At 54.4% G+C, this 228,554-nt stretch overlaps 8 protein-coding genes across 11 annotated transcripts; 6 read left to right on the forward strand and 2 right to left on the reverse strand.

Moving 5' to 3' along the window:
- The first annotated feature begins 4,991 nt into the window (after window positions 1-4,991).
- BEAN1 (brain expressed associated with NEDD4 1) lies at window positions 4,992-43,806 on the forward strand. The gene is made up of 5 exons (XM_070063495.2): window positions 4,992-5,140; window positions 14,214-14,318; window positions 34,110-34,373; window positions 39,637-39,787; window positions 41,650-43,806. The coding sequence occupies exons 2-5, from the start codon at window positions 14,294-14,296 to the stop codon at window positions 41,987-41,989; spliced, it is 780 nt and encodes a 259-aa protein (XP_069919596.1). The 5' UTR covers window positions 4,992-5,140; window positions 14,214-14,293; the 3' UTR covers window positions 41,990-43,806.
- Window positions 43,807-53,185: 9,379 nt separating this feature from the next.
- Window positions 53,186-81,672, reverse strand: TK2 (thymidine kinase 2). The gene is made up of 10 exons (XM_051846862.3): window positions 81,475-81,672; window positions 80,716-80,753; window positions 75,052-75,126; window positions 70,038-70,091; window positions 67,930-68,019; window positions 65,968-66,041; window positions 58,536-58,624; window positions 57,989-58,068; window positions 56,574-56,654; window positions 53,186-55,237 (listed from the first exon to the last, which is right to left on the reverse strand). The coding sequence occupies exons 1-10, from the start codon at window positions 81,584-81,586 to the stop codon at window positions 55,139-55,141; spliced, it is 792 nt and encodes a 263-aa protein (XP_051702822.2). The 5' UTR covers window positions 81,587-81,672; the 3' UTR covers window positions 53,186-55,138.
- A 2,022-nt stretch (window positions 81,673-83,694) lies between these two features.
- LOC100341774 (chemokine-like factor) lies at window positions 83,695-98,365 on the forward strand. 2 transcript variants are annotated; one of them, XM_008257389.5, is made up of 4 exons: window positions 83,706-83,944; window positions 90,381-90,539; window positions 94,335-94,430; window positions 98,177-98,365. In XM_008257389.5, exons 1-4 carry the CDS (start codon window positions 83,879-83,881, stop codon window positions 98,303-98,305), a joined length of 450 nt encoding a protein of 149 aa, XP_008255611.1. In that variant the 5' UTR covers window positions 83,706-83,878; the 3' UTR covers window positions 98,306-98,365. The 2 variants fall into 2 exon arrangements, with proteins under 2 accessions (XP_017197759.1, XP_008255611.1); XM_017342270.3 differs by lacking the exon at window positions 90,381-90,539 and having other exon boundaries at window positions 83,695-83,944.
- Window positions 98,366-98,512: 147 nt separating this feature from the next.
- Window positions 98,513-112,986, forward strand: CMTM1 (CKLF like MARVEL transmembrane domain containing 1). The gene is made up of 4 exons (XM_008257388.5): window positions 98,513-99,247; window positions 102,367-102,525; window positions 111,479-111,577; window positions 112,564-112,986. The coding sequence occupies exons 1-4, from the start codon at window positions 98,777-98,779 to the stop codon at window positions 112,738-112,740; spliced, it is 906 nt and encodes a 301-aa protein (XP_008255610.5). The 5' UTR covers window positions 98,513-98,776; the 3' UTR covers window positions 112,741-112,986.
- Window positions 112,987-113,088: 102 nt separating this feature from the next.
- On the forward strand, window positions 113,089-124,777 carry CMTM2 (CKLF like MARVEL transmembrane domain containing 2). Its single transcript, XM_002711592.5, has 4 exons — window positions 113,089-113,465; window positions 113,601-113,759; window positions 122,620-122,721; window positions 123,096-124,777. Exons 1-4 carry the CDS (start codon window positions 113,217-113,219, stop codon window positions 123,384-123,386), a joined length of 801 nt encoding a protein of 266 aa, XP_002711638.1. The 5' UTR covers window positions 113,089-113,216; the 3' UTR covers window positions 123,387-124,777.
- Window positions 124,778-128,548: 3,771 nt separating this feature from the next.
- Window positions 128,549-136,440, forward strand: CMTM3 (CKLF like MARVEL transmembrane domain containing 3). 3 transcript variants are annotated; one of them, XM_089320182.1, is made up of 6 exons: window positions 128,549-128,943; window positions 129,255-129,457; window positions 132,589-132,744; window positions 133,391-133,486; window positions 133,816-133,936; window positions 135,479-136,440. In XM_089320182.1, exons 2-6 carry the CDS (start codon window positions 129,305-129,307, stop codon window positions 135,505-135,507), a joined length of 555 nt encoding a protein of 184 aa, XP_089176308.1. In that variant the 5' UTR covers window positions 128,549-128,943; window positions 129,255-129,304; the 3' UTR covers window positions 135,508-136,440. The 3 variants fall into 3 exon arrangements, with proteins under 3 accessions (XP_089176308.1, XP_002711601.4, XP_069918666.2); XM_002711555.6 differs by having other exon boundaries at window positions 128,691-128,842; XM_070062565.2 differs by lacking the exon at window positions 128,549-128,943 and having other exon boundaries at window positions 129,242-129,457.
- A 381-nt stretch (window positions 136,441-136,821) lies between these two features.
- On the reverse strand, window positions 136,822-209,362 carry CMTM4 (CKLF like MARVEL transmembrane domain containing 4). Its single transcript, XM_051846868.3, has 4 exons — window positions 208,863-209,362; window positions 153,847-154,023; window positions 143,639-143,737; window positions 136,822-142,926 (listed from the first exon to the last, which is right to left on the reverse strand). The coding sequence occupies exons 1-4, from the start codon at window positions 209,046-209,048 to the stop codon at window positions 142,762-142,764; spliced, it is 627 nt and encodes a 208-aa protein (XP_051702828.1). The 5' UTR covers window positions 209,049-209,362; the 3' UTR covers window positions 136,822-142,761.
- Window positions 198,408-199,655, forward strand: LOC100342534 (large ribosomal subunit protein eL36). Its single transcript, XM_017342272.4, has one exon. The coding sequence runs from the start codon at window positions 199,063-199,065 to the stop codon at window positions 199,597-199,599; it is 537 nt and encodes a 178-aa protein (XP_017197761.4). The 5' UTR covers window positions 198,408-199,062; the 3' UTR covers window positions 199,600-199,655.
- Window positions 209,363-228,554: the final 19,192 nt, after the last annotated feature.

Consider the following 228,554-nt stretch of genomic DNA (forward strand, 5'->3'; position numbering starts at 1 on the left):
ATACCAGTGTCTGATAATAATAATTGATAGAATTAAAAAGGAGAGAATGGTCCAACATGGGAAGCGGGATACACAGCAGACTCATAGAATGACAGATGTCCTAAACAGCACTCTGGCCTCAGAATCAGCCTTTAAGGCATTCAGATCTGGCTAAAAAGCCCATGAGAGCATTTCAGGCATGGAAAGCCAAGATACTGTGGCAAAAAATGACCTAAATGAAAGATCTCTGTGAATGAGATCCCAGTGGAAAGAATGGGCTATCAAAGAAGGAGGTACCTTTCTCTGAAGGGAGGAGAGAACGTCTACTTTGATTATGGCCTTGACTAAATAAGGTCAGAGTTTGTGAACTCAAGAGGCTTCTATAGCCTTGAAAGTTCATGACAAGAGCCTTGGGTGATTACTAATGTAAATAAGAGTGTCAATTATTAAATCAACAGCAGGAGTCACTGTGCACTAGCTCCCCATGTAGGACCTCTGTCCTTAATGTGTTGTACTATGTGAATTAACAGCAAAACTAGTCTTCAAACAGTATTTTATACTTTGTGTGTCTGTGTGGGTGCAAACTGTTGAAATCTTTGCTTAGCATAGAATTGATCTTCTGTATATAAAGATAATTAAAGATGAATCTTAATGAAAAATGGGATGGGAGAGGGAGTGGGAGACGGGATGGTTTGCAGGTGGGAGGGTGGTTATGGGGGGAAGAACCACTATAATCCAAAAGTTGTACTTTCAAAATTTTTATTTATTAAATAAAAGTTTTCTATAAAAATAAATAAAATTGTCAAAAAAGAAAAGAGTTCATTATATAAAAACAGTTGGGGCCAGCGCTGTGGCACAGTGGGTTAAAGCCCTGGCCTGAAGTGCCAGCATCCCATATGGGCGCCGGTTCTAGTCCCAGCTGCTCCTCTTCAGATCCAGCTCTCTGCCATGGCCTGGGATAGCAGTGGAGGGTGGCCCAAGTCCTTGGGTCCCTGCACCCACTTGGGAGACCTGGAGGAAGCTCCCGGCTCCTGGCTTCAGATCAGCACAGCTCCGGCCGTTGCGGCCATCTAGGGAGTGAACCATCGGATGGAAGACCTCTCTCTCTCTCTGTCGCTACCTCTCTCTGTAACTCTGTCTTTCAAATAAATAAAATAAATCTTAAAAAAAAAAAAGTCTCTCTCTCTCTCCGCACCCCCTTTCTTCCTGGCGGGCCACATAATCCTCATCACACACCAAACTAAAGGGGCCACCCAATCTTGAAGGACACGCCCCCAAACCACAAGCTGCAATGAACCCCTCTTCCTTCCCAAGGGGCCCTCCTGGGGATCCCAGTTAAAGCAATGTGCAGCCGACTGCCACGGCTAGATAGGTGGGAGCTGTCCTGGTCCATTTTCTGTTGCTCTAACAAAGGGCTTGGGACCCAGGGATTTATAGAGTGCCAGTGGCAGCAAGCTCTCAGCTGGAGAAGTGCTAGGAGACACCCCAGGCATTCCAGATACGGCCCCACACCCTGGGCTGCCTCTCCTTGCCCCAGCTGCCCCCTCTGCTCCCTGACCTTCCCCCAAGCATGAACCAAGATCTCTCCTGCGTCTTCCCTCAGCACCCCCAAGACACATGCAAGGAGACTTGCAGGAAAAAGCAGACAGAAAGAAGAAAAGTCCTCCCCATGCTGCCGGGGCAGATTTTCCTGCCTCCCTCTTTAGGGTGTGGGGTGCTCTCTACCTCTTACGCAAGCAACATGGAGAACCAGGTCCTTTGTGACGGGATGCTTGGCTGGGAAGAAAGGTTTGCCGTCCTTCTGTGGAAGGGATACACCAGCAACAGGTGACCTTCCAGAAAGGTAAAACAGGCAGTCTCCCATCCAGGAGGTCAGATTCCCCCACACACAATGAAATGGATAAATTAACCACCATGTTAGGGAGGTGTGAGGCAGCGTGGCAAAGAGACTTAAAGGGAGAAGGGATGGAAGGAGAACAGACCAAGCAGGACCCTCCAATGCCTGTGCCCCAGCGGCTCTGTTTGGGGTGGACGACATCCTGGGCTCCATCCCTTACAATCAGAAAGGATGTCCCTTGGGATTCCCTGTGAGTGACTAGAGTGACACAAAGCCCACTCTGAGGAAGTCCCCAGAGCCCAGCACTTGGGGGGGTCCCAGGGCACCTGTCTTGAGATGTCACCTGCCTCGCACCGCTGTAACAGAACACAGCCAACTGGGTAAGCGATAACAACAGAAATGCATTTGATCCACAGTTCCAGGGGCTGAAAATCCAAGATCAAGGGACTGCATGTTACTGCTGTGTCACATGTCACAAGGCATCACATGGGTGACAGCATGCCAGAAAGGGGCCAAACTCATCCTTCTGTAAGGAACCCACTCTGGCAGTAACCACTCCTGTGGGAACTAAGTGAATCCATTGCTCACCTCTTAGAGATCCTACTTCTCACTGCAGTCGGGGTGCAGTTTCCAGCACTTGAACTTGGGGGCATCCACTTGAACACACCATGGCCCTGTGACTTCCCAAAGGCTTCCTCCTCCAACTCCCCACTCGGCCCTCGGCCAAGCAGACACTGGGCACCATCGTGCTTCCCTGAGGCCAAGGGGGTGCCCTTCCTGCAACCCTGAGCCCCTACAGAAGAGGACCTCAAAAAATACAGATGCGCCCACTGAAACAGTAATCGTGGGCACGCACACACTTACCCACAGTGGTGTCCACTGTGGTGCTGTTCAGAAGTATGAAAAGTTCAAGTAAACTAAGTGCCCAGCAACAGGGGATTGTCTAAGTAAAACACAGTACAGCCGTCTGATAGCACGCAGCCACGGAGGGTGCGCGAGAGAGGAAGAGCGGTCATACTAAGCAAGCTCACTCCATTTGAGGACAACTTGCAGAAACACAAGAAGAAGCTTTGTTCAATTAAGAAATTAATCACGGTTAGTTGCTATTTTCTTTCTCCTTTGGGGTTTTCCAAGTGCCCTACACTAAGATGTGTTTGCCCACAGTTAGTGAGATGGGGACAAACAGGTGTGACCCAACAGCCCACATCTAGACCAACACCCTGAGGCCCACTGGAAACCAGAACAAGCCACATTTCTAGAGCAGTGATTCTCAAGGAGTGGTGAGGGGAATGAACTCTTTAGGATTGGAGCCTTCAACCAGGACTCACACCAGGTGAGCCACACCTGCACCGTCACCACCACAAAGCACACCCACACGGTGCTGCCACAGGGCACGGCTTACAGGTAAAACCACCCAACAACTAGACTATCCATCTGTGCAGATCAGCAGGTGTCTGCTCAGGGAGACCAAGGTCACCATCAGCAGGGCGGTGCAGCGGGTATGGCCCTGGTCTAGGAGTCTGAGAGCCTGCAATCCTGTCCCCTCCTTTCTCTGGGCCTCCATCTGTTCATCCAGGAAATAAGCACACGTCGCCTTTCTCAGGACCTTGTTCTGGCCCCCATGGCAGCCCCAGACAGAACTGGAGCAGCCCCATCTGGATAGGAACCCCTCCCAGTCGCAGGAGGGGCCCAGAGTGAGCAGGCACAGGGAGGTGGCCTCATCTTCAGAGACCCTGGACCGAGCAGCTCCCCAGGCCTCTGCCCAGGGAAGCCCCAGACCCAGGGAGTCACAGGGCTGGGGCTGCAATAGGTTTGATTCCCCTCCCCCGCCCCGCCCACCCTCGAGCCTGCGGTTCCGCCCCCTCCCTGAAGGCCCCCCACCTCACTTCCCTTCCTGGATGTCCTCCTGACCCCTCTGCCTCCCTAAGGTTCATCATCAATGTGTTCAGCTCTTGGTCACCGCGTTTTGTTTTCCAGAAATCCTCTGCAGCCAGGTGCAAGCCTGTAGGTTTTAGTTGTGAGTCTGCTTTGCCTCTTTAAACTCCAGGTTCTTCACCAGGAAGAACGGGGTGAGGAGTGGGCTGGAGCAATGCGTGCTACCAGGTCACACACACTCTGTGCAGCCCCTGCAACCCCACCCAGACACTGCCCGCACTGCACTCCCAGGCAAGCAGGGGCATTCGATGAATGATGCCACAGATAACTATCGAGCCCCACAACCCAGCAGGGGGCAATTAACGGAGCTCCGGGGTAATGAAGAGAAGGGGAAGAGCTGGGGTCCCCCCAAGGCCCCAGAGTAGAGTGGAGGCAGAGCAGGTCCTGGAAGCCCAGAACCTTCGCTTAAGCCAGGCACATCCTCGGGTCTGGGACTAAGCTCCAGAGCCAGAACGCACGGATTAGGGCCAAGGATGCAGGAAACAGGCCTGCTGGTTGCTCAGGGGCAGGGCTACAAACCCAGCTGACACCCTGGCGCCTCGAAACTCACCTGCCAGCCGCTAGGTGCTGGGACTCAGCCAGGATCGGCCGCCCCTCCCAGGGGCCCAAGAACGCCGTGCCCGCCCGCCCGCTCTCCACCCGCTCTCCACTCTGCCCTTCGCTCCCTGCCTGTGCCAGGCGTCCCCCACCCAAAGGCCAGCCTTGCCTCGGTCCAGCTGGCCGTCCCTCCCTGACATCGGGCTTCTACACCCTCTTCCGCACGTGTCTGGGCGTCGGTCCTTCGCTGCTCCCGAAGGGCTGTGTGCCACTGTCTACGCACGCCAGTCGGTCCCCTCCGCGTCCGGCTGGCGCGCCGGCCCCCCTGCGGCCCTCGGCCGGCCCCGCCCGCCGCTGTGTGGGTGTCGGGCTGGCCGTGCGCAGAGGGGCGCGGCTCGGCCCTCCCCCTCGCCCGCGGCCCCGACTCAGCAATGACCCCGACCGAGGCGCAGCGGCGCTGAGCCCGGGAGCCGAACCGCCGCTGCCGAGAGGCCCGAGCCGGGGACGGTGGCGTGGGCGGCCAGGCGCGGCTGCGGCAGGGCAGGGCCGGGGCCGGGCCCGCGTCCCGGGAAGCCGCCGCCGCCGCCTCGGCCCGGGATCGCGAGCGGCGGGTTCGCTCGGCCCGGCCCCGCCTCGCCTCGCCGCCCCGCCCCGCCCCTGCGCGCTGAGCAGGCCGAGGCGGAGCGGCGCGCCCCCCGCGACGCCCGAGCCCGAGCCGGAGCCGGAGCGCAGCGGCATCGGAGCGGGAACCGAAGCGGGAACCGGAGCTGGAGCTGGAGCTGGAGCCGGAGCGGGAGCCGAAGCTGGAGCCGGCACTGCGGCGCACGGAGCGGAGCGCGGCAGCCAAGCCGAGTAAGGGGCGTGGGGCCGGGGGCGGCGCCGGGGCGGGGGCGGGGGCGGGGAGGGGTCCCGGCCGACTTCCCTGCGCTCTGCGGCGACACCAGCGGGCGCACAGGCTCGGGGGCGCGCGGCGCGGGGGCTCGGCGCGCGGGGCGGCTGGCGGATGCGCGGTCTCGTGCGGAACCGCAGCGCGCTCGCAGCGGAGCGGGATCCCAGGACTCCCGAGGACCCCGGGCCCTGACCCCCGCTTCCCCAGGCCGCCCACTGGGAACGGCGCGGGCCGACGCCTGGGCCTCGGGGAACGGGAGGTGCCCCTGCCTGCTGCGAGTCCCAGAGGGCATCCACCCCGCGTGGGGGGCGGGGGTGTCCATGACAGCGCCCCCCGCCCCTTGGCCCTCGGTTTTGGGAACCCCTGAGTATCCCAGCCAGGAGGGGAAACCAGGGCGCACGCTAGGCCGGGGAGGGAGAGAAAAGGGGCTGGGGGCTTGGCGGAGTTCGGAGCGTATACCCATGTCCCAGCCCCCGAGGTACGAAGTTTGGCCTCCGACGGGCGCCTCTCCCCGGCCGGGTCCCTGCTTCCGTGCCCAGGGAGCCGTTTTCTTGGCCCTGAAGGTGGGAGCGGGAGCGGCCCCGGCCCCGGCCCCACGAGTCTTCTCCCGCTGTGGGGCAGACTTTCCCGGTCGCTGTCAGGGACCCAGGCTGAGTCTGCGGAGGTGGCCCCTGCTGGCTGTGCAGCGCTGAGCGGCAGCCCCTGTCCCAGGCGCCGTCCCAAGCAGGGCAGAATCGGCCACGGCCGATTCTCGCGACCTGTGGCCTCCCCGCAGCCCAGAGGCCGGCTTGCTCTGGGGGCCCGGGGTTGCCCTCTTCCACCCGCGCTGGCGTGGGTGGCCAGCCCCAGGCTGGGAAGTGGAGGGCACAAACCTGAGAGGCAAGGGCTCCGGGGACTTGGTCTTGATCTAGGACGTAGTCCCATGGGCGCCTGCTGAGAGGATGGCCCCTCTGAGCCCTGCCCTCCACCAACGTCCTGCCTGCTCTGCAGGAACAAGTGACTTAACTGCTCGCTGCCTCAGTTTCCCCTGGCTGGAAAGTGGGCAGGATTCTGGTGTGAGCAGAGTGTGTAAGGGCTCTGGGATCCTGAGGGGGGCTTGGCTGACTTCCCCGCTGCTGAGCTGACCAGGGTGAGACATTCAACCTCCCTGGGCCTCTGTGTCCCCATCCAACACATAGGAAATTGGGAGGATGACGTGAGACTGTGTCCCTGGGAGACCCAAGGATGGCTGGCCACAGGTGCCCTTCTGGGAGGGGCCCAGCACCCATAGTTGCTGGGGCAGAGTTAGGGCCTCTGAACTAGTAGGGACACAATGCCCCCACCCCGCTTCAGGGTGCTGTCCATGCTTCCAAACTGTGGGGGCCCAGCCATTTCTCAGACGCCCACTCCTCTGAAGCCATCTGCCCCACCATCACCCTCCAGGGCTAGGGAAGGCTCCTCTGAAGGTGGGGGGGGGGTGCCTCAGGGGCGCCCTACACATTGTTCACGCTCTGTGCGAGGGAATCTGCACACCTCACAGCTGGCCGGGGTTTGAGGGCACTGCAAGGATGGCCGTCCCTGAGGAGCCGCTGGCCAGGCTGCCACGTGGCTGGGGCGTGCCAGTGGGGAAGGGTTCAGATAGGCAGCGCGGGGCGGCAGGAGCCCACCCGGAGGCCTGAGGGTCCCAACCAGGACTCCTTGCTGACTGTGACATGCACCTGCAGGTGGCTAGGTCCCGAGGCTCCAGGAGAGATCTGGGAGGTTAGGACCTCGGAGTGGAGCAGTCCCCAGGAGGGGTCTGAGTTGCTGGGGCTTCAGGTCCGGAACAGAGCAGGGAGACCCACGATGCTTGGGATGCCTGGGAAGGTCAGGGCACCAGGAGCATTGGTGGGAAGAATGCCAAGGTCCAGCCCATACTTTCAGTCCGTGGCCACCTGTGGCCCAGCTTCCAGGAACAGGGCGTGAGGTAGGGATCCCAAAGGCAGCAACATGGCCACGTGGTGCGGGGAGGGGGGGCGCTCGTGAGCCGGCAGCATGGGCTATCTCCCCGGGCTCCTTCCACCCTCCCCTTTTGTTCCTCTGTAGCTCCCTTCACACCCTCCCCGCCCCATTCACCCACTCAGGGGTCACAGCCCTCCATCTCAGATAATCCCCACCCCACATCTTCCCAAAGGAATTCATCACAGATGGATTGGGTTGGTGTCCACTGGCGCACATGGCGTGTGGAACGCAGCCGAGGCAGAGAGTGATGGGATGTCGGCATCACCCATGATATCTGGGAGCCATCGCCCAGACGCCGCCAAGGGCCCTTTCCTCTGGCCCCAGAAGTGCTGGGAGCACGGGTGAAGGGCAGGAGAAAGCGAGGCCAGAGGGCCGCGGGAGCCCTGGGCGAGAAGCGAGTGCGGAGCAGGGCTGTGGCGGGGGCCCAGCTGCCCGGAGTTGGACTGCCCGGGTCACTGCCGGTGGTCTGGAGCGCACCCTCGCCTTTTGGAAGGTGATTCTTACCTTTCCAAGCCTTTGCTTCCTCTTGAAAATGGGAACGGCTCTCCCACCCCTCACGGGACAGTTGCGAGAGGAGAGGCTGTGCACGGACCTCTGCTGGTGGCCCTGCCGCGCCTGCGTTGTGGGCACGCACTGCACGTGCACTTTCCTAAACGGAAGCGTCTTCTCTCGAATTCTGCGGGCCCCTCCCCCAGATCCCTGCTGTCAGTGTCCCCATTCCGTGGGCGACAACACTGAGACCCAGAGAGGTTGAGGCCTTCAAACTCCGCTCGGTGTGGACTGTCTGCAACCGCACTGTGCCTCCTCGGAACTGGGCAGTGTAACTTAGGTGCATGGAGCGAGTCATTTCAAGTCTTCAGTCGCGTTATGTCTCAGAACTGAACAAGGACGTCCGTTGTCCATAGGCATAGAGTTTTTATAAGTGCCTTGGTGCTTTTCTATTCAAACAGTCGTCAAACTGATTTTAATCAGAATGATCTGAGAGCAGCCTCTTCCTGGTGACCATTCCCCCTCTCTCCTTTCTTCTCTTAGCACTTACTCCCCGCAGCATCTAGACACCTTGTTTACTCTGTCTCCTCATCCATATAATATAAGCTTCCCACGGGTAGGCTGTGATATCCCCCAGGCTTAGAATAATGCCAGCATTTCATGTGCTTTGCAAATCTGAAAGTGTTTTTCAGACAGAAAGTCTGTTATTATTATGGCCAAGCAGGTCAGTGGGTTGAGTAAACACCTTAAGGTTCAAACATTTGGCTCCTACGTCTTGCTCAAGCAACAGGGATGATCTGATGAGGGCTAAGGACAATGCAGATTATTTTTTCAGTATTTTCATGAAGTTTCTCATCAGGCTGGCCGGTGCCGTGGCTCACTAGGCTAATCCTCCGCCTTGCGGTACCAGCACACCGGGTTCTAGTCCCGGTCGGGGCGCCGGATTCTGTCCCAGTTGCCACTCTTCCAGGCCAGTTCTCTGCTGTGGCCAGGGAATGCAGTGGAGGATGGCCCAAGTACTTGGGCCCTGCACCCCATGGGAGACCAGGATAAGTACCTGGCTCCTGCCATCGGATCAGCGCAGCGTGCCAGCCACGGCAGCCATTGGAGGGTGAACCAACGGCAAAGGAAGACCTTTCTCTCTGTCTCTCTCTCACTGTCCACTCTGCCTGTAGAAAAAAAAAAAAGTTTCTCATCAGGCAGTGCAAAGACACATTTGCTTTTGAAAAATCTTTTCAAAGGCAATGAAATCGGCTTTAAAAACTTTGAATGAGTTAACTGTCGCTGACTTAGTCACTTAATTACTTTTTATTTTGCTGGCACAAAAGGTTTTTACAAATCTTCGTTTTAGTGATTTTTTTCAGATAATAAAAGCAATGTGTGTTCATTGTAGAAAATTTGGAAAATCATAAAGAACACAAAAATCCTTCATCCCACTGCTGTCCAGAAACACAATGACTAAACGCTCTCTTCTGTGCCCTTCCTGGTCTTCTGCTGGGTATGAGTGCATGCTGTAGGGGCTTTTTCCTTTTTTACAAAACACAGCTTATGCCGAATGCATAGTTCCATAACCTGGCTGTTGTTTTCATAATGTGGGATTTTCCCTCTTAATATTGGACTGAAGGTGCATTGTTAAACTTCTTTCCATTTATATGGTTTTCAGAACTGTACTGCATTCTGCTGTAAGTGGGGGCCATACGTTTGCTCAGCCTGTCCTCCCTGACTGCAGGCTGTGCCTCACTGCTGTTCACAGTGGTTATCTGCGTCTTTCTGGCATTTTCTGAGCCCTGACTCAGGCTTTACTACCCCTGGTCAGGGCCCATTGGCCAGCGCGCAGAGGGACTGGCTCAGGCACTTAAACAAGAAATCCAGCCTCCTGCAGTGGTGGTGGGGGAGAGGGTGCAGCTGGAGAAAGCTTTTTAGGTAAACTGAGGCAAGGAGGAGCCCTGGCTACCTTCTGATATACCCTGCCCTACCCAGGGGAGCCGCAGGTACCAGAGGTGCCCGGATGCAGTGGGCCTCCTGCCGCAGGGGCTCCCGCACACAGGGGATCTCTTCGCTAATAGCAAGGGCAAGTCACCTGTTTGCAAACCTCAGCGCCTCCCGCCCCTCGCTTTGCTGTGTTCTCTCACTCCTCTCCCCGTTGCGGAATTCATTCATTCCCGCACTTCATGTCATTTGTCTGCACTTGCCCAGGAATGTTCTCCATTAAGGAAGCCCCCAGCTGAGTCCCAGCCTCTGCTGAAGGCCTGCCTGTGCCAGGAGAAAGGCTTCCTGCTGCTTTGGGAGCCGGCCTGCAGCCCCAGAGCCGGCCCTTGCCCTGGGGAGACTGACGCTCCTGCGAGGTCAGTGCGTCCCACCAAAGGCCCTGGCATTTCTGACTTCTTCCTGGCTCCGGGTGAATCACACGCACACCCACAAGTCTCTGGAGCCCTGGTGAGATGACATCATTCATTCATTCATTCATTCAGTAAATAGCCACTGAGCACTTCCTGTGTGCCAGGCACTGTGGGAGGTGCCAAGGACACTGTCTAGACTGGAGTTGCTCCTTTTTCCACAAATCTCCCAAGCAGACACAGGGAGTCACCCTCGCCTCCTCGTCACCCTCTGCGTCTGCTCCATCTGTCCCCCAAACCTGCCCAGCATGCATCTGCCACAGGGCCTTTGCACTCTCTGCTCCCTCTAGCTAGAATTCTCTCCCTCAGCTATCTGCCCATCTGGCTGGCTTCCTCTGGTCCCCCTCAGCGTGGCCTTCTGCAGCAGCCATGGCTGGATGTGCAATCCCCACCCGCACACCTGCCCCTGCTTGCGCACACTGTCAGGGAACAAGCCCTGCCATCGCCACCGTATCCGCACCTCTAGCAGGAAAGCTCTGAGCTCGGGGGCTTCAGAGTGAGGCTCATTGCGGCCCCCCAGCACCCAGACCTGGTCCACTAGGGCCTTCCAGTAACACCTGGACCACTGAATGCAGCCTCTCCCCCACCTCTGGCATCGCTATTGCCTTCCCTCAGCCCCATCACCTCCAAGCACAGGCTCCTGGGCCCCACTGCCTCCCGCCTCCATGCCAAGCCCAGGGAGACCATCCTAAAAAGGTGGACACTGGCCACATCATTCCCTGCTTCAGATCCTCCTAGGAGCAGTGTTGGGTGCAGCACTCGCTACCCCACCAGGCCCTTTTCTCCTTCTGAGTCTCAGTGTTGCCACCTGTAGAATGGGACTTTTTGAGGATCCAGTGAGTTGCCAGCACCTGGCAACAGTTGAGCAGACACTGCACAAACCAGGAGGCATCACATGGCCTCATTCCCAAGGCCAGCCCACTCCCACAGCCCTTCCCTGCAGGAGTCTGCTGGGCTCCTGGGTCCAACTGCACCAGCGGGGTTGTACGCTCAGCATCCCCTGGCACTGGGACCAGCAGACCCAGGCGCTCCCCTGCTGAACTACTGCTCTATACAGGTCTGAGCGTCACCACGGGGCACAGAGTGGAGACATCCGGGTAGTGGGGATGTCAGGGGAGGGGCCTGATGGGGCTTCCAAGCTTAGAGCACGCCTGCCCACCCTCAGGTTCCCAGCCAGATAGTCCGGGAAACAGACGAGTCACCGGGAAGAAGGAGCCACAGGTGCTGGGCTCAGAGAGGCAGGCAGGGCAGAGGTGACGTCAGGGGTGAGCCCTCCAGGCTCCCGCAGCCGGGGTCCCCCCACTCCCAGCAAACCACAGCCTGGGCCCCTCTGGACCAGACCTCTGTCCTCCTTGTCCTGGCAGCAGCTGTGGTCCCAGGCAGGGACGCCTGGCTCCTACAGGGGCCCCAGCCCAGTTTTGCTGGTCCCAGCAAAGCTGCATGCAAGTGGAGCATCCGATGAGGGTCCTCGCTGAGACCCAGCCATGGAGGCAGCAGTGAGGGGGCAGGGCAGACTGCGTGGGGGGAACCCAGCGTCTTGTTTGGAACCTGAAAGGCCCCTGCTGCCTGAGTTTCATGGGACACAGGGTGGGTGCTTGGTGAGTGATCCGGGGTGCATGCAGGGGCGCTGTCCAGTGCTGATTGTTCCCACGGTGCAGGGAACTGGCTGAGGTCAGCCTGGTTGTCACCCAGGGTGACAGGCATCTGGGAGAAGAAGCTCAGTTCCTTCTGAGGGCTCCTCAGCCTCACCAGAGCGTCCCGCATCGGCGTCAGGCCGAGGCTGGCTTAGCCTGCCCCTCAGCACCCAGCCCTATCAGCAGAGGCCATGTTGGCCCCTGATCTACAAGGATTCAGGACCGGAGACATCCTGGAAGGATGTCCCTTGGTGCAGAAGCAGCCACAGTGGCCGCTGTGCCTGCAGCAGTCAAGGAGGACCTCTCTGGGGAGGACTTGTGAGTGGGGCGTTGACAGCTCTGTAGGAGTTTGCTGGGGGAAGGGAACAGATGTGTGACCAGGACCTGGCCAGCCAGAGCACCAGGGCAGCAGGTGGTCACGGAGGGGTGCTGGGGCAGGGAGGGGGAGATGATGACAGACGGAAGCTCTTCCCCCATCTCTTCTCTGTGACCTTGGCCCTGCTATCACCCTGAGCCTCAGTCTTCCCATCTGCAGAATGGAAAGATGTTCTCACACACCTCAGCTTTCATCACAGGGTCACAGGGCCCTGTGGAAGGAAACCAGGGACCAGGGACCTCTGGGGGAAGCAGACCCTGGGGACAACCCCTTGAGGGGGGAGGGACATCAGCACCCCCCATAGCACCAGGTGTACATTCTGGGTGCATTCACTAAGCATGTGCACTGAAGAGACAGGCAGCACCGCAGGGCAGGAGAGGTCATGGTGTGAAGCCAGGACAATTGCTAGGGCACCGCAGAGCTACGGGTTTCCAGGAAGGAAGTGACAAGCTCCACTCTCCCTGTAGGGAAGATCTCTCTGGAGCAGCCTAAGGGATGACTGACTGCTTTCCCTAGACACACACATGTGTGTGCACATACAGCACCCCCACCAGCATGAATGCAGACACATGTGCTTTTAGAATGTGTGGATGGCAGGCCCCACGATGCTTCTAGAATTTTCTTATGTGAAATCACAGTTCCCCAAGCAGCCTTGCCTACCAAGCCTGGGAGATCACCTCCCACCCTCGCATCCACAGGTCAGAACTCATCCATCGGTTTCCATGGAGACTGGGAGTGGGTGTTGGGGTGGGGGGGGTGAGACTTGACACCAGGGAAGGAGGGGCAGTGTCAGGAGGGGACTGCAGGAGACACCTGGAGAGAGGGACTCCCAGGGCAGCCTCCCCAGGCCAGGGGCTCTCCATACAGAGCCCACGAGCCTGCAGCAGGTTGAGGGCTCTTATGTCACTTTGCTAGGAAGGATGCTGAGGCACAGAGAGCACATACTTGGCCCAAAGGCACTCCCCAGGAAGCAGCAGAGTTGACAGCAGCATTCGTGAATGGGACTTGGTGGCAGACTGCAGACATGCCTCTCATTCACCAGTGACTCAGTGCAGTTGGCTTCATCCACGGCTCTGTCCAAACAGGGGACTCACTTGGAGGAAAAAAATACACCATTCTAGGGGTCCCTGCCTCTGAACCTGCCACCCCGGAAAACATCCTGTCCACAGCGGTGACCTGCCCAGAGCTGGGAAGCCACCAGCCCCACAGCACTGCTGCTGCTGCACTCTGCGTGGTGGGCCCTGCCCAGCGAGCCTCATGGTGCAGTTTGCTGCCTGTCAAACAGGTGCCCCCACTCCCTTAGAGCTGAGAGCCCCGTCTCCCTCCCACAACCTCATATCACCAGGGTCCACGCAGGAGAGACTGAATTAATCCGGATTACTTTTAGATAATGTTGCCTCCTTGCGAATGGGCAGCAAGGGAGCTTGGTCCCTTGCTGCTGCTCCCTTGCTGCCCAAGGTGGCCAGAGAGCTCCCAAGTTCATGGGGGGGGGGGGGGGGCCTGTGTTGCATCGGGTGCCTTCTCACAGTGCATTTTGCAGCCAAGCAGTGCTGGATTCTAGGTCCAGCCCATTGTTAGAAGCTGTGTGACTCTGAGCAAACTACCTGACCTCTCTGAGTCTCAACTTCCTGATTTTAAAGTGAGGATGAGAAAGGTAGCTTCCTCTTAAAGTTGTTGGGGTGACCATAATAATATCAGTGTCTGAGCGAGGTGTTGAGGAACACCCCTCCAGAGCTAGCTGTAAGGCCTTGAATGAGCTCACTCTCTCTGTGTCTTAGTTTTCCCTCCTGTCGAATGGGGCCATTGGGCTGGTCTTGAAGGGTCTTTCCAGCCCCAGCAGTATTCAGAGCTTTGGGGTGCTGTGGTCCGTGGAAGCAGTCTGAGACAGTGGGCGTTCACGGCCTCATCAGCCAGAACTCCTAGCCCCTATTTTCCTGCCTGATGGCCCATCTTGCAGGGGTTTTCCCCCTACCTCCTGCCACTGGGACCCCAGCACGCACTCATCCCACTTCTGAGCCCATGCCCCAGACTACAGACCAGAGGGCCCACAGGTCCTTGCCCTGGTTGGACACCTGTGCTCAAAGTCACTGTGCTCACCCTCAGAGGCTGCCAGCTCAGGGGACGTGGGCAGCCCATCACCTGCCTGTTTGTGTCTCCGCAGGTGAGTGGAGGGGCGTTCCCTGCGAGAATCAGAGCCGTGCCGCGGGCAGGCTGGCTCCGCTGTTCTGCTCCAAGGATTACATGTCCTTCAAACGCCCCTGCCCCTGTAAGTCTCCCCGCGTCTCCGCCGCTCGCTTGGGGCCTGGCCAGGGCAGAGCTTGGAGTGGGGTTGCAGAGAGTGGCGCTAGGATATTTGCCAAAGAAGTCTGTGGGTCCAGCCAAGGGTCCGGTGTGGTGGCATGCATGTGGGGCGGGCCCTAAGGAGACTTGTGACACCTGCGAGATGCTGCGTGAAACCTGGAATTCCCACTTCGGCCAAGGCCTCTGTGTCAGTCCTTTCCCACGCTCGGATCTAAGCTCCTCAAGGGCTGTGGATGTGCTCAGTGTGGGCTGAGACACGGTAACAAGGCTGCAGGACTTCTCAGAGCCTTTAGAGCAGCGATGCGTACTGGGGACTCCCATAGGAGAGGGAAAGCCTGCTGCTCCACCCAAACCTAGCGAACCTGTGGACGTCTCCTGGAATCAGTGTCCCATGGATCCCCCGCCAGGAAGCCCCTCATTTACCAAAGCCATCCTATGACTTCACCCTGTGGTAGCCTCATGGCTCCCTGATGCCACCAGTCCAGGTGATGGACAGACTGGGGTGTCCCTGGTGCCCAAGACTGCAGCCTCCTTGGAGCTCCCCCTCCCTGGTCTCCACCAGCTCCTCATCCCCCAACTCAGGCCCCTGCCCCACCTCAGCAGCCACCTACTTTCCCCTGTGGTGGCCCCTGAGCCCCTGAACCACCACCACCTGCTATTATTGCCGGGGTGGTGGGGGGGAGGGATGCATAACCGGCCCTGCCTTCTGCTTGCTGAGTCAGGACTGGGAATCTGTTGTAATCAGGGATCCGTAGATGAAAGGGTCCCATCGACCAAGTGCAGGGTAGGCAGTGCCAACCCTCCTACAGGCACAGGTCTGCCCACTTCCTGCCAACCCTGGGATGAGCAGGTTCACCCATGGGCCTTGCAGGCATCAGGCTGGGCTGACTGTTCCCAGGCACTGCCCACACCTGCTACCCCCACCCCCGAAGCCTCATCACCTTAAGGCACCTTCAGTTCAGCTTATCTTTGCCCCATTTGCGGGTGAGAAGACTGAGGCAGAGGGAGGAACAAGAATGGGAAAGGGGGAGGCAGGAGGAGTCCTGGCCCAGGGAACCCTGCAAGCTTTGTGATCCGGTACTTTCCAGAGGGAAGTGGAATCATTGGCCAGCAGGTGCCAGGCTGTGAGCCCATCTCCAGTCCTGCCTTGCGTGCTGAGGGGGTGGGGAGGGCCAGCCTGGCTCCCCAGGAACTGGAGATGTGGGGCCTCCTCCTTCTGCCCCCAGCTGGGCAGGGCAGCCCAGGACTCCCCCAGATCTCCGCAGGAACCAGGCTCCTGGAACAGATGCCTCACAACCTCTTCTTCATCACCTGCAGACAGCAGCTCCCTATACTTCCTGGGAGGTGAGGGACCACCCATCTCCCTCTGGCCCCTGGGGACAGATCTGGGGAAGAAGGGGCTTTGGAGCCATGGCAGAGGGCAGGAGGTAGCACCCGGTCGTCCGTGGAGAAGTCCCTGCCAAGCTCATGGAGGCATGCGGGCTGTCCCTGGGCTGGCAGGGAATCACAGCCGGGGAGGGCCTCTGGGTGGGCTGGGCTTCCCTGGGAGTCGGGGTGGTGGAGTCAGTCGACACTGCTCAAGTTCAAGTGCAACCTTGTGATTGGAGTAAGTGCCTTCTAGAAACCTTGATGTGCTCATCTCTAAAATGGCAACAGTAACCCCACCCTCATCTTTGATGCTCAGATCTGGAGAGTCTTGTCCTTTGGCCACCTTCTACCTACACAGCTCAGCATTATCCAGGTCTTCAGTGGTGGAGAATGGGAAGTGGAAAAGGCTGGGGACTCGAGGTGCATCTGGGGTTCAGCCCTACTCCTCTTTCCTGCCCTGCTCGTCCTAACAGTTACCTTTGCAGACTTGGTTAACAGAAGGAGGAACTCGAGGGCAAGGAGGACAAATGATGGGACACACTCCACACGTCAGCATCTCTGTGCCCACAGCAGGCATCACTAATCCAATTCAGCACGCTCTCCCCCAAGCCTGGATGCAACCTCAGACTGTAAACACAAGCAGGCATTCCCCAGTGGCATTAGCCTGTGCGATGAAACCCTGGTCTGTCTCTGGCTGAGCTCTGAGGACAGGGAATCAAGGGAGTGGCTTCATGAGTCATTTCTCTCCGAACCCGTTTCCTCACTTGTCAGCCGACAAGACCACGTACGTTAGAGGGATGCTGTGAGGACCCCGTGAAGTCCCGCAGGTGAAGGGTTTGCGAGACCTTAAACGCGACTGCACAAAAGGACCGGGTGGAGCCCAGTCTCCTCCTCACCCAGGACTCAGGTCAAGAGTTCCCTCTGCGGCAGCGCCTTATTGGCCGGTGAACGTCCTGGCTGCCCCTCCTCTGCGTCCTCGGGCCTAGCACAGAGTGTGACTGCCCAAGAGCTGGCATCTGAGAGCTGATCTCAACCTTCAGCGTACGATCGTGGCCTGTGGGAGTGCCTGGCAGAGGGCATCCAACCACAGGCTGAGCACTTAGTGCAGTGAGGGTGACAGCAGCAGGAGCCCGGGCTCTCGCAGAGCCCTGGGCAGCCAGCAAAGCTCCAGCTGTTCGCTGGCCCCTGCGCCTGGGGGCTTCCCCCGCAGTCCACCAGACCCCCGGGGAGGGGCTTCTTGAGCTCTCCCAGAGCCCGCTTGGTTCTCAGGACTTCCCCCCAGGCTGGCCCTTCCCTCTCCCCTCAGAAAGGGTGAGGGAGTGGCTAAGACCCAGCCCGTGGGGCGGGGCGGGGGGGACTCACAGGTCTCACTGGGAACCAGTCCTGAAGACCCTGGCTTGATCTGTGAGGTTTTCACAAACAGCCCCGCAGAGGGAGGTGGCGAGGGCTTTGGAGCACAGGGAGCCACATCATTTGCACACCATCTATCCTCGCCCAGCCTCGGTTCCCCTGGCTGAAATTGGCGATATCCTGGTTTTGTGAATCCTGCAACACAACCTGTGGGGCAGCGTGCGGAGAGGGCATGAGCTAAGGTGCCCACTCAGTGCCCGGCACCTTGGTGGGGGCATCGCAGGGTGCATGGGCACCTTGAGGCCATGGGCACCTTGAGGCAGGGTAAAGCCTGAAGCTGTACCAGTGTCCCCGCCAGGTTATCTGCAAGGGACCACCATGGTCCCTGTTGTGTGTTTTAGACAGTCCCGACACCAGGCTGCTAGCATTCAACTCATTCAGTCAGCAAATATTGACCAAGCACTCGCCACATACTGGCACCCTTGTAGGTGCCTGGAGTGGATCAGGGACGAGCCGTCTCCTGGGTGTCCTGGAGCTGACGTTGTCAGAGGAGACAGACAAATGAATAAATAATATGTTTTTTTTTAAAACAAAGGCTTTAAAAAATTTATTTATTTATTTATTTGAAGGTCAGAGTTACAGAGAGACAGAGAGAGAGAGAGAGAGAGAGAGAGAGAGAGGTCTTCCATCTGATGGTTCACTCCCCGATTGGCAGCAATGGCCAGAGCTGTGCCGATCCAAAGCCAGGGGCCAGGAGCCTCTTCCAGGTCTCCCAAGTTGGTGCAGGGGCCCAAGGATTTGGGCCATCTTCTACTGCCTTCCCAGGCCACAGCAGAGAGTGGATCGGAAGAGGAGCAGCCGGGACTAGAACGGCGCCCATATGGGATGCTGGTGCCGCAGGCCAGGGCATTAATCCTCTGCATCACAGCACCGGCCCCTAAATAATATGTTAAATGGTGGGAAGAGCCATGAAGATCAAAAGAGCAGGAGAGAGGTCATGGGTAGCGGCACAGGCTCACAGGAAGCAACAGGCACAGCAGTTTCTAGAAGGAAGGGACAGAGCTGTGCAGCTATCCCCAGGAAGAGGGTGCCCGGAGGAGGAATTCCCGAGTGGGAGCAGGTGCAGCTTCTTCCAGCAGCAGCGAGAAGGCCAGGCTGCTGAAGAGGAGCAGAGGGAAAGCACAGACGTAGCAGGGGTCAGGGGGCCTAGGGCCTGGGAGACCACGGGGGACTTCAACCCCTGCTCAGGGAGACGGGTAGGGTTCTGAGCCAAGAAGGGACCTGCCCACCCCTGGTTGTGGCCAAAAGGGCTGGAGAGAGACCCAGGGGGCAGCAAAGAGGCCAGTTAGGAGGCTAGATCAGTGGTCCAGGCCATGACAAGTTGCCCTGGGCCAGGGCTTTCGCAGTGGAGTTGGCATGATGGCGCAGGGTTGCACGTGGCGCTCTTAGCCTGTGGACTTGGGGATGGGTGACAGGAAGAGTGAAAGGTGACACCGTTGGGGACCTGAGCTGCCCTTTGTGGATGGGGAGCCCACCGGCAGGCTCCGGGGCGGGGAGGTGAGTCAGGATTCCCAGCTTGGCCTGCTGCGTCTGAGGGCCTTGCAGACAGCGAGGTGCAGAAGCAGGGTCCGCAGTGGCTGTGTAAGCCCGCAGTTCAGAGCACAGCCGGGAGCTGGGGCTGTGAATTCAGGGGCTGTCGGGGTATGGGTGTGACTCAGCGCTGTGTGGCCGGGTGACGTCACACTGGGAGCACGCATGGCAGCGTGGGGAAGGGAAGCTCCACAGACGGAGCCTCAGGCCGTCGGGAGCAAACAGCCTGGAAATCTTGCCAAGGGAAGCCTGGTCCCCAGGGTCGGCGCCCATAGCGTCCCAAAGCCACGTGCATGAGCAGGGGGATTTTCCTCCAGGCAGGATCCAGTGAGGACACTGGGTTTCTCTGCCCAGGGCGACCCTGACTCTCAGCCTGGCCTGTCCCTGGACCTGTGCGCAGGGGATTGGGAAAGGCTGACGGTCCTCTGTGGCATCCCCACTGTAGAGAGCAGCCCACCTGCTTCAAGACAGGAGAGAGGGACCTGGGAGGGAAGGCGCGTGCCCGGGGACCCACCGCCAGGAACAAGTGGCATGTAGCAGCAGAGCTTCTGGATCCAAGCCCAGGGCACTCCCCACTCTGCTTGTCCTTCTTAGACTTCTTTCTCCTTTCTTCTCTCTGTGTTTGAGGCATACCCCTGTTACACATCCCCTGTGCACATCCCCTGTTAATCCCTAAGCTGTCAACTCTTGAAGGCTGTCCCTCCACACCCTGCCCCCACACTCACTCGGCTTGCTATGGAGAGCCATTCCCGGGCTGAACTCTGCCCCTACCCCAGACCCTCACCCCGGATGGCACCTGTGTGCCCTGGGAATAGGACCAAGGGTGGGCGTTGGGGGCAAATGGAGCCTAAGGCAAGAACTGCAGCGAGGTCTGAAAGACCCAGTTCCAGAACCCGGGAGTACATGTGTTTCCGTCACCAGAGCCTCTGTCCGTTCACCTGTAAAACAGGATCCTTAGATGCAGGTTCCACTGGGAGCGCGAGGGTCCTCTCCCGTCCTGCGGGTGGGTGTCCAGCGGCCTGCCGGCCCACTGACAAGCACGCCTCAGGGACTGGCCAGCTGCCAGCCTTGTCCAGACCCTGTCACCTGCACGTGGCTGGGGTGACCCGAGCAGAGCAGGAGTAAGAAATCACCTGTGACCCCCCCACTGCTTTGTGCCACTGCTGTGGAGACAGCTGTAGAGCAGAGACAGGGCCGGGCCCCAGGGCGTGTGAGGGCGTCACCCTACAGTCTAGGGCAAGGATTGCGTCCACACAGACGGCCTGGAGGCAGCCGCAGCTCCGCCCTCAGTGAGGACAAGGGGGCCAGCTCAGGCCTCCCTCCGAGGAACGAGGGGCGCCGAGACAGGCCCCAGACGCTGAGACAGGCCCCAGCTACTTCTCTGAGGGGATGCAGATCAGGGGGACCAAGCCCCCTAAGCCTCCCCTAGGAGCTGGCGCACAGACTGGCAGCCCTGGCTTCCCCCGGCCCTGCTGGGCACCTGTGCGCTCAGAACTGAGCATTTCTTTTCTGAGAAGATACTCCAGGAAAGGTCCCCCCCCCCCTTTTTTTTTAAAGTAGCAATAACCCACAGGAGCCAACGAGGAAGTACGCAGGAGTTTCGTGAGGCACCTGTTACTCTATTGGCGGCTGACGATGCAGCATGGTGGAGCCTGGTGCCATGGAAGCCAGCCGATGGGACGTCAGATCCATCCTCCCACCTTCCTCTCTTTCCTTCCCTGACCACAGCACTAAGTGTAACTTACAGAAGTGCACAGGTCACCTGTGAGTAGCTCAGTGAATTTTCACAAACTCCTATCAGGAGATGCCGTACCCCCTGTGCCCTGAAACTCCCCTCACGTGCTCTGGTCTCTGCCCCCAGCCAGCAGCAGCCCTGGTGTGACGTCCGTCACCAGAAGTCAGCTCTGCCTGTGTCTGGCTGTTACAGGCACCCTGTACTCTGTTTCCTCTGTGCCTGGCCGCTTTCGCTCGCTGCATGTGGCAGTCCTCACCCCGTCACTGCGTACAGCTGTAGGCCCTGCATCCGCATCACTAAGTGGCACTCCGTGTGTGAGTGGAGCACAAACAGCGAACCCGCCCTGCTTCAGGGAGCATCTACCTGGGCTTCCGTGTTGAGCGATGAGCGGCCAGTGCTGCCCTGAGCCTTGTAGTCCCGTGCTCTCCGGCAGAACCTTGTGTGATAATGAAAATGTTCTGTATCTTTGCTGTCCGGTACAACAGCCGCTAGCCACATGGAGCTTTTGGCGTGTAACTTAGTGTAACTGAAGAACTGCATTTTTCATTTAATTTAAAGTTAGTTAATTTGAATTTAAATGGCTACATGTGGCTAGTGGTTAGCTCATGGGAGGGACAACAGGGCTGTAATACATGGTGAACAGATAGATGCCTTTCTGTGGGAAAATGCATTCCCCTAGGAGTGGAATTTGGATTGGAGGGGGTACTTGTGTTTGGCTTCAATCGATAGCACAAAAGAGGCCTCCAAAGTGAGGGCACGGATTTGCACCCCCACCGCGTGGACGAGGGTCCTTACTGAAGCCCCCTCAGCACCGGTAGTGTCTGGAGTTTTCATTTTAGTCATTCTAGTAGGTAGTAGAAATAGCAAATTGTGTTTTTACCATGAATTTCTCTGGTGAATAAGTATAGTTTAGCACCTTGGATATCCTCTTGTGAGCTGATTGTTCAAGTCTTTTGCACTTTTTTTTTTTAATTACTTGGAAGGCACATGGACAGATGGACAGACAGAGAGGTCTTCCATCTGTTGGTTCACTCCCCGTCTGCCCACAGCAGCCAGAGTTTGGGGCCAGGCTGAAGATGAGCATCAGAAACTCAGCCCAGGTCTCTGGTGTGAGTGACAGGGACGCGGGTACTCGAGCCCTCACCTGCTGCCTCCCCCGGTGCACACGAGCAGGCAGCTGGAATGGGGAGTGGAGCTGGGACTCAAACCAAGGCGCTCCTCTGTGGGGTATGGGCGTCCAAGTGGCATCCTCACCACCGTGCCAATGCCCTCCCCTCTTGCCCACTTTCCTACTGGCTGCTTTCATATATAGGCGCTCTCTCTATATTATGAATGTGAACCCTGTTTCCGACGTATTATTGCAAAGTCCTTCCTGTCAATTGCCCTTTGACCCTCCTAACCATGCCTTGAGCTGACTGCACAGTCCGTAGGGCTGCTTGTGTATAGCATTCTTTATTTTATGCACATTTAACCTCACAATGTATACAATGTATAGAAAATAAAATCATACCTCTCACAAGACTGTGGACTACCCACTTGTACTCCTTAGGGCCAGTGGGTTCTATCGATGCTGTTTAAAGGATAAACATTTGTAAATGAGAAAGCCACACTGGGCACATGTGAAGTTGGATGGCAGAGATTTTTTTCTTCCTGTTATTGAAATTTCAAGTTTTAGGTTAAGTTAAAGGATGGCTCATGAAATAATCTGAGCTTTTTCAAAGCTCATATTTTTTCAAGATAAAGAAGTACCCGTGATACTTTAGAATATCCACAGCAAGCCCAGTAGTGTAAGGACTGGGACGGTCCATGTGGCTGCTACAGGCACACAGCGTGTCACCAGCACCCTGCGGACAGTGAGAAAAGCCGCCTGGGGCATCGCTCCCTCATTACTCTTGTCCGGGAGGAGGGTGATCAGTTACACCTGCCACACGAGGGTGCTGGCGTGTCTGCCAAGCATAAAATCCAATTATCTACAACAACAAGACTGCCAAATTCCCAGGCACTGTGTCATTTATGCCGGGGTCGTATATTCAGAAACCTGTGGAGTGCTCTGGAAATCCTCGTAAAATACAAATTCTGCTGAGCATTAAAGACAAACACGGAACCAAGCAGCCTGACCACAAGAAGTTCAGTATCCGGTTTGACAAATGTGAGCCTGGCATTTCAGTATCAATTTGGGCTCCATCAGAGCACCCCCGCCCCGTGCTTCTCCTGCTGTGTGCTGTGTTTGTCAGCGTGCAGAATGCAAGGCCCAGCGACACACAGACCTGTCTCACTCCAGGAGCCACGGGGAGGGAGGCTGATGGAACAGGTGCAAGAGAATGAAGGCGCACACCGTTGTCCCTTTATCTGACATTGGCTTTGACTTTGAGTAGGCTGCAGAAGCATATTATAAAAGCAGGATGTGGCTCTAAGTTGAACTCAGTAGCCAAGAACTCTTCTTGCGCTGTGAAAACCTCTGCAGGATGAGAAGTACCCAAGTGACACTGACGCAGGAGCCTAGGTAATCGGAGGTGGCAGAGGCACGGATGCTGGCTGGATAGCGCACGTCTCCTGTCAGCTGCTGCTGAGATGAGACTTTTTCCAGCAGAGAGCAGTCCTCCGGGGCTTCTGACTTGCCATTTATTTGCAAAAAAAAGCTTGTTTTCCGTCTCTGCGTTGAACATGAAGTCCTGGGTTTCAGAATCCATCTTCCTGCGCCCTCACAAGACGGAGTGCACTCTGGGAATGCTTTTGACATTGAGCTGCTGTGATGGATGGTGCGCCGGCCCTCCTGTGTCCAGCAAAGAACAAACCCATTAGAGGGGAAAGCTAATCGTGGAAAACTGGAGGAGTCCCCAGGGATGCCAGGAAGGATCATTTTGTGTCTCGGGGTCTGTTAACCAGTTCCAGGCATTCACACAAAGAAATCCAGGAGTGCTTCAAAGACTTCGTGGAAAATGGAATTAAAAGGTGATTTGGTTTTGGTGTAAAAAATCCTGAACTACATTGGTTGTCTCATGATGCACTTTTTTGTGTGAACTTTTTGAAGCCCCTCATACCTCTGTGAGAGTCATCCCCCAGGTCCCGGGGCAGGGGGCAGTTAATAGATCTTGAAAGTCTTCTTGCCACAATCCCTCACTGGATTCGCCCGTAGCCTTGGCCTTGTTCACATCTCAGTCCCCGACTCCCTCCAAAGGCTTTTAATATGGCCCAGTTTCTCCAGCTCTTTTCCTGTACCTTTTGTGTCCTGGTTAAGAAATCCAAGGTCAGGAAGATCCCTGTGGCTTCCTCTTCAAGCTTCATTGTTTCGTTTTTCACATTTAGATCTCTCTCTTGCTCTCTCTCTCTCTCTCTCTCTGGAATATCTTGGAGGTTTCCAGGTTTGGAGCAGGCCTTAGGCATAGCCGGGCAGACATTGCCTGGGATGCCACATCCATAGCAGAGTGCCTGGGTTCCACTTCTAGCTCTGCTTTCCAGCCAGCTTCCTAGCAGTGCACACCCTGGGAGGCAGCAGGTGGTGGTTCAAGAAGTTGAGAGCCTGCCAGCCACTTGGAAAACCCAGGCTGAGTTCTGGGCTCCTGGCTTCAGCCCGGCTCAGCTGCAGATGTTACAGGAATATGGGGGTAAACCAACAGATGGAAGTTTCATATTCTCTCTGCCTGCCCCATCTCTCAAATAAATTAAATAAGTAAATAATCCCTCACAAGCACCCTGAGAGACCATAACCCTGTTTCAGAGATGAGAAAAGCCAGGTGCATAGGTGTTCAGTACCCTGGCCAGTGTCTCTGAGCCACTCGGCTTTAAAACACGCCATTTCTGACATCAGGAGGCTTCCTCTCCCTAAAGCCTCTTGAAACAATGCAGCAAACAACCCCAAATTAGGATGCTTGTCCCAGCTGCTGTAGTGGGTGATGTAATGGTGACCTGCACAGACCCTAAATCGGGTTTGTTCTCCCCAACTATGACTCGCAGAAGGAATCTGTGGATTGACAGTGCTGAATGAGGCTAACTAGAAAAGATTGGAAGTTGAGCTGCCAACGTGTCTCTGAGCTTCCTGGGCGCCAAAGCAACAAGGCAAAGAGGATGAGTTGCACGATTCTCAAGGGCTGTCAGGACAGAACAGCTCTTGGGAATGCAAAGCCTTTCGTAGCCCTCACATCGTGCAGAAATGTTTCTTCCATGGAGCTTCACCTGGGGCAGCCTGAGAGGTGAGGTGGACAGCGCCTGCAGGTAGAGCTCCTCTACCCCCCCCCCCAAAGCACAGCTCCAGGAAGGCGGTTTTGGGGAAGGAGGCTCGGCCACTGAACCCAAGAACACGGCTCTGGGCTGCTCCACCTCGTCTCAGAGCACGCCGCTGACATGGCTTTCACACGCCCTCCACAAATGTTGGAATGTTCCATCTCTCCCACGTGGCTGAAGACAATTCGCAGCATTCGAGAATTTCACATTTTACATTCCAGTTATTCATGAACTCCCTGGAAAGGCCATGTTATAGTAAACGGTCATCTTTCTGAGCAGATAGGAGCTCTGTCTGTCAGAGTCTGGTGTGGCTTCGGTGAGCCAGTGGCACCATGGCTTAGTTCTGTGGTGTCAGCCAGTTCACCATGTCTTCTGAAGACTTAGGGAAAAAGCGGTTTGTGAAAGTTTCTGTGAGTTTGCCAGGCAACAGATAAATTATTCCTCAAGCCAGAGATGAAGCCTTAGTGAACAATGACAAGGCAGTAAGCGCAGCGAACTTGTATAAGCAGAGGAATGGATGAGTTAATTTTAGTGCGTTTAAGTGTCAGGATGAATCTAACTAGTGGAAGAAATTACTCCACCTTATACTTGTAGAATCATCAAGGGCCTGGGGGTGGTCAACTGGATTTTTCCAGCTGCATTTTGACACGGTGGTTGTCAGCGAGCACTGTTTGGCAGTGAGCACTCTCCTGTTAACAGTGGCGGGGAAACGACTGGAAGCTGGCTGCTGTGCCTAAGCGGGGCAGGGAGCCCCACATGCTTCAGGACGTCCTCCCTCAGGGCTGGGGCCCCTGTGTGGGAGCCTCCGCTGTCTGCAGTTTAAGGGGTTTGTATTAGTCTGGTCCATGTCTGTTTTCCCAGCGTCTAGCACATGTCTAGGTGTACAGTATGCACTTGGTGAGGCTTGGTGAGTGGATGGGTGGATAGACAGATGGATGGGTGGGTGGAAGGGGATGGGTAAATGGATGGATGGATGGGGATGGGGTGGGAGATCAGGGGATGGATGATGAGGGATGGATGGTTGGGGGATGAATGGATGAGTGGATGGGGGATGGGGGGGTGGATGGATGAGGATGGGGTGGGAGATTAGGGGATGGATGATGAGGGATGGATGGTTGGGGGATGAGTGGATGAGTGGATGGGGGATGGGGGGGTGGATGGATGAGGATGGGGTGGGAGATTAGGGGATGGATGATGAGGGATGGATGGTTGGGGGATGAGTGGATGGGTGGGTGGATGGATGGCGGAAGTAGAGGGGGATGGGTGGATGGATGGATGGGGATGGATGGATGAGGATGGGGGGGTGGTTGGGTGGATGAGGGATGGATGAGGATAGGTGGGTGGGTGGTTGGGTGGATGAGGGATGGATGAGGATGGATGAGGATGGATGGGGGGTGGTTGGGTGGATGAGGGATGGATGAGGATGGATGAGGATGGGTGGCGGGTGGATGAGTGAATGTTGAGCACAAGCATATGTAGATACATCCCTGGAAGGGTGGGTGATTTGTAGGTTGAGCAAACTGACAGAAGGTGGGTGACTCCACAGTGCATTCCACCTTCCTACCGTAATGTGCCCTGCTCCTGTTGCCTCCGATGGGCATGTCAGTGTCCCAGGACCTCAGTGTGACAGTTGCATACTTCCAGAGAGGCAGCCCCACTGTGAGAAGGGTGCTCAACACCAGAAGCCTCTCCTTGTGCCCGAGCCCCCGCCAATCAGCAGCAGCTGAGGTGACCCCCTGGGCACCTCCTCTTTCCTGAGCGCCGCTGGGACCCCACCCCTCTGTGTTCCTGACCAGGCCCCACCACCCTCCCCATTCTTGTTCTGCCGGCCCACCCTTCAAGACCCAGCCCTTCTGTGTCCCCTCTGAGACGTCCTTGACCTTGCCCCAGCCCTCCATCCGTCCCCTGGTAGCCAGAGGCTGGGTGCCAGCCCAGGGGCTGAGAGGTCACCCAGGAAGAGCAGGGGAGGAAGCGCAGAAGTGCCCAAGCCCCGCCCCGCCGTGTCCCCTGCTCTCTGAGTCCCTGCTGGGGGCTGGGAGCAGCCGGTGGTGACCAGAGGGGAGATGGCATCTGAGCCCTGTCCCCTGCATCCGCTCCAGTGGCCACGGCCTCACTGGAGTTTCAGCAGCGAAGGAAGACGCCCGCTGCCGAGGTCACACTTGCCGGGGAAGTGGACCTGTGACAAATGTCTCCGGGATTTTTGTGACAGGAGCCATCAGTCAGGTCTGCGGGCTGGGCCCCATTCTCCCTCTCAGCAGCGTCTCCCAAGCCGGGGGCAAGAGTGGCTGTAAAAGGTGCTGACTCAGCACCCCTGCCTTCCCTTCGTCACTGCGGCTCAGGTGGCTTTAGGTGGCAAAGAACACGTCCCTGTACCCAGACAGTGACCGCAGAGCTGCCCGCACTCCACCCTCAGTTTCCCCACATGTTCCTTGAGGGGGCCACAGCCAGCCCTGACACAGGCCTGGATCTCATAGTTCCCACCCCCAAACCCCTGCACCCACTCTGGAGGGAGAACGGTTCAAGAATAAAAGCCTCTTCTGGCCGACAGCCAGTAGCCCAGAGAGGGCAAGGGGTGGACCCCGGGTTACACAGTGATGGTGCAACCGGAAATAGACCCCAGTTCTCCTTCCCATACTCCCTCGCCCCTGCTCTGTGCCTCTGCTGGGTGAATTATCAGGCAAGTCTGGGTTCAGATTCCCAGGTAGCAGAGTGGAGCACAGCACTCAGCCCCCCAAGACTCAGTGTCCTCCTCTGGAAGGGGGTGACAGTGGCATCTGTGCAGAGAGGAAGCAAGTCTGAGACGCAGGTGCACGCTCAGAGGTGAGTCACTGGAGACCGGCTGACGCACGAGGTTCCGGTGCCAGCCGTCGGCAGAAGTCTGGAGGCTCCAGAGCTGGCTTCTGCCTGGCACAGCCCAGGCCAGGGGGGCCTTGGGACTGCACCTGCGGAGTGGGGACAACACCAGAACCAGGGAGCCCTGCAGAGGCATCCTGGGACATGGAGAACTTTGTCGGAGGCCGGCTGTGCACTCAGCTCTGCACAGTGTGTGGCTGGGCCCAGCCTCCTTGACCCCAGCCCCATGATCATGGGGGCTCGCACAGCAGCCCATCCCTGGGCTCTTCCCGCCAGCCCAGCTCCTGCCCACCTGCCCTAAAACACTGGCCACGCCCCCTCTTTGCCCTGAGATAAAGGACAGTCTCTTGATTTAATCTTCAAGACCCCTCACGGTCTGGCCTCTGCAGGCCCCTCCACCCTCCACCCCACCAGTGTCCCCTGCAGCACCCCTTGGTGAGTCCTCCCATGCCGGAGCCCTGGTCAGAGGCCCGGGTTCTTGTGCGGTGGAATTTGCCAGACAGATGCATCGTGGATCGTTAGCCCATCCCAGACTTAGGCTCCATAACCAAGACGTGACTCTGTTCTGAAAATCTGCCCTCTGCTTGCACCGTCTGTGGATCCCGTGGTTGGCTGGTGGGGTAGGTACAGGATGTGATGGACAGGAGAGTGGGCCAATGGGTGAGTGAGAATGACAGGAAACTGCTGGTTTGCCCTCCCCCAGGGTGCCCTCAAGCACACTGAGCAGCCAACCACTGACTTCCCCTTGTGAGATTCACAGGGCCCATGAACTTCCTTTCAGTGCCAGCCCTGCCCAAGATACTGGGCCTGGAGAACACAGGCGCCACCCTCTTGGGGCTGTGGGTGCACATGGAGCCGAGGAATTGTACAGAGCAGCCTGGGTCTAAGTCCTGGCCCTGTGCCTCAGCTTTCCTGTCTGTGAAATGGGGGCAAAGAAAATGCTTCCCTCTCGGTGCTGCCTGTGAAGCGTTTTGAACCTGTTGGATGCAAGGCAAAGGCCCAGCTCGTGAGAGCTCTCTTGTCATCACTGCTCCTCTTCGGGGAAGTCGCCCGGGGCGGGGGGCCCTCCACTGCAGTCTAGAACATTCCTAGGGCAGATCTGGAGATGGAATAGCCACAGAACAGGGGTCCCCTTCCCCAGCCCTGGATGTGCTTGATGCAGTGGGCTGTGTGACCTTGAGGAGGTCACTTAACCTCGCTGAGGCTGTTTCCTCACCTGCGCATGGGGGACACCAGGAGGATTAAATGAGAGGACACAGTGCACAACAGAATACAGGCAGGCGCCCGCGAGGAGGTAACTGCGCGGGCTGCAGGTGGGAGGTGGTGTGACTTCCGCTCGGTCACGGGCACCTTTGTAGACACTGCTGGGAGGGAGGTCTGGGGGAGCAGCAAGCTTCCTTCACCCTCTGTCCTTGCCCTGCTGTGGCCCTGGAGGATGGGGACGCAGCGGGGTGGAAGGGGAGGCTGTCGCCACATGCATTCTCTGCAGTCACATCCATCTTGTTGAGAAAATGGGCGCTGGGTTTGGAAATTGGAAGCATTTCAAAAGCTCATCATTTAAAGCCGCACCTACCTTTGCCGGTCGTGGTGACTGGGAGATTAATTTCCGGGACGGCCAGGCAGGTGGGTGCCCACGCCAACTGACTGCACCTGCAGGTAGGGGCGATGCCGCCTCCCGCCCTGCTGGAAACGAGCCTGCTGTGGGCAGAGGAGGGCAAGGCGCTCGCCTGCTGCTGAGGCAGGTGCGGGGGGCATCTGCAAGGTGACCCCATGGGCTTACGCCTCGCAGGCGTATCCTGCGGAGATGCATGTGTGTACACACGTGTGCACACACACACGCACGTGCACACAAGAGTAGGGTTAGACATGGTCATGATGGCATTAGGAAGAGGAAGTGAGGCCTGAGCTGGCCCCACCACATGACCCTCTCCATGGTGTTGTGAGGCAGCCAGAAGGTGCATTAGCAGGGAGCTGGATCAGAAGTGGAGCAGCCAGGACTCGAACTGGTGCCCATATGGGATGCGGGCATCGCAGCCGGCAGCTTTACCTGCTACACCACAGTGCAGACCAACTTTGTCCTTCTTTACAGCTTATTTTAGCTATTTTGGGTCCTTGAATTTTCATGTGAATTTTAGAATCAGCTTGTCAGTTTCTGCAAAGAAGTCAGCTGGGAGTTTGATCGGATTGTGCTGAATCAGTAGGTCAGTAGGGAAATACTGTCTTCTTAATAACACTTATTCTTCGGAACCATTGGTGTGTGCTGTCTCCAACCGTTGGGTCTTTGATTTCTTGCAAAAATCTTGTGGAGTTTTTAGAATATATGATTTGCCATTCTTTTGTTAAATTCACTTGTGGATATTTTATCTTCAGTTTCATTGTGGGTTTGCTGGTTGCCTCGATGTCGGTATGTAGCTGGTTTTTGACTACTGGTCTCGTGTCCTGCAAACTTGCTGAGCCTGTTTATTCGTTCTAATTGTTTTTCAATGGATTCCTTGGAGCTCTCTATGTATAAGACCGTGTCGTCTGTGAGTTCCGTTTTGCTTCTTCCTTTCTAACCGGAATGGCTTTGCTTTCCTTTTCTGGCCAGTTGCCCTGGCTGGAATCGCCAGGACAGTGGTAGAGTGGGCATTCCCGTCCTGCACCTGTCTTAGGGAGAGTGCTTTCAGCCTCTCGCCATTACGCGTGCTTCTGTCCGTGGGTTCTTTGCAGAGGCTATTAATCAGGTAGAGGAAGCTCCCTTCTCTCTCTGGTTTCTGAGTGTTTTCATCATGCAATGTTGGATTTTGTCAGCATCTGGTACACTCATGTGGTTTCTTGCCCTCTAGTCTATTGATGTGTATCATATTAATTGGTTTTTAAATGTCAAACCGCTCTGTATCCCTGGAATAAATCTCACCTGATCATGGTATAATGTAAATCCTTTTTACACATGGATGGCTTCCAGTTGCTAGTGTTTTATTGTTTTCTGCATACATGTTCAAAAGAGATCCTGGTGTTTTATTGTCCTTTCTTGTGAAGTCTTTGATTTTGGTATCAAGGGTAATGCTGATTTAAAGGAAGTTTACAAGTGTTCCTGCCTCTTCTGTTTTTCAGAAAAGTTTGTGACAATTAGTATTATTTCTGTATTTAGATTTTTGTTGTTGCTGTGGCCAAGCATGTGTAAAATGTACCATGTTGGCCACTTTCATTGTTCAGTGGAATCAGTACGTTCACATGGTCACACAACCGCTCATCTGCCGAGCTGTTTCCTCTTTCCAGACTCAAACCTCCGCCCACTGCAGTTACCTTTCTTCTCTAGATGGTTGATGGGATTCCTAGAGAAGCTGTCTGGTCCTGGACTTTTCTTTGTGGAAATCATTTTTATTACTAACTCAATATCTTTCCTTGTTACAGGTCAATTCAGAGTTTCTCTTTCTTCTTAGGTCTATTTCCTTAGTTTTGTGTATTTCTAGAAATGTTTACATTTCATTTCACTTACCTAATTTGTTGACATACAATTGTTCATCGTATTTTCAAATAACTCTCTTCTTTAAGATTTATTTATTTATTTGAAAGGCAGAGTTAGAGAGAGAGAGAGAGAGAGAGAGAGAGAGAGGTCTTCCATCCGCTGGTTCACTCCCCAGATGGCCACAACAGCTGAAGCTACGTCAATCGGAAGCCAGGAGCTTCTCTTCCTGGTCTCCCACGTGGGTGCAGGGGCCCAAGGACTTGGGCCATCTTCTCCTGCTTTCCCAGGCCACAGCAGAGAGCTGGATCAGAAGTGGAGCAGCTGGGACTCAAACTGGCGGCCATATGGGATGCCAGCACTGCAGGCAGCACCTTTACCCGCTACGCCACAGCACTGGCCCCTCAAATAACCCATATTTCTGTAAGAGCTGTTGTAATGTTCCTCTTTTATTTCTGACTTGGATAGTTGGAGTAGAATATTGTTATTCTCCTGAAAGAATCAATTTCTGCTTCCAGTGACTTTCCCTAGTGTTTTTTAGCATCTGTGTCGTTCATTCCACTCTATTATTTTCTTCCTTTTGGTTTGGGATTTAGTTTGATATTCTTTTTCCAGAATTTTAAGATGGAAGGCTGGGATTTTGGTTTGAGATCTTGTGTGTGTGTGTGTGTGTGTGTGTGTGTGTAGACATTGACAGCTGTAGCTTGCCCTCGGAATGTTGCTTTGGCGGCATCTCCCAAGTTTGCATGTGGTGTGTCTTCCCCTGAAAGTACTTCCTGATTTCCTTTAGGGTTTTTCTCTCTGGTTCCTAGTTTATCCATTAGTGTATTGTTGAATTTCCACACAGTTGTGAATATCACAAGTTGTCTTCTGTTATTAATTTCTAGTTTCCTTTTGCTGGAATCAGAGAACAGAGTTTGTAGCACTTCAGTCATTTTCAATCCATGGACGGTGTGACGGCCTATTCTGGGAAGCGGCCCCTGTGTGCCTGCGGATGCAATCCTGCTGCTGCTGAGGTGTTCCGTGCGCACCTGTCATCTCACGTGTGTGCAGCGTTGTGCAAGGCGGATGCTTCCTTGGGGGTCTCTGCCTAGTTTGCCCACACCTTGTTGAAAGGAAAGTACTGAAGTCTCCACCTGCTCTTGTTGAATTGTCTAGGTGTCCCCTAAATCTGCTCTCCTTTGCTTCATGTATTTTGGGACTTTGTGTTAAGTGCATGTGTTTATAATGGTTAGAACTTCCTGGTGGATTGACCTTTTGTCATTATGAAAGGTCCCTCTCATTTTGTCATTATAAAATGCCATCTCCGATGACTTTGCATCGTAGCGTCTGCTTTATCCAATGTTATTACAGCTGCTTCAGCCTCCTTGTGATGGCTGTGTGCACGGTGTATCTTTCTCCTTCCTTCCTTGCAGCCTACTTGTGTCTGATTCTCAAGTGAGACTCTGGAAGTGGCGTAGAGTTGGACCTTATTTTTACCCGGTCTGACCATCTCTGCCTTTTGACTGTACTGTTGAGTCCACTCATATTTAGCATTGTACTGGTAGAGTTGGCTCACATCTGCCGTTTTGCCTTGTGTGTCATGTATGTCTCATGGCGGGGAGGGGTGGTTTGTTCCTCTGTTTCTTCCATATTTTCTAGTACAGTGTTTTAACTCATTTAATAATTTTCACTAGATTTGCTTGATGAGGTGCTTAGTGTGGCTGCAAGGCGACCATGTGTATCTCATCAGCATCCACTTGTGCTAACTTAATCCCAGTGAGGATGAAGCTGCCCTGGTTACTGCACTTGCACTCTGTTCCCCCTTCCTCTTTTTGTGCGGGTGCTGTCTCACATTAGCGAGCTCCTCATCCAGCGCTATAAGGTTTAGTGGGGAGGCGGGGCCCAGAGAGGGCACTGGCTGTGGGGAGTCCCTGAATACCCGAGCCTCAGTGCCCGCCTGTAAGTGGGGAGAACTGGCTGAACACAGCTCCAAGAGTGAAGTGAGCTGTTGGCCCTGGGCTATTAGCCATAGGGGTTCTGAAAACAGTGGCCCGTGTCGGCCTCCGGAGGATTCCAGGGTTCCAGTTACCCCAGCATTCACCCATCAGACAGAAACCACACATGCCTGGCCAAAGCCACAAGGAGTCCCTTCAGCTGACCAGAAGGAATGGTCAAGGCCTTGGAAAGACCTTGAACCCAGGCAGCGGATGCAGGACAGTGAGCTCTGTGCTTTCAAGTCAGGCCTGGCTCTTCCTCGGAGTAACTGGGTGGCCCTGGACTGGCCACTTCACCGGGCTGAGCCCCCGGCCACGCCTGTGCGCACATCACTCTGGGCAGCGTCCGCAGGGGTGGGCAGGAGGCAGCTGAGCTGGAGGAATGGAGTGGCGCTGCAAGGCACTCAGTAGCGAGGCGCTGGCACCTCTGGGTGAGGCAGCAGGTGCCCCTGGCTGCCCTCAGTGCGTCCCCAGGACCCCAGCCCCCAAGACCACATCATCAGATCCGCAGGGGAGGACAAAGCCTCCACAGTTCCCGGGAGCTCCTTCTGCAGGACTCGCAGGGACGTAGCTGTGAGTCCTGAAGAAGTTCCTGCACCCTCCCCTTGTTCTGCCACACCACACGCCCTCCTGGAAGTTCCCTACACCCCCTGTGCCTCGGTCCTGCCTGAGATGCCTCCCCAACCTTCCCTGAGCTAGCCTTGCAGGTCTCATCCTCTGAGAGCCTCTCAGCTTCACCTCCTCTGGGAAGCCTTCCCTGATTGCCTGCAACCCCTGACCTGTCCACATCAGTGGCCAGCCACAGCCTGGCCCACCTGTGAAGTCACGTTGACCTTTCAGCCTCACGTCTTGGCGGAGCAGAGTCCTTGCCAGCCCTCAGGGGCTTGTGTCCAAGCCACCACTCTGCTATTTGCTGGGCAGCTCCATGGCCCCCCGTGAGTTCCCCTTTTCCTACTCACCAGGTAGCTGAGCTTCTGGGCCACGAGGCCTCCGAGGAGAGGAGGGGTGGTCGGCCCCCTCCACCAGAGGCTCCTGCAGACTGTGGGGCGGGCACTGCCCCCTCCTCCACGGCAGGGTCAGCCAAGATAGAGCCCACGGGCCTGACCCCAGAGCAGCCGCCATTTATTCAGGGCTAAGTAACTCACAGGGTAGCCGGGGAGGAGGAGGGTATGCCGAGCCCCCGGCCCAGCTCAGGGGCCCCTCTCTCTCTGTCCGCAGTAGCACGATACAACCGCACCAGCTACTTCTACCCCACATTCTCAGAGAGCTCGGAGCACAGCCATCTGCTCGTGTCCCCCGTGCTGGTGGCCAGTGCCGTCATAGGTGTGGTCATCATCCTCTCCTGCATCACCATCATCGTGGGCAGCATCCGCAGGGACAGGCAGGCCCGGCTCCAGCGGCACCGCCACCGCCACCGCCACCATCACCACCACCATCACCGCCGCCGCCGGCACCGACACCGAGAGTACGAACACGGCTACGGTGAGCTGCCACCCACCCAGGGGCTCTGTGCCCCCTGCACGACAGTGATTGCAACCAGGAGGCAGCGAGGGGTTGGCGGCTCTGCCCTGAGTGGGGCAGGGCGGCCAGGGAAGGCATCCCAGTGGTCTTGGGGGGATCAGGAAGAGCTCAGAGGTGCCCGCCACAATTCATGTTCTCAGTGGTATGAGAGGCCCCATATCAGCCAAAAGGGGACCTCGGAGGGCAGCTAAAGGTCAAAGGAAGAGCAAATGGCACCACTCTCCAGTCCCTGCCACTGCTGGTCCAGCTGGTACCTGGATGGAGAGATGGAGGGAGGGTGGGAGGCACAGGTAAGTGGTAGACGAGTGGGTGAGTGGAAGGAGGGATGGTGGGTGGGTGTGTTATGAAAGCTTGGTCCCTGTCCCAGTACCAGATCCAAATAACAAGGACGAGGTTTGGGGGATGCAGGAAAGAGAACATTGAATCTGTCCACAGATAAGAGAACTCCAGGTCTCCAGGATGTCACTCTGCTGAATGAGGGGTTGGGGGCTTATAAAGGGGGCTACAAGGAAGGGGTGCTGGCGTGGTGATACCACAAAAGAGCCGCAGGCCTCTAGTACCAGGTGCCAAGGCTTGTCACTAGATGGATGACGATGTATCCTTCTCTGCTTCATGCCGGTCCTTGAGGTCCACAGATGGTGAGGTCAGGTCTGGCCTCACCAGGTCCTCCTGCTGAGCGGAGAGAGGGAGCAAGGCAGTTGTGCCGAAGGACTTGGGCCAGCAGCAGCTGAAGCATCAGCTTCCCGGCTTTACGCTTAAGTAGTCAAAGTTCTTCTCATATACTCAATACCTGGTTACAGCTGGGGTGAGCAGATGGGCTGGGTGGGAGGTGAGAAGGTGGCTACCTGGGAGGTTGAGTGGATGAATGAGTGATGAAGGGGGAGAAGGCTGGGTGGCGGGGAGGGATGAAAGACACCTGGGTGAGTGGGGAGATGAGTGGTTCTGTGGAGGCGGGGCTGGGCAGGGGGATGGAGAATGGACGGTGGGTGAGGAGGAGATGGATAGATTGGAGACTAAGTGGGTGGGTCAGTGGATGGGTGGGTGGAAGGGATGGGTGGATAAATGGAAGGATGGATGAATGGAGAGGTAGATGGATATGGGGACAGAAGGAAGGAAAACAGGTGGATTGAGAGGGATGCCTGAATGGATAGGTGGATGGATGGGTGGATGGGTGGATGAGTGGATGGGTGGATGGATGGATGAGTGGTTGATTGGATGGATGGGTGGATGGGTGGATGGATGGATGAGTGGTTGATTGGATGGATAGGTGGATGGATGGATGGGTGGATGATGGATGAGTGGATGGATGGATGGGTGGGTGGATGGGTGGATGGATGGAGAGACAGCAAGGCGAGGGTAGCTGGGAGGGGGGTGTGGATGGGATGAATGGGTCTAGAAATATGTGGAGGAATGAATGGATAGAATGAATGATGAATGAAGAAATCAATCCCAGAGTCTGCAAAGTACAAATGGAGCTGGTACCAGGGTCTCCCAGCTACGAGAATCACCCTTTAACAGAACCGGCGACCAGTCCTTGGGGGTCCACTCCCCGAAGTGCCCGTCGGGTCCGGGTGCAGCCTCCTGGCTGTCTCCATGGCCTGAAAGCAGCAGGAAGAAACTCGATGGCACTCAGTTCTCAGACAGTGTTGCATGGCAGGAAAAATCCAGCCCCTCCCCCACTGGCCGAGACCACCCCCCCACCCCGGGACAAAGAGGGAAAGCAGAGCCCTGGAGCTGCAGGGCTCCAGTGGACGCAGTGGCGCAAGCCTGCTGGGGTTCAGAGCCACCCCCTGAGGTCCCTCCCGCTCAGGGCAGGACGCGCTTGGGGAAAGAAAAGGAAAGGAAAGGAAAGAACACATGTAATAGACTGAATTGGACCTGCTCAGCCCCGCCCAGGAGCACTGCATTAAGTCACTGCTAAGGAAGGTGCTGCCTTCGCTCCCAGGGGCACCTGGAGTTGGTGGGCAGAAGCCTGGGGGCATGGCCCGCTGAGCGCTTAGTCTCTCCTCGCAAGATCCTCCCGGCAGTTTTCCTTCCCAGCCCACTGTCGACCAGGAAGGCAGGCTGAAGCAGCCGGGGAATGGGTCTGGGATCACCCAGCCAGCAAGGGTGGGTCCCAGATTTGAGCCTGGGCACCCACAGACTGAGCACAGCCCAGCTCTGCCTGGTCAGCCCTGAGGGAGGTTCCAGGTGTGGGAGAGACACCGGCGGGGCTCAGGGCGGTATCTGGCAGACTCACCTGGCCGGGGGCCCCCCACGCCTGGCCGCCACTCCTCTGGGAAGGTGTGAGGAGAACCCCAAGAGCAGGAAGAGGGACCTCAGACAAGGCTCAGTGATAGGATGTGGCAGGAAGACACAGTGGTTCCTGGTCTGCCCCTGTTGCGGTGACGAGGGTTGAGGCAAGGCCAGCGTACCAGGAGCGTGGTCCAGACCAGCATGGCCTGCCCTACGCTCGCATCGACAGCCCCACCCTGGGGGTGCCGGAGCTCCTGCAGAGCATGCCCATCCCCCACGAGGACCCCCAGGAGCGACCACCCCACCCCAGGCCCATGCCAGGGCACCCAGGAAGGCAACTGCCCCTCCCAGCCCCAGCCTTGCCCTCAGCGCCTGCTGCTCCTCTCCAAGCACCTGTCAGGCTCTGCCCCTCTGCACAGGCCCCTCCCTCTGCCCAGACCTCAGTGTCCATCATTCCCCAACCAACAACCATTGCAGGGCCAGACCCGGGCACCACCTGTAGGAGTGGCTCAGCCCCTCTTTGCCTCCACTGGGCGGCCACCATTGGAATCCCACACACACACACACACAACTTCCCTGTCCTCGCCTGGCCTCCATCATTGCCTTGGTCAGGGCTGACTGTGGTCCCCAGGACAGCAGGGCCTGTGTGTGGCTCACCCCACTGAGGTGCGGGGCCCACCACCCGGCCTAGCCCACAGGAGGGGCCCTGAGCCCAGAGGAGGGAGCCACCTCATTTCTTCCTCATCACGAAAGATACGGGAGCCCCTTTTGAAGACCAGGATCTGAGGCACAAAGAAGCCACTTGTTGGACGACTCTCAGTCCCCAAGCCTGAACCTGGGGCTGGGAGCAGAGGCTGGGGGCCCACAGTGGCTCCCAAGCTGAGAAGAGTGGGCGGCTGGCCTTGGCTGTGAGGAGAGAGGTGGTCTGGGGCGGCCGATGGTGGCCAGTGGGGAGGCCTTTGCCGCCCCTTCCTGGCTCCCAGCTCCCACCTGTGCCGCTGGCTGGACCTCCTCAGACTTTGGGAGATTCCCGTCCTCTGCTCCCCAGAAGCCCAGCCTTGGCCCTGACCCCATCTCTGCTCCTGCTCCCTGCTCTGTCTGCAGCCACCCTCCATCCTGTCTGCGGCAGCCCTGCTGTCAGCCCTGAGCCCCTAAGCATTGCCCTGCGTTCACTCACAGGAACCTCACACTCAGGATCATCACCCACTTCTTACTGTGCAACCTCAGGAGAGTTGCCTAACCTCTCTGAGCCTCATCCATAAAGCAGGTCCCCAGGGACCCACCTCAGAAAGTTATTGCTAAGCTTAAATGAGCTCAGTAGCTGGCTGATGGGTTCCTGCCCTGTAAATGTTAACTAATTTCATTTTCTCTCCGACTGAGAAAACCTGCTCCAGGCTACTTCTCTGATCCCAGCTGTCCCCCCTGCCAGCTGCCCGCCTGGCACCCCCAGGCCTCCTTCAGGGGCCACTGAAGTGACCACACCCGTCCTCTGCTCAGCAGCCTTCCGGGGCCAGGGGCTCCCTGTGACCTCAGCATGGGGCAGGCCACCTGCCTGCCCATGGCCAGCCCCAGTGGTGGTGGGGGACCTGGGGGGCGGAGAGGGCTCCCCATCACCCCCTCTCCGGCTACACGGTAGGTGAGGTCATGGGGACGGAGCTTACAAGGCGGGCCTCTCCTCCTCCTTCCCCCATCTGTCCAGGAACCTGTAACCTTGGACCTGGGTTTCCATAATGAACTACGGTATCTGTTGATCTGGGCAACGTGGGGGATGGGGAACTTTCTCCTCCACGGAGGGCTGGACTGTTGGTGTCTGTGCTGACCTGGAAGTCAGCAGGGCGAAGGGGTAAGAAAGAGACTTGGGATGTTCAAGCCAGGGAGGAGCCCGGCTTGACTGCAGCTCTGGCACTGAACTTGGTCATCTCCAGAGAGAGATCTGAGCCAGGTGGATGCCTAGAGCCTTTCCGACGTGGTCAGTCCTGGGAGGCCCAGGAGAAGGTAGGCCAGGAGGAGAGGGGAACCCTGGCCACCCCACCCAAGCCTAGGAAACAGCCCTGGCTGTGCCCTGCCCTGCCCACCGGGATCCCTGTGAGGGCCACAGCCTTACTGCTCGCTGTGTGTCCTGCAGCAAGTCACTAGGCCTCTCTGGACCCCAGCAGAATGCAAGCACGGCATTTCCTAAGCGGTGTTCCGTAGGTCTAGGAACAAAAGGTTCTGCGATCAGACGCTGGGCAAGCTCCGCTCACCACGTTTCTTAGCTGCAGGTCGCTCGGGGCCTTTGATGTGCTCATGTGTGATGAAAGAAGGGAACGCAGAGCAGAATGCAGTGGGCGGGGTCTCCGTGTTCATCTTAGAAGCCCGCTGCCCTGGGACACCTCCAGGTGGTAGTGTGCGGTTGGAGTAGGGCTCGGGAGAGACGCCTGGTCCCAGAGACCAGGGACTGTGCAGGCTCTGGCCCCCGATCATTCTCTCTCCAGCTGCTCTATGTCCCACCCAACTATGCAGCTCAAAGCGTCCTGTTCACACCACATCGCACCACACTCTTCTCTCTCATCTCCCTCCTTGGCTTAGATTGCTCAGTTCCTGCCTTCCTGCCCTCCTCCTCCAAGTCCTAGACAAGACTCAGCCCTGGTAGCCTCTCCTCCAGGAAGCCCTCCCTGACCTCTGTCCTGGTCAGGCCTGTGTCTGCTCCCATAGCCCCAGTACGAGCTCCATCAAAGCTTGGCACACCACGCAGTACCAGGCTATCCCCAAGACAGGCCACCCCCAACCCCAGGGCTCCACCAGGACGGCTCTGCTTCCTTTCTGGGACCCGTGCCCAGCACAGGCCTGGTGCTCACTTGCTGGGGCTGTCGCCGAGGGAAGGCAGACCGTTGTACGTGGTGAGGGGACAGTCAGCTGGGCGATCAGGTCCCTGGAGGTCTCAGGTAGACCCGCAGGGACCGTGCGTGGAGGCTGCCTGAGGCCCAGGCTGAGGGCATGTCCCCTGCAGTGTCGGAGGAGCACGCCTACAGCCGCTCGAGCCGCAGGGTGCGCTACGCCTGCAGCCCTGTCGAGGACTGGCCCCCGCCCTTGGACGTCAGCTCAGATGGAGACGCGGACGCCACGGTGCTCAGGGAGCTGTACCCAGACTCTCCACCAGGGTAAGGAGGCACGTGGGGGAGGGGCACGAGAGGGCGGGGCTCTGGGTACAAAGACACCCCTCCCCCCTTGGTGTCAAACAGCAGCCTCTCTCTCCACACCTGCTCAGTGGGCGTGCCATTCTGCACCCTCCGGACTGAGCAGGGCCCACTGAGATGGGGAAGCAGGTGGCAGAGAGGAGATGAGCCCAGATGCCGGCATCCGGTGGCCCCGGTGACCCCCTCTGGAAATCGTTCCTTGCATGATATTGAGCGGGTTCCTTAACCTCACGGGCCTGCTTCGCCCTTGTTGAGACAGCGCTGTCACAGGGAGGTGACAGCGGGCTGGCATAGCAGGTGCGCAGCCCTTGCCGCACGGCAGCTCCTTGGCTGGTGGTGTTTCTGTTTGGAGGTTGAGGGAGATAAGGCGTCCATGCTGAGGAGGGTGGCAGCAGGGGCGAGGGAGGGCAGCTGGCATGGGAAATGGCCTTTGTCAAGGACGTGGCACGTGGGGTGGGTGGAGGGGGTGCTGCGGGCAGATGGGTGGCAGGAGCAAAGGCCCGGAGGCAGGTAGAATCAACTGCACCCACTAAAGACTACAGAATCAGGGCTGCCCCCGCCCCTTTCCTCTTTGTGGCTGTGGACCCAGCCCGGGCACTTCCCAGGCAGGTGGCTTGAGGCACGTCACTGCCCTTCTCAGGGCCTTGTCTGTGATGAGTTACTCCTGTGTCCCTGTCATCCTGCGTGGGAAGAAGACGCTGTGGGTCTCTGAGGAGGTGATGCAGGGTCCGAAAGGAGGTCAGGTGTACCCCCAGCCCAGGGAGCTCAGTGCTTCTGTGTGGGGGAAGAGCCAGCTGGGCCCCCACGAGGCTGCCTATCCCCAGTGGGGATTGTTTTAAGGATGGGACCACGTGGGCAGCTCCTGATCGATGTCAGAGGCCATGGGGAGCGAGTCTGGAGGCTCCTGGGGGCAGAGTTCTCCCTGGCTGAGGCCAGTGCTGGGTTTCTCTCAGGCCTGGGAGTGTCTGGGCTCAGGGCGTCCACTGAGGCTCAGCACCTTGCCCTGAGACAGGGGGGGAGTCAGGATCTGGACAGGCTGGGTAGGGCCAGTGGGAAGGCAGGCCAGCTACACACAGCCACGAGGGCTGACAGGTGACAGGAGTCAGGGGAAGCCCAGAGGTCCGTGTGGCCTTGGGGTGGGGACAGGCTGTGCTCAAGGAAGGGAGTGGGTCCTGAGGCTGGAGGGAGGGACACAGTTATATCCCCTGCTAACGAGGCCGCCCAAGGTTGTGGCAGCAGGAGAGGGGACTGATGGGGAGTGTGCCAAACCTTAGGGTCTTGCCCATGGGGATCCAAGCCCCTGCTCCTGTGAGCCCCCAAAGCCCACATCACCTACCCTGGGACAGGGGTCCTCCCCTGCCTCCCCCTGCAGGCAGCCCCCTCTCCATCGCTAGTGCCTGAGGGGGGAGAGGGCTCAGGGTATCCAGAGACCCCTCAGGCCCTGGACCTCGGCCTCAGCCCCTGGAAGGCAGTGAGTGAGTTTGTGCCCTGCAGTGATGGGCCCCAGGGGCTTCCTGAATCGAGAAGCACAGCTCTGGGGGGGCTTGAGACCAACTGCCCAGCACCCCTCCCAGGCAGAGCCACCTCAGGGGGTCTCCCTAGACAAAGCTGCTACTCTCTAAGGCGTCTGAGACCCAGACAAGTTCAGACACAGGCTCAAGTTCACGAAGAAGGTGGGGCAGAGTCAGGTGCACACCTGGATCCCAGGGCTTCCACTGGATCCAGTGGGGACAGGACCGTGGCCAGGGCAGCTGCCCATGGCAGTTAAGGACCCACCCTTAGGGCCTGGCTTCCACAGGGGCCTGAGGGAGCTTCTTCTCTTATAGCTACGAGGAGTGTGTGGGGCCAAGGGCCACAGAGCTGTATGTCCCCACGGACGCGCCACCGCCCTACTCGCTGACCGGCTCCTGCCCTATGCTGGACAGCGCCCTCGATGGAAGCAGCGGCCAAAGCCCCAGCCAACACCAGCAGGTGCACAGGACCAGGGACCAGAGTGGCCTCCGCAGCACCTCCATGGACACTCTGCCCCCATACGAGGCCGTGTGTGGGGCAAGCCTCCCCTCGGGCCTGCTGCCACTGCCGGGACCAGGACTAGGGCCAAGGGGCTCTGAGAGCCCGCCCAGCCCCACCCGGGGCCCTACCTCGGGCCTAGAGAGGATTGTGTGAGTGACCCAGCTGGCCAGCTCCTGCTGGAACCTCTGGTCTGAGCCATGCTCTTCAGGCACACACGGGCACACACACACACAGAGATACACACATGACCTACATACAGCTCGCTGACACAGGTGCGCACACGGACACGCCCCATGTGCACACGATCTAGGCATGTACCTCACGTGTGCAGACGCAGGCCCCCGCCCAAACCCACCTGTGCAGGTGCCCTTCATGCCACTCTCCCGCCCTGGCTTCTCCCTAGCCTGCCGGAGGTGCCTCTGTGGATGGCGGGGGGGGGGGGGGGAGGGCGGGGAGAGAAGAAGTTGGAAAGGGCCTTTCACGGCCCTGTCCCCAGGCCTGTTTGTCCCTTCCCTGCCCAGCAGGCTGTGCCCGTATCCTAATTCCGCCTTTGGAAACTTCTGGGCCACCCCAGGTCAGCTGCCTGCCCAAACCCCAGTCCCAGGGCCAGCTCGTCCTCCTGGGAGGTGGAGCAGCCCTGGGGAGGCCCGGCTGTATGCTGTGCCTGTCTCTCAATTCCAGGGCAGGAGAGCCACAACGTCACCACCCTCCCCCTTACAAGGGTAGGGGAAGCAGGTCCGGGGGCTCAGGTGCAACCTGGAGACCCTTGCAGCCCGCTGAGCCCCCACCCACACAGGACCCTCCGTCTGGTGCTGCTAGTGGAGCTCGGAGCTCTCCGCTGAGCGGGCACTTGGTGGCTGTGCAGTGGCGTTGGTGGGGCCCAGCTGTTCCCACATGATGCCAACCACAGCCTGGGATTGAGGTCTTCAAAACGGATGAGGCCATGACCTTCTCCAGGTGGTCTCATTGCATCACTGCTGGGACACCGCGCTGAAGCAGAGACGTGGCCCCTTGCCCAGTGTGTGCCACGTGGCACAGTGGCCCCAGGAGCTGGTGCCGTCCTCCTGCGTGGCAGCACGTGGCTGGGAATTGTGAGTCGCCACCTTCTGGCCTTGCCCTTCCCTGGTTCTTGCAGAGACAGAAATCAAGGGGCCCTAGCCTGGTAAAGGCCTCTGTGTCACCACGAGACAACCAGTGCGGTCTTGTGACCAGGGAGGCGCCCGTCAGCCCGAGTGCAGAAGGGCTCAGATCTCTGCTCATGAATCCAAGCAACTTCCATCGGAGGCCACACAAGGCAACAGGTGATTCTTGAAGACTCAGCCTGCCGAGGGTGGTGGCCCAGCATCTCGGAGCGTCCCTGCCAGCGTCGCCAGTGGTGGGGCGGTGGGGGCAGTCGCCCTGCCTCCCCACTCCCCACCCTTAGCCACTGGCACCCCTGTTCATCCTCCTCCCCACATCTCAACTCCTCCAATGAAGGGCTAAGACAATTCCATAATCCCTTTCTGAAGCTGAGGGGTGGCAAAGACGGCGACCTTGAACTTCATTTTTGGTAGCGATCGCGTTTCTTCTGGTGCAGAGCCGAAAGGAACCCACCCACAGGTCCCGTAGCATCCTGGAGCCCCAGACTCCGCCTGGGGGAGGGGCCTTGTTTACAAGTTCTGTGCGCCTCGGTGGTGCACCTTTTCCTAGGCAGAGCTATCTGTCTGCTGTACTTAGAGCCTTTAACATGTAGCCCAGGGACAAGACTTTCTGAAGAAATGCATCTTGCTTCTGCAACTCCTGAGCGTGCTCGGGGGGAGAAGAGGAAAGATTAAAAAAAAGAAAAAAAAACCCTGAGTCCTCATGGAGTGTGTGAGGGATGGAGCCAAACAGCTTTTCTTGTTCCTGGCTGAGGCGCTGAATAAGCAGCAATGTATCTTTTCTGTGTTCAAAATAAATACATTATATCAATAAAATATAGCAACAAGTAACCGTTTTCAGGTGGGCGCTGGGATTCAGGCAGATCTGAAAGGGAACAGCAGCAAACTGAAAATAGGTCCCCAGGTGGCCTTTCCCACCCCTTCCTTCTCCTTTCCCACCCCTTCCTTCTCAATGCCTTGCCACTGTCCCGGCGATGGGGATACTGGATAATCGATGACTTACGGGAGTTTCTTCTTTTTGGTTTGTTTAACCTCGCCGAAACGTGGCTGCTGTCCCTGGGACTTGGCTGGCATACACGTGCCTGCCACAGGCCGCGGATGCCAGGAGCCGCCTCCAGGAACATCAGGGACTTCACGTTTCACTTGAATGGTAGTTGGCTTTTGGCACTGTGATAGCTTTTACCGCCAGCAAAGAGGGGGAAATTGCAATTGGGCTGAAATGGGTGCCTTTCTCCCCCTCAGCAGAAATTCTCTTCTGTGTTCTCTGTAGGACGCTGGCTTTGGCTATAGTTCTCATGGCAGGCTGAGCCCCGCTCCCTTCCTCTGCCTCGCTTCCCTCCCACCAACATTGCCCAGGGCCCCAAAGTGTCCTGAAGTGAGGTGCGATCCTGATGGAGGGTGGGGCTGAAGGCAAGGTGACCCAGAAATAGGGAACCATAGCTTTTCCTTCCTGTTCTCCCAGCCCAGTCCCACATCCCAGCTGGAGGGGCCGCCGTCCCACACTGCCACCTGCCGGCTCCCTGCTGCCACTGCTCCTAGTAAGACCGTGTACCCGTGAAGAATGAGATTCCCTTCTCCCTCTTTGAAACCCCCTGCCAATGGACAGTCACAGCTGGAGGCAAATTTTGTCACTTTGGTTCCTGGCTTGTCTTCCCCCCATGGAGGAGGTGGGGGGTTCTTTGAGGTTTAACTCATCCATGTGTCTCATTTTCAGGACTAAACCTACCCTCACCCCAGCATCTCTCCCTCTGGGAACAACCTGGGGCCCATGTTCCCCCCTTTGGATGCAAAAGAATCACCCTTCTATTCATCTAAACACCGCCCTCTGTGGCTCAGGTGCCAGCTCTGTGCTCGGAGGCCCTGCCTCCCGGGAATGAAGGTAGCAAATCTTGTGGCAATGGTGCCTGCCAGGGGCTCATCCCAACCTCATCCCACACTGACTCCCAGCTCCAGCAGCAACCAGCCAGGATCAGGGAGCCTGGGGACTGCCAGGCTCTCGGCTCTTCCGTCTCTTCCCTCTGCAACATGCCCTGTGCTGGGGGGCACCACCCAAGGTCCTTTGCTTCTTTCTACAGGGAGATTGGCCTCATCTCTCTGCTGGGGGGCGGGGGGAGGCTGAGACTACTCCCAGGACCTGAACTCTGCCCTAGCCTTCCTGCCCCCTCCCCAAGGAGACAGGAGGTAAAGCTGCACACCAGGTAGCAGGAAGAAGAGGAGGCAGACGTCTTCACTCATTGCTCTGAACTGTGTCCCTCACACCTTCATTCCTGCACACAGGGCCCACATCCACGCTCAGGGGTAGCACGCACACACCAGTGTCCACCCCGTGGCTGGCCAGGGCCCAGGTGTGAGCGTGAGCGTGGAATGACAGGCAGCTTCCTTGTCATCTGAGGCAGGGAAGCTTCTGTCCTGGGCTCTGCTTTGCCCGACATGCTGTACCTCCTCCAGCCCAGGGAACGCTCTGCAGCCCAGGGCTGGTGGCCAAGGTCATGCCTGGTATCTCTGGATTTGGAGGCCGGCATGCCTTTTCCCACACTTTTGGAGCAGCTTGCATGCCTGGCGCGTCTCCCAGGGCTCCAGGTCCCCAGGCCCTGTCGTGGGGCTGCCTGTCTCTGCTCCGCAGCCCACCACAAAGCCGGCCCCACTGGAATGCAGGCAGAGTGGGAGAACATCTTTTAAAGAGGGGGTCTCCACCCTTTGACAGGCTCTGAGCCCCAACAGCCACTCCCATTCCGCACCTGCAAGAGATAGAACCCCAACTTGAATCCTCGCAAGCGAAAAAAGACACTCATTGCTTCGTGTAAGTAAACTGTCCCCTGATACTTAGAACTTCAGGCACGGCTGGATCCAGGGAGTTGGACCACGGTGTCTCGTCTCTGGGCTCTGCAGCTGCAGAAGCCCCGAGTCCACGCTGGGTGGTTTGAGAAGCCCTGTGTCTCCCAGAGAGCAAATACCACATCTGAACTGAGTGCAGGGCACGGACTCTGCCGCACCCCTGAGCATCCCAATGGCCGTGGCTGGGCCTGGCTCACATGCCCACTCCCGATCAGTCTCCTGGAGTGGGTTTTCCAAAAGAAAGAGCAAAGGAGGCTGGGAGGACTGGGCATGCACGGAGCATGTCCCCTTAGTCTCAAGCTAGAGCTAGACCACGGCCACGTGGTGACTGGGCACGGGGAAAGGCGAGCTCACTGACCAGGGCCCGCAGAAGAGGAAAGAGCAGACAGACACAGCCTCCAGCTGGGGCCCAGGGCAGCAGAGCCACAGGGCACCAACTGCCCCCTGTGCCGGCTCTTTCCGGAGACTGCCCAGTCGGAGAAGAGGGGTCGCTGGGCCTCTGCTGGGCTGCAGGCAGCCGGCTGACCTCCACACGGGAGGCCCCGTGACTGTGGGCACACAAGACCCCCACAAGGAACACTCTGCCCACAGTTTGCCTGTCACAAGCTCTGTGAGCACACGGCCAAGGCCAGGAGCTGTGAAAGCCCAGGCTCTGGTCTGGTGCTGACTTCTCCCGGAGGGCCATCTCCCCGTAGCTCCTGCCTCCCTCCTCCTCCCGGCCTTTCCTTCCTGGATTGTCCCCAAGTGGCCAAGTCATCCCTCCCAGACTGGGGGCGCAGGGTCAGGCTCCCAGAGTCGGGGGTTATGGTTATGGAGCAGGCAACTGGGAAGAGGGTGCAGCTCCGTTCTCAGGGAAACAGGCTCCTCCCCGTGTGTCACCCATGGACTGGACCACAGCGAGTGCTGGGTTCCAGGCAGCAACCCCACCCCACCGGCCCCCTGCGGCCTGCGTGCCTTGGTTCTTCAGGGAAGCTAGGGGCTGCTCTGAGTGAGGGCTGGGACCCCGAGGTCCGGCTTGGCTGCTTCTGTCATCAGCTCAGCTACTTTCCTCCCTTGGACCACGGGACACTCCCCCACCATCAGCCCCGCCCCCTGTGTACCCACCCACCCCAAAGCCAGTCACACTGGCAGGCAGAGCAAGCAGCCAGTCCCTGCCCTAAAGGCCCAGGCAGTACAGATACACGAATCCTACAACCCACAGAGGGCGCAGTGGGCCAATGGGGGACAGACCAGGCTGGCACCGCACCGGGGAGGCCAGGGAGGGGGTGACTGCAGGCACCACACCCAGCAGGTTCATTGTCAGTGTCTCAGCCACACTGAGACGGACACGAGTGGCAGAGCGGCAGGGGCCTGCAGGCATGGCGGGCTGCCGGGGAGCTGCAGACAAAGCTGGCGAGCAGGGATGAGGCGGTTCAGTCAGTAGAAACCGGCCATGGAAGACAGAGAGCCTTGCAGACCAGCGCTCCCCTCCCCCACCCCGTACTTCCTTCCTGGCCCTGGAGGCCGTGACCTTCAGAACAACTCTGGCGCCGGGAGCCCTGATTTCCCCTTGTCTGAATCTGCCACTCCCACTCGGGGACCTTGGGTATAAAAAGCAGCACCTCTCTCTCCCTCCGTCTGTAACTTTCAAAATAAATTTTTAAAATCCTTTAAAATATATATATATATAAACATGACGACAGGAGAGCCAGCAAGGGTACAGGACTGAGCAGCTCACAGCTGGGAGCCTCTGAAGGCAACACGGGGCGGGGTGGGGGGGCAGGAAAAGGGGGCTTCTATCTAGCAGGTGACCCTGGGAGGTCACCTCCCTGCAGCAGGGGACACACTGGCACGTGACAGGAGGACTAGCAGCTGGGGGGCGGCAGGTGCCCAGGGGCCCGGCTCACACGCTTGTTCTGGGGGCCAGACAAGGACACAGCCTGAGCTGGGCCCTGCACCTCTGGGAGGGGCTGGGAGTGACAGGCGGCAGCTGGCCCGCCCACAGCTTCCTCCTCAGCTCCCTGAGACTGGGGCGTGACAGAGTCAGGGCCCATCCACGCTGCTGAGTACCCAGCCTGGCCCACGGGATCCCTCCCCCACAACCAGCCCCTCAGAGCTGCCATGATCGGGCTGCTGCCCCCAGGGGGGACCTCATCAGCCACCACCTGGAGACAGCAGGGGGGGGTCACTGAGGGTCTACAGGCAAGCAGCCCTCACCCACAGGGCCAGGCGGCTCCTGGGCAGTGGCCCGCTTTGGCCCTACCTGCCAAGGAAGTGGCCCTTGCTCTGGGCGGCTGCTGTGAGCGGGACACCAGCCCTACCGCGGAAGCCTGTACCAGGCTGCTGCGGGCACTAGAGTTTCTGGAGCTTCTCTCTGTGCACCTGCTTCCGTGTGCCTGGAGGAAGGTCAGGTCCCCGAAGGCAGGCACTGCTGGGCCCCTGGCAAGAGGTCTCGCATAAGGGCTGGGGCTCTGCCCTGGGGTGGGGGCAGCATTCCCATCACACCCCACTGACTTCAGTCCCATTTTACAGCTGGAGAAACTGAGGGCTAAAATACTTACTGCAACTTGTCCATGTCAACAGCTGCCCAGCGGCGCAATGGCCGCTAACCATTAGACTCCACTGCCTCTCTGCAGGGAGCAGCAGCCAGGGAGCTCAGAACAAGGGGAGGAATTTGGCCTTGGAGACAGACAGAGCTTTCACCTCTTCTGGCCCTGAGCCCTGACTGCTAGTCTAAGAGCCAAAATGACCCTAGTTCGGTCAGTCTCTTGCAGCCCGAGACAGGCCTGAGTCTCAGTGTGCCCCTCTGTGAAATGGGACCAAGGATCATGGGCTCATCAGGCAAACGTCCTTGCCTCTTGGGGGCTGCACATCCCAGAGCTCAGCCCCCTGGACCACTCTAGGGGCCCGTCCCACCTCTACAGACCCCTTGTTCACTGCACACATACACGGGGAGCTCTGTGTACTGGGAGCGGCCCGCGCCTTCCAGACACACCCTGGGCAGGCTGGGCTGCCAGGCCACCCCGGAAGTGTTTTCCCTGGTCCAGGCTGTCACCGAGCAGGCCGAGTGGGCAGTGTTCCAGCTCTTCCTAGCCAGAGCCGCATGTGAAACCTTCCCAAGGCTGGAGAGGAACCTGCCAGGCCCTGCTGCCGGCATAGCACACAGAGGGGAAGGCCCACAACTGCCCCCAGGGGCCACAGCATGGCGCTCAGAAGGGGTGGGGCCTGAGAGAACCCCGGCTGAGGGCATAACCTCTGAGGGTACCCCTAGTGGCCCCCGGGGCCCCTTGGCCCTCCAGGGCCGTGCCAGCTCACACTCAGACCCTGTCCTGCACTGGCCAGACTTGCTCCCCAAGGACGTATTCCTGAGCAGCCTAAAGGGACGCCAACCCCTGCTCATAGTTCTGCCCCCCCCCCCGCCTTGGATGAGATGGCTGTCCCCTCAGGGGGCAGCAGGGAGCAGCCCCTGGTCTGCAGTTTAGCTCCTGGGAATGGAGGGTCACCATCCTTGGTCAGCTCTGCCCAACACCAGGTCCCCAGTCTCCACTGTTAGTCACTGGGCTCAAGCCAGAGGCGCGGCTGGGGTTGGCCAGTGCTGACCCAGATGTGGATCCTCAGGCCCTCTCCTCTAAGATGGATGAGCTCTGTGACCGTCTTGCCCAAGTCCATGGACCTTCAATCCCAGCTGGCCATGCTGGAGGCTCTGCAGGCCCTAGGGGTTGCAAGTGAACCAGAGTGTCCCATGGGGCCAGAGGCAGTTGGTGATGGTGACAGCCCAGCCAGCAGGGTGGCTCAGCTCTGGGGGGCTCCCCAGGCTCCCTGGCATGTACAAGAGCCCCCGGCACATGCCACATCCTCTTGAGGGGCCAAGGTGCCAGTTCCGTGGAGGACATCACCCTGGAGGGTAGGGGGCAGACACCCTGAGTGCAGACTGCAATCACCTTGATGTTCCCCAGGGTGGGGACCGTGGGAGAGGTGGTGACTCCAGGACCAGGGTCAAGGAGGAGGCGCAGGGTGAGTGGGGGGAGACAGCGGCCAAACTCAGGGTGTATCAGGCCCAGGGACCAATCTGCTAAGTCCACTTAGGATATTAATGATCGTGTGAGTTTGGACAACTCACCCCACTGTAAAGTGAGTGGTTGGACCCCACTCCCAAGAGGCCAGGAGGAGTTGGAGGTGGTGGTAGTAGGAGGTATGCATGGCACCCCTCCAAGGGACTGTCCGTGCCCTCCACATCCCAGCTCACCCATGTGACCCTGGGCACATCCTGCATTGGGCAGCGGCTTCTCTCAGCACCCCAGTAGCCTTCACCTGTGCCAGTGCTGAAGCGAAGACAGCAGAGCCACATGGACAAACAGATGTGCAGTGTACCCTGAATCCCGAATCTGCGTGGGTCTGCTCTTGGCTGGCCGACTTGGGGCTGATGGGAGGAATGCATGGTTGGGGGCTCAGGGCCAGGTCCCCCGCTGGTCTCCATCCAGGGGTCAGGGGCTCCACCTATCTGGGCTGCAGGCTCCAAGAGCGAGCCTGGAGTGAGGGCACCTCCTCCACCAGCCACATCCTGCCCCATCCCAGTCCCCCCACCACACCTCCATACGCCTTCCTCACCAGGGTCCCAAAAGAGAGCAGCCCCTCTAACCAAGGCTTTCTCTGGAGGGAGAGGATGGCCCTGCCCCCGGGTGAAGGCCCCTTCCAGACACACAGTTGGTGCTTAATAACTGCTGGTCTCTGCCTTGCTCTTCCTGGAACTGAGCCCTAAGACCAAGTCCAGGCCTAAGTGGGAACGACTTAAGGACTTTTGACCTCACCTCCACCCTTGGCTTTCCGAGACACAGATCAGCCATCCATCAATCAGCCCTGCCTCCCTCCACCCGCACTCCTCCACCCACCTCCCGCAGAGGGAAAGCAGGGGAGCCAGCTCCGGGCCGCGGGCCTCCCGGGGGGAAAGGGCACGTTTGGAACAGGCAGGGCTGGAGGCAGAGTGGGTCAGCACCCCCAAAGGGAGGAAGCCAGACTGAGAACGCAAACATTGCCGGACAGTGGGCAGCTGCCGTCCAGCAGCACTGCCCACGGTGCCCAGCAGCCTGCACCTCCGGCTCCTTTGGGAGACGACACCCGACAGGACTTTGCATTCACAGAAGGGCGGAGCCAGCCGCAGGGCAGATGACAAAGATGACCGTGTGGAGGGCAGAGACACAGTGCACTCGCAGCCTTGCTGACCGTCTACTGCTGTAATTGTCCTGTTTCATTACCAGGTATTCACAGATTAAACTTTATCACGGGAGCACTCTGGCCCAGTAGTTAGGACACCACTTGGGACGCCTGCATCCCACATGACAGTGCCTGGGTCTGAGTCCCAGCTTCCTGCTCATGTGCCTCCAGGGAGGTGGCAGGTGACACTCAAGTCCTTGGGTCCCTGCCACCCACCTGGGAGACCCGGACTGAGCTCCTGGCTGCTGTCTTCAGCCTGGCGCAGCCCCAGCTGTTGTGGACATTTAGGAAGGAAACCCGTGGGTGGGAGATCTGTGTCTGTGTCTCTCTGCCTTTAAAATAAAAAACTTTCAGAATGCATTATCGTGAGCCTACTGCACAGGACAGGACTCAACGCTCTGAAACTCGAGAGCCACTGAGCTGGAGAATCCCAAGGGCACAGGAGCTGGCAGTCGCCGGCAGCGCTTCCCGGGGAGGGTTCCAAGGCGCACCAGTGTTTCTGAGACGGTACCAGCGGCGTTCCCCTGCCAGGAAGTCTGAGTGGCCCTGGCTTGAGCAGAACTTAGACGTATTTCTGCAGGACTGGTGTCCCCGAGCTTCTCCGAGAAGCCGAGCGAGGAGTTTCCCGAACCTGGAGCAGGGGAACCCTCTTTCCTCAGCGTGCCTATTAACGATCTCCCAGGACGCCTGGGGCCCAGGAGCCCAGTCTGGTAAACACGAGTCTTGCAGACGAAAAGGCCGAGAGGGGCAGGAATCCAAGAGCGCTTCCTCGGAGAGCAGCCTTTCTGGATTGCAGGACCTACCTGGGCTTTCTCTCGGCTTCTGCTCCTTGGCCGCTGTGGCCAAGTTCATCCACTGCAGTCCCAGAGAGCTGTGGGCTGGGGCGATCAGGAGATGCCAGCCTGCAGCAGGGGACCCTGGGTGCATGGCCTGAGCCGGCAGGGCTGTGGCAGTATTATCGTCACCACACTCTGATGGAGGCAGGGCCGACGTCCCCAGGAGCTCCTCGGTCACTTTCACTTTCACAGCTAACTCTTTAGGGTGGAGGCCAAGGGAATGAGGGCTGCTCACTCCCCAGACATGGGCACTCAGCAGGAGCTCCCTGCTCACTCGACCCCCCTGGCGGGCTCCAAACCCAGAGGCACCCAAGGGAGGTGGGCTTTAGAAATGTCTCCCACTGGCTCCCAGCATGAACCGCTGTCACCCTCCCCCAGGTCTGTGTCGGGGTCTGGAGGAGGCCATGGGATTTTCATGGCGGATGTATTCCCACACACAGAGATGAAAGGGGTAGGGGAGAGAAACTGAAGGAGAAAAGCAAGTTGGTGACGTCATCTCCTAGGGTCCACAGGAACCGTGTGTGAATTCAGTCCCTCGTGTCAAGGGAACAAGGACAAGCAAGCTGAGCCAAGGGCGACGCTGTACAGGGTGATGAGGCCGAGACAGGCGTGGGAGCAGAGGGGAGAGGGAGGAGGTGGGCCTGCTGGGCACCAGGTGCAAAGCCAGATCTCGCAGCCCGCTCTGCAGGCGCCGACTTCCCTCTGGCCTCCTCCCGAGTCCTGGCACCAGTCACGCCTCGCAGAGGGTCAGTGTGTAAACGTGTGCCGGGGGCAGGAGGCCCCGATGCCAACACCCACTCCCAGGCATTCAGGCCACAGTCAGGGATAGCTGTGGCCCTGGAGAGAGAAGTCACACCAGGAAACAGGATGGGAAACAGCCGGGTACAAGAGCTGGGGCCCGCGATGGCCACCGGACACCACACCAGCTCTGGCTTACACTTCTTTCATGTGGAAGAGAAAGGGCAGTTCCTCCCCTCCCCTCCCCTCCTCCCTCCCTCCCTCCCTCCCTTCCTTCCTTCCTTCTTTGAAAGGCAGAGATACAGAGAGAAGAGAGGTCTTCCAGCCGCTGGTTCACTCCCCCAGATGGCTGCAACCGTCAGGGCTGGACCAGACTGAAGCCAGGAGCCAGGAGCTTCTTCCGGGTCTCCCACATGGGTGCAGGGGCCCAAGTACTTGGGCCATCGTCTGCTGCTTTCCTAGGCCATTAGCAGGGAGCTGGATCGGAAGAGGAGCAGCCGGGACACAAACCAGCGTCCATATGGGATGCAGCACTGCAGGCAGCGGCTTGGCCCTCTGCGCCACAGTGCGGGCCCCGTGTTTACACTCTTCATCACCACAGACACATGAAATTTGTTTTTAATGGTTCAAATCATGTATTTTACATGAAAAATCAAAAAGCTTAAAGAGACATTGAAATTATCCTGATGAAAAGGCTAACTGAGGGAACGTCTAGGATGGTCAACACCTTTCTGAAGAATCAGCAAGTCAGCACTGCGGAGGCAGCGCTGGGCACACGGACCTCGGCCCCGCAGAGCCAACCTCGCAGTGAGAATGGAGTGATGTCACCAGCTTTGGAAGGTCAAGGCCCTGGCTCGCCCCCTCCACTCCGTGTGCTTGCCCCAGCCTCTCAGGCGTCTCCACACTCCGAGCACCAGGCCCCTGGCCCGTGGCCGTCGTCCCTACCTGCTCTGCGACCCTGGCCACCAGCAGCCCCTGCACAAGCTGGCTCTGGCCATTCCGGGTGTCCTGCAGGCCGGGAGGCCCCCGACTGGCGCACACGGGGTGGGAGGACGGCAGGCTCTTTTTGGACCCACAGACTCCACATTAGGAAACCAGGTACTCAAGGAAAACAAAACATTATCCTAACGGCAAAAGCAAGCCCCAGGGAGCTACCACGCTGGCAGGGAAGCTCTCCGAGATGGACCTCAGGGTTTGGAAGGATTCATCGGCTACCACAGAGCTAGAGAAAAATCACATTTCTCTCAAAACGGTGCTCAGACTGAGCCGAGGGAAAAGCCTGGACTGTTCACTTATGAATTCCCAAGGTTGGCCCCAGCACATCAAGATGCCTGGGCGCAAAGGTCCCTGCCCCGGGTTTCTGGTTCACCCCGGCGCCTGGGCGGTCCCCACGTGGCTGCTGCCCACAGTCCTGCAGCATCCACCAAGGAATTGGTCCAAAGAGGAAGCAGCGGGGGCTGCACTCCTTGACTGCTTTGCACCGGCTGGGCCCGCAGTGCTAGCTTCGAGGGAGAGGGCCCCAGGGACAGGGGCACCCGCACCGGAGCAGGTGCCTGGGGACCCTCGCGGCTGTCTGCGGCCGCTTCTCCAGGTTCTCCCCTCACCGCTAATCCTTAGGGGCAGCCACACTTTGGAAGCCTTTGCTCCCAGACCCCGACTTTCCCACAGGGAACGCTCTGCCTGGCTCTTGCCTCCCACGTGACTCAGGAGGCAGCTGTGCCTTCAATGCATTGTTGCGGCTCAGCGGAGCCGAGCCGATTTCTGGACTAACGCACACGGCTTCGTGCTCTGTGGCCTGGGATGACCTTGCATAGCAACCAGTTCTAAAAGACTCCAGGTGGCCTACACACCTCCCAGGCCACATGGGTAGGGGAGCGAGGGAACTTGGGAAGCCAGAGCTGGCTGTTGCTTGTCCCTGCCTGGCTCTGGGAAAACCGGGAGCTATTTCTCTGCCACGGAACCCAGAGCCGTTCAAGCACGCCCCGCAGCGCCACAGGACTCCTGCTGTGGTCCTGGTCAGTCCAGACGCCGAGGGGTGGACGCTGCAGCGCCAGCAGCACCACGTGGGAAAGTCTGCCACAGCTCGGTGTGGAGAAAACCAGCTCCACATGCAGTCAGCTCGCCCCGCACACAAGGAGGCGTGGCCAACGGTCCTGACTGTGCCAGCACCACTGTGTGAGCCCTGGGCTGAGCTGGACACAGTCCTCAGCTGGACACAGACCTGTTCCCTGGCCCCCTGTGTGTTGCAAATATGCAGGGCCAAGGGCAGTGGTGGGCACATGGTGGTGGGCACATGGTGGCAGCTACGCTAAGGCTTCAGCAGAGAGATCGGGGTGGGAAACCCCCAGAGGACACCCAGGGACTATGAGGTTGCAGGCAACAAAGGGCACAACAAACCCATTGGTCCCGTTCGTCACTCACCCACAGGGCTAGAAAAGACAACAGTGCTGGCCCAGGAGAAGAGCCCATTAGGAAAACAGAGCCAGCCAGAGAAAAGGCCGAGAGACGCTTCCAGCTTGCTCCTAACCGGGCAGCTACAGGCATGTTTCTGGCGCGATCCCGTCCTACGGGCCATGCTTCCAGGTCTTGGGTGTTAATATTCGGTCTCGGTTCTGCTCAAGGACTTCCAGCATTTTCTCCATGTTGTGGTCGGCCTCTATCACCTGCAAATCAAACACCATGGCATGGGGCTGCGCTGACTTCAACATCCTCCTCCTTCCATGGCCAGAGACAGAAGGTGGAGGCAGCCAGGCAAGGCAGGGAGAGGGATCGCGACGGGGAAGGCAGATGGGACGGGAGCTTAGAGCCCCGCGGCTCCCAGCTCCAGCTCCAGCCAGCCCCTTACGATCCCGACTTTCCCCGCAGCTCCCAGCTCCAGCCAGTCCCCTTACGATCCTGACTTTCCCACTTAGGCATCTGCCGCACGTGTCCCTGCAGTAGGCTCAGGAGTGGGGTTTTTCTCATCATTTTACACCCTCCAGCTTTTCTTTAACACTGAGAGGGAAAAAGATAAATTGAAGGAGGGGTCTTCAAAAAGTCCATGGAAAATGGTGCTATGAGAAAACTGCATGGATTTCCAAAATGAGCTCATCCTGCCACTCCATTTTGCCAGACTTGTTTGTAAACCCACCATGGTGAGCACCTCACGTGCATCAACCTCACTGCCAGTGGCAGTGTCGTGTTAGCGACCCTATCGCCAGCACTGGCGCAGTGCACAGAGCGCCCTGTCCCACACTGCGTGTGCCAACAATCTAAGGTACCCAACGGCCCACAGAGAGAACTCTGGGAGCAGCCAGTGAGAAAACCGGGGGCGGGAAGGGAGGGAATGCTCATGGGCAGACACATCACAGCAGTTAGAAAGGACACGTGGCGGCAAGAGAGAGGGGGGACTCTCCACACCAAATGCACGCACCCAGGCCACCACTTGGGCACCTCCCTAAGGCCCCGGTGCCCAGGCCACAACCTCGGCACTTCCCTAAGGCTTGGCACCCCAGCCACCACCTGGGCACCTCCCCAATGTCTCGGCACCCCAGCCACCACCTGGGCACCTCCCCAATGTCTCGGCACCCCAGCCACCACCTGGGCACCTCCCTAAGGCCTCGGCGCCACAGCCCCCAGCAGTACTGCACATCCCTCCTGATGCCCCTGAGTCACCGAGCAAGGGGACGTGAGGCTCTGTGTCACCACATCAGAGGGCCCACACCCCAAACCCCTGGCCAGAGGCTGCCGGCTTCTGGAACACTCCTTGGCTGACCACGCTGGACAAGGGACATGGCACTGCGTTCAGCAGGTGTCACAGCCTTGGGACAGGTGTCGTTGGGCTCCTCTCAGGTCTGTCCAGAAACAGGGACAGAGAGACAGGAGGAGCCCTTCCCGCCTTGCTCCTCCCGAGTTCCCCAGGGCTGCTGGACTCGGCCCTCCCCCTGTCGCGAAGTGCTGATGCTCCCTGGGTCACTCCTCCTGGAACCGTCTCCTGCCCTGCAAGGGAGACCAACCTACCAGAACAGGGGCTGCCAGGGGGAAACGGCTTCCTGTGACGAGCCACTCCTCGTAGAGGCGGTGAATGGCGTTCAGGTACTCCTGCCGGAAGCACGGGAGCGCCCTGTCAGGCAGGGAGGGGAGCAAAGCCCTCCCACCAGGGGTCGCAGGCAGGGCGGGGGAAGTGTCCGTGACCACAGAGCAAGGACTTGGACAAAGGGACCCACAGCAGCCAAGCGGGCTGCGGTGCGGCGCAGTGAACGCAGCTCCATGGGCCAGTGTGGGCATCACCTCGGTCAGAAGCATCACCAGCCCCTCGGCTCTGCCCCACTGGGTCTCCCCTGAGGACAGGCCCTTCCCCAGGGCCTCACAGCTGCATCTGCAGGCAGGAGCCTACACCTGGCTTTGCCACACCTCCACTGCCAGGCCCTGGCTCCGCCACGGCACAGTGATCCACAGCTGTGCCTATCTCAGCTCTGGGAGGCCTTGCAGCCTTCTTGCGGTCTTGCCCCCAGGAGGACTGTGGCCACAAAGCCCTTGCCCAGCCTGTCTGTGGACCTCCAGGGCATTCAGTGCGATGTTAACTGAGTGACGACTGGTTGCCAGGCTGGGGGACAAGTGCTGGGACACAGAGGGGATGGGATTTGAATGGGACGAGGAATGGAGGCCTAAGCAAACAGCATCAGTGCTCGGTCCTGAAGGCTCTGATCTCAATCAGCCTTGTGGTGGGAGGGAGGGGTGTCACATTGGGGGAAGATTAAGGAAGGCTTCCTGGAGGAGCTGGCATAGGAACTGAGCCTTAAAGGCAAAGGAAACACTGTGCAAAGGCACATTGGCTTAACCCCATGGTTCATGTGTGGCCACATGCAGTTCCTTATGGCCAGGGCATGGAAGGCAGGGGTGGTCGGAGCGAAGGCCAGACAGGCACCTGGGGCGGGACGTATGGGGTCTTGTGTGTTATACTACGAGGAGGGGGATTTCATCTGAGACAGGGTGCTGAAGGGTCTGGGCCAGGCAATCACCAGCGTGGTGTCCATGGTGGAAACACCACCCACCCAAGCAGCAGCCGGGGGCTGGACTGCCAAGGGGGACGTGGCGGGTGGACAGTCCAGGCCAACCCTACAGCCCCCGTGCGAGTCGGTGTGGCCCTGAGACAGACTCAGCCAGGCGTCCCTCCATGCCGGCTTGGTGCAGGGCTCCGGGGAGGGCGGGCTCTTCCCGAGTGACGAGGCAGAGGAGGGCAGGAGGCCGCGGAGAGGAGGCCCTGGCAGGGGCTGCTGGAGCCCGAGCCGGGGACGGGAAGGGAGGCAGACGTGGACACCCACGAAGTCAGAGAGCCTCCTCCCACACACTCAGCTCTGGACAAGAGCTCAAGGCGGCGCCGCAGGCGGGCTGGGGCCGGGGCCCCAGGGGGCCTGGAGTCAGAGGCCTCTTACCAGTGGAATGACCCTCTCCTCTTCCCTGCATCTCATCTTCAGCCTCTGGTAGCAGGTCTCAGGAGTGGTCCGCAGATAAACTGCCGTGAGACACACACGGAGCCCCGGTTACTTTGCTGTGGGCTCAGACGCCAGAGCTTGGGTCGGGGGGAGGCCGTGGGCAAGGTGTAGAGAGAAGCCCCTGCCCCAGCTCAGCTCTCCATGGACCACCGGCCGGCTGGGAGGCCCAACAACCGCCTCCTGTCGCCTTGCCCTGTCACCAGCCCAGAGGGTGATTCTGTACTAGACAGGGCCTGGCACACAGCGGGTCCCAGCAGGCGTCCTGGCTCTGTCCCTCTCCACTGTGCAAACCAGGAAAGCCCACTCCATCCCAGTGAGTTCCGCTGTGAGGTGGCTGCTACAGGGGAGGGCACGTGAGGTGCAGAGGCCAGGGCCCTGCCCCCACAGCTGTGCCTGCCCTTGGTGAGGGCTGAATTAACGGGACAAGGGATCACTGGCACCAAGCTCCCCACCCCTGGTCCTGGCAGGCAGGCAGGGGCCGGCTCACCTATCAAATCGACGGAGATGTCCATGTTCCTCCCGATCCAGTCAAACCACTCGGAGAGGACCACGTAGTCCACCTCAGGCATCTTCCCGCTGCAAGGAGAGGTGTCAGGGCATCACCGCCTCGGGGCGAGCCTCCGGCTGTGCCATCCCCCGAGGGGTTCTGGGTGCTCTCGGTACACGGGTGTTGTGGAGAGCACCAGGACAGCGCGTTCCTCGTCCGCCCCCTGCCCTCCACTGCCTGGGGTGGCTGATGCAGCAGGGGTCCTGCGACAGGAACTCCACGCCGAGAAGGGGACTTTAACGCTTGCTCCCCGAGAACAGAGGCAGAGTTCAGGCTGGGAGATGGAGCAGCAAAGCCGACTCCACTTCCAGAAACGCACTTGCTGAAAACGATCTCGGACGCTCGCTCTCTCAAATAAGGAAAGCGAGGTCTTGGTCCGTTCCCGTCACAGAAAACCGTGCTGTAACGGACGTGGGAAGCACGCAGCGCCCGGCATCCACGCGCACGGCCCCTCGTGAAACTGTCCGCAGCACAACCATATTTCCCAAGGTACTCAGTGCTGCTTTGAAAACGCAGAACAGAAAAGCAAAAATACCGCCGAAACGCCAACAGTTGCTTTTCTCTGAGCTATAGGCCTAGAGGAAATGCTTATGTTTTTCTTTATGCTTTTCTGTATTTTCCAAATTATAACAGCACATTAGTTCTCATTTCAGGAGTAGGGGGTGGGGAGCACTACTACATATTTTAATTAAAAAAAGGGGGGGAAGTAAAGAAAAGGGGAAGGAAGAGCAAGCCCCCAAGTGAGGAAAGGCCCCGTGCCTATTCCCAGCATTCCTGGGGGCTCGCTCCACCCAGGGGAACACAGGGCAGAGATGGGAATGGCAGCAGGTGGACAGCACAGGCCCCACAGCAGTCAGGGGACCCTCAAAGCCCAAGAGGGGAATTCTTCACTGCTCTGCTCCTTTAAGATTTACATATGCATTTATTTGAAAGGCAAAGAGAACTCGATCTTCCACCTGCTCCCCAGAGGGCTGCAACAGCCAGGGATGGACCAGGCCAAAGCTAGGAGCCAGGAACTCCATCTAGGTCTCTCCCCAGGGTGGCAGGGACCTCTAAGGAGATGGGCTGTCAATGGCTGCACGCCCAGGTGTGCTAGCAGGAAGCTGGATGAGAAGCGGAGCAGCGGTGACTCTAACTAGCACTCCAGTATGGGATGCAGGTGGCTCAAGTGGCAACTGAACCCACGCACCACAACGCTCACCTAGGAGCTCTCCCTTCTCACAACCTCCACGTGGGACGCCGCTGGGGTCGGCTCGGGCCTGCGCTGGGCGAGGCTGGCTATGGGACAGGATGCGCCCGTGCTGTGTGTAATAGGAGCCGCTCCCTGGGGCTGCGGGAGCAGAGCCCACTGGGGAGGGCACAGAGGGGCTGGTCCCTCCCAGCTCTGTGAGCTGACTCCAGCCCCATGGGTGGACCGAGAAAGGAGGGAGGTGAGAAGCTGGAATAGCATTTGAGGGAGGTGCTCCGAGGGGCCCAAGTGACAGAGCAAGGCCCAGACTGGAGAGGGACACCCTCCCCATGTCCCTGAGGCCACCACGACACCCTCCACAGAGAGGAGCAGGCTTCACAGTGGCAGGGGCGTATCAGGTGCTGGGACGAGAGCAGGACCATCCCAAGTAGACAGGTGTTCAGGGGAAGCTGGGGGGAGGGGAAGGAGGACAGAGGGGGTGGCAGGAAGTCCTCCAACACTGCAGAGGGGACTCCTGACTCACGAAACCCAGAAACTGCAATTAAGGTAATGACTGTGCCCAGAGACTGGGATGGTGTAGGGGCACCTGGTCACCTCTGCCTTCCTTCCTTCTGCCCCTGGGGACCCATCCCACAGGCCCTCGGGCTTCAAGGACACCTGGCCCCACCCCACGCTTCAGATGGGCTCAGCTGGTCTAAGGGACCCAGGGAGCGAGGATGTGTAAACAGGAAGCTCTCCCCTTCTCCAGCAAACACACAGTCCAAGGTCCCAGAACATTCAGGCCACGAGGGGGACCAGGCCATGCCACAGCAAGGGGGAAGCAGGCGGGGCTGCCACACGCCATGGCGTCCCACATCTCCCCGGCAGGATGGGTGGCACATCTGCCTGCAAAGATGCTGGCACTCAGAGCTGGGAGGATCTCGAGAGATAGGACCATGGAACCGAAGCGCAGCATAGCTAACGCCAAACCAGCAGCACCACGGCTCAGGACGTGTGCCGCAGGCACGGCACAGAGACCCAGGGACCAGGAGGCCAGAGTCCCACAGCCGCCCTGGAAATCGGCTCCTGGTGGTCTTGTCACCCGAGGGCTCCCCTCTCCCCTCTTCCCCATGCTCTTCTACAGGGGTCCTCGGAGGGTGGCCTTGCTGAGGGCAGGCCCGGAACTACACAAAGCCCTTGCTCAACTGCCAGGAGCTGTGCGCTGGAAGGCACCGAGGCAGCTGGGACGGCTGCTTGGGAGCTGGGCGGGGACACGGGCCTGCTTTTGGCAGTGTCAGAGAGGCTGGGCCTGCGGCAGGTGCTGTTTTAACCTAATACACCACTTTTCTCCAAGCTCTGCCTGGCACCTCCTGTGTCTGCCTCCAGCATGGGGCTCCCCACACCCCACCAGGCTACTGTTTGATTTCCACAGACCACACAGGGGGCAGTGCCCACTGTAGGCAATCCAGCCACAGGGGCTTGGCAACAGTGGACACAGCGGGGTTCCTAGTAGCCACCCCCTGCTTAGCCCAGTGCAGGGGAGCAAAACCAAAGTCTTGGGGCCTTGTGAATTCTGCTGACGTTTGGCACAGTTTGCTGTGACCTCCCTGGGGCCCTCACCGGATGGATTAGGATGGGAGTCTTGCACTTAAACACCACCCACCTTGTACACGTTATTTCCTTGTTTCCACAAGCCTCAGGAGGCTAGGTTTAGATGAGCAACATTGAGACTCAGAGAAGGTCAGCCCATCTCCCTCTGAGCAGGGGTTCAAGCCTGGCTCTCTATGGCCCCCAAACCCACAGCCTCCCCAAGGGCTCGCCTGCCCTCCCTGCTCTGTCGCCTGGGGGCACAGTCCTGTGGCTGGGGCTCCATGAAAACTGCAACTCCCAGGCCCCTGACCCAGGCGGTGAGTCCTAGCTTGGACCAGGGCCAGTCAGAGAGGTACAGGGAACCACCCATGGCTCCGCCCGTCAGGTGGGTCAGCTCGCCATTTTCCCAGCAGGGCCCCACTCCACTCCCCGACTTCCGCTTCTAGAAAGAATGACCAAGCCGCCGCCATGTGAAGCCTTTGCAGTCAGTTACTCAGCCCACAGCACTCGCGGCACATGACTGCCTGCATGGTCACCTTAGCTACGTCAATCTTTCTTGCCAGCCTCAGCTTTTCACTTCGGCCCAATGCCCACACCTCCGAAACGTTCCCAGCTTTCGGGACACTGTGTAACCGGAGTGAGCCCCAGCCTCCCAATCCCCACACTGGCACCCTGCCCTCCCCAAGCCTGGACTGGGGCTTTCTCCCTCGGGAGGCTCCTCACTTGTTCGAGGCGCCAAAGGCAGTTTCTCGAATGCCCTGCAGGACCTCCAGCTGTGTGGGTGTCTCCTCAGGGCACCCAGCCTGCCCCTGTGGACGGCCTTCTGCCCAGGCCCCGCACACCCCCAACCAAGCAGCCCAGGGCTGCTGAGGCAGACAAGATCAAGCCCAGCACCGCCCCGGGAGGGGCTCCCAGCCCGCCATGCCAGGAAGCTTTTCCCTTGAGCACCCCAGGAAGTGGGGAAGCACAGGGTCCCAGGGCACGGCCAGCACCCCTCACCAGCCCTCTCGTGCTTCCCAGCACCCAGCTGAGCTCTCCACAGGGGGAGACCAAGGCATCCAGTTCTAGGCGTGGGCCTGGGAGCAGCGGCAGAACTCTGAGGGCTCCAAGCGACAGAAGTCCATATTCCGGGGTCAGCAGGCGGCTCTGGCAGTGACCCGAACTGTGGATGAGCCACTGAGCCCTCTTCTCTTCTGCTCCTCCTGTCACCCATTCCTTCCAGAGCTCAGCCCCAACCCCTTCTGACTGGGCCTCAAGACGGAAGCCCTTCAGCCTGTGGCTCCCTCACACTGGTGCAGGGCAAACCTGGCCACCTTCAAAGCAAAGACTACCCAACACACCCCCAGCAAGCAGGATAAATGTGAACCGAAGGAGCCACAGCCCCGAAGGCAATCCCAGGCCTGGGCTCTGGCTCTCATGACCCCCAGAGCCCAGCGAGGCCCCAGGGAAGCCAGGGGGGCAGATTCCAGGGGCAAAGGGCTGAGGTGTGGACGCAGGAGGCTCCCTGCAGGCCAGCCGGCCTCTGGCTTCCGCGAAGGCCTCACTGCGCCAAGCCAGGTCCCGGCCGAGCAGGAACGCAGCTCAGAGTCCAGCCCAGCCTCACTGAAGCAGACCTCGTGTGCTAACAAGATGCGCGGGGCTTCTAGGGAGAAGCCAAGGGTGAGGCCTGAGTGGAAAGTCTCCCCAGGGGCCTCGTCCCCGGCCATTCTCAGCCTTTGGGGGGCTCCACCAGGCTCTGAAGCCTTCAGCGGCTCACAAGGGAACTGCACTGCCTCTGGCCACTTCCTCATCCACTGCCTGCCCCCAGCAAGGTGCACAGCGCCTTCCCCCACCGAGGGAGCCTCCTGCCAGGCAGGGACCCCTTCTCAGTTCCACATCTGCCAGACAGGGGCAACAACCAAAAAGCAGATGCGGCTCCCAACCAGGCAGGGTCACTTGCCAGTCCCTCCAGCAGGTGAGCAAACACCTGGATTTCCAGGGAGCAGAGGGCGGTCCAGGTCACACATGAACGCCCTGCCCCAGAAAGGAGCTTTGCTCCTCTGCCTCCCGAGCCTGGGGACTCTGGGGTCGGGGGCTGAAGGAGGCACGCTCCAAGCCACACGTCAAGTGTGGCTTTCACGGCAGGATCACCTATTTTCCTCAATGATAAGCGTGTAAGCTCCAGGATTGGAGGCTGCTGCTCTGGGCCACAGGGGCTGTGGTGGGAGGTAAGGAGGCCACACCAGTGGAGGCCTGTCCTCTGCTTCCGGGGGATTTTGGTGGCAGGACCTGGGGAGCCGCCAGTCTGAAGGCTGTGGTGGGTGGCCTGGCCTCCACTGTGCCCCGAGTACCCGAGGCCATGTGATGCTGACGGTGTTGCCAGGACAGGTCTCGAGGCTGCAACCAGGCTCTTGGGAACGAACGAGTGGCCACTTAAAACACATTAGATCCCCAGGACAGAAACCAGAGCACTATAAATTTCTTCTGAGGTTCATTTTCCCAAAGAAATCCTAACCACAGCTGCCAAGCAGTCTGGGAGGGCTTGAGGAGAGATATAGTCAGCAGTGCAGGGGCCAGTGCTATGGCGTAGTGGGTTAAAGCCCTGGCCTGAAGTGCCAGCATCCCATATGGGCACCGGTTCTAGTCCCGGCTGCTCCTATTCCGATCCAGCTCTCTGCTATGGCCTGGGAAAGCAGTAGAGGATGGCCCAAGTCCCTGGGCCCCTGCACCCACGTGGGAGACCCAGAAGAAGCTCCTGGCTCCTGATTTCTGATCAGCTTAGCTCTGGCCATTGCAGCCATCTGGGGAGTGAACCAGCAGATGGAAGACCTCTCTCTTCGTCTCTACCTCTCTCTGTAACTCTGTCTTTCAAATAAATAAAATAAATCTTTAAAAAACATTAAAAGAATTTTAAAAAGTCAGCAGTGCAGGAAAAAGCTAGAAGAATGTAAAAGCCACGTTCTCCTGCCACACTGTCCACAAGACAGCCCCAGGTGAGGCCCACCCAATCCAGAGCAACACCACAGCTGCAGAGGCTGAGGAACGCGGAACGGACACGCTGGACGTACAGTGACGAGGGAAGAGGGGTGTGAGTCAGCAAAGTCATGGTCACAAACGAAACTGCAGCCTAGGATGAGCCAAAACACACGCTCCCAGGGGCTTCACCTGGTGCCGGGCAGCCGACGGGTGGTGGTGATGGTGGGGGTGACTGGCTATATTTTCAAAGACTGAGGTGAGCGAGGAGCCATACAAGGACCATGAGCCCCGACTGCACGCCCAGTCCGAGAGCTCTTCAGGAATGGCTGGTGGGAATGAGACGTGAGAAGTGGATTCAGGCAGTCTGGAGCCTGGGTCACCACAGCAAACTCTAGAGCCAGAATGGAACCCAGGTCCACGCTATGCCACCTCCCACTGCCTCCCCTGACCTCACCCGGCTCACCACACAGGACGCAGGACCGGCTGAGCCGGCTGCCCTGCTGCGCCCGAAAGCCCACTCCACCGCCCAGGGTTGCGCCTGGAGCTACACTTTCAGTACAGCAGTCAACAAAATCACTCTGCTCTCTTCCGCCTGTCCTCCCCCAGGCTGAGGGGCCGGCGAGCAGGAAGCAGAGGCAGCCAAGGGCTGGGTAAGCCCAGCGGCGGGCAGCTGGTGAGGGCTGTGGCAGCGGCTCCCAGCCACTCGGACTCAGAAGCCCGAGCCACGCGGCTTGGGACCTGTGGAGGAGCCTGCTGGGTCACGCCCTCAAAGGAAAGTGTGTCAAACAACGGGGGCCAGAGCCTGGGGAACAAGCTGGAGAGCAAAGACCATGCAACAGTCGTCAGGAACCAGCCAGGGGCCAGCCCTGTGCTGGGTCCCAGCAGGGGAAGTGACCCAGGCGCAGTGCCCGTCCTGGAGGAGCTTGTGGTTAAGATGCCGACATCCTTTGGGAACTGGGGTTCGGCTGGGGTCAGCCCCCAGCTCTGGCTCCGGACTCCACCCTCCTCACAATGCAGACCCTGGAGGCAGGGTCGAGTAACCAGGTGCGAGACCTGGGTTAGGCTTCCAGCTCCCAGCTTCCATGTGGCCCCATCCCAACCACTGCAGATACCTGGGGCATGTACCAGTGGGTAGGGGAGCTGGCTCTCACTCTCTCACATAAATAAACCAAAGTTTTATAAAGACCACAGTGCACAGGACATACACTGCAGTAGACTGATGACTCTCATCGCCCTGATTCTTACTCCTTCCCAATATCCTGGCTCTTCACCATGGAACTCTCTAGAACCTCCTACCGCCCATCTCCGGGCTCCTGCTTTTTCCCTGGTGCTTCTGCCCTCTGGCATTGCCATGAGCAGGAAACGTGTGGCCAGCTCGTGCCCCAGAAGGCAGAGATGAGTCACTTCAGGGTCCCCAGGCGGGTCAGGTTAGCACAGCTGAACCCCAGACATGGAGCCAGGCCGTGGGCAGCAGAGCTGACTGGGCAACAAATGCAGGTAGCTGCCCTGCCAGTGGGGCCGGGGGGTGTTCACTACAGAGCACTACTGGGGCAACAGGCGATCGGTACAACACAGCGCTCCCCGTGTGTCCAACACACACATTCCGATTTCACTTCAAAACACTGTTTTAACACATCGCCAACTGGGCAAACTACATACCTTCTGTACAGGTTTTCTACAAAAATGTATTTTGCACTGTGAATCGACCTCTCCATCAACCGTACAGGTGCCGTCTAAAGGAAAAGAAGTAGCAATTCACTAACCGGCAAAGAGGAGCAGGGTCAGCAAGCCTGGAAAAACACCTGTCTTATACACTCACTCACACACACACACACACACACACACCCCGCCAGGGTCTGCTGAATGCAAGAATAAGCATCTGACATTAGGGGTGGGCTGTGCGCCTCCCGCACCCTGCCCCGTCCCACGCTCTGAAGCCGCGCAGACAGCACAGCAGTGGGGCAGGCTTGGTGCAGCCTCTGCCCTGGGAGAGGCGCGGAGAAACCTGCCTCTGCTGTCCCTGCGGGGCTCGGTGTGGTGAGATCACAGCACCACGTGGTTGGATCTGCCCAAGCGGAGGGATCTGTGTGCCCGAGGGGGAGCCCCGAGTGCCGTGGGGCTTCACCTACAGACCGGGCACCTGACCTCATACTGCCACGGGACCTGCGAATCAGGGGCAGGCTCCACGCTGTAACCCGGGCATTACTCGTCTTCCTGTCCCTCTATCCTCTACGCACCTGAATTCCTTTCCATGTCCACTCTGTATGCAGGATCCTGAAGCCCACCTCTGCCCAGCCCCCCCATTCAGCCGCCTCTCCCTCCCTGCCCCTTGCCTCGTCTGTCCATCTCTTTCCACCTCTGCCTCCTCGGTGGCAGGTTTCCACTCGTGACCCCGACATTCAGACATCATCAGCTACAGGCTGGGTTCACAGGTGAGCACCCAATCAGTAAAGACATGACTTCAGGTTACTGAGACAGGCATCTGGTGAGACAAATTCAATTCACCAAAAAGGTTCTCGGATTTGCAGGTACCCAGACCCACAAGGAATGGCCCAGCCCAGTGGCTGTGCCAGTGTACAGAGATCCTGGCCCCTTCACGGAGGGCCCCTACTGCAGTGTCTTTGCTGTACTTACAGCTTAAACCCACAGGTGCCCTCTGGAGCTCCCCAGCCGCCCTTTCTTCTAAGAGACTCTGTCCCCAGTCACAGCCCTGCTGATGGAAGGGGTCCGTGAAGTCACATCTGTGCCCTGGGCTCCTGCCCCCCACACCTGGTGGAACCAGGGCTGGACACCTGACTCAGGCTGAACCTACCAGATTCTCTCTCTCAAGAAAATGAACTGGGGCTGGTGCTGTGGTGTAGAAGGCTAAGCCTCTGCCTGTGGCACTGGCATCCCATAGGGGTGCTGGCCTATGTCCTTGTTGCTCTTGTTCTGATCCAGCTCTCTGCTTATGGCCTGGGAAAGCAGTGGAAGACAGCCCAAGTGCTTGGGCCTCTGAACCCGCATGGCAGACCTGAAAGAAGCTCCTGGCTTCTGGCCTTGGATCGGCCCTGCTCTGGCCATCACAGCCATTTGGGGAGTGAACCAATGGATGGAAGATCTTTCTGTCTCTCCCTTTGTCTGTAACTCTACCTCTCAGAAAGAAAAAAAAAAAAATATGAACTAAGAGCCAGACGCCATGAAGACTAGATGGGTGGTCCTCGGACAGGCAAACAGAGTTGCACTCGCGTGCCCTGGAGGCTATGGTGTAACACAGACTGCTGGGCCCCATCCACCAGCTCCCGACTTAGCAGGTGTGGGATGAAGCCAGGCAGGGAGCATGCCAACAAGCTCCCAAGTGACGGTGCTGCGGGTCCAGGGACCACACGTGCAGAACAGAGCTGAAGGATGTTCAGCCCAGCAGCAGCAAGTGCGTCACGACGACACGGGCACAGAGTGGCTGAGGGTGGGGCGGGGGAGGGGCGGGGCTGGAAGCTGCAGCACAGGGGGCCCAGGCCGCACGGACAAGGCTGCACAGCGCTGAAGCCCTGCGGGGCTTCCTGGTGAGTGTCCCTTCCTGGCAACCATGTTCCCCGAGTTAGAGGATTTGAGGAAGGCTGCAGCCCAGCACCTGACACACACCTGTGGGCGTGTGTGCTGCTCCAGCATGGTGAGCTGCACGTACGTCTGCAGTGTGAGGCCCCATCGCCAGGCGTCGCGGTACATCAGGCCCTGCAACAGGAGAAGGCAGCTGTGTGACGCTGGCCTCGCCAGCCCCGCAGTCATCTCAAGGAACCTTACACGAGGCTGGGCTGGGGCCCGAGATGGCCACAGCATGGTCCTGGAGCCCTCAGTAGAAGGCAGGTAAACTAGAAGAATGTACAACCGCCCAGGAACAGCTGTACTCACACTGGGAACATGCATCATCCGGTCATTGAATAAATATTCCCCGAGCCCCCATGGCCTGTTCTCTGTCCAGCAGCCCACACGAGCCAGCTGGACCTATATTCCGTTCTGGTCACGCCCCTGCCCGCGCCACCCAGGGCCTCCACACTGAAGCCTGGAGGAGGGCCAGACGTCATGGCGTGCAGGGCTCCGCAGAGCCGGTTCCATCCTCTCGCATCTCCCACCGTTCTCTCCCGTAGCCCCGTCGGCTTCCATCCGTGTGGGCTTCCTTAGTGTTCCCCAAACACGCTGAGCGTGCCTCCCCTCAGTGCCTTCGCATCTTCCTCGTGTTCAGCCTCTGCTCAAGCGTCACGCTCTCGGAGACGCATTCCCTTGCTAGCCTGTTGGAACAGAAGCCCACCCACGCCCCACCCACTCTCGACGGCCAAGTCCAAAGCCCGTCACTAACACTTATTCCGCGCCTGCTCCTCTCCACACGTGCTCTCCATTCTCCTCTTGTTGCAAACTAAAGGAGTCCCAGTGCTCTCACTGAGCACACGCCTCTGCAAGGCTAGGCACACGCTGCCTCCTGCCGAGCAGTGACAGCCGGAGCCCTTCCTGCACCAGAAAACCAGCCAGAGGAAGGCAGAACGAGCACTTTCCACAAAGCTTCCGTTCTGTTCTTCTGTCGGGAGCGCACACCTGTGCAAACAACCACCCGTTCTGGTGCATTCTGTTAGAAAACGCCATCAGCACCAAGCACGCTCGGGCTTCCAAGACAGGGTTCTGTCCTGTGCCGTGGTCAGCAACACCGACTGCTGGAGAAACACAGACGGCCCGAGCTTTCCTCAGCCCGGAGGTGGCGGTCACTCCGGCCGCTCCCACGTGCACACGGTTCTTTTCATCGCCATGGGATTCTTTACGCAAAGACTCTGCAAGCTTCTGCCTTATTTTCGCTTCCCACCTCCCATCACCACCCACTCTATCGTCTTCTGTCTCCCCACGCTGGGATCTCAGGACCAGGACAACAGCAGCTTTCAACGGATCACAGCATCTGCACACGGTAGGTGTGCAAAGGTGGCTGAACGAACGAATGAATGAAGGAGCGAGCGTCCGCCAGGGGCGGGGGCGTCAGCGCGCCTTCCCTCTGTTCTAGCAGACGGGGGTGAATCAAATGCCCCAGCCAAACCACACACAGAGGTGCCAGTTGTGTTGCTAAAAATAAGGGGGCAGCTCCCACTTCCAAGTCCCAGATTCACACCTAGATCCATCATTTACCTGTTGTGTGACCTTGGGCAATGTGAAAAATGAGACCGATTGTCCCTAGGCCATGGGAGCCCACAGCCAACATGGCTTTCTCAAGTTGTCTCCAGCAGGGCCCAGAGTCTACCCATCCCTTTCAAGCAGCCAGAGCAGAGCCCTCTAGATGGGGAAGGAGGAAGGGCCGTGTGCACATCAGCGCCCAGGCTTCAGCAAGCAGGCAGGTAGCACCTGGTACTGAACAGTGCCAAGTGCAAACCCCACTCAGGGCTGCACCAGCGACCCTGGTGGCTTAGTCAGGTCCCAGGGGGCTGATCCTGATGGGTGTCTTCAAGAACGGCATGGGGGTGCAATGAGCAGCAGGAGACGGACACCCTGGCAGACAGGGGCACCCACCTGGGAGAGCATCTGCAGAGGGCCCCGGGCTCTGTGCACACCCACTCAGGCCTTGGAGATCCTGGACCTCAGGACACCAACATACTGCGGTTTTCTGCCCATGCCTCTGCCTTCTCCTCCAAGTCAGCTGAGAGTGAGGAAGAAGGCCCCAGCACATTCCCCAGAGCTGAAGGGGAAGCTGGGGCTTCGTGCCAGGAACAACCACTCACCAGAGGATTGTGGCCACGCACATTTCTCCACTTGGACACCGGCTCCATTAACACCTGCAAGGCAAGAAGACATCAGAGTGCTGCTGTCCCTCCATTCTGAGCCCTGTGACATCGTGCAAGCATTGACAAGAGGGAGAAAGGGAGAGAGAAGACAGAGAAAGGGACTAGCAGCATTCAGCTGCCTCAGGCAGGCCAAAAGAGCCATGAGGCCACAACTCCACCCAGATGTGGTCTCTTTATGTAACTGCCAGAAATGACCTTAGAAACACTACCCAACCCTAGGGCTGGCGTTGTGGCACAGTGGGTAAAGCCACTGCCTGTGATGCTGGCATCCCATATGGGCACCGGTTTGTGGCCTGGCTGCTTCACTTACAATCCAGCTCCCTGCTAATGTGCCTGGGAAAGTAGCAGACAATGGACCAAATGCCTGGGTCCTTGCATCTATTTGGGAGACCCAGATGAAGTGTCTGGCTCCTGGCTTCAGCCCTGGCCCAGGCCATCTGGGGAGTGAATCAGTGGAAGGGATTATCGCCCTCTTTCTCTCTCTCTAACTCTGCCTTTCAAATGAATAAATAAATCTTAAAAAAAAAAAAAAAAAAAAAGGAAAGGAAAGGAAACACTATCCATCCCTGATTCCAAGAACAGACACCTCCCACCTCTCTGGCTACACTGGCCCTCCAAGGTCAAGGCTGGCTCTCCCCATTCCTCCTCCACAGGTGGGGCAGGCAGGAAGGAGGAGCCAGGAGGGGAAGCCAGATAGGTCCAGGTCTGCCGTCCCACTTCCCCACCTGGCAGCTCACCTGTGATGGCGGCAGGCTGCTTGTCTCTGTCTCCTCCCGGCCATCTCCACTCGGGTTTCTCTGGTATACTCCCTGTCTTGGGGGATGTCCTTCCCTGGAGTCCCGTCTGTGCCTCTCAGATGACTGTGTGTCCTGAGACACACAGCAGGTTTTCTGCTGGGCATTCCTCCATTTGCTGTCTAGAAACTCAGGGCTGGGCCAACCCCAGACCATGGAAGAGCCTTTCTGGGTGCGCAGCTGTGTTCCGGGAAAGATTTAGATGGTGCTCCTGGGACCAAGATTTTGAGAATGCCTAGATCCATCTGGGGACTTTCAGAGTGCCTATGAGCAGGACCAGAGGTGACAGAAGACCAAAGGAAGCTAAGACATAGGACACTGAGGACTAACCCCCCACCCTTCACACTCTGTGCCTTTGCTCACTGTCCCCCCTTTTTTAAGAAAAAAAATATATTTTAAAGATTTATTTATTTATTTATTTATTTGAAAGTCAGAGGTACACAGAGAGAGGAGAGGCAGAGAGAGAGAGAGGTCTTCCATCCGAGGGTTCACTCCCCAATTGGCCGCAATGGCTGGAGCTATACCTGATCTGAAGCCAGGAGCCAGGAGCTTCCTCCAGGTTTCCCACGTGGGTGCAGGGGCCCAAGGACTTGGGCCATCCTCCACTGCTTTCCCAGGCCATAGCAGAGAGCTGGATCAGAAGTGGAGCAGCTGGGACCAGAACCGGCGCCCATATGAGACACCGGCGCCTCAAGCCAGGGCGTTAACCAGCTGTGCCACAGCGCCAGCCCCAGATATATATATATATTTTAAAAGACAGTTATAGAGAGGGATAGACAGAAACAGAGAGATCTTCTATCAGCTGGTTCACTCTCCAGATGGCTGCAACAGCCAGGGCTGAGCAAGGCCTGAGGCAGCCCAAAGCCAGGAGCCAGGAGCTTCATCCGGGTCTCCTACATGGGTACAGGGGTACAAGGACTTGGGCCATCCTCCACTGCTTTCCCAGGCCACTAGCAGAGCTGGACCGAAAGTAAAACAGCCAGGACGTGAGCCGGTGCCCAGGTGGGACACAGGTGTTCCAGGCAGCAGCCTCACCCTCTGCGCCACGACACTGACCCCTGCTCATCGCTCCTCCTGCCTAACACGGGCATTCCACCCCACTTCATGTCATTACATCACTTCACTTCCCATATATGGGCCACTCCCAGATATCCTTCAAAATCCAGTTCCAAAGCCCTTCCTCTGTGGCTCATTCCCCGGCCCCCAAACCTCCCATCCTTCTTCAGGGTCCGCAGCACTGTCTCCAGCCCCTGTGTACCACCATGCCTGCCGGAGGCCAGGCTCGCTGGCCCCAGCTCAGGGCTGGGTCCCTAGCACGTGCTCCACCTGTAGCACTGTCACTAGAGAGATACTTACTGAGCCACGCTGGACACTTGGGTTGCACGAAAGCCAATGGCTCCCAAGCCCCTCCTCCATGGAACTTTAAGCCCACAAGGGGAGGAAGACACTAACTGGAGGTTCAGAGAAATCAACAGCTAACTTCACACCCTGAGAGGTGCAGAAGGACCAGAAGAATCTCCATCAGGGAGGAGACCCCAGCTGGGGAAGACAGAGAACACTGAGCTGAACCCTGACGGGTGAGTGGTCCTCCTACAGCTGACCGAGCTCTTCATGCCACAGAGGAACCACGCAAGGGCACAGCTCCCAGAGCCAGACAGCCTGCGTGGGGCCGGGCTTCACTGCGCACTCCCCCTGAGCGTTAGGGTTCTCCAGAGGGACAGAAACAACAGCATAGAGGGCTAAGTGAGAGGGGACTTGTTAGGGAACTGACTCACGCAATCAGAGAGGCTGAGAAGGCCTCCAGCAGCTGGAGACCCTGGACTGCTGGTGGTGTGGCTTGGCCCAAGTGCAGAAGCCTCAGAACCACGGATACCAATGGTACAGTGTTCAGCACAGGGTCAGAGTCCTGAGAACCCAGGCGGCTGCTAAGTCCTCTAGTCCCAAGGCCGGGGCTTGGAGTTCTGACGTCAAAAGCAGGAGGAGGAGAGGGTCCCCGTCCCAGGGGAGGGAAGGGGGGAAATCTTTCTCTCCTCTTTGGTTCTAACTGGGCCTCCAGCCAAGGCATGGTGCAGCCCACACCGAGGACAGGTCCTCCCCACTCAATCCACTGACTCACATGATGCCAACCTCCCCGGAAACACCCTCACAGACGTGCCCACAAGGGATGCTCTGCCAGTTCCCTGGGCAAACTAGTGCCCTTTCCAGGGCAAGCCAATCTCGTTCCCTGCTCAGAACTGCACGCACATGAACTTCTCGTTTATGAGATTTTTCCGTTTAGTACTTTGGGCCACAAAACCACAGATGGGGAAGACTACTACATCCTTAATTCAGTCCATCTGACACCTAAAATTAACCAGAATCCCTTGTGAGCCTGGGTAAGCCATTGAACCCACTGAGCCTTGGTTTCCCCACCTGCAGCTAAGCTGGGAACAGCACCTACCTCAAAGGGCTACTCTTCCAGGACGGGGCCCACAAGATGACGTGGTGAGCCCCATACCTGGCAAACAGTATCATACTCAGGAGATGTTCCCTGTCGTCTTATTATCACTGCTGTTGTCATCGGTGGGCTCCCAGGTCTTCAATGAGAAGATAGGCCCCCCCAAAGAGCTACTGAGAGTCCCACCTTGCAGGACAGGTTTGATGCTCCACAAGGAGGACCCGCAGCACACCACACAGTTGTGCTCACAGCTACGATTTATTATGGTGACAAAGTCGGACAAAGCTCAAGGGGCAGTCTGGAGGGAACCAGGTGCAAGCTTCCAAAGGCCTCTCCCAGTGGAGCCACACAGGACACACTCAGTTCTCCCAGCAAGCTGTGCAATATGAGTGAGAGGCAGCCTCCCGGGGAAGCTGGCCGGAGCCTGGAGATTCAGGGTTCTCACGAGTGCTCAGTCACATGAGGGGAGCCACCACTTCATGCGTATCCAAATTCCGAACACCCAGGAAGAACACAAGTGCTCGGCCCCTACTGTTTGCACCATCAGGGGAAGCACAGAGTTCCTCTGATCAGTCAGGAATGGTGGGATCCTCACAGCCAGGCGCCCGCCTTGCCAGCAGGCCTTTCCCAGGGCAGCCTGCTCAGGCCTCTGGGCTGACTCTTTTCTACAGGCAGCGCACAAAGACCACAAGACGACTCCTCTCCTACCAAGCCCGTGTGTGCTTAATAGAAGTGCAAACAAGAAAAGCAGGAAAGATGGGAAGACAATGCTTTAGAGTATGGAAATTATAGGATCTGTAGTCAACAACAAAAAGCCACACATAGCAAAGATTACATCACTGAAATCGAGAACAGGGAGGACAGGTCTGGCTCCCAGTGCAGCAAACACTGTTACAAGTCTGTGGGGTTATTTTAGTGACAGAGCTTGAAGTGGACTGTCCCTTGCTGGGCCACTGATGTCTCAGATGCCAGCAGTAAGAGTCCAGCCTTGCTCCGTAGCCCAACTTCTCTTCTTTCACACACAGACCCTTTCCTGACCAGAGTATAGGGGAAGTCTGACCTCCAATGCCCAACACAGTGGTCCTGAGTCACAGAGGGCTATTAAGACCTTGAAATGTGACCAGTCCAAATCAGGATATGCTCTGAGTGTAAAATACACTCAATTCAGAGAGTGAGAATGAAAAAGAGAATGCAAAATAGCCCACTGCTGGTTTCTCTTATTTATCTATTTCAGAGAGAGAGGGACAGAGACAGAAACAGGCAGATGTGCCCACAATGGTCTGGGCTGAGCCAGGAAGAAGCCAGCATCCAGGAATCTAATCGATATCTTCCCCATGGTGGCAGGGACCCAACTACATGAGCCATGGCCTGCTGCCTCCAGGGTGCCCACTGGCAGGAAGCTAGAATTGGAAGTGGAGCCAGGACCTGAACCCAGGCACAATGACATGGGATGGTGGCTTCTCAACTGCTAGCACAAACAGCTTCCCCCACTGATGACTTCTGCACTGAGTACATGTCGACGTGATAACATCAGGGCATGCTGTGTTCAATAAAATATTCTTTGCTTTTTTTCATGAGGCTATTAGAAATGCTAAATTATGTATGTGCTTGCACTTGTGGCTCGCAAAAAACTTCTGTATCATCTAGGGCTGGTCTACATCCTCTCTAAATTATTCCTTTGTTTGCTCAGGTCCCTCTGCACCCAGTGTGGAGGCCATACCTCGACATCGGTCGTGCTGGAGAAGAATTCCAGGCAAGTCGTCTTCCCGCTGGCAATGTTGCCCTCCACACAGACCTGCCAAAGACAAATGGGCGTTTACAGCCAGAAACCAGGCACCTAGGGGACAGCAGGGAACGGCTTCCAAGGGAGGGCTCAGGTGAATAGCACAACGGGCTCAGTGTTCAAACAAACAAACAACAGACTGATCCATGATCCATGGTGCCACTGTTGGCAAAACCAGACCAACTGACCCTCCCCTCCTTGGCTCAGCAGTCCCGGCAGACCTCACCCTCCATCCCAACTCCTAGACCACCCACAGCTCCATCCTCCCAAGCGCAGCCCCTCCCACTCTCCCATTTCAGGCCTAAGTGTCCTAAGTGTGCAGCCTCCTTAACCAGAGCCCAGTGAACAGCTCTGAGGCCCAGAGGCATGGCATGGTACCTAGACTCTAACTTGCTGCTTTGTACAGAAAAAAAGCACCCGGGCCCAGTGAAAACTGTTGGAATCCAACCAGAGTAGCTGTGACAATCCCACTAAAAATAAAGAAAGAAAGGGGCAGGCGCATCAAAGAAGGAGGTACCTTTCTCTTAAGGAAGGAGAGAACTTCCACTTGATTACGGCCTTGTCTAAATAAGGTCGGAGTTGGTGAACTCAAGAGTCTTCCATAGCCTTGGCAGCTCATGATAAGAGCCTCGGGTGATTACTGATGCCATAAATAAGAGTGTCAATTGTTAAATCAACAATGGGAGTCACTGTGCACTTACTCCCTATGTAGGATCTCTGTCCTTAATGTGTTGTAATATGCGAATTAATGGGGTAAAACTAGTATTCAAACAGTACTTTATACTGTGTCTGTGTGGGTGCAAACTGTTGAAATCTTTATTTAGTATATGCTAAGTTGATCTTCTATATATAAAGATAATTAAAATGAATCTTAATGAAGAATGGGATGGGAGAGGGAGTAGGAGATGGGATGGTTTGCAGGTGGGAGGGTAGCTATGGGGGGGGGGGGCGCTATAATCCAAAAGTTGTATTTTCGAAATTTATATTTATTTAATAAAAGTTTAAAAGGGGGAGGGGCCAGGCACAGTGCACAGTGGGTTAAGCTGCCACTTCAGACGCTCGGATCCCACATCAGACTGCCTGGTCTGAGCGCCATCTGCTCCCCACTTCTCACCCCGCTTCCTGATAACACGCCTGGAGGCAGCTGGTGGTGACCAAGTCCTTGGGTTCTTGCCACCCATGTGGGAAATCCAGACGGGGCTCCCGGCTCCTAGTTTCAGCCTGGCCTAGCCCCTGCAATTGCAGGCATTTGGGGAGTGAACCAGTAGATGGAAGACCTAGCTCTCTCCCTATCATTCTGCCTCTCAAACAAATAGACAGAGTGTTAGGAAACTGGTGCAGTTGTAGACAGGTAGCCGCATGGCCCAGCTACCTGAGCCAGGCTCCACCCCCATCCTAATGGGATTCGATGCTCCTGCTTCCCTGCCCGCCCTCAGGCAAAGTTTTAAAAGGGCCTGTTCCTGAACACGTGCTCTCTTGGTCCTTCTCTCCTGTGCTCTCTTGGTCTCTCTTGGCTCTGCTCTCCTCTCTCCTCTTCTCTGCTCTATCTTCTCTCCTTGCTAGCTCCTCTCCTCTCTGTCTCTCTCTCTTACAGTCTCCCTCTCTTTTTCCTTCGCCGCCCCTTCACTCCGGTCTGTAGGGTGTTCCCCAATAAACCCTTTCCCTTACTCCGGTGTCCGGTGTGCTTTGCGACGGCTAACATTAAGATATAACACAGAGGCTGGTGTTGTGGCACAGCAGGTTAAGCCGCTGCCTGCAACACCAGCATCCCATATGAGTGCCAGTTTGAGCCTCGGCTACTCCACTTCCCATCCGGCTCCCTGCTAATGCGCCTGGGGAAGCAGCAGCAGCCGGCCGGAGTGCTTGGGCCCCTGCACCCCCATGGGAGAACCGGATGAAACTCCTGGCTCCTGGTTTCAACCTGGACCCGTCCTAGCTGTTGCAGCCATATGGGGAGTGAACCAGTGGATGGGAAGGGATCCCTGCCTCTCCCTCTGTGTAACTCTGACTTTCAAATAAACAAATCTTTAAAAATAAGCGATCTTAGACAGTAAGTAAACAAAGGAAGTCAGGTTATGAAGCACAGGTCCTCATCTACAGCTGCTTCAGGTGCCAATCACAAAGACCCTGCAGAACCACAAGCTTGTGCCAAGGCCATCAAACACTGACAGAAAACCCTTCCGCAGGCCACCCTTGTGACACAATCCTCCTCCTGTCCGCCTCAGACTCTGGGCATGGCTCGCAGTGGGCGGCGGCATGTGCACTCTCGTGGCAAATGCTCTGCACTTCCCAAAGAAGTCTCATGCTTCTTCGGAGACGCTCTCCCGGCTACCGGCTGGGCGCTGACGCAGGTTACCTGCACCTTCACCGCTGTTCGCCTCCCAGAACCTCAGAGGGAGGTCCCCGTGGTTTTCACAAAGTGAAACATGAGGCTTGTGGGAGGGACTCCAGCAAGGACAACTTGAACTGGTGACCGCCCTGGCGGGAACAGGAGCAGGAGGGGCCCTGGCAGCCCTCTGGGGCCCCCCTAGACCAAAGACCTCCTCCTCCAAGCAGCTCCCCCCAGGGAAAGGCGGCATCTGAGGCTGCGGTTCCCTACCTTGGCATGAGCGCACAAGAATGACGCGGGAGCTTTCACAAACCTCTGCAAGGAACCACAACTCAGACCAATTGTGCCACAGCCTCTGCACATGAGACTCGGGCCTAGTCGTCGTCAGAGCTCAACCTGCCAGCAGGGCTGGGCACGCTGGTCTGCAGCAGGCTTTCGCACGTGTAGTCCACGGCCACCTGCCGCCAGAAGCACGTGACGCAGCAGCGGGTAGCGGCCAGACCCCCTGCGAACCCTCAAACCTGGTGCCCGGCAATACTGACAGGGCTCTGCTCAGCCAGGCACTGCTGGTGGCTCTGGATCCAACACATCAAAGGAGCGGGTGGGCAGTCCTGCCTAAGGAAGAAGAGAAAGCAGCCCCCGGGAACACCCAGCAGACATCCTCCGGCGTGCACCCAGAAGGACCTGTCTAGAGTTACTTGGGTGACTGCAGGCATGGCAGAGGAAAGAGGAGGAATTCACACCCAGGCCTGCAGGCCTCTTCTCACAGCTCCCACGGGGGCTTCAGGCACACCCTACCTAGGACCCCAGGCACACCCTACCTAGGACCCCAGGCACACCCTACCTAGAACCCCAGGCAGCAGCTGTCTCACCTCCGCGTCCACTGGCCGAGACTTTCCGCAGCAAGGCCTCCTCCTGCCCTGATCCTAGCAGGTGTCCAAGGAAGCTGGACAAACACTTCCAACACAAGCCAACCCACGCTCCAATCCCCAGTCCCTGCCAGCTCACTCCTCTAGAACCCCAAACTCCAAAATCAACCCAAGGGAGTGTGCAAAAGGGCACAATGGGACCCCATTAAGGACACTAATGAATGGGACCTTTTTGTTGCTGCTCTTTGAAAAAAATCACTTTTCCAGGAGCTGGCATCGTGGCACAGCAGGTGAAGTTGCCACCTGCGACACCGGCATCCCACATGGGAACTGGTTTGAGTCCCAGCTGCTCCATTTCCAACCCAGCTCCCTGCTAAGGCACCTGGGAAAGCAGCAGCCTGCTACCCAGAGGGGCAACTTAGATGGAGTTCTAGGCTTCTAGCTTTGGCCATTTGGGGAATAAACCAGACCCAGCCACTGTGGCCATCTGGGGAATAAACCAGCGGATGGAAGTTCTCTCTCCCTCTCTCTCTCTGCAATTCTTTCAAATAAACAAATCTTTAAAAAAAAATACTTTTTGGGTGCCGGTTCTAGTCCCGGCTGCTCCTCTTCCAATCCAGCTCTCTGCAATGGCCTAGGAAAGCAGTAGAAGATGGCCTAAGTCCTTGGGCCCCTGCAGCCATGTGGGAGATCCGGAAGAAGCTCCTGTTTCCTGGCATCGGATTGGCACAGCTCCAGCCATTCCGGCCATCTGGGGAGTGAACCATCAGATAGAAGACCCCCCCCCCCCCTCTGTGTGTGTGTAACTCTGACTTTCAAATAAATAAATAAATCTTTGAAAAAAAGTTTCTTTAAAAAATTACTTTTGCTAGCTTTTAAAAAAGAGTTCCATATAGATATCACTCTACATAGACTTCACTTTCCTGTTCATTGAGAAGAGTTTAACATGCTGTTCACGTGAGACCTTCTTCCAAAAACACCGTTCCTCCTCCTACCCTGAAATCCTGAAGTGGCTCACTGTGAGGCCTCGAGTGAGCTCAGCCCAACTGCCCCCTGGTTAAAGCAGGTAAAACAGGAAGAATCACACAGAGCACCCTGTAATGAAGGGGAAAGAGAAGGTAGGCAGAGCAAGGGTCCACACTTCTTTTTAAAGTGATGTCTAAAAAATATGATAAAGAGTGGGAGGAAACAGAGAAAATCATAAATATCACCCCAAAATATTAAGAAATGAGCTTCCTTACATCTTAACATATTTCATACATGTGTTATTTTCTATACGCGCCTCTCATCTTTGAGTCTTTCCATTACGTACGAGGCCTCTGCGTACCAGGCACTGCATCCCCAGGTACCCAGAGACTCACAGGAGATTATGAGAGGAGGAGATGTGATGACACGGCGGGAGCAGGTGGATGTGCCGCTTCACCTCCACCATCCTCGGCTCCGAGGCTGGGAGCCCAGTTCCCATGACTACTGCCGACACCACAACGAGCCACCCAGCCTTACCAAAAACATTCCATCTTTCCTAAAAAAACGGAAGTTAAGCACTCTCACCATAGGATGTACAGAGAACCAAAAGGAGAAACCAAAAATCACTCATAATCCCTGAGAGAATGGCCATCTGAACGCAATCAAGACCACAGGTTCCAAGGTAAACAGGCTTGGATCCAAAACCCTCACCGGAAGAGGCAAATGCTGTCCTATTAAAAACCCTGCGAAATCTGCAGTAAATAGGAAAGCTGCTCAAATCTCTAACAACCGCACACTGAACGCATCAGCAAAGGTCCAGCATCCTTGACCTCAAACATCTGGGGCCAGATGTGTTTCGAGTTTCAGATTTTTTCAGACTTGGTCTATTTGCATTTACATAATGAGCCCTCTCGGGGAAAGGACTCAAGTCTAAACACAAAACTCTCCACTTGTGTCTTGTATATTCCTTACACGCAAGGCCCGAAGTTAACCCCGAAGTTAACCGTCTACAGTATTTCTAACAATTTTGTGCATGAAAGTGAAATCTCAAGGTGTAGAATTCTCCAACTGGGACATGAGGTCAGGGCTCTGAGGGTTCCTGTTTTTGAAGCACGGCAGATGTTGGTCGGGATCAGTGATGGGGCCCTGTACCTCCGCACAAGGAGCTACTATGGGACGCAGGGAACAGAGCCCTTCCCGTGCAGGGTGGGCTTTGTAACGGCCTTTTACGGTGGCGCAAGCCTACCTGAAGGTCACGAGGATCCCTCCCTGCTGGTGTGTGTAGACTCTGGGGAGGGGGACAAACAGGAACCTGGCCTCTGGGGGGATGGGGACAGACTTGCTCTTGCATCTGTGAGCACGGATGCCTGCACACTCCTCCAGGAAAGATAAAACCAGAATCGCCCCCACAGGGGAGAGTGTGCGTAAGAGACTTACCACGGACTTTTTCTCTTTTTCATTTTCTCTACCTTTAGCTACAAAAAAAGAAAAGAGAGAAAGAAAAAGAAATCAATTTTTAAACCCAGTGTTCAAAACTCGCTCTTCCCCCCAGCTTGCTACACGACCGGAAAAGTCAATGCTACGCTGGTGCCCCAGGCCTAAAAGCGGTGTGGAGTTCCCTGGAGGATGGGTGGACACCTGTGGGCTACACTGCAGGGGCCAGGGGTCACGTGAGCACATGGGGAGGGGAATATGCGCTCAGGTCCTCGCCCCGGGCTGACAGCGCTTTGCCTTTTCCACACACGCCCTGTTCGGGAACGCTGCAGCTGGGCGGCCCGCAGGAGCCCAGAGCGGGCGGCGGGCACCGGTCCGGGTCCGAGTCCGGGTCCGGGTCTGGGTCCGGGTCCGGCTTCTACAGCGCAGGCGCTCTCAGGCCACCCAGCGCCAGAACCCGGGACGCGGGGCCTGCTCTCCCCCAGATTCTCTGGCTGAGTCCCTCCCCCCAACCCCGCCAAGGCCCAAAAACCAATCAGACCAGGGAATGGGTCAGGCCCCCCGCCCCGTCGGGCAGGGGTCTTGCGGCTCCCGGCGCCCCTCTGCTCAGCCCAGGGCAGGAGCCGCGCCGGCGTTCCAAACGCGCCGCCTGTGACGGTCTCGCCCCCCGGGGAGGAAATCCCGAGCCTCCGAACAGGAGTTGCGGGGTCCGGAGGGTCTGCGAGCCGAGAGGCGGGCGCCGTCGGCGAGGGGAACAGAGACCTGAGTTGTCCGGCGGCTCGGCCCGGCGCTGCGCCCCTCGCGGCCCGGGGCTCCCCGGCCTGACGCGGTGCAACGCCCGGGCGGCCCAGCCCCGCAGCGGCCGCAGCAGCATGGCCCAGCGGCCGGATCCGGCGGCCGGCTGGCCGGACTTCCTCGCTGCGCCGGCGAGACCCGCGGCACGTCCAGCCCCGGCGCTCCGCCCCGGCCCGGCACGCCCTCGCCGGGCGTCCGCGGGGACCCGGCCCTTAAAGAGACCGCGTCGCTTTTGTGCCTCCCAGCGAGAGGGGAAATGGATCCGAGACAGGCTCGCTGACTCGGAGCAGGGACGGCTCATCATTCCGATCAACCCTGCAAGGAGATACCGTCGCTCGCGTTCTCCGAGCGCATCCTCAGAGAGTTGAGCGACTTGTTCAGAATGATCAGAAGTCTTCATTAAGGGATGGAGCTGGAATTCCAGCCCACGTCTTGCTGGGAACCCACTCGTGTTTACACGTTGCCACTTCCAGGGAGTGGACTCTGATCTGGATTGCTTGGGAATGCACAACTAATTTTCCAACTAGGCAGATGAATAGGGAGTGGGGAGGAAGACTGTAAGCCCGGCATCTACTCAGATAGCAAAAATCCAACCTCGGGGTTGGCGTTGGGCAACCACATCCGGACCAGCTCCCTGCTAACAGCCTGGGAAAGCAGCAGAGGATGGCCGGAGTGCTTGGCCCCTTGCACCCATATGGGAGACCTGGGAGAAGCGCCTGGCTTAAACCATTTGGGGAGTGAACCAGATAATGGAAGATCTTTGTTTCCCTCTCTGCCATTCTGTCTTTCAAATAAATAAATCTGTGTTGGGGTACCTCACAGGCCCAGACCCAGTACCAGAACTACCACCACCCTGGGCTGGGACAGTTCCAGTGCCTCAGTGGAGGGTTCCCCCTCCCTCAGGAGCGTCAGTCACCGCTTTGCCCGGGAGAAAGAAATCATTTGCCAAAAAGTTCACTTCACCTGCAGATGTGTTACGGGAAAACCACTACCTGCACAGCGGCCACACACCTGGCCTGGGCACGTGTGCTCCCTAGTTAGCAAGCTGGAGAACTGAAGTCCATGTTTTCTAACTGGATGAGGATGTGCAGCTAGCTGACTGCTGCTCAGATCCGACGGGAAGCTAAGATGGGAAGAATCTACAGGTTCCAGTGGACTGGGACCGTGGCCAAGTCACCCCAGGTGGAATTTCAACCACTTAAAAGAGGCAATATATACTTCACACCCCCTACCCCCCCTCCCCAAAATAGTCCCCCAGCTGGTGGAGCGCTGATTTCACTGCGGTATTTGTGGAAACTCGAACTGAATCCAAGAGGCGATGGCGCCGTGGCTCACTAGGCTAATCCTCCGCCTTGCGGCGCCGGCACACCGGGTTCTAGTCCCGGTCGGGGCGCCGGATTCTGTCCCGGTTGCCCCTCTTCCAGGCCAGCTCTCTGCTGTGGCCAGGGAGTGCAGTGGAGGATGGCCCAAGTACTTGGGCCCTGCACCCCATGGGAGACCAGGAAAAGCACCTGGCTCCTGGCTCCTGCCATCGGATCAGCGCAGTGCGCTGGCCGTGGCGGCCATTGGAGGGAGAACCAATGGCAAAGGAAGACCTTTCTCTCTGTCTCTCTCTCTCACTGTCCACTCTGCCTGTCAAAAAAATTTAAAAAAATTTTTTAAAAAAATGAATCCAAGAGGCAAAAGAGCAAATCCACTGAAGGGGCTTGTGATGCCCTGGGAGCAGGGATAGAGCCTGAGGCCCAGCTCATCAGTTCAGGCTACACAAATTTAACACCTACTGTGTACCAGACCCTGGAGACCCTCCACAGACAGATGCAGCCGGGGCTCGGCTTTTGTGGAATATATGTTCTTAGGGCATATTATCAGCTAGCGATCAACGCTGTGGAGAGAGAGGGTAGCTATTCTAGACGAAGGGAGATCACCAGGACCTGGCTTTTGAGATGACCAAGGTCTGAGGAGGCTGGCCAGCCATTCCCAGCCCCTTCCCCCTGCTCTCCCACCTCACCCCCAGCCCGGGTAAGCGCCTCCCGACAGGAACGCCCCACCCCCAGCTCCCTAGAGAGCAAGAGCGCTGTGGCCCTCAGTGCTAGCCAGGACCGGGCAGACTGGCCAAGCCGGAGCTGACCTGGGAGGCTCCCGGCATTAGGTCTCCGCGTGCACCGCGGGAGACGCGACAGGGGGCGTGGCGGGAGCGGCTAGCGGTCCGCGCCGTAGAACGCATGCGCAAAGGTGGCTCCGCGGCGCGGTACGCATGCGCGCGAGAGGGCGGGAAGCCGAGAGGGGCGGCGGTTGTGGTCGCGGCGCGCGAGGCTTGGCAGTGGGCTGAGACGGCTGAAGAGGAAGTGCGACTGTTCTGTCTGCTGGCGCTATGGCGAAACCAAAGCATCGTCCCTTCTGCTTGAGCGTGAAAGGCCACGTGAAGATGCTGCGGCTGGTGAGGGCCGGGCGGCGGGTCGAGGGGCTCGAGGGGCTCAAGGGTAGTGAGTGTCCGCGTGCTCTTTCAGCCCCCACCCCGTTGTGATGAGGCCTCCCCCGGGCAAGGCCTTCCACGCTGCGCCCTGGAGGAAAGACAGAACTAAGGCAGGCACTGTCCCCACCCTTCCGCAAAACCGATTGAGCCTCCTGAGTCACCTGCCCTTGGGCCCACAGGCCAGACCCCCGGGTGATGCGACGCGGCTGCACACGTACCGCTCAAAAGCCAACAGGATTGAAAAGAAATTGTTTTCCATCCCGGTGGGGCTAGATGCTCTGTGTATTACTGAAGTCGGTCGTTGGATGTGCATGTGCCGGCAGGGTCCAAGCCAGGTCCAGAGCTGCCCGGGACCAGGAGCCTGGCCGGCAGCTGTGATCAGAGACGTGCAGAAAGGAATCCCCACTTCTAGAAAAGTGACGGGGCAAGTTAGATCGCAGGAAACTGCTAGTTGAAGGAATCCGAGAAGAGACAGCGTGTGGGGAAAAAATGAATTGTCTTGAATGATGAAGAGTTGACCCGCGGAGCAGGGAAGGAGATGGTTAAAAGTTACAGGGACCTCTTCCTCTTAACGAGATGAAGCACTGTGTATTGGGAAAGGTCTCGAAAATCATGGCCACTTGGCAGGCAGAGCGCTCCCGAGAGCAGAGGTTGACAGGCAGAGTGGAGTTGTGAGGGCGCTGCGAACCCCAGGGCAGTGAGGGGACCCTCTTGCGTCCCTGCCACCCTCTGAGTGAGTCTGAGAAACAGCTGTGACATAAAAACAAAGCAGAACCTTCGCGAGAGCCGTTCAGAAACCTGCTCTAGACTCAGAGGAAGAAGGCATTACATCTGGTTCAGCAAGAGTAATAACCAGGGAGAGGCCGGCGCCGCGGCTCACTAGGCTAATCCTCCGCCTGCGGCGCCGACACACCGGGTTCTAGTCCCGGTCGGGGCGCCGGATTCTGTCCCGGCTGCCCCTCTTCCAGGCCAGCTCTCTGCTGTGGCCAGGGAGTGCAGTGGAGGATGGCCCAAGTGCTTGGGCCCTGCACCCGCATGGGAGACCAGGAAGAAGCACCTGGCTCCTGCCTTTGGATCAGCACAGTGCTGGCCGCAGCAGCCATTTGGGGGGTGAACCAACAGAAGGAAGACCTTTCTCTCTGTCTCTCTCTCTCTCTCACTGTCTAACCCTGCCTGTCAAAAATAAATAAATAAATAAATAAATAAATAACCAGGGAGAAAGCGAGCTGCAGGCCTGAGGGCTTTGTGCCAAGCACTGAAAGCGCTAGAACCCTGGAGGAAGAACAGGTTCGTGAGGAAGGTTTCGTTTCTGACCTATTAATTCCGTTAACAAGCGATCTAATTAACTTGTTCCAAGCTCTAGAGATGAACAAAGAAGTCGCTGACCCATGGTGTTCTTCAGTCCAGTCATCAGCATATAGCTATAACACATAACAGGGTGGAGACAGGGCACAGAAGTAGACGACTAACCAGGAAAATAAATGGAAGTGTCAAAACTTCCTGGAAACCTAAGGTGGGGTCTGAGAGCCACCTGAACAAAGGCATGAAAGCAAAATACAGAACTTAGCAGCACACTAAAAGAAGCTGAATGTTACCTTATTGATTCACTTAACAAGTATTTTTGAATACCTGTGGTGTGCCAGAAATCATCCCAGACTCTTGAGAGAGATCAGAGAACAAAAGAAAGAGTCCTGCCCTCATAAGACTTTACTTACTGGATGGGAGGGCATAGGAGACAAAGATACTATGTAGTATTCAAGAAGGCCGTTAAGTGCTATGGAATAAGAAAAAAACTAAAGCCAGGTTAAAGGAGGAAGGGGCTTGTAGTAAAAGGCTCTAGACTGTAGTAATAAGTACAAGGATTATTATACAGTCAGGTTGACATCTGATGAAACAGATGACTGAGGTTAGCTTTAAGACTATCTGGAGGAAGCGTGAAGCAGAGGAAAGTCCACTGGGTTGACCTAGTGACAGGCATGTGCCTGAAGGAGTCAAGAACCAGTGTGGCTGGAGTAGAATACAGTGGTGATAAGGGAAGTTTTGAATCGGACTTTAAAAAAAAAAAAAAAGGCCACCACTGTGGCGTAGTAGGTCAAGCATCTGCCTGCAGTGGCAGCTTCTTATACAGGTGCCAGTTTGAGTCCCAGCTGCTCCACTTCCGATCCAGTTCCCTGCTGATAGCCTGGGAAAGCAGAAGATGGCCTAACTCTTTGGGCCCCTGCACCCTCATGGGAGACATGGAAGAAGCTCCTGGTTCCTGGCTTCTGGCTCGTGGCTTCAGATTGGCCCAGCTCTGGATATTGCGGCCATCTGGGTAGTGAACACTGGATGAAAGACCTTTCTCTCTGTAACTCTGCCTCTCAAATATATAAAATCTTAAACAATTTTTTTTTAATTACACTAGCTTCTATGTTAATGGTAGATTGATGGGAAGGAACAGGAAAGGACTACAGCAAGGTCAAGGGTAGACCAGTTAAAGATCTTGCAATGATCTGGCAAGAGATGATGGCAGCTCAGACCAGCTGGTGTCTGGTGGTAGCAGAGTAGGTAATAGAAACGCTCAGGGCCTTCAAAGAGTTCATGGAAAATTAAATTGCAATTTAATTTTGTTTTGGTACAAAAAGTTGAAATCCATTTGGTTTTTTCCTAATATGCATTTTTCCTGAATTTGTTGAAGAATCATTATATGCATGGATTTCAATTCCTTTTGGCACCAAGATAAACTTTTAATTCTATTTTTCATAAACTTTTTGAAGTATATTTGTCAAGTTTAAATATCATTTATCCTAAATGTTCAGAACCAGAAGCAATTTGGACTTTAGGTTTTGGATGATTTGTATTTACAGAGTAATGCATCTCAGGGATGGGACCCAAGTCTAAACATGAAACTTACTTATGTTTCATATACACCTTATATATACAGCCTAAAGGTAATTTTATGCAACCTTTTTTTATAATTTTGTGCATAAAACAAAGTGTACATTCAACCCTGAGAGATCAGCTATGAACTTTTCCATTCAAGAAGTTTTAGATGTTGGAGCATTTGGGATTTTGGATTTTCAAATTATAAATGTTAAACCTGTATTTTGAAAGTAGTTACCGGCCGGCGTCGCAGCTCACTTGACTAATCCTCCTCCTGAGGCGCTGGCACCCCGGGTTCTAGTCCCAGTTGGGGCACCAGTTCTGTCCCGGTTGCTCCTCTTCCAGTCCAGCTCTCTGCTGTGGTGTGGGAAGGCAGTGGAGGATGGCCCAAGTGCTTGGAACCTGCACTCACAGGGGAGACCAGGAGGAAGCGCCTGGCTCCTGGCTTCAGATCAACGCAGCGTGCTGGCCATAGTGGCCATTGGGGGGTGAACCAATGGAAAAAGGAAGACCTTTCTCTCTGTCTTTCTCTCTCTCAATGTCTAATTCTGCCTGTCAAAAAAAAAAATTAAAAAAAAAAAAGAAAGTAGTTACCAAAACAAAATTGCTGCTGAACCAAAAAAAAGAAGACTCAAGATAACACCAAGGTTTTTGGCCTAAGCAACAGGAAGAGTAGAGTCACCCTCCGTGGAGACTGGAAATCTTATAGTGAAGCAAATGTGGCAAAAGAATCAGAAGTTCAATTTTGGATCTCAGTGTGAGAGTAGAGATATCTATTGGACATCTAAATGGTAAAATTGGTTAAGGAGTTGAAATAGACAAGAATGGATTTTGGTAGAGGTCAGGTTTTAGGTATATAAAATATTTAAAGCCACAAAAATGATGAAGTCATTAAGATAATATAAAAAATATAAATAAGGAAGTATGGGATGTACCACAGAACATTTCAACATCAAGACATTCGGGAAAAGAGGGGGAACCAGCAAAGAAGACTATGAGAGAGCATTTGTGAAGTAGGAGAAACCAAGAATATGATGCCCTGGAAGCCATGAGGAGAAGCTCTTGAAGGAGTCACCAGCTTGTCAGATACATCAGTTCAAGTAAGATAAGGACCAAGAATAAACACTAAAATGCTAATGTGGAGAAATGTGAGGCAACTCTTTGCTTTCGGGGCAGACAAGAGCTCAGTCAGGGAAGACCCTGGCCATGCATTCAGAGGGAGGCTCTATTTGGAAGACCAAGGGGAGCCACTGAAGGATTCTAGATAGATGAAGAAATATATAAACCAATTTGCACTTTAGAAATTTTACTGTAGTGTATTTGTCATGATAGTTCAAGGGAAAGATGCTGAAGGGTAGTAGTTGTAGGGATGAAGAGGAGGGAAGGCCGAAAGTGGGTATAGGTCATCAGAACTTGGTAACTGATCGAGTGGTTCTAGGGAATGGGTAGGTGCAGTGGTCTTAGGTCCTAGGTTTTAGCAGAGGAATTAGTTCAGTTTTGGACATGGTGAATTTCAGATGCTGGCAGGTTATCCAGATGGGGATTCTAAATGGTGATATTTGTGTGTGAAGCGTGGAAGGCAGACCTAGAATAGAGACCCAGGTTGATTGAGTGGATGGGAACAGAATACAGGGAAAGGTCAGCATTTGAAAGAAGTGTATAAAGGGAGAGGACATCACCGAGAGGCCTTGCAGAAGGAATGAGAACCAGGAAAGATGACACGGGACCCAAAGAAGCAGAGGAATAGGGGTGGGACAGCCAATGGCAAGTAAGTCAGCAGGGTCCCTAGGGATTAAAACTGGGAAATTACTCAGCTTGTACTTCTGAAATCAGTGGTGATGTTAGCAAAAGCAGTTTCCGTAGAGTTGTGAAGAAATGTGGGAGATGTTAATGGGATATTTAAAGACAATTGGGGGAAAAAAAAGTCAGTAGCTCAGGGAAGATATAAGAACCGAATGTAGCAGAAATCACAAGAAATTTTAAGAAAATAGAGAAATCACCAATGCTAATTACTGTAGAACAAAGAGTTTATAGAGCAGGAACTGAAAAAATGATTGCATAATCTGTGAACTCAGGACCTTGGTGCAGTAGACTGACAAGCAGTTGCTGTGACATGCCGCTACAGGGCACTTTGAGAGTTTGTGGGAAATGCGTGTGTGTTAAGAGAAGGTAACTTAGAAATGTTTATAAGATGGGGCCGACGCTGTGGCGCAGTGGGTTAACGCCCTGGCCTGAAGTGCTGGCATCCCATATGGGTGCCAGTTCGAGACCTGGCTGCTCCACTTTTGATCCAGCTCTCTGCTGTGGCCTGGGAAAGCAGTAGAAGATGGCCCAAGTCCTTGGACCCCTGCACCCACGTGGGAGACCGGAAAGAAGCTCCTGGCTCCTGGCTTCAGATCAGCGCAGCTCTGGCCATTCTGGCCATCTGCGGAGTGAACCATCGGATGGAAGACACACTCTCTCTCTCTTTCTCTGCCTCTGCTCTCTCTGTGTAACTCTTTCAAATAAATAAATAAAATCTTTGAAGAAAAAAAAAAGAAATGTTTATAAGATGATGAAGAAAGGAATTATCAGAGGACAGTTAGAGGTCTGAGAGAGAAAGGAGATGTTTGATGGGAAAAGATCAAGAGAACAGATGTGGGAAATGAAATATCAGAAGTACAAATAGTGGGGCTGGCGCTATGGCGCAGCGGGTAAAGCCACCGTCTGCAGTGCCAGCATCCCATGTGGGCGCCGTTTTGAGTCCGCTTCTGATCCAGCTCCCTGCTAATGTGCCTGGGAAAGCAGGGCAGGGTGGCTCAAGTCCTTGGGCCCCTGCACCCATGTGGAAGACCCAGAAGAAGCTCCTAGTTCCTAGCTTCGGCTTGGCCCAGCCCAGCCGCAGTCATTGGGGCCATTTGAGGGTGAAATGGTGGATAGAAAGTCTCCCTCTCCCTCTTTCTCTCTTTGTAGCTCTGCCTTTCAAATAAATAAAAATAAAATCTTTTTAAAAATACAGGTAGTGAATTAGACTTAAAATGGGGTACTTAGTTGTCCAATGCACAAAGAGAAGCCAGTATCTATACATTTTATTGTTTTTAAGATTTATTTATTTACTTGAAAGACAATTACAGAGAGGAGAGGGAGAGACACAAAGAGGTCTTCTATCTGCTGGTTCACTCCCTGAATGGTTGCAATGGCTGGAGTTGGGCCAGACCAAAGCCAGGAGCCAGAAACTTCTTCAAGGTCTCCCACATTGGGCACAAGGGCCCAAACACTTGGGCCATTCTCCACTATTTTCTCAGGTGCATTAGCAGGGAGCCTGATCAGAAGTGGAGCAGCCAGCAATCAAACTGGTGCCCATATGGGATGCCAGCATTGCAGGTGGCGGCTCAACCCACAGTGCCAAAACGCCAGACCCTATCTATACATTGTAAGCATGACTCTTTTGTATGTGTGTGTGTGTGTGTGTGTGGCAGGAATACAGTTAATTATTTAAGTATTTTACAGCTTGATTTGTATTCAATATCATTGAGTAAAGCATTTTTTCTTCTTCTAGGCACTGTCTGTGACATCTATGACCTTTTTTATCCTCGCACAAGCCCCTGAACCATACATTGTTATCACAGGATTTGAAGTCACTATTATTTTATTTTTCATTATTTTATATATACTCAGACTTGATCGATTAATGAAATGTCTGTTTTGGCCTTTGCTTGTAAGTATTCAATTTCATCCTTAAAAATTGCGCGTTCCTACCATAGTGAGACATTTAATAAACTGTTCTTTGATTCTCTTGAGCCTTTAAGGTAATCTCTGATAGGCTGAAGGAAGATGAATTCTACCCATTGCTAATATACTTTTTTTTAAGATTTATTTATTTATTTGGAAGTCAGAGTTACACAGAGAGAGAAGGAAAGACAGAGACAGAGACAGAGAGGTCTTCCATCCGCTGGTTCACTCCTCAGTTGGCCACAATGGCCAGAGCTGTGCTGAGCCAAAGCCAGAAGCCAGGAGCTTCTTCCAGGTCTCCCGCATGGGTGCAGGGGCCCAAGGACTTGGGCCATCCTCCACTGCTTTCCCAGGCCATAGCAGAGAGTTGGATGGGAAGTGGAGCAGCTGGGACTTGAACCAGTGTCTATATGGGATGCTGGCACTGCAGGCAGCAGCTTTACTCGCCACGTCACAGTGCCAGCCCCCCAATATACTTTTTATTGTCCTTTGGAGAGGTTTTCAGGAATCTAAGACAGCCACAGAGATAAATTCTCCTCTAAGTGCCATCTATCAGTAGATGTGGATGACCATTCTGTAGAATTCATTGAAGTGTAGAATCTCCTAAAATAATTTTTATTTAGTATCACATTAATATAGCATTCTTAATCTTTACTTCTCTTTTAAATGCATGTTGCTGTGGCCTGTCAGTTGGGGAAGAGACATAGAGGCAGGTACCAAGTTTCTGCTTTTGCATATCCTTGATCCCTAAATAGAAAATCTAAGTAGGGAGGTTGGATAGAGCATAATGTATCTTACTTGAAATCAATAACCATTAATGCCAAGTAATTCTAACTGACCTTAGGGAATCTACTTTGTAGCATACAGATGTCAACTTGACATTCTTAGAGCAGTAGAGTGCCCAGATTGTTCTGAAAATTCACTGGCAAAAAAGGCAGATTGATAAATAAATCTTTAAAAAAAAAAAAAAAAAGGCAGATTGAAGATACTAGTTAAGGTGCACGTGGTCCTTCCGTCTGGACTAGTAGCTGGTTCCAGTAAACACCGAGTGAGCTCACTCCAGCCTCCTGTCTCCTGCGCCCCCCTCTGCCCTTCCCTTCTTTAGCTAGACTGGTAACTGCTGTAGCATCAAGAAAGCTATCACATTTGGGCTGTTCTTTTCCTTTAAACTACAACTCTCTGGAGCTACTTACATACGCTAATAATAAACTTGGAGCTCCACATTTAACAGAATACACACAGCAGCCTGTGTGTAGCAAACTGAAAGTAGTCTCCAAACCTCTGAGGATCAAACTTGGCTGATCTTGCAATCCCTTAGAAATGGTGCTATATGGGCAACTCAGCACTCTTCTTATGAAACCCAGCTTGCTGTCTGACTGGAGTGAATGAAATTACTTACTAAATGCTAAGCATCTGCTAATCCCAGATTCTGTAACTGATTTTCTCTATCGCCTTGAAGCTGAACTAAACACCTAGCACAGAAGAAAGTTAACCTGGGAAAGCTAGTCTCAATATTTCCTGCAAATGGGAATTGTTTTCTTCTTAAGTGTATCTAATCTTCCCTGGCCCCATTGAACTTATTCCTCTAATAACTTTTCTAAGTCATCAGGATTTTGAATTTTGGCATTTCTGTGTTAATTCTTTCCCACCTATAGTTATCCGCAAACATAAGTAAGGTATTCCAGAATAAAGATGATTTATCATTCCCACACTGTACCCATTAAAATATGAACTGGGGGCTGGTGGTGTGGCATAGCGACACAAACTGCTGCTTCTGACGTGAATATCAGGGTGGCAGTTCAAGTCCTGGCTGCTCCATTTCTGGTCTAGCTCCCTGCCAATGCTCCTTGGAAGGCAGCAGAAGATGGCCAAGTAGTCCATGTAGGAGACCAAGATGGAGTTCCTTGCTGCAGGCTTCAGCCTGACTCAAACCTGGCTGCTGTGGCCTTTTTTAATAAATAGACCTTCCTAAAGCCACAGTTAGGAATGAAAATGCTTCATTTGGGGAAATTATTGAAAGAGCTGTATCAGAAATAGTAACACTGGGGCAGGTGTTTGATGCAAGTGTAAAGATGATACTTGGGATGCCTGTTCCCGTATCAGAGTGCTTGAGTTCTGGCTCCATTTCTGATTCCAACTTGTTGCTGATGCACACTCTGGGAGGCAGCGGGTGATAGTCCGAGTGGCTCGGCTGCTCCACCCACATGCGGCACCCAAACTGAGTTCCCAGATCCTGGCTTCAGTCTGCCCCAGTCCTAGCTGTTGGCATTTGGGTACTAAACCAGTAGATGGGAGATCCCTCTCTTTCTGTGTCTCTGTCTTTCAAATAAGATAACAATAAATAAAACATTTTTAAAAAGAAGCAACATAACCAGTTTGGGATAAAAAAAATTTACCATGCCTGTAAAAATTCTCTGTCAGGGTTATAAAAATATGAGCTCAGAGAGTTACACTGTCCAAAACAGAAACATCTTAAGTGTTAATTCAGGATAGCCATATAGATACTGCACTAAAAATGAGTAATCTCATATATGATGTTCATTTGCATGGAAAATTAATTTTATTTTTTATGAAATACTACAAATAAACTTAATGTTAACCTAAATACAATTACACTTAAAAATATAAAGGCACAGATAGAAAAAAGAATACTGTACCCCGATTTTCCACTGTGAAAATTAAAAACTGGAAAAAAAACTAAGATCTAAAATACTGATACTTATTTTTAGATTTTATAATTTACCTTAAGTGGCTAATAAATGAGTATTAAAAAGTTAACACTGGGAAATCCAGTCTTCTCCATATAATTTAGAAAAGTGGTTTCTTCACATATGAGGTATGTGCACTGTCCCACATATAAATTCCTACTACACTTCCATTCACTGGAAATATCTACCTGCAGTATAAATAAGACAATGAACAAAAATATATATCTTGTTCCAATAACTTAGAATGCACAGAAAAATACCTATTAGCATGATATTACATAAAATGTGTGTGGGGTTTCTCATGAAAATTACCACTTTCTCTTAAGTACATGCTATTTTAAAATTTAATAATTTACATTTTAATAACAGAGTTGTTTGACATTCAGTGTAGACTTCTCAACATTTTCTCTTGTTAAAATTGAGCTTCGGGGGCCAGTGCTATGGCTTAGCAGGTTAAAGCACAAGCCTGCAGCACCAGCATCCCATATGGGCACTGGTTCGAGTCCCAGCTGCTCCACTTCCAATTCAGCTCCCTGCTAATGCACCTGGGAAAGCAGAGGATGATTGCCCAAGCATTGGGCCCCTGGCACCCATGTGGGAGACCCGGAAGAAGCTCCTAGCACCACACTTTGGATCAGCTTAGCTCTGGCTGTTGCTGCCATTTGGGGAATAAACCAGCAGATGGAAGATCTCTCTCTCTCCCTCTATCTGTACCTCTGTCTTTCAAATAAATTTTAAAAATATATATATTAAAAAAAAGTTGAGCTTCTACCTAACAGATGATCTGCTTTCTTTCCTAACTAGATGATTTCTCACATCAACTATATGTTTAAATGAAAAAGAAATAAAAGCTTAAATAGTTAAATGATTGGTATATTATAGGTAAAGAGGAGCACTAGGCATTGTCAGTATACACCAAATATTATAAAGGTATCATTTTGGTTTCCTGAAAGATAATGCCAAAAAATTTGTTTAAATGGAATTTTCAAAATCTTTGTAAAGTCAATCCAATTTTTTTTAAGTGTTACTTGGTGGTTTCATGTAAGGCTTACCTTCCTACTCTGTGTTTTTAGGATATTATCAACTCAATCGTAACAACATTATTCTTGGTCATTTTATCTGTTTTGGCACTGCTACCAGAAACCACGACATTTACGATCCTTGGAGGGGTAAGTGAGATCTTTCTGGTTTCTCTCTTGAGGTTTGATCAGAATACAAGTTTATGTTAAAAACAGACACAAGAATAGAAAGCGATGTTCATCCTTGAGGCTCCTGGGCCAGGATGCAGTATCTAGTGGCTTAATATTTTGTGTGTATGAATGCTTGCCTTGTGAAGGAGTATGATTTTGTGATAGAACTGGAGTTAGCCAAATAAAGAGGTCCCTACATATTTCTTATATGTATATAGGGCTAGACCAGACTGAGAGAAGCTACTAGAAGCAGTTACAACACTTAGCTCTGAGAAACATGATGAATGAGCTGCAAAGCTCTCCCTTTTCAAAAAAAGCATATAGATTACATATCACTCGTTAAGAAGACAGGCCAGCACTACGGCAGGCAGAGCCGTCAGCCCATATGGGCACCAGATCCAGTCCCAGCTGCTCTGCTTCCAGACCAGCTCCCTGCTATGCACCTGGGAAAGCAGCAGACAATGGCCTGAGTACATGGGCCCCTACCACCCCTATGGGAGACACAGATGGAGTTCCAGCCTCCTGGCTTCGGCCTGGCCCAGGCCCAGCAGGTGAGGCCATTTAGGAAGCAAACCAAGGGATGGAAAATCTCTTGTCTCTCCCCCTCTCTCTGTAACTCTGCCTTTCAAAGAAATAAATCTTTTTTTAAAAAAGATGAGACAGACTATTCTAAACCCAGTTGTTTTTTGTTCACATGAAATATGGTGCAAAGTGTCTGTGATGAGGGAATGTTGTTAGGAAGGATCATTTTGAACTTTTACAGGAGGCAAAGCAACTTCACCAGAATTTATCCTGGAAGGCAAGCCAAAATAAAAGAGGGAAGTAGTTTGGGTATGATTCCAGCTGAAATACTTCTGTATTCCTTACAGAAGATTCAAAATCATTTGGCTTTTCTAGGCTCTGAGTAAGAGGCTTGAGTTAGAACGTTCTCCTTCCTGTTTCCTTGTTTTCTGATAGTACAGGTCAGTTAGAACTGATTCAGAACCCATGGTTTTGGGGCCAGTATTATATCAGAGGGTTAAGCCACCACCTGTGACGCGGCGCCCTATATTAGAACCCTGGTTCAAGACCCTGCTACTCCATTTCCCATCCAGCTCCCTGCTAATGTGCCTGGGCAAGCAGCAGAAGGTGGCTCAGTGCTTGGGCCCCTGCACCCAGTGTGGAGAGCCAGATGGAGTTCTAGACTGCTGGCTTCTGCTTGGCCCAGACCCAGTCATTGCAGCCATTCGGGGAGTGAACCAGTAGACAGGAGATCTCTCTCGCTCTTCCTCTCCTTTTTCCTGTCTGTAACTGCCTTCCAAATAAATCTAAAAACATTTTTTCAAAAAAGAACAAAACATGGTTTTCATCTCCCTTAGGCCGCAAGCAACTGTGAGTGAGTGATGGAATTTTTCTAAAGGTGACTATAACAACTTCCCCCACTTGTTTTAACTCTTACTTGGTCAGCTCTGCGGCTCAATAGACTAATCCTCCGCCTGCGGCACCAGCACACCGGGTTCTAGTCCCGGTCGGGGCACCATGTTCTGTCCCGGTTGCTCCTCTTCCTGTCCAGCTCTCTGCTATGGCCCAGGAGTGCAGTGGAGGATGGCCCAAGCCCTTGGGCCCTGACCCACATGGGAGACCAGGAGAGGCACCTGGCTCCTGGCTTCAGATCAGCGCAGTGCGCCGGCCACAGCGGCCATTGAGGGGTGAACCAACGGAAAAAAGGAGGACCTTTCTCTCTGTCTCTCTCTCTCTCACTGTCCACTCTGCCTGTCAAAAAAAAAAAAAAAAAAAAGATAATCTTACTCCTCTAGTCTGAAGAAAGAGGGAACAGGTGTAAGATTGACTTTCATTCACTTAATTTCTCATTCATTCATTTATGCACTCCATAAGTTACTTTGCAGCTATTTACAAAGTAAGTGGTCTCCAATACAGCAGCCACTAGGCACACTGTGTACTGGAAATGTGACTAGTCTAAATTGAGATAAACTATAAGTATAAAAGCAACATTGAATTTCAAAGATTTATTATCTGAAAAAAGAATGTGGAATATTTCTTTACTAACATTGTTAGATTAATGATATGTTAAATGATAATATTTTGGATATATTGGACTAAATAAAATATTAAAGTCTATTTCACTTTTTCTTTACTTTAATATTTTGTTTTATTTTCATTTTATTCAAAGGGCAAAGAGACAGAAAGAGATTTCCATCTGCTGGTTCACTCTAGAAGTGCCCACAACAGTCAGGGCGGCTAGGTCAGGAGCCGAGACCTCAATTTGGGTCTTCCACGTGTGTGGCAACAGCCCAAGAACTTGAGCCATCATCTGCTGCTTCCCACAGAAAGCTGGATTAGAAGTGGAGGAGCTATGACTCGAACCGAGGCACTCCAGTATGGGATGTGGGTATCCCAAGCAGAGTCTTAGTTGCTGTATAAGGCCCACCCCTTTTCTTTTTAATGTGGCTCTGAGACAACCTTAAATTAATTAGGTGGCTTACATGGTGACACACATGTTTCTTTTGGACAGCACTGGACTAGAGCGTGAGCCCTATCTTCCGGTTGCTTAGAGCCTAGCACAGGAGACAGAGTGCAGACAGCGGTGTAGAAGCTGTTGACAGGGGGACAGGGAGCACAGGAAAAAGGAAGCAGCTACCTCTCTCTGATAGCAAAATTGCAATTTGCAAGAAGAAGGGAGAAGAAAGAACTGTGGGAGGAAACAGCAGCGTGGAGAAATGCCAGAACCCCAGAAGGATTGATGGAGGGAAGAATCGACCCTGCTCAGAAGCTAGGAGGTGGGGGGAAAGGAGGTTGTAGGAATCCAGGAAGCCGACCACGTGGCACACAAGTTCTGGTCCCCTGCAAGCCCCCTGTGTTCTAGTCTGTTGCCTTTCATTCAGATTTCTTTCCCCAAGGCTTGTTTAGAATCCCACTTCTAAAGCAGATGCAGCCCAGCCTTGGAGAGTCCCCGCCGGCTAATCTTGTCACCCTGTGACCCAGAGCACACCACACACGCGGTATGCTCCAGATGCCCGGTGCGTCTCCAGAGCCTTGATCATAGCAACCAGGCCTGTGATCACATCCTAAGCGGCTGTTAACCTTGATCTTCTCTCCAGTACAGCCCTGCAACAGGGAATCAAACAGTGTACACTGGAGGTAGAAATGATGGTTGGTAACCGAGTCTCCTCAGTAGCGCTTAAAAGAGCACATGCAGGAGTGGGTGAAGAGGTAAGAGAGGGCCCGGCGCTGTGGCGCGGCAGGTAAGGCCACTGCCTGCAGCACTGGCATCCCATGTGGGCGGCGTGTCCTGGCTGCTCCACTTCTGATCCAGCTCGTGCTAATGGCCTGGGAAAAGCATCAGAAGATGTCCCAAGTGTGGGAGACCCGGATGAAACTCCAGGCTCCTGGCTCCTTGCCCAGCCCTGGCCATTGCAGCCATCTGGGGGGAAAACCAGCAGATGGAAGATACACCCCCCCGTGTGTGTGTGTGTGTGTGTGTGTGTGTGTGTGTGTGTGTGTTTCTGCCTCTCCACAACACTCTCGGATAAATAAAAAAAGAGGTAAAGACATATGTACCGGGAGTCCACTATCAGCTCTGCTAACTTCAGCTTCCTGTTCATAGTCCATAAGGTGTTGGGGACTTCGGCAGAGGATCAGAGGAGCCGGTGGGCAGACCATTGACAATTTGTGTTCACCAGCGCTAGGGGCCAAAGCTGCGGTGACACTGTGTCTTCTGTCTGCAGGTGTTCGCGCTCATAACGGCAGTGTTCTGTATTGCCGATGGTGCCCTCATTTACCGGAAGCTTCTGTTTAATCCAAGCGGTCCTTATCAGAAAAAGCCTGCTCACGACAAAGAAGAAGAAGATTTGTAATTGTTTTACTCTTTTTTAGTTAATAACAAGAATTAAACCTATTTCCTTATGTTTCCACAACATTTTCCACAGTTGTTCTCATTCTAATCTCAGTGTGGAAGCTAGAGCAAGATTTCCAGATTCTGCACCTGGCGTCTGTAACTTTCACGGGAATACTGGCAGAGCGGGCTGGGGTCGGGTTTTGTAGCTCCGGGGCCTGGAAGGCAGGGCAGAACGCCCCAGACGGTCCGCAGAGATCCTTGCTCGCTGGCTGGTTTCAGCCCGGAGGCGGAGGCGTGGATAAACCTGGGGTCGCCGGGCGGGGCGGCGAGGGGGGCAGCTGCAGGGCTGCGCTTGCCCGCGGTCAGCAAGAGCGGGATGCGCGCGAGGGCCAGGCAGCCAGCGGCCGTTGGCGTGCAGCGCTGGTGTCCAGGGGAAAGCTGGCCACCCCGGCTGGGGCCGGCCTGACACGACCAGGTCCAGCGGCCCACCATGGATCCTGAAAATACCAAACCCGGGCTGTCTAGTTCGTCAGCACGCCGGGCGCAGCCCGCACGCCCAGCACAGCCCACGCCGCTGGTGGGTGCGGCTCATCCGACGACGAAAGAGGCAGCCTCCGGTATGCCCAGGCGCTCATTCGCCGTGCACCACAAAGCCTCCGAGCACACTCCACATTCGGTGCCCTCCTCCGCCGTGCATCCGGTCCCTTCAGCTCCTTCCGCGACCTCCGTGCCTGCCACACCCCCAGCGCCTGCTCGACCCGGTAAGGGCCCTGCAAAGTCAAAGACGCCCAGGGAGAGCATGTACTTGCTGCTCGCTGGGCCCCCGGGACCCAAGAAGGCAGAGGTGAAGAAGGCTATCCAGAAGCGTGCGAAGGGCCGAGCCAAAGTGCCACACAAGTTCAGGGACAGCGTCAAGAACTTCTTCTTCTCGCCCACTGGAATGCTGAAGATCCTGAGAATGGTGAGCAGAAAGCGGGAGACCTGGCCGGGCGGGCGCGGGCGGCGCTGGCCGGTGGCCTCCGGGACGCCATGCGAACCTTTGCCAGGCGCTCACCCCAAAACCGCACTGCTAGATTTGGCCTCCTCTTCCTTTAATATTTCTCAGATTTCCTCTCACAAGGAGAAAAAGACAACAATGACGATAGCAGAATTTTGTAAATTAGCAAACAAAAAAAATTGGTCATTACAAGAGATGTCGTTTGAAAGCCCTGTTAAATTGGTAAATCACTGGTTAATGCAATCAGGAGAAGGAAAGGGGAGAAAGAGAGGACATAGACGAGTATTTAAAGTTGGAAAACAATCACAAATATTGAAGAAACAGAAAGGAACTACAAGAACACTTTGCAAAACAAAGAGATGTGATTCATTGGATGCAGTATTTTCTTTTCCAGGAAAATATGTAACCAAAACTAATCCCAGAATAAAGAAAAATCAAAGCAGACCATGTAAACACAGAAGATGACAGTGTTGTCAAATGAACCTCTTTCAAAAATGTACCAGGGCAGGCATCATGGCATAGTGGGGCAAGCTGTACTTGGGACAGAGGGAATGGCTTAGAGTCCTGGCTGCTCCACTTCAGATGCAGCTTCCTGCTGATGCACCCTCGGGGCAGAGGATGATGGCTCAAGTGCTTGGACCCCTGCTGCCCCTGTGGGAGATCTTGGTGGAGTTCCTGGCTCCTGACGTCAGCCTGGCCCAGCCCTTGCTGTTACAGATATTGGGAAAGTGAACGAGTGAGTGAGTGGAAGATCTCGCTCTCTTTGTCACTCTGCCTTTCAAGTAGATGAAAATAAACAAAGATGTAAAAACAAAAAATATATTAGGTAGGCCCAGACTTTTTCACAGGTTACCTGTTTCAATCCTTTTAGGGGATGTAACTTTTATTTTAAGATTTATTTATTTATTTACTTGCGAGGCAAAGTTATGAACAGAGAGAGAGACAGAGATCTTCTGTCCACCAATTCACTCCCCAAATGGCCACAGTGACTGGAGCTGAGCCAGTCAGAGCCAGGAGGTTCTTCTGGGTCTCCGACATGGGTGCAGGAGCCCAAACACTTGAGCTATTAGCAGGGAGCTGGATAGGAAGTAGCGTTGCCGGGACTCGAGCAGCACCACAGGCAGAGGCTTAACCTGTGTTCCATGTTGCCAGCCCTGGATGCAGCTCTCATGCTACTCAAACTTTGTCACAGAATAGAGAAAGCGCTATTTTTACAAAGTCAGTACTATAGCACTGATATCAAAATCTAACCAAGTTCAGAAAAAGAAAATGCAATACAGATCTCATTTCTACCAAAGCAAAATGTTAGTACATTAGCAGAAAATACTCATCAGTACTTTTAATGTATATACTGCAAGGTAGAAAGATAAAGATTCAATATTAAGACTCAAAATAATCTGCTATATTACAAAGAGAAAACAATCGTGAGATTATGTCACACAAGGTAAATGTGACAGAATTCAGCATTCATGTCTTATTGCCAAAAAGGAAAAGGAGAAAGAAAGGGAAGATGAGTAAAATAGGAATACATAGACATTTTCATTGACATTATGAAAATAAACATTTCAGGGGACCGGCCTTGTGGTGCAGTAGATAAAGCCGCCGCCTGCAATGCCAGCATCCCATACAGGTGCAGTTCATGTCTCGGCTCCTGCACTTCCCATCCAGCTCCCTGCCAATGCCCTGGGGAAAGCAGCGGGCCGTGGACACAAGTGCTTGGGCCCCTGCACCCGTGTGGGAAACCCAGAAGAAGCTCCTGGCTCCTGGCTTCAGCCTGGCCATTGGGCCATTGTGAGAATGAACCAGCAGATGGAAGCTTGCTCTCTCTCTCTCTCTCTCTCTCTCTCTCTCTGTATTTCCCTCTCTCTGTAACTCTGACTTACAAACAAATAAATCTTTAAAATAAATAAGAAAAAATAAACAGTTCAAACCAAAAGTCAGCATGATATTTCATTAAACATCAGACGTACTCTCACTTAAATGAAGGGGAAAGTGCTGCCCATCAGCCAAAATACTACCCAGTGTTTTTCTGAAGCCACTAATTATCACAGTTAGGAAAAGGAGGCAAGTACATTTGAAAAGATGCACTGTATATCATTTATTTGAGCTGAAATGACTGTATGATTAAGAAACCCCAAAATAATTGGGAAACTATACAAGATAATGTAGGTAGGGGACTCATTATTGAGATAACAAATAATCTACAAGCTTTCCTATAGAGAAATAACCACTTACAATATAAGAAAATATTTCTCTTTACAACTGTAATCAAAATGATCAGATACCTGAGAGTCACTGAAATAAAACACCCATATGAAGATGTTTACTAAAAATTACAATAACTAGAAGACATACTTCATTCTCAAGTAGCAGGACTATATTTCATGATCTTTACAAATTGTAAGTTGAGTAAGGTTCCAATTAAAACACCAGCAGGTCAAGTTTGGGGAAATTGACCAGGACAGCCATGGGAGATGAGGAGGATTAGGCCAAACAACACCACAATATAAAGCAAATTGGCAATAATTTGTAGTAAAGTACTGGAGAAGAAATTGGCAACTTAGTGGGGAAGAATAGTCTCAAATGAGACCCAAATACATGTGAGGACTGACTATGCAATAGAGGATGGGTTTCAGACCAATGGAGAAAATCCTGTCATTTCCCAAGAAATGTTGAGATAATCATCAGTGGTTTAGAGAGAAAGAGAACAGGCTCGCCCTCTCTCTTCCTGTCAAAGTTAATTTGTATTTATGTTTATATATATGTATATATACACATATATTTCCAGAGTAAAATATAAACTAATAGTTGTTACTTTAAGAGAGAACAGGGTTGGATTAGGAGAGAAGAAAGAAGTTAACAAATTTCTGTCCTTATATGCATTTTTGCATGTTTCATTTTTTGCAAGTATTATTATTTTTGCATGTATTATTTCTTAAAAATAGGAGACATTTTTCACAATAAAATGTGTGTGAAAAGCAATACTGGCAGTTGCAATATATTCAGGTTTACATGCTGACGAGTGTATGTTTCCTGTGAAGTCGCCACGTGCGTTCAACCGAATCCTGTCTCTTTTGTTGCAGAGCCTTATCGTGGCAGCAGCAGTTTGTTTCCTCAGCGCCCGTGCCCCTGAGTCTTATATCGCAGTCACCATTCTGGAGGCCTGCATCGTCATTTTCTTTATTCTAATATATCTGCTAGCCCTTCAACACTTGCTGACTTACATACATTGGCCCTTACTTGTAAGTGATCATTTTCATAATTCACATATAAGCTTTGCCCTCAGCCCCAGAGTAAGGATTCACCTTCACAGAAGACGGCAGGGCTATCTCTCTAGACAGAGGACGTAGCTGAGCTGTGACTGTGTTGCCCTGGTCCCAGGAGAGAAACCGACCGGGTACCAGAAAGATGCCTGGGACCCTTCTGGCTGTATACAGCCAACAGCACAATGCACATGCCTGCTTCCTGCCCAGACTATGAAACCCATCTCATATTGCTCTGAACACGTGGTGCTTTTCGGCTTGGCCTAACAAAACTTTAAATTAGTATATTCAGTGGATTAGCATATTCCTTACCCATTGCTTGTTAAAAAAAAAAAAAAAAACCATAGGCCTTGACTTTCCAAGCAGCACGCTCTCTCAAACACATTACCAATGTCCCCACCTGCCCCAAATGTAGGTGTCGCCCTGACGGCCGCAGACCTCTGCGTATACCCTGAAAGACGGTAGGAGTCAACCCTTTGTGGGGAGTCAGAGTCCGTACTCAAGGGTGTGCCATGTGCTGGACGATCGAGGAAAGGCCGTTGCATGAGCCCCTTTCGGGAGCTCTTTCCAAACTTGGACATTCTTTCCCAGCTGAGAAAGTCCTGAAGCTGGTGCGTTAGCTCTCACGCAAGAGAGCAGTCCAGTTTTACCAGAGGCAGATGTGGGCCCAGTGCCTGGCCCTGCCACCTTACGGGCCATGTGGCCTGTGGACGCAGTTACCCTACCTGGGAAACGCACAGGAGGGAGAGTGTGATGCCGACGGCTTAGTGGGTTTTCCATAACATTTAAGTGTGTATGATGCCAATGGCACAATGCTTGGCGCAATGTAAATGGCCAATGCAAGGTGTCCAAAATGCAAAGCAACCCTCAGACCTCAGAAGGTCATTGGGTGCTTTTGCCATCTGTCTTGTGCAGTGGACCCTCCTACCACAGAGTTCAGGCCTCTTCCACAGCCACTTGTTAATGTACATTTGTCTAAGCATAAAGTAGGCGTGGTTGCTATTGAGCTAAACCCCAAATGTATGTTCTTCAAATGGACGAGCGATTTTTCTGAAAAGGCTGCTGAGCTCTCTCTGTCCCACAGAGTGCCAGACCTCAGGAGCAGACAAAGTGAAATATGAGCAGCTTTATTGGACATAGGAAGACCCTGTTAGTTATGGAGAGCTATGACCATGGAGAGGTTGCTAAAGGGAAACTCAGATCTCCATGGCAGTGTTCTAAAAGGGAAGTAGCCATCCGTGAGCACGTGGCACTGTCGGGCAGTCCTCCCACGTTACGCTGAGTCCTCACAGCCACCAGTGAGCAGGCGTCGTCCCGCCCCTCAGGAAACAGGAATACGGGATGAAGAGACCCGGGGCCATGGTTGTGTGTGGGTGCATTAAGGCTGGGGTTGGAGCCCAGGTCTGTCTTGATTCCAAAGTCCAGTGCCTTTCCAGACTTCATACACAATTGCTTGTGATGGTTTCCCTGTCCCCATTCTCTCTAGACCTCCCTTAAGGTGGGAACTCAGTGAGCCTACACCTTTATGTCCTCATAAATGTTCTCTCCGTGTCTTCTGCTTCCTCATGGCTTTCTTAAACTGAGGTAAAGTGGGTATCCTGACAGGTTGGTGACGGGGTAGGGACTCCACAACACTGAGCTGTGGGCAGGTGCACCAGAGCCCTCTGAGTAAAGGCCTCCCTGCTGGAGATGTGGGCAGGACTGCAAGGCACCAGACTTTGCTGTAGGGACCAGGGGCGACGTCCAAGAACTATCCCAGGAAGAGGCAAGAGCTAGGGCCTCCTGAGCATGACCCATGAGCCTCCAGGCCCAGCTGTAGAGTTAGAAGCCTTTGAACAACCCCGCTGAGGCCACCCCTCCTGGCTCTGACTGTCGTCAGTGAGAGCACCCTCCTTTCTTTGCATGGTCCAGGGAGCCTAGAGTGTGATTCAGGCCGCTGCCTTTTTCTTGCTACTGTCCTCCAGGATGTGGGCCAGGGGCCAGCATGGCACATGGATGGATATGCCTAGAGAGCACCCAGGAGAAATTTCGTCTTACCAAGAAGGCTGCCCAGTTACTTTGATGTTCAACTAACTAGTGGTACATATGTTGAGCAACCAGAGTTAGATGATGGATTATCTAATTAACATGGAAGTTTTTGAAAAACACAAAACATCAAATCGGGACCCAAATCCCACCCTCTTCTCCTGTCCAGCCCCTTCCTTCTAACCTGGAATTCCGGATTCCATGAGATGAAGGACATGCAGGTATCTGACTGTCAGAGGGGCAAGTAGCTACCCCATGGTGGTAGCTTGTCCAGGAGGAAATGTGTTGGCTTAGTGACAACATCAGTGCCAGGAGGCGACGATGACAGCACTTTAGGTGGTAGGTAGCCTTGAAGTCATAGGAGCATCAAAGAGCAGGAGTCACTTAGGACCTGGTCACAGGGTGAGTACAGGAGGCCATGGAACACACGGCTTGTTCCAACTGGAACTGCTTTTGGGATCTCCCGTGCTTGAAATCCTGCCCGCAGGCTAGAGTCCAGCATTCCTAGCTGCCGCTTCCTTTTGGCTGGGAAAGATTGTCTGATTCCCAGGAGATAAAGGATTGAGATGGGGCTGGTCATCTGCTAGTTAAAGTGATCAGTTTAAGTTCATAATTGATCATAAAGATAGGATTAAGTGTCAAAGGGATCACATAAATAAGACCAGTGTCTGCTAATAATAATTGATAGAATTAAAAAGGAGAGAACAATCCAACATGGGAAGCGGGATACACAGCAGACTCATAGAATGGCAAATGCCCTAAACAGCACTCTGGCCTCAGAATCAGTCCTTAAGGCATTTGGATCCAGCTAAAAAGCCCATGAGAGTTTCTCAGGCACGGAAAGCCAAGACACTTGAAAAAAAAAATGACCTAAATGATAGATCTATGTGAGTGTGATCCCAGTGGAAAGAACAGGCCATCAAAGAAAGAGGTACTTTTTTCTGAGTGGAAGAGAGAACTTCCACTTGATTATGGCCTTATCTAAATAAGGTCTGAGTTTAACTCAAGAGGCTTCCATAGCCTTGGCAGCTCATGACAAGAGCCTCGGGTGATTACTGACGCCATAAATAAGAGTGTCAATTGTTAAATCAACAACAGGAGTCACTGTGCACTTACTACCCATGTAAGATCTCTGTCCTTAATGTGTTATACTGTGAGAATTAACAGTAAAACTAGTCTTCAAACAGTACTTTATACTTTGTGTGTCTGTGTGGGTGCAAACTGTTGAAATCTTTACTTAGTATATACTAAGTTGATCTTCTGTATATAAAGATAATTAAAAATGAATCTTGACAAAGAATGGGATGGGAGAGGGAGTAGGAGATGGGATGGTTTGCAGGTGAGATGGTGGTTGTGGGGGTGGGGGGGAACCACTATAATCCAGAAGTTATACTTTGGAAATTTATATGTATTAAATAAAAGTTTTCTAAAAAACAAAAAGATAAGGGCCAGTGCTGTGGTTTAGTAGGTTAAGCGTCAGCCTCAGCACTGGCATCTCGTATGGGCACTTGTTTGAGTCCCAGCTGCTCCATTTCCAGTCCAGCTCCCTGCCCGGAGAGGCACTAGAGTATGGCCCACATACTTGAGTCCCTGCACCTGCAAGGGAGACCCAGAGGAAGCTCCTGTATCCTGGCTTCGGATCAGCCCAGCTCCAGCAATTGCTGCCATTTAGGGAGTGAACCAGCAGATGGAAGACCTCCCTCTCTGTCTCTCTCTCTGTAACTCTGCCTCTCGAGTAAATAATTAATGATTTGGATAAGGAGTACTGATTTTAAACGTTGATTTCTAACTTAAAGGCTCATACAAGGATAGAGTTCCTTATTTCCCTATGCCCACACTGGTTGGGCAAACAGCTGAGGGTGATGGGTGGCACCAAGGAGGCAGAAAGTCGCACCCATCAGGGCTCCGCAGCTTCAAAGAGTACCGACTGCAGACACAGGGGCCCAGTGAGGTCTGTGGGCCCTGGGACCGTGTTTTGTCAGGGCCTCCTGGGCGCCAGGCACCCTGACACGGGGCAGGGCGGGGAGCCCTTCTTTTCAGCGTGAGTCTGCAGCTTCCCTCAGCACACCCACGGGGGTCACTGTCTGCATCCCCAGGGCTGGCTTGACTCCCTCACTCCAGTGTCGGCGGTGTGCTCAAGAAAAGTGGGAACTACGGTTCTTGTCTCTGAGCAGCCCACATTTTAAATAAACACTTCTCCATTGTAAAAAGGATCCTCATGATCAGAGAAATTCTTAGGCGCCACAGCTCACTTGGCTAATCCTCCGCCTGCGGCGCTGGCACCCCGGGGTTCTAGTCCCGGTTGGGGTGCCAGATTCTGTCCCGGTTGCTCCTCTTTCAGTCCAGCTCTCTGCTGTGGCCTGGGAAGGCAGTGGAGGATGGCTCAAGTGCTTGGGCCCTGCACCCACATGGGAGACCAGAAGGAAGCACCTGGCTCCTGGCTTCGGATCAGCGCAGTGCGCCGGCCATAGCACCCAACTGGGGAGTGAACCAACAGAAGGAAGACCTTTCTCTCTGTCTCTCTCACTGTCTAACTCTGCCTGTCAAAAAATAAATAAATAAATTTAAAACTAAAACTGTACAGCAGAGATGATTCTGAAATGATCAACAATGTCTTTACATTTTTTAAAGACTTATTTATGGGCCAGCCTGAGGCACAGCAGGTAAAGCTGCTGTCTGCAGTGCCAGCATCCCATATGGGCGCCTGTTCAAATCCTGGCTGCTCTACTTCTGATCGAGCTCTCTACTGTGGCCTGGGAAAGCAGGAGAAGACGGTCCAAGCCCTTGGGTCCCTGCACCTGCTTTTGAGACCTGGAAAAGGCTCCTGGATCCTGGCTTCGGATCGGCCCAGTTCTGGCCATTGCTGCCATTTGGGGAGTGAACCTGCAGATGGAAGACTCTCTCTCTCTCTGCCTCTGCATCTCTGTAACTCTGCCTTTCAAACAAATAAATAAATCTTTAAAAAAAGGGGGGGGGAAGGAAACCTTTCCAACAAAGTATTGGAACAATTAGATAGGCAAATAAATAAATACAACTTGATCCGTAACTCAAAATGGGTCATAAACTTAAGTATATTATATAAAGATATAAAACCTCTGGAAGAATTCATAGAAGAAAATTTTTGTGAACCTTTGAGTTAGGCAAAGATTTCTTGGATATAACCCAGCAATTAAAAAAAAAAAAAAGAAGAAGAAGAAGAGTTATTTATTTAAAAGAGTTACAGAGAGGAAGTCACAAACGTCCAGGGCTGGGTCGGCCCAACGCCAGGAGCCAGGAGCTTCTTCCAGGTCTCCCACATGAGTGCAGGGGCCCACGCGTTCAGGTTATCTTCAGCTGTCTTCTCAGGCACATTAGCAGGGATCTGGATCAGAAGTGGAGCAGCCAGGACTCGAACCAGAGCTCTGATGTAGAATGCAGCAAACAGCAGCTTAACCCACTGCACCACAACGCTGGCCCCCAAAGCTTTTTTTTTTTTTTAACAGGCAGAGTGGACAAGGAAAGAGAGACAGAGAGAAAGGTCTTCCTTTGCAGGCCGGCGCTGTGGCTCTGCTATGGCCCAGGAAGGCAGTGGAGGATGGCCAGAGTGCTTGGGCCCTGCACCCCATGGGAGACCAGGAGAAGCACCTGGCTCCTGGCTTCGGATCAGCGCGGTGTGCCACCCGCAGCGCACTAGCCGCGGCGGCCATTGGAGGGTGAACCAATGGAAAAAAGAAAGACCTTTCTCTCTGTCTCTCTCACTGTCCACTCTGCCTGTCAAAGAAAAGGAAAAAAAAAAAAAAAGAAAGGCCGGCGCCGCGGCTCACTAGGCTAATCCTCCGCCTAGCGGCACCGGCACACCGGGTTCTAGTCCCGGTTGGGGCGCCAGATTCTGTCCCAGTTGCCCCTCTTCCAGGCCAGCTCTCTGCTGTGGCCAGGGAGTGCAGTGGAGGATGGCCCAGGTGCTTGGGCCCTGCACCCCGTGGGAGACCAGGAAAAGCACCTGGCTCCTGGCTCCTGCCATCGGATCAGCACGGTGCGCCGGCCGCAGCGCGCCGGCCGCAGCGCGCCGGCCGCGGCGGCCATTGGAGGGTGAACCAATGGCAAAGGAAGACCTTTCTCTCTGTCTCTCTCTCTCACTGTCCACTCTGCCTGTCAAAAGAAAGAAAGAGAGAGAGAGAGAGAGAGAGAGAGAGGAAGGAAGGAAGGAAGGAAGGAAGGAAGGAAGGAAGGAAGGAAGGAAGGAAGGAAGGAAGGAAGGAAGGAAGGAAGGAAGGAAGGAAGGAAGGTCTTCCTTTTGCCGTTGGTTCACCCTCCAATGGCCGCCGCTGCCGATGCACTGCGCTGATCCAAAGGCAGGAGCCAGGTGCTTCTCCTGGTCTTCCAGTCCCCTGGAAGAGGGGTAACCGGGACAGAATCTGGTGCCCCCACTGGGACTAGAACCTGGTGTGCCAGCACCGCAGGCGGAGGATTAGCCTATTGAGCCTCGGCGCTGGCCAGCTTGTTCATTTTTAATTTTAAAAGTTGGGGCCGGCGCTGTGGTCCACTTGGTTAATCCTCCGCCTTCGGCACCAGATTCCCATATGGGCACTGGGTTCTAGTCTTGGTCGCTCCTCTTCCAGTCCAGCTCTCTGCTGTGGCCCAGGAAGGCAGTGGAGGATGGCCCAAGTGCTTGGGTGCCTGCACTCGCGTGGGAGACCAGGAGAAGCACTTGGCTCCTGGCTTCAGATCAGCATAGCTCCAGCCATAGTAACCATTTAGGGGTGAACCAACAGAAGGAAGACCTTTCTCTCTGTCTCTCCCTCTCACTGTCTCTAACTCTACCTGTCAAATAAATAAATAAAAAATCTAAAAAAAAAAAAGTTTACACTCCACTTCTTAGCTTCTCTGAGTCCTCCGGCGCTAAGTTTCCTGCAAAGCTGCCTCAGTCCGCTCTGGGCCTACAGAATCCGGCAGGGACCGACTTCCAACTCTCACCAGCCCTGCTCTGAGCCTCCACGCACAGTTCGCTGTCACCTACAGTAGACGCTGGTGCTTTTCCAAGAGGCAAGTCACGTGCCATGCCCTGCCCACCTCATCAGGAAGAATGCGGTTTAGTCCGCAGAAAGCACATCTCACTGTGTAGACATGAATGTCCGTTTTGTGCCCTCCCACAGTCCTCTGAGGCACATTACCAGATACGCCATTCAATCCTCAGGTCAGTCCAGTGAGGACCAGTCATTAGCCTCATAGTGAGAGTCAGCAAGTCGGCAGAGGGTGATAAAACACGCCCAGCTCACGCCTCCAGCAGGGCCGTGCCAGAGTGCAGCAGCAAAGACAGCCTCAGCGGATTTGCTCTACAGCATCACGGCCCCCAGACCCATCCCACAGAAAATTCCCAAGCTGCACTGGGTGCTGCTCTCCTCCTAGTCTGGGTGTCCTCGATGGGAGTCAGCGTGAGTTAAATTCTGCCTTTATTCCTTAGCAGTTACTCGATCTTAAGCAACTTACTAAGCCTAAGTCTCTAGTATGTCTTCTGAAAAATGGGGGTTAGAGCAATACTGATTCGGAGGCCTGCTTGGTGAGAGTTCGGTGAGATAACGGGAAAACGCTGGACACGATGGCGCTCCGTTACACCTGTGCACCCTGTTTGGCAGTGCTGCTTGCCATGTTTGGGCCAGTGTGCCAGACAGGCTGCCGCTACCAAGTCAGGCCGTGGGGAATGAAAGTTTTCAAATTGGGTACCTGAGCCTTCATGTGGTCACGTCATCCTCGGTGTGGGCCCCTCCCTCACACTGGTCACTGAAGCCGAGGAGTCATTCTTGCCCTGCTGTGGAAGCTCAGCTTTGCTCACTCGGGCTGTGCCCCACCACTCATCCTCCTCCTTTATTGCAGCCCGCAAAGAAGCAGGCTGGGCTAGCCGGTGAAGAGCCTGGCCCTGAGATCCGACTGAATGGAGGACACCAAGAATCTACATGTCCGGGCAGACACGAGTCTGGCCATGTCTGAGAAAACAGACCTCAGTGGGGCCCCATTCACTCCAGGGGTGCAGGCCCGCCGCTCGGCTGGGTCCGATGCTTCTGGGGACACGTGAACGCACAGAATAAAGACAACCCAACCTCCAGAGCCCTGGTTTTACTTACAGATCTGGAAGTGGAATTAAGTCAGTAACACGCTCCTCTAAAATTTCACTTTTACATTAAAACAAGTGTGTTATGGAATAGAGTGCATAATTTACACTAATTAATACAGGACTTCAAGAAAATCCTGTTTATGGAGGACCATTTTGGGCAAGGCCTCTAGACTACTGCTTCGTTTTGTTTTTTGGCTTTTGATTTTTTCTTTTTTTTTTTTATTATTTATTTGACAAATAGAGTTAGTGAGAGAGACAGAGAGAAAGGTCTTCCTTCTGTCGGTTAAACCCCAAAATGGCCACAACGGCAGGAGCTGCGTCGATCCGAAGCCAGGAGCCAGGTGCTTCTCCTGGTCTCCCATGCGGATGCAGGGCCCAGGCACTTGGTCCATCCTCCACTGCCTTCCCGGGCCACAGCAGAGAGCTGGCCTGGAAGAGGAGCAACCGGGACAGAATCCGGCGCCCCAACCGGGACTAGAACCCGGCGCCCATATGGGATGCCAGCACCGCAGACAGAGGATTAACCAAGTGAGCCACGGCGCCGGCCCAAAATTTTTTTTTTCATGCTCATTTCCTTGTGCCTTTTAAGGAACATTTACTGGAAAATTTAGCAACTTTTTTTAAAAATGACATTCTTTAAACCTATTTCTGCAGACAAACCCAAGTGTCTGGAAGATATAAGAATTATGCTACTGAGGGTTCCTCTTACTCAAAGGGAAAGTTTTTTAAAGGCACCCATCCTTACCTGGGTAAGTGACTAAATATTTTATGAAATTACATGTTCTTGTGAAGTTGACAGTTTTCATTTCTACATTACAGGATCTTATCAACAGTATCATTTCGGCTCTGTTCCTTTTAATAGTTGGCCTCTTAGTGATGGAAGAAAAGGACAGAAGGAATTTGTTATTTATTGGAGGGGTAAGTAGAGGCCTCTACGACTCTCTCTAAGCTCAGGATTCCAAGACTTTGGAAAGGGAAACTGGCAAACCATCATCTGTCATTAACAGAACAAACTCCCTGCAGCGGAGTAGGGGACACCTTAGCTGGGGCAAGCCCTCCGTGGGACAAGGTCATTCAGCAGCCAGGATTAGGTGATCGTAAACTGAAGCACCCAAAGCTGGCAAAAGCTGTAGACTGCTGGGGAGCACCTGGCCTCACAGGCCCCCGGCCCCTCCCTGCCAATTCAGCAACCAAGCTTTTCACTGCCAAGGGTTCCTCACCTTGGTCTCCATCGATTGTTACCTGGTGGGCAGCAGCACTGCCAACGCTCCCCCTACTTACATTTCTCTGCTCCCCCACACACATTCCTCTCCTACCCCCTACCCGGGTCTCCCCACCCTCCAAGGCCGGGACACTTGGGTTTCCTTTCACGCCTCTGCAAGTGGGTTCTTGGAGCCCGGCGCCTGACCCCTCCCCTTGACAGAGTCCAACATCTTGAACCTCTTGAGCTTCAGCTCTGCCCCCTCTCCCAGCAACGGCAGAGGTCTCGGCCACACGAGGGCCCCCCAAGGTCCCAGACCAGCGCTGAGGTCTTCTCGTCCTAGTACAGCCCGTGAGGACGCCCTCCCGCCCTTGCAAACGTAACCCAAGACTTCTCTCCCGCTGAGAGCCCCTCTCCGCTCCCTGCCTGCACCTCGGGCCTCCAGGGGCAGGACCCCTCCCTCCAACGCTTGGGGCGTCCTACGAGGCCGCTGCCGGCCGCAAACCCGCATCCCCAGCCCTTTTCTTGGGGCAAGGCCGAATGCGCTCGCGCAGCTACCTGGGCAAACACCAAAGTGGAGTGGAAGGTCAGAAGGAACCGGGGGCCACTCGAAGGGCCTAGGGGGGATGGGGACGGGGCCGAGGCTCGGCGTGGGGCTGCGGAGTCACCCCTCCCTGCCTGCGCGCGGCCCTGTGTCCTGCAGACCCTGTGTCTCGTGGCGGCAGCCCTGTGTTTAATTGATGCGGTGCTGATCACCAAGAAGACGAGGGACAACATAAAAAGGCTCCTGGCGGACAACGAGGAGTCCAAGCACACGGTCAGGGCGCCTCTGCCCAGGCACAAGCGCGGGACGGCGCGGCGGGAGGCCCCGCAGCGCTAGCGGGGACCCGGCGGGTCTGCGGTCGCCTGCCCGAGACCCTAAAAGCCGGGATGCTCGGTCAGGAACACTGCTGTCTCCTCGTGTGGCCTTGGGTAGAGTCGACTTCCATTCTCCTGCGTCCCCGGAGCTCCGACGCCACCTACGGTTCCAGCCGACCGTACTGCGAGGCGGGAGGCCGCTTCCGAGGCCTCGCCAGGCCCGCGAGGGAGCTCAGCATCGGGCTGGGAGCCGCGTGTTGGACGCGGAGGCCGGGCTCCTGCGCGGTGGGTGGGCGGCTGGACCGCGCTGCCCCGCGCGGCGAAGTGGCCACGCGCGCGGCGGGCGCAGGCGTTGGCATTCGCGGCCCCTGGCGGTTAGCCCAGCGCGGCCTCTGAGCAGGTCGGTAGACACCAGGCTCTCTCCTGGGCCGGGCCTGTCGGAGTACAGCAACAGAGGTTGGGCAGGCCGTGAGGAACTAAGGAGTCCCGCGCTCCGGGATGGCTGACAAAGCTAAGTCCAAGACTGGAGGGCCCCCTCCGCCCGAGGGTGCCCCCCCGCCCGCAGGGGGTGATGCACAACCCAAACCTGGGGAGGAAAAACCAAAGGACGCCCCAAAGCCAATGGCAGTGCAGCCCAAGGATGAAGTGGGCACGAGGAAAGGATGTCGCCGCTACCGGTGGGAGCTCAAGGACAGCAACAAGGAGTTCTGGGTCTTCGGGCATGCTTTCGTCAAGCTCGTCAGCCTGGTGAGCTGGACTGGTGTCTCTGCCCGGGCCCAACACCAGGGGCGGGGGGGGGGGGGGCAGCGGACTCCAGAGGTCTCGGGGCACTTGGGCGGGGGCCAGAAGCCTTGGCTGCTGCTCAGGTGTGTTTCTCCACAGGGCTGCCTGGTGGCGGCGCTCATACTCTTCCATGGGCTCGCGGTACACCCCATCGTGCTGCTCATCGTCACCATGGAACTGTCCATCTTCATCTTCTTCATTATCCTCTACAGCTTTGCCATCCAAAGATACATGGCCTTCATCCTGTGGCCCATCACTGTGAGTGAGGGCCGGCGGGGAGGGCTCACTGCTGGTGCGCCTGGGACGTAACTACCAGCGGGAAACAGCCGCCACGCCCCACGTTGTGCCCAAGCCAAGGCGCTCTGGGTGGGGCTTGCGGGGACAGCTGGGTCAGGGAGGGCGTGAATGGGCAGCAAAGGCCCCCCAAACATCTAGCAGTGTGGGGAGCAACTGGGAGCAACCCGGACTAGACTAAGTTACTGGAATTAAGACTTATTCTATGCACCTGCTCTCCCACAATATGGCGCTGGGAGAGAAGAAAACAGCTTCTACACAGCTGCCTCCAGTTCAACCAATAAACTGTAGGACTTGCTCCTGATTGGAGGAGAGCAGCGTGCTCGGCGTGTGGGCAGCCGAGTTGGGATTGGCGGAGGAGGACTATAAAGGAGGAGAGAGACGGCATGCACCGGGAACATCTAAGGGGAACACCTGTGCAGCCCCCGAGAGAGCCGGCTGGCGGTGTGCCGCTCCCCTGCGGAAGTGGGGAATGTGGCCAGGGGGAACTGCCCTTCCACGGAGGTGGAAGGGACAGTAGCCAACCCGGGAAGAACCAGCAGCAAACCCGGGAAGGGCCGAGCAGACAAAAGAACAACGCAGGGTCTTGTGTCGTTCCTCCATGAAGAGGGGGAGCGATATAATGGTGCCGTGACTCGGATAGGAAGCCTAGGCAGGGTTTAGTGTCGTTCCTCCACGAAGAGGGGGAGCGACATAATGGTGCCGTGACTCAGATATGAAGCCTAGGCAGGGTTTAGTGTCGTTCCTCCACGAAGAGGGGGAGCGACATAATGGTGCCGTGACTCGGATAGGAAACCTAGGACGGATAGGAAACCTAGGACGGATAGGAAACCTAGGACGGATATGAAACTTAGGAGGGAAGAAACGGGAAGAACTGGGAAAATATCGGAGAGAGAGACTAGCAAACAGCCTAGGGAAAAGCCGGACGAAAAAGGTGCCGGAAGAAGCTATTGAAAGCCTAGGCATAGACTTAGATACGGACTACAGGGGGAAGCTGGGAGAAATCTCTAAGGTCGAAAGCGAAAGTGAAAGCTAGAACAAACAGACTCGGATGCGGACTGTGGGGAGAGGCCAGGAGAAATGAGGGAGGAGTATTGTTGGAAGAAAACTTAGGGAAACATACCGGGTAGAGAAAAATGTTAGGGAAATTGAAGCCGCGGGGGGCAGGCCGAGGCGGAGACGAAAGCCACTTTGGGATTCTCAAGTTAGCCCGGGAATAGGGGGCAAAAAGTTGAAACCAGAAGCGGAAACATAAGCCGGATTGGGATCCGTCTGATTAGCCCGGGGAGCAAAGGACGGGAAGCCAAATCGTGGGGCGGAGACGTGAGCTGGGTTGAATTCGCCAGGTTAGCCCGGGGAACTTAGATTGAATACTAGTGGCGGAGACGTGAGCTGACGCTGTGTGATTCGCGGAGGCTGCCGCGCGCAGAGAGAGCGTGCGGGGCACAAGTAGATAGGGAACGCTGGGCTAAGTGCGAGACCGCGGAGTGTGCGCGCAAAGCCGAGCCGCGCAGATGAGAGAGGCGCGGGCTGAAGCGGCTCAGAGCCGGAAAAGACACCGAGAAGCAGCCTCGGGGCGGGCGCCGGGAGGCCGCGGGGATAAGAGAAACAGAAGTTTAGAAGTAAAAGAGAAATAGGAATGCTGGAAGATAGAAGTAAAATGGGAGAAATAGGAATGCCCGGAGATAGAGAAATAGAGAAATAGAAAGGCCTCCCCTCAACATGGCAATGAGAAAGCTTGGATTCGGTCTGCCTGATTAGGGAGGCGGTGAGCACCTGCGGGCGGCTAGCAGCTTATGCGCCGCAGGTCACCGAAGACAGGCACGTTATTAACATCAATAGTCTCCCCACAAAACTGCAATGAGAAGGCTTGGATTCGGTCTGCCTGATTAGTAAGGCGGTAAGCACCAGCAGGCAGCTCGACCAGAGTATGAGCTGCAGGTCACCGAAGATAGGCACGAATCAACACCAATAGGCCTCCCCACAATATGGCAATGAGAAGGCTTGGATTCGGTCTGCCTGATTAGTAAGGTGGTAAGCACCAGCAGGCGGCTCGACCAGAGTATGAGCCGCAGGTCACCGAAGACAGGCACGCATCAGCACCTAAAAACCTCCTCACAACATGGCGAAGAGAGGACCCGGATTCGGTTTGCCTGATTGATAGGACTTGTAAGAACCTGTGGCAACTCTAGCAAGTAGAGCAGAGTGTGTGCCGTGGGACACCGAAGACAGGCGCGTATCAACGCCAAAAAATAAAAAGAAAGGGGGATCTGTGGGGAGCAACTGGGAGCAACCCGGACTAGACTAAGTTACTGGAATTAAGACTTATTCTATGCACCTGCTCTCCCACAATATGGCGCTGGGAGAGAAGAAAACAGCTTCTACACAGCTGCCTCCAGTTCAACCAATAAACTGTAGGACTTGCTCCTGATTGGAGGAGAGCAGCGTGCTCGGCGTGTGGGCAGCCGAGTTGGGATTGGCGGAGGAGGACTATAAAGGAGGAGAGAGACGGCATGCACCGGGAACATCTAAGGGGAACACCTAAGGGGAACACCTGTGCAGCCCCCAAGAGAGCCGGCCGGCGGTGTGCCGCTCCCCTGCGGAAGTGGGGAATGTGGCCAGGGGGAACTGCCCTTCCACGGAGGTGGAAGGGACAGTAGCCAACCCGGGAAGAACCAGCAGCAAACCCGGGAAGGGCCGAGCAGACAAAAGAACAACGCAGGGTCTTGTGTCGTTCCTCCACGAAGAGGGGGAGCGATATAATGGTGCCGTGACTCGGATAGGAAGCCTAGGCAGGGTTTAGTGTCGTTCCTCCACGAAGAGGGGGAGCGACAAGCAGTCTGCTGGGGTGGAGCTGAGGGCACCTCACCTACCTAATGGTCACATGACCAAGGTCCGAGGCTTCCCTCCTGGGGAAGAAGGGGGTGTGGCAGCCAGCCCTTCCCCCCACCCCTGTGCCAGCACACGTCTGACTAGGGAGATCGCCAAAGGCATCAGATCTCCAGAAACTCCAGGAAGAAAATCGGTCTCCCCACAACTCAGCAAGTTAAAAACGAGAATTAAAGCAAAAAGTCCCCGCTAAAGCAGCCTTCGGTCTCCCAGTGACTGTCGCTAGAAAGAATGTTTGCCTCAGAGGCCCGTCCCGCCCTCAGCAGAGTGAGGCAGAGCTGGGCAGGTCCCTGAGCCCGGCCCCGCCTCTGCAGTCGCAGCCCCGTGTGGGATGGTTCACGCTGCGGGACTGAATGTGAGGCGTGTGTGCTGCCTCTCTGCCCGTGCCCTGTGTCGTCACAGGTGCACGCACCGAGCTCCCGAGTCCCAGGTCCCCTGATTCATGGCACACTCACCCCGCCTCCAGAGCCCTCTACTGTCGGTTTTATTCACTTTGCACAGGAACCAACAGGCCCGCAGTGGCCGCCTGGTTCACCCTAGCTTTTCCTGTGAGTGGCAGGAAGACACTTCACCTCTAGCTTCGTCAGGAGGCCCTGAGTCTCTAACTGTGCTCTGCCACACCTCCCTGTTGATAGTTATTCAGGTCCAGGGCAGGTGAGGACCAAGAAGAGGGGCAGGCAGATGACAAGGTGACAAGGTGACAAGGCAGGCAGAGGACAGGTTCCCTAGCAAGGACTCCAAGATGAAAAGCCAATGAACCCTGAACATCTTGCTCCTGTACTCGCCTAAAAGTTGCCGGGGAAATGTTACCAATATCGCTGTAATGGGCTGGGGAAAACAAAGAGAAACACACAGGTGCCACAAATAGAAAACAGGCGCAGCAATGGACTTGGCCGTGAAGTGTGGCTGAGAATGGCCCCTGAGGCATGGGCTGCGCGAGGTGGAGGCAGAGGCTGTGACCCCCTTGTACAGCCAGCACCCTTAGGGAGAAAGTGGAAAGAGAAGACACATACCCTTCCCCAACCCAAGAAAGCAATGCCACACTCCGGCGGGGCTTCTGGGAGGGGCAGTACTGACGGGGGCTGGGATTCTTGGATTTTTGCCACCTTTCACCAAGAAGCCATTAGGCAGCCTAGAAACCTTCATTCCTGGGACTTAGCACAAGAGCTGACACCTGTTGACGTTCTGGTGCCACTGCTGGGGCTTCTAACAATGGTAAAGTCACGGTCAAAGCAGGAGGAGCTTCTCTGGGCAGAGAGGGGTGGGGTCATGGGTGGAGGAAACCTTGTTAAAAATGGACTCAAAATTCAAAACCATGAAACACCTGGTCATTTTTTAAAGATTTATTTAGTTAGTTGAAAGGCAGAGTTACACACACAGAAAGAGATTTTCCATCTGCTGGTTTACTCCCCAAATGGCCACAATGGCCAAGGTTAGGCCAGGCCAAAGCCAGGAGCCAGGAACTCCATCAGGTCTCCCGTGTGGGCTGCTTTCCCAGGTGCATTAGCAGGAAGCTAGGTTGGAAGTGGAGCCTCCAGGACTCGATGCAGCACTCTTACGGCATGCTGGCATCACAGGCAGTGAGCGTAACCTGCGTGCTCCAACACCCACCCCGAAACACCTGATTAAAACAACAAATCCCGTGGCCAGCACCGTGGCTCACTTGGTTAATCCTCCACTTGTGCCTCCCATGTGGGCACTGGGTTCTAGTCCCGGTTGCTCCTCTTCCAGTCCAGCTCTCTGCTGTGGTCCAGGAAGGCAGTGGAGGATGGCCCAAGTGCTTGGGCCCTGCACCCGCGTGGGAGACCAGAAGGAAGCATCTGGCTCCTGGCTTTGGATCGGCGTAGTTCCGGCCGTAGCGGCCATTTGGGGGGTGAAGCAACGGAAGGAAGACCTTTCTCTCTGTCTTTCTTTCTCACTATCTAACTGTCAAATACATTATCTATCTGTCAAATACATTAAAAAAATGTTTTTTAATTCCCATGAGTAAGACTTTAGCCAATATGACAAGCAGGAGGATTAGAAACCTGAAAGTATGAGATAACAGAACAGCTGCCTGAAAATCTTAGTAAGTTTAAGTGATTGGAGGCATAAATAAGGGTCCTAAGAACAAAACACTATGAGCACAGAACAGGCTACGTTTTGTGTTAATTTGAGATGCAGAGAGAGCTCTCATCTGCTGGTTTGTTTCCCAAGTGCCCGCAATGGCCAAGACGGAGCCAGGATCCAGGAACTCCACGCAGGTCATCCACAGGGGTGCTGGAGACGCGGTGATCCTACCCGGCTGCCTGCCTCTTGATCCCAGTCACCGCCTCGCAGGCTGTGTAGGAACCTTCATGCTGAGGTGCCTACTGGGCACCTCCCACCCGGAGAGGCACTGGAAGTGGCAGGCACCTGTCAGGTGCACGTGGTGATAACACATCTCACTCGTGAGGTGAAGACAAACACAGAAGTGAGCCTGTGTTGCCCCACACAGAGAAATCTCTGTCACGAGGGGACGGGGGCCCCGGGGGAAGGTGGGCGGAGAAGGCAGCCGTCCCCCAGCTGTGGTCTGCTGCGGAAGAGAGACCCCGGATGTTGACCTCTTTTATGAGGCAGGGGTGGGGCCTCTACAGGTTATGTAGCCATCTGGGAATTTTATGGCATTGTCATAAATTCCACGTGGGGCTCAATGTCTGTATTTTTTTTTTTAATTTTTTTTTTGACAGGCAGAGTGAACAGTGAGAGAGAGAGACAGAGAGAAAGGTCTTCCTTTGCCGTTGGTTCACCCTCTAATGGCCGCTGCAGCCCGCGCACCGCGCCGATCTGAAGCCAGGAGCCAGGTGCTTATCCTGGTCTCCCATGCGGGTGCAGGGCCCAAGCACTTGGGCCATCGTCCACTGCACTCCCGGGCCACATCAGAGAGCTGGCCTGGAAGAGGGGCAACCGGGACAGAATCCGATGCCCTGACTGGGACTAGAACCCGGGGTGCCGGCGCCACAGGCAGAGGATTAGCCTAGTGAGCCGCGGCGCCAGGTCCCAGATGACGTAGATGCATTCCAGGAAAGGGGGTGTTTTGATTGACAAGTAGGAGGATAGAATTACATGTAGGGGTAGGGGTGGGAGGATGGCTTGCAGGTATCCCCAGCTCAGTAATCCTAGCTCAGTGATACCTGCCTGCCTATTTATCCCACGTCACCGCCTCCCAGGGTGTGTAGGAAGCTGGAGCCGGGAGCCAAAGCTAGGTATCAAACCCAAGCACTCTGTGAAAAGCTTTTTTAAACAGTTGTTAATAGGGGCAAGTGTTTAGCCTAGCAGTTAACCCACATCCCATATCGGAGTGCCTGGGTTCAATGCACAGCTCCTAACTCCAGCTTCGGCCTAAGGCGAGACGACCCTGGGACACAGTGATTAGGGCGCCCACAGGGGACACGTGGCCTGAACTTCCAGCTCCCTGGCTCCAGCCCCAGTCCTGGTCTCAGCTTAGTGACAATTGTGACCACTGGGGAACTGAACCGGCAGATGTGACATATCCTTCTCTCCTCTCCCCTTTCTCTCTCTCTCTCTCTCTCTCTCATTCTCAAGTAAATAAATTGGTTTAAAGTTGTTACAAGAACGGAGGAGAGAAAGTATTCAGTGAGAGTGATGGAGACTTGCTTCTAGGTTCAGTGAGATTCTGTCGCTGGACGTGGCAGAGTAGGAAACCCCTCCAGTCTGCCCTCCCAGTCAGCAGCGGTGGAGCTGGGGAACAGGGGTGGAAGCCAACCAATGCCTACAGCACGCATGGTGCACTTAACGAGAAAAAGAACACTGTGCATGTTAGCTTCTGCACCTGCCGTCTCTCACCCCCGGCCCAGCTCGGCGCAGGCTGTGAAAGCGGCAGCCCACGTGTCTGGGAGAGTTTGGTGGTGCCAGAAGGAAAAATGGCCTTTGTTAGTGGGCCTCAGAGACCAACCTGAATAAGTAGAGCTACCCCACTCCCAGGGGGGAGGGGTCACCGCTAGAGAAATGGCAGTTCAATTCCACATTAATCTGAAATTAAATGATATCCCAACCTGATAGAGACTGCTCACGGAACTTCACCAGGGGGTTCCGAAATGCTTGTGGAAGAACGAGCAGAATCCCAAGGACGGACTTGTGCAAGCAGATACCAGATTTACTGTAAAGCTTCGGTACTAGGCTAATGGAATTGTCACCCACGAATGGTTGCGTCCCCTTCAAATTCATATCCCAGGTCCCTAACCCCCATGTGGCTGTCCTTGGAGACGGGGCCTCTAAGGAAATAATTAAGAGTGAACAAGGCGCTAGCTCGTGTCCCTGACCTGACAGGATCAGTGTTCCTCCTAGAAGAGTCACCAGGGCTGGCACTGTGTGCAGAGGGCCGCTCAGCATCCGGTTAGCCTTTCTCTGCTAATGAGCCTGGGAGAGCAGCAGAGGCTGGCCCCCAGTGCTTGGGCCCTCAACCCACCTGGGATTCCCTGATGGAGCTCCTGGCTCCTAGCTCCTGGCCCTGGCTCTGGCCTGGTCCATACCTGCTGTTGTGGCCATTTGGAGAGTGAACCAATGTCTAGAACTCACCCTCTCTCCTCTCTCTCTTCTTTCTCCCTTCCCTCCCCCTGTCCCTCCCTCCCTCTCTCTGCTGCTCTGCCTTTCAAATAAATAGCAAATCTTAGACTGAAGAGCATGACGTCAGACTTCTCCCTCTCCCCCACCCTCTTCTCTCTCCCCCAGTCTCCATATGCACGCACACTCACACATACACACGCATGCACATGTGTGCACACACAGAGGAAAAACCACGTGAGGACACAATGAGCAGACGCCAACCCTCACCAGAAACCAAATTTGTTAGCACTTTGATCTTGAACTTCTAGCCCCTAGACCTGTGAGAAAAGAAATGCTGAAGCCAGCCCAGTCTCTAGTATTATATTTTGGCAGCCAGAGAAGACCGATACAGGACTAGAAAGAACTCTGAAACAGAGCCATATATATATTCAACACAGTTGAGTATTCCATAAATATTCCCAAGACTACTGGAGGAAGAGAGAGGCTATATGGCTCCCATCAGAATTAAGACTGCACAACCTTAAACATCATAAACATTTTAAAAAACAAACCAAGGGGGCTGGCGTCGGAGAGCTCTTCCACTTGTTGGTTCACGCCCCAGATGGCTGCAATAGCCAGATCTGGGCCAGGCCAAAGCCAGGAGCCAGGAACTGCAGCTGGGTCTCCCACGTGGGTGGCAGGGGTCCAACTTCCACTGCCTTCCTAGGTAGCAGGAAGCTGGATTGGAAGCACAGCAGCTGGGACGCAAACCGGCACTCGAAGCAGGGACTCCAAGTTCAGCACAACCAGCTGAGCCACAACTCCAGCCCCAGCAGAACGTGCTATTTAAAAGGCAGAAAAGGGCTGGCGCTGTGGGGCAGCAGGCTAAAGCCCTGGCCCGCGGCGATGGTTGGCATCCCATAGGGGCGCTGGTTCAAGTCCCAGCTGCTCCACATTCTGATCCAGCTCCCTGCTAGTGCCCTGGGAAAGCAACGGAGGCTGGCCCAAGTCCTGGAGGCCCTGCACCCACATGGGAGACCTGGAAGAGGCTCCTGGCTTTGGATCAGCTCAGCTCAGCTCCAGCTGTTGCGGCCATTTGAGGAGTGAACCCGAGGATGGAACACCTCTCTGTCTGTCTGTCTCTACCTCTTTCTTTAATTCTTTCAAATGAATAAAATAAATCTTTAAAAAATAAAAATAGGCACGTCCCTGAAACTTGATGTTTGAAAAGCAAGTGTTAGAAGGTTTGATGCCTTTTATGTAAGTTGCTGAAACACACGAAATAGCGAATGGTCTCTATCTTCGCATATATTTATATAGAGAAATGTATCAAATCAGGCAGACGTTTGAAAACGCGCCCTGGGGAGGCCGCGCCGGCTCGGCTGCAGCCAAGCCCTCTCTGCCCTTGCAGGACCTCCTCAACGACCTGTTCGCCTGTGGCTTCCTCGTGGGCGGGGCCGTCTACGCCGTGAGGAGCCGCAAGACCATGCCGCTGCACTATTTTATCGCCGTGGTGAGTCCTTCCCCCCTGGGCTCTGGCTTGGCTTCGGCTCGGCTCCCCTTGGAGAACCGGGGCTGGGGGCTGAGGGCTGGGGGCGCCTTTTCTTAACGGAAGAGCAGCTTCTCACCAAAAACTCGTGGTCGCAGGTAAGTCGCCACGTGCGGCTGGGCGACCCTGCCAGCGAGGCAGCCACTGACATGAAGATGGGGTCTCGGGCACTGCCGGCCTGGAAGGAGGAGATGGAAGGGAGGAGGCCGCGGCCGAGGGCTTGAGTCGGGGGTCTACCCCGACCCGGAGGCCGGTGAGCTCGCGGCTGCTGCGGAGCTGGGGGCCGGCAGAAAAGCGGGGAGCAGCGGCAGAAGTAACCCCGAGGTTTTGCTTCTCAGATCCTGATGGGCGTGGCTGCACTTTTTGCTTTTATCGACATCTGTCTCCAGAGAAAACACTTCAAAGGCAAGAAAGTCAAAAAGAACGTGCTGGTTCCTCCCCCGCCAAAGAGTCAAGAACCACCCCCAGCAGATAAAGCGGAGCCAGCGAAAGACGCCGGGAAGGAGAAACCCAAGGAACCCGAGAAGGACAAAGGCAAGGAACCCGAGAAGGACAAAGGCAAGGACACGGAGAAGGACAAAGGGAAAGACAAGGATAAAGGGAAGGACAAAGGGAAGGGAAAGAAGTAGCCGGGAGGGGCCCCCGCTGTCCGGACGGCAGCAGTGCCCTGGCCAGCCCTGTCTCCAGCCTCGCTGTCCGTCACTGTCATCTTCTTCCAAGACTGCTCTTTTCCGTCTTCATAACCACCTGTGCCTGGAAAAGAGACGTCCCTTTAAACGGATCTGAAACCTGAAGCTGGTGTAAACCTTATTTTGTTCAACAAAAGCTCCCGGAAGTTCAGGTGCAGAAGGGGAGGCGGGGCCAGGGCTCCAGGACCCCCGGGAGCTTAGGGGACCAGGATGAACACCGCGCCCCCCCTCCCCCCGCTGACCGCACTGGGTCGCCAGAGGCGCTGGAGGGAAAGGGAAGCGTCCACTGTGCGCATGCCCACTGTGCGCACGTCCACTGTGCACACGTCCACGTTTGTGTTGGAGCTTCTTTAAGGTTTCCAAGCAGCCAGGAGGGAAGTTTTTTTGTTTGTTTGTTTTGGTTTTGGTTTGTTTTTGGCCTTCCTTGCTTTGACCTTGTGGCTTCGTGTTGAGCCTCATTTGAAGGTACCTGGGGGAACGCACATCGCAGGGCTCAGGGCCTCCAGGGACCTGACCCAGGCTGACAGGCATGGTGCCAGGCAGAGAAGGGAAGGCAAAGTCCCTCGGAGTCAGCCCACCAGCCCCCTGGGGCCTGAAGTCTGAGCCCAGCTCCACATGCAGCCGCACCGGCCCTCCCCAGCGCCCCACTTTCCATGCACAGCCCAGCCATCGCGGCCAGGCGCGGGGTCATCCTTAGGAAAGGGAGGCCCCCAAACAGGCAGGGGCACCTGGAAGGGGGGCTACGGACCTCAGCCTGGAGGCCTGAGCCCAGCAGGAGGGCCAGCTAGGGCCACCACATGACTGGGGCCTTTGTCCCAAGTACCTCCGGGATCCCGGAAGTGAGGCTTTCCCCTGGGAGAAGGGCGCTCGCGCTGGAGGGGGGCTGCTGCATGCCCTCCGGGGAGGGGAGAGTAAAGGCCTAGAAGCTGGGGTGACTCCAGTCCTGGCTCCTTCTGCCCCTCCCCAAACATCCGCATGGGCCAGGTGACCCAGGCAACCCTGCTGCCAGGGGCGAGAGCACCTGCAGCCTTCAAATGGTCGAGAGGGGGCAGCCGTGTGCGCAGTGGGCTAAGCTGCCGCTGCTGCCACCAGCATCCCCTATGCAAGCTGGTTCGAGTCCCGGTTGCTCCACTTCTGATCCAGCTCCCTGCTAATGCGCCTGGGAAGGCAGCAGAAGATGGTCCAAGGGCTTGGGCTGCTGCACCCAGGTGGGAGATCTGGATGGAGTTCCAGGCTCCTGGCTTCAGCATGACCCAGGCCCTGGCCATTGTGGCCATTTGGGGAGTGAACCAGCAGATGGAGGATTCTCTCTCTCGCCCTCTCTCTCTGTAACTCTGACTTTCAAATAAATAAATATTTAATAAATAAATAACAGAAAAAGATAATAATTCCTATTTCAGAAAAAAGAATATATTTCCTAAATATATATGTTTTTATGCAGAGACTTTGAAAGACCCACACAGTCAACAACAAAAAAATCCTCCAGGCTCGTGCTGAGCCTTCGAAAGAGGAGACGCACATGGTTCTCACACATGTGAAAAACACACCTGGGTGCCCTCCTGCGAGAGACATGCACACTCCTGTATGCAGGTGGCCAGGAGAGAGACGGGGGCATCTCCAGTCAAGGGTAGAGGGCTTTCTCAGGGGAGCTGATGGAAGCTGAGGTGCCCCCGAGTGCCAGGGATAGGGAGTAGGGAAGGGCACGGGGCAGGGGAAGCACTCAGGAGCCACCTGCGCACCTGATGGAGGCAGAGTGACTCGCACAGCACAGGTAAGTCTGGAAGTCTTTCATCATAACCCAGGGAGGCGCGGGAAGACGCCCACCAGCAACCGAGGGCCCGCCCTCCGCTCAGCAGCAGGCAGAGCCGGATGTCACCCTGGGTGGACTGCCCCGCCCCCGCCCCGCCCCCAGCCTGTGGTGGGATGGGCAGTGGCACCAGGGACTCAGCTGCCTCAGGCAGGGCCCCCACCCGGCTTTCCTCTCTCAGCCCCTCTAGCCCTGTCACCACATTTTTCTTTTTAAAGATTTGTTTATTTGAAAGGCAGAGTAACAGAGAGAGAGAGAGAGAGTTCCTGTCGGCTGGGTCACTCCACCAAAGGGCCAGAATAGCCGGGGCTGGGCCAGGCTGAAGCCAGGAGCCTAGAGCTCCCTCCCAGTCTCCCACGTGGATGCAGGGGCCCGAGCACGTGGGCCATCTTCCACTGCTTTCCCAAGTGGGTGCAGGGAACTGGATGGGAAGTGGAGCAGCCAGGACTTGAACTGGCGTCTGATACGGGATGCTGCCGCCACCAGCAGTGGCTTAGCCCACAACGCCGGCTCCCACATTTTGCTTTGTTCTCAGCACCTTTTCTGTAAATTTGGATCTAACTTACATGAACGAAAATACATCCATGTTGGGGGGTCCCACATGGGCACCGATTCGAGTCCAGCTGCTCCACACAGGACCAATTTGGGGCCGGGGGCGCAGAGCAGCGGGGACGCTCGGCGGCTGCGGGGAGAGGTGTGAGTTGCCCCCTCCACCGGGGCTGACCTTTGCAGTTTCTTGGAAAGTTAAACAAGCGGAGGCCCACCGCAGGCCCAGGCGTTTCCCTGGCAGACAGCTGGCCGCTGCAGCCGGAAGCACAGGTCGAGACAGAGATAACTGTTAGTGCTCCAAGCAGCCTGACTGGTGACAGCCCCGACAGGAAATCCAATGCCCCGGCACGGGGGAGGCTGTGTGGCAAGGGTGGGTTCTGCAGATGCCAAGAAGCCAGGCGTTAAAGGGTACACACTGTGCAGGTCCACTTTTAGGAAAGTCCCCAGCAGCAAACCTCAGCTCCGGGGACAACAGATCCGAGGGTGCCTGGGTCACGGCAGGTAACCTCCTGGGTACTGGCAATGTTCTTTGGAAGAGTGACCCAGGAACATAGGAGGGGGCTTCAGAAAAGTCCACGGGAAACAGGCGTTATGGAAAGAGCCAGGCATGGGTTCAAACAAATTTTGCACCACAATACACTTTCAGTTGCGTTTCCCACAAACTTTTTGAAGTACCTAGGTATGTTTGTCAAAGCACATCATATGGTACACTTAAAATTGATTTTTTTTAAAGATTTATTTACATCACAACGCCAGCCTGGTCACCAGCTCCTTTTGGACATCATCTTAGGGGCCGGCGCTGTGGCATTGTAGGCTAAGCCTCCGCCTGCGGCACCAGCATCCCACATGAGCACCGGTTTGAGTCCAGGCTGCTCCTCTTGCGATCCAGCTCTCTGCTATGGCTTGGGAAAGCAGTGGAGGATGGTCCACGTCCTTGGGTCTCTGCACCTATGTGGGAGATCCGGACGAAGCTCCTGGCTCCCGACTCTGGATCGGCTCAGCTCCAGCCATTGTGGCCATTTGGGGAGTGAACCAGCAGATGGAAGACCTTTCTGTCCCTCTCTCCATCACCCTGCCTTTCAAATAAAGAATAAATCTTTTATCTAGAAAGTCATTTTAGCATTTGTGTAGCAGTAGTCATTGTGGTTTTATTTAATTTTTCATGCTGTGTTATCTCGAGTACAAAGCCCTTTCCAACGCCTCTCCTAGAGACTGGCCCACCCACTGCTCCGTGTGGCCTCCGGTCTCCTGGCTGCTCCCCCAGCAATGGTGAGGTGATTCCTCTGCCTCAAGGAACAGAAATCCATGGCTTGGTGCCTTTGGAAACTCGGGCGGCAAACTGGTTGCCCCAGAATCTTTCGCTTGAGCCGCATCAAAAGAGCTAGCCCATCTCTGTCCGATGGTGGTCACGTACCGCCCGGGCAGCACCCCTGCTCCACGCCCAGGTCGCCAGTGCTGAACCTGATGAGCTGTCTCCTCGCCTGCCTCCGAATCCACCTGAACGGCGTCCTGCACCTGGATAAGAGGGTCGGGGCAGCCTCTGTCACGAGGCTCACCCCGTGCAGCACCTGATGAGGGACACGTTTCGTTCCCACAAGATCGTCCTCACTCTGCACCACTGGGACTCGGGCTCTGCAGGTGTAACGCGACAAACAGCCGAACCTCCCAGAGTGTCCCAGACTGGGGGACCTCGTGGATGCCAGCCAGGAAGCCCGCAGGGTAGGTCTCAGGCACCGCGCCGGACGGACGCAGGAAAACCCGCGCCTCGGGACCAGCGGATGGACTGCGCAGGCGCCTGGCCCATGGTCCAGCACCCAGGCTGCTGCGTCTTGGGGCTGTCAGCCAGGGCGGGGCTGGTGCTGGGGAGAGCCGGTTGTGCTGTTAGTTTGCATTCCCAGACGTGTAAGGATGCGCTTTCTGGACATCCATGTCTCCTTCGGTCAGCTCTGATCTTCGGTCTATTTTAAACATTGAGTTTGACTCCTGACTTGGAGTTCAGAGCCAAGTTTTTAATAACGCAGACCAGACCCGCGACACCCCCAGCCCCGTGACCTGGCCTCCTGCCAAGAGCTGTGAGGCAAAAATCCGAATCCCTGGGCCTAGGCCTGCCCGGTCCGCGGCCGCCCCTACACCCAGCCTTCTGCGGTGCATCGCACCTGGCTGCCCTCTGACCCAGACACCTGGCAGCAGGATTGGCCATACTCACGGCTCCGTGGACACACTTAGCGTTCTGTACCCCTCCCCTGCCCCCAGCTGCAGCCTCCCTGTGCGCTGGGTTTTCTGCTGCCGTGGACTGAGCAAGCCAACGCCAGGAAAGGCTTCTCTGCGGAATGCCAGCCCGCGGGACCCCTGCAGAACAGGACTCACTCCAGGAAGAAGGGTGAAGCAGCAGCGTCTCGGGAGGCAGGGGCAGCATGTACAAAGGCCCTGTGGACACTGCCGGGTGGACCGGCAGGAAGGGAGGGCCCGCAGGGGTTATACTTGGTCTCTGTGCCAAGACCCTGGGCAAGCTAGGAAACTCCCGAGGTTTGTTTACTGTTTGTGGGGATGGCGGGTGGGGACGGAAGTGACCGGGATTGGTGATTTAAGCATCTCCCTAGCAGCCAAGAGGCCTCTTAAAGAGACCTTGAGACAGCTGAGGGAGGGGGTCTGGGGGCCGCCTTGCGCTCCAACCCGTCTCGCGGCTGGGGGAGGAGGGATGGGCACGCCCTGAGAAAGTCACGCTGAACTCCAGGCGCCCTGCAGGCGCGCGCGTGTGCGTGTGTGTGTTGTGTGTGTGTGTGTTGCGTATGTGTGTGTCAATCACGCGCGCGCGCGCGCGCACACACACACACACACACACGCCGGGGTGGGCGGGGCTGGGGTTCCGAGCTCACCTCCTCCGATGCGTGGGGGCTGGGGTGCAGCACCCAGGCCTGCAGCGGCCGCTTTGAACAACGGGGCTGGGGAGTGGGTGGGCGGCCGGAAAAACTCTGAGCACGCAAAAGAGACAGGAGGAGGCGGAGGCCCGGGGCCGCGGCTGACAGTACAGTCGGCGCTGGTGCGGACCGGCAAACGGGCGGGCGTCTTTGCTCTTTAGACGTCGGGGCCCCGGGGACGCGGACGCGTGCACGGCCAGGAAGTTAGATGGCAGACGAGGGGGTGCACAACTCTTCTGGGCAGGGGCTGGGGGGTGGGCGCCGCGGCGGGGTGAGTAGGCAGTGGGTCTCGGTGGCCGGGACGGGGAGCAGGGAGCAGGCGGAGGGTCCGAGGAAACCCCAGGCCAGCAACGCGACGAGGGGTCGCAGCCGTGATCAGCAGGGGGAGGGGACGCAGGGGAGGGGCGGGGCTGCGCCGAGAGGGGAGGGGAGAGGAAGGGAGGAGAGGGGCGGGGCGGGGGGGATGCGCCCCGTGCCGGGCTCGGCTCGCCTTTTTCTCCTTCCGCAGAGTCCGGGTTTCCGCTTCCCCCGCAGGCGCTGGGTGAGAGGGAGCTAGGCTGAGCCTCGGTGCCGCCGCTGCAGCCATGTGGCCCCCGGACCCGGACCCCGACCCCGACCCGGACCCCCAGGCCGAGAGCGGCTCCCGGGTTGGAGCGGCGCTGCCCGCGCTGCGCGCCCTGCTGCCGCCGCGCGCCTTCCTCTGCTCGCGCAAAGGCCGCCTCCTGCTGGCGGAGTCGGTGAGTGCGGCGGGCACGGGGGGCTGCGGGGGGTCCCGCTGAGAAGTGGGCCTGCAGGTGGGGACGGGATCACCTCCCAGCCCCCTGCCCGACGGCTCCTCGCGAGAGCCCGGCGAAGTTGTGCCAACTTCCCCAAGTTTCGGACCGGCGCGCCGAACTCGGAGCGCGACTCAGAGGAGAGGCGGGCCCGAACCCAGGCCTTCGGCCGCAGGAAGCTGGGGTAGGCTCTCTGGGTCCGCCCAACAGCTCCGTCCCGGCGCTGCTCAGCCCTTCCACCGGCCCGGCCAGGGCCCCAGGAGCGATCGGCCCGCGCCCACCCATAAGAACCCCGCGCGGGCCGGGGCCTCGAGCTGCGGGGCGGAGGCCGCAGCGCCTCTGGAGCAGCTGGGAGGGGTCGATGTGGAGTGGGAAGGAGCCCCCCGGGATGGGGTGAGGCCCAGGCCGCGCAGTAGGGGGCGGGGGCCGGCGGGGTGACTTCATCCCCCCGCCCCCACCGCGCACACCCCGCCGCCTGGCTCCCGCCCAGCGCCCTCCTCCGGCTCGCCCCTGTCCCCTGCCGGGCGGGCCTCTTTGTCCTCCCGACCCAGGGAGGCGGCCGCGCTGTCATCCGCAGGCTCGCGTGTGGGGTGGGGGCGGGCGCTGAGTCTTTAGGGATGGGAAGGAAGAGACCCGGCGGGCGGGAGGCGGACCGAGGGGCAGCGCTCGGCGGGGCCACTTGTTGCAGGGCCCCGCAGCCTGACGGTAGCGGCCCCTATTCCCACTTCGCAGACGGGATCCGAGGCGCCTGGCCTGACGTCCAGGGGTCTGGGGTCGGAGGGAGGAGGATGCTTCCTGGGGGCCGCTGGGGCACACCGCCCTGGGCGGGTAGCAGAAGGTTGTCTTACCTGTTCTGCCTCTGAGGTCACCAGCCCAGCACTTGCCAGACTCCCAGGGCGGTGGGTGCCCCACGGCTGGCCACCCTTCCCCACCCTAGAGATCTTTGGGAGCCACTTGGGGTGGGGGAGCAAGGTTAAATTCACCATCTGCCGAGCCGGCTGTGCCCAGAGCCCCCTGGTGGAGGGGGAATCCAGGCCCAGGAGGATCAGAAGTGGGGGAGGGGGGAGGGGGGGGCTGCAGAGACCCCCCCCCTTCCTGGTCCTTCCGGCCCCAGGCCCAAGCAGGTGGGGAGGCTGCCCCCAGCCATGGAATGCTGTGGTGAGGCCAGGAATGGGGAAACCGGAGTCTAAGGGGGATCCCCCAGACCAGGCTACGGGGGTGGGGGAAGGAAGTACAGGTCCTTTGCCCCACCTCCCTGGGAAGCCCTGGCGGCCTCAGCCCCTTTCTATGCCTCAGTTTCTTATGTGCCCAAGAGGGGCTCAGCCCCTGCCCCACGGGGGTGCCCTGGGATCCAGGCAGCTCACTTGCCTGAAGCAGCCGCAGTGCTTCCTGTGGGGTAGCCGGGGCGGCCCCATGGGACCGCCGGGCCCCACTCCAAGCTGCTCAGCCGTGGACACGCTCAAACCCAGCCCCCGGGGACAAAAACCAGCTTCTCCCCGGGACCCACAGGTCAGCTCAGGCCTGGGTTCAAATTCTAGTACCCTCTTGGTGGAGACACTGAGTGGGGTAGCCCTGAAGGTCACAGGCGGTATCCACAAGCCTCAGCGGGTGCCAGGTGCCGGGGAGCCACCACACGCCTGCCGGGTGCGGGCTGGGCTACAGTAGACATTGTGTTCACAAATCTGCTTTATTTATTTCACTGGAGAGAGAGAGAAATCTGCCATCACCTGGCTCACTCCCCAGATGCCGCTAACATCCAGGGCTGGGCCAGGCTGAAGCCAGGAGCTTGGAACTCATTCCCGGTCTCCCATGTGGGTGACAGGGAGCCAACTGCTGGCGCCATCACCTTCTTCCTCCCAGGGCGCACAGGAGCAGGAAGCTAGAGGTGGAAGCAGCGCTGGGGCCAGAGCCCAGGCGTGCTGATGGGGGATGGGCATCCCAAGGAGGTTCTTAACCATTGCACCCAATGCCTGCCCGGGCCCTGCTTGGACGCCCCCTCTCACAAGGCCTTGTGGAAGAGGCAGCCCGGCCTGCCTTCCCAGCACCCGTGCGCCCTCCACTGGCTGCTCTAGGAACCTTGCAAGTACAGGAAGGCACTAGAACATCTCCCACGCTGCACAATAATGGACGCTTTGGGGTGGGCGTTGGGTTAGCGCTGTGACCCCACGTCCCATATCAGAACTCTGAGTCCCCGCTGCTCCCTGTTGATGCACCTGGGAGGGCCGCAGACGATGGCCCAAGTGCTTGGGTCCCTGTGCCACCCCATGGGAGACCCAGAGTCACTTCTGGGCTCCTGGCTTTGGCCTGGCCCACCCCTGGATGGTTTTGGTGTTGTTTTTTTTTTAAAGATTTATTTATTTATTTGAGAGGCCAGGAGCCAGGAGCTTCTTCCAGGTCTTCCATGCGGGTGCAGGGGCCCAAGGACTTGGGCCATCTTCTACTGCTTTCCCAGGCCACAGCAGAGAGCTGGATCGGAAGGGGAGCAGCTGGGACTCGAACCGGCACCCACATGGGAGCCAGCATTGCAGGTGGAGGTTTTACCTGCTGTGTCACAGCGCCGGGCCCAGGCCTGGCAGCTATTTGGAGAGTGCACCAGCGGTGTCTCTCCCTCTCTCTGCCTTTTAACACCTTCCTGTATTTGCTTTGTCACCTGTCGATCTATGTGTCTGTCAGTTCACTCTACATGGTGATTTTCCAATAAGTTGGAGACCTCGGTATGCGTCGAGTCTAAGCACTTGGGCATGCACTTCCCCGAGGTTCAGGGTTTTTCATTTCTTGGATAAAATTTACGTTCGGTGAGCAAACCCTTACCTGGGGTATGACTTAGGAGACCGGTTGCCGTTTGCTGTGGGTTCACTCCACAGTTAACCCCATCTGAATGGAGTGGATTCTGCCATAGAACCACTGTGGGGTGGGGGTGGGGGTGGTCTCCTGGGAGGTTGGGGCCTGGGCGGGGAGCTGGTGTGGAGCAGGACTGGGGACAGCACACGTGGGCCTGGGTCCCCAGCTGCAGGGCGCTAGGCAGGTGGCTTCCCTGTCCTATGGGGCCTGGCTGGGAGGGGCTCTGACCTCTGCCATCAACCCCTCCCCCACAGGGCCTCTCCTTCATCACCTTAATCTGCTACGTGGCGTCCTCCGCGTCCGCCTTCTTCACGGCGCCGCTGCTGGAGTTCCTGCTGGCCCTCTACTTCCTCTTTGCCGATGCCATGCAGCTGAAAGACAAGTGGCAGGGCCTGTGCTGGCCCATGATGGTGAGGACAGGGCTGGCCGTCCATCGCAGAGGGGCAGATGAGGAATCCAGCCTTGTGCCTCTGGGGCCCGACCCTCGGATGTCCCCGAGGGCGGCTTGCTGTTGGAGGCCGCTGGATAGCCGGATCCGGCCCCTCCGGCTCAGAGGCGATATGCCTGGAGCAGATTCCAAGCTGGGCGCTGGAGACAGCCTTTGGCCACCAGGTGGCGCTGGTGCTCCCAGCGCGCGGCCTTGGAGGAATGAGCCTCAGCCGCAAGAATCCTGGCCACGCGGGTTAGCTGAGGACTTGCAGGGCTTCCCAGACCTGTTGTCACCTGCAAGGGCCCAGAGCCCCGCCAGTGGGCTTTGTGGGATGACGAACGTCACAGAGGAGCAGCAGCAAGGGCTGCACGGGAACTCTGGCCTCCTGGCCTCACCCCGGCCTCTCTGCACCCTCTGTCTCCAGTTAAGGGAGGGATAGCGCATCAGCCATGGCAGGCCCAGGGTCAGGTTCCCTAGGGGGGGCGGGTGACACGTTTCCAGTCCCTGCCTGGACAGCAGCCCCAGTACAGCAGGCAGCGCCTGGTGGGCGGGGCCGAGATGGGATGGGACCCTGGGGGACCCCCCGCAGGTGAATCCTGCCACACGCCACACCCCTCTCTCCTCAGGATTTCCTGCGCTGCGTCACCGCGGCCCTCATCTACTTCGCCATCTCCATCACGGCCGTCGCCAAATACTCAGATGGGGCATCCAAAGCAGCGGGGGTGAGCGACTGCCCCGCCCCGTGGAGGGGGTGCCCCGCGGTGTCCCCTGGAGTTCCCGCTCCCCCGCCTGAAGCTGCGGGTGCCCCCTCGGGGTGCTGGGGTGGGGGCTGGGCACGCCCTCCCCTGCTCTGGCCCCTGGGCGCTCCGTGGGGCCCATTTCTTCTGCCCTGAGGCGTGATCAGCTATTTGTGCAACCGAGTTCGTTCGCAGCGTTTTCCCCTTCCCAGTCCACGGCTTGGAGGCACCTGTGTCTGCCCTTCCGTGGCGCCTCAGCACGGCTCTCCCGGGGCCCGGGTACGCGGCCGACACCCTGCCTGCCGTTCCCACAGGTGTTTGGTTTCTTTGCCACCATCGTGTTTGCCATCGACTTCTACCTGATCTTCAATGACGTGGCCAAATTCCTCAAGCAAGGGGACTCTGCAGATGAGACCACAGCCCGCAAGGCGGAAGGTGGGTGGCCGGTGTCCGTTTCTGGCTGGGGACTCCAGCTGCCCGCCCCGGGCACGCTTGGCTGGGTAGAGGCAGGGCTGTGAGTCGTTTCAGCAGCCTGGTTCTCACGTCCCTTCCTGCAGCACCGAGCACGAAGCCAGGCCCCTCGGGGCCTCTGCCTTTCCGGAGAGGGCAAGCCCAGAGCCTGCCTGAGCCCCAGTGACACACCGCACTCCCCCTGGACAAGTCCCCAGAGCAGCCGCCCGCCTCTGCTCAGCTCCCCCTGCGGCCTCACCTGCCCAGGGACCCCGGCTGGCATCCAGACGGAGCCCACAGGCTCCAGCTTCTGCGGGTTTTGCTTCTCAGGAGAGCGTAGCAGCCATGCAGGTTCCCCCCCTCTGGCTCCGTGAGGCTACCCCACAGAGCTGTGCCGACCAACCGGCACATCCTCCGTGCGCTGTGTCTGGCCAGCGTAGGGCCTGTGGGGTGGCCTGCAGGAGGAGCCAGAGCACACTCAGTCACAGCCTAGAGGCACAGAGCAGCATCAAATGCCAGGAAGCCCAGGAGCTAACGTGGGATGGGCTAACCTGCCCCGCCCCCTCCACAGCCCCGGGGCACCTGCAACGCAGAGGCCAGGGCCGTGTGGGCCGTGTGGGCCGTGTGGGCCGTGTGGGCCGTGTGGGCCAGCAGCCCCAGTGGCTCCGTGCAGCTGAATCCATGGGCTGTCCTGCTCAGCACTGAATTCCCCCAGCCTGAGTGTCTGTGGCCTGCTTCTTCCTGGGCCCTGTGTCAGACACGGGGGGGCCACGTCGGCCGAGATGCCTGGTTTGTTCTTCTTAAGTACTTGGAGAACCTCAGGTCCATGGGGACTTCAGGAAAGTTGAAGTAAAAATGGAACGCGAAGATGTGCCTTTTGCTGCGGAGAACTGGGATGCACGCGTGTGGGTTTCTCAGAATATGCATTTCCCATGAACCTTGTATTTATTTTTTGCTGAAGATTATTCCCGGCCCGTACGTTAGACCTGAACATAGCACAGTCTACACAGATCTTACCAGCACAGCCCGGCAGGAGGTTGAAGGGAAGTGGGGGTTTAGGGACGTTTCTCCAGACGGCTGGGGGCCCCAGGTGGCCTCGCTGGCCCCAAGCCTGCAGCGAGGGCTGACAAGGCCAGGGAGGGCTCATGACTGGGTGCTTTCCCTTCCTGGGGTGTGCGGCTCCCGAAGGCTCCACTGGGGAACCTCGAGACACCCCTCACAGCCCTTATATCAAATTATTTCTGATCACAAATAGACCAAGGATCGGGGGGCGGGCTATAAAATGGCCAGAGAGAGGCCACTGGGCTGTCCTCGCCTTTTCCTGAAGCTGGGGTGCCAGTGTACCCGACACCCCCAGGGGGAAGAGCCCGGGGGCAGGGGGCATCTGCGCTTGCAGGGGTGGGGTGGGTGCCCACTTGCTGCCTGAGGGGAAGGGGCTCCCTGTGGAGGGGCTTGGGCCCTGGGCTCCCCAGGGTCCGGTGCTGGCACTGCTGCCTCCAGCCGGCACCCTCTCTGCCTTCCTTTCAGAAGAGAATTCCGATTCGGACTCCGACTGAGGCCTTCGCGCCTGCGCCCTGCTGCTGGGAGTGTGGCTGGCGGGGGACACGGCGTGGGGGGGAGGCTGCGGCCACTGCAGGTACAGCTGGAGCAGGCCTCCTGCAGCCTCGAAGTTCTGCCCTGAGCCCAGCACCCAAGACTGCTCCCCTCGGCTCAGCACTGTTGAACCACTGTGTGCACAGGCTGGGGGGTCTCCCCATTTGTGTCTCATGGGCCTGACACCCTCCACCCTCTCCGCCAAAATTAAGCATGGGCAGCACCGCCCTCGGGGGGCTCTGTGTGCCACTGACAGAGACCCCCGCGGGCACGTGATGCTCCTGAGTGAGCCGGGTGCTTTGCTGAGGATGGCCCCGCCCAGGGCCTTGTGTTCCAGCAGCACCGTGTATCTTCCTTGTCCTTGAAGCAGGGACAGAACTGACCTTTGCCTTGTCATCCGGGGCCCTGGCCCCCACAACTGACACCTCCCGCCTCCCTCGGTGACAGGGCCTCTCTGGGGCTGACTTCCCAAGGAGAGCCCATAGGCCAGTTGCCATGGCCCAAGCTCAGAGGCGACCAAGGACGTAGCAGCGACAGTGTCACGAAGGGTAGCTGGGCAGGCCCAGCTACACCTCCCTCTTCCTGGGGACTGGCTAGCAGGCAAGAGGCTCTTGGGACCCTCAACGTCTGGACACCCAAGCAGGTCTGCGGACCGCCTCCCCCGAGAGGAGACGCGCCTTCTTGTGTTTGTAAGGACTTACCATGTATGCACCTTCAATGGGATTTTGTAACTTTTTATAATTTTTATACACATACACAAAAGCAGCTTCTTAACCAAAAGGCTTCACACGTGAGCCAGAGTCGTGGGCATTTGTACCCTTGATCTTTGCATGTGGATCTCCCACCCTGAAGAGAGCCATAATGAATGAATTAAACCAGGCTGCCCGTGCTGGGAATGTGTGTGTCTGCAACGCCACCCCCAGCCAGAGCAGGCTGCACACCCCACCCCGGGGCTCAGGGGCAGCGCACTGGGTGGGCGGCAATGCACAAGCCACCAGTGCGCCTCTCACCCCGTCACCACCCTGTTCCACACCCAGGGAACCCGGCCCCGGGCCCTCGCACATGCAGACCATGGCCCCGGCAGCTTGCAGCTGGTTTGGAAGCTGCTGGCCTGAGACACCTCATGTCGAAGGCCCTGGTTGGTGAACTGGCCCGAGCTGACGGAGCACCGGCTTCCACACCCGACACCCGAAAGGAGGTGTGAAGAACGTGCGGGGGCCGAGGGACGTGCGGGGGACACAGGCCCCACAGCCCATCGGCAGGGAGGGAGACCGGCGTGCGTTTACGTGTCCATTTATTAACCAGGAACTCCTTCATGACAATTTAGTACAATATTAGTGATTAGTGTTGACAAAATTATTTCCCTCTACATACAAAAATACAGATTTGCACACTATGAAAACAAGACAAGTACCATGAAAAACGGGTCCTTCAAAGGAAACTACGGGGGCCACATCGGCTGGCCCCCCCCCCGGGCGTCCCTGTCCCCGTGAGAAGCCAGGATGGCAGCTGTGCAGAGTCCAGAGTTGGCCGAGCGGCACCACCTCAGAACGGCCGGATCTGTGTCCGAGCTGTGGAGAAGACACAGACCTTGGAGGAGCAAGTGAATGGTCACTGGATGCCGCCCCGCCCCCACCCCCGCCAGAAGCGCTGCCAGGGGAGGTGCCCCTGGGTGATTAAGTTGCAAAGTGATTACTTAGCTGTCTGACTTCCTGGGTGGGCAGATCATCGAGGGTGGGGGGCCGAGGGCTATGCACACACACACACACACACCCCTCCCCCATCTGCAGCGGCCCAGCAGGTGTCCCGGGATGTGACTCAGCCCCGGAGATGGGCAGGGGCCTGCTCGCTGGGCCGCAGGTGCCCCGCGCGGCCGGGGCACAGGCAGGGAGCCAGACGCAGGCTCTCTCTTCGAGATAGGGCAACCCTTCCTCTTCCTGTTCTGAGGTGAACAGTGGCCCTCCACACTGATTGAGTGGATAAAAGATGCCAGATGCAAGCCCACCAGTTCATAATGAGGTCACAGAAGTGTACTCTCAGATGACTTGAATCAGCAGAAACGTGGTACTGGGGGGAAGTGGCAGAGGAGACTGGAGCTGCGGGGGGGGGGGGGGTTTCTTTTAAAAAATACATATGAAGTTTAAAGCGCTGTGGAAAGCAATAGTAAAAGGACACAATCTAAACTCATGCTACAAAAATAGTGTTATCTGGTTTACCTAAATGTACATCTTTTTTTCCGACTCCATGATTGACAAGAGTGCTTCAGTGACGCATGGAAGGCACCAAAGGTGACGTGAGTGTTTGTCTTAAAATATACAAAGAATTGCCTGCTTTGCAAAAAGAAAATGATACAGTCACACTTGTAATAAATAGCTTAGTGTTTCTGCCTCGGGTTCCTGAACCCTTGCGTGTTCAACATATACAGATCGTCTCCCTGGGGAGCGCGTCTCCCTGGGTCGCGCTGTCTCAGAAGGAGCCATGTGGAGCAACATTAAGTTATGAGAGCACTGATTTGGTCCGGACAGGCCCGTCTGACCACAAGGCAAAGTTGGGAAACTCACTTCTCTGTGGGTTACTACGTGGAAGGGTTGGGAGCAGGCGGCCCCCTCTGGGGGCCAGGCCCAGGCCACTCCTGCCAGGGTCCCCGTGTCTCTTGGCAGTTTTGGATCAGGCCTGACTCCCACACACACCGTCCTCACCCTCTTGGTTTGCAGTCCCTCTCCTTGCAGGCGCAACTGTGAGAAACAGCTGGCCCTAAACCCCAGCACGAGGCTGATGCAGGAGGCGCGACACCTCCCACCTGGCGATCAGAGCCATACACGTCTCGGCGGCTCACCGGGCGCGCTCAGCGCCGTAACCTAAGGCCTTTGTGTGTTCTGTGCTGCAGCCGCCCTGCCACCCAAGGGTGCAGGAGAACAAGCTGCCTAGGGAGAGCAAACTAACCCTGCGAGGGCTCACGGTCCAAACTCTACCCTAGACAGGTCGCCAGCGACTCCGGCTCAGCGGGTCTGTGGGTCACTTGCTTTTCTTTACTGTTTATGGAATAAGGAAAACCAGAAATGAAAAGAATTTTAAAAATCCCAAAGGTTGGGAAATCGTACCCACAAGGACAAGAACATATTCCAGACAAGGAAGGGAGACCAGGCCAGGACACGCCCATTTCAGGGCCACATGCACACGTGTGTACAGACGATGTGTGCTATGAGAAAAGGCCATGGAAACCTCTCTTCCAGAACCTTCCTCAAGAGCTAACAGACGCTGAAGGCGTTTTTCCTTGAGAGTGTTTAAAAGAAACAAAATGTCAAACATGGCGGTGAATGACTTTCCCGACCAGGCCTGACTTTCATGGCACCTTCTACAGAGAGGGGAACTGGCAGACTCACAGCTGACGAAGCACAAGGGTGGTAGGGGCTGGCCTGCGTCCTGCCTGGGAGGACATCTGAGCCCAGACCATGGGTTCCCAAACAAGGCGCCGGGAGCCCGCCTCTCCCTGGCAAACCAGTGTCCGGCACTCAGCTCATGCCCCATGCTGACTGGGACACTTGGTGTGTGTGGCGAGACCCAGGCTGGGGGTGCTGGGGGATCCCTCTCTTCCCCCCTGTCTCCCACGGACCCCTGCACAGCCCAGGGAGCCAGTGCAGATGCAGTCACACAGCCCAGGGACGGAGTCTGAAGACCCCACAGGCTAAGAGCAGACCCCGGCAGCACCAGCCACTTGTTTGCTCAGAATCAGCCAGCAGCCCCTGGCTAGAAAGTGTATTCTCTGTGATTTCTCTGTGAACGCCATCTGGAGAGAATGCCAGTCGCTTCGTGGCTGCTCTGGTTGCAGCGTGGCTGGCACAACAGGAACCACCGACCTCATCACAGCCTTTCGGGATCACTACGTCGGCCCCGTGTCTCTCCAGCTGTTTGGGACAGGTTCTGAGACAACCCACAGGAGGTCTCGTGCAGACAGGGCCCCGACTGTGGCGCGCCTCTGAGCGCACACGCACGGGTGAGGAGCTCCCTCGGAGAAGCACATGCAAATCCACGAGAAGACACGAGCTCGGGCCACGCACAGGCAGGACGGGACACGCACCAGGGTTACTCGAGGCTCATTCGTGGCAAGCAAGACTTCACAGAACACACAGAGAACTCGCGTGGGCGTACAGAATCCTTGTTGCTTTGTCTCAGAGCCCCCCGTGGCTTGACCAAGTCTAAACTGCGAGGAAGGCTTCAAAGAAGGGCGGACGAGAATGGCAGCTCCAAGAGGCTGGGGTCTTCAGTGGAGTCCCAGCTCTCGCCAGAGGGACCCGCAGAGTGCAGGTAAGACGCGCTGCGCCTGTGTGCCAGTGTGCGCCCTCCTGCTGGGGGACGGTTGCGGGCACCGAGGACCGGACCCACACAGCCGGCCCTGCCCATGCTCGGGCTGCCGAGACCTTGCTTTGCTTTGCCATAATCGACAGAAGTCACCTCCCTTGGGTGGCTGTGTTCTTTAGCTCAGCCTTCCGGATGAGACTCCAGGCTGGGACTGCCTTTGCCCTCTCCCAGCTGTGCATGGGGCCACCCGTCCTCGGGCCTTCATGGTTGTGGTCCCTACAGCAGGGACGGTGCGGGGAGGGGTGCAGCGGTTCCCTCCTGGCAGGGAACCAGCCCCTCCCAGCTCACTGCCCAGGCGGCCTTTCTCCGGAGGCAGCAGCGCCGGGCGTCAGGCACGTGTTCCTGAGGGCTAACTGCACAGGCTCCCTGCAGGCCCAGCGGAAGGGAAGCGAGTTGAAAGCCAATACCCGCCTGCTCAGAGGCCCGGAAAAACCAGTCAGGCTACTTCAGCCTCCAAGTGCCCCCAGCCTGACGCTGGCCCACATCAGAACCATTCGATGCAGGTCTATGCTTCCTTCCATCTGCAGAGGTCGTCGTAAGGCCCCGATCTGGATGGTCTTCTGTGCGAGGTGCCCTCGGGTACCCCAGGGCCGGCCACAACCCCCTCCCGACAGCCCTATAGGTGGAGCTGGGCGATGGTGCCGCCTGCCGTAGAAGAAGTGTGCCCGGCCACCTCTGGTCCCAGCGGGAGCCAGATAAACCGCGCGGGCAGACTCAGAAGCCACGGGGGAGGGAAGGATGTTAGCAGTTACAGGGGCAAAAATCGCCGCGCGGATTGCGTCACCAGGCTGCGCACCTGCTCCCAGGTCCCACGAGGCACGTGGGCTCCTCCTCGCTGCCTGGCGTCAGCTTCGGAGCTACTCCTTGGACAATCAGCTGTCTCCTTACCCCAGACCTGAAACCGGCTTTCCGGAGGGGACTCGGGAAACCTGACTTCAAAAGGCTCAGCCTTTCCTGACTCAGGGCCAAGCGATGGGGCCCCCCAGGAGATTTCTGAGAAAGCTCAGGGTGGCCCCTCCTCGTGGGCGCAAGGGGTGAAGGCTCAGGGACTCCCGAAGGGAAGCCAGTCCCATCCTCACTGAGCAGACACACTTGACAGATACAAAATAAATACAGAAAATGAACAGATAAAATCCCCATGCCATACTCTCCACCCCGAATCACAACATAAAGTAAGTTCCAAGTTTGTGAAGCTTGACTTGTATCAGTGCCTGACACCCAAGGGCTGGGCGCAGGCCTCTGGGGGAGGGGGTGGGGGAGGAAGGTACCTCCAGCCCAGCGTGGACGTGGTGCTTGGACACACGCCCTGTGGGACACTGCCCCGGCCAGGAGCTGCGGCAGAACTCGGACTGTGCGGGATGCTGGGTGTAGTGGGCTCATCCCTGACCCTGACCCTGACCCTTCAGAGACAGCTTTGTACCATTTCCTGGAGAGGCCCCAGCCCGGCGGTGCTGCCGGATGAACTCCCCCACACCTTGCTGGGAAGAATCCACTATGCAGGGGTGCAGGGGCGCAGGGGGACACTCCTCCACAGCCCGCTCTCCCTGCTCTGAGGCTGTCATGTAAACATTCGTCAGGCTGGGGGCCTGGGGCCTCTCCCCAGGGCTGCGGAATCCTCCCAGCCATCAGGCTCGCTGCCTGGGGAGGCGAGACCCGAGGGAGGTTTGTAAACATTGAAAGTGGCTCCAGGAGTGAACACCGGACAGGCAAAAAACATTTTTCCATCAAAGATAAAATTACTCAAATTTAAAAAAAAAAAAAAACCAAACCCTAAGATGTGAGAGAAGCTCATGGAACTCACGCATCTCAAAAAATATCTGCACTTGATTATGAATCAATCAAAAGCCTTAATGAACCAGGATTCTTCCCGGCCTGGGGTCCACAGTGTGACACCCATGGTGGCGACGGGTGATGACTGTGCCTCCTGAACGCCGCTGGGAAGATGCGCCCTGTGCGTCCAGATCCTGGACCGGTCTACACAGGCAGAGGGCAGGGGTGCAGGCGGATACCTCCTACAGACACACCCCCTCCCCGTGGTCCCAAAGCCGACAACAGGGCAAGCACCTTGGCTGCTGCAGTGGACCACGATTCTTTGCTGGCTTCTGCCTGAGAAGGTAAAATTCCAGCGACTCTGCAGTTCAGCCTCAAAGGACTCAGGGACAGGAAGGAAACTGGAAAACAAGCTGGCCCCCGTGTTCCCGGAGGAGAACCTGCGGCTCAGAGGTGTCACTGGAACAAGAGTCGGGAGACTGCGCAGTGGGGTGGGTGACAGGAGTCAGCTGTCCCAGCTGCACACGGCCTGCCCCACCCCCACGGAGCCCAGGCCCAGTCAAGAGCTCCACCAGCATTCCCCTGCCAAGACCCTGATGGTCGTCTGTGGCCTTGGCCGTGCTGGCCACCTGAGTGTCCTGGGTGTGGATGACAAGCAGTAGGGCCACCCTGGCAGACAGGCTCACGTGACCCCAAGCAGGACCAGGGTCTCACACAGGGGCTGCTGCTGGCCTCCCAACCCCACGGCTCGGCCCTTGGTGCCCACCCCTTCTTGGGAGCAGCCAGGTTGAATCCGAAGTCTTGACTCTTCACAGGCACAGGGGACAGTGCGGTTCAGGGTCGGAGGGGCGCCTGTGCTCTGAGACGGTGCACACGGAAGGTGGACCAGGGCGGTCGGCCACCCCGCAGGACGTGGGCCTTCGCAGCCTGCCACGGGCCCATGCTGTGCCATCCTGGAGACCCCTCCCCAAGCGGCACTTCTACCCAGGAGGCCACCATTCCACTGAATCACGCAACAACCGGATGTGCCGAGGGAGAGGGGCTGGGAAGGATGGGCCGAGAGCCGGCGGGGGGCGGCCTGGCGCTCCTCACGTGTCCAGGCGCTGGATCTCTGGGCGGCTGTCCACGTCCCGGGACTCAGTGCGGGCGCGGATGTAGTCATTGGCGCTCTGCTGGCGGACACTCAGCCTCCATTTCTGCACAGCCAGGAACGTGTTCGCCGCATATGCCGCCGTGGCCAAGAAGCCAAATATCTGCAACACACAGGCATGGTTGGTCCCGGGCCCCCGCCCCGAGCCGCAGGCAGCCCTTCCCGCTGGACCCCGGCATGCGCCTGCCCTGTGCAAGGCCGTGGGTGTCGGTGGAAGAAAATCCCGCCTGACCGGCAGATGGCCTAGGGTCCTAATGCAGTATTCTGGACCTTTTAAAAGTCACCAAAGGACCTCTTTCCCAGCACCTCCGTGGCCTCTGGACACAGGTGAGAAAACACACTGAAGGTGAAAGTGAGGGACGCACGTGTGAGCCTCACACTGGGCCGTGGGGCTGGCCTCTGCTGGCCAGCGGCCTCACCTGGCAGCTCCAAGGTGACAAGCAGAGGGCTTTGATTCTTTGATTAAGTGGTACCTGGGAGAGCCGCGCGTTTAAATTTTTTAATAAACTTTTTAATCCCCACCCCAGCTATGAGCGTGAAACATGTTCCTGTGAACCCAGAACAACACGGGAACGCAGGGCGGAGGGAGTGAAAGCCTCATGCTCCCTGGCCCCCACCCCAGCATTCCACCCGCAAGAGAGAAGAAGTGCCTGGCACTGCCGAGCCGCGCAAGACGGGGTCCCATCACTGTCAGCCAAGCAGCAGCTGAGGGCGGCGGGTGGGCAGGACACACGCCGGGGACAGGGGACAGAAAGCCACAGGAGGGGCCCTGTCAGCTGTGGCTCACCCACACCCCTGCCCCTGAGTTCGCTTACCACGGCGGCAATTTCTGCTCCAGTTTTGTGGTTTAGAGCGGCCAGGGCAATGGAGGCAATGAAGAAAAAGAAAGTGCTGAGTCCAGTGTTGACCAGATCCTAAAGGAGAAGAGACAAGACCTCTGCAAAAGGACTGTTTCACCCTTTTGCTCCAAGAACAGCTGAACCTTGGACACACGAGATCTAACCTCTCGGGCACAGCGGGTAAAGCCGCTGCCAGTGAAGCTGGCCTCCCACATGGGCGCTGCTGGTTCGAGTCCCGGCTGCCCCACTTCCAATCCAGCTCCTCGCTAATCCACCCAGGAGAGCAGCAGAGGATGGCCCAGGTGCTGAAGCCCCTGCACTGACATGGGAGCCCCGGAAGATGCCCCTGGCTTCAGCACGGGCCAGCCCTGGCTGTTGCAGCCATCTGAGGAGTGAACCAGCAGATGGAAGATCTCTCTTTTTGTTTCTCCCTCTATCTCTGCCATTCAATTAAATAAATAAACAAACAGATCTTTAAAAAAAGAAGAGAGGGGCCAGCACTGTGGCGTAGTAGGCTGGGCCTCCAGCTGCAGCGCTGGCATCCCATGTGGGCGCCGGTTGGCATCCTGGCTGCTCCTCTTTCGATCCAGCGCTCCGCTGTGGCCTGGGAAGGCAGTGTAAGATGGCCCACGTGCTTGCCCCTGCACCCGCATGGGAGACCTGGAAGAAGGTCCTGGCTCCTGGCTTCAAATTGGCCCAGCTCTGGCCGTTGCAGCCACTTGGGGAATGAACCAGCAGACAGAAGACCTCTCTGTCTCTCCCTCTCTCTGTCTATAACTCTACCTCTCAAATAAATAAATAAATAAAATCTGAAAGCAAGCAAGCAAGCAAGCTTGTATCTCACACCAGAGTCCTGGGTTTGATCCCTGGCTCCACCTGATTCCAGCTCCCCGCCAGTACAGGCCAAGGCACCATGTAACTGGGCTCCTGCCACCCATATGGAGACCTGGACTGAGTTGCCAGCTCCCAGCTTCAGCCCTGGCTACTGCAGGCACCAAAGGAGTGACCCAGTGGATGGGAGTCCTCCTTCCCTCTCGTCTCTGCCTCCCAAATAAATAAGTAGAAATTTCAAGATAAAGATGCAAAGAGACAACAATGGAATCATAACACTACAGAGCCTCTGCAATGGAAACTCTGGCTGCTCCTGCGTGGGCACCTGGGGCACAGAAATGCTCTCTGCAGAAGGGCTGCAGGCAGGGGACAGGCAGGGTGAATCCCTCCTTCACAAACACAAACCAAGTGTTCAGTTACGTGGAGGTCTGGGTTAGAGGCAAAAAAACCTACTTAACTTGCTTGCTAAAGCAAAGAGCATTTGGAAATGGAGGAAAATATTTTGTGATATAATGCTGAGGTCACACAGTAGACACAACAGTATTAACAGTGACTGTCGAAATACCAGTATTTGTGGATTTTTAAAGAATCTGCACCAGAATAAGCTTACCTTTTAAGTCCATTTTCCACAAACTTTTTGGAGGTGCTTGTATAGATGTGATAAAGGGTTGGGAAATAAACAGGCAAAACTTTAGCAGTTGTTGAAGCCCTGGTGGTTTTCTGCTTAGATTTATTTATCTGAGAGGCAGAGTTACAGAGAGGAAGGGAGAGATAACGAGCCCTTCCATCTGCTGGTGTACTCCCCAAATGACCACAAGGGCCAGGGCTGAAGCCAGGAGCCCAAAACGTCATCCTGGTCAGTCCCCAGTGTGGGTGGCAGACGCTGAGGTTCTTGGGTCATTCTCTGCTTCTTTCCCAGGCGCATGAGTAGGGAGCTGGATCAGCAGAACAGCCAGGACTCCCACCAATCTGCAAGCAGCAGCCCCCACTTGTTTTAGTAATAAAATTAACACTGGGAAACGGAGACTGAAATGATAAAATGTTATCACAGTGTGCAGCAACAACAAAAAAATGCAAAAAGGCTATTTTAAAAAGATAGGATATTCTCCCACCGTGACCCGAGGTTATTTCAGAGATGAGACTGAACTGGGCAGGGAAACACCAGCAACTGCTGCCTTTCAGATAAATAAATCTAAGCAGAAAACCACCAGTGTAGCATGTCTGCTTCCTTGTATTCCACATGCTGAAGCATCTGCCTAAAACATGAACCTGAAGACCACTGGCTGCCAGAGCTGTGCTGTGGGAGGGCACCTGTGGCTACTGAACTTGGCAGCGGGCCTTTGCCCAAGCAAGTTAACATGCCGGTGAAGGCGCCTGCATCCCATAGGAGAGTGCCTGGGGTACAGTCCTGGTTCCCGCTGCCTGCTAATGTGGACCCCTGGAGGCCACAGGGTGGCTCCCTGCCACCGACACGGGAGACGTGGATTAGGTTCCTGTCTCCTGGTTTTGGCCTGGCACAGTTTAAGCCATTGTGGGCATCTGGGGAGTGAACCTGTAGATGAGAACTCTCTTTGAGTATATGCCTCTCAAATAATTAAAAACGTAAAAAGTAAGCAAAGTTAAATTAATCACACAAACAAACAGTTGCTTCTATCACATCAGTCACATTTTCATCTGGTGGGCATTTTGGCTGTTTCCACTTTGGTTAGTATCAGTGTGCAGCTAGGAACTTGTGTTTGTCGGGACATTCTCATTTCTCTTGGGTCATCACATGATTTTATTTTTTATTATATATATTGCCTACTTTTTCTACAACACTTGTTATATGCACTGTCTTTTTAAAAAATATTTTTATTTATTTGAAAGGCAGAGAGAAACAGGGTCTCCCACCCACCAGTTCACTCCCCACACAGGGGCAGGCCAGGCTGCCACCCAACAACTTGAACCATCACCGGCTGCCTCCCAGGGTGCCCATTAGCGGGAAGCTGGACTTGGGAGCGCAGCCAGGGCTTAAACCCAGGACTCTGCTAGGTGACGTGGGCCCTCCAAGCAGCGTCTCAACCGCTGTGCCAAACACCATCCCCTATTTCCACGATTTAGAAGGGACACTGCAGAAGTTCGTCGGCATCCATCCCTTGAGGACCTGGGCCAGGAAACAAAAGTGAGGGCTGCAGATTCACCCTTCTCAGCAGGGGCGCACGCGGGCGTGCGGTTTTGTTTCTGCTCCAGTCACCCCTGGTGTGTAAGGGTTTTCAGTGCTCTGCCCGCCACAGGTCCCTCTCCAGTCCGCAGTCCCCCGCTCCCTGCGGCCTCATGCCCAGCTGCTGCAAGTCACCTGGCTATGCTCCAAACCCCGAGGCCGCAGCTCTCCTCAGGACGAACAGGAAGGTCAAGGGCCAGGAGCTGCGTCAGCCCACAGCCCCGAGACCTTCCCCAGGGACGCAGGCCCGGGTCTCGTTCGGCAAACCCCGGAGTGCAGCTGCACCACGCCGCCCAGAGCGTGCCGGGCAGAGGCCCACAGACCACTGTGCCCCAGCAACGGGCTCCACCTGTGCAGGGTGCAGGACAAACCTGAACAAACCAACCAGCACTGGACGGCTCCACACAGAAAAGCCCCCTCTGAAAACTGAAGCCCAACTTCCTGCTGCTCTTGAAACCCTGGGCCGGTGGCCGGCGCTGTGGCGTAGCGGGTTAAGCTGCCACCTGCAGTGCCGGCATCCCATATGGGCGCCAGTTTGCATCCCAGCTGCTCTACTTCCAATCCAGCTCTCTGCTGTGGCCTGGAAAAGCAGTAGAAGATGGCCCAAGTCCTTGGGCCCCTGCACCCATGTGGGAGACCCAGAAGAAGCTCCTGGCTCCTGGCTTCAGATAGGCTCAATTGGTCACTGTTGCGACCAACTGGGGAGTGAACCAGTGGATGGAAGACCTCTGTGTCTCTCTCTCTGCCTCTCCCCCTCTCTCTGTGCAACTCTTTCAAATAAACAAATAAATCTTAAAAAAAAAAAAAAAAAAAAAAAGGCCGGCGCCGCAGCTCACGAGGCTAATCCTCCACCTAGCGGCGCCAGCACACCGGGTTCTAGTCCCTGTCGGGGCTCCGGATTCTGTCCCGGTTGCCCCTCTTCCAGGCCAGCTCTCTGCTATGGCCAGGGAGTGCAGTGGAGGATGGCCCAAGTCCTTGGGCCCTGCACCCCACAGGAGACCAAGAGAAGAACCTGGCTCCTGCCTTCGGATCAGCGCAATGTGCCAGCCACAGCACGCCGGCTGCAGTGGCCATTGGAGGGTGAACCAACAGCAAAGGAAGACCTTTCTCTCTCTCACTGTCCACTCTGCCTGTCAAAAAATAAATAAATAAATAAATAAATAAATAATAAAAAAGCCCTAGACCAGGAGTCCCACGAAGCAAATGCCACAGGTGACTACTCGTCCTTCAAGCCCACCTGGAATCTGGCATTTCCTCTGAGCGCCCCTGACTGACCCCTCCAGGCCTCCTAGAGAGCAGCCAGGCCTGCACTTCCTGTGCCCAAAACCTGCACGCAGCAGCTGAGCTGTGTTTGCTCCGCCCACTGTGACTGAGTCCCTGGTGAAACGGGCTCAGCTCAGGGCTGTCGCTGCACTCCAGCTGGGCTCCCAAACCCAGACTCCACGATGGGCCCCAGCCTCTGTCCTGCACGTCCATAGTTCTCGGTCCAACCATGCAATGACTTGTGCTTAAACGGCCCCAGGATCAACAGGACAATGACAACACTGATGGCAATGGCAGCTCCCAGCAATGGGGCCTGACTGTGACAATCAGGCAGCTGTCAGGGTCTGAGTCCCGACTCTGTTACGACACAGAATACCCGAGAGGCTGCGCGAGGCAGTTCTTGCTACTTCATCTGCTCCCATGAATGAAGAAATCAAGTCTGAGAGGACGAGTGTGGGAAGGTGAAAAATAGCTCCTCGTCGAATCTTCAGTCTCCTGAGCGACAGTAGCATCTGTTGCTATTGCACCATGTCTGAGTCTGTGCAAATGAGGTCAACCCTGGGTAGAAGTGGGTCTTGGGGCCGGTGCAGTGGCACAGCGGGTTAACGCCCTGGCCTGAAGCACCAACAGCCCATATGGGTGCCAGTTCTAGTCCCAGTTGCTCCGCTTCTGATCCAGCTCTCTGCTATGGCCTGGGAAAGCAGTAGAAGATGGCCCAAGTCCTTGGGCCCCTGCACCCATGTGGGAGACCCAAAAGAAGCTCCTGGCTCCTGCCTTTGGATAGGCACAGCTCCGGCTGTTGCAGCCAATGGGGAGTGAACCAGCGGATGGAAGACCTCTCTCTCTCAGCCTCTCCTCTAACTCTGACTTTCAAATAAATAAACAAATCTTAAAAAAAAAAAAACAACCGAAGTGGGTCTTAGCAGAGCTTCTGGATGGGCCCAGTCACCAGAAAAACCTTCAGCCCCACCCACCCTGGACTCTAGGGGAGGGAACTGGACTGGACACTGCGTCCAGTGCTCATCCATCATGCCTATCCCTGGAAATCACTGAATAAGCCTTGCTGGGAGCTTCTGAGTTGCTGAACTCTTCCATTCTTCCATGAGGGCGGCTGGCTCTGAGTCCAAGGAAGATCCCAACTCCTCAGCGGCTCCGGCGGCTCCTGCCCTCGGGGCCCTGGGGACCCAGCCTGGCACCGCTCTCCGATCTGGCTGCTCCTGAGATTTATGCTTCCTAAGAAGCCAGGGGTCACGCGGAACGCACGGCCCTGGGTCCTGTGGGCTGCTCTGGGGAACTATTTTCTTTAATCAGTTTTCATCTTACTTGAAAGTCCAACAGACACAGATACACACACAAACACACACACACACAGAGAGAAAGAGAAAGAGAAAGAGAAAGGCAGGCAGGCAGACAGACAAAACATATCCAATATGCTGGTTAATTCCCAAATGCCCATAATGGCCAGGGCTGGACCAGGCCAACCCCAGGAGCCTGGAAATCCATCGGGTCTCCCATGTGGGTGCAGAGATCCAAATACGTGAGCCATTGCCAAGGGCCTCCAAAAGGTGTGCGTTAGCGGAAGTTGGAATCAGGAGCAGAGCCAGGACTCAAAGCAAAGCACTCGGTATGGGATGTGGGCATCCTACGTGGCATCTTAACTGCTGTGCCAAATGCCCGCCCCAAGAACAAGTGGACCGCGGAGCGGGTTGTGGAGGTTGCTGGTGCCTGGCCATGATATCAGAAGCAGGACGAGTCTTGTAACTGAACCCTTAACCTGCGAGACTGCACTATCTCTGGGAACTGGCGTCAGATTTAAGTGGAATTGCTGGCCACGTGTAGATGCTTGTGTAGCATCAGGAACAGAACAATACACACACATACACATACACATACACAAAAAAATGAGTCATGGCCAAGGGCTCAGGGCTCAACAAAGGCCCTCTGGGTGACCTCACATTGTTCTCAACCCAGCACAACAGCCGGCTTGGGGCCCTAGGCAGAAGGAAGCCTGGGAGAGGAGCTGGGGCCACAGAGGGGGGACGCAGGAAGCCAGGAGAGCACGGAGTCCCGGGAGGCGAGGTTGAGAGCGTGGCAAGGACAGGGCGTTCCAGAGCAGATAGGGCACGGCGGTGAGCAGGGCAAGTGCTCAGGGTCACCAGGGGACCCAGGGCATGCAGCCTCCGAGGTCCTCAGTAGAGGGCTTCCGGTGTCGCAGTGGGACCCTCAGCCACACTGGAATGAGCGGACGGTGCCCAGGGGACCGGGGCGGTGGCTCCTGTGTCTGAGCGAGACACACGGGCGCTTCAGGGCTGCTGGCAGGAGCCTCGTGCTTGGCCCAGGTGGCAGCTACATAATCTTAACTCTTGGTTAAACTATGTATTTACTTTCCCAAAGTGTTTTGAATGTGATCATAACAGGTTAGGAGAGAGAGATTAGGGGAGAGGGAACAGAAAAGGCAGGTGCCAGTCTCCTGCCAGCAAGTCTAGCCAGGTGGCCTTGGGCTACGGCGCCAGCAGGGAAGCGGGGGAGCGAGCGGCAGGTTTCAGGGTACACTGGGGATCAGACACGCCCTTTCAACAGCCCAGCTCCAGCATGGGGCGAAGGAGGCGGCAGTGGCACTCATCCAGGTGAACTGCCGCTGGACCAACAGGTGTGCGAGCCCCCAGTCCACGGTTAGACACAGTATCACAGGACAAGGCCCACGCACTCAGGAAAAAAATAAAACCAAACAAACCAACCCCCAAACTTGACATGAACAGCATCATTCAGATTGCATCAACTCACGCTTGTACAAAAACTGCCTTGTGACCTTGGTCCCTGGACACAAAGCTGGTGTCAGATGGGAGGAGGAAGACTGGGTGTCCCACTGCACAGGGTGTGACTGTCGCAAGACCAATGCGATGCTGAGTTCAGAGTAGCTACGAGAGGACTTCCCACGTTCCCACCAGCAAGAAATGCTAAGTATTTCGGGTGATGGAGACGTGGCTGGTTTGACCATTCTCAAGAGATACAGGTATCAAAACAACATTGTGTACCCCACAGAAAAATAGTTATTTCTAACTTAAAAACAGAATTTGAAGAAAAAAAAAAATGTCCTCCCTACCTGCCATTGCTCCTCCACGTGTGTCAGCCTGGGCTCCCGGATGACCTGTTTTCCTGCACCTGTGCCCATCACGCCCATTCGCCTCAGCAGGATGGCTCTGCGTTGTCAGAGCCACAGCACGGCCAGGGCTGGCCCTGTGGCGACTCACAGAGCGGTGCCCGGGTGAGGAACCCACTTTTCTCCGACGACGGATGCCATGGGTGCCACCCACGGTACCACCTCCTCAGGCTCACTCACTGCAAAGTGTGGACCCCAGGGACAGGAAGGTGGTCTCAGCTGATCACGTGACCACCAAGCCAACCTCATCCAGGAAAAAAAACAGATACCAACTTTCCAGTGAAAAAGATACAGCTGAACGTGACCACGAATGCGGTGTTCAACCAGTGGAAGGGCTTTCATGACTGAAGTGGGAAAGCCGGAATTTCAGAATGCTCACTAACTAGGCATCTCTGGAGGGAAGGGCCACGTGAATGGGCGAGAATCCGAAGCATTACAGATGAATGCTGTCAAAGAGGCAGACAAAGACAGACGGGAGGAAAGGCGACCCTGGTAGAAGCCTGAGGGAGGATGGTGTGGTTGCACTGGCAGTAGCACCCACAGGTATGAGGGTTTACCAGATACCTGTCTACCCATGATTCCACTTTATGTCTAAAACAACCCTGCAAGAAAAATATCATCTCCACTTTGCCGATGGCACTGTCTCACCAACGCAGGGCTCTAAGTGACCCACTTTTTTTTTTTTTTTTTTTTTTTTTTAGATTTTATTTATCTATTTGAGAGGCAGAGTTACAGACAGTGAGAGGGAAAGACAGAGAGAAAGGTCTTCCATCCACTGGTTCACTCTCCAGATGGCCACAATGGCCAGAGCTGTACCAATCCGAAGCCAGGAGCTTCTTCCAGGTCTCCCACACGGAGTGCAGGGGCCCAAGTACTTGGGCCATCTACTGCTTTCCCAGACCATAGCAGAGAGCTGGATCGGAAAAGGAGCAGCCAGGACTTGAACCGGCACCCATATGGGGGCTGAGGATTAACCTACTGCGCCACGGCGCCGGCTCCAAGTGACCCACTCTTCAAAGGCTGTGATCTTGACCTTCCCGGCAGCCGCTGCTTTGTCAAATAGGTCCTCCTGCACGGTTTCACAGGCTCCTCGGCGGCTCCTCCCTCAACAAGTACTTATCTTGAGGGCCTTAGGATCACAAAGTAACTGGGAGAACAAGGAACAAGTCAGCAGCCTTGGCCTTGCCCCATAAGGCTCTCTCAAGCTGTTCGTCTGCGGCGCTATCAGTTCAGGCCAGAACGCGAAGCATTTCTTTAGGGACAACACAGACTTTACCTCCAAAATAGCTGAGACATTAAAACTTGTCACAAAATCTTAGACAAGAGGCTTCCAGTTATATTGAGGCTTCAAACTGAATTTAAAATACAGTTCCATTTCCTCCAGCTTTCAGTGCTAAGACAAAAGCAGCCCGGCGTTCGGCTGACATCGACTTTTCTAGATCAGCAGTTCTCCTTTGATTTTCTTCCTCCTAAGAAGAGCTTGTGCCCATTAGGACAACACAAAGACTACTCTGTCAGAAGACTTACCATGTCCGTGCCCCAGGGCACACCACGGCAGAAGCCCTGCCTGGGCTGCCTCCCCCCACCAGCCAGAGAGACAGAGTCCACGGCCCTGGATGACTGAAGGCCCCCGTGGCCCTGGCCGACGGAAGGGGGCCCGCGGCCGCCCCCTCCACCGCCACGGGCGCAGCTGCAGTGCCCGCGGGCACAGAGGGCGAGGCAGCTGCTGAGCTGTTCTCTGTCTCCCGACTGAAACGTCTGAGCCCTTGCACACGCTTATTTGCAAAGAAATATCAAGAAAACCAAGTGACGTTAAAATTCCTTTCTCGTGCCACAAGACAGGAACAAGCAGCGCAGGCCAGGCAAGGCGGCTGGGGCCTGGCCAGCCCTAGCTGTCCCAGTAGGGCTGAGAACTCAACCTTGAGAGAAAAGCACACATTTCCTCTTGAGATTCTTGGTCAAACCACTCAAAGGCCCAGGTCCCCCGTCTCTATACACTTAGTTACATTTCTAGGCTTTGCACATTATTGGCATTTCATTCATATTTTCAGTTCTTACAGAATCAATGTTTTTGTTAACTGCTTCAGTGTCCTGTCTGAAAAACATACAAATGTAGTAATCCATTTTCTTTCTTGTCCCATGTAAACATGAACCTTACTGGTTGGTCATGGCAGATGACTTAAAACTGAAATGAGGGGCCCAGTGCTGTGGCATAGCGGGTAAAGCCACCACCTGCAGTGCTGGCATCCCATATGGGCGCCAGTTCAAATCCTGGTGGCTCCACTTCTGGATCCAGCTCTCTGCTATGGCCTGGGAAAGCAATGGAAGATGACCTTGGGCCTCTGCACCTGCATGGGAGACCTGGAAAAAGCTCCTGGCTCCTGGCTTCAGATCAGCACAGATCCAGCCATTGTGGCCATTTGGGGAGTGAATCAGTGGTTGGAAGACCTCTTTCTCTTTCTGCTTCTGCCTCTCTGTAACTCTGCCTTTCAAATAAAATAAATAAATCTTAAAAAAAAAAAGAAAACCTGAAATGACATCTCTAACATCATTGTTAGAACCATTCAGTTCATTCAACCCAGCAAAGACATTTTAACCTTCACCACTGAGTTATCATGGACTAGTTAAGGATCCAACTGCGCTAGAAGCAAACACGACACGAGGGACGCCAGCCCTGGAGCCTGCCGGCGGCACAGCCTCTCACCGTCAGGGAGTGGGGCTTGTACTCACGGTCAGGTTCCAGTTGATCTGGGGGATCCTCATGTGGAGGTTGAGACTGAACATGATCAGCAAGACTGCCGTCACCACAAACGCGCTGCAGCTTACAAACTCAAAAAAGTAGAGGCCTTCGCAGGGCGAGCACTCCATGATGGTCTCAATGCAGATGAAGGCGATCAGGGACAAGACCTAGGGAGGAAACAGGAAACACACGTGAGCCTATGTACAGCACACACCTGCGCTCAGCCGTGCCAGCCGGCTTCAGACGACACTGGGTAACGATGCACAGCCACAGAGCGTCTCCCGCAGGGACCCCGGGGTAACTGTCCGAACTGGGCTGAACGGGAGGGTCGGACTGTTGATGTGAACAGCCAAGCCCCCCTGCACTCCCCTTCCCTGGCTGCACACTGACACTGGTCTGTCACCGCGTGGCCCTCGGCACAAGCCCTAGCCCTTGAGAAGATGAAGACAGATGCAACCCTGGTCCCTCCGCCACCAGAAGTGGATACCTCCTGGGCATGTTTCTAATTTTAGCCTCTGCTACAAGTATGAGCACAGAGAGGCAGAATCAATACATATCAGTACATAATCAATACCTATCAGTGCACATCGCTACATAATCAGTCCATAGCTACCTTGGTGGTTCATGCTGGGGTCACACAGGTTAACTACAACCCTGATGGCTTCCCCAACAGCAAGTGCCTAAAACAAGAGGCCCGTCTCTTCCGTCCACGTGTCTTCTCAAAAGGGCATGGCCGGGTGTGATTACAGGGGGCAGACTGGCGGCTCGTAGGAATACAATCAAAATCGACCAATAATAGAACCACGTTCTTTCTGAAGGACCCAGGTAGCATCCTAGCAAACATGTCACAGCATTCGGAGATCATAGAGTCATACAGTAAGCCACAAGAATTATCAAGTGGGCTCTTACTCATTTATTGTCGAGGGGCAGAGAGGCAGGCAGAGCTCCCATCTGCTGGGTCACTCTCCAGATGCCTGCGGTGGCTGGCACTGAGCAGGAGCCGGCAACTCACCCAGGTCTCCCACGTGGGCGACAGGAGCCAAGTTACTTGAGCCCTCACTGCTGCCTCAAAAGGGTCTGAAGTGGCAGGAAGCTGGAGTCGGGATCTGCAGCCGGAGCCACAGCCAATCTGGGGGCTTGGATTCCAATGTGGGATGCAGGAATCCTAACTGCTAGCCTGCTCCCCAGGCAAACTTTTTTTTTTTTTCTTGAAAGGCAAAGGGAAAGGAGAGAAAGAGAGAGAGAGAAAGACATCTTCCATTTGCTAGTTCACTCCCCTAAATGGCTGTGGTGGCTAGGGCTGGGCCAGGCTGGGCCGGGCTGGGCCAGGCTGGGCCAGGCTGGGCCAGGCTGACGCCAGGATCCTGGAACTCCATCTGGGTCTCCCACATGGGTGCAGGGGCCCAAGCACCTGGGCCATCTTCTGCTGCTTTCCTAGGTACATTAGCAGGGACCTGGACTGGAAGTGGAGCAGCCTGGGCTCAAACGAGAGCCCATATGGGATACTGGTGTCTCAGGTGGTGGCTTAACCCATTGTGCCACAACACTGGCCGCCCAAGTGAACTCTGAAAGGCAGATCTGCAGATGTCAGGAAAGGGAGGCGGCCCGACGACTAAGTCAACGGCTCTGCGATCAAGGGAAAGTCAGAGACTGTAGCACCAAAGGGCAGATTCGTCTCGGACACTGGCCTCTGAGCCAGCGGCACCCGCACCCCAGGGAGGGTATGGTGTACCGGCTGCTTCCTCTCCTTCACCAGCACAAACAGAATCTGCCTTTTGACAAGATGCCCAAAGTGTGAGAAGCATCCGCAGCACGGGGCGTGCTGAGGCCCCCGCTCCCCAGGCCTTCCCTGGGTGTGCTTCCCCCAGACTTGGGTTTTGTTCGAGTCCACCCACTCCCATAAGGCCTGCTCATCTCTGGCTGTGTTCTACGTGCAGCATGAGGCACTCCGTCTCCATCTCTCCCCATTCCTGGGACAGCACACACAGAAATAGGCACAGTCAGCAGGCGGGGGCTCGGTGACTCACAAACCCCACACCTGCAACCCCTCACACTCTTGTCAATTGCCAGGCACGAAAGGAGAGCACTCCGCCCTTCTCACTGGCTGTGTCTCCACAGTCCCCTTCCCTAACGGTTCGTGGTGTTGTTGGTTTTTTGTTTGTTTGTTTGTTTGTTTTTTAATATTTATTGGGGCCAGCGCTGTGGTGTAGCAGGTAAACCTGCCGCCTGCAGTGCCAGCATCCCATATGGGTGCCAGTTCAAGTCCTGGCTGCTCCACTTCCCATCCAGCTCTCTGCTGTGGCCTGGGAAAGCAGAAGATGGCCCAAGTCCTTGAGCTCCTGCTCAAGGAAGAAGCTCCTGGCTCCTGGCTTCGGATCAGCGCAGCTCCAGCCATTAAGGCCATCTTGGGAGTGAACCAGCAGATGGAATACCCTCTCTCTCTGCCTCTGCCTTTTAAATAAATATTTATTTGAAACATTTTTGTTTATTTATTTGAAAGGCAGAGTTAGAGGGAGAGACAGAGAGAGAGGTGTTCCACCTGCTGGTTCACTCCCCAGATGACTGCAACAGCTGGAGCTGAGCTGATCAAAACCAGGAGCCAGGAACTTCTTCTGGGTCTCGCATGTGTGTACAGGGGCCAAGGACCTGGGCCATCGCCCACTGCTTTCCCAGGCCATTAGCAGGGAGGTGGATCAGAAGTGGAGCACCTATATGGGATGCTGGCACTGCAGGCAGAGCCTAACCTACTATGCCACAGCGCCGGCCCGCAGGGCTTTTCACATTTCTTTAATAACACATTGAAGAAAAGGATCTTACAGATCAAAACTGCAGCTAGAAAGAATGTGTTCAGCAGATCTGCTGTACAACACGGTGACTACAGTTAATGTGCTGTGTTTGGAAAATGGCTACGAGAGATTTTAAGTCTTCTCACCACAAGAAAAGAGAGAGAGAAAGCACAAGTATGTGTGCTTGAGGTAATGCACGCGTTGCTCAGCTCGGCTGAGCCACTCCAGTTGTGTACACATTCAGAGCACCTGGGGCACACGGCTTTAGCTGCCCGTCAGAAGCAAAAGGTAGAGGTCTCAGCACACACTTTGCGTCTCTCCTTACCATTTGCTACAGAAGCAGAGGCTTTCTAACTCTCCGTGTGAATTTCATGCCTAACTTGCGATCAATTCGCAAAAGAAATAGTTCATATAAGGAAAAGTCCCAAACTTCCCTCTTTTCTCACCCCTGTAATCGGATCTCGTAATCTTGGGCAAGAAATCACACACTGCACTGATGAGTTGCAAATGTCTCTGGAATGCTAACCTCAACCAGATTCTTGCGGAAAGGTAACTCCTAGTCTTCGACATTAAAATAAGAATGGCTTCAAGGACATGCAGGTCTTAGGGGCCACTCCTGAATCCCTGCTCGCTGACTCAGAGTCAAATGGAAGGAAAATTTTTAAAAGTTAAATTTAAAAAAACAGTAAGCCGGCCGGCACGGCGGCTCACTAGGCTAATCCTCCGCCTTGCGGCGCTGGTACACTGGGTTCTAGTCCTGGTCCAGGCACCAGATTCTGTCCTGGTTGCCCCTCTTCCAGGCCAGCTCTCTGCTGTGGCCCAGGAGTGCAGTGGAGGATGGCCCAAGTCCTTGGGCCCTGCACCCCATGGGGGACCAGGAGAAGTACCTGGCTCCTGCCATCGGATCAGCGCAGTGCGCTGGCTGCGGCAGCCATTGGAGGGTGAACCAACGGCAAAAGGAAGACCTTTCTCTCTGTCTCTTTCTCACTATCCACTCTGCCTGTCAAAAAAAAAAAAATACAGTAAGCCAGGCAGTGATGAGAACAGAGGGAAAAATCTGAGGGCAGGCAAGGGGAATGAAGCCTAGCGGGGCAAGGGCACTTGCACTTGAGACCAAGTGGCCCAGAAGGGCCCAGGGCTTCGGAGGCCCGGGGGCGTGGTGGGCCTGTGGCCGAGCTCTGAGGGTGACACCGTTAGGTTCAGGTCTTAGAAGGGCCGCAGCTACTTTGCAGAGATCAGACTAGAGCGAGGACCTGGCAGAAGCTGGAAGAGTCAGGAGGCCTCTGCAATACCCTGGGGAGGGGTCACAGCAGCACAGATGGTGAGTGCTGACTTCTGAATGCTGCTGACAGGTGACCGGATGGAGGAGGAAGCGGGGGCCGGCGCCACATGAAGGTTTGGGCCCTGGCAGGTAGAAGAGCTGCGTTGCGGTACCTAAGATGGGGAAGCCTGCGGGGGCTGGCGCGGGGGCATCGGGAGCTCAGCTCAGGACAGGCTAAGGCCGGAACACAACCCAGACGGAGACCTACCTGGGGATGTGGAACGGATGCGACAACCCCCCTGGCTGGGCTGAGTTCAGGCAGCAAAGAGGGCACCTGAAGCTGGGCAGGGGGCACTTCCACGTGTCCACCACGGCAGGAGGCAGACAGCTGGGGTTCAAATTCCTGTCTGCTGGCTGCCTAGTGTGGAAGCCGGCCTCCAAAGACCACACCTCCCTGGTACGCTACTCCTTTTGACACACACAGAACGGGCTGACCTGTCATCTTGCAGAAGTGATGTCACAGATGTGGGACTGCCTGGACTAGGTCAGCAAAGTCCCTGTGGCAACCAGAAGGTCAGGAGCCACTCAACTTACAACAACTTTGCGGTGGGCAAATCTCGCATGTGAGAACTGTACAGACGCCCAAGACGGGTGAACAGGAAAAGGCTGTGGCGTTTGCTAATCAGGCGATCGCCGGTGCCCTTGGAGAGCCCTCTCCTTGTGTTGCCCACCAGCTGACTTGGAGCAAACATTTGCATAGTTGATAAATAAATCAATATTGAAAGGCTACGAGACTTCCGTAACTGTGGCTGATTATGATCACCAACACCAAAAGGCAGAAAGGAAAAAAAAAAGGGGGAGGAGTTAGTATAACAAATTTTTTTCATTCACTCACTTATATATTTTTTCATTTATTTTCAAAGATGAAAGAGTTACAGAGAGAGAGCTCTTCCATCCACTGGTTCACTCTCCAAATGGCTGCCAATGGCTGGAGCTGGGCCGATTCAAAGCCAGGAGCCCAGAACTTCTTCCAGGTCTCCCACGTGGATGCAGGAGCCCAAGCACTTGAGCCATCTTCTGCAGCTTTCTCAAGTGCATTAGCAGGGAGTTGGATTGGAAGCGGAGCAGCCAGGACTCGAACTGGCACCCATATGAGATGCCAGCACTGAAGACAGAGGGTTTACCTGCTACACCACGGCACCGGCCCCTGAAATTTTTTCATAGAGCCTCAAGTTACCAAGGGTTGGACCGTAAGCCATTCAGATCTTTCTGGAGATTGAAAGAGACCAACACATTCCAATCTTGTCTTCACAGGCATACGGTGGGGCTGGAGTCTTGGCTGTGAGATTTCCAGACGCACGTTCATTCTAAAACACGCAGCCAGCGCTTCAGAGCCCTCGCTTGCACCAGCCCCTTGCAGGAGCCTGGAGGGGACCCCAGCAAGGGGACAGCATGCTCCTGTTCTTGTAAAACCTGCCACAGCTCCAGGCGCCAGCTGCTGACGGAGTAACAGCTAATTGGAAGAGTCAGCTGTCACTCCCACCGCCCTGCCAGGGTGGAACGCTTCCAGAGAGCCTCTGGCCCCCAAATTAACAAGACCAATGTGTCCTCCAAGGCCCAGCTAGAAGCAACAAGGAGAATGGAGGAGAAAAGGGTGTGAAATCCTGAGGACCACTGGATGCGTAAGACTGCAAGTGGAGAAGTCTACGGCCATCAGCACCTGAACGCAGGCTGTGCCTGTCGCATCCCTTCCGATGCAGGTGCGCAACTATCAGTGCTCTACCACGCGCTCTGCCCTGTGCTGGGAACCACATGAGAACTCCAGGGTTTTCAGGCACAAGGAGGCGGCACTAGTGTAGGAGTACGTGTGTGGGGGAGGCTGTGGCTTTGGACGTCCGGACATCCCCCTGACTCAGATTACATCTTGGTGCATCTGACAAGGTTTGACATCCCCAACAAAAAGTACGTACCAAATGCCTCCGCCTCACTGAAACAGACTGAAGAAACAAGTGTTCCGCTGACAAACTCCCACACGTGTTTGTCAGCACGTCAACGTGAGCTGTGTAAGAACACATCGCTTGTATAATGATGCTGCAATCTAAAATCTGAATTATTCTTGCATACTTCTAAGATTCAGACTGATTTTGCATACTTTCTCAGAGTATGAGAAGGCTCTGTTTCAGTGAAGGCCAAGACAAAAACAGAGAGAAAATGCTTTCTGAATTTGTAAATTAGCATGCTTCTTATTCCAAATACATATTCATTCTCACACCAGGTTTTTTGTATTTTTAACTGTATATCTTTCCCTTAAAGTAAGCATCCCAAATCATTGAATCTTAAGTCTCAAAACCTGCATCTGCTTCCGACTTTGGGACTCACTCAAATGTGAGTGGGTGAGATACTCGTTGCTTCTGGTGCAGCCTGCAGGAACCGTGGACAATGATGTCACCAAGTTCCCCCGCCCCCAGCTACAGCTGTCAGCCATGTTCCAGATCCAGGAGATGGGGGAACAAATGACCAACAACACAGACGGATGCCCAACTTCACGCTCAACTAGAGAAATGACACCTCAGATACTGTGCTCACCTCCCGGATTCATAGTACACACTATGTACATATGTACATAGTACTAGAGAGGAAGGGCAAGCAGGCACCTCCCACCAGGACGGGTGTGGCACGGAGAACGGCCTTGCAGCCCTTTCAAAGCTGTGCACGGGGGGCTGGCGTGGTGGCAGCAGGGGAAGCCGCCGTCTACACTGCCAGTGTCCCACAGCAAAGTGCTGCTCTGCTGCCGATCCTGCAGCAGAAGATGCCCCACGTGGGAGCAACATGGGTAGTGGGCCCCTGCCCCTCACATGGGAGACCAGGATGGAGCTTCTGGCTCCTGGCTTTGGCCTGACCCTGACCCGGCCATTGTGGCCATTTGGAGAGTGAATCAACAGATGAAAGATCTCTCTGTCACCCTGCCTTTCAAATATAGAAATCTCTTAAAAAAAAAAAAAAAAAAAAAAAAAAAAAAAAAAAAACCACTGTGGAGCCGGCGCCGTGGCTCAACAGGCTAATCCTCCGCCTTGCAGTGCCGGCACACAGGGTTCTAGTCCCGGTCGGGGTGCCGAATTCTGTCCCGGTTGCCCCCTTCCAGTCCAGCTCTCTGCTGTGGCCCCAGAGTGCAGTGGAGGATGGCCCAAGTGCTTGGGCCCTGCACCCGCATGGGAGACCAGGATAAGTACCTGGCTCCTGCCTTTGGTTCAGTGCGATGCACCGGCCGCAGCGCGCCGGCCATGGCGGCCCTTGGAGGGTGAACCAACGGCAAAAGGAAGACCTTTCTCTCTGTCTCTCTCACTGTCCACTTTGCCTGTCCAAAAAAAACAACACACTGTGAACTCACACACCTGCAGTTGTTCCTGAAAGCCTGGGAATGTGCCCACTGGAACAGCTACAGCCATGTTCACGCTGGGAAAATCACAAGGGAAATTGGGAGAAGTCCCCTTTTTTGGGAGGGGACTTTAAACACTACTACAGATTTTGATTTTATAAGAAATACATATACATCTAATATATGTGTGCAAACTTACATGTATCTATCACAGAACATGTATATATTGGAAACGCAGCTATGCGTATATGCAAATATAACACAAGTTTATAAGTCCAGGAAGAATCTATAGTAAAATGTGAACAGTGAATTCATTTATACAGTAGAAACGTAGATAGGTGGGTTTTTTTTAGGCTTCTTTTATTTTCCAGAAGTTCTACAATGAGTCTATGTTTTTAATCAGAAAAAAATTATGTCATGTGTAGGAACACTCTCCTGAAACATTCCGGTTTATTAGGAGTTAAATGTTGGTGACCTCTATGAACCACTGTTGTTTTAAAGCCTCTCATGAATATTTCAAAATGAAATGAAAAACTTTAATGAAAATGAAAAGCACTCTACAAGTTGCTATTGGTTCCACTGCTTTATCAGAGCAGTTTGTCATCTGCGAAGTATTTCCTGACCATCACTGCACTCCGGCTGAGTGGGGACAAAGTAAAAAGGCAGCCTTGCTCTTCACCTGTCAGCAAGGACCCCATGGAAGAACAGTATCTCTAACATCTTCAAGGATGTCTTTGTAGACAGACAAAATTCATTTTTTAAAAATTTTGACAAAATTTATTTTTTAAAAAAGTATTTATTTGGAAGGCAAAGCAACAAAAAGAGCGGGAGAGACATGGAAGAGAAATCTTCCATCCTTTGGGTCACTTCCCAAAGTGCCCAGGGCTGGGCTAGGTGAAAGCCAGAAGCCAAAAGCTCCATCTGGGTCTCTCAGGGGGTGGCCGGGACCCTGAGATTTGGGCCACTTCTGCTGCCTTCCCAGGAGCATGAGCAGGGAGCTGGAGCAGAAGCAGAGCAGCCAGGACTCAAACTGACACTCCAACATGGGATGCCGGTGAAGCTGTGGCTTTACCCTCAGTGCCACAACACACACCCCAATTAGATAAAATTCTAATTCTTCTTGACCACCAGTTTATTAAGCCCTAATGAAGCCCAATGTAAAATTAAAATACATGCAAAAAGCACAGTATTTTATGAATTTCCTTTAATGCTGAACTATACGAGGGGGCCTAGAAGCCACCAAATGCTACGATGACTTCCCAACTCAGGGTGTCCACAAGGCTAGGCTGGAGGGTCTTATGTGGTGTGAGCAACACCCTGGAGCCCCCCACAACCATCCAGATCACACGGTACCAGAAGCCCCTTTTAATGCCGTTCCATACAGCATCACCAATGTGCAGGATAATTTAATCAAAGCCAAGCCCATAAGATGAATTCCAGGACTTCTCGAAACGGTTAACAAGCGGCGCAATTGGTCTGAAAAACTGGCTTCCCAAGAGGAGTTCTCTTTTCAGCCCGGATTTAGTCCTGCTTGCCATCTGAGAAGTCAGAACGACACGTCCCCACATTCTCTCACCTTAAGGTGTACTCTGGGCTGCCGCTGTGGCTTAGCAGAGGAAGCCACTGCCTGCAGCACCGGCATCCCATCTGGGTGCCAATTTGAGTCCTGGCTGCTCCACTTCTGACTCAGCTCCCTGCTAATGCACCTGGGAAAGCAGCGAAAGATGGCCCGAGTTCTTGGGCCCCTGCACCCACGTGAGACACTCGGATGAAGCTCCTGGCTCCTGGCTTTAGCCTGACCCAGCACTGACCATTGTGGCCATCTGAAGGAAGAACTAACTCTCTCTCCTCTCTTCTCCCCTTCTCTCCCCTCTGTCGCTCCCCCTCTTCGTGGAGGAGCAACACAAGACCCTGCGCTGTTCTTTCGTCTGCTCGGCCCTCCCCGGGTTTGCTGCTGGTTCTTCCCGGGTTGGCTACTATCCCTTCCACCTCCGTGGAAGGGCAGTTCCCCCTGGCCGCATTCCCCACTTCCGCAGGGGAGCGGCACACCGCCGGCCGGTTCTCTCGGGGGCTGCACGGGTTCCCTTAGATGTTCCCCATAGATGTTCCTGGTGCATGCCGTCTCTCTCCTCCTTTATAGTCCTCCTCCGCCAATCCCAACTCGGCTGCCCACACGCCGAGTACGCTGCTCTCCAATCAGGAACAAGTCCTACAGTTAATTGGTTGAACTGGAGGCAGCTGTGCGGAAGCTGTTTACTTCTCTCCCAGCGCCATATTGTGGGAGAGCAGATGCATAGAATAAGTCCTAATTCGAGTAACTTAGTCTAGTCCGGATTGCTCCCCACAGATCCCCCTTTCTTTTTATTTTTTAGCGTTGATACGCGCCTGTCTTCGGTGTCCCGCGGCACACACTCTGCTCTACTTGCTAGAGTTGCCACAGGCTCTTACAAGTCCTATCAGGCAAACCGAATCCGGGTCCTCTCTTCGCCATGTTGTGAGGAGGTTTTTAGGCGCTGATGCGTGCCTGTGTTCGGTGCCCTGCAGCGCATGCTCTGCTCTGCCTGCAGGGGACTTACAAGACCTATCAGGCAAACCGAATCCAAGCCTTCTCATTGCCTTATTGTGGGGGAGACTTATTAGTGTTGGTTCGTGCCTATCTTCGGTGACCTGCAGCTCATACTCTGGTCGAGCTGCTTGCTGGCGCTTACCGCCTTAATTAGGCAGACCGAATCCAAGCCTCCTAATTGTATTGTGGGGAAGCCTTACTGATGTTAATTCGTGCCTGTCTTCGGTGACCTGCGGCGCATAAGCTGCTAGCCGCCGCAGGTGCTCATCGTGCTCATCGCCTCACTTAATCAGGCAGACCGAATCCAAACTTTCTCGTTGCCATGTTGAGGGGAGGCCTTTCTATTTCTCTATTTCTCTATCTCCGGGCATTCCTATTTCTCCCATTTTACTTCTATCTTCCAGCATTCCTATTTCTCTTTTACTTCTAAACTTCTGTTTCTCTTATCCCTGCAGCTTCCCGGCGCCTCGCGCTGCCGGCAGCTTCACGGCTCCGCGCAGCTTCACGGCTCCGCGCAGCTTCAGCCCGCGCCTCATCTGCGCGGCTCGGCTTTGCGCGGCTTGGCTTCGCGCGCTCCGTGGTCTCGCACTTAACCCTTTCGCGTCTGAACCACGGCCTACGCCAGCCCCGTTCCCTATCTATTCACGCCCCGTGCTCTCTCTGCACGCGGCGGCTTCCGTGAGTAACACAGCGTAGCTTGCGTCTCCGCCATTAGCATTCAATCTAAGTTCCCCGGGCTAGCCTGGCGAATTCAACCCAGCGTACGTCTCCGCCCCACGGTTTGGCTTCCCGTCCTTTGCTCCCCGGGCTAATCAGACGGATCCCAACCAGGCTCACGTTTCAGCTTCTGGTTTCAACTTTTCGCCCCCTATTCCCGGGCTAACTTGAGAACCCCAAAGTGGCTTTCGTGTCCGCCTTGGCCTGCCCCCCACGGCTTCAATTTCCCTAACATTTTTCTCTACCCGGTATGTTTCCCCAAGTTTTCTTCCAACAATATTCCTCCCTCATTTCTCCTGGCCTCTCCCCACAGTCCACGTCCGAGTCTGTTTGTTCTAGCTTTCACTTCCACTTTCGACCTTAGAGATTTCTCCCAGCTTCCCCCCGTAGTCCGTATCTGAGTCTATGCCTAGGCTTTCAATAGCTTCTTCCGGCACCCTTTTCGTCCGGCTTTTCCCTAGGCTGTTTGCTAGTCTCTCTCTCCGATATTTCCCCATTTCTTCCCATTTCTTCCCTCCTAAGTTTCATATCCGTCCTAAGTTTCCTATCCGAGTCAGGTTTCCTATCCGAGTCACGGCACCATTATGTCGCTCCCCCTCTTCGTGGAGGAGCAACACAGGACCCTGCGCTGTTCTTTCGTCTGCTCGGCCCTCCCTGGGTTTGCTGCTGGTTCTTCCCGGGTTGGCTACTATCCCTTCCACCTCCGTGGAAGGGCAGTTCCCCCTGGCCGCATTCCCCACTTCCGCAGGGGAGCGGCACACCGCCGGCCGGTTCTCTCGGGGGCTGCACGGGTTCCCTTAGATGTTCCCCATAGATGTTCCTGGTGCATGCCGTCTCTCTCCTCCTTTATAGTCCTCCTCCGCCAATCCCAACTCGGCTGCCCACACGCCGAGTACGCTGCTCTCCAATCAGGAACAAGTCCTACAGTTAATTGGTTGAACTGGAGGCAGCTGTGCGGAAGCTGTTTACTTCTCTCCCAGCGCCATATTGTGGGAGAGCAGATGCATAGAATAAGTCCTAATTCGAGTAACTTAGTCTAGTCCGGATTGCTCCCCACACCCTCTCTCTGTCTCTTCTTCCCTCCTCTTCCTTCTCCTCTATAACTCTGTTTTTCAAATAAATAAAATCATTTTTTAAAAATGTCTAGTTTTCAAAAAGCAATACACTTAGGCAACTATCATCCCTTATTTAGCTAACACTAGCCGACCACCTGCTCTGCTCCCCAGGGAATTAGTATGTCCCCTTGTTCCAGGTTCCTCCTCTTGAGTTTTCTCTCCCTGATACACTTATGTTTCTATGAGAACGGACTTGAAAGTCTGCTGGTGGAACCCCACAGTGTATAGCCAAATTTAATCATCACCTGCATCACGTGGTATCCCACAGATGCCCCTGGTGGAGGGGTAGGGTCTGTCCCCAGCTGCCTCCTCCCGCCCACACCTGGGCTCAAGACCACAGCCTCTGTCCAGTCCACAGCCTCCCACTGACACTGGGTCAGGCCCATGTGGGGCAGGGGCAAGCACGCTGGCTGGCTGCCACCTGCTCTCCACCTCTTTCCGCAGCCCCAATCCTGGGACATATTGGAATTGCAGCAGAGAGGGGCCGGGCCCCAGTCAAATCAGGACGGGGCAGGACACCTTCTCCAGCCAACACGAAGTCAGACCAGCTCAGGTCCAGGTAGGCATCCGGACGAAGCACTGCCGGGGTTTGCAAGCAGAGGGCCACTCGGGGCTCAGGCACAGCTGTGTTCCCCAACAGCAGACACGGGCGTCCCCTGCAGGGAGTCTGCCAGAGCAGTGACTCACTTTGCCACCATGCTTCTTGACTGGGGGCAAGAGCAAGGCTGGGCCAGAACCTCGCCCCTCACCAAGGGACCTGTTTTTATGCTTGCATTCCCAGTAGTGGTTCCCAAACTATTTGAACCAAAGAACACAACACCTGTTAACAGCCTCCTGAAAGAAAGTTCCAGACAGGGTAGTTTGCAAGCATTGTGCTGGTTTATGCACTGGGAAAGTATCCTGTTGTTCTTTAGAAACATTTTTTAGGGGCTGGTGCTGTGGCATACTAGGTTAAGCCTCCACCTGCAGTCCCGGCATCCCATATGGGTTACTGCTTCATGTCCTGGCTGTTGCACTTCCTCTCCAGCTCTCTGCTATCACCTGGGAAAGCAGCAGAAGATGGCCCAAGTCCCACCCACGTGGGAGACCCAGAAGAAGCTCCTGGCTCCTGGCTTCAGATTGGCCCAGCACAGACCATTGCAGCCATTTGGGGAGTGAATCACGGATGGAAGTTCTTTATCTTTCCCTCTGTCTGTAACTCTGCCTCACAAATAGATAAATAGATCTTTGGGGCTGGCGCTGTGGTACAGCAAGTTAAAGCCCTGGCCTGCAGCGCCGACATTCCATATGGGCATCAGTTCAAGCCCTGGCTGCTCCACTTCCAATCCAGTTCTCTGTTATGGCCTGGGAAAGCAGTGGAAGATGACCCAAGTCCTTGGGTCCCTGTACCTGCATGGGAGACCCGCAAGAAGCTCCTGGCTTTGGATCAGCTCAGTTCCAGCCATTGTGGCCATTTGGGGAGTGAACCAGCAGATAGAAGACCTCTCTCTCTCTCTACCTCTCTTTGTAACTCTTTCAAATAAACAAAAATCTTAAAAAAAAAAAAAAAGATAGATTTTTTTAAATAGATTTTTTTTTTTTTTTGACAGGCAGAGTGGACAGTGAGAGAGAGAGAGACAGAGAGACAGAGAGAAAGGTCTTCCTTTTGCCGTTGGTTCACCCTCCAATGGCCGCCGCGCTGCGGCCGGCGCACCACGCTGATCTGATGGCAGGAGCCAGGTGCTTCTCCTGGTCTCCCATAGGGTGCAGGGCCCAAGCACTTGGGCCATCCTCCACTGCACTCCCTGGCCACAGCAGAGAGCTGGCCTGGAAGAGAGGTAACTGGAACAGAATCCGGCGCCCCGACCGGGACTAGAACCCGGTGTGCCGGCGCCGAAGGTGGAGGATTAGCCTAGTGAGCCACGGCGCCGGCTTAAATAGATCTTTAAAAAACATCTTTTATAAAATTTTGAAACTGCTGATGCATTCGGGCCCTTTTGGTTATGGAGCAGCCCCAAAGCCACACAACGTCATGGCTGTGGGTTTTCTCATGCTGAGTCCAAGCTGCTTCCCACTTAACTATATCCCTGGCCTGGAGTACTCAGGGCATGCAGGCATCTTAGCAAAAGCCTCACAGTCAAACCTGTTAGTCTTAATTTGCTACCTGGATTACATTTCCTGAGCACAATTCTGCCCCCTCCCCATACACCCAATAACACCCTGCAAGGTCGTGTCTGGAGGGAAACCGGGTCAACCCTCGGAAAGAAGGGCCGTGGCCGTCACTGAGGGACCAACGCGCACACAGCAGGGTCCCAGCACCTTCGGAGGCAGGCCAAGCCCTGATCAACTCCAGCATGCTCCAAATCAAGCGCTGCTCTTCTCACCAGGGCTCAGAAAACACTTGGAAGATGAGACGACGCAGCTTGTATTTAGCCCTAAAGGCCCACTAGGCAAAGGTCAGAGCGGGACTTCAGGGGGAGCCATTTGCCCAGACGCTACCACGCTGCTTAGGACCCCTGCATCCTGCCCCGGGGTGCTGGTTCACGCCCCAGCTCTTCTGCTTCCGATTCAGCTTCCTCCTACCATGCACCCTGGAAGGCAGCAGGTGATGGCTCAAGTACTTGGGTTCCTGCCATCCACATGGGAGACCAGGATTGAGTTTTGAGCTTTTGGCTTTGGCCTGGCCTGGTCCTGGGTATTGTGGGCCTTTGGGGACTGAACCTACACATGGAAAACCTTTGCCTCTCTGCCTTTCAATAAAAAGACATACAGACAGACATAGATAGATAAAACACAACTTCTTCTAGAAGACCTCATGACAGAACAGAGAACCCAACAGTGCAGCAGAGGGGCAGGTAGCAAGCGACTGCTCTTCGGAAACCAGCTCTATTCTCAGTGCCTTACTGCCCACATTCAGATGGATCCTACAGCCAACTACGCAAGAGACACGAGGCCATTCCCCACGCTCCTGGGTCTTGAGACGAGGGTTTTTAAGCCGCTCTGTACACATCCATGTTGGTTAAATGACAGATCACCGTAACATGTTAGCTCCCAGGCCAGGAGCCACGTTACAGGTGCACTGCCAGCCCCTTGGGCTAGCAACGGCCTGCGCTTAGGGGCATCCACAGGCAAGGACGCGGCCCCTGCCGTGTGGGTGTGGATATTCATGATCGCTGATCCTCACCCCCACTCAGGAAGCAGGCAGCACCTCCGTCGTGGGGCCCAGGTTTGTTCAAGGCCCCCAGGCTCGTTCCTCGGCATCCCACGTTCTCCCACACCAGATGCCAGCCGCGGCAAATCCTCCGACCACCAGAAAAACCACCTCTGTCTGAAATCTCCTGGAGGAACACACAGCAGGAGGCCTGGGGCAGCGGTGCCGGGGTCCTGACAAAACACCCCCCTGACTACCTGTCCTCCAAGGGCCCTCACTCCCAGAACCTCTTACTTTTTACAGATTCATTTTCTTTATTTGAAAGGCAGAGTGACAGAGAAAGAGAGACAAAGAGATCTTCCATCTGCTGATCCACTCCTCAAATGACCGCAAAAGCCAGGGCAGGAGCCAGGAACTCCACCCAGGTTTCCCACGTGGGTGGCAGGGGCCCAGGTGCCTGGGCCATGTTCCACTGCCTTCCCAGGTGTATCAGCAGGAAGATGGACCAGAAACAAAGCAGCTGGGATTGAACGGGCGCTCCAGCATGGGGCGCTGGTGTCATACATGGTGGTTAGCCCGCTGTACCACAGCACTGGTCCCTGGAACCTCTTAATTTTCCTAAAATAAATAAATAAATAAATATAAATCCATGCTTTCTTCCTTCTTGAGGAAGAAATCCCATGAGGAAGGTGGATTTAAAACTATACTGCCCTTGAAACAACAGAGCCACAAACTAATTCTTCTTTCTTTCTTTTTTTTTTTTTTTTTTTTTTTTTTGGTTCCACAAAGGAGCTAATTGCAGAGGTAAATTACTAAACCTGTAACCAGCATCTTCGCTGGTGATCCTTCGGTTTCATCGCTTTTCTGTGGCTAAACAGTGTCCACACTGTGGATCTGAGAGCATTAAAAGAAAACCACCTGCCCTAGAGGGGCAGAGTCAGCTCTGCAGAGCCAAAGCCACCCAGACCGGCCGGGAGGACTTCTCGGTTGGGAGCACTTGGTGAGAAAGGAGCCAAGCGGAGGAGGCAAATAAGTTCCTTCTTGTACAGAAAGGGAGCGATGAGGACAAAAGGAGAGGCTGCCATGGCAGGGCACGGGGCCAGCGCAGTGGCACAGTGGGTTAAAGCCCTGGCCTGAGGTGCCAGCATCCCATTTCGGTGCTGGTTCTAGTCCCAGCTGCTCCTATTCCAATCCAGCTCTCTGCTATGGCCTGGGAAGGCAGTGGAAGATGGCCCAGGTTCTTGGGCCCCTGCACCCACGTGAGAGACCCGGAAGAAGCTCCTGGCTCCTGGCTTCAGATCGTTGCAGCTCCTGCCAATTGGGGAGTGAACCAGCAGATGGGAGACCTCTCTCTGTCTCTACCTTTTTCTTTAACTCTTTCAAATAAATAAAATAAATCTTTTTTTTTTTTTTTAAGAGTGCAGGGCAAGGGAGCCACCTGAGCACTCAGCAGGCAACCCCAGCCGGACAGTGCTTGCCCCAGGCCCCTGGATGCCTTCTCTGCCCCTGGTGAGAGCGAGGGCCGCGCTGCTAACGCCCCAGGAAGCTGTCAGCTTGGGTGGTCGGAGCTTGGCCAGCTCAACAGGTGCTCCTGACGCAGCCTGCACGCTGGGTCCTCCTGGTGTTCTGGAGTCCCTGAGGAAGTTAAGAAAGGAGCTTTGGAAGCTGCATCCGACTGATTCTCTGGCAGCTCTCTCTCCTGCTTAGCACGCATTTCTGTGCGGGGCACTGCACCTCAGACCCAGACACAAATAGGGGTATTCTGGGATATCCAGCCTCTCCGAGCACACAGGCAGTGTTACTGGATAAGGCGAAACACTCTCTTGCTTTTTGTTTTAGTGTAGTTTTACACTTTGAATCATTTGACAGGAAGAGAGAGTGAGAGTGACAGAGATCCTATCCCCAAACACCTACCACAGCCAGCGTGGTGGGGGCATGAGGGATGGGGAACAGGGAGGGGCAAAGACAGGAGCCAGGAAATCCGCCCAGGCCTCCCAGCTGAGTGGCAGGAGCCCATGTGCCTGAGCCGTCACTGCGGCCTCCCAGGACCTACACTGGAAGTGGGGATCAGGAGCCAGGGCCAGGCTCCAACCCAGGCACTCCAACGTGGGGCGCAGGCATCCTGACTGCCCCCATTTTCTTGTTTCTAAAAGAAACCCTTACGTGGTTTATGACAGAATTGCACATGACTTCAGAAAACCACAGGACGGTCAGCATCTTTCCTGCCAAGAGACTGCCCGCAGAATCCTCCTGGTGAGGCCTCCCTGCCCTAAAGCCTGCATTTCCCAGCCCGCTCGGATGGGTAAGGGGCAGGAACAGCGCACACACAGGGTGCAGGGAGCACTCGGCCTCTCAGCCTTCAAGCCACACGCCGGGAAGACACTGTACCACTGCTGGCCTTGGGCTGCTCCCGCCTTCCTTTCTCTCGGTCCCAGTTTCAGAGGTGAGGCTGAAAACCCAGGGGCAGCATCGCGTCCCCACAGGACTCCAGAGCTAACCCTTTCCCTCTCCTGCCCCTCCCTGCCTCAATTCCCAGGCGCCTCCCCACCCCAACATCAGGCAAACCACTGCCTCACTGGACAGGGACGAAGGCCTGCTTTTCCCACTGAATGGAAACCAGAGGCCGGGCCCAGCGCCTTGCTGACGGCCGATCTGGTCCAATACAGACAGCTGCACATCCCGGAGGCCAGGAGCAAGTCCGGTGGGACAACCCAGCTCAGGCAGAGTCCTGTGCCCGACAGCACCTGCGCTGGCCAACTGCGGACAGTTCCCGATCAGGTTCTGTGGGAGGCGGCAGTGCTGGGGGCAAGAGGGCAGCCTCCCAAGTGTCCCCACCCAGGGTCACCCTGGCCTGCATCCTTCCCTCACTGACTCAGAGATGACCACTCAGCGCGGTGTTTGTCAGTGGTGACCCCAGCCCCAGAGACAACGAGAAGTGGCCCCTAGAATATGTGACATGTGACCCTCCTAAGAAAAGTCCACACAGGGGCCGGCTTTGTGGTACACACTGCTTGCGAGGTGGACACCCCGTTCTGGGATGCTGGTTCAGATCCGGGCCGCGCCACTTCTGATCCGGCTCCCTGCTGATGCACCTAGAAAGGCGGCAGCAGATGGTCCCAGTGCTTGTGCTCCTGCCACCGCCACCCACGTGGGAGACCTGGATGGAGATGGAATTCTCACGCCGTGAGTATGCAGTGCAGTGGCTTCCCATGTACCCATCACCGCTTGTAACCCCAGGACAGTTTCGTCACCCCAAGAGGGGCACAGCTTTTAGTCCCCATCTTACCCATAATGACACACAGTGGTCCAGCGAGCCACTCGCAGTCACAAGGCCCCCATCACAGCAGAGCTGGGTTTCAAAGACTGCAGCACACGGCACTGGGGATCACCGTCCTCCCCTGCCTCCGCTGCTCCCTCCCTGTCCCCCTCCCCTCCAGGGGCAGCTATGCCCCTGCTGCACTCTCACCACCACACACGCGCACATCCCTGGCTGATCCCTGTCCCCAGGCTGGGACCACACTTCTGCTCGGAACTTCCAAGTCCCCGACCCCAGGCCGCGACGCTGTCCAAGTCCCCAGGCACCCACAACGTGAGGACAAAAGTCCCCTCCTGACTCAGCCTGTGGCATCACTTGATACAGCGGGAGCTCTGACCTCAGCTCAGTCACGTGTGAGCTCTGTGATCCTGGGCTCATGTACTTCTGTTCTAAATCACAGAGTGGATCAGCTTTCTACTTACTCATCTGTAGGATGGATTAAGGAATAATTCTGTTCTCATAGGGCACTATGAGGATTAAATGTCTGGCATATGATGAGTGGTAAACAAATGGTCACTACTACAGGAAAGTCCAAGGGGGGCCCCCTCAGAGTCCCCATCTTTACCAAGCTCTGATCTGATGGGGGAAGCTGTTCACCTAACAGGCATCAGAACTGCATTCCTTTTGAAGGCTGAGTAGTATTCCATCCACAGTATTATAAATCACATTGTTCTTACACATTCATCTGTCCATGGACACCCGGGTTCCGTCCACATTGAATCTATTGTGAGTGCTGCTGCTATGAACACAGGTGTGCAAGTATCCGTTCCAGTCCCTGCTTTCATTTCGGGGGGTATCTGACCAGAAGTGGGATTGTCAGATCACATGGCAGTTCTATTTTGAGTTTTCAGAGATAAAAATCTTAACCCAAGAAAACAAAGGAAAGTACTAAAATCAAAGTAATTATATAAACTTACTCCTGCTTCTTAAAAAATTAGCTATGTGGTATAGCAGGAAAAGCCACTGACTGCATGCCAGCATCCCATTTGGGTGCCAGTTTGAGTCCCGGCTGCTCCACTTCTGATCCTGCTAATGGCCTAGAAAGCAGCAGAAGATGGCCCAAGTCCTTTGGGCCCCTGTACCCACATGGGAGACCCAGAAGAAGCTCCTGGCTCCTGGCTTCAGATCGGCTCAGTTTTGGCCATTGTGGCCATTTGGGGAGTGAACCAGCAGATGGAAGACTTCTCTCTCTTTGCCTCTGCTTCTCTTTAACTCTGCTTTTCAAATGAATAAATAAAAGCTTTTTTTTTTTTTTTTGACAGGCAGAGTGGACAGTGAGAGAGAGAGAGAGAGAGAGAGAGAGAGAAAGGTCTTCCTTTTGCCGTTGGTTCACCCTCCAATGGCCGCCGCGGCCGGCGCGCCGCGGCCGGCACACCGCGCTGATCCGATGCCAGGAGCCAGGAGCCAGGTGCTTTTCCTGGTCTCCTATGGGGTGCAGGGCCCAAGCACTTGGGCCATCCTCCACTGCACTCCCTGGCCACAGCAGAGAGCTGGCCTGGAAGAGGGGCAACCAGGACAGAATCCGGCACCCCGACCAGGACTAGAACCCGCTATGCCGGCGCCGCTAGGCGGAGGATTAGCCTAGTGAGCCGCGGCACCGGCCTGAATAAATAAAATCTTTTTTTTTTTTCAATTAGCTATATCCAGGGCCAGCACTGTAGCATATTAATAGGTTAAGCCTCTGACTGGAGCGCCGGCATCCCATGTGAGCGCTGGTTCGTGTCACAGCTGCTCCACTTTTGCTCCAGCTCTCTGCTATGGCATGGAAAGCAGTAGGAAATGGCCCAAGTTCTCGGGCCCCTGAAACCATGTGGGAGACCCGAAAGAAGCTCCTGGCTTCAGTCTGGCTCAGCTCCAGCCATTGTGGCCATTTGGGGAGTCATCTGGCAGATGGAAGATCTCCCTTTCTGTCTCTCCCTCTGTCTGTAACTCTACCCTCAAATAAATAAATAAAATCTTTAAAAAAATTTAACTCAGTAACAATGAGCACCCCCAGTGCTAGTGAGGAACCTAATCTATTTCCTACTGAAAGGAACAAGGGTTTGGGTTTCTTGGTGAAATACCTTCTTCATATCTGGGCTGTATATACACAGAGCACCACTCATGGGGCTGGCATTGTGGCACAGCAGGTTAAACTGCCACCTGCGACACTGGCATCCCATATGGGTGCCAGTTCGAGTCCCAGCTGCCCCACTTCCAATCCAGCTCCCTGCTAATGGGCCTGGGAAAGCAGTGGAAGATGGCCCAAGTGCTTGAGCCCCTGCACCCACGTGGGAGATCCAAATGGAGTTCCTGGCTCCTGGCTTCAGCCTGGCCCAGTCCCAGCTGTTGCAGCCATTTGGAAACTAACCCAGTGGATAGAGGATCTCTCTCTCTCACTAGTGAATAGAGGATCTCTATCTGTCTCTCTAAGTCTGCCTTTCAAATAAACAAATACATCTAAAAAGAAAAAGAAAAAAAAGCCCACATCTTGGTTTCTAAATACTACTGAAAGGAACCAGAGCTCCTTGGGGAATTCTGGGGCTAGAGTAGGAGAGTCCAAGGTCAGCCTGGGACACCTGTGCTCAAAGAATGCAGGCAACGTATCTAGTGGACACCAGAGCCAATCTTCAAAATATATCACAATAACTATTAAAATCCATGAATAAAATCCAAATCTCTGAATTTTTATGGATATAACTAAAGAGGGAGAGGGGGTGAAACTTTCCCTTACAGTCAAAAACCCAACTAATAAAATACTGACGAAATGACGGATTTGTAAGGCTGTCATTTGGCAACCACTGGAATACTTGATTCAGGCAAGAGTCATCAATGGACATTAAAGCTAATGGATGAAAGTTTGAGAAGTTACAAGGCACTTGCACAATCTGAAAGTGTCTTCCCACAAAAGCAAAGCAAAACAACAAACTTCCTGTGGGTTGTGTAATTATCCAGAATGCTAGGGACCAGAAGTGTTTCAGATTTCAGAGTTTTCTCAGATTTTGCAAAAGTCACATAGACTTTACCAGTTGAGCATTTCAAGCTCAAAAATCTAACATCTGAAATGTTCCCAAATCGGTGCTCAACAAGCTTCAGGTGTCAGAGCATCTCAGAGTGTTGGGTTAGGGATGCCCAGCCTGCAATCACGCAAGACAAGACGGCAACCTGACAGCGGAGACGCCTGGCAGCCGTGGCCAGGACCGAGTCAAGATCACCACAGTGGAACACGCCCGATCGACTGCCTCTGATAGGATGCACTGAAAAGAACTCATCATTGCCCCTGTGGTGTTCTGGACAACGCCACAAAACAACCAGAAACAGGAGAAAATGTGAGACAAACCCAAACCGAAGACATTCTGCAAAATAACTGGCCTGTGCCCTTCCAAAGCGCTGATGGCATGAAACACAGGGGCGGAAGAACTGCGCCAGGTCCAAGGAGATTAAAGAGACCCATGACTCAGCACATTCTTCTACTTTTCAAAAGTTTTGAGACAATGAGGAAAACATAAATAAGGCTGACACATTAGCTAACAGTATTCAGTCAACCCATTTAAAACCAGAAGACATGAACTTTGCTGGATTCACCAAAAAATACTCTTTCTGTTCACGGATCAAAGTCATTGCTCCTGCACCACAGGCCTGGCTCTCTGATCTGCCACAGCCTTGGCCTTCCCCAGCAGTGCACACACTTGGTTCATCCGGGGTTCTTTTCAAAGTCCTGACACCCACACTGCACTCTAGAACGAGGCAGCCCAAGCTGCCACCCACTGACGTTTGGGTGTGATAACTCTGGCTCCACCCACTGGACGCCAGTGTCCACCCTGCCCTCCAGTGGTGACAACCAAAAATGTCTCCAGATATTGTCACATGACCTACGGGTGATAAAAATCTTCTATTTCCGGTGAGAAGCGGCTAATCTAGGCTGATCTGCTGAAGATAAAAGGCTGACGAGGAATTTTCAATCAATGGATTGGGTGCCCACCAATTTTTTTTTCTTAAAGATTTATTTTATTTATTTGAAAGGCAGAGAGGGAGGGGGAGGGGGAGAGGGAGAGGGAAAGGGAGGAAGAGAGATTGAGATCTTTCATCGCTTGTGTCACTCCCTAAATGGCCACAACAGCTGGGGCTGGGCCACACTGAAACCAGGAGCCAGGAGCTTCATCTGGGTCTCCCACGTGGGGGCAGGGGCCCAAGCACTTGGGCCATCCTCCACTGATTTCCCAGGCGCATCAGCAGAGAGCTGGGGCAGAAATGGAGCAACTGGAACTCAAACTGGAGCCCTCATGGGACGCTGGCATTTCAGGCTGTGGCTTAACCTGCTACGCCACAAGTGCCAGCCCCCACCAGTCAATGTTAACTTCCAATGGTGAGACCACTGGCCAAGACCGCCATATACATATACATATACATATACATATACATATACATATACTGCAGAGGAGGCAGTGGGACGGGCAGCAGGACTCACAAAGCCCTTCTTGTCGTTCCCCACCCTCAAATGGAGACTCCAAAGCTAACCAGCGCCAGGAAAGTGAAGACTCGGAGGAGCGCGTTAAAATTACACTGCAAGGCCACCAGTCAAAACCAAAATGTGGGAGATACATGAGAAAATGATTACCTCTCGGCCGGCGCCAGGGCTCACTAGGCTAATCCTCTGCCTTGCGGCGCCGGCACACCGGGTTCTAGTCCCGGTCGGGGCGCCGGATTCTGTCCCGGTTGCCCCTCTTCCAGGCCAGCTCTCTGCTGTGGCCTGGGAGTGCAGTGGAGGATGGCCCAGGTGCTTGGGCCCTGCACCCCATGGGAGACCAGGAAAAGCACCTGGCTCCTGGCTCCTGCCATCGGATCAGCGCGGTGCGCCGGCTGCAGCGCGCCGGCCGCGGCGGCCATTGGAGGGTGAACCAACGGCAAAGGAAGACCTTTCTCTCTGTCTCTCTCTCTCACTATCCACTCTGCCTGTCAAAAAAAAAAAAAAAAAAGAAAAAGAAAATGATTGCCTCATTTCACCCGAAGGTGAATCATATTAAAGGAGACAAGGCTGCTATAGACTAAGACATAAGAGATGTTATCAAGCAAATGCAATGGGTCGATTTTGATTAGATCCTAATTCAAATACACCAAAAAGGCATTTTTGAGATCGCTGGGGAAAAGCGAACATTATGTTGAATACTAAGAAATAATTACAAGTCATTTAGACATGTTGTCGCTGATGTTACAGATGTGTCACTGGAGAAAAGCTCTTAACTGGTAGAGATGCAACCTTAGCCTTTACAGTTGAAAGGTTGATATCTGAGACTTGTTTTAAAGAACTACAATGAAACCTGAAGGGTAAAATTAATGAAATAAAAATGCAAAATGGTGGTAACCATTAAAGCTGGGTGAAGGGTACAGGGGGGGTCCATTATACTATTATCTTTACTGGTATATGTTTCAAATTTCCCAAATCAAAAAGCTGAATTTTTTTTAATGTCAAAGAACATATCTAGGATATACAGAAAACTCAAATCTCTATAATAAGAAAACAACCCGAAAAGCAGCTAAAAGAAGAGCACTTCACAGAAGGCGACAGAGAGAAGGCAATAAGCACACGGAACAGTTTAACAGCACCAGCAGATTACAATCGGGAGTCAGCGTTTCACACTCACTGCAACGACTGTGACCTGGAAGCTGACAGACAGCACCAAGGGCTGGCCAGAATGCAGCCACCGAGCTCACACACCTGCGCTGAGAACGCAGAGTGGTACGGCCACTCTGGAGAGGGCGTGGCAGCTTCTTTTACGTTAAACACACACTTACCATGTGGTCCAGAAATCCCATTCTTGGATATTTGCCCTAAAGACATGAAAATTTGATCACACAAATACCTGTGCCCAATATTCACAGCGGTTTCCACCATAATCATCAGAGACTGGAAACAAATCAAACGTCCTTGAGCAGGTGAACGGGTGAGCAAGCAAGCAATGGACGGCACAAAACGGAACAGCCCTCAGCAAGGAAGAGGAACAAATCACTGACCCGAGTAGCAAGGATGAGTCTCAAACGCAGCACGCACGTGGAAAAAGGACTTAAAAGGTAACATACGGTATGATCCTATTTCTGTGACAGTATGGGAAAGCTATGTGGACACAACCAAAACCACGGGCTGCCAGGGGTCAGCCAAAGGAGGGACAGGCTGGCACAGGGCAGCGTGAGACAATTTTGGGAAGTTATACTTTCAGTACCTTGGTGGACAAGTGTTGTCAAAACCCAGAGCACTAACATGAAAAATGAAATCTAGTGTATGCAAATTAAAAAGAAAACATCAAAACTGCTATAAAGCCTATTGATAGAGGCATACAGAAAACAGTCATGTTATAAAGCAATTTGTATTTGTGTGTGCTATATATACACACACATATATACATACACATATATACATACATACACACATATATACATACATACCTACACAGATTCACATACATATACATGTGTGAAGGAACACACAGACCAAAAAGTGAATAGCACTCAGGAAAATTTTCCTTTTTTTATTTTTATTTATTTTTTTTTATTTTTTATTTATTTTTTATTTTTTGACAGGCAGAGTGGACAGTGAGAGAGAGAGACAAGAGAGAAAGGTCTTCCTTTTGCCGTTGGTTCACCCTCCAATGGCCGCCGCGGCCGGCGCACCGTGCTGATCCGATGGCAGGAGCCAGGAGCCAGGTGCTTTTCCTGGTCTCCCGTGGGGTGCAGGGCCCAAGCACCTGGGCCATCCTCCACTGCACTCCCTGGCCACAGCAGAGAGCTGGCCTGGAAGAGGGGCAACCAGGACAGAATCCAGTGCCCCGACCAGGACCAGAACCCGGTGTGCCGGCGCTGCTAGGCGGAGGATTAGCCTAGTGAGCCGCGGCGCCGGCCCAATTTTCCTTTTTTTTTTTAAAAAATTATTGGCCGGCGCCGCGGCTCACTAGGTTAATCCTCTGCCTGTCGTGCCGGCACACGGGGTTCTAGTCCCAGTCGGGGCGCCGGATTCTATCCCGGTTGCCCCTCTTCCAGGCCAGCTCTCTGCTGTGGCCAGGGAGTGCAGTGGAGTATAGCCCAAGTGCTTGGGCCCTGCACCCCATGGAAGACCAGGAGAAGTACCTGGCTCCTGCCTTCGGATCAGCACAGTGCACCGGCCGCAGCGCGCACGCCGTGGCGGCCATTGGAGGGTGAACCAACGGCAAAGGAAGACCTTTCTCTCTGTCTCTCTCTCACTGTCCACTCTGCCTGTCAAAAATAAATAAATAACAAAAATTAAAAAAAAAATTATTTATCTGAAAGGCAGAGAAACCGAGACAGGAGAGAGATCTCCCTTTCATTGGTTGACTCCTCTGAGCTCAGAACCCAGCCGGGTCTCCCACACAGGTGGCAGGGGCCCAGGCATCCAAGCCATCACCTGCCGCTCAGGTGTGAGTGAGAGAAAGCTGGGATTGGCAGCAGAGCTGAGACTCAAACTCAGGCACTGTGACGTGGAATGCAGGCATCCCAGTGGCATTTAAGCACGACACCAAACCCCTGAACCTTCTTTTAACTTATCAGTATTTTCTGACTTTTTTCTTAAAATTAATCAGCATTACTTGAGTGATTTCTTTTAAAGAAATAAATAATGTAGGCAAGCAGCGCTGTGGCACAACAGGTTGAGCCGCCACGTGCAGTGCCAGCATCCCATACAGGTCCCTGTTCAAGTCCCACTGCTCCACTTCCCATCCAGCTCCCTGCTACTGCGCATGGGAAAGCAACAGAAGATGGCCCAAGTGCTTAGGCCCCTGCACCCACTTGGAAGACCCAAATGAAGCTCTTGGCTTCAGACTGGCCCAGCCCTGGCCATTGTGGCTATTTAGGGAGTAAAGCAGTAGATGGAAGGCTTCTCTCTGCCTCTGCCTCTGCCTCTGCCTATCTGTAACTCTGCCTTTCAAATAAATAAATCTTTAGAAAAAAAATTAAAGATACCAATCCTATTGAATTAGGGGCCCTGACTTTACTAATAAAAAAAATCTTTCAAAAAAAAATAATAATGTAAAGGGCTGGCCTCATGGTGTAGCAGGTAAAGCCACCACCTGCAGCACAAGCATCCCGTGAGTGCCAGTTTGCGTCCCAGCCACTCCACTTCCAATCCAGCTCCCAGTTAGTATACCTGGGAAAGCATGGAGGAAGGCCCAAGTGCTTGAGCTCCTGTACACACATGGGAGATCCAGAAGAAGCTCCCAGCTCCCGTCTGGCCCAGCCCCAGCTGTTGCAGCCATTTGGGGAGTAATCCAGCAGACGGAAGTACACACTCTCTCTCTTCCTCTCTAACTCTGCCTTTCAAATGAATAAAATAAATCTTAAAAAAAAAAAAATAATGTAGAGGCAGGTGTTTGGGCAACAGCTTAAGTTGCTGCTTGGAATGCCTGCAATCCCATGTGGTAGCACTTGGGTCAAGTCCTGACTTCTCCAATTCCAAACGAGCTTCCTGCTGCTGTGCACCCTCGGAGGCGGCAGGTGATGGATCAAGTACTTGGGCTACTGCAACCCACATGGGAGACCCGGATCGAGTTCCAGGCTGCTGGCTTTGACCTGTCCCAGCCCTGGCTGTTGCAGGCACTTGGGGTGAACCAACAAGTGGGAACACACACTCAGTCTCTCAAATATTGTTTAAAACTTTAAAGTTTATTTTGCTCCAAAAAACTTTGAAATACTTGCATAGGTTTTTTCATAACGTATATTTTCCATGAACTTTTTGAAGAATGGCGTGTCCTGGTATACAATTCTAAGTTCTTTAAATTTTATGATGGTTATAAGAAGACTTTATAATACTGTCTGGTGGGGTTTTAATGTATTTGACAACTAAAACAAGGGACCAATGTAACGGCAGGTCTTCTATATTTTATCTGAAGTAATAAAATATTAAAAGAAATAGACTGTAAAATGTTAATGCTAATTATGTATAATGTTAACTCCTAGAACATTTTTTTAAAAACTATATAAAGAGAAATTAGTCAAACTGAATAGTTGTTACAATGGAATAGTAGCAGATATTCAAAGAATCAAAAAAAAAGCAGAAAGGGGAAACAGAAATAAAACAGAGTGAACAAATAGGAAATAAATAATAAAATGGTAGGCCTAAATCCAAATATATTAATTAGATTAAATGTAAATGATCTAAAAACAGACCAATTAAAAATGGAAATCATGAGAAGAGATTAAAAAGACAGACCCAGGGTGGATGTCTGGCCAAGAAGCTAAGCCACAAATTAGGACTGCCACATTCCACAGTTGAGCCCTGGGTTCAATTCCAGCCCCAGCCCTGAAGTCCAGCTTCCTGGTGATGCAGACCACGTGAGGCAGCAGAGAAGGCTCGGGTAGCTGGGTTCCTGACACCCACCTGTGAGGCCTGGCTTGAGTCCTGCCTGGCCCAGCCCCAGTGCTTGTGGGTACCTGGCGGAGCAAACCAGCAGATGAGCTATAGCTCCCTAGCAGTCTCTGTCTTTCTGCCTCTCAAATTTTTAAAAATAATAAAAATAAAATTCCAGTCCCAGATGGTTTCATTGGCAAATTCTACCAATCTTCAAAAAAAGAAATGTTAATTCTACAAAATCTCTTCCAGAGAACAGAAGAGGAACAAAAACCTCCCACCTCATTTTAGGAGGCCAGCACTCCCTTGATAACAAAATCAGACAAAGGCGATTCAAGAAAAGAACGCTACAGACAATATTCCCCATGATCGCAGACATAAAACCCTCAACAAAGTAACTCGGAAACCAAATCCAGCAACGTATAAAAGGAATAGAACAGCACAACCAAGTGTGTTCTATCCCAGGAGCAGGAGGCCAGTGCAGTTTTCAAAAAGCAATAGATGTACCCCATCGTGTGAACAGCTCGAAGAAGAAAACGCACGCGGTTCTGCGCTGCTGCGGAAAAACATCTGACAAAACTGAGCACTCACTCACGATCACTGCTGTCACTGAGAACTCCCTCAGCTGGAGAAAGGACTAAGTCTACAGCTGCCGTCCCACTTGGCGTCCACTCTCACCACTCACTCAGCATCACACTGAAGTCCTAGCCGGTACAAATAACAGTAATGAATTAACGGCATCTGGATTGGAAAGGAAATAAAAATTGTCCTTATTTGCAGATGGCATGAATGTCTACGTAGATAATCCATAGGAATCCATAATAAAAAAAAAAAAAGCGCTCCTACCTATAAACGAGATGGCTAGATTGCAGGGTATGACATCAACACACAAAAATCAGTCCTGTTTCTGCCCTCTAACAATAAATGATCAGAAACCAAAGCTAAGAAAGTTACAATACTGCTGAAAGGAATGAAATACTTAGATAAAAAGCTCCCAAAACATGCACAGGATCTGCACACTCGAGACTACAAAACACTGAAGAAAGAAATCAAAGATGAGCTAAACAAGTGGACATGCTGTGTTCATGGATTGGAAAATTCAACACAGTGAAAATGTTAATTCTCTCCATATTAAACCTATAGGTTTAACACAATCCCAAAATTCTGGCAGTATTCCTTACAGAGACAAGCTGATTCTAAAATTTATATATACATATATATATATAAATTTTGATATATATATCAAAAGGAACTAAAACGGCTATGGTCTGAATGCTTTGGTCCCCTCCACAATTCACGTGTTGGAAACGTAGTCCCCAGAGCAGCAGTCCTGGGAGGTGGGGCCTCGTGGGGGTCTGCTCACAGGAGTGGGTTGGTTCTCTCCTGGGTTTTTTGGCCTCGTGAGGATGCACCTGGCCCCTCTGCCATGTGAGGATGCATCAAGAAAACCCTCACAGATGTGGGCACCTGATTCTTAGATTTCCAGGCCCCAGAACTGTGAGAGAATCTGTTTCTACTCTTTATAAATTAGTCTGTGGCATCATTAAAACAACACAAAATGGAATAAGACATGGCCCAGACAATTCTGAAAACTGGGTTGGGAGATTCATACTCCATGATTTTAAGAATTACTACAGGGATGGGTGTTTGACCCAGCAGTTACACTGCTGGTTGAGACTCCTGCATCCCATATTAAAGTTTCTAGGTTCAGTACCTGGCTCCAGCGCCTGGCTCCAGCTCCCTGCTGAGGCAGAGCCTGGAAGGCAGCAGTGATAGCTCAGGTAACTGGGTTCCTGCCACCCACGTGGGAACCCTGGATTGAGTTCCTGGCCTCCAGCTTTGGCCTTGGCCCAATACCCACTGTCGTGAGCATTTGGAGAGTGACGCGGGGTGGGAGCTCTATGTCTCTCTGCCTCTCGAGTATATCTTTTAAATCACTGTACGATGACAGTAATTGAGACAGTGTGATACTAACGCAAGAAAGGACACAGATTGGCCGGCGCTTCGGCTCACTAGGCTAATCCTCCGCCTTGCGGCGCCGGCACACCAGGTTCTAGTCCCTGTTGGGGCGCCGGATTCTGTCCCGGTTGCCCCTCTTCCAGGCCAGCTCTCTGCTGTGGCCAGGGAGTGCAGTGGAGGATGGCCCAAGTGTTTGGGCCCTGCACCCCATGGGAGACCAGGAGAAGCACCTGGCTCCTGCCATCGGAGTGGCGCGACACGCCAGCCACAGCATGCCAGCCGCGGCGGCCATTGGAGGGTGAACCAACGGCAAAAGGAAGACCTTTCTCTCTGTCTCTCTCACTGTCCACTCTGCCTGTCAAAAAAAAAAAAAAAAAAAAAAAGGACACAGATTAATGAAACAAAAGGGAGAGTCCAGAAGCAGACTCGGGCAGACACGGCCAGTTGCTGCCTGTGGAAAGGCAGCGCAGGGAAGAGGCATGGTCTCAAAGACAAACTGTGTGGGAGCTGCTCGTCAACTTGAATTTTTTACCTTGAATAAAAACCAGCTTCAAAGGAAGCATAGATCTAACTGTAAAACATAAAACTCTGAAGAAGAAGGGCCCAGCATTGTGGCATAGTGGGTAAAGCCGCTGCCTAAGACACTGGCATCACGTACGGGTGACAGTGTAGGTCCCGGCTGCTCCACTTCCAATCCAGCTCCCTGTTAATGTCCTGGGAAAAGCAGTGGAAGATGACCGAAGTGCTTGGGCTCCTGCACCCACATGGGAGACCCAGATAAAGCTCCTGGCTCCTGGCCTCAGCCTGGCCCAGCTCTGGCTGTTGTGGATGGAAGCTCTCTCTAATTCTGACTTTCAAATAAATAAATAAATCGAATTAAAAAAAAAAAAAACTCGTAGAAGAAAATGAGAGGGCAGGCACTGTGGCATAGCAGGTAAAGCCGTCACCTGCAGTGCCGGCATCCCATATGGGTGCTGGTTCAGGTCCCAGCTGCTCCACTTCCGATACAGCTCTCTGCTATGTCCTGAGAAAGCAGTAGAAAACGGCCCAAGCCCTTGGGCCCCTGCACGCACATGGGAAACCCAGAAGAAGCTCCTGGCTCCTGGCTCCAGATCAGCACAGCTCCAGCCATTGCAGCCATCTAGGGAGCGAAACAGCTAATGAAAGACTTCTCTCTCTTTCTCTGCCTCTCTGCCTCTCCTTCTGTTTGTAATTCTTTCAAATAAATAAATAAATCTAAAAAAAAAAAAAAAAAAAAAAAAAGCCAGTTCTACAAGACAGTGAAAAGTCAGAGCCTGAACTACCAGATGTGCAAGTCATGTATCTGTCAGAGATCTAGAATTCAAAGCATATAAAGCATTCTCAAACTTCAACAGTAAGCAAACAAACTGTCCAATAAAGAAATGACTTGGGGCTGGCACTGTGGCATAGAGGGTAAAGCCACCGCCTGCAGTGTCGGCATCCCATATGGGCACCCAGCTGCTCCTCTTCCGATCCAGCTCTCTTCTGTGGCCTGAAAAGCAGTAGAAAATGGCCCAAGTCCTTGGGCCCCTGCACCCATGTGGGAGACCCAGAAGAAGCTCCTGGCTTTGTGGCCAACTGGGGAGTGAACCAGCGGATGAAAGATCGATCTCTCTCTCTCTCTCTCTCTCTCTCTGTGTGTAATTCTGACTTTCAAATAAATAAGTCTTTAAAAAAAGAAAGAAATGACTTGAACTGAGATTTCATCTAAGAGAACACTATGTGGCAAATAAAATAAGCACAAGATGCTTGTATCATTAGCCGTTTAGGGAAATGCAAGTTGAAACCAGCTTGAGCTGCCACTACAGACAACACACACCCCAGCCAGGAGGCACGGCGGCAAGAACTTCATCCCTGAACACTGCTGGTGAGCGTGTAAATTGGTACAACCACTCTGGAACACAGGGCAGCTGTTTCTTACACAGCTAAATGTACGCTTACCCTAGGACCCAGCAATTCCACTCCTAGTGAAATAAAAACCTGTGTCCGCACAAAGCAGTGCACAAATGTCTACAGCAGCCCCATTCATCATCGCCAACAACCCGCCAACAAAGCAAATGCCCCTCAGCAGGTGACTGACTAAAGAAGCTGTGCTACGTAGCTACGATGTGGAAAACAACTCGGCAATAAGCAGGAACAAGCTAGCGACAAAGCACAGCAACGTGCCTGCATCTCACGCAGTCTGCTGAAAGATGGTCTCGGAAGCACATACCCTCTGACTGCATCCTGTGACATTCTGGAAGAGACAAAGTGGTTGCCAAGGGCTGGGGGCAGCCTGAAGACAATAGGGAAGCTTTGTAGGCTGTGAAACCGCTCTGCACCGTGACTGTGGTGCTGCTCCAGGAGTGTGTCCTCATGTGCGTTACGGTGCGTGGAGCAGACAGCAAAGCCAGTCAGCCAGGGCGTGCTGCCTTACAGAGCACGTGGAGACCACCAACACTCTGGGCAGGTGCTCAGCCCTCTGGAGCGCAATCTTCTGCCAGTTCTGTATGCTCTCGGAAAGAAAGCGGTGTGCATTACCACTTAGATCCTTTTTTTTTTTTTAATTTTTTGCTTATTTAATTTCAAACCATGATCTGACAGATTCTAAATTAGCTTTAGTTACTTCTTCCAGATTCAAAGTAGAGAAGAAAGCCTGCAATTGTGCCACTCAATCATGAAACAAAACAAAAATAATATAAAAATAATGTAAAGAAAGAGACCAATTTCTAAAAGCAAAGAGTGTGTGCACGTGTTCCCATTTGCCAGGAATGGAACCCCAAGTGCCCACAGGGGCTCCAGGCTGAAGTCAGGAGCCAGGAGCTCAATCCAAGACTTCCACATAGGTACCAGGAACCCAATTACTTGAGCCATCACCATTGCCTCCAAGGGTCCACCTTAGCAGGGAGCCAGAGTCAGGACCAGAGCCAAGTATCAAACCCAGGGACCCCAGTGTGGAACACAGGCATCTCGGCCAGCACATTAACCACTGCCTGCCCCCACAACATCCTGCTTTCAGGAGGGCACGCATGCAGGAACAAAGGTTGGAAGGACATACACACCATCATCAGCTGGCAGTTCTGACAGATGAGAATGCTGGTGGTTTTCACTTTTCCTTCTTTGTTTTATAAAACAACTGACACAAATACTTTGGCTTTTTTTTTTTTTTTAAGATTTATTTATTTATTGGAAAGTCAGAGTACACAGACAGAATGAGAGGTAGATAGAGGTCTTCCATCTGCTGGTTCACTCCCCAGTCAGCTGCAACAACCGGAGCTGTGACAATCCAAAGCCAGGAGCCAGGAGCTTCCTTCAGGTCTCCCAATCAGGTGCAGGGGCCCAAGGACTTGGGCCATCTTCTAACACTGTCCCAGGACATAGCAGAGAGCTGGATCGGAAGTGGGCAAGCCAGATCTCAAACTGGTGTCCATATGGGATGCCGGCACTTCAGGCCAGGGCGTTAACCTGCTGCGCCACAGCACCAGCCCCCATACAAATACTCTGATAATGAGAAAATAGCTTATCTCCATTTTGGAAGAAGGTATTCAAGTTTAAAACGAGACATTTCTATCACAGACAATTTACGAATGACTTGAACTGTGAGCTCTCGGGAAGCCTCCTGCAGGATCTGGTTCCCAGTAGACGCTTCACCAGACGCGTGCCCAGAGAAGGTGGAATGGAAGTGCCACAGGGCAAAGGTGGTCAGAGGGAAGGAGGTGGAGAGCGGTGGTGAAGAGGATGCTCCTGAGACGGACGAAGGCAGGGAGACCCAGAGGTGTAAAGAGAGGGGCAGCGCTGAAGCGAAGGCCGGCGATGGAGACCGATCCCTTCTAGAGCTGAGACTGCACCCTCCACCCCCTTCCCGGCTCGTCTCTTCCCGCTCCACCCTATCCCCACACCTAGGGAAGTGGCTCCAGGCTGTTCTCTGCACACAGTGTCATGTTCGGGACCCTGAGTACGCAGGAGGAGTGAGCACCTGACACATGGGCTCCAACCCACAGTCTGTGCTGGGAAAGGACCCCACACCCACCCGCAAATAGGGAGAGACAGGTGCTCTCTGGGTTTCAACTGCAGCCAGCCAATTAGCACCTGTCTGCTTTCCGTTGCTGTAACAAAATACCTGAGACAGGATAATGAATAAGAAGGTTATCTGGCTCATGGTTCGGGAGGCCGGGAGGTCTGAGAACTTGGCATTGGCATCTGATCAGCATCTGGTGAGGGTCTCCTTGCTGCGTAACAGGGCGGAGGATGTCACACAGGGAGAGTCAGCAGCTAGCCCAGGTCTCTCCTCCTCTTCTATAAAGCCACTAATGACACAGAAGGGGCATGGGAGGGTGGTACCTTATGGCCTTATCTAATCCTAATTAACCCCCAAAGGGTCCACCTTGGCCAGCGTTGTGACACAGAGAGTTAAGTCACCACTACGGCACAAGCATCCAATATGAGCAGTGGGTCAAGTTCTGGCTGCCTCACTTCTGGTCCAGCTCCACCATCCAGCATGGGAAGGCAGCTAAAGACTGCTCAAATCCCGGGGCGCCTGCACCCATGTGGAAGACCCAGAAGAAATCCCGGCTCCTGGCTTTGTCCTGACCCAACCCCAGCTGTTGCAGCCATTTGGAGAGTGAATCAGCGGATGGAAGTTCTCTCTCTCTTTGTAACTCTATCTTTCAAATAAATAAATCTTTTTTTTTAAAGGCTCCTCCTCAAAACATCATTAACACATGAGTTTGAGATTAATTTCCAATATATCAACTACTGCGGGAACAGATTCAACAGCAGACACAGCAAACAGACCAATGACATTTTAAATATTTTAAACACAGACGTCATCAACACACACTTACAAAGTTATATAGACATATACACACTCGAGGGCACTTCAAACGGTTCATAGAAAATGCACTTAGAAGTTTATTTTGGTGCAAAAAAAAAAAACCACCTTTGAAATCCATGCATACAAGGAGTCTTCAAACAGTTGTCACAAACAGAATTACAGAAAAACAATGCACAGATTTCAGAAGGCTGCGACTTGGTTCAAGCATTATTTTTTGATTCCCCTGACAGTCTGCTGACAGAAAACACCTTAACACACGTGCTGCTGCTTCCCGGCCAGACGCTGCTGTCTTGTGCAGCTGCTGACAGTGAAACGTGGCCTCTTAGTAAGGCTTCCTTACAGCAAGAGATTGGGTTTCCCGCAGCTAACAAGGGATGCGGTGAACCCTGCCTTGCAGCCCACACACCTGGAAACAAACGCAACCAATCAAGGCCCACGGGTTCCTGAGAACATGCCCATCCCTGCTCTGGTCTGCAGCTTCCACTGGGGCCCTGGACTCGGCTACCCTGACTCACCCCGGCCTTCTTTCTGGGCAAGGATGGCTGGTCCTCAGCTGATACGGACCCAGGGCCATGTGCTGCCCTCCACAGCGGGGCCATGGCCCGTGAGCACCACCAGGCAGTTTTTATCCCATGTCCTCGGGAAGAAGGCGGGCAGTGCTCACGCTGTCTGGCCAGACAGGCCTCCAAGGCAGAAGCTGGCCCAGCCTCGGGGTAGAGCCGAGGAGGCCAAGCCCTCCGTCAGTGAGATGGGATCAGGATCTGGTCAGCACTGAAGGACAAGGGCTGCCCTTGACACGGCAGCTAGAGGACAAAGCCAGTCCTGACTCACGAGGCCCGACTGTGGGGCCCTTCCAGGGACTCTCAAACACCTGGTTTACCAGTGAATCCTGCAGTAAGCCCAGAGGTACCCACACAGAAGGGACCAAGGCGGTGAGCATGGGCAGGGTCTGGGAGCAGCCGGCCCGTCCTGCGCACACCCAGACACGAGAGCGTGGCTCCCACCCGGCTATCTGTGCCCAGCTCCACCATCACGCTCAGCTACACTGGACTTCCGTTCTGACACTCACCTGGGCTGTGAGTTTCCACAAATAGGAGCTCTCGCTGAATGGGGGCAGCAAGTTACCTGATACCGCCTATTCATTTGGTCATTCGGTATACATCATCATTCACAAGAGGTCTTCAACAAGTGCATGGAAAATACATGTATATGACAAAAAAAATAGCCTGGATTACAAATTTTAAGCACCAAAATAAATAGCTTTTTAAAAATTATTTTATTTGAAAGGCACAGAGACAGAGAACTCTTCCATCTACTGATTCACTTCCCAAATATCCATAACAGCCAGGGCTAAACCAAGCAGAAGCCAAGAGCCAGGAACTCAGTCCAGATCTCCCATGTGGGTGACAGGGACCCAATCAAATACTTGAGCCATCATCTGCTGCCTCCCAGGGTGCACAGTATCAGGAAGCTGGAAGCAGAACGGGGACTTCGACCTAGGGATTTCAGTGTTGTGGGCATCCCAAGTGACAACTGCTGCACCAAACACCCACCTCTACACTTATCTTTTAATTTCATTTCCTGCAAACTTTTAAAAAGTTTATTATTTGAAAATTTTTCATTTTATTTGAAAGGCAGAGAGAGCTCTTTCATTCACTGGCTCAATCCCCAAATGCCCACAACAGCCAGGGCTGGGTCAGACCAAAGCCAGGAGCCCAGAACTCAATCTAGTTCTCCCACACTTGAGCCATCACCTGAGTGTTTCCAGGGAACACATTAGCAGAAGCTGGAATCAGACGCCGAGGCTGGACTCAACCCAGGCATCCCAAGTGGCCTCTTAATTTCTGGAACAAACACCTGCTCCCTCCACAAGCTCTCTGAAGTGCTGCTGCATATACATATGTATATTATGTAATAAGAACATACACAACACTGGAAGGCTCTGCATGTGCTGATTGATCCAAAATAATCTGCTTAAAATACTATATATGGAAAATAATTATAGTTTACATGCTTATTTCTAAGTCATGTCTCTAAAGCAAGTCTCCCAATTAAATAATCAAGACCTTTGTGTCAGTTAAAAACAGGTCTCACTCTGGGTGGGAACTTAGCTTTTCCTGAGGATAGCATATTTAAATTGGCACCCTGGCTGGGCTGATGAATTGGGAATAGGCAACCCTTCCTCCCAGTGGACACTGCCCGATGCCAGGGCACACAGGTTGGCAAGCAGAGCAGGCAAGCTGGGGCTCAGCCTCCATCGCTCTCTAAGCTGAGCCCGCTGTGCAGGGCACAGTCTGCCCAACTGTACCAGGTGGACTTGAATAATAAGAGATTTATTTATACCAGGATGTTGGGGACTTTCTTTGCATTACTGAACCAATCTGGCTAAATCCTGTATTTGACAGGTCTTGATGATCTATGTGTTAAGTATTAAGGAGTTTCCAGCTGTAAACAGCTAGAATTTTTTTTTTTTTTTTTTTTGACAGGCAGAGTGGATAGTGAGAGAGAGAGACAGAGAGAAAGGTCTTCCTTTGCCATTGGTTCACCCTCCAATGGCTGCCACAGCTGGCACGCTGCGGCAGGCACACCGTGCTGATTCAAAGGCAGGAGCCAGGTGCTTCTCCTGGTCTCCCATGGGGTGCAGGGCCCAAGCACTTGGGCCATCCTCCACTGCCTTCCCGGGCCACAGCAGAGAGCTGGCCTGGAAGAGGGGCAACCAGGAAAGAATCTGGCGCCCCAACAGGGACTAGAACCCGGTGTGCCGGCGCCGCTAGGTGGAGGATTAGCCTATTGAGCCGCGGCACCGGCCTAGAATTTTTAATATACTTTTTTCTTGCTTATTTTCTTTGTTAGAAAGGCAGAGAGAAAGAGTGGGAGAGTGGAGGAGGGAGGGAAAGATCTCATCAGCATGAACTTGGATGAGCTGGCAAGTGCTTAGCAAGTGGTCTAGGGTTCACCACCACAGACACGACACTGAACAGAAGAAAACTGGGTCTTAGCCATGCCGATATTTAAAAATTTATTAAAGTAGAACCTGAGCATTGCTCATTACCCAAATCTGTCTGGACAGCCAGCGCAGAGAGTGAGGGGCACATGTAATGCAAGTGCTTCACCTGAGCACATCACAAGACATCAGTCGGAGCAAGGCAGGACCCCTGAGATGGTCGGGGCAGGACCAGGAAGGAGTGAGTGGACACAGGCCCCCGGCCCCCTCACTCCCAGGATGCCCCTAGCTGAGCGAGGGCTGGGGTGGCCATGCAGCGGCCGTCCTACATGGATGTCCTGGTGTGGGGGCACCCGACCATGCCGCGGCAGCAGAGAGGTACACAGACAGAACTGCAACAGAGCAAAGAGGGCACCAGAACTTGACCCAGTGAGGCGACACACCAGCAGCTACATCGACCAAGGCTTCCCACGGCCAGGCTGCACGCTGGGCATGTTCCACTCCACCTCGTCTTGTGCTACGGCAACAGGTGGTCCCCTGCCCTGCACTCCTTATCATTCTCACCTGATTCCCGCTCTCAGAAGCCAGGCTGAGGCCTAATGGGCCAGGTCCTGAGCACAAGTGATCAAGACCTACTTTTCTGAAGAGAAGTGACCAAGGAGGAGAAAAACAACAGGGACATCTGGAATGTGGGGCGGGGGTCCTAAAGGACCCTGATCCCCGCAGCCCTGACACACACCATTCATGCTGCAGGAGGAGAGGGGAGAGAGAGGAGGGAACAAATGAAATCAGGAAGGTCTGGCATGCAAGGCTGGGGTATGACCCAGGCAGCCAGCCCTCCCCATAGAGCCCCCATCTCCAGATACATTGTGAACATCTCGTGAAATGGGCCATGAAGATCACCCAGTATCTCCAACAGCAAGGCAGGCCCGGTTACAAAGTAACTTTCCAAGTTACCTGATCCCCTGGAATGTGGGCCTTTCCTTTGAGCCACTCTGCAGCCCTGAAGTCCTCCGTAGCTAACAGCTAAGCAAACGATCCTTGTCTGAGGTGCGAGAATCTGACACTCCTTTCAGGAGTGCGCCTGTGGATCCGCCCTTTGCATAGTCCCTTGAACAGGTGTAACATCTCACTGGTTCCCTCATTAGTTAATAAAGATCTTTTATATTTATCTGAGAGTTCATTCATGAACCTGTCTTTACAAAAATGATCCTTTGGCCGGCGCCATGGTTCACTAGGCTAATCCTCCACCTGCGGCGCCGGTACCCCAGGTTCTAGTCCCGGTTGCTCCTCTTCCAGTCCAGCTCTCTGCTGTGGCCCAGGAGTGCAGCGGAGGATGGCCCAAGTGCTTGGGCCCTGCACCTGCATCGGAGACCAGGAGGAAGCGCCTGGCTCCTGGCTTTGGATTGGCACAGCGCACCAGCTGTGGCAGTCATTGGGGGGGTGAACCAACGGAAGGAAGACCTTTCTCTGTCTCTCTCTCTTACTGTCTAACTCTGCCTGTAAAAAAAAAATAATAAATCCTTTAATACCCACAAACTCAAGTCCAAAAGGTTGCTAACGCTATGTGTCAGCTGCTCTCAGAAGGGAAAACAAGATTCCCAGGTCAACAGTTCTCCCACCCGCAGATGCTCTGAACTAGCGGGTGGACAGGAGGATGACCAGGTCTGCCCTCTACCAGCCAGCCTGGTCTCCAGCTTCCCCACAACTTGCAATGGCTCTGATTTCAGCAGTTCTTAAATTATACAGATAATCCAAAGAGCTAGGAGAAGAGGACCTGCAGGGGCCTCCCTTTAAAATGAAAGAATCTGGCCGGCGTGACCCAGAAATCGCACAAGGATAGGGCACCAGAAGGGCTCCCTTCAGGCAGTGGACCCCTGGGGAGCAGGGCCAGCAGGAGGTGGACACGGACCTGTGGTGTTGACGAGGGGTGCTCTCTGCCTTGTGGGTGCAGAAAGTAGCTTGCACCAAGCCCAGGTGTGTCTTGGAAGGGGGCGGCACAGCTGCCCATTTTCACCAGCCAGCTATTGATCTCCATACGCCCGTTTGTCCGTCCGTGAAATGAGCACATCCACAGTATCTGCCTTGCGCGTATGCCAAGGGCATTATCAGTGTTAGCATCATCATCATTTTAAACATTTATTTATTTATTTATTTTCATTTTATTTGAAAGGCACACAGATAGTTGGAGACAGATCTTCCATCTACTACTCCCAAAATACCTGCAACAGACAGGGCTGGGTCAGGTCAAAGCCAGGAGCCTGGAATTCCATCCAGGTCTCCCATGTGGGTGCCAGGGACCCAAGCACTTGGTCATCACTCACTCCTCCCAGGATATGCATTAGTAGGAAGCTGGACTGGAGGTGGAGTAGCCAGGACTTGATCCAGGCACCCCAATACAGGATATGGGTGTCTCAAGCAGTGACTTTACCCACTGTGCCAAATGCTCACCCTAACTTTACTAGCATTTTTTTTTAAGATTTATTTATTTACTTCAAAGTCAGAGTTACAGAGAGTGAGAGAAATCTTCCATCAGCTGGCTCAATCCCCAGATGGCTGCAACAGCCAGGGCTGGGCCACGACGAAGCCAAGAGTTTCATCCGAGTCTCCCACATGGGTGGTAAGGGCCTAAACACTTGGGCCATCTTCTGCTACTTTTCCCAGGCCATTAGTAGGGAGCTGGATTGGAAGTGGAACAACCAGGACATGAAGTGGCTTCCATATGGAATGCCAGCATCACAGGCGGTGGCCTTACCTGCTATGCCAAAGCACTAGCCCCATTAGCATTTTTTAAAATTGAAATGTGAATTTAATGGGGGGCCAGCCCCGTGGCTCACTTGGTTAATCCTCCGCCTGTGGCACCGGCATCCCATATGGGCGCCAGGTTCTAGTCTCGGCTGCTCCTCTTCCAGTCCAGCTCTCTGCTGTGGCCTGGGAGTGCAGTGGAGGATGGCCCAAGTGCTTGGGCCCTGCACCCCATGGGAGACCAGGAGAAGCACCTGGCTCCTGGCTTCAGATCGGCATAGCTCTGACTGTAGCGGCCATTTTGGGGGTGAACCAACGGAAGGAAGACCTTTCTCTCTGTCTCTCTCTCTCACTGTCTAACTCTATCTGTCAAATAAATAGGAAATAAAGAAATCATAAAGAAATGTGAATTTAATCAATTGCTAAATAAAAACATAAAATGTAACTGCCACCCTGAATGCTCTCCCATTTGCCACGTCCTTCCCATCCCCTCTTCCTCCACCTGACTCATACCTGACTCATTCCAAGTCCCTTACCAGGTCCAGCCGCCACAGTCTGGCCCTTCTAAAAGCCATTCCTCTGGCCGCCTAACCCAGAACACGTGAGCCACATGCAATTACAGATTTTCCAGTAGCCATATTTTTAAAAGAACAGAAATAAGTAGAATTAGTTTTATAGGATATTTAATTTAACCCAATATACCCAAAGCATTATTATTTCAATGTATAATATGAAATATTGAGAAGTTTTACATTTTTTCCCATTAAATCCTTGGAAGCAGGCATGCATTTTACACTTACACACATCACAGTTCATACTAGCCACACCTCAGTGCTCAGCGGCCACAGCTCGTTAGCCTAACAAACCAGGCCCTCCCTAGCCTGAGCGCTCCTCGGTCCATCCAGTGCATCGAACCACCGGCCCTGCCCACCTTCCCACACTGTGCCTGGTGGGCCACACCTGACTCGCCTCCCTCCCCCCAGATCCTGGGCCTGCCCTGACTCCCTGCACCGGGGGGGGGGGGGGGGGGGGGGGGGGGGGGATCTCTGAGCCACAGGACACAGCACTCCTTATTCCAGGCACTCGCCACTCAACCTGTCACGTCAACGTGCCACCCCTGACACAAGGCCACAGGTGCTCCCCTGCCCATTGTCTCCAGGCCTCTCCGAGGGTACTTCAGAAAGTTTATGGAAAATGTGAATAAAAAAAAAATCTTGAAATCCATGCATAGTTCTTTTTCATAATACTCATGTTTCATTAACTTTGTTAAGATCCCTTGCATTCATGGGTCTCTTTTTTATTTTTATTTATTTTTTTTTTTTTTGATCCAAATGAACTTACCTTTTAATTCCATTATCCATGAGCTTTTCGGAGTACATGCATAGGACAGCATGTCCTATGCATAGTGCGTGTGTACATTTGTCCACCCCAAACCCTCAACCACAGGAGGACTGTGGGCTCCTTGGAGGCAGGGATATTTGTCCTGCTTATTATTTGCCTAACAGCAGCTGGCCCGGTCTCTGCACTCAAGAAAGGTGTGGATTTTTTAAAGAGAGGCAGCGATGTTAGCTCTGCAGCTGCTCAGCCGACTGGCGATGGCAGCTCGTGCAGGCTCAGGGTGTGGCCCGAGCGTGAGAGGGGACGAGCGGGGGCAGCAGCAGCACTGCAAGGCCCACTGCTCCTGCTCTTGTTTTGTTTTTCTTCTCTTTTTTTCCACTGGCACAGAAATCTTTTAGCCTTAAACTGTTTTTCATAGCGGGGCTGGAATAAACGGGAAACCACAAAAATGAAGGCTTCCACTGCGCCCGTCATCGAATGGCAGGGGTGATAAAGCGACCGTCCAGGACCAGCACGACTCCACCAAACCCTGAGCGTCTGAAGTGTTCACAACTCGCTTGATTCCCAAGCTTGACCAGCCCTGTGAGACTCGCAGAGACCAGCTCTGGATCCCAGTGCTACCTCTGCGAGCTGCCCAGCCTCCACCCCTCTGCAGGCCTCATGGGACTGCTGTCTAACTGTAATCAACACGTCCCAGCCAGGGCTTTCTTCAAGCGGGCAGCATCTCTCCTCCTCAAAGCACATGGTGGCAGCAGGGGAACAGTGCAGCAGGTTCATCCTCCGCCTGCAGCGCCGGCATCCCACATGGGCGCCAGTTCTAGTCCCAACTGCTCTTCTTCCCACCCAGCTCTCTGCTGTGGCCTGGGAAAGCAGTGGAAGATGGCCCAAGTCCTTGGACCTCTGCGCTCACGTGGAAGACCTGGAAGAAGCTCCTGGCTCCTGGCTTCAGATCGGCGCAGTTCCGGCCATTGCAGCCATTTGGAGAGTGAACCAACGGAAGAAAGACCTTTCTTTCTGACTCTCCCTCTCAAATAAATAATAAACAAAACCTTAAAAAAAAAAAAAAAAAGACATGGGGTGGCTGACCCGAGCCATGCGGCCCTGACCCATTCAGCTGACAGCCGACAGTTTCGGTAATCATTACAGAAGCCCTGGTTTTCATTTTACACGTTTCTAAGCAAAAAGCTTGGCAAAGCCTCTTACGGTTTCCCCCACTCGTACAAAAATCTGTCTCCTAAGCAAAAGCTCCTGTATCCTAGTAGCAGTACTCTTTTAAAAACTTAAAGTTAAAAAAAGAAAAAAGTAATTATAGTGGCATTTTATTTCCATTCTTTCTCCCCAGTACTTTCCACTAAGAACAGAGGCCGGCGCTTTATTTATTTATACATATGTTAGTTCTCCTTTAAGGACTCCATGCTTTCAAACTACTTGGACTTACAAATTCTGTTAAGTAATAATCCAGTATTTCTTCCTATCTCTCATTAAACCAACATCTATCATCCACTATTCATCTTTGTGAGCACTGGCTTAGACGCTGCGAACGCAGCTGCAGACTTCTCCCGCCCCTCGGTCAGGTGTAAATGCCCAGGGGAGGGGTCGGGTCCTACTGCAGACCTGGTGGCCAGCGAGGGGCTCTTGGGAGCAGGAACTGGAACAGAGCCAGCAGAGCATTCTAGGGGAAGGGCTGAGGGATGGGAGAACCAACCCCGAGTGCAAAGACCGAGGCGGGGGCGAGTTAGTCAAGATGTTCAGTGACGCTTCTGAACGTCACGAGACAACCAGGACTGTAACATTCCAGCCAAAGGTGAGAAATGCGCCCTGCTCGGCTCACTGTGGCTTTTGCTGGACTTTCTGACACACCATTAGTTCCCAGCCCCTCTTTCTGACTCCGAATCCCCGACTGCCACCTTAGATCTCTCTAGGGAATCCCACTCTGAAAGCCAGCGAAAGGCCCCCCGAAATCTTACACAAAGGCAACCAGGCCACGCCGGAGGCTGAGCCAGCCTTCAGGGGAGACTGCTTTCATGCAAGATCCCCCTCTATCAAGAAGTGAAACTGCCCAAAAACAGAGTAATTTACCAGTATGAAAGGAGCAGAACCTTCTCCCGGAGGAGGCGTCCCCTTCTGAGACCTGTGCCCTTCTTCTCTTCCTTCCCCTCTAGCCAGTGCCACCCCACCCCTGCACCCCGGACCACCTTGCACAGAGTCCAGTGTGCCTTGTCCTCTGTCACCCACACGACTGAGGCTGTCCCCCGGCAGGGTGTGCCCTTACCCACTTCCAGCAGCCTCAAGTCCCATTTGCTAAGGAACCCAAATCCTGCCTCCTCGCACCCTTTTTACTTCCCCCGCCTTCCAAATAAAATCACGAGGACACACAGTGAACGGATGGGTGCCTATGAATCACTTTCGTGTCAGTGCTTGGAATACTTCATATTTTTAAAATTTATTTGACAGGTAGAGTTATAGACAGTGAGAGAGAGAGACAGAGAGAAAGGTCTTCCCTCGTTAGTTCACTCCCCAAATGGCTGCCACGGCCAGCACTGCGCCGATCCAAAGCCAGGAGCCAGGTGCTTCTTCCTGGTCTCCCATGGGGTGCAGGGCCCAAGCACTTGGGCCATCCTCCACTGCCCTCCCGGGCCACAGCAGAGAGCTGGACTGGAAGAGGAGCAGCCGGGACTAGAACCCAGTGCCCATATGGGATGCCGGCACCGCAGGTGGAGGATTAACCTAGTGAGCCACGGCACATCCCTGGAATACTTCATATTTCAAACGGTGCTTTTTTTTTTTTTAAAGATTGCTTTCTTTATTTGAAAGGCAGAGTTACACAGAGAGAAGGACAGGCAGTGCGGGGTGGGAGGGGTGGTTTTCTATCCACTGGCTCACTCCCCAAATGGCCACAACAGCCGGAGCTGCGCTGATCCGAAGCCAGGAGCTTCTTCTAGGTCTCCCACGTGAGTGCAGGAGCCCAAGGACTTGAGCCATCTTCTACTGCTTTCCCAGGCCACAGCAGAGAGCTGGATTGCAAGTAGAGCAGGCGGGTCTCGAACTGGCACCCATACGGGATGCCAGCATAGCAGGCAGCAGCTTTACCCGCTACGCCAGAGCCAGCCCCCGACTTTTTTTTTTTTTTTTTTTTTTTTTTTTTTTTTTTTTTTTTTTTAAACTGAGGACACAGTCTGATGAGGCAGCACAGACAATAGGGACTGTCCAGGACAATTTATTACCTATGGTCACAGCCCTTCTGACTAACTATGCTACTCCCTAACAAATAGTCCTGTTTTCCAAAGAACTCTGACCCCACTAAAGGTACTGGGGCTAGTCCCAGGAACAAGGATAGAGGCGGCCATGCCATTGAAGGTCAACAAGCTGGCCTTTCCAGTTGTTTATTCAACCACTCAGGGAGGACCCGTGGGGAGCGGGGTGGGGGCACTCAGCCCAGGCTGCTCGGTGCTTACAGGGATGGCCCCCACATGTGGGGCAGCTAAGGTACATCCAGCACTGCTTCTGACACGCAGCGGGCATCTGTCTTGTGTGGTTACTGCTGCTGTGTCACAACACCTGAGGCTGGGTAACTCACAAAGAAAAGGAGTTTTCTTTGGGCTCAGGGTTCTGGATGCTGACAAGCCCGAGATCAGTTTCTGGTGAGGGCCTCCTGCTGCTTCAACCCACGGGTGCACTGACGACAAAGCACAGGCGCCACAAGGGGCAGTGCTGCTGCAGTACCTGATCCAGCCCTGCTAGCGCAGGTGGGAAGAAGGCACCCACCCGTGCACCAGGGCTCTGCCTCCATGATGCAAACACCCCCACCAGGCCCCACCTCCCCGCAGTGCCGCACCAAGGAACCCAGCAGCATTCATTCAGCACCTCCGGAACCCTGTCAGTCCTCAGCGTCTTCTGGATCCCTGTGGCCTAGGAAAGGCTCGCATCAATCTCCAGTTAAGAAAAAGTTTCTCCAGAGTTCCGTGCGGCGCCGTTCCTTCCGCCCCGGCCGCCATCGGAAAGCTGCAGCCACGGCCCTGCGCTACCCCATGGCCGTGGGCCTCAACAAAGGCCACAAGGTGACCAAGAACGTGAGCAAGCCGAGGCACAGCCGCCGGCGCGGGCGCCTCACCAAGCACACCAAGTTCGTGCGGGACATGATCCGGGAGGTGTGCGGCTTCGCCCCCTACGAGCGCCGCGCCATGGAGCTGCTCAAGGTCTCCAAGGACAAACGGGCGCTCAAGTTCATCAAGAAGAGGGTGGGCACGCACATCCGCGCCAAGAGGAAGCGCGAGGAGCTGAGCAGCGTGCTGGCCGCCATGCGCAAGGCGGCCGCCAAGGACTGAGCCCCGCCCGCCCCCAATAAAAGAGTGCGCGGAAAAAAAAAGAAAGAAAAGAAAAAGTTTCTCCAGAACTATCAAAAAGGAATTAGTCTGGGCCTGCAGTCCAGGAAGAGCCACAGGACTTGCAGAGGTCACTGTTTCCCAGGTGATTGCCGCTGCGGGTCAGCACCTGTTCGAGCCCCGGCTGCTCCACTTCCAATCCGGCTCTCTGCTATGGCCTGGGAAAGCAGCAGAAGATGGCCCAGGTCCTTGGGTCCCTGCACCCACGTGGGAGACCCAGAAGAAGCTCCTGGCTCCTGGCTTCGGATCAGCGCAGCTCCAGCTGTTTCAGCCATTTGGGGAGTGAACCAGTGGATGGAAGACCTTTCTCTCTCTTTCTCTCTGCCTCTCCTTCTCTCTCTGTGTAAATCTTTTAAAAATGTTTAACCAAAAAATAATTCAAAAGAAGAATCGGGCTTATTCTTGAAGACACTTATCTGATGCAGTCTTCCCAACAGCAAATAGTTGGAAGCCATGATCTTGGACTTGGCCCCAGGGCATCTCACAGGCCTTTGGAAAGAAAAATCCCCAGTTCTTCTTGAGTCTCACACTAGATGATTTCCCCCTCATTTCCTTTAATGTTGCAACATTTAAATCAATAAACAAAATAGGAGTATATTTCTTTCAAGTGGAAGATGTTTTCCACCAGCATCAAGAAATTTACTGAGCACCTGCTAACATGCAGAATGTCTGCTATGTTTTTAAACAGGAAAATGTACTGAAAATAATTTTATCCTTCAAGTTTGCTCAAGAGGTCTGTAGTATCTAAGTCATTCTCCCCAGGGCTCTCCCAGTTATAAAGGGAAGCAGTAAAAGTTTAAATAAAGATGATGGTCAGTATATTAGCTTGAAGGCTAATCTATATGAAGGTAGAACTGGTAACAGCATTTTAGTAATTTTTAAATAGGAGGTCCTTGCGTGTAGTATAAAATTCAAAAGGTGTGAAGAGTTTCACAGTGACAAATGTCTCCCTGTCCCCTGGCCTCCCCCTTCTCCAATTTGTATCATTCCAGGGACATTCTATGCCTCTGAGGGGCTATAACATACTACCTTAGACCAGGCAATTTATAAACAACACATCTATTGCTCAGGGTGTTGGAGGCTGAGAGGCCCAAGATCAAGGTGTCAGCGAATTCTGCAAAGGGCCTGCTCTGTGCAGATGGCACTTCCAGGTGACCTCACGCGGCAAAGGGGCAAGGCTGCTCCCCCCACCTCTCTGGGAGGGCCCTGATCCCTTGCCTGCTCAACAGGACCCATCTCTTAACACTTTCACACTGAGCATTAGTTCCTAACACATGAATTTGGTGGGAATGGTGGCAACAACATTCACACCACAGCCACCTCCAAACTCACAGGTGTGAGGATTTGGTGAGAAAAACTGAGCTGAGGACTTTACTGCAGGCTCATTGGGACAGGTAAGGCAGTACCATCATCGTCCTCAGCTTACAGGAGATGAGATGTGCTTGGGACCTTTGGTGAACAACCATCTTGCCTAAAGTCTCATGGCCGAGACACCTGCCTCGACCGACCGACCGACCGACCACACACACACACACACACACACACAGCTCTATCCTAAGCAAGGGCCAGTCCCTGTCCTGTTGTTCCCTCTGCTGGGAGCACTCTTCCCAAAAGCATCCTTTCACCTGGCTAACTTGGCTTTTTCTACACAAATTTTGGAATCACTTTACACAAAATCTTGTGAGGAGGCTGGGATGGTGTTCAACCTATAAAGATCATTTGCGGAGAATGGATATTTTATTTTTAAAGATTTATTTTATTTATTTGAAAGATAGAGTTACAGAGAGAGGTAGAACCAGAGAAAGAGAGGTCTTCCATCTGCTGGTTCACTCCCCCAAATGACCGCAACGGCCAGAGCTAAGCTGATCAGAAGCCAGGAGCCAGGAACTTCTTCCAGGTCTCACACATGGGTGCAAGGGCCCAAGGACTTGCACCATCTTCTACTGCTTTCCCAGGCCACAGCAGAGAGCTGGATCAGAAGTGGAGCAGCAGGTAAGCGAACCAGTGCCCATATGGGATGTCGGCGCTGTAGGCCGCAGCTTTAACCCACTGTACCACAGCGCCAGTCCTGAGAATGGATATTTTAACTACACTGAGTTTTCCAATCCAGGAACACCGTATATGTGCCCATTTACTTAGACTGTGTTTGATTTCTTTCCTTAGTCTTTGTAGTTTCCAGTGTGCAGATCCTGTACATGTTCTGTAGACATATACCCAAGAGTTCCATTATTTTCAAAACGATTGCAAATAATATTGATTTTTTTACTTCAATTTCCAATGATTTTCTGCTACAGAAATACATTTGATTTTCATGTGCTGACCTTGTATCCTGCAAACTTGCTAACTTATTAGTTCTATTTTATAAATTCCTATGGGATCATCTACATAGACAATCATACCATCTGCAAACAGACAATTGTATTTCTTCAATTTGAATGTCTTTGATTATTTATTTTATTTGCACTTGCTGGGACTAGCACTTTGCATATGAGTGGTGACAGCAAACAGCCTTGCCTGTCCCTGTTTTAGGGGAAAGCACTCACTCTTTCCCAGCTGTCTATGTTCTGTAGACGTCCTTTTGTTAGGTAGGAAGTCAGTTATGAGCTTATGTGTGTGTGACAGAAAGGCCTAAAGAGAAGACATCTATGTCCAGCATATGCATCTGCTGACAATGTTTCAGGGGCAGCCTGGTATTTGCATCCTGCCCTGCCCCCTTCTACCTGATCACCTGCCAGGTGGAGGTCCCTGCCCCTTCTGCCAGACAAATCTTCCACAATCTCCCAGGTGCAGCCCAGTATCTGCATTTCAAACACCCTGCTCCGGATCCCCATTCTCTAGGGCGTCCTGCTCACCCTTCCTCTGAACCCAGGATGGCGCCAGCTAGGCTTCCTCCTGTCTGATACCTTCAAGGGAAAACTATAGGAACTTCTTAATATTTACAGCCATAAAATCCTTTGTTTCAGGAGGAGATGTGTGAAGACAAAGACCCATCTCCTTTAAGGAGCTCCTTTAAGGAGCTGCGCGCTCAGCCCTCTGCCTCTATGCTGAGTCGCCCGCCTGGTATGGCCAGGTGTCATCTCTCCACCCAACCATGTAACCTCGTTCCTTCCCCCCACCCCAGTCCAAGTGACTGGGCACCCTCCCAGGTCCTGTCTGGAGGGGTGCCCATCCATCCTTACGGATGTCCCTTCCCTAATAAACCTTGCTATTTTACCTCCCACTACTCTCTGTCTCACGCCTGAATTTCTCCGGTAACACTTTCTTGGTTGAGGATGTCCTCTGCCAGGTCTGCTGACAGCATTTATCATGAGTGCTGAATTTTGTCAAATGTTTTCTCTGCATCAATGGACTTACCTGTGTTTTCTTCCTTCTTCAAGCTATTCATAGGATGTACTACATATACTCATTTTTGAAAACTGCACCAGCCTCTTTCTTGTTCCAGGGATAAATCACAATTGGCTGTGGTGTGTTACTCTTTTTGCTATTGCTGGATTTGATTTCCTAGTTACTTTGTTGAGAATCTTGTGTCTGCCTTCATGGGTAATATTGTCTGTGGTATTCTCTTCCCCAGCTATTTGTCTGGTTTTGTAAAACAGCACATGGGCCAGCATCGTGGCACAGAGGGTTACGCTGCAGCCAGCAACACCAGCATCCCATATGAGAGCACCAGTTCGAGTCCCAGCTACTCTACTTCCATCCAGCTGCCTGCTGATGTGCCTGGGAAAACAGAAGATAGTCCAAGGACTTGGGTCTCTGCCACCCACATGGGAGACCGGCTGGTGGTGCAGGCCCCTGGCCCGGCCCTGGCCACTGCGGCCATTTGGGAAATAAACCAGCAGATGTAGAGGACTCTGTAACTCCGCCTTTCAAATAAAATAAATCAATCTTTAAAACAACAACAACAACAAGCCAATATTCATGTGGTTTTTGGAGGACGTGGATAACTGTACTATTTTTAATCATCATAAAAACTTAAGACTAGTTTTTTGTTGTTGTTGTTGTTGTTTTTTGACAGGCAGAGTGGACAGTGAGAGAGAGAGAGACAGAGAGAAAGGTCTTCCTTTGCCGTTGGTTCACCCTCCAATGGCCGCCGCGGCCGGCACGCTGTGGCCGGCGCACCGCGCTGATCCGATGGCAGGAGCCAGGTGCTTCTCCTGATCTCCCGTGGGGTGCAGGGCCCAAGCACTTGGGCCATCCTCCACTGCACTCCCTGGCCACAGCAGAGGGCTGGCCTGGAAGAGGAGCAACTGGGACAGAATCCGGCACCCCGACCGGGACTAGAACCTGGTGTGCCGGCGCCACAAGGCAGAGGATTAGCCTAGTGAGCCGCGGCACCGGCTAAAAAATAAAGACTAGTTTTAACTTTGCTTTCCTGCTAGAATTTGATTCCAAGTCCTTGATCAGGAAGGCAACTCCTAAAGATAGCGATCTAAAGCAGAGGTGGGGAAGACGGCCAAAGGTCACCTGGATATTTAATTCCACCTAAACCTCAGCTTGCAACAGATTTATTGACTTTCAAGTCCCACCTGCCTCAGGCGAAGGATCTTCTGTTCTTAGCAGGGCGCAGCGCCCTTCAGGGTCGGGCAAGGTACAGTCTGCGTTTGCGGGGCGGAGCCTTGCCTGCTCTTTTGGCCAGGTCTTCAGAAGCAAGAAACCAGGTCTGTCCTAACCGACCTTCGGGTGAACCCGCCCCTCCTACCCTGCTGGGGGATGTGGGGCTGATACACTGCGGGCTGTGCCGGGCCAGCCCTTTATCAAGGCTGCTGCTTCGTAAATGTGACTGATTCCCAGGTTGTGTCTACTTTTTATCTATCATTTATTTCCCGACTGGACTTTAGTAAAAACCCAGTTTTCTAAGGCCCCAGCGAGCAGGAACCAGTCGGAGTTGTGTAGACTGCCTTGAGGTGAAAAGCTGTCAAATAAGATATGCCATCACCCAACCCCAAAATGCAAATACTCAGATTTGCCTTTGACACACCTAAGAAAGCACCTATCAAACATTAGTTCATATAATTCCTGAAATGCTCAATTAGTCACTACGCCCACCTTCTGCTACCGAGGAAGCCACAGCCGGGGTTAGGGTGTTTGTAGCCTACCCCTGCCTAAGAAGGATTCTAGACAAACCACTGCAAAAGGTCAGCTTGGCATGGGAGAGGATTGAAAACAGGATCTGAAGCGACCAGGGGCCCGTGCAGGGTCTTCGAGGAACTGAAATGCCTTTGAGAGGGCCCATGCCCTCACTCCTGGAAGGGGGTGAGCTGTCAGGTGGGCCAGCTCAGCACTAAACAGGACCTCCCACCTCCAAACAGCACCCCTCGTCTCCCTCTCTCTCCAGCATCGACAAATTCACGCCCGAGACACTGGGCTGCTTCCGGATCCCAGCAAAATCCTTGACCTGCAAGTGCCCGGCACTGCTCTGCAGAACTTAAATCCACATGTTCAGGAGGTGGCGAAGAGCTGATCTGAAACCAGACTGCCGGGGTTCAAAGCCCAGCTCCTCCATGCCTGGCCCCGGGACCTTGAGTGACTCAGCACCTCCGGGCTTCAATTTCCTCATCCGTAAAACACGGACGACTACGGTGGAGAGTGAGCCTGCACGACACCTCCTGCTATTACCGGTCAGCCTTGTCCACTCCAGAGCCTGGTCCCCTGTCCTCCACCCTAAGGACAAAACTCTGCTTTCCATCAGTTGATTTAAGAATAACAACAAGCTAATGGCCTACATTAGCTATTTCATTAACTGGTGTCTGACAGCTGAAAACCAGTTTTCACAAAATTTACACTCATGGGACCCACGCTGTGGCGTAGTAAGCTAAGCCTCCTCCTGTGGCACCAGCATCCCATATGGGCACCAGTTCGTGTCCCAGTTGCTCCTCTTCCAATCCAGCTCTCTGCTGTGGCCTGAGAAAGCAGTGGAAGATGACTCAAGTCCCCAGGACCCTGCACCCACACGGGAGACCTGGAAGAAGCTCCTGGCTTTGGATCGGCTCAGCTCCAGCCTGTGCAGCCATTTAGAGTGAACCTGCAGATGGAAGATCTGTCTCTCCCTCTCTCTGTAACTCTACCTCTCAAATAAATAATAATAAATAAACCTCACACTCATAAGAGGAATGCAGGTAGTTTAAATCAGTTGGTCAAGCCAACTCTTCTTTCCACAAAAAGCAAACTTCATTGTTTGATGTAACCATAGTACTTTCTCCCCCCACTCAGAGGTAGGCCCAGGTAGCATTTTGAAAGGATATAACCTAAGCAACTGCACTGATCAGTTTTCATAACATTTCAGATTAGTTTTACCCTCAAACAACATTCCAAGAGGAAACTTTAAATCAAAAATTAAGCTATATTTATTCAAATATGTAATTAGGATTTTCAGGTGACATTACTGCCAAGTTTCTCTAGAGACAGGAAATATTAATTAGCAACAATGATAGCTTACATTTATTACACCAATTAAACACCTAATGAGCTAGGTGCTAATTCTTACATAATAGCTCATTCTCTTAATCTTTGGAGGGAGGGACTGGCTCCTCTTACATAGAAAACTCAGCCTTCAGTTTGACTAATGGTTCTGATAGAGAGCTGGTTGCTGGCACCTGTGTAAGGTTACTCCCTAAAATGATGCAGAAAGCTTAAATCTCAAACTTCAGTGTCATGCAGATCACCTAAGGGAATGCTGTTATAATGCAAATTATGATTCAGAAGGTCCGGAGTGAGGTGCTGCTCCTACATTTCTGAATTTTTTTATTCATTAATTTTATTTATTTGAAACCCAGAGAAACAGTGCATGCGCGTGTGAGAGAGAGAGAAATCTTCCATCTGCTGATTCACTGCCCAGATGCCTACAACAGCTGGGACAGGGCCAGGCCGAAGCCAGGACCCTGGAACTCCGTGTGGGTCTCCCATGTAGGTGGTAGGGGCCCAAGTACTTGCGCCATCACCTGCTGTCTCCCAGAGTACCCATGAACAGGACTGGAAGCAGAGTGGGAGACTGGACCCAGGCGCTCCAATGTGGGAAGCACGGGTCTCAAGCAGCAACTTGACCGCTGCGCCAAGGGCCCGCCCCTGCTTCCACAGCACTAACTTGCTCTCACATGAGGGCAGTGCCGTTGGCCTATGGGCCACATCTGAAATCGCAAGGATCTGCAAGTTGCAACAGGTCACAGACCACCAAAAATGTCTACAAAAACCAAAATTTTTTAAAGTCATTTTTTTCTCCAAAGTTAGAACTGACTCTTGATGGGACTCTGAGTTTTGTAATATCTTAGGACAATCTCCCTCACTTTTCTTTTCCAGCTTAGACTGTAATCTTTTGGAGTCTTCCAGGGGTTTCCCCCTCTAACATCCCTGACCTGTGTAAGAGCTGAGAAGCTAAGGAAACAGAAGACAGTTTCAAGCCGCCGTAGCCGACAGGCGGATCCCTTTCCTCCACTCACTCCGACATAACTTCTCACTGTTTAAGTTCCAGTGAGTAGACAAATGGCGGAGTTGGGCAAGGTTTTAGGGGCTGGGCCCCCAAATTCTTCCAGATTAAAAGCAAAGTTCTACAACAAACTAGTACCTTCCCAAAAGGTAAATACATTCCAACAGCTCCCATCCCAGGCCATAGGTGACAAAGTCCCAGCAATGAGGTGTATCGACTACTGAATTTCAATTCGTTTACCAGTCTTTGAGTGACAAGTGAATTCACCATGGCAAGTTCCATTTACCCTCAAAACCCCAGGGAGTAAACACAGCAAGGCCCCTGAAGAGACCCTGTCCCCGACCTGGTCCAAGTTCAGCCCCATTTACTCAAAACCCTGGCAAAGCCCCGCCCCCCTGCCCCTCCTCCATTCTCCTTGCTAACAGCAACACCTAACTACTGAACCAATCACCTCGGAGAACATTCCCGCTTCCTGGGAAAACGTCAGCTGAAAATTCTAGAGACAAATAACCTGCTCCATTTACCTGTCCCGACGCCCTTCAAAAATACACCCCCACCCCCACCCCCACCCCCACACACTCCCGGCAATCAGCAGTGAGCCTTTTACCAGGCAGAGATAAAACACTTCGTGATTCTGCAGTCGACACAGACCTTGATTGAAACGGGCGTCCACACATGATTCCCAAGGAATGTTGGCTTATGCTCTCCAGTAAGCACAAGGAACAAAATGCACACACGCTGTGGCTCTCTGCAAATGGCTTCTCCCGGGGTGGGGGTGGGGGTGGGTCTAAAAACTTTGGCGGCAGGCACTCAGAGGAGCGCCTACCTGAGACAGGGAACATGGAAGCCGCCGAGGGTTTTCCAGAGCAAGCCCTGTCCACCACAGAGCTAACCAACCACCCGCACAGGCCTGTTCAACAAAACCACAAAACAGGCACAGAGCCGAGAGGCCGGTGTCTGGAACACCCTGGAAGCTAAAAACAAGGACCCTGAGGAATGAGCTCCACTCCGGACGAGTCCAACAGAAAGTTCTCTGTTTCTGTTACCTCCGAAACTGGCTGCCCTCCCAGAGTGATTTAACTCTGGGTACCAACTGGGCAGTGCCAGCCACCATGCTGGCGCGGAGGGTTCCGGGCGGCCGGTTCTGTGTTCTCGGTCAATCAGCAGGGCTCAGACCCCTGCGGCATAAGCGGGAGGCTGTGTGTGGCCGATCTGGGCGTCCCCACCGTACCTGGGCTACCTGCCTCCCAGCAACAGTTCCTGCCGGCTGCCATATGCCAGGCACCCCGCTAGGCAACCAAGCCACAGCTGCCCATCTCCGGGGGGCAGAGCCAGACACGGACCGTCCGGAGGCTGTGTGGGCCCCGACAACCTGCCACAAGTTGCGCCCATCAGAAATACCCCGGGGACGAGATAGCCCTGCGCGCCGGGCGCCGCGCACCGCCAAGCACAACAGCAAAGACCAGCTCCCAAGGGGGGAGGCGCGAGTGGACAGGTAGGCCCGGGGACAGCTGCCCAGGTAGAAGGCACACACCTGAGGCAGCCAGGATGCACAGGGCAGGTCCCCCAGAGGGTGCGGCGAGGGCAAGGTCCCCCAGGGGAGGCGAGAGGGAGGCCCGGAGAGCCAGCGCGGGAGCCAGGGTTCCGGGGAGCCGGGGTCTGGCCCCGGGAGGCGGGGACGCGGCGGAGGCCGGCCGGGCCTGCGCCCCCGCAGCGGGAGCCCGGGAGGGAGAAGGCGCACGGCTAGGCCGCCCGCCCGGCACCTGGGGCCCCGCCCGGCACCTACCACTTGGGCGACCTTGAGGCGGCCGAGCGCGCCGCGCAGGTAGTCGGGGTCGCAGCGCAGGCCGGCCAGCCCGCGGCGCTGGCTCACCGGCTCGGTGGTGGGCTGGTACGGGCTGCTGGCGCCCGAGATCATGGAGGTGCTCGAGGCCTCGCCCTCGAAGCCGTCCAGCTCCTCGCCGCTCCGCATGCTGCCGCCTGGCCCGGGCCGCCTCCCGCGGCCGGCCCCCGGCGCCAGGAGCGCGGGCGGGCTCAGCGGAGCCGCCGCATCGCCGCCGCCACCGCCGCCGCCCGCCCGCGGCCCGCCCCGCCGCTGCCGCTGCCGCTGCCTCTGCACCCGCCGCCCGGCTGCGGCCGCGGCTCGGTGCGCTCGGGCTCGGCTCCCGCCGCCTGGGCAGCGGAAAGGGAGGGAGGCGGGAGCGGGCGGAGAGGGAAGGAGGCGGGAGCCGGCGCGCCGGGCCCGGAGGGGGCGGAGCGAGCGCCCGCCAGCCCGCCGCTCGGCGGCGCTCCGCGGCTCGGCGAGGTGGAGGTGGCGGGGCCGCGCCGCGGGCTCGGGGCGGGCGGGGCGCCGGCTGCTCAGGCCCCGCCCCGCCGCGCCCGCCCCGCCCTCACCTGCGCCGCGCGCCGGCGGGACCGGGAGCTACGGGGGCAGAGGGGGCTGAGGTTGCGTTCTCAGGGCACTGCCTCAGTTTCTTCTTTGGAGAAAGTGGGGGCTTCTACCGGTGAAGACAAGGATGGGCTGTGCCACCCCCGTGACTAGGGCAGCGACTCGGACTGTTTGACCGACAGGAGCGCCCCCCACGCACCGATTCGGAGGCCGGAGCGCGGCGGGCCGGGGTCCGCACCCAGTCAGCACCAGGAGGTGCGGGGGCCCGGTGTGGGGTCCGCGCCCCGAGCGCCCGAGGGGCGGCGCCGGCACGTAGTAGGGCCCCCGTGACTACCATTAGTGCCCGCTCTCTGCCGGAAAGGTTTTGCCATCTTGAAATATCGAGTCGAGTTAAACAGATTTTGCCCTGAAGGGCGTTAATTAGGGGCCAATTTGCAATTCAAGTGTGAAGGCTAATTTTAAGCTTAAGTAAAACACTGACTTTCTAAGAACTGTGGCTTTGATACTGAATCCTTGCACACCACAGAGCAGCTTCCTGGTTTGGGCACGGAGTGAGGCACCTGAGGTGGTGGTGGTGGTGGTGGTGATGGTGGTGGTGGCGGCTGCTACCCCGAGGAGAGGGCTGGGGGTCCAGCGTGGAAGTGGCTTGGCTGAGGTCACACAATTAAATGGTGGGCAGAGCCCAGGTTTCAACATTTTTTCAAAAATGGAAGGACAATGATTCTAGGACTATGGTGCTAATTAATACTTTATTTGAACAAAAGATACTTACTGGGCACTATGTGTTAAGCAATATGCTAAATTCCTACCACCAGCACCCTGCATCCCCGGAGGTTAAATGGTTGGGTGTAGGCTCTGGCCTCTACTCTCCCCAAATCCCAATGAAATGACAGTTACAGGCATTTGCTTTTATTAAGGGCATAAAACCACACGAATAAAGAATGGCAACGGGCCTGCACCGCGGCTCACTTGGCTAATCCCCTGCCTGTGGCGCCGGTACCCCGGGTTCTAGTCCCGGTTGGGGCGCCGGATTCTGTCGCGGTTGCCCCTCTTCCAGTCCAGCTCTCTGCTGTGGCCCAGGAAGGCAGTGGAGGATGGCCCAGGTCCTTAGGCCCTGCACCTACATGGGAGACCAGGAGGAAGCACCTGGCTCCTGGCTTTGGATCAGCACAGCGTGCCAGCCGAAGCAGCCTCTTGGGGGTGAACCAATGGAAGGAAGACCTTTCTCTCTCTCTCTCTCTCTCTCTCACTCACTGTCTAACTCTGCCTGTCCAAAAAAAAAAAGAAAAAAAAAAAAAAAGAATGGCAACAAAATATTACAAAATATTGGAAGTGGAAAAGCAAATGGGTAAGTGGTAACTGACTAGCATATCCAAGAAAACTAAACCCTCAGCCGGCAGTGAGAGACTGAAATGCAACCTAGGCTGTATCAGAACAAAAGGCTCAGGCATGGCAGCACCAAGTGTGTCTGGAGGGTGAATACAGAAATGCCCCAAATCAACTGAAAGTCTTTCTAAGCAGCAGCTGGACCCCGGCTCCCCTCTGCGCTGATGCCCCAGGACCAGAGAAGGTGAAACAGGATCTCTTGGTTAGAGATTGCCAGACACAGGTGAAGGGGAGGCAGGGGCACCGTACTGCAAACAGGAGTGTAGTAAGCACAAGTTTGTTTACTGAATATTGGGGGCCCTTCCGCCCACTGGCTTCTTTCCCTCAACTGAGGTACCGAGACCTCTGTATCATCCTTGGAGAACATGAGCAGCCCAAGAAGAAAGACCTGAAGATGGGGACATTGGAAGTTCCTCCAGGGACAGTGCAGCCAGGTCACCTGACTGAACCCCAGAGTCGGGAATGTCACAGGTACAGACTTCCAATGAGCTTTTTAGGGCCTGGCTTTGAAATACAAATGATAGCTGGAAGTCCCCAGATGCTTGAAGAAAGCTATAATAGAGGTCAAAACAAAGAAGAAAAAGCAAGAAAATTTGAAGTCTGTACATAGATTTTTTTATAATATGAATCTTCTGTGAACTTTTTGAAGACACAAGGGGAGAGTCAGTAACAGGTACTCAAAACAAAAACTTGTACACGGATGTTCATGACAACATTATCCACAGTAGCCAAAAGGTAGACACAGCTCAAATGTCCATTAACTGAGAAGTGGATAAACAAAACATGATACACCTCATACAATGGAATACTATTCCGCCACAAAAAAGGAAGTACTAATACATGCCACAACATGGATGACCCTTGAAAATATGCTAAGTGAGGCATTGTGTCGTAGTGGATCAAGCCATGGCTTGCAATGCCAGCATCCCTTGTGGTGCTGGTTCTAGGCCCGATGCTCCACTTCCAATCCATCTCTCTGCTTCTGTGCATGGGAAAGTGGCAGAAGATGGCCCACGTGGGAGCCCCGGAAGAAAACTCCTGGCTTTGGACGGGCCCCAGCTCCAGCCATTGTGGCCATTTAGAGAATGAACCAGTGGATGAAGATCTCTTTCTGTCTCCCTCCCTACCCCAACTCCGCTTTTCAAATAAATAATAAATATTTAAAGAAAGAGAGAAAGAAAATATGCTAAGTGAAAGAAGACCAGACCCAAAGGATCCCACACTGCGTTCTGTTTACACGAAATATCCACAACAGCCAAATCGTTAGAAAGGAAAAGCAGATTCGCTCCTGCCTGTGGCTGGGGGAGGGACGATGGGTAGAGACTACGTAAGAAGTATGGCATTTCCATTTGGTGATAAAGGTCTGGGATGGCGGAGACGGTTGCACAACATGTGGACACATGTCATTGACTTGTATACTTCAACACGCCTAAAAGTGGTACATTTTATATATATATATATATATATATATTCTTTTTTTATTTGACAGAATTAGGTAGTAAGAGAGACAGAGAGAAAGGTCTTCCTTCCGCTGGTTCACCCCGTAAACCGCTGCTACGGCAGGAACTATGCCAATCCAAAGCCAGAAGCCAGGTGCTTCCTCCTGGTCTCCCATGCGGGTGCAGGGCCCAAGCACTTGGGCCATCCTCCATTGCACTCCCGGGCCACAGCAGAGGGCTGGCCTGGAAGAGGGGCAACCGGGACAGAACCGGCGCCCCGACCGGGACTAGAACCCAGGGTGCCGGCGCCACAGGTAGAGGACCAGCCTACTGAGCCATGGCGCCAGCCCCAAATATTTTTTTTAATTAGCCTGCTATAGATTTATTGAATTTTGAGTCCCACCTGCAGTTGCCTTGGCAGGGCCAGACCAAATGATCTCTTGGGCCTTAAAGTAGCCCTCGGGCCAGATGTTCCCACCCTTGATTCTAAACCAAGGAAACAGAGGATCTGGGATCTAGGAAGGACAGTTGCAGCATGAGAGAGGCACTAAGGGTCCCGGAGATGACGGGGACACAGGCCTAGGGTCTCCCAGCCGGAACCTCACAGTCAGAGGCTTGGAGGGAGACTTCTCCAAGATGAAATCAAGAATGTGATTGAGGGGCAGGTATTTGGCACAGCGGTTAAGTCACCACTGCATCCAGTGTCAAAAAATTTTTTTTATTTGACAGGTAGAGTTATAGAAAGTGAAAGAGACAGAGAGAAAGGTTTTTTTTCCATTGGTTCACTCCCCAAATGGCTGCTATGGCTGGCACTGCACCGATCGAAGCCAGGAGCCAGGTGCCTCTTCCTGGTCTCCCAGGTGGGTGCAGAGACCCAAGCACCTGGGCCATCCTCCACTGCACTCCCGGGCCACAGCAGAGAGCTGGACTGGAAGAGGAGCAACCGGGACTAGAACCCGGCGCCCATATGGGATGCTGGCGCCGCAGGTGAAGGATTAACCTAGTGAGCCACAACGCCAGCCCAGAATACCTTGAGTTCAAGTCACAGCTTAGCTCCCAGTTCCAGCTCCCTACCAGTGTGCACGTGGGGAGGCAGCAGGTGAGGACTGAAGTAGCGGAGTCCCTGCCACCTTGTGGGAGATCTGGATTGAGCTCCGGGCTCCTGGCTGCAACCTGCTGCAGTCCCAGCTGTTGTGGGCATTTGGGGAGTGAACCAGCAGATGGAAGGCCTCTCTCTGCCTCTCTGTAACTCTGCCTTTCAGATAAATAAATAAATCTTAAAAAAAAAAAAAAAAAAAGGAAGGAAGGAAGAAAGAGAAGGAAGAAAAGGAGAAATAGGGAACCAGCATGTGGCGCACTGGTAGCTGGGTTAAGCTACTGCCCGTGTCATCAGTATCCCAGATGGGTGCTGGTTCAAGTCCTGGCTGCTCCACTTCCAATCCAGCTCCCTGCTAATGCCTCTGAGAGGAAGCAGACGATGGTCCAAACATTTGAGTTCCTAACACCCATGTGAGAGACCCAGCTGGAGTTCTAGCTTCTGGCTTTGGCCTGGCCCAGCCCCAGTCATGGAGGCCAGTTGGAGAGTGAACTGGTGGGTGGAAGGTCTTTCTCTGTCTCTCCCTCTCTCTGTAACTCTGCCTTTCAAATCAAAAAGGAGAAATAAGCAAGGTAAATCCCATGGCCCAGCTGTGAGGAGCATTTGCATAGTCATGGAAAGAGTGAATGCTGATCTAACCAAAAGTACACAACCATATTAGGAGAGGATAGGAATAAGAAGGATGTGTGACAGGGAGAAGGGGAGGGTGGGAAGAGATTATCCAGGCAGGTGTGTAGTGGGTAAAGCCACCACCTGCAACATCGGCATCCATATGCCAGTTCAATTTTGGGCTGTTCCACTTCCAATCCAGCTCCCTGCTAATGGCCTAGGAAAAACCACGGAAGATGCCTCAAATGCTTGGGCCTCTGCACCCACATGGGAGACCCGGATGAAGCTGCTGGCCAGCCCTGGCCGTTGCAGCCATCTGGGGAGTGAATCAGCAGATAGAAAGTCTGTCTCCCCCTCTCTCTCGCTATAACTGACTTTCAGATAAGTAAATAGATCTTTAATAAATAAATAAACACATAACATTCATCATGGGAGACCAATAGGTGTTTAAAACTGAAAAATCAAGAGGCACCAATATATGCATGTTAATTAGAAATATAAATATAAAATAATCAGTTAAAATAGCTAAATAGTGTTGCCTTTGGGGAGCAGAAAATGGAATGGCAGTTTTGGAGCTCGTAGATCTATTTGATTCTCTGAAATATGTGCTCATAATTTTGGTAAAAGTAAAAGCTAGGGGCAGGTGTTATGGTGCAACGGGTTAAGCCACTGCTTGGGATATAAGAGCACCTAGTTTGACTCTATTTCCAATCCAGCTTCCCACAAATGCGCCTGAGAGGAAACAGATGATGGCCCAAGTATCTCAGTTTCTGCTACTTATGTGGGAGACGCAGCTGGAGGTCCTGCCCCCGGCTTTGGGACTCAGTCCCGCCACTTGGAGACTCAGTTCCGCCACTAAACCAGTAAGTACCACGGAGGGTGTGCTGAGTGTTGCTGGGGGCACGGGGTGTTCACGGTGGTGTGGGAATTCCCAGCACAGGATTCAATTGCACCTGTGGGTCAGGATCTCAGATCTGGAATGCGCACACCAGTCAGCCAGGCAAATGGACAGGGAGGAAGGGCGGAAGAGAACTCCAGGGAGAGGCAACATGTGCAAAGGCCCGGAGACAAGAAAAACAAAGCGCATTGAAAAGAGTCAAGTGTAGAATTCAAGGGGAGGAGGACTGGCAGGCAAGATCTGAAACCAAAACGTGGCTTTGAGGCAGACTTTGTGAGGCCTCTTGGGCCATGTTAGAGGGTGGGCTCTGCACGGAACAGTGCTGACAAAGAGCGCGGCCCCGCGAGGCCTGCCCCGTGCATGCTCTCGCTGGCTTCTGTGAGGGGGATGGATGGAACAGAAGCAAGGCAGAGGCTCCCCTCCAGCACTTACTCACTGTTCCTTGTTCCTGGACCTCAGCCTAAGTTTATTTTTAGTTCCAGGGACAGATTCAAGATTTTCTCTTCTGGTTTTTAACAGAAGTTCACAGACTTCCAAAGGGTGTTGTTGGGAATCCCACGTGGATCCTTAAATAGTAGGCGAAACTTGAGGTTACAGTGCCTTCCTCGGTGTGCCGCTGTAATACATCATCAATTCCTGGCTGTAGCCTTACTTCTGGGTGTCTGCGAGTGCTGCAGGCACAAGGACGAGAGAAGCACGCACCCCCGGACAAGTCCCCGGGTTCCAGGATCTGCTTGCTAAATAACCAGGGCTGACTCGGGGCATCCAAACTCAGAAGAGACTGATGCGTAAGCCAGATGCTACCTCATTCATTGCTGCAGGAGGAAAGACTGCCAGCATGCCGGTTCTTGCCTCAGACCCCGAGCATAGCCTGTGACAAGCTGCACAGGGCGGCCAGACAATGCAGAGGGACACTCCATGCCTGCAGACACGCCTGGGCCACGGGAGGCTGGGGTGCCTGCCCAGGGTCTACTATCACAGGGTCTTCTGTAGCCTGGGCACTGCTTTGGTGTTGACAGATTCCTTCCCATTGACATACCCACCCACCCACCCCTTTTTCTTTTTTTTAGATTTATTAATTTATCTGAGAGAGAGAGAGATCTTCCACCCATTGGTCCACTCTCAAATGCCTGCAACAACCAGGGTTGAGCCAGGCCAAAGCCTGGTCCGTCTCTCTGCAGGTCGTGCTCCACACAGCATCCTCAGGTATGGGCTGTTCCCTAGGAAACTTCAGCTCACCTGGATCATTGGGATTCTCATGTAGCCTGGGCTTAGCTCTTTTAAAAAAAAAAAAAAAGTTTATTTTATTTATTTGAAAGTCAGAGTTACACACAGAGAGAAGCAGAGGCAGAGAGAGGTGGGGGGAGGGGGTTTTCCAATCGCTGGTTCACTCCCCAAATGGCTGCAATGGCTGGAGCTGCACCAATCTGAAGCCAGGAGCCAGGAGTTTCTTCCAGGTCTCCCACACGGGTGCAGGAGCCCAAGGGCTTGGGCCATCTTCTACTGCTTTCCCAGGCCATAGCAGAGAGCTGGATCAGAAGAGGAGCAGCTGGGACACAAACCAGCGCCCATACGGGATGCCGGCGCCGCAGGCAGCGGCTTCACCCACTACGCACAGTGCCGGCCCCTGGGCTTAGCTCTTTTGAAAGGCATCCACCTCCAAGCCCCGGAACCTCTCACTTTGCCTCCTCTCCACGCATTCTGACTCCCCGAACATCAGGACTCTTGGGGAGTCCTAGCTTTAAAAGCATTGCTCCCGCCAGGGGATTAGATTCTTCCTTAGTCCTCTTTCTGCTGTTGTAGGGAGATAGCTGGGGTTGGGTACTTTGTAAAGAAAAGTCTGATTTAGCTCACAAGTCTGTAAGTTGAGGGGCATGAGCCTGAGCTGACTTGGCTCTGGTGAGGGCCCTGTGGTGGATGCGAGCACATGTGAGCGACAGGAAGCCCGAGAGCGCCCAGGGCCCCACAAGAACCACGATCCCTCACCACCCCCTGCTAGGCCCCACCTCTTAGAGCTTCCACACTGGGGACCAAATGCGTGAACCCTTGGGGAATAAACCACAGGCAAGCCATAGCCGACTCCAAATTCCAGGAAGGGCTGGGAGTAAACGCCTTTCCCAGTGCAATTCCTGCAGGCAGCGCCTGACCGTGGTGAGGAGAGAGGGGCTCATACTTCATTTTGCTCCTCGCCCAAGGCCCCTCCCAGTGCCTTCCTGCCAGGGGGGGTAGCTCCTCCTGTAAATTCAGTTAAGCAACAGTTCTAATCTACTTTACATAAACTCAGTCGCTAGGAGAAGCCCTAAAAGACTTCCAAAAAATACAGTAATGAGGGGTGGCAATCACACTATTATTATTGATGATCAATATTAAAAATGAACTAAGCACACAAGAACATCACATATTGAGTGTTTCAAGACCGACTACTTGGTTTGAAACGATTCTCTTCACTTCTAAAAAGCCTCAGAAGGAAAACTGCCAGTATGCAGTCCTTCTAGCCGAGGGACTGGACTCCAAGACGCAGAAATAAACGAAGTGAGCTCCACTCTTGACAGGCCCTGCCTCTTCCCTGTGGCAGGACTGGTCTCCCCCAGCAATGTCCCCCAGGCCTGGCGGGGGCCAGCCCCAGGCACAAGTAGTGCATGGTTAGAGTTGCCGGTTGCTCTCGAAAGAACTGTCCCTGCAGCCGGAAAGCAGCTCTCCCAAGAAGCCTCTAAAAATAGTGCTTGCTGGGATTTTCCAGTTCAACATTCCTTCAGTTCCTATGACCGAGGACAACCCGAGCCAGCCCGTTCTGCGCCCCTAACGGAGCCTTCTGTGGAATCCCACGTTTGGTAGTGCCTGCCACCTACGAACCCTGCTGGAACTAGGGAGACTCAGGGGCAGGTCCATGTGCACGGCAGCTGTGTCGCTTATCCCTGGCTGCCCTCCGACTTCTCGTCTACACCAGAGGTTTGCTGGGGAAGAAGGCCCAAGTGCAGCTGCCGGAAGTGTGGGAACTGCCTTCAGTTACTCCCAGTACTGGTGTCTGGTGCCAGGCCAGGTGTTGCCTGCACAGGCCACGTGTACCCAGGGAGCTGCGGAGGCAACCAGAAGGCAACACAGGCAAGCAAGCCTTGCTGGTGCCCTGCCACCTCGTGCCAGGCTCTGGGTCACACCCTGCGGCCCAGGCTCCTTCAAAGCACTGGGGTGGAGGGGGCACTGTGAAGCCACAACGGTCAGCCCGGCACCCACTACCCTGCTTCTCATGAGATGGCTGCACCCCCACCTCATTCTGGGGGCTGTGCCTAACTCCAACACCCACCTCCCTAGGCAGGAAGACAAGCAGCTGAACCACAAAACACCAATTGTGGTTCCCTTCTACCCTCAGGATTGGCTCAGAGTATGCATGAGACTGTTTTATTTATTTGAAAGGCAGACAGCGAGAGATGGAGAAAATCTTCCGTCTGCTGGTTCATTCCTCAAATAGCCACAGCAGCCAGGGACTCCATTCTGGTCTCCCCCAGGGTATTGGGGGCCTAAGTACTTGGTTCATCTGCTGCTGCCTTCCTGGGCACATTAGCAGAGCGCTGGATTGGAAGCAGAAGTGCCAGGACTTGAACTGGCACTCATATGAGGTGCTGGCGTTGCAAGCTACAGCTTAACATGCCATGTCACAACGCCGGCTCCGGCACGAGATCTTGAGTTGAGCCAATGAGAATCCTACTGTGGGAGTCTTCTCTTGAGAAGGGAGGGATTCACAGATCCTATTATGCATAGGAATCACTCAAGGGGTCAGTTCTCAGGATTTGGAGAATCTTAGGCCCAAGGCAGGGGGTAGGAAGCTGCTGATGCAAGTTACAGGACCTCGGGCCTTGGGGGGAGACAAGGAAAGCGCCACGGAGCCCGCCTGGCTCTTGAAGGTCGCTCGCTAGCATGCGGCGTGCCAACTGTTCCTGCTCTCATGGAACAGCCTCCTGGCTGGGCATTTATGGCCTGGGCTCTCCTGATTTCCCACCTACCTCTGTTGCAGTCGCTTGTATGGGCTGTCCCTCAAGGTCAGTGCTTCTCAGGATTCTACCTTCGCCCCTTTTCCCAAACTCCAGACCTTCCTCCTGAGCTCCAGCCACTTAGATCCAGCTTCTCACTGGACATAATCCTCAGGGGTCTCAAATTCCACAAGGCCCTAACATCACTCCTCGTCTCACTTGCTCTTCCCCACCCTTTCCCTCCCATAAACACACCTGCCCACTTATGAGGAGGCAACGGAGGTGGGAGCAGTTGTGTAGTGCATTCTGGAAACCAGTACTTAGTTTTCATACATTAACTCACTTAAACAACAAAACAACCCAATATCCTGGCTCCTGGCTTCGGCCCAGCCCAGCCCTGACCATTGTGGTCATTTGGGGAGTGAAACCAGTCAATGAAAAATCTCTTTCTGTCTCTGTCACTGCCTTTCAAATAAGGCAGAATAATGAGAGGGAGGAAGAAACAGAGATCCTCCATCTACTAGTTCACTCAGCAAATGGCCACAATGGCCAGGATGGGCCCAGGCTGAAGCCAGGAGCTTCCTCCTGGTCTCCCGTGTGGGTGCAGGGGCCCAAGCACTTGGGCCACCCTCCATGCTTTCCCAGGCACATTAGCAAGGAGCTGGATTGGAAGTGGAGCAGCTGGGACATAACCAGTGTGTATAGGGGATGCCAGCGTCACAGGCAGCTGCTTAACCCACTACATCACAACACCAGCTCCCGGGTAAATGTTAGTATTTTTTTTTTTTCTTTTGCTCTTTTTTCTTCAAAGTCCAGTAAGGCAGGCTGTCTTCTGGATATCCTGTAGGGTTCAAGCTAAACGTCACTCACCAGGAACACCTTCCCAAGGCCCAGGCTGGGTCAGACACTCCTGTCCTGGCTTCCACAGCCCCTTGCATCACAGATTCATCGCACTGTATTATGACTCCCTGTTTACACACCCGGACACTGCCCTCCAGACCATGAGCTCCAAGAAGGCAACAGCCCCATTTATCTGGAGCCTGGCTTAGGGCCAGACATGTGGTAGGCACAAAAGGAACTGTTCACAGGGCATGAGATTCTACTCACTAGCTCTGCAACCTCAGACAAGATGTGACCCTCCAGGAGGCAGTCTCATTGTAAATTGCAAAGGGTTTAGAATTATGTCTCTTACAAAGCAAACACTCAGCACCACACACACTCTTCACTGGGGTCGCGATTCTGAAGCCACAAGGCAGGGCAAGGCGTTCTGGAAAGAGGAGCCAGCCCGGGATAAGGCATGATGGAAAAGGGTTCAGAAAGGGGTGTGTGCTCCGGGTTCTCACTCAGACATGGGAGGGCTGAAGGTGTGCAAAGGACAGATGGGCAGGACAGTAGGTTGGGAACAGATTCTGAGGGGACCTGCAGGAGCTACTGCACTTTGCTCTTAATCAGGCACTGACATGATCCTATTTGGGCCAAAACCAAAGTACAAATGGGTTATTCAAAGTCTTGTCTGCAAATGGGCAGCAGGGGCACCGTGAATAATGTGGAGAGCCCTTGTAAAAGGAAAAAGGTCTCAGGGACCCCAGGTGTCCATGTGTGCATGCCTAGGGGTCTCCAGACCCATCACAGGGAGCGCTGGGGCAGGCAGCAAAGCTCCCAGAGCTCAGGTGAGCACCTGAGCTAAGCCTCACAGGAAGGCGGCCTTAGGAAGCAGAGCAGACGGGTGGGCAGGCACAGCGGCTGGGATGGCAAAGGCAGGGGCCAGAGCCGGGGGATGCGCTGGAGCAGTGGGGTCGGGCAGGTTCCAGGGCTGCTGTCAAAGTCCGGCCCACGCTCTTCAGCGGCAAACATGGGTGGACTTGAAGGCTGGCTGCTTGTTTAAACTGATGTGTTTATTTGGAAACAATATGAAAACTATCCCCCAAATGGAGGTAAGAACAGTACAAATAACTTCTCCCCTGAATTATTTGAGAGTGTAAGTTGTCAACCTAGTGTCCTGTCACCCTCAGATACTTATGTGTGCTTTTCCTACCAACAGAAATATTCTCCTTTACCAGGGCACACGCAATTTCCTAACCAGGAAATTATTGATGCGTTACCACAATCCACTCTCAGGTTCCACTCAAGCTTTGCCAAATGTCCTTGTCATGTCTCTCCAGCAAAATGCTCCCATTAAGAGTCATGTGCGGGCCGGCACCGCGGCTCACTAGGCTAATCCTCCGCCTTGCGGCGCCGGCACACTGGGTTCTAGTCCCGGTGCCCCTCTTCCAGGCTAGCTCTGCTGTGGCCAAGGAGCGCAGTGGAGGATGGCCCAAGTGCTTGGGCCCTGCACCCCATGGGAGACCAGGATAAGTACCTGGCTCCTGCCATCGGATCAGCGCAGTGCGCCAGCTGCAGCGCGCTGGCCGCGGCGGCCACTGGAGGGTAAACCAACGGCAAAGGAAGACCTTTCTCTCTGTCTCTCTCTCACTGTCCACTCTGCCTGTAAAAAAAAAAAAAAAAAAAAGGTCATGTGCTGCCCTTTGTTGTCACTTTTTCACATTTTTAAAATTTCTATTTCAAAGGCAGAGAGAGAGTGATCTTCCATTCGCTGTTCACTCCCTAAATGGCCCCAACAGCCAGGGCTGGGTCAGGCCAAAGCCAAGAGCCTGGAGCTCAATCTGGCTCCCTCATGTGGGTGCCAGGTTCCTAACTGAACCATCACTTGGCGTCTGCCTGGGTGTGCATTAGTAGGAAAGCAGAATCAAAGTGGAGCCAAGACTAGAACCCAGGCATTCCAACAGGGGATGTGGGGGTCCCAAGCAGCACCTTAACCAGCTCGGCCAGTTACCCACCCCACTGTTACTTCTGGACGCTCAAACTGTCCCATCTGGCCACTGGGCCATCTTTTCCACAGATCTCCACTGTTCTGAGCCCCTTCTGGCTTCTTGTACAGATATTCCAGGCTCATCTTATGCTTTCCCCACCCCAGTTCTGGATTCTGCACTCCTCCAAGGAGCCCTGATTTGTTTTATTGGAGAATGGTATTTGACAGGCAGAATGTGAGAAAGAAGATGCGGGGGTTGGGGGGGTGCCGGGAGTGGGAGAGAGACACAGAGAGAGGTCCACCTTTGATCCACTCACCACAAATGGCTGCCAACAGCCAAAGCTGCACCAGACTGAGGCCAAGAGCCAGGAACTCCATCTGGGTCTTCCACATGGGTGCAGGCGCCCAAGTACTTGAGCCATCCTCTGTAGTTTCTTGGGCACATTAGGAGCTGGAGTGTCACACACTCCAAGGGCCCCAAAAGGATTTATAAATCAAGATCTTGGCACAGGTAGGCTCATTGCTACTGGACTGCTGTTGCTCTCAGGCCCTCAGGGTGGAAAGCCAAGAAATGGAGGTTGGAGTGTGTATGCATGCTGTGACCCACACACACCTGCATTCCTTGACATGTCTATTTTTATGTTTGTATGTATTGAAAACCCTGCGTTTGGGGCCAGCACCGTGTTGCAGCAGGTAAAGCCGCAGCCTGCAGTGCCAGCATCCCACATGGGCACCGGTTCAAGACCCGCTGCCCCACTTTCAATCCAGCTCTCTGCTATGGCCTGGGAAAGCAGGAAAGCAGTAGAAGATGGCCCAAATCCTTGGGCCCCTGCACCCATGTGGGAGACCCAGAAGAAGCTCCTGGCTCCTCATTGGCCACTCCTGACGGTTGTGGCCATTTGAGGAGTGAACCAGTGGATGGAAGGCGTCTCTCTCTGCCTCTCTGTAACTGCCTTTCAAAGAAATAAATCAAAACAAAAACAACCAAGACTGCGCTGACCTCATCCCAACCCAACACATGGGCTTCATTCTAGTTTGTTTCATCATTCGTACCTCTCTCTCTGGCAGGAGGAATCCTGGCCCAATATCCTCATTCACTAATGTGCTGGACCAATGCCCTGGTATGCAGACACCCTCCCCTGCCCCCATCACCCTGATCCCTGCACAGATGCCCTCCTGCCCAGTGACTGCACACTGGGTCACCCACTCAGGTTCTGACACTGCAAGCCTGGCTGCTCTGCTCCACCCACAGGATGCCCTCTTCACCCTGCTTTGAAAACCTGCCCCATGTCTGCAGACTCCTACTGTACTCTGCCCACCTAATGCTTTAGGCAGGAGAAGAAAAGCCCCACAAAGCTTCTGGTTGTTGTGTGGAGAGCAGCCGGCTTGTCTGCTGGCCTAGACCACCAGCCCCATAGGGGCACGGCCCACCTTGTTCACCTCCCCATCATGCTGTATCGCCAGGGTCACCCACCCACACTCTTGGAAGACAGCTCCAGTTGCCAAAGAGGCACAGGGAGGCAGCCCCTGGAAGCCACACACTTCCACCATTTTTCGGATGCCCACGCAAGCAGATGGCGAAGAGCTGCTTGCCCGAGAAATCAGGCGGTTGCCCAGGTGACAGGATTTATGGCACGCTGAAAGCCTGTTCTAAAACAGGGCTCCTTCTCAGTCTATAAACTGGCAGTTTCATCCTTCAGACTAAGGCCTGGTGTTTGGCACTGCCCAGCCCAGGGAAGTTGTGCAGATGGGGTGCAGGAAGGCAGGGAGGCAGCAGTGACACTTGGATGCCTCACTCCTCTAATATTTGTTCAGACTTGAGAGGCGGTTGAGAGAGATTGTCTATCTGCTGGTTCACCCCTCAAATGGCCACAATGGTGGGGCTGGGACAGGTCGAAGCCAGGAGCCACAACTCCATCCACATGGTACAGGGGCCCATGTACTTGAACCATCTTCTGCTGCTTTTCCCCCGGCACATCAGCAGGGAGGTGGAACAGGTAGTACTCCAGCCAGTGCCTGTATGGGATGCTGGCACTGTAGGTGGTGCCATAACATCGGCCAAATTTCAAATACCCTTTCAGACTACTGTGCATCTCACAGAGTTCAGATTGATCCTGTCTGGGACATCACTTGTATGCTAGACACACCGTGATGAGTGTACACACTGCCCAGGGCGGCAGGCGAGGCTTCTCACCACCCGAGAGAGGACACGCTGACCTTGAGCGGGCTGGCTGACTGCTCCATCACTGCACACTGGACCCACACCCAGGTCTACTGACTGTGCTCCCAGCTAAAGCAGCTCCGGTCTGGGCTGGGGTAGGGTTTTCCTTTTCTGCCAGAGCAGTCCTGGTTCAGCTCAATGCCAAAAACACTTACGGTTCCAAGTTCGGAGAGAATCACCTGGCAGGGTGCTTGGCTTGAGGCTGTGTTTGGTGGTGTTTCCCACAAGGACTCAGCACCAGCAGCAGGCGAGTGTGTGCTAAACTCCTTTTACACCTTCAGCTGTGCTACTCATGAGCATCACAGGAAAAACCTGCCCACGCGGGCCTGGGGGCAACTCTCCCGGGATGACCTGGTGTGGGCATATCCACCAACAGGCAGATGCTACTGAGGGAGGGGAGAAGGGGAGGGGGAGCAGAAGGTACTATTACCAAAAACCAAATTCCAGGTCACAAAAAGTTGGACCCTGCCGGTGCCTCAGAAGGCCTGCCTGGGAATGGTCTCAAAGGGCACTCTGCAGCACCCGGAGCACGTAGTCAGGTGTCGGTCACAAGGACATCTCAGTGTGGCCCCTTGGAGTTGCCTGATGCAAACAAGGATGAGGGAACACAGAGGTAAAGGTCCCTGTTTAATGGTTTAACGTAGTCTAACCTTGAGTCTTCTCAGTCTACCTGACCAACACCTAGAGGCTGCGCTCCCAAACAAGCTTTGGGAAACCTGGATTTTAGGCTTTTACAACTGGGAAGACAGCTGTCAAGGGCGAGGCAGGTGGAGCTGGCACAAGAACCGCGGGGGTTAAAGCTCTGCCCTCTGCTCATCTCTCAGGGGTGTACTCTCAGAACACATCCTGCTGGCGCCCTGGCTCACCAGGCTAATCCTCCGCCTGCAGCATCGGCACCCCGGGTTCTAGTCCCGGTTGGGGCACTGGATTCTGTCCCGGTTGCTCTGCTGTGGCCTGGGAAGGCAGTGGAGGATGGCCCAAGTGCTTGGGCCCTGCACCCGCATGGGAGACCAGGAAGAAGCACATGGCTCCTGGCTTTGGATTGGTGCAGTGCGCCGGCAGTGGCAGCCATTTGGGGGGGTGAACCAGCGGAAGGAAGACCTTTCTCTCTGTCTAACTCTGCCCCCCCCCCAAAAAAAAATCCTTCTGGGGCAAAAACCACCAAACGTTAGCTGGAGCCTCTGAAACACCCTCTCAACATGGCCAGATTTTCTGCAGGCAAAGTTTAAGCAACTGCGTGGTTTTGTTTCCCATGTAATCCCCAGGCTAGTACTCGTGAGATGCTCTGAATAGGTCGAAAATGGATTCACAGTGAAACAGTGCCAAATATTTTAAATATCAAGGACAGATGTAACATGACACAGGCCGCTGACAGATGTAGCAAAGCACCCCGTCTTTAAAATAAATTACGGCCTCAAAAAGGAACGGTTTTAAATTGTTGAATTCTTCCCAAACAAAAACTTCAGTGTTTCATATTGTGCATTTCTAGAGAACTTTAAAGCATTCTTTAAAGACGCTAGTTGGGTAGGTGGGTCTGGAGGGAGGCGGGGGAGGCAGCCAGTGATCACTCAGGAATGTTAATTCTGTGCCATGAAAGAAACAGGGTCAAGTGGCTGTTAGAGCAAAACCCGACACAGGACAATACCGCCACTGTCATTTATCTGTAGTCACTCCATGAGAACCACCAAGACAGAACACCACAGCTTAGAAAGGTTACAGACCCTTGATGGGCCAGGCCCCTCCTGTCCAAACACTGCCCGAGGCTGAGGAAGGGACTCTTGTCCCGCAGTATCTTCTCCTCCCAGGCTGTGGGATTCCCTCTCCTCAGAGCCCAGGGCAGACCTCTCCGGCCCAGGTCTCGGCCGCGTGTGGCTCACTGCAAGCCAGCAGTGCACTGTGCGTCCTGGACGGGACTCGTAGCTTCCTCCTGCCTCCACATCACTGCTGCTGCTCCGCACCCCTCACTGAGAGCACACCGCGTACACCCTAACAGTCATAAGCAGCACCAAGACTGCACTTTGCGGCCTCTGGCCACCTGCAGGTCTTGCAAGGGGGACGGCGATGCTGCTCCCAGAAGCCAGGGCTTAGATGTGCGTCCCGTGGGAACAGTCCCTCCCTCTGACCTGTTTTCCTCAGGGATGAGATGGTAAATGACAGATAGCAATGCTACAAACAAAAGGAACAGGGGCTAAGGACAGGGTTGCTGGAACAATGTTAATTAGGGTCAATAACCACACAAAGACCTGCTGAGCGCCAAGTGCACGTGTGCCTCCTTCAATGTCCACGACTGGAAAGAAATTTTATCCCCACTTTACAAAGATGGGGAAAGGAAGTCTAGCAGGGTGAATCCTGTGCTCGATCAGTTTCTCATCTGATAAACTGCATGTGCCTAATTCAAAATCTAACAGAATGCCCCAAACTGGAACCTATTCCAGCCCATGATCTCCCTGCACATTCCAGCCGCTTCCCTCGGTGTGGGGCTCGCAATCCAGAGTGGGCAGAGGGTGGGAGGCTGGCTACAGCGGGCCAGCAGACAGGGCAGCCTTCCAGCCTCACACACACTCAGACACCTGCACTGGGGAACTGTCTTGGCCTGCCACCGGTGACCCTACAGCTCTCCAGGCCTTACAAAGACCCACCCAAGACAGAAGGGGACACCACTCAACCTGCCTTTCCCAGCAGGGGACTGCAGCTGCAGCCCCCATTTGGTCCTGGATCCGTTCACTGCCATTTTTGCTTACCTGACAAGAATGGCTCAGCAGCACACGGCGGCTCAGGTCCAGAGACAAAAACACTTTCAATTGATGCATTTTCCCCATCTGCTTCCCACGAGCACAAGGAATACCAGCACAGCACAACAAAATTAGCTCAAATTCAGAAGCTGGGATGCATGGGTTCAAATTCTGGCCACAACCTAGCCTATCTGTGCCTCGGTTTCCTCATCTGGAAACCAAGATGGAGATGACAACAGCGCTCACCTCACGCATGGAAGAGCGACAGGGAGCTAGCAATGTGCAACAAGTATTTGCTACTAATAGCAAATATTGGTACTGCTAGTATATCAAGTAAAATAACTCCCCAAACCATCCTGCAGCTACTTGAGAGATCTGAAGGACTCCACCTTAACCAAAGACTCCAACCCGGCACCACCAATATGGGGAAGAGCATGACGTACCACAGTAGAACACGTGCAACCCCACACAGAGTGCAGCATTCTCCCAGTATGTCTAACCTGAATCACATCAAAAGTAAACAGTGACAAACCCAGAATACAGAACTTTCTATAGACAACGGGTCTGGACCCGTGGGCAAGAGTGTCTGTGCACACACATGCCAACAAGTTTGTACTGAGAGAGGGAGCGGGAGCAGAAGGAAAGAGAAAGCAAGCACACATGGTAATGAGGTCAAAAGCGGTGACTGTGTAAGGGAATCTGGTGCCAGTTTACATTTTTACAAAATAAAAAGTTGGGGAGGTAATCTGTATGATAAATCGGCTTTAAAAAGCAAACAAACAAAAAAAAAAACTCAACATACTTCTTAAAGTGAGTGCAGTCATCATAAATATAATTCAAATGGGGCCAGCGCTGTGGCGCAATAGGTTAAAGCCCTGGCTTGAAGCGCCAGCATCCCATATGGGCGCCGGTTTGAGTCCCGGCTGCTCCGCTTCCAATCCAGCTCTCTGCTATGGCCTGGGGAAGCAGCAGAAGATGGCCCAAGTCCTTGGGTCCCTGCAACCATTTGGGAGACCTGGAAGAAGCTCCTGGCTCCTGGCTTCGGATTGGCACAGGTCTGGCCGTTGCGGACATCTGGGGAGTGAACCAGAGGATGGAAGACCTCTCTGTCTCTACCTCTCTCTATAACTTTCAAATAAATACAAAATAAATCTTGAAAAAAAAAAAAGAAATATAATTCAAGGACTAATACAAAGATATAAAGAATTAGGCCTGGCATTGTGGCATAGTGGGTTAGGCTGCTGCCTGCAACGCTGGCATCCAGATGAGCTCCAGTCTGAGTACCAGCTAATTCCCTTCTGATCCAGCTCCCTGCTAACTTCACCTGGAAAAGCAACAGAAGATGGTCCAAGTCCTTGGGTCCCTGCCACCTGTGTGGGAACCCTGGATGAAGGAGTTCCAGATTCCTGGCTCTGGCCGGGCCCAGCTCCAGTGCCGCAGCCATCTGGGGAGTGAATCAGCAGACGGAAGATCTCTCTCTCTATCTCTCTTTTCTGTAACTCTTTCAAACAAATAAATCTTTAGAGGAAAAAAAAAAAAAAGAATCTAATCTTCTTGAAAAAATGTCATGGACGGGGCCGGTGCTGTGGCGTACATAGTGGGTAAAGCCATCACCTGCAGCACTGGCATTCCATATGGGCGCCGATTCAAGTCCCAGCTCCTCCACTTCTGATCCAGCTCTCTGTTATGGCCTGGGAAAGCAGTAGAAGATGGCCCAAGTCCTTGGGCTCCTGCACCCATGTGGGAGACCCAGAAGAAGCTCCTGGCTCCTGGCTTTGATCTGTGCAGCTCCGCCCGTTGCGGCCAATTGGGGAGTGAACCAGCGGATGGAAGACCTCTCTCTCTCTCTCTGCTTCTCCTTCCCTCTCTGTTATGGTGCCCCACTTAAATTAGTGAAAAAGCTTCATGGTACAGCTGCTCTGAAATTGCTCTAC

This window comes from Oryctolagus cuniculus, chromosome 18, assembly GCF_051225735.1.
Source record: "Oryctolagus cuniculus isolate XC-2025 breed Fujian yellow rabbit chromosome 18, ASM5122573v1, whole genome shotgun sequence".
In the NCBI taxonomy this organism is placed as follows: domain Eukaryota; kingdom Metazoa; phylum Chordata; class Mammalia; order Lagomorpha; family Leporidae; genus Oryctolagus; species Oryctolagus cuniculus.

What these genes read in the sequence shown, in the direction of transcription:
- BEAN1 (XM_070063495.2), top strand. Translation starts at nt 14,294, where the DNA reads ATGTCCTTCAAACGCCCCTGCCCCT. An exon ending in AGAGTACGAACACGGCTACG is followed by an intron (nt 34,374 to 39,636) that starts GTGAGCTGCCAC and finishes TGTCCCCTGCAG; the next exon opens with TGTCGGAGGAGCACGCCTAC. An exon ending in TACCCAGACTCTCCACCAGG is followed by an intron (nt 39,788 to 41,649) that starts GTAAGGAGGCAC and finishes CTTCTCTTATAG; the next exon opens with CTACGAGGAGTGTGTGGGGC.
- CMTM4 (XM_051846868.3), bottom strand. Translation starts at nt 209,048, where the DNA reads ATGCGGAGCGGCGAGGAGCTGGACGGCTTCGAGGGCGAGGCCTCGAGC. An exon ending in GCCTCAAGGTCGCCCAAGTG is followed by an intron (nt 154,024 to 208,862) that starts GTAGGTGCCGGG and finishes TTTCCTCCCTAG; the next exon opens with GTCTTGTCCCTGATCGCCTT. An exon ending in AGATCAACTGGAACCTGACC is followed by an intron (nt 143,738 to 153,846) that starts GTGAGTACAAGC and finishes CTTCTCCTTTAG; the next exon opens with GATCTGGTCAACACTGGACT.
- CMTM1 (XM_008257388.5), top strand. Translation starts at nt 98,777, where the DNA reads ATGGATCCTGAAAATACCAAACCCGGGCTGTCTAGTTCGTCAGCACGC. An exon ending in TGCTGAAGATCCTGAGAATG is followed by an intron (nt 99,248 to 102,366) that starts GTGAGCAGAAAG and finishes CTTTTGTTGCAG; the next exon opens with AGCCTTATCGTGGCAGCAGC. An exon ending in ACATACATTGGCCCTTACTT is followed by an intron (nt 102,526 to 111,478) that starts GTAAGTGATCAT and finishes TCTACATTACAG; the next exon opens with GATCTTATCAACAGTATCAT.
- TK2 (XM_051846862.3), bottom strand. Translation starts at nt 81,586, where the DNA reads ATGCTGCTGCGGCCGCTGCGGGGCTGGGCCGCCCGGGCGTTGCACCGC. An exon ending in TGCGTGGCCACAATCCTCTG is followed by an intron (nt 68,020 to 70,037) that starts GTGAGTGGTTGT and finishes CTCCTGTTGCAG; the next exon opens with GGCCTGATGTACCGCGACGC. An exon ending in GTAGAAAACCTGTACAGAAG is followed by an intron (nt 58,625 to 65,967) that starts GTATGTAGTTTG and finishes CTCTCCTTGCAG; the next exon opens with CGGGAAGATGCCTGAGGTGG.
- CMTM2 (XM_002711592.5), top strand. Translation starts at nt 113,217, where the DNA reads ATGGCTGACAAAGCTAAGTCCAAGACTGGAGGGCCCCCTCCGCCCGAG. An exon ending in TCATCCTGTGGCCCATCACT is followed by an intron (nt 113,760 to 122,619) that starts GTGAGTGAGGGC and finishes CTGCCCTTGCAG; the next exon opens with GACCTCCTCAACGACCTGTT. An exon ending in TGCACTATTTTATCGCCGTG is followed by an intron (nt 122,722 to 123,095) that starts GTGAGTCCTTCC and finishes TTTGCTTCTCAG; the next exon opens with ATCCTGATGGGCGTGGCTGC.
- CMTM3 (XM_089320182.1), top strand. Translation starts at nt 129,305, where the DNA reads ATGTGGCCCCCGGACCCGGACCCCGACCCCGACCCGGACCCCCAGGCC. An exon ending in GCCTGTGCTGGCCCATGATG is followed by an intron (nt 132,745 to 133,390) that starts GTGAGGACAGGG and finishes CTCTCTCCTCAG; the next exon opens with GATTTCCTGCGCTGCGTCAC. An exon ending in GGGCATCCAAAGCAGCGGGG is followed by an intron (nt 133,487 to 133,815) that starts GTGAGCGACTGC and finishes CCGTTCCCACAG; the next exon opens with GTGTTTGGTTTCTTTGCCAC.
- LOC100341774 (XM_008257389.5), top strand. Translation starts at nt 83,879, where the DNA reads ATGGCGAAACCAAAGCATCGTCCCTTCTGCTTGAGCGTGAAAGGCCAC. An exon ending in GTCTGTTTTGGCCTTTGCTT is followed by an intron (nt 90,540 to 94,334) that starts GTAAGTATTCAA and finishes CTGTGTTTTTAG; the next exon opens with GATATTATCAACTCAATCGT. An exon ending in CATTTACGATCCTTGGAGGG is followed by an intron (nt 94,431 to 98,176) that starts GTAAGTGAGATC and finishes TTCTGTCTGCAG; the next exon opens with GTGTTCGCGCTCATAACGGC.
- LOC100342534 (XM_017342272.4), top strand. Translation starts at nt 199,063, where the DNA reads ATGATGCAAACACCCCCACCAGGCCCCACCTCCCCGCAGTGCCGCACC.